The sequence below is a fragment of the Orcinus orca genome, chromosome X (assembly GCF_937001465.1).
Source record: "Orcinus orca chromosome X, mOrcOrc1.1, whole genome shotgun sequence".
Taxonomy (NCBI): domain Eukaryota; kingdom Metazoa; phylum Chordata; class Mammalia; order Artiodactyla; family Delphinidae; genus Orcinus; species Orcinus orca.
Window position 1 is genome coordinate 93,639,457 of NC_064580.1, and position 288,358 is coordinate 93,927,814.

Sequence of the window (288,358 nt, forward strand, 5' to 3'; positions counted from 1 at the left end):
TGATTTTAGGCACTGGAGGCACTGGGTATGGGACTGACATTGGACATGCAGAGATAAGACTATAACCCAGCAAACCACTTAACCTAGAAGTGGTGAGTATTTAGGTAGCCATCATAATGTAATGTTGGGTTTTGGTTTTTAAAATTTAGAATCAACATATAGACAAAGCATGGAAGACTTAATCTGGTTACAAAACAGAATACAATGTTAATTTTGCTAAGACAATAAGCTGGTATGTAGCAGGAAGGTGGGGGTGAGGTAAGAGCCTGGGTACCAATATCTTCATTTCACAGAGTGGGAGATAGTAGATATTGTTAAGAAAAAATGAGACAGGAAAATTCAAGTATATTATTTACTTTACAAAGACCAAAAATAATAAAACATTAAAATTAGGAATGGGGTTAGTGACTGAAATCATCATGGTTCATAGACTCACAATGATATCATAATTATAATATCATAATAGCATAATGATATGTAAAATTGATAAATTTTTAAAATGGAAGAATAGATATATGGTTGATCCTTGAACAACATGGGTTTGAACTGAACAGGTCCGCTTATACGTCGATTTTTTTTTTCCGGTATGCGGGCCTCTCACTGTGGTGGCCTCTCCTGTTGCGGAGTACAGGCTCCGGACGCGCAGGCCCAGCGGCCATGGCTCACGGGCCCAGCTGCTCCGCAGCATGTGGGATCTTCCTGGACCGAGGCACGAACTCGTGTCCCCTGCATCGGCAGGCAGACTCTCAACCACTGCGCCACCAGGGAAGCCCCATTGATTTTTTTCAATAGTAAATACTACAGTACTACATGATCCGCAGTGGTTGAATCTGTAGATGTGGAACCACAGATATGGAGGAACCACGTATAAGGGAGGGACAACTATAAGTTATACGTGGATTTTCAACTGTGTGGAGGGTCAGTGCCCCTAACCCCTGCATTACTCAAGGGTCAGCTGTAGAATTAAGAGTTATAAAATAGACACCAGAAGAACTAAAAAGGGAAATAAAAACTCTAGGTTGTGGAGCTGGGATTGTAGAGTGGTGGCTACTTCCTCAACTATGAATAAATATGTAGAAGTAATGTATGCATATTTTTTAAAATTAATAGGTTTAAAATGAAAACCAGATACACACTTTTAGCCATTTCTTCTCCTAGTGATAATTTGATAATTTATAAATTTTAAAATAAAATTAAAATAAACAGTAGGGCAAATATACAGATTGTTGTATATTTACACAGTAAGGTAACTTATAGTAATGGGAATGGAAAACACACAACTACATCCAAAACATGGATGACTCTTAGAAACAACATTGAGTTGAAGAAGCCAGACACAAAAAAGCACAACCTGTATTATTTCACTTAAAGTACAAAAACAAGAAAAACTCATCTGAATTGTTAGAAGCCAGGATAGTGGTTACCTTTGGGGCAGGCAGTGACAGAAGAGAGTACAAGGAGGATTCTATGTATGGGTTGTTCTGTTTCCTCATCTGGTTGTCAGTTACCAGACATGTTGTCGATTGGACATACAATAGTTATGCTTGTTTTCATATGCATGTTATACTTCAGTAAAAGCTTAATCCTCCTCCTCCTCCTCATCATCATAGTAAAAGATAATACTTAAATGGTGTTTACTATGTACCAGTCACTGTTCTAAGTGATTCCACATTCATTAGGATTATACCTTAAAAGCAAAGAGGGTATACTTGTAAGAAATGCTTTTACCCTGATCTTCATGTTGTTGGCTCCTTCCTGCCACTCAGCTCTAAGCCTAGTCTCAACCACACTGCTTTATTTTCATTTATTATTTATCACTTATCACAACTTGAAAAATTTTTCCTTTTCTTTTGTTACATCAGATCTCCTATCTAGTTCCTCTTAATCGTTAAACCATATTTGAGCCAGAGTGGTCTATCTAAAGCATAATTTAGATCAATCATTTCCTGCTGGGAAAACTGGACAGCTACATGTAAAAGAGTGAAATTAGAACACTACCTAACACCATATACAAAAATAAACTCCGGGCTTCCCTGGTGGCGCAGTGGTTGAGAGTCCGCCTGCTGATGCAGGGGACACGGGTTCGTGCCCCGGTCCGGGAAGATCCCATGTGCCGTGGAGCGGCTGGGCCCGTGAGCCATGGCCACTGAGCCTGCGCGTCCGGAGCCTGTGCTCCGCAACGGGAGAGGCCACAACAGTGAGAGACCCGTGTACCACAAAATAAATAAATAAAAACTCCATATGGATTAAAGACCTAAATGTAAGACTGGACACTATAAAACTCTTAGAGGAAAACATAGGAAAAACACCCTTTTACATAAACCACAGCAAGATCTTTTTTGACCCACCTCCTAGAGTAATGAAAATAAAAACAAAAATAAAAAAATGGGACCTAATGAAACTTAAAAGCTTTTGCACAGCAAAGGAAACCATAAACAAGACAAAAAGACAACCCTCAGAATGGGAGAAAATATTTGCAAATGAAGCAATGGACAAAGGATTAATCTCCAAAATATACAAACAGCTTATGGAGCTCAATATCAAAAAACCAAACAACCCAATTAAAAAATGGGCAGAAGACCTAAATAGACATTTCACCAAGGAAGACATACAGATGGCCAAGAAGCACATGAAAAGCTGCTCAGCATCACTAATTATTAGAGAAATGCAAATCAAAACTACAATGAGGTATTGCCTCACACCAGTTAGAATGGGCATCATCAGAAAATCTACAAACAACAAATGCTGGAGTGGGTGTGGAGAAAAGGGAACCCTCTTGCACTGTTGGTGGGAATGTAAATTGATACAGCCACTATGGAGAACAGTATGGAGGTTCCCTAAAAACTACAAATAGAACTACCATACGACCCAGCAATCCCACTACTGGGCATATACCCTGAGAAAACCATAATTCAAAAAGAGTCATGGACCACAATGTTCATTGCAGCTCTATTTACAATAGCCAGTACATGGAAGCAACCTAAGTGTCCATCGACAGATGAGCGGATAAAGAAGATGTGGCACATATATACAATGGAATATTACTCAGCCATAAAAAAGAAACGAAACTGAGTTATTTGTAGGGAGATGGATGGACCTAGAGTCTGTCATACAGAGTGAAGTAAGTCAGAAAGAGAAAAACAAATACCGTATATTAAGGCATATATGTGGAATCTAGGAAAATGCTACAGATGAACCTATTTGTAGGGCAGGAATAGAGACATAGACGTAGAGAACGGACATGTGGACACAGGGAGGGAAGGGGAGGGTGGGAAGAATTGGAAGATTAGGTTTGACATACATACACTACCATGTGTAAAATAGATAGCTAGTGGGAACCTGCTGTATAGCACAGGGAGCTCAGCTCGGTGCTCTGTGATGACCTAGATGGGTGGGATGGAGGGGGTAGGAGGGAGGTCCAAGAGGGAAGGGATATATGTATACACATAGCTGATTCACTTCATTGTACAGCAGAAACTAACAGAACGTTGTAAAGCAATTTTACTCCAATAATAATAAAAAAACTTACAAGCATACCCTCATTGCTTTTAAGGTATAATCCTAAGTCTTTACTACGACTTCATTCATATTTATACTTTGGTAACCTCTGAGACCTCATCTTTCTTCATTTTTCTCCTCCCAAGATAGTTCTGCCATGATGAACTAGTGTCACTTTCCCTAACACACTAACTTGCTCATCTTCAAGTTTGCGAGCCTGGGGTTCCTTCTGCCTGGGGTGTTCTCACCTTGCTTTTCCTCCTCCTTACCTAATTAACTTTGCAGCTTGATGGCTTTAATTTAGACATCACTGCCTCTGAGAAGCATCCATGATCCAGACACGGTGGGAACTTCTCCTAACTGCTTCCACTGAATCCTCAAATGTCATACACAGCGCTCAGGTGGACATAGGGAGCAGATGCACAGCTCTCTGTTCTACTGAAATCCTGGGGAGAGCTGTGCAAGGGCCAGATGCAGCTGGGCACACTGGGTCTGTGCTCTAGCAGAGGGAATCAGGCCCCTGTTGCTCTCCCTTTTTTAATAGAGCAAGTGAGAGAGCAGCCTTGTCAGAAGAGCAAAGAGAGCTCAAGATCTGACACCAAATGACCTGCACTTAGGTGTCAGTTTTCCTAGGAGTTGCTGGTAATGCCGGCTTCTCAATACCCGAAGGCTTTGGAGGAAGTTGAGGTCATGTGCAGTCCCTTTCACTGAGGGGAGAGGGATCCCAAGTAACTCATCTTCAAGCAATCCTAAGAGGATTCCTAGTATCATTCCTCTCACCACTATTTTAGTAATTATCATACTGCATTAAAATTGAGTGTTTACTTTGTCTCGCCAACTAGTCTGAGTGACTTTTGGGGCCTAGGTCCATATTATTGACCATTATTATCTCCAGCACCTCGTTGGGTTTTACATAAGTCTGTTCCTTTGAATGAATCAATCAATGAATGAAATGCCCTCTGAAATTACACCTGGAAGGAGCTGTCCAACTACCTTACTTAATAGGCCCCACCTATTTACATGTATGTTACTGTCTGAGCCTTTTGAAGTATACGCCGGTGGTTGGAAAACCTCCCTAAGAGCCAAATGAGAAAATCTCAAAGCTGGCAGAACTCCTTGGTATTATCAAAGTGGAGAATCATGTTCCCTTGACTCACTTGTGTGAATGTGTGTATGTGTGTGTGTGTGTGTGTGTGTGTGTGTGTGTGCATCCATCATTCTTCACTGGCTTCAGTCATGATCACAGAAAAGGGGAAAACACTTGTATCAGAACTTGAATTAAAACTATATCAGAAGGCTTGCTAACTCTAAGCAGAGTCTCTGAAGGCCTCAAGATAATATAAAACATTGGCATATGTAATGCAACAAAATCTCCCTTATGAATAAATATAGAACTTTAAAAAACTTCTCTAAGCTTTTTTAGAACATGCTGATATCTTTCTAGATGTTTGTTGGATAAATTATAAAGCCATAGCAACAGAGGAATTACTTATTTTAATACAGCAGCAGATTTCTGAATGGTCCCTCCCTTATTACTGTGAAAACTCCAACCAGACCTATTTTCCCCTTCCTTCTGGGTGGAACAGAACAACATATCCCCTTGTAGGGAGGGAGTCCTTTCATCTGTGTATTGCTTTGACTCCCATACGGTTTTCTCCCAACCCTGTTGTAAATCTAAGAGTCCCCCAAGGACCTAATAGATAATTCAAGCACTGCTTATGCTGAAGGAGGAAGCATAGATCAACAATAATACTTGGAGTCTAATCAATTGCAGTGAGGAGGATCATGGAATTACTCAATAGGAGAAGTAGTTTGTGAATACTAAGGCCCATTTTAAAGAAATGTCCCATTTGCAAATTGGCTAATGGGACCTACCCTACTTCATATACATTCAGGGATTAAAAAGGACAAAATTGATTTTGTTTTCTCTTGAGAAAAATTTACACATATTTTCAATTGTGTTTGGTGTGGAGAAACACTAAAAGTAATGAAAAAACTTCAGTTGAATATTTAAAACAACAACAACATGTTATTGCTCCATGAACTCAATTACTTTTAACTTAAAACTCAATTAAATGAACTTAATTGTTTTTAAGTATCTGTTAAAGTATCATGTTAAAGTGGTACATCACTGTTCTCTTCACTTGGAGAGATTTTGCCTTCATTAGTCAGAAATGGGCTGATTTCTACAACATCTATCATAGTACAAACCTACCAAAAATAACTTATACTTGGTGAGCATTTTCTTTGGAACACATACGTGTTTATCACTGCAAATATGTAGATTCGATCAAATTGCCAAATAATGAAGAACCTATAAACAAATTAATCAGGTGGTGATATCTCAAAGTACTGCTCGTTAGAATATGATTCATAAAATATCTAAATATGTCATCTAGAGACACCTGCAGAAAATATCAAAATACATCATGACTAGTACATGAGGGGGTATCTGCCTCGACACATATATGTACACCTGCCATTGAATTGGACTTACACAATGCGGTAAGAAGCAGGGATCTCTTACTCTCAGATATTTGTAAGGGGAGGTCACCAGGAATAACTTACTCTCACCAAAATGTTAGAGATTAGTCATACTTGATCCAGGTCTTTTTGAAGAATATTCTGCAGGAAGAAACACAGAGTACTTAAGCACCACAGGGACTATTCTCTTTCAGCACAAAAGTTAGCTTAATGCATCTCTTTCAAACTAAAACCTGGTTGGAAAGGCTGAATTTTGCAGGGAGAGACCACCAGTTTCTAAGTTTCACCACTGAGAATGAACCATTCTTTTTCTTAACCTGGCTGTGCACAACGTTTGGGGGGGCTTTCCTTCTATGATTTACCTATAAGTAGTCAGTAGAAACTGACTAAGATATCTGACCTGGAATAGGTACATGTATGCTTATATTTTTAAACTATTGGAATTTCAGTTAAGTCATTTCTTCTAACCACCAGAGAATCTTAAATATCAAAATGAAATAAATATTCTCTTTTCTGGTTTATAAGACAGGCAACTTATTGTATAGATTCAATGTTTACCCTGTCCATCCATGTACAATGATTATTTAGAAATGGAAATCACAGCCAAACATATAGTTAAGTGACAGAGATCATACTTGGGTCTTGAAAAGTTGTTTCCCCTAACGAGCCTGGTGTTCCTTGGGAGTAAGTTGTCACTTAAAACACTTCTATACCACACTTTATAGTGTGTATAATTTCAAGTACAATCAGTCATAGTTATTTGCGTGTACCTTACCAGCAAATTTTCAGAGCTGTTTTTGCTTTTTCCTACAGCAGGAGAATGGAGCCCAATAATACATGTTATTTATAAGGTAAGTTTTTCTTTCCCCAATAGACATTGTTCTTTTCTAACTTTGCACTCTCCCTTTCTTCACTTTCTTACTCTGTAACCTTCCTCTAATCTCTCCACAATTTCACTATGTAATAGTAACACCTTACAACAACCTTGGACCCAGAATTGTCTCCCTTAAGCTCCTCTTGGCTACTTTCCAAGCACACAGTGAACTGCTGTCGTCAAATGGTCTTGGTTTCTTCTTTCTACTTCCTTTGCCATGTGCTTAATGCCAGTTGGTTTTATCATCAATCTTGTAATTAAAACCCTCCTTCATTGAATTTATAGCCTCTGCACCTCCCTGAGCAGTACATTCTTTCTGATCCTTTTAAAGTGATTCTCCTGATCTTATATCACTCCTGAATTTCTTGGATCTTCAAAATCTGCGTTCATGTCCACCAGCTGAAGGCTGGAAGGACAGGTACTATGACATCTTCCAGGACAACTTCAAGGCTGAAGCCTCTAAGAAGAAAGGGCCACTTCCAAGCTGTAGGTTCATTTTTTCCGATAACGAGAGGGTTATATTACTTTCTAAATATGGTTGGAATAACAACAATAGCCACCAATATGTGACAGAATCCCCCAGTAGCCCTCCCTCTTATTTCAGTTCCACCAGTGCATCCCCTAAGTAAATGCAAGCCCACACATCTTTAATAAATTTGCATTTCTGGTAGGGAAGAGTCTTCTTCCCTTACCTTCTCTTTCTCTCCTCTTCTTATGGGCTTGAGACAGGTAGCACATTAACATATCAGCAAACTGTCGGCAATATCAGGGAAGGGTCCGTTTATTTCACAGACCTCTAAGAATCCAAAACATCTATATAAAATCTTCTCAGGTGAGGAATTGAAGAGTGGAAATGTACGGGGTAGGAGAAAGACTTAAGAAGGTCTCCTGGAAGCGGAGGAGATGGGAGAGAAATGTGGGACTCCCTAATGCCCATTGAAGGAGAATTTTGGACTCATTGATGATTTGATGGGGAAAAATAAAGCCAGGTTCGTCACATCCCCTTGACTCTGTGCTAAAGTGACTGGCTAGCAGTAAAATCTGATTCCTGGTAATGACCTTCCTTATACCTTCCCAAATGCTGTTTCATAAAACGGGGCTATAGATTTTTTACCAAATATATTGGGGGAACCAGGGAAAGAGTTTACATCATGCATCTTTATGAAATTTCAGATAGTTGTCAAACACTCTGTTTTTCAATCAAGAATTCTTCTCATGTTATCAATCCTTTCTTCTCCTTCACAGAAATTATTTTTCAATACTACCGCAATTATCCATAGAAACTCAACTCATTCTTATCTTGGTGCCCCACTTAGCTAAACAAAAGACTAGTGGTTAAGTCAAAAAGCAACAATCTACTCTTGTTAAAAATCCATGCCCCCATAGAATCTTTCCCTCACCCTACTGGCTTTTCAAAGTACTTTATCCAAGAAAGATTATTCCGATATATCTTACACATCGTTTTATTGAAATGTTACTGCAGTGCTAGGCCTTTTATATACATGTATAATATTACATGTTCAGATTTAGTAGAGAATGCCAGACGACCTTCCAAAGTGGTTGTAACAATTGACATTTTTTACCAGCAATATACGAGAGCTTCTGTTGCTCCACATCACATCATTTGCTATCATCACCCTTTAATTCTGACATTCTAGTGGATGTGTAGTGGTACATCATTGTGGTTTTTATTTAAACTTCCCTGATGACTAATGATGCTGCACACCTTTAAATATGTTTGTTCTTCATTAATGTTTTCTTTTATTAAGTGCTTATTCAAGTCTTTTGCCTATTTTATCTATAGGGTTTTCTCTCTTTCTTACTGATTTTTAGTGGTTCTTTATGTATTTTGTATATGAGTCCTTTGTCAGTTAAAAATTTTGCAAACATATCCTGCTCTTTGGCTTACCTTTTCACTCTCTTAATGATATAATTTGATGGTCAGAGTTCTAAATTTGAATGTATTCCAATCTATCTATCTTTTCATTTAATGGTTAGTGTTATTTGTCCTATTTGAGAAATCTTTGTTATTCCAATTTCATGAATATATTCTACTATGTTATATTCTAGAAGCTTTACTGTTTTACCTTTCACATTTAGATCTACAATCCACTTTGAAATTATTTTTGTATAAATTGAGGTTGAGGTCAAGATTCATTTCATCCTTTATGGATATTCCATTGACCCAGAAGGATTAATTAAAAAAATACTTCTCATTACTCTGCAGTGTCACCTTTGTCATAAATCAAATGTCCATATATGTGTGGGCTTATTTCTGGACTCTGTTCTATTGCTCTATTTGTCTACCCTTTTGAAAAGACCAAACTATTAATGTACTTTTATGAGTCTCACTATCTGATGGCATCGATCCTCTTTGTTCTTCTTTAGGAATGTCTTGGCTGTTCTTGGCTCTTTGCACTGCTTTATAGAGTCAGCTTGTCAATTTCCACAAGAAAAGAAGAAGAAGAAGGAGAAGGAGAAGGAGGAGAATGTACAGAGATTTTGATTGGTTGGATTGCAATCTATAAATCAATTTGGAGAGAACTGACGTCTTTAAAATATTGAATCCTCCAGTCCATGGACTTAGCAAATTCCTCCATTTGCTTTCTTCTGTTTCAACTTTTTTCAATAATACTTTGTAGTTTCCTGTGTAGAAGTCTTGTGTGATTAATGCCTAGGTAGTTTATGTGACTGTAAATGGTATCTTTTTCAATTTTTCATTTATAGTTGCTTTTTGATAGTATATTGAAATAAAACTGATTTTTGCACACTGAATTTTAAAAATAAATTTATTTCTTTTAGGCTGCGTTGGGTCTTCGTTGCTGCACGCGGGCTTTCTCTAGTTGCGGCGAGCGGGGGCTACTCTTCGTTGCGGTGCGTGGGCTTCTCATTGCGGTGGCTTCTCTTGTTGCGGAGCACAGGCTCTAGTTACGCAGGCTCAGTAGTTGTGGCGCACCGGCTTAGTTGCTCCATGGCATGTGGGATCTTCCCAGATCAGGGATCGAACCCATGTCCCCTGCATCGGCAGGTGGATTCTTAACCACCGTGCCACCAGGGAAGTCCTGCACATTGACTTTTTACCCACTGAATTTGCAAAATTCACTTATGAATTATATTTAACTATAGATTCTTTTGTGTTTCTACATACACATTAATGCAGTTAATACATTTTCATAAACATGTGTGTATGTGTATATGTATGTAATTCAAATATGTGCTGTGAGACTGCAGCAAGGGGGTGCCTCACATGTGACTACAAACTAATCTATCAGCTTTGGTTTCCACTCAGCAGGCACTCTGTTCTTTCCTCCTTTTCTGGATCCCCTTTGTCTACATTTGCTGCCTGTAAAGCTACTCAGAAAAGCATCACCACTGACACCACCTATAGTGTCAAGTAGGCTATCTCTAGATGCTTCTAAAATGCCCAGTCTTTGGTGTATCAGACCTGTACATGGTCCCATGAAGAGGTAAAGGGCCTCCCTACTCTGTGTTACACTGTGTTGTCTGGATTCTAAAGCCAACTTGCTTGTACCCAGAGTTTCAGAGCCTTTCTTTCTGGCCACGCCCGCACCGCGCAGCTTGTGGGATCTTAGTTCTCCACCAGGGATGGAACCTGGGCCCGGCAGTGAAAGCACCAAGTCCTAATCACTGGACCACCAGGGAATTCCCCAGAGCCTTTCTTGAATGTTCCCTGCAACTTCTAGCTTTCTCAGCCTCTCTAACCACAAGAGGTCACTCAGTCCACAGGGCTGGGGACACATTCTATATCAACACCTCTATCCTCTTCCTTCATCTCTTTTTGTTCTCTCCCCATAATTAAAACAAAACAAAACAAAACAAAACCCTCTCCTAATTTATGAATGGAGGCAAATGGACACTGGATTGTGCAAAATGGAGGGTGGACAGGGAGCTCATTATACTATACTAACTGCAGCCAACATAAAATTTCCATTATAATTTCACAACAGTAAAATCTAGTCTTTTTATTCACTTGTCCCATCTTAGAATGGTGTGTGTGTTGCGGGTGGAGGAATGTGAGTACAAATACACAGGAAGTACGATAATAGAAGAGGGCTATTTTATTTTATTTATTTATTTTTATTTTTGGCTGCGTTGGGTCTTCTTTGCTGCACGTGGGCTTTCTCTAGTTGTGGCGAGCGGGGGCTACTCTTTGTTGTGGTGCATGGGCTTCTCATCGTGGTGGTTTCTCTTGTTGCAGAGCATGGGCTCTAGGAGAGTGGGCTTCTGTAGTTGTGGCTCGCGGGCTCTGGAGCACAGGCTCAGTAGTTGTGGCGCACGGGCTTAGTTGCTCCGCAGCATGTGGGATCTTCCCGGACCAGGGATCAAGCCTGTGTCCCCTGCGTTGGCAAGCAGATTCTTAACCACTGCGCCACCAGGGAAGTCCCAAGAAGAAGGCTATTTTAAATGCAACTGTAAATAGACTAAAGAGACTGGGATTCTTTTTTTTTTTTTTTTTTGCGGTACGCGGGTCTCTCACTGTTGTGGCCTCTCCTGTTGTGGAGCACAGGCTCCGGACGCGCAGGCTCAGCGGCCATGGCTCACGGGCCCAGCCGCTCTGCGGCATGTGGGATCCTCCCGGACCGGGGCACGAAACCATGTCCCCTGCATCAGCAGGCGGACTCTCAACCACTGTGCTACCAGGGAAGCCCGACTGGGATTCTTTTAACATGATAACTCGCAGAAGTTATGTTCAAATGCCAGACTGATGGGGGTGACTTCCTTCACCCTATCTTCCTTCTACACAGATTTAAAGATCTTTACATCTTCCATGAAAAAACTAGATGGAACAAATGACAAACAACCTGGGTCAAAGTCTAAAGCAAACAAAATGTTGGAGCTGAGAAGAGGAAAGCACAGAGGTTTAAGAGCAGGAGGGGCCTGTGGAGGAATGAAGGTAGAGATAATACTCCAAAAAAGGAAGAGGTTCCCTAGGAGAAAAGCGACTATATGAGTGGCTCTAAGAATCAAGACAGGATTCAACACACTTGTAGTGGAGCAGACAAGGCGAGCTGCAGAGCGTGGAAGAGCTACTTCCAGTTCTCCCGCAAGGGAAACACTCTCCTGCACTTTCTTCTGAATTCTGAGCATGTGGCTGATTGGCTAAGAGTAAGATTTGTCTCTTTGGGAACGCATTTTATTATGTTCTGTTTTGGAATTCAGGGCACCAACTCTAAGAGTATTTGGCTTTGAATGGCTTCCAGGGAAGCTGCTGTGTTGGCAACATTAAAAAGAATTTTTTTTACCTGTTTATTAACTCACAATTTCCATGGGTCTTTAGTCAGGCACAGTTCGACTGAGTCCTCTGTTCAGGGTCCCACAAGGCTGCAATCAACATGTCAGTCTGGGCTGCTATCTCATCTGAGGCTCATAATTCTCTTCCAAGCTCACCGCTGGCAGAATTCAGTTCCTTGCAGCTATAGGACTGAGATCCTTGTCCTGTCTATGCATTGACTTTAGTGCAGTGAAACTAATTTCAGATTTCTGACCTCCCCAAAGTTCTGGAGGCTGGGAGTCCCAATCAAGGTGCAGCATGGTAGAGTGAGGGGGCCCTCTTCTGGGTTGCAGGCTTCCTCTTGTATCCTCCTATGTAAGAAGAGGTGGCAACATTTTTCATTGAACTCAGGGAGAATTTTCACATTTGACCCTGGTGTCCCTAGTCATTTTCAGCCTCAAGCTAGATCCTATGTCTACAGTTCTTTCCTTCCCCAAATGGCTAATGCCATCATGAGAAACTCTCACAACCATGGGAATAGCATTCTTGAGGTATAACCAATTTTTTCCATTGCCCTGGCACAGGGTATCATGTAATATACCATTAACCAGTACTCATTTATGCTATCCTTCAAGCAAAGTATTTATTAGTCTGAAGATAGCTTATATAGGCTTTTTCTAGGAAACCTTTGGTTTTTCCTTTAACTCGCCATTTTAGCTTGCATTTTGTCCATTGTCCTTACCTCCTAGTTGGAACATTGACAAGCTGCCATGACCACAGAGTTGATCACCACCATAGACCCAGTCTCTGGAGGCAGCCCCAAGCTTTTGGTGATTTTTCACTCAAGTGTCCTGCACTTTGAGAGCTATAGATTGCCCTGAACCCTTCATTGGAGATAGTTTAAATAATCTGTTGGTATGTGTTATAATAGACAGCATCAACATCTTAATCTTGGCCCCAGATTTATAGAAAATACTGTATTGAATAATAAAATTAAGTTTTATTAGTGCTACTGCTGATAGCACTTAGCTTAGCATTGGTAAGTACCTAGATCAGCAGTACATCTGAAAAGGCACAACATAAACATACTCTCTGTAAGAGCCCATTTTAAAGTCCAGTATTCTATTTTGCGAATAAGAAATTGAGTTTCACCTTCAGGCAGACTTATAATGGCAATAGCTATAATCCTCAGTTCTTCATCCCTAATGATCCACAAGAGGCTAAATTGTTTTCCCCACCAACTGTCTGAAGAACGGGCCTAAATTTTCGTGTGAAATGACTAGGCTTTGGGCTGTAGAAGTGTCTTCATACCCAAGGAATCTGGGCATATAAAGTAACATCTGCGCCCCCCTTCTGAATCCTTAGTCAAAGATTCACTCTTTTAAAAATTACTTGCCATGTACTCAACTCTTTCCCTTTCCTTTTCTGATACCTCTCATGACTTGCAGAATAATACCTTCAAGAAGTGCTAAAAGCCATATTCACATACTCTTTCCTTTTGAATAATTACCAGTCACTGTATATTTGCTGACTGAATGTATGAATTAATGGAAATATAGTCATTATATATTAAGTGAAAAATCAAGTTATAAGACATGTATAATATCCTTTCTCTGTATAAAAAATCATATATATTTGAATATGCCTAGATGCATGGAATAAAAGTCTGCAATTATACACAAAAACTTTTTAATAATAGTTTGCCTCTAGAGGATTTTTAAAAATTCTTTACTCTTTATATTTATTATTGTTTTGTTCTTTTCCACCTTCCTTCCTTCCTTCCATCCCTCCTTCCTATCTTCTACTTCCTTCTTTCCCTTCTTTATTCTTTCTTTCATTTTTTTCTTTCCACCACAGTCATGTAGTACATTTCTAAATAAGCCTTTTTATTTTGGAATAATTTACAGAAAAGTTGCAAAATAGTATACAGTTTCAGTTTCTCTTAATGTGATCATTTTATATTACCATGGCATATTTGTCAAAATTAGGAAAGCAACACTGGTCATTATTAACTAAATTCCAGACTTAAATAATATTTTACCAGTTTTTCTACTAATTTCATGTTTCATTTCCAGGATCCAATCCAGTATACCACATTGCATTTAGTTGCCATGTCTCCTTAGTTGGCTCAGGTCTGTGACAGTTTCTTTCCTTGTTTTTCATCACCTTGACAGTTTTGAGGAGTACTGGTCAGGTATTTTGTAGAATGTCCCTCAATTTGTGCTTATCTGATATTTTATCCTAATTAGACTAGAGTTATGAGTTTTTGGAAAAAAATACCATAGAAGTGATATGTCCCATTGCATTATATTGAGAGTACATGATATTCAACATGATTTATCACTGCTAATGTTAACATTAATCTCTTGGGTCTTCCCTGGTGGCTCAGTGGTTAAGAATCCACCTGCCAATGCAGGGGACACGGGTTCGATCCCTTTTCTGGGAAGATCCCACATGCCCCGGAGCAACCAAGCCCATGCACCACAACTACTGAGCCTGCGCACCACAGCTACTGAAGCCCACGCTCCCTAAAGCCCATGCACGACAACTATTGAGCCCGTGTGCTGCAACTGCTGAAGCCTGCGCACTTAGAGCCACAAGAGCCTGCGCACAAGAGAAGCCACTGCAGTGAAAAAGCCCGCACACCACAACGACAAAGCCCGCACACCACAACAAAGAATAGCCCCTGCTCGCTGCAACTACAGAAAGCCCACGTGCAGCAACAAAGACCCAACACAGCCAAAACTAAATAAATAAATTAATTAAAAACAAAACAAAAAAACATTGATCTCTTGCTTAAGGTGGTGTTTCCCAAGGTTCTCCACATTAAAGTCTGTTTTTCCCTTCCCAGGTATGTATAAGTTTTATACTAAAATAACTAATAATACATTTTCAAATGCAGAAAAAATTATGCCAAGGACCAAATGGTTCCCTGCAGATTAGTGGCTTCCCAACCTGTCCAGAGCCTTTTTCAGGAGATTCAGACACTGAATATGTTATTTCCCAGAGAACAGAGCAATATGACTTACTGGAAATTTCTTTTGTATTTACTTTTCTGACAAAATTAAATTTCACTGATATCCTTTCTATGCTTCCCTCAGGAATATAGGACTTGCTTTGTTGAAGCAGTTTGAATAGTAATGGAAAAAGAAAGTTCACACTTTGTTTTACAGCAATCTAAAAAGTGATGATTTGAACTTGATTTTTGGAAGTAGCTTGAAGTGTTCTATGAGGATCCTAGACCACAGCTCTGCTGAATGCACTTTTACACTTAGGGTATGGTATCATAGAATGTTTTTCGGTTATTTTCACAACTGAAATGAGACCCCAAGGCCTCATTCTGGTTGAAGTTTAAATTTAAGTAATTAATGCCTTTGTGGGGAAATCGCTCTGCTTCCCTAAAGGAATATAGAAAAGTGGCATTGTTCCTTGGGTACTGCAATCTTTTTTTTTTTTTGCAGTATGCGGGCCTCTCACTGCTGTGGCCTCTCCCGTTGCGGAGCACAGGCTCCGGACGCGCAGGCTCAGCGGCCATGGATCACGGGCCCAGCCGCTCCGCGGCACGTGGGATCCTCCTGGACCGGGGCACAAACCCGCGTCCCCTGCCTCGGCAGGTGGACCCTCAACCACTGCACCACCAGGGAAGTCCACTGAAATCTTTTAATTTCAATCACAAAATGAAATGATTTTTTTGGTTTTGTTTCATTTTGTTTTTGTTTTTGCCAAAAATGTATAGCATTTAAAAGCATAAGCTTGTTCTCGATCCATTATTTACTATCTGTGTAAGTCTGCATTATATTGAGAGTACTGTGATTGAGATTCCTTTTTTTTTTGCGATACGCGGGCCTCTCACTGTTGTGGCCTCTCCCGTTGCGGAGCACAGGCTCCGGATGCACAGGCTCAGCGGCCATGGCTCATGGGCCCAGCCACTCTGCGGCATGTGGGATCCTTCCGGACCGGGGCACGAACCCGTGTTCTGAAAGTGAAAAACAGAATGGTTGTAGGTGGAGCTTGCTGCCACTGTTCAGCTTCAGGAGAGGGTATCATATCAAACATCGCTAAGTCATTTGATCATTGGGAATGATCAAAATTCAAAATTTGAAGTATGACTTCTACTGAATGCTTATCACTTTCACACCACCATAAAGTCAAAAATCGTAAGTCAAACTATCCTAATTTGGGGACCACCTGTATATTTACCCACATATATACCCCTTCTGCCCTTCATTCTTTTCTGTAATTCTGTTCTTCAAAGTAATAGTATAATTTTCTTTAGCCTTAAAGAATTAGTATTTTTTATAGTGCAGCTCTGCTATCAATGAATTCTCACTTTTGTTTGTCCAAAAACATCTTTTAAAATTTTTTTATTTTATTTTTTTAACCCTTTATTTTATATTGGAGTATAGTTGATGAACAAAGTTGTGATAGTTTCAGGTGTACAGCAAAGTGATTCAGTTATACATATACATGTATCTATTCTTTTTCAAATTCTTTTCCCATTTAGGTTGTTACATAATATTGAGCAGAGTTCCCTGTGCTATACAGTAGGTCCTTGTTGGTTATCCATTTTAAATATAGCAGTGTGTATATGTCAATCCCAAACTCCGTAACTATCCCTTCCCCACTGGTAACCATAAGTTCGTTCTCTAAGTCTGTTTCTGTTTTGTAAATAAGTTCATTATATCATTTCTTTTTAGATTCTGCATATAAGCAATATCATACAATATTTCCCTTTGTCTGACTTACTTCACTCAGTATGACAATCTCTAGGTCCATCCATGCTGCTGCAAATGGCATTATTTCATTCTTTTTATGGCTGAATAATATTCCACTGTATATATGTGCCACATCTTCTTTATCCATTCCTCTGTCGATGGACATTTAGGTTGCTTCCATGTCCTGGCTACTGTAAACAGTGCTGCAATGAACGCTGGGGTGTATATATCCTTTCAGACCATGTTTTTCTCCAGATATATGCCCAGGAGTGGGATTGCAGGAGCATATGGTAGCTCTATTTTTAGTTTTTTAAGGAACCTCCATACTGTTCTCCATAGTGCTGTATACCAATTTACATTCCCACCAATAGTGTAGGAGTGTTCCCTTCTCTCCACCACCCTTTCCAAGATTTATTGTTTGGGGATTTTTTTTTTCCGCTGTACGCAGGCCTCTCACTGCTGTGGCCTCTCCCATTGTGGAGCACAGGCTCCGGACGCGCAGGCTCAGCGGCCATGGCTCACAGGCCTAGCTGCTCCACGGCATGTGGGATCCTCCCGGACCGGGACACGAACCCGTGTCCCCTGCATTGGCAGGCGGACTCTCAACCACTGCGCCACCAGGGAAGCCCTGTTCGGGGACTTTTTGATGACAGTCATTTTGACTGGTATGAGGCAAAAACATCTTTATTTCACTTTCATTTTTGAGGGATATTTCACTGGACATAGAATTACAGAGTGGTAGTTTTATCACAGTTTTTTTTTTTTACTTGTTTCCTCCGTTTATTACCAAAATATTTAACATTTTAATTTACTTTTAAAATTGTGGTTTTTAATACATGTATGAAACACACAGGGGACCCTCTCAGGCTGCTCCTAACAAACATCCCCAAAATGGATGTTGGGTGCTATGTGTTAGTTTCTACCATACAGCAAAGTGGAATTCTCTGTGCTATACAGCAGGTCCTCATTAGCTATCTATTTTATACATATTAGTGCATATTAGTGTATATATGTCAATCCCAATCTCCCAATTCATCCCACCCTCCCTTTCCCTCTGGTGTCCATACACTTGTCCTGTACGTCTGTGTCTCTATTTCTGCCTTGCAAATAGGTTCATCTGTACCATTTTTCTAGATTCCACCTCTATGTGTTAATATACAATATTTGTTTTTCTCTTTCTGACTTACTTCACTCTGTATGACAGTCTCTAGGTCCATCCACATCTCTACAAATGACCCAATTTCATTCCTTCTTTTTTTAATATTTATTTTTGGCTATGTTGGGTCTTCATTGCTGCACGTGGGCTTTCTCTAGTTGCGGTGAGCGGGGGCTACACTTCGTTGCAGTGCGTGGGCTTCTCATTGCGGTGGTTTCTCTTGTTGCGGGGTGTGGGCTCTATGCACGCAGGCTTCAAATAGTTGTGGCTCGCGGGCTCTAGAACGCAGGCTCGGTAGCTGTGGCTCACAGGTTTAGTTGCTCTGTGCCAGCATTTATTGTTTGTAGGTTTTCTGATGATGGCCATTTTGAGCAGTGTGAGGTGATACCTCATTGTAGTTTTGATTTGCATTTTTCTAATATTTAGTGATGTTGAGCATCTTTTCATGTGCCTCTTGGCCATCTATATGTCTTCTTTGGAGAAATGTCTATTTAGGTCTTCTGCCCTTTTTTAAAAATTTAAAAAAATTTTTTTAATTTATTTTTGGCTGCCCTGGGTCTTCGTTGCTGCACACAGGCTTTCTCTAGTTGCGGAGAGAGGGGGCTACTCTTCTTTGCGGTGCGTGGTATTCTCATTGTGGTGGCTTCTCTTGTTGTGGAGCATGGGCTCTAGAGCGCAGGCTCAGTAATTGTGTCACACAGGCTCAGTAGCTCTGGCTCATGGGCTCTACAGTGCAGGCTCAGTAGTTGTGGTGCACGGGCTTAGTTGCTCCACGGCATGTGGGATCTTCCCAGACCAGGGCTCGAACCTGTGTCTCCTGCATTGGCAGGTGGATTCTTAGCCACTGCTCCACCAGGGAAGCCCCTTCTGCCCATTTTTTGACTGGGTATTTTGGTTTTTTGATATTGAACTGCATGAGCTTTTTGTATGTTTTGGAGATTAATCCTTTGTCCATTGATTCGTTTGCAAATATTTTCTCCCATTCTGAGGGTTGTCTTTTCACCCTCTTTATGGTTTCCTTTGTTGTGCAAAAGCTTATAAGTTTCATTAGGTCCCATTTGTTTTTACTTCCATTACTCCAGGAGGTGGGTCAAAAAAGGTCTTGCTGTGATTCATGCCAAAGAGTGTTCTTCCTATGTTTTCCTCTAAGAGTTTTATAGTGTCCAGTCTTACACTTAGGTCTTTAATCCATTTGGAGTTTATTTTTGTGTATGGTGCTAGGGAGTGTTCTAATTTCATTCTTTTACATGTGTCTGTCCAGTTTTACCAGCACCACTTATTGAAGACACTGTCTTTTCTCCATTGTATATCCTGCCTCCTTTGTCATAGATTAGTTGACCATATGTGCGTGGGTTTACCTCTGGGCTTTCTATGCTGTTCTATTGATCTATATTTCTGTTTTTGTGCCAGTACCATAATGTCTTGATTACTGTAGCTTTGTAGTAGAGTCTGAAGTCAGGGAGCCTGATTCCTCCAGCTCCGTTTTACTTTCTCAAGATTTCTTTGGCTATTCGGGGTCTTTTGTGTTTCCATACAAATTGTGAAATTTTTTGTTCTAGTTCTGTGAAAAATGCCATTGGTAGTTTGATAGGGATTGCATTGAATGTGTAGATTGCTTTGGGTAGTATATTTATTTTCACAATACTGATTCTTCCAATCCAAGAACATGGTATATCTCTCCATCTATTTGTATCATCCTTCATTTCTTTCATCAGTGTCTTATAGTTTTCTGCATACAGGTCTTTTGTCTCCTTAGGTATATTTATTCCTAGGTATTTTATTCTTTTTGGTGCAGTGGTAAATGGGAGTGTTTCTTTAATTTCTCTTTCAGATTTTTCATCATTAGCGTATAGGAATGCAAGAGATTTCTGTGCATTAATTTTGTATCCTGCTACTTTACCAAATTAATTGATTAGCTCTAGTAGTTTTCTGGTAGCATCTTTAGGATTCTCTATGTATAGTATCATGTCATCTGCAAGCAGTGACAGTTTAACTTCTTCTTTTCTGATTTGGATTCCTTTTATTTCTTTTTCTTCTCTGATTGCTGTGGCTAAAACTTCCAAAACTATGTTGAATAATAGTGGTGAGAATGGACAACTTTGTCTTGTTCCTGATCTTAGTGGAAATGGTTTCAGTTTTTCACCATTGAGAATGATGTTTGCTGTGGTTTGTTGTATATGGCCTTTAGTATGTTGCGGTAGGTTCACTCTATGCCCAATATCTGGAGAGTTTCTTTTTTATCATAAATGGGTGTTGAATTTTGTCCAAAGCTTTTTCTGCATCTATTGAGATGGTTCTTCTTCAATTTGTTAATATGGTGTATCACATTGATTGATTTGCATATATTGAAGAATCCTTGCATCCCTGGGATAAATCCTACTTGATCATGGTGTATGATCCTTTTAATGTGCTGTTGGATTCTGTTTGATAGTACTTTGTTGAGGATCTTTGCATCTATATTCATGAATGATATTGGTCTGTAATTTTCTTTTTTTGTAGTATCTTTGTCTGGTTTTGGTATCAGGGTGGTGGTGGCCTCGTAGAATGAGTTTGGGAGTGTTCCTTCCTCTGCAATTTTTTGGAAGAGTTTGAGAAGGACAGGCATTAGCTTTTCTCTAAATGTTTGATAGAATTCACCTGTGAAGCTATTTGGTCCTGAACTTTTGCTTGTTGGAAGATTTTTAATCACAGTTGCAATTTCATTACTTGTGATCGGTCTGTTCATGTTTTCTATTTCTTCCTGGTTCAGTCCTGGAAGATTATACCTTTCTAAGAATTTGTCCATTTCTTCATGGTTGCCCATTTTATTGGCATATAGTTTTTTTGTAGTAGTCTCTTATAATCCTTTGTATTTCTGCAGTGTCTGTTGTGATTTCTCCTTTTTCATTTCTAATTTTATTGATTTGCGTCCTCTCCCTTTTTTTCTTGATGGGTCTGGCTAATGGTTTATCAGTTATTTTTTATCTTCTCAAAGAACCAGCTTTTAGTTTTACTGATCTTTGCTATTGTTTTCTTTGTTTCTATTTCATTTATTTCTGCTCTGATCTTTATGATTTCTTTCCTTCTACTAACTTCGGGTTTTTTTGGTTGTTGTTGTTCTTCTTTCTCTAGTTCTTATAGCTGTTTAAAGATGTGGTTACACTATATATTGGCATCCGTGGATTGTGTTGTATTGAGGGGTATGTTGTTAATATTATTTTCACTTCTTTGAAGACAACTTGCCTTTTCCATCCTCTGGCTGCTTTTAGGTTTTTCCCTTTATCCTTGATTCAGAGGTTGGACTATGATGTGCCTAGGTATGGTTTTGTTGTGTTTAAACTGCTTGGGGTTCACTGAGATTCTTGGATCTATGAGTTGATGCCTGTAATAATTTTGGGGAAATTATCAGACATTACCTTTTCAAATATTCTTTTTCTGCTTCATTCTCTTGCTCTTCTCCTTCTGGGATTCTACTTACATATATATTAAACTGACCAACAATCTCCCACATATTTATTATGCTTTTTTCTCTTCTTTCCATTATGTTTTCTTTATGCTTCAGTTTGGATTGTTTCTATTGAACTGTTTTTAAGTTCACTATTCCTCTCATCTGCTATGTTCAGTCTGCTAGTACAGGGGTCCCCAACCCTCGGGCCATGGACTGGTACCAGTATGCAGCCTGTTAGGAACCGGGCTTCACAACAGGAGGTGAGTGGCAGGCTAGTGAGTGACACTTCATCTGCCACTCCCAATTGCTCCCCATTGCTCGCATTACCACCTGAACCATTGCTTGCCTTACCGCCTGAACCCTCACCCCCATCACTCGCATTACTGCCTGAACCATCCCCTCCCCAGGCCGTGGAAAAATTGTCTTCCACGAAACCAATCCCTGGTGCCAAAAAGGTTGGGGACTGCTGTGCTAGTAAACCCATTCAAGGAATTGTTTTAATTGACAGGATATACACAAACATAAAATTAGTAATTTTAAGGTGTATAGTTTAGTGGCATTTAGTACACTAACAATGTTGAAACTACTAACTTTAGTTTCAAAACTTTTTCATCACCCCCAAATAAAACCCCATGAATTAGTGTCTCTCCATTCCCCCCTCCTCCTAGGCCCTAGCAACCACCAATATGCCTTCTGTCTCTATGTATTATCTATTCTGGGTACTTCACATACGTATAATCAAACACTATGTGACCTTTTGTGTCTGGCTTCTTTCACTGAGCATAATGTTTTGAGGCACAACCATGTTGTAGCATGTATGAGTGTATCCAACATGTGGATTACCAGTGGGTCTACTTCTATTGACTGTTCTTCCTCTTGATATGGGTCACATTTTCCTGTTTCTTCGTATGCCTCATAATTTTTTGTATGGTCAACATTGTGCCTAAAGTGACCATAGAGTCTGATGCCAATGTTTTTTTCCTCCCAGAGAGGGTAAGTTCTTTTCTTTGTCAGGAAAATGAGTAAGGAGCTAATCATCTCAAACCAGTTAGGAACTGAGCTAGGTTGGCATTGAGTTGTGGCTATAATACTGCTTAGTTCTAACTACAAGTCTCAAGGGCAAAATTTGAAAATAGATCCTTCCCTTTTGGTAGAGGACATTTTTTCTACCTAGACTTTTCTACCTCTCTTCATTTTCCTCCATTCTTTCTGTATCTCAGACTATATATTTTCAACCATTATGTTTTGTTTTGTTTTGTTTTGTTTTGCTGCATTGGGTCTTTGTTGCTGCACATGGGCTCTCTCTAGTTGTGGTGAGTTGGGGCTACTCTTTGTTGTGGTGCATGGGCTTCTCATTGCAGTGTCTCCTCTTGTTGCAGAACACAGGCTCTAGGCACGTAGACTTCAGTAGTTGCAGCACATGGGCTCAGTAATTGTGGCATACAGGCCTAGGGTGCACAGTCTTTAGTAGTTGTGGCACGTGGGCTTAGTAGTTGTGGCACACAGGCACTAGGGTGTGTGGGCTTCAGTAGTTGTGGTGTGTGGGCCCACCAGTTGTGACTCATGGGCTCTAGAGTGCAGGCTCAGTAGTTGTGGCACATGGGCTTAGTTGCTCCGTGGTATGTGAGATCTTCCCAGACCAGGGATTGAACCCATGTACCCTGCACTGGCAGGTGATTTCTTAACCACTATACCACCATGGAAGTCCCTCAACCATTATGCCTTAAAGATTACTGATTCTTTCTTCTGCCTGCTCATATGTGTTGTTGAACCCCTTTAGTGATTGTACTTTTCAGCTCCAGAATTTGTTTGGTTTCTCTTTATAATTTCTCTTTATTGATATTCTCTATTTGGTGAGACATTTTTCTACTTGTTTCCTTTGTTTCTTTGTGCATGGTTTTTCTTAGCTTTTTGAGCATATTTAAGACTGGTATTTTAAAGGCTTTGACTAGTAAGTCCAATTTCTGGGCTTCCTCAGGGGAAGTTTGCATTATTTTTTTCCTGTGGACCACACTTTCTTGTTTCTTTGCATATTTCATAATTTTTGTGGAAAACTGGATAATTTGAAAAGTATAACATTACAGCCCTGAAGAACAAATTCTCCTCCCTCCCCATAGTTTGTTGTTGTCATTTGTTGTGTGTTAGTTGTTTACTTAGTGATTTTCTAAGCTATTTTTATAATGACTGTGTTCTTTGTTGTGTGTGGTCACTGAAGTCTCTGTTCTGTTAGCTTAGTGATTTCCTCAAATATCTGAAACAAAACAAAGCAAAACGAAGCAAATAAAAATAGTGTCTTGGTCTTTGTAGATTTACTCTAAGTTGAGGCACTCCTTCAATGCTTAGCCAGGGCATTTACAACTCTGCCTTAGTTTTTATTTCCCCTTTGCACAGAGGCTAAAGATCGGCCAAAGGTGACAAATTAGGGTCTCTGTAGTATTTTCTGAGCATGTGTTTATTCCTGAGCATGCATGGTCTTCTAGATCCCTCAATATATGTAGGAGCTTTCAAAGTTCTTATGCCCCCCCAACTCCTACCTTCTTCCCGACCTTGCCTCAAGCAGCTGCAGCTGCTATATGCTTTTAAATGTTTTTTAAAATTGCTACTCAAAATAAAAACCACAATGAGATGCCACCTTACACCAGTTGACAAATATTTTTTAAAAGAAAAAAAAAGTTTTGGCAAGGAAGTGGAGAAACTGGAACACTAGTACCCTGTTGATGGCAATGTAAAATGGTACAGCCACTGTGGAAAACCGTTTGTTGGTTCCTCAAAAAGTTAGAAATGAATTACCATATGATTTAGCAATTCTTCTTCTGGGAATATAACCCCCAAATTTAAAGCTGTGCCTTGAAGAGGTATTTGTACACTCATGTTCATAGCAGCCTTATTCACAATAGCTAAAAGGTGGAAGTGATGCAAATGTCCATTGATGGAAGAATGCATAAGCATTATGTGGTATACACATACAGTGGAATATTATTCAGCCTTAAAAAAGGAAGGGAATTCTGATGTATGTCAGAACATGGACGAAGCTTGAGGACATTATGCTAAATGGAATAAGCCAGTCACAAAAAGGCAAATACTGTGTTATTCCACTTATATGAAGTACTTAGTCATCAAATTCATAGAAATATAAAATAGAATGGTGGGTGCCAGGGGTTGGTTGGAGGGAGGAATGGGGAATTATCGTTTATAGAGCTTCAGTTTTGCAAGATGAAAAGTGTTCTGGAGATGGATGGTGATGGTCCCAAAAATATGAATGTGCTTAATACCACTGAACTGTACACTTAAAAATGGTTAAGATGGCATATCTTATGTTATGTATGTTTTACTATAATTTTTTTTTAATTGGGGAAAAAATTGCTGCCCAAGTGGAGACTCCAGTCCTGAGAGTTTGGAGACAGGGGATGGCAAAACAAAGGCAAGTCCCTTAGCTGATCCCTTAGTGAGCAATCAGGCAGGTCAAAACACAAACCCACAACTCTTTGAGAACAAGTTCTGCATTTCCCACTTTGGTACCAGTAAGCTGGCCATTCCTTGGTTGTCACTGAGTTGTTGATTGGAGGATGGTAATCAGGTAGGTAAAAGTGTCATAACACTATCTTACTAAAACTCTTTGTTCATCAAGCACCACCCTGGTAGTTCAAAGTTTTTATTAGATTTTAGAGTTCAAAAAAGTTGATTTTGACAGTTTTTGCCAGCTTAATCATTGCATTAGTGGAAAGATAGACCCCTGGCTTTCCCGGCTCCTCCATTTCCAGTGACATCACTCACAAGAGTTTAATTTTCTTCCTAACTAATGTGAAATGTTATTAAAGGGTTTTAAGCCAATTAGTTACAGGATAAAATTTATATTTTAAAAGATTCCTCTCTTTGGTCTTTGGAGACTGAATTGTAAAGAGGCAACAGTGGAAGAAAGGACACCAGTTAGGAGGCTTATGTCATAATCTATCCAATTATGAATTGGACTAGGGTGAATTGGATTAGTAGTAAAGTTGGAGAAAAATGGGTGATTCTTGGTATGTTTTTGAAATTAACTTTTGGAAGTAATCTCCAGGATTACTTATGGATATATGTGGAAAGTGAGAGGAAGGGAGGAATGAAGAATGCACTTAGAATTCGGCTGGCAATCCCATTTACTAATGAGGGAAAGACTAGAAAAATGATGGGTTGGGAGAAATAAATATTCAAGACTTTTATTTTGGACACGTTACATTTGAGATAGCTTTGGACATTCAAGTGGCCTTGTCAGGGAGTCAGTTGGATTATAAGAATCTGGAGTTCAATAGAAAGGTCTAAGCTGGAAATAAACAGTAGATTTGTGAGTCATAAGCCTATAGATAGCAATATAAGTCATGAAACTAGTTGAGAACTTTCAGGGAGAAAAAAAACTCAGAAAAGAACAGGCTAGGGAAGGAGACCTGGGGCAGTATAACACTTAGAGAAGCATAGAAGAAGCCATAAAGGAGACTGAGAATTTATAAAGGAAGTAGGAAGTAAAGCAGGATTGTGGTGTTATAGAAGTCAAGAGAATAGAATGTTTCAGAGGTGAGGGTTCAAGATCATGTCATAGAAAGATTCTGAACTCACCTCATCTCATGGACACAACAAATCTACAACTTCATATAGAATAATTCCTCCATAAAGGGACCTGAAAACTGGGTTAACAGAGCCTTCACAACAAAGGATAAAAGGACAGCATTGAGATGGGTAGAAGAGACAAAGATATGTTCTTGCCAAGGAAAAAAGCACACCCCAGCCATAGTGATCCACAATTAGGAGTGATCACAAAAGTACAGATTGTTTCCCTAGGGAGTGAGGGAATTGAGCTCCACATCAGGCACCCCAACCCCTAGATCCTGCCCAAGACAGATGAGCCCCCCAAACACCTGGCTTTGAAAACCAATGAGGAATATGTCCAGGAAAAACATAAAACTACAGGGAATGGAAAACCCTGTCTTAAAGGGTCCATGCACATACAGAGTGAAGTAAGTCAGAAAGAGAAAAACAAATACCATATGCTAACACATATACATGGAATCTAAAAAAAAAAGGGTTCTGGAGAACCTAGGGGCAGACAGGAATAAAGACACAGAAGTAGAGAATGGACTTGAGGACACAGGGAGGGGGAAGGGTAAGCTGGGACAAAGTGAGAGAGTGGCATGGACATACATACACTACCAAATGTAAAATAGATAGCTAGTGGGAAGCAGCTGCATAGCACAGGGAGATCAGCTCAGTGCTTTGTGTCCACCTAGAGGGGTGGAATAGGGAGGGTGGGAGGAAGATGCAAGAGGGAGGAGATATGGGGATATATGTATGTGTATAGCTGATTCACTTTGTTATACAGCAGAAACTAACACACCATTGTAAAGCAATTATACTCCAATAAAGATGATTTTTTTAAAAAAAGGGCCCATACACAGGCTCACTCAACCAAAACCAGCACCCACCCCCAAAATCAACCCCTCCAAAAAAAAAAAACAGATTTAAGAAGTGCATGGATCATAAGTGAAGGGGACCCACTTACAAATACTGAAGCATCTGCCAGAGAGACATAAATCAGTTGGGATGCTACATGGGAAATGGGACATTGGCAGAAGCAATTGATGTGATCTCAGGCTACCTTGCTAATGCTAGTGCTGGTGGGTACCATTTTGAAATTCTCCTTCTACACTGTGAGCACCAGTGGGCACATCCAATTAAAGGCTCCACCCACCCCTGCATCTTAGGCCTCACAGCCAGCCAAGTCACAGCCATGTCAACCAGTGCATGCACTAGCCACAGCTGAGTCCTGTAGCCAATCTGGGGGCAACCATGGCCACCAGTGTACTGTAGCAGCTGGTTTCAGGCTTCACAGTAAGTCCAGGGGCCAGCCCCACCCACCAACAGACTGCAACAGTAGCTGCAGCCTTGCCACAAAAGGAGAGTATATTCAGCCCACATAGGAGACACTACTTCATTGCCTGGTTCTGGATTGTGCCTCTAAGCCCTATAGGACATCCTCTAAATAAGGCCAGTCCTTCAAGACTGGAAAAGATAGCTGATTTACATAATACATAGAAACAAATAAAGAGAATTAGGCCAAATAAGGAGACAGAGGAATATATTTCAATAGAAAGAGCAAGATGAATCTCAGAAAAATAGTTAAATTAAATGGAGAAAAGCCATCTACCTGAGAGAATTCAAAGTAATGGTCATAAAGATGCTCACCAAACTTGGGAGAAGAATGGATAAACAGAGTAAGAACTTCAACAAAGAGATAGAAAATACAAGAAAGTACCAAACAGAAATTATAACTGAAATGAAAAATACACTAGAGGGGTTCAATAGCAGACTGGATGAGGCAGAAGAACAAATCAGTGAGCTGGAAGACAAAACAATGGAACTCACCCAGACAGAGAAGCAAAATGAAAAAAGAATTTTAAAAAGTAAAGATACCTAAAGGGACCTTAGGGTCAACATCAAGAATAACATTCACATTGTAGAAGTCCCAGAAGGAGAAAAGAGAGATAAAGGGACAAAAAAACTATTTGAAGAAACAGTGGCTGATAAATTCCCAAATCTGGGGAGGGAAACAGACAACCAGATCCAGGAAGCCCAGAGAACTCAAAATAAGATGAACCTAAAGAAACATACCAAGATACACTGGTAAAAGTTAAGGATAAAGAAGGAATCGTAAAATTAGTAAGAGAAAAATAACTTGTCATGTATAAGGGAAACCCCATAAGGCTATCTGCAGGTTTTTCAGCAGAAACTTTACATGCTAGAAGGGACTGGCACGACATATTCAAAGTGCTGAAAGGAAAAAAACTTCCAACCAAGAATTCTCTACCTGGAAGAATTATCATTCAGAACTGAAGAAGAGATCAAGAGTTCCCCAAATAAGCAAAAGTTAAAGGAGTTCATCACCGCTAAACCAGCCCTTCATGAAATGTTAAAGGGACTTCTTTAAGCTGAAAAAGAAATGGCACTAATTAATAAGGAAACATATGAATGTAAAAATCTCACTGGAAATGGTAAATATATAATAAAGGTAGTGGATCAATCATTTATAAAGCAAGCATAAAGGTTAAAAGACAAAAGCAGTAAAATTAACTAAAATTACAATAATTACTTAAGGTATGCATAAAATAAAATATGCAAAACGTGTCATTGAAAGTATAAAATGTGGTGGGGGAAGAAAAAAAGATAAAGCCTTGGAATGTATTTCAAATTTAAGTTGCTCCCAGCTTAAAACAGGCTACTATTTACATAGGATGATATATGTGAACCTCACAGTGACAACAAGGACAAAAACCTTATAGTAAATACACAAGAAAAAATGAGAAAGGAATCTAAATATAACACTAGAGAAAATGACCAAATCACAAGGGAAGAAAGAACGAGAAAAAGAAAGAAACAGGAACTACAAAAACAACCAGAAAACAGTTAACTAAATGGCAATAAGTATACACCTATCAATAATTACTTTAAATGTATGTCGACTAAATTTTCCAATCAAAAGACATAAAGTGGCTGAATGGATTAAAAAAAAAAAAAACAAGTCCAGTGGTCGAAGCGGCACTCAAGCTCCAGGTTCTCCGAGGCGACAGCATGTAGGACTGAACACTGCACAGACTCGGGTATGAGTCCCAGCCAGCATGCACTGGCTGCGGCACTGACTTCACCTCCCACACCCATGTCCTCATCCTTCAAGAAGACAGAAGTAATTCGTAGTCAGGTTTGTTATGAGGATGAAATGAAACAATGCCGCTGCCCGAGCTGCTGGAGTGTCTAACAGGGCCTGGCTCACAGCCGACACTAAATGATGAGTTGGATGAACTCCGTGCTGAAATGGAAGAGATGAGAGACAGTTACTGAGAGGAAGATGTTTACCAGCTGCAGGAGCTTCGGCAGGAACTGGACCACGCCAATAAAAACTGCTGAATCCTGCAGTACTGCCTCAGGAAGGCTGAGCAGAAGAGCCTGAAGGTGGCAGAGACCAGGCAGGTGGACGGCAAGCTCACCTGAAGTCTAGAGCAGGACTTAAAGGTGGCCAAATATGTGTTGGTCAGGTTGCACCATGAACTTGAAACTGTGGAGGAAAAGAGAGCTAAAGCTGAAGATGAGAATGAGACTCTAGGACAGCAGATGACTGAAGTGGAAATATCCAAACAGGCCCGCCAAAACGAGCTGGAGAGACTGAAGGAGGTAAATCAGACATGGACGGGGATTTGCCCCTTGGGTTGAATTGTGAGGGACTTGGGACTCCAAGTGTCCTATTCTTTCTTACCATGGTCTAAGGCAGGGGTCAGCCAGCAATGGTTTGTATGGCCTGGGAACTAAGAATGGTTTTTACATTTTTCATAGCATTGTTGGGGGGAAAAAAAACACACAGAAAATAAACCTAAAAAAGCAAAGATGATGATGTGACAGAGGCTGTCTTGCTTGCAAAGCCTGAAATATTTGCTCTCTGGCCCTTTACGGAAAAGGCTTGTTGAACCCTGCTTTAAAGCTATTTTTTATAATTTCCATTCCGATGAGCTGGCCGTTAATTCCCTTTATGGGTCCAAGCGAGGTATATTATTACTAGAATACAAAATAAGGCGGTAGCATTTTTCTCGAGAACCTTCTCTTCCAGTGAGCTGGAGAATACATTACGCTTGTTCATTACCCTGTGTCAGCAGATGATGGGTGTGTGCCACCTGTGTCTCTTATTCAGCCAATATGATTTATTTATTTAACATCTTTGTTGGAGTACAATTGCTTTACAAAAAAAAAAAAACCCCAAAAACATAAAAAACAAAACAAGACCCATCTACACAAAAGACTCACTTCAGAAGAAAGGACACACAAAGACTGAAAGTGAAGGGATGGGAAAACATATTCTATGCAAATGGAAATAAAAAGAAAACTGGAGTAGTTGTAGTTGTATCAGACAAAACAGACTTTAAAACAAAGGCTGTAACAAAAGACAAAGGAGGGTGTTATGTAATGTAAATGGGTCAGTCCAGCAAGAAGACATAACATTTATAAATGCACCCAACAGAGGAGCACCAAGATATATAAAGCAAATATTAACTGACTTAAAGGGAGAATTGAAGAGTAGGGGACTTTACCACCCTACTTACATCAATGGGTAGATCATCCAGACAGAAAATCAATAAGGAAACATCAGACTTAAATGACACATCAGAGCAAATGGTCATAATAGATATATAAAGAACATTCCATCCAAAAGCAGCAGAATACACATTCTTCTCAAGTACACATGAAACATTTTCCAGGGTAGATAACACGTTAGGTCACAAAACAAGTCTCAATATAGTCAAGAAGACTGAAATCATATCAAACATTTTTTCCAACCAGAATGGTATGAAACGAGAAATCAATCACAAGAAAAAAACAGGAAAAATTACACAAAATGTGGAGATTAAACAACATGCTACTGAACAACCAATGGGTAATTGAAGAAATCAAAGGGTACATTTAAAAAATATCTGGAGACAAATGAAAATGAAAATACAACATACCCAAATCTATGAGAATGCAGCAAAAGTAGGGCTAAGAGGGAAGTGATAGCAATGCAGGCCTACCTCAAGCAACAATAAAAATCCCAAATAGATAATATAACTTTATAGCTAAAGGAACTAGAAGAGGAAGAACAAAAGAAGCCCAAAATTAGTAGAAGGAAGGAAATAATAAAGATCAGAATGGAAATAAATGAAATAGAGACTTAAAAAAATCAGAAAAGATCAATGAAACTAAGCACTGGTTCTTTGAAAAGATTAACAAAACCGGCAAACCTTTAGCTAGACTAACCAAGAAAAAAAAGAGAGGACTCTAATACAATCAGGAAAGAAAGAGAAGTTATAGTTGATACCACAGAAATACAAAACATCATAAGAGACTACTATGAACAATTATATGCCAACATATTGGATAGCCTAGAAAAAATGGATAAATTCCTAGAAAAATACAGTCTTTGAAGACTGAATCATGAAGAAATAGAAAATCCGAATAGACTGATTACTAGTAAGGAGATTGAAACAGTAATCAGAAAGCTTCCAACAAACAAAAACCCAGGACCAGATGGCTTCACTGATGACTTCTATAAAACATTCAAAGAATGTTTTCATTCATTCTTTCTCAAACTCTTCTAAAAGATTGAAGGGGAGAGAAACCTTCTAAACACATTTCACAAAGCCAGCACTACCCTGATACCAAAACCAGATAAGGACACCACAAAAAAAGAAAATTACAGGCTGACATCACTGATAAACATACATGCAAAAATCCTCAACAAAATATTAGCAAACCAAATCCAACAGTGCTTTAAAAGGATCATACACAACAATCATGTGGGATTTATTCCAGGGATGCAAGGATGGTTCAACATCTGTGAACCAATCAACACGATACATCACATTAACAAAATGAAGCATAAAAATCATATGATCATCTCAATAGATGTAGAAAAAGCATCTGACAAAATTAAACATCCATTTATGATAAAAACTCTCAACAAAGTGGTGGGTATAGATGGACTGTAACTCAACATAATAAACACCATATATAATGAACCCGCAGCTAATATCATACTCAATGGTGCAAAGCTGGAAGCTTTTCCTCTAAGGTCAGAAACAAGACAAGGATGTCCACTCTTACTACTTTTATTCAACATAGTATTGGAAGTTTTAGCCAGAGCAACTAGGTAATAAAAAGAAATAAAAGGCATCCAAATTGGGAAGGAAAAAATAAAGCTGTCACTATGACATAATACTATATAGAGAGAATCCTAAAGACTCCACCAAAACACTGTTTGAACTAATCAGTGAATTCGGTAAAGTCACAGGATACAAAATCAATATACAAAAATTTGTGGCATTTCTATATACTAATAATGAACTATCAGAAAGAAAACAACCCTATTTACAATTGTTTCAAAAAGAATAAAATACCTAGGAAAAAACTAAACCAAGGAGGTGAAAGTCCTATACACTGAAAAGTATAAGACACTGATGAAAGAAGTTGAAGAAGTCACAAATAAAGGGAAAAGATATTCCATGATCACAAACTGAAAGACTTAATATTGTTAAAATGTCCAGACTACCCAAAGCAACCTACAGATTCAATGATATCACTTTCAAAATTCTAATGCCATGTTTCACAGAACTAGAACAAAAAAGTTCTAAAAATTTATATGGAATCACAAAATATCCCGAATAGCCAAAACAGTCTTGAGAAAGAAGAATGAAACTGGAGCTATCATGCTCCCTGATTTCAAACTAACCTACAAAACTACAGTAATCAACACAGTATAGTATTGGCACAAAAACGGAGACAAAGACCAATGGAACAGAAGTGAAAGGTCAGAAATGAACCCACAGATGTGTGGACAATTAATCTGCAACAAAGGATCAAGGAACATGCACTGGAGAAAGGATAGTCTCTTCCATAAATGGTGTTGGGAAAACAGGACAGTCACATGCAAAAGAATTAAACTGAACCACTATCTTACATCATACACAAAAATTAACTCAAAATGGATTAAAGACTTGAATGCAAGACCTGAATCCATAAAAATCCTAGAAGAAAACACAGGTGGTAACTCATTGACATTGGTCTTAGTAATGTTTTTGTGGATCTGACTCCAAAGACAAAGGAAACAAGCAAAAATAAACAAGGGACTACATCAAACTAAAAAGCTTCTGCACAGTGATGCAAACCATCATCGAAACGAAAATGCAACCTAATGAATGGGAGTAGATATTTGCAAATCACATATGCAATAAGGAGTTAATATCCAAAAAGAATTCATGTAACTCAACAACAACAAAACAAACAATCCAATTAAAATATGGGCAGATGATCTAAGCAGACATTTTTCCAAAGACATACAAATGGCCAACAGGCACATTAAAAGATGTTCAACATCACTAATTATTTGGGAAATCCAAATCAAAACCAAAATGTGATATCACCTCACACCTGTTAGAATGGCTATTATTGAAAAGACAAGAAATAACAAATGTTGGAGAGGATGTGGAGAAAAGGGAACCTTCATATACTGTTTGTGGGACTGTAAATTGGTGCAGCCACTATGGAAAACTGTATGGAGGATCCTCAAATACTTATGAATAGAAGTACCATATGACACAGCTATTCCACTTCTGAGTGTTTATCTGAAGAACATGAAAACAGTAATTCAAAAAGATAACTGCACCTCTATGTTCATTGAAGCATTATTTACAATAGCCAAGATATGGTAACAATCTAATTGTACATCAATGGATGAATGGATAAGGCAGATGTGGTATATACCTACAATGGAATATTAGCCAGCTACAAAAAAGAATGAAATCCTGCCACTTGTGACAACACAGGTGGATCTTGAAGGTCTTATGCCAAGTGAAGTAAGTCAGATGGAGAAACACAAATACTGTATGATTTCATTCATATGTGGAATCTAAAAAAAACACACACACAAATGAACAAACAAAATAAAACAAAAACAAACTCATAGATACAGAGATCAGATTAGTGGTTACCAGAGGGGAAAGGGGTTGGAGGGGTGAGTGAAACAGGTGAAGGAGGTCAACTGTATGGTGATGGATGATAATTACACTTGTGGTGGTGATCACTTTGTAGTATATACAGATATCAAATTATAATGCTGTACACCTGAAATACATTTTTTAAAAAGAGAAGAGTGTTTCAAGAAAGAGGAAGTGGTAAACTGCATTGAATGCAGCTGAACGTTTGAGATGAGGACAGAGAAGTTACCATTGATTTTGCAAGATGGATGGGAGAGGTGTTACCAAAGACGTAGTAAAGAACAGTGTCTTATTGAAACAGATTTAGGAGAAAATGGAAGTGGAGACCATGACTATAGGGAACTTCAAGAAATTGTGCTGAGTGGAATAGAGAAATGGAGCTATAGTTTGGGAATGTGAAGTATTGTAAGTTTTTTTTTTAATAAATGGGACATACGATAACATATTTATATGCTGATGGGAAAAATAGATTGGTGACACAGACAGTATAATTACTTGTGTTAAGCCTTGAGAAATCAGGGGACTGGAATCCAAAGTATAAATAAAGGGGATGGCCTTTGATAGGAGCAGGGGTACTTCACTGTAATGATAATCTTACATTTATTGAGCTCTTAGTATGTACCAGATACTATTCAAAACCTTACAGGTATTCATTTAATCCTCAAAACAACCCTATGTTGTTATATACTATTACTACCCTCATTAATTTTAAAAATGAAAAAACTAGGGCATAGCAAGTTTAAATAACTTAAAGTCACACAGCTAGTAAATTATAGTCAGTATTTGAACATGGCATTAGATCCCACACTCTTAACCACAATGGAAGAAGCTAGAATGTAGGCACAAATGTAAGTAGACAGTAGATTTGGTGATAAAAAGATGAAGTCCTCATGACATTGCTTTTATTATCTCAATGAAATGTGAAGCAGGGACTTCCCTGATGGTCCAGTGGTTAAGACTCCACGCTCCCAATGCAGGGGGCCTGGGTTTGATCCCTGGTCAGGGAACTAGATCCCGCATGCTGCAACTAAGAGCCCGCATGCCACAACTAAAGATCCCGTATGCCGCAACTAAGATGTGGCACAGCCAAATAAATAATTTAAAAAAATATATGAAGCAAAGGTCCATATCAATATGCATAGATCAGTCTCTTTCCTTTTAATGCCAACATGATATTTTATCATATGGTTGTGCTACAATTTGATTACTTAATAAGTCCCCTATTGAGGAACTTCTAAGTTGTTTCAAGGTTTTTCTTATTACAATACTGCAAACAATATTCTTGTGCATATATATATATATATATATTTGAGCATATTTATAAGTATTTCTGTATAACGGACTTCTAGAAGTAGATTTTCTAGATCTTCATAATTCAATTTTTAAAAGATACTGACATATATTAATGCATGTATGTGGAACCTAGAATAATGGTACAGATGAACCGGTTTACAGGGCAGAAGTTGAGACACAGATGTAGAGAACAAGCGTATGGACACCAAGGGGGGAAAACCATGATGGGGTGGGGATGGTGGTGTGCTGAATTGGGCGATTGGGATTGACATGTATACACTGATGTGTATAAAATTGATGACTGATAAGAACCTGCAGTATAAAAAAACAAACAAAAAAAACCCCAACTAATACTAAACTGTCTTTGGGTTATTTGTATGGAAATATGTTAATATAAATGTTTCAGAAATTACATGAAATTCCTAAAAATCTTATATGTTCTGGTATAATGTTATAAGTCATAATTCTAGTTATTACTTTAAAATGTGTATCAGAAATAACTAAATTTCCTTGTCAATTGCATTATTATGAACTTTCATCAAATCTTTAACCGTGGTCATTTTTAAGTCTTTGGTCATTTACAGACAGTTCTGGGTGTACTTTGATGCTTTTGCAAAAATGTTCCTATAAAAGGGTTTCATCTTCAAGGAACTCATGGAAAAGACTCTGACAAGTACAGGTTTCTGGTAACTGACTATACTGCTGAACTGAATGAATAAGCATTTTCAGAACTCTAATGGAAAACTGATGAATTCATAAAAGGGCTAACAAAAGATCAAGATGAAAAAAAATTAATTACATGGTACTGAGTGAACTGATGAGGATGATTATAATTTTTGTGACTTTCTGTTTGAATAAAAAAAATCCCACAAGGATTCAGAGGCAAGAAATATATAAATCAATTTTCACTGCAAAGTAAAGGAGCTGTTACAGTGGAGGATTACTGGACTGAATGTCAATATTATGACATAGTATGAGTGTGTTTCGTGTTTGATTATTGCAATCATTGCTTTTGTTGTGGTCATCCATTTACAATGCTTGGTGTCAGTTTATTTCTCTCTTGTAAAAATAAAATACAGTGTGTGTGTGTGTGTGTGTGTGTGTGAAAAAAAATCGGGGGTTGCCTACATTTAGTGCTAAAATCTTTCCTTTTTCCTGTATTCTGGTTTTTTTTTTTTTCTGGGTAGACAAACTATTCTTCATTTACACTAAAAGTTTCTTATGAAAGATTATTTCTTTGCTGAAATTGTTTAGTTTAGAGGCCATGTAGACTTATTTTGTTTATACATCCATGCTTTGTGAATAAATCTGCCATGTTTTATTACCTAAAAAAAAAAGATACTGCCAAATTGTCCTCCTATAAGGGTTATACTTATTTATACTCATATCCAATGTGTATGAGAGTGTCTATTTTCCATACCCTTGGAAACATTTGATGTTATCAATCTTTGTAATATTAACCTTCGGACAGGTTATACAAACATGACATCTAGTGCCCAGATCTTGGTTTCTAAATACTGTTTTTTCCAATAAACGGAACTACGGCACCATGTAGAAATGGTTGATTCTATCACTGGGGTAGGGAATACATAAGATGAGCCTGGAACATCTTGTAGTGCCAGAAAATAAGGAAGTAATCAAAAAATGGGGACATGTCAAAATGACATAGAAGCTCCCAATGGTCAAAGCTGGAACAATTTGAACAACAAAACAATGATAGTATTAGGTTATAAGTCACAGAATAAAATAAACATCCATTAGTCTATGCTGTTATAAGTCAATGTGTAAATAAATGGGAGAGAAGGGACATCTTCCTCAGAGAATTTCAATGAATACATATAGATAAAATGGAAGAAACAGAAAATCACCATTAGGTAAACACCACAGCAGTAATTGTCACCATAAGAACCACTAACGAATGCTAAATTTGGTGGGCAAAAGTATGATGAGAAACAGAATATTTGAATGGTCTCAATGTATCTTCCTACAAGATATTCATTAATTATAAAGAGGAAAATAGTAACTTTATAGTGAAGCATAGCAGACAGTATCTTAACCAAATGATCAAAGTTAACATCACCAGTATTAAGACATGTCAGCATCAGGTATCTCCTGATATGATGCACTAAAAAAGACAATACCATTTCGGTGGTATTCTCACCAACAATGCATAACCTCAATCTAATCCTGAGAAGATGTCAGACAAACCCCAGTTAGGGGCATTCTATAAAATAACTGACCAGTGAGAACTGTCACAATTAGGGACAGATTAAGGATATATGATAATAAAATGCAATGTGGAATCCTGGATCATAAAAGAACATTAGTGGGACAAACAGAAAAAATCAAATAAGGTCTGCACACTAGTTCATAGTACTGCATCAGTATTATTTTCTGGGACTTCCCTGGTGCTGCAGTGGTTAAGAATCCGCCTGCCAATGCAGGGGACACGGGTTCGAGCCCTGGTCCAGGAAGATCTCACATGCTGCAGAGCAACTAAGTCCATGTGCCACAACTACTGAGCCTGCATGCCACAACTACTGAGCCCATGTGCCACAACTACTGAAGCCTGTGCACCCTAGAGTCCGTGAGCCACAACTACTGAGCCCATGTGCCACAACTACTGAAGCCCGTGCGCTCTAGGGTCCACCTGCCACAACTACTGAGCCCGTGCGCTGCAACTACTGAAGCCCACACGCCTACAGCCTGTGCCCTGCAACAAGAGAAGCTACCATAATGAGAAGCCTGTGCACTGCGACGAAGAGTAGCCCCTGCTCGCTGCAACCAGAGAAAGCCCTTGTGCGGCAACGAAGACCCAACACAGCCAAAAAAAAAATTATTTTCCTAGTTTTGATAACTGTACTATAGTTATGTAAGATGTTAACATTGGGGAAGCTAGGTGAAGGATATATAGGAACTCTTTTACTATTTTTGTGACTTTTCTATAAATCTAAAAAGGTTTTTTAAAAAAGATGCTGCAAAAAAAGAGAGCTAATTTTCCTAATTTGTATTACTACTCTGAACATTTTTCTTAGTTTATCAGGCATTTATATTTCAGTTTCTCTATAAATTTTCATTTACCCACTTTTTAGTTGGATTCTTGACTTTTGTATATTAAGAAAACTATATGCATTCTATGTTAAGGAAATTAGCTCCTGTGTGTGGCAAATTATTTTCCAGTTTGTCTTTTGATTTTTTTTATGGTGGGTTAGTGTGTATATGTGTATATAGATTTTTTAAACTGATGATTTCTGCTGACCTGTGGACAGAAAATAAGGAATAGTAGCCAAGTGACTTTAAGTCTTCAATAGTGATCAAAAGACCACAGAATAGGAACAATACTTTATGGAAATGACTTTGAGAAACTTCTTTCTTCCATTATAAGTTACATTTATTTAAACATTTACATACAGTAAAATTCATCCTTTTTGGTGTACAATTCTAGTAGTTTTGACAAATGCATACACTCATGTAATTATAATCAAGATACAGATAATTTCCATTATAAAACAAATTCCTATGCTACCTTTTTGTAATCAGTCTCTCATTTTTAACCCGTCACCCACTGATTTGTTCTGTTCCCATAGTTTCATCCTTTCCAGAATGTTATATAAATGGAATCTATCAGTAAGTAGCCTTTTGAGTTTGGCCTCTTTTACTTAGCAAAATGCATTTGAGATTCATCCAAGCTGTTGCATGTATCATAGTTCATAATAGTTTTTATTGCTGAGTAGTATTCCATTGTATGGATATATATCACAGTTTATCTATGCACCAGTTGAGGGACATCCTCCATTTTTATTTTCCTCCATTGTTAATGGTCTGCAGGTCTAGTAAAGGGCAGAGGTGAGATTTTATACCCAACAGGAAGAAGTTTCTTCTGAAAAGTCCAGCTTAGAAGTATGCTCCTGGGTAACATGTGCAAGAGGTTATACCAGTATAACTTACTTCTTGTCCTTTAAACTATATTTAAAATTGGAGTTAATCCTAAGTGAGCAGTATATCAAAGGAATAGATGTTTGTCCTGAGTATAGTTAGATGATATCCTCAGAGCAGGCCTGACAAATATTCTGGAAGCCAAGTCACTGGTAGAATATTAAAATTTTCTTTATTTAAAAAAATACTGAAAAAAGTAAAAATCAGCCCAAATCACACTTGAAAAATTTTATAAAGCAAGTCCCCTTTCAGCCTATCCAATCCCACCTCTAAAAGGTTTACAGTTTGGTATGTGTATTTCCCAGCTTTTTCCTAAGTTTATTCAGAAATATCTATATATACATATACCATACATACACAAATGCTTTTGTTTATAAAAAAGTATTATATATATATATACATATATATATGTGTGTGTGTGTACATATATGTATACACACACACACACACACACACACACACACATATATATATATAACTTTTTAACTTATTACAAAATCCTGGACATCATACAGGTCAGAATGCATTAATAGATATATCCCATTATTTTAATGCCTGTATAGTATTCCACTAAACGGATGTGCCATAATTTATCCATTCTCATACTGATGGACATTTAGGTTATAACCAGTATTTGTATGTGTGTGTGACTTTATTAAAATATAATTCAGGTAAGATAAAATTCACCCATTTAAAGTGTACAATTCATGATTTGTAGTATATTCAGAGTTGTACAATCATCACCACAATTTTAGAACATTTTCATCAAGTTCTAAAGAAACTCCATACACTTCAGCTATTACCTGAAGCCCTAAGCAACCACTAATCTACTTTCTGTCACTGTATATTTAGAATCATATAATATATAGCCTTTTGGAGTGGCTTCTTTCATTTAGCATGTTTTCAGGGTTCTTCCACGTTGTGGCATGTATCAGAAGTGTTCCCTCCTCTTCTACTTTTTGGAAGAGTTTGTGAAGAACTTGTATTAATTCTTCTTTAATGTTTGTGAGAATTAATCTAAGAATCCATTTGAGCCTATGCTTTTCTTTATGGGTATTTTAAAAAATTACTAATTAACCACTTTACTTGTTACAGGTTATCTTCAGATTTTCTTTGTCCCCCCCCACCAACAATTGGTTTCAGTAGTTCGTGTATTTTTAGGAATTTTTGTATTTCAAGTAAGTTACCTAATTTATTGGCATAAAATTGTTCATGGTGTTCCTTCATAATTTTTGTTTTAAATTTTTATAAGGTTGGTAGCAATGTTCCCGCCTTCATTTCTGATCCTAGTAAGTTGAGTCTCCTTTATTTCCTGGTCAACCTACTGAAAGGTTTATCACTTTTGTTGGTCTTTATACAGAACCAACTTTTGGTTTTGTTGACTTTTTATTCTCTATATATTTATCTAATCTCTTATTTCCTTCCTTCTGCTTTTTCTAGTTAGTCTCTTTTTCCAGTGTCTTAAGGTGTAAAGTGAGGTTATTGATATGTTATCTTTCTTCTTTTAAATTATAGGCATTTGTACTTATACATTTCTCTCTAAGCACTGCTTTAGGTGTATCCCAGAAGTTTTGGCATTTTGTGTGTTCATTTTCACTCATCTCAAATTAATCTTGTAATTCCTTCCTTAACCCACTGGTCATTTAAAAGTGTGTCTAATTCATATTTGTGTTTCCCAACTTTCTGTTACTGATTTCTAACTTCATTCCATGTGGTCAGAGAACATACTTTGCATAGTTTTAATCCACTTTAATTTACTGCGGTTTGTTTTATGGTATGTGATATGGTCTATCCTGGAGATGTTTCATGTGCACTTGAGAAGAATGTGTATTCTGCTCGTTAGGTGAAGTGTTCCATAAGTCTCTTTAAGGTCTAGTTGATTTATAGCATTGTTCAAGTCTTTTATTCCCTTGTTCATCTTCTGTCTAGATCTTATTGAAAATGGGGTACTTAATTCCCCAACTCTTATTGTATACTTTTATATTTCTCCATTCATTTCAGGTTTTTTTTGTGTGTGTGTGGTACGCGGGCCCCTCACTGCTGTGGCCTCTCCCGTTTCGGAGCACAGGCTCTGGATGCGCAGGCTCAGCGGCCATGGTTCACGGGCCCAGCTGCTCCGTGGCATGTGGGATCCTTCTGGACCAGGGCACAAACCTGTGTCCCCTGCATCGGCAGGTGGACTCTCAACCACTGCGCCACCAGGGAAGCCACATTTCAGTTTTTGATTCATGTATTTTGGTACTCTGTTGTTAGGTTAATATGTGTTTCTAATTGTTATATCTTTCTGATGGATTGACTTTTATCAATATAAGATGTCACTCTTTATCTATAGTGACATTTTTTGTTTTAAAGTCCATTTTAAATAGACTTTAGATAATAGTATAGCCACTCTGGCTTTCTTATAGTTGCCATTTGCCTGATATTTCTCTCTATCCTTTAACCTTCAGTCTGTATCCTTGAATCTAAAGTGTGAATCCAATAAAAAGCATAGAGGTAAGTCTTTTTTTTTTTTCCAGTTTGATGATCTCTGCCTTTTGATTGGATTGTTTAATCCATTCATATTTATTATTAACATAGGTGGACTTAACGACTGCCATTTTACGGTTTCTTTTCTATATGTCTCAAGCTTTTGTTTCTCCATTCTTTTTTGTTTGTTTGTTTGTTTTTTGTGGTACGTGGGCCTCTCACTGTTGTGGCCTCTCCTGCTGCGGAGCACAGGCTCCGGACGTGCAGGCTCAGCGGCCATGGCTCATGGGCCCAGCTGCTCCGTGGCATGTGGGATCTTCCCAGACCGGAGCACGAACCCGTGTCCCCTGCATCGGCAGGCAGACTCTCAACCACTGCACCACCAGGGAAGCCCTCCATTCCTCTTTTTGCTTTCTTTTGCTTTGAATGTTTTCTAATAAAACATTTAAACGTCTTTAATATTTTCACTATATATTTTTAGTTATTTCTTTAGTGGTTGCTCTAGGGTTTACCATACACATCTTAACTTAATTGGCTTCAGCTATATACTAACTAAATTCCAATGAGATATAAAAACCTTATTGCTATATAAACCTACTCCTTTTCTCACTTTTTGTGGTATTATTGTTATTATTATTTCTATATTACAAACCCAACAATACATCATTATAATTATTACTTAATATAATTTTATGTCTTTTAAAGAAGCTGAGAGAAGAAAGAACAAGTATATATTTACAACTTTTTAATATTAACCTTATTTCCCATTTCTTATTTTCTTCATTTGTTCCTATGGATTTGAGTTACCATTTTAGAGTCATTTCTTTAATCCAATACAGCTTTGTTTCCACCCACTTCCTTTGTCTTGTTTTTGGTAAATATATTACAGTTTTATATGTTATAGATCCAACAATGCAACTATATACATATTGTCTTATAAAATAGCTTTTTAAATCAATTAAGAAAGGAAAAATGTATTTTGACTGTCTTTTATAATTACATAATTACCTTTACCCATGCTAATTTTTTGGATGTGTAGATTCAAATTACTGTCTGAGGTCACTTGCTTTCCACCTGAAGAACTTCCTTTAACATTTCCTGTAAGTCAGGCCTGACAGCAACATAGTCTCTCAGTTTTTGACTATGTGGGAATGTCTTTATTTCATCTTCATTTTTGAAAAACAGCTTTATTGAATATAGGATTCTATATTGACAGTCTTTTTCTTTCAGCACTTTGAATATGTTTTCCCACTGCCACCTCCATTGTTTCTGATGAGAAGTCATCTATTACTCTTATTGAGGTTCCCTTGTAAGTTGCTTCAGTTGTCTCATGTTGCTTTCAAAAGTTTCTCTTTGTCTTTGGGTTTTAGCATTCTTATTATGGTATGTTTGTTGATTTCTTCTTATTTATCCTAATTGGGGTTCATTGAGATTTCTCAGATGTGTAGATAATGTTTCTCATCAAATTTGGGATTTTACAGCCATTATTTTTTGGAATATTTTTTCTGCTCCTTTCTTTCTCTGATATTCCCATTACAAGTATGTTGGAGTGCTTAATGGTTCTTTACCCCATTAAATTTTCATTATTTTTCCTTCTGATCTTCAACCTGGATACAATTATCCCATTAAACATCACAACCCAATGAGGTAAGTAGTATTATTATCGTCATTTTTATAGATGAGAAAACTGAGGCTCAGATTAAGTGACTTGCCAAGGTCACAGAGTGGTAAGTATGGCTGTGAAGTTCAAACAAGTCTGACTCCAAAGTTGGTACTACTTCCTCTATATCATATCATCTTTCTATTCTCCAGCAACTACAAACAAACAACTGGGGGATTTGGGGTAGGCTGCCTCTCTTCTAGAGAGCTCTTTATTTCTACCCCTCTTTAGTTATTCTTTGCTAGTATGTTCCTCTTCTAAAATTAATATATCTAATCTCTAACATGTAATAGACAATGATTCAATGTTTATTGCTTTTAATTCAATCATTACTCAATGGTAGCTAGCTTAAATGACTATGAGAACATTAATGTTTTGATCTAAATTCTTTCATTAGAAAAAATATAAAGCTATTTGAAGACAGTGATAACTTAATAGGGAAATGTCCATTAAATATGTTGACTAACTTATGAAAACTACCTACTGTTACTGCTGATAGGTCTCATTCAAGAGCATTTGCTGATGTTTAGGCCTGGAGTCTTGGTCATTTATTTACTAGGAAAATAAATTTAGGGACAAATGGGCTCTATAAATAAATATTTCAACACTTAATTCATTTTTTAGTTTTGTATATATAGGAGCCAGTCTTGAAAGAATGTTATCTCAAGGGACAAATATTTAAGACCTCATATAAATTATAATGATTAAAAAAAAACCCTTGGAAGTAATCTACTGTAATTTATCCTGAGAAAATGATACTCTTTATTCCCTATCCTCCATACTCATTATATTGTCTATCCCAGAGAGTGTTTGATTATAGAAAATGTTTTCTACCAATTCTTTCCAAAAGCTGAAAGGGATTTTAATTCAGTTTTCTCTCCCTCAGTTAGCTTCTCTTCTTCAATTCCAAATAAATTGCTATCTATATACAAATCCTAGATCTTAGATTCTGATGCAAGAAAGACCTCCTGGGACTCACAATCTTTATGTCTTCTAGCTGCCACTGATTTCTGTAGTATTATCTGTAGTAGATGATATTGGAGAAGCAGCCTGGAGATCTGACTGCTGCTTTTTGTTCTTTCCAAATTCTATCACCAATATTTTCCCACGTAGTTTATATCCATTTACTAGACGCAATGCTTGCCATGCTATTTCTGTATCTAAAAGAGAAAGAAAAAACATCAGTTTATATGTGGCTTAATCGATTTTATTCCAAGTCTAGTTTATGTTGTTTTGCCTTGGAGTTCAGTGTAGGCTATAAGGCCACATAATTATTTGATTTTATTGGGTTTTCTACAATCTCAAATTTGTAATAACTCAGCAAGATTAAACTAATGGCTAAGAATAACAACAATAAAATCTTAAAATGGATGTTTGAGAGCTTCTCCTAATTCAATGATATAGGTAAAGAAACAAGGATACAGACAGTGTGTTAAAGAGGGTTAAGCTATAACTAATAATACACAAACCTCTATCTTAGATAACAGATTATAGGTACTGTAAGAATGAAATCATTTTTCAAAATGGGGAAGACAAATAAAAGAAGTTATCATGGTATTGAGGACATTTTGCTACTTTTTCCTCTTGATCAGAGAGTGGTTGTAGGAGCCCTCATTAGGATAAGTAAGTTTAAGAATGCTTGCAGGCATATGGAAGCTTGAGGTGTAAGAGTATATAGCATATAGCAGGAGGATTTGATTTATGGGTCTCAGAGCCTGGATGTGGGAAATTAGGAAGGAATGGAATTACTGCCTAGAGTCTGTGAAATCATAAGTGGACAAGCAATGTTTTTAGATTGAACCAATTTATGTCTCATATATGTATGCACTACAAATTTTCAAATGCATGTATAATTACTAAAATGGTTATTTATTTAGAAGTACTTAGTGTATAAAGCCTTTTTATTACATATCTTTTCAATTAATAGATCATATTAGGTGGGGGTGCATGAAGTAATTTTATAAGTTTAAAAAGGGTTCTCACACTTGAAAAGACTAAAAATCACTAGCGTTGAGGATCCACAAACCTTCAATGAGATAGGAAAGATGGTACAATGCTGTATGAAAAGAATGCAGGGGAGTTTGGCACTGCTCATGTATAAAAGCACTTCCCTTTAAATAGATTACTAGGCTGTATATAAATGATGATACTTTAGGGATAATAAAAGGCACAGCTCCTACCCAGCCTCCACCAAAAAAAGAAAGTCTGGTCTGTCATAGGAACTGAAATTCCTATACAGGTATAACTTTTTAACTGTACTTTGCTTTATTATGCTTTGCAGATATTGCAGTTTTTTCCCTCAAATTTAAGGTTTCTAGCAACCTTGCACTGTCAGATGATGGCTAGCATTTTTTACCAAGAAAGTATTTTTAAGTTAAGGTATGTACATTGTTTTTTTAGACAAAATGCTACTGCACACTTAATAGACTACAGTATAGTACAAAAATAACTTTTACATATGCTAGGAAACCAAAATATTCATGTGACTTGCTTCACTGGGATATTCACTTTATTGCAGTGGTCTGGAACCGAATCTGTAATATCTCTGAGATATGCCTGTATTATTTCTCCCTTTGGCTTAGGATACTGAAATCATGTATTAAGATGCAAACAATAGTTAAAAGAATATATCACCTACTAGTTAATTATGAATTAGTAATGAATTAGCATAATATAGCATAATAGCATAATATCTTGCAGTCTCTCAGTCCTAAAGGAATAGGGCATAATGCAAGTACGAGTGTTCTGATCAGAATACCAATATATTAATAATTAACATAATTATAACTTGGACTAGGAATACTATTTTCAGCAAAGGGAAAGTAAATTTTGATGGCGTGAGTAGGAAGTGCCAAGGCTGAGGAAAAGTGAGGACAAAGGTATAAAGTGGTCGTGCACTGTCAAAGGAGGAGAGGAAGCACAGAAGGGAAAGTAGAGAAAAATTAAAAACATGTTTTCCTTAGTTCTCTTCCCTTCCTCCCATGTGCTTGGCCAAGCACATACTTCTCATGTGCTGTAGAGAAATCAAAGTGCTATACCTAAACAAGAGAGGGGATAAGTAGTCACTAATGAACTTATGCTACAACTGAGTAATTATCCAGATGAAACTACTTACTGGGAAAAGTGATAAAAGCCTGCCCCCTCATTCGTCCAGTCATCATTCGGAATTGAATTGGAGGTCCTTTCTTCTCCTGGAACCGAGCGAATAATGAGACAAGATCTCTTTCGGTCACCCGAGGGCTAAGGTTCTTCAGGTATAACACCTAATATAAACCAAGGATCACCAGAAATAACACATTAGGGAGGTAAGGCAACTATTTAATTGTGGTAGGAATTAGTTAGTTTCAGATAAAGATGGTGGATTGAACACATGCATCTAATTTCAATCCCTCCAGAAAACTCTCCAAAAACTATAGAGACTTTTTTTTTAATACAAACTGACAAGGTAAGGAAGAACAAGGAAAGGAGGCAATAGCAACAATATTCTGGAAGCTGGAAAATAACTGAACGAGTGTACTCAAGAAAGCTGAATCTTAAACCAGCAGTGGGGAAAGCCAGGAACTAACCCAATCTACACCTAAGAATCCTCAAACATTTTAGAAACTGATATATTCAGGTGTCTCTGGAAATGGATGTAAAGAGCTGGGGTTAAGATAAGGTGGGTAGGTTGAAAACTCTTTAAAAATAGATTAGATCTTTAAACACCTCCCCTATAATATGCTACTGGGTAAAGACCACTCCCAATCTTGGTGAATACTGGAGGTTCATTCTCTGAACACAGGGAGAGCTAGATACAGTTGAGGATGAGAATACTGTTCCTAAAAACTAGGAGATTAAGAGAAATAATGCATTCTGAATGATGAGGATACCCCAAACACTTCCTCCCATTAGGCTCCCACAATGCTGGTGGTACCCTCCCATGCAAGAGTTCTGAAGTCTTCTCTGGGGAATCTGATTACCCCAAGAAGAAAGATCTAAAAATGCTGATTTTGGATGTGGAATTTCTCCAAGAAATGGACAAGCCAGATGACTTTAAGTGAAGCTCAAAGTCAATAAGGATCACTCATTTGCTCAGAGCTTCCAATCTGTTTTTGGCCCCTACTCATAAATATGAGCACAGATTATCAGGCATCTGAGAAAAGCCTCTAATGTGAAAGAGAACAGAGCAAACAAAGAAATGAAAGCAAATGGGAGAAAACAGAAACTATGCAAGGACGAAAAAAAAAAAACACTTCAAAAAGCCATCACTAATACCCTCAGAGAAATAAGAGAAAATATTCCATCTATTATGAATGGGATGCTATTAAAAAAAGAAATATTCAAGACAACAAAAAAGAGCTCTTAAGTGTGATTGAACTTAGTTCTTATCGGCTTAAAATAGATTGTTATAAGATGTTTTGGGTAAGTTCCATTGTAATTATAAAGAAAATACCTATAGAGGATACACAAAAGAAAATGAGAAAGGAAAAAAGCACTTCACTACCAAAAATTCACTGAAATACAAAGGAGGACCTCAAGAAAGAAAAAGAGCAACAAAAGAGCTACAATACAGAAAACAACTAATAAATGGCAATAGTAAGTCCTCCCTATCAATAATTACTTTACCTATAAATGGATTAAACTCCCTAATCAAAGACATAGAGTGGCTGAACAAAGAAAAACCAAGATCTGACTATGTGCTGTCTGCAAGAAACTCACTTTAGATTTAAGGCCATACATAGGCTGAAAATGAAAGGATAGAAAAATAAATTCCATGCAAGTTGTAACCAAAAAAGAGCAGGGTTGGCCATGCTTATATAAGATAAAATAGACTTTAAGTAAAAAACTTTCAAAGGAAACAAAAAAGGATATTATATAACGATAAAAAGGTCAATTTCACCAGGAAGATATAACTACTATAAATATATATACATCCAACATCAGAGCACCTAAATATATGAAGCAAACATTGAGAAAACTGAAGGAAGAAACAGAAAGCAACACAATATTACTAGGAGATCTCAATACCTCACTTTCAATAGCAGAAGAAAAACTAGAAAATTCACAAATTTGTGGAAACTAAACAAAAATACTCTAGAACAACTAATGGGTCCAAGAAGAAATCAAAAGGGAAATTAGAAAATACCTTGAGACAAATGAATATGAAACCATAATATACCAAAATTTATTGGACGCAGCAAGATCAATGCTAAGAGGGAATTTTATAGCATTAAGTGCCTAAATTAAAAGAGGAGAAAGCTCTCAAACAGCTTAACTCTATACTTCAAGGAACTAGAAAAAACAGAATAAACTAAGCTCAAAGTTATCAGAGGGAAATAATAAAGATTAGAACAGAAATAAATGAAATAGAGATTAGAAAAATCATAGAAAAAAATCCACCAAACTAAGAGCTGTGTTTTAAAAAGATCAACAAAATTGACTACCTTTAGTTAGGCTAAGAAAAAAAAGAAGACTCAAATAAAATTAGCTGTGAAAGAGGAGTCACTACAATGGATGCCACAGAAATAAAAAAGAATTATGAGAGACTACTCTGATAATTATATGCCAACAAATTGGATAACCTAGAAAAAAGGATAAATTCCTAGAAACATAAAACCTACCAAGACAAAATCATGAAGAAATAGAAAATCTGAATAGATATATAACTAGCAATAAAATTGATTCAGTAATCAACAAAGAAAAGCTCAGGACCAGATGGCTTCACAGGTGAATTCTACCTAACATTTAAAGAAGAATTAATACCAATCCTCCTCAAACACTTTCAAAAAACTGAAGAGGAGGAAACACTCCCAAACTAATTTTATGAGGCTATCATTACCCTGACCAAAAGCAGAAAAAGACATTACAAGAAAAGAAAACTACAGGCCAATATCCCTGATGAATACAGATGCAAAAATCCTTAACAGAAAACTAGTAAACTGAATTCAAAAGCACATTTAAAGGATCACACATCATGACCAAATGGGATTTATCCCTGTGATGCAAGGATGGTTCAACATATGAAAATCAGTCAATAAGATACAACACATTAACAGAATGAAGGATAAAAATCACAAATCATCTCAAAAGACATCAATGGACAGATATTCCAGACAGAAAATCAATAAGGCAACAAAATGACACAACAGGACAGACTTAATTGATATTTTCAGGACATTGCATCCAAAAAAAACAAAAACAAAAACCACCAAATCAAACAAAACAACAACAACCAGAATACACATTCTTTTCAAGTGCACACTGGAACATTCTCTAGGACAGACCACATACTAGGACACAAAACAAGCCTCAACAAATTTAAGAGGCCAGGGATTATTTCAAGCATCTTTTCTGACCACAACAGCATGAAACTAGAAATCAACCACAGAAAGAGAAACGAGAAAAAAAATGATTACATGGAGATGAAACATGCTACTAAAAAAGCAATAGGTCAAAAACAATGAAATCGAAGAGGAAGTTAAAAAATACCTTGAGACAAAAGACAATGAAAACACAACCATACAAAATCTATGGAATGCAGCAAAAGCAGTCCAAAGAGGGAACTTCGTAGTGATAAATCCCTTCCTCAAAAACAAGAAAAATCTCAAATAAACAACCTAACCTACCACCTAAAAGAATTAGAAAAAGAAGAACAAACACAACCTAAAGTCAGCAGAAGGAAGGAAATAATAAAGATCAGGGAGGAAATAAATAAAATAGATATCAAAAAACAAGAGAAAAAATCAATAAGCCAAGAGCTGTTTTTTTGAAAATGTAAACAAAACTGACAAACCTCTGGTCAGGCTCAATGAGAAAAGAGAGAGAACCCAAATAAATGAGGAGAAATCACAACTGATACTGCAGAAATACAAAAAAACCATAAGAGAATACTATAAACAATTATATGCCAACAGATTGGACAACCTAGAAGAAACGGACAAGTTTCTAGAAACTTGTCCACCAAACCTGAATCAAAAATAAATAGATAGTTTGAACAGACAAATCACTAGAAGTGAAATAGAATCTGTAATTTAAAAAAACTCCCTGCAAAAAAAAGTCCAGGACTGGTTGTCTTCACTGGGGAATTCTACCAAACATACAAAGAAGAACTTATATCAATCCTTCTCAAACTCTTCCAAAAGACTGAAGAGTAGGGAACACTACCAAAGTCATTCTATGAAGACACCATCATCCTGATACCAAATCCAGACAAAGACACTACCATAAAAGAAAATTACAGGCCAGTATCTTTGATGAACATAGATGCAAAAAATTCTCAACAAAATATTAGCAAACCAAATCCAACAACACATAAAAAGGATCATACACCATGATCAAGTTGGATTCATCTCAGGGTCACAAGGATGGTTCAACATATGCAAATTAATCAATATGATACACCACATCAACAAAAGAAAAGACAAAAAACACACGATCATCTCAACAGATGCAGAAAAAGCATTTGATAAAATTCAACATCCATTCATGACAAAAACTCTTATCAAAGTGGGTACAGAGCGAACATATCTCAACATAAGAAAAGCTATTTATGACAAACCCACAGTCAACATAATACTTAACAGTGAAAAGCCTTCCTACTAAAATCTGGAACAAGACAATGATGACCACTTTCACCACTTCTATTCAACATAGGACTGGAAGTCCTAGCCACAGAAATCAGACAGTAAAAAGAAACAAAAGGTATCAAAATTGGAAGGGAAGAGGTAAAATTGTCATTATATGCAGATGACATTATACTATATATAGAAAACCCTACAGACTCCATACAAAAACTACTAGAACTGATAAGCAAATTCAGCAAGGTAGCAGGATACAAGATTAACATATAGAAATCTGTTGAATTTCTTTATACTAACAATGAAATATCAGAAAGGGAAAGTTTAAAAAATCCCTTTAAAAATTACATCATCAACATCACTAATCATTAGAGAAATGCAAATCAAAACTACAATGACGTATCACCTCACACCAGTCAGAATGGCCATCATCAAAAAATCTACAAACAATAAATGCTGCATAGGGTGTGGAGAAAAGGGAACACTCTTGCACTGTTGGTGGGAATGTAAACTGATACAGCCACTAGGGAGAACAGTATGGAGGTTCCTTAAAAAAGTAAAAACAGAACTGCTGTATGACCCAGCAATCCCATTACTGAGCATATACCCTGAGAAAACCATAATTCAAAAAGAGTCATGTACTACAATGTTCACTGCAGCACTATTTACAATAGCCAGGACATGGAAGCAACCTAAGTGTCCATCAACAGATGAATGGATAAAGAAGATGTGGCACATATACACAATGGAATATTAGCCATAAAAAAGAAACTAAATTGAGCTATTTGTAGTGAGGTGGATGGACCTAGAGTCTGTCATACAGAGTGAAGTAAGTCAGAAAGAGAAAAACAAATACCGTATGCTAACACATATATATGGAATCTAAAAAAAAAAGGTTCTGATGAATCTAGGGGCAGGACAGGAATAAAGACACAGATGTAGAGAATGGACTTGAGGACACAGGGAGGGGGATGGGTAAGCTGGGATGAAGTGAAAGAGTGGCATGGACATAAATACACTACCAAATGTAAAACAGATAGCTAGTGGGAAGCAGCTGCATAGCACAGGGAGATCAGCTCGGTGCTTTGTGACCACCAGAGGGGTGGGATAGGGAGGGTGGGAGGGAGACGCAAGAGGGAGGGGATATGGGGATATATGTATACACATAGCTGATTCACTTTGTTATACAGCAGAAACTAACACAACATTGTAAAGCAATTATACTCCAATAAAGATGTTTTAAAGAAAAAAAAAAAGACGAGTCAGCAGTTTCTTCTTATGGATCTCATAAAGGGGACACAGTGGCCTTAACAACATCCTGACAGTGGTTATGACCATGAGACATAGAAAGTTAGTAGAATTACATGTTAGTTAATAAACAGTTCCTTTGTAAAAAAAAAAAAAAAAAAGGATAAAGCTACAGATAAACAAGGTCCTACTGTATAGCAAATATCCTATCCCACTGTATTTGATATCCTGTGATAAACCATAATGGAAAAGAGTATGAAAAAGGATGTGTGTGTGTATGTGTGTGTGTGTATATATATATATATATATATATGTCACTTTGCTGTACAGCAGTATTTAACACAACATTGTAACTCACTTCAATAAAAAATAAATAAATAAAAATTGCATCAAAAAAATCAAATACTTAGGAATAAACCTGACCAAGGAGATGAAACACTTATATGCTGAGATCTATAAAACACTGATAAAGGAAACAGAAGATGATTTCAAGAAATGTAAAGATATACCATGCTCTTGGATTGGAAGAATTAATATTGTTAAAATGGCCATACTACCTCAAGCAATCTACAGATTTAATGTGATCCCTATCAAATTACCCATGCCATTTTCCACAGACTAGAACAAATAATTCTAAAATTTATAAGAAACTATAAAAGACCCAGAATTGACAAAGCAATCCTGAGGAAAAAGAACAAAGCAGGAGGCATAACCCTCCCGGACTTCAGACAATTACAAAGCTACAGTAATCAAAACTGCGTGGTACTGGCACAAAAACAGACATATAGATTAATGTAACAGAACAGAGAGCCCAGAAATAAACACACACATCTACAATCAATTAATCTTTGACAAAGGAGGCAAGAATATACCATGGAGAAAAGACAGTCTCTTCAGCAAGTGGTGTTGGGAAAGCTGGACAACTGCATGTAAATCAATAAAGTTAGAAAACTGCCTCATGCCATACACAAAAATAAACTCAAAATGGCTTAAAGACTTACATATAAGACAGGATACCATAAAACACCTAAAAGAGAACACAGGCAAAAGATTCTCTGACATAAATCATACCAATGTTTTCTTAGGTCAGTCTCCCAAGGCAATAGAAATAAAAGCAAAAATAAACAAATGGGACCTAATCAAACTTATCAGCTTTCACACAGCAAAGGAAACCATGAACAAAACTAAAAGACAACCTACGTACTGGGAGAAAATATTTGCAAATGATGCAATTGACAAGGGCTTCTTTTCAAAATATACATACAGCTCATAAAACTCAGTAACAAAAAAACAAACAACCTAATCAAAAATAGGCAGAAGACCTAAATAGACATTTCACCAAAGAAGACATACAGATGACCAATAGGCACATGAAAAGATGCTCAACATCGCTAATTATTGGAGAAATGCAAATCAAAACTAAAATGATGTATCACTTCACACCAGTTGGGATGGCCATCATCAAAAAGTCTACAAATAATAAATGCTGGAGAGGGTGTGGAGAAAAGGAAACCCTCTTACTCTGTTGGTGGGAATGTATGTTGGTGTAACCACTATGGAGAACAGTATGGAGGTTCCTTAAAAAACTAAAAACAGAGTTGCCATATGATCCAGCAATCCCATTCCAGGGCATATATCTGGAGAAAACTCTAATTTAAAAAGATACATGCACCTCAGTGTTCATAACAGCACTATTTACAATAGCCAAGAAATGGAAGCAACCTAAATATATGTCAACAGATTAATGGAAAAAGATGTGGTATATATATACAATGGAATACTACCTAGCCACAAAACAGAATGAAATAATGACATTTGCTGCAACATGGACGGACCTAGAGATTGTCATACTAAGTGAAGAAAGTCAGACAAAGACAAATATCATATGACATCACTTATATGTGGAATCTAAAATATGATAAAAATGAACTTATTTACAGAACAGAAATAGACTCACAGACATAGAAAACAAACTTATGGTTACCAAAGAGGAAAGGCAGGGAGGAGGGATAAACTAGGAGTTTGGGATTAGCAGATAGAAGCTACTATATATAAAACAGATAAACAACAAGATCCTACTGTATAGCACAGGGAACTATATTCAGTAACTTGTAATAAACTATAATGAAAATAATCTGAAAAATTATATACAGTAAGTCCCCTACATATGAACGAGTTCCATTTCAAGAGTGTGTTCTAAGTCCAATTTGTTCATAAGTCTGACAAAGTTAGCCTAGGTACCCAACTAACACAATTGGCTATTTAGTACTGTACTGTAATAGGTTTATAATACTTTTCACACAAATAATACATAAAAAACAAACACAAAAAATTAAGAAAACATTTTATACCTTACAGTATAGTACCTTGAAAAGTACAGTAGTACAGTACAACAGCTGGCATACAGAGGCTGGCATCCAGTGAACAGGCAAGAAGAGTTACTGACTGGAGGAGGGAGAGGAGGTGGGAGATGGTAGAGCTGAAGGACCATCAGCAACAGGAGATGGAGGGCAAGCTGCAATTTCACTCACGCCTGACGTTGATGGCACAGGTTCTGGTTCCTTGCTGGACTCAATTCTATCTACCCTCTTAAAAAAAATGATCTAGTGATGTCTGGGTAGTAGCTCTTTTCTTCTCATCATAAGATGACACGGTAGCACTGGATTGCATTCTGAACGGCTGCAGCAACCTTTGTGTACCTTTCTACGTTTGGGTCCTATGCCTCAAAAACTAACAATGCCTCCTTAAATAAAGAAAATCCCCTTGCCATTTCCTGCATCGTGAATCTTTTCGGTTCTTCAGTTACTTCTTCCTCTTGTCTCTCTTCGTCCTTTCTCTGGGCCTCCAATTCCACCAGGTCTTCATTAGTAAGCTCCTCATGCTGCACAGCAAGGAGTTCAATGAAGTCGTCCTCTTGCAGATCTAGCTCCATCCAGCTGCTCGTTGAGGGTCACTACATTGCTGAAGGCCTCTTTGGACTCCTCATCCACCTTCTCAAATCCACGAAAACCGTGAACAAACTGTGGGCCAAGGTTCTTCCAAACCCCATTCATGGTGACGGCCATAACCTCACGCCAAGCAGAGTCAATGTTTTTTTATGGCCTTGTAGATGTCATAGTCCTTCCAAAATTGTCGCCAAGTTGTTCCTGATTTGTCACTCACCTTTACTGCCTGATGAAAAGTGTGATGTAAATAATATTTCTTGTACGTTGCTATAACTCCCTGGTTCATAGGTTCGATGAGCGATGTAGTATTCAGTGGCATATGCACTACTGTACTTTGATGTTGGGATGAAAGTCGTCCATGAATGGGGATTGGCTTGGAGCATTGTTGAGCAGCAAAAGAATGTTGAATGGAACATCCTCCTCCAAGCAATATTTCTCTACCTCCGGGATAAATTGGTGGAAAAACCAGTCCTGGAAAATGGCTGTGTAACCCAGGCTTTGGGGTTACTCTTCCACACAATAGGAAGAGAGCCCTTGGCTATGTTTTAAGGGCTCTTGGGTTCTCTGAATGATAAACTAAGCGAGGCTTCGGCTTCATATTGCTGGAAGCACTGCCACCAAACAACAGAGATAGCCTATCCTTTGCTGCTTTATAGCCTGGCATCAACTTTTCCTCCTTACTGATGTAACTTCGGTCTGGCTTCCTCTTCCAGTACAGTCCTGACTCATCCACATTAAAAACCTGCTCGGGTAAATACATACCTTTATCGATAATTTCTCGAAACATTTCAGGAAATTCCCGGGCAGCTACTGTTATCTGCACTCATTGCCTCGCCACTTACTTTTATGTTGTGAAGGTTGGCTCTAGCCTTGAACTGATGAAACCAGCCATGGCTGGCATTAAAGGATGCGCCCTTGGATTCTTCGCCGTGTTTCTTCTTCAAGTCTTCATAAAGCCTTTTAGCTTTCTCTTAAATCAGCATTAAGTTGAGTGGGACTCGACGCAGATGCTGATCCTGCATCCACACACTGAGAAGTTTCTCCATCTCCTCCATCACTTTTCCACACTTCTTTGATACTATTGTTGACATCATTGGCACAGGAGACTTCACATGTTACATGATCTTGTCCGTGTTCTCCAAAATCATGCTGATGGTTGAAAGATTCATGTTATAAGAACGAGTGACATCTACCATTGTTTTGCCTCACTCCACTCTCTCAGTTATTTTCACTTTTGTTTCCATTGTTATCACTTGGCACTTCTTAGCAGTACCAGCTACATCACCACTGCTTTTATGCTTGCTTCCGGACATCCTGGGCTTAAAATAAAGATACTGTACTACTGTACTCTATACACTACTGTAAAGTACACAAAAGCATAATCACTTGTAGAGGATGCATGCATGTGACAATGTACGCCAGACATGTGAACTAACTTACATGACTGGACATGTGAACACACGTTTGCATCTCTGAAAGTTCACAACTTGAAGGTTTGTATGTAGGAGACTAACTGTATACGTGTGTGTGTGTGTGTGTGTGTGTGTGTGTGTGTATAAAAAACTGAATCACTTTGCTGTACACCAGAAACTAACACAACATTGTAAATTATACTTCAGTAAAAAAAAACAAACATTTAAAAAAAATTGAAAGACACAAATAAATGGAAAGACATTGCATATTCATGGATTAGAAATATTAATATTGTTGAAATGTACATACTATTCATAGTGATCTACAGATTCAATGCAATTGTTATCAAAATCCCAGTGACAGGGACTTCTCTGGTGGTGCAGTGGCTAAGAATCCGCCCGCCAATGCAAGGGACACGGGTTCGATCACTGGTCTGGGAAGATCCCACATGTTGTGGAGCGACAAGCCTGTGTGCCTCAACTACTGAGCCTGCACTCTAGAGCCCTTGCACCACAACTACTGAAGCCCGAACACCTAGAGCCCATGCTCTGCAACAAGAGAAGCCACCACAATGAGAAGCCTGCACACCACAACAAAGAGTAGCCCCTGCTCGCCACGACTAGAGAAAGCCCGTGCGCAGCAGAGAAGACCCAACACAGCCAAAAAAAAAAAAAAAAAAAAAATCACAAATTTTATGGAAATAAAAGAAGTCCTAAAATTCATATGGAACCACAAGAGACCCCAAATCAACAGAGCAATCTTGAGGAAGAAGAACAAAGTAGGATGTGTCACATATCCTGATTTCAAACTACAGTAATCAAAACAGTAAGGTACTAGCATAAAAATAAACAGACATATTGACCAATGGAATAGAATAGAGGGCCTAGAAATAAACCACACATTTATCATAAACTGATCTTAGACAAGGAGGGCAAGAATACACAATGGGGAAAAGATAGCCTTTTTAATAAATGGTGTTTGGAAAACTGGATATCCAGTACAAAAGAATGAAATTAGATGCTTCTCTTATACCCTACACAAAACCCAACTCAAAAGGAAGTAAAGACTTAAAAATAAGACATGAAACTCTAAAACTCCTAGAAGAAAACAGAAAAATCTTGACCCTGGCCTTGGCAATAATTTCTTAGATATGCTGTGAAAAAGCACAAGCAACAAAAGCAAAAACAGACAAGTGTCATTACATCAATTCAAACCAATATGCACAGCAAAAGAAACAATCAGCAAAGTTAAAAAGCAACCTACAGAATGGGAGAAAGTATTTTCAAATCATATATCTAATGAAGGGTTAATATCTAAAATATATAAGGGATTCCTGAAACTCAAAAGCAAAAAAAAAAAAAAAAAAAAAGATGTGTTGGTAAGGATGTGGAAAAATTTTAACCCTTGTACACTGTTGGTGGAAATGTAAATTTGTACAACCACAATGGAAAACAGTTGGAAGATCATTTAAAAATCAAAAATAGAACCCACATAATCCAGCAATCCCAATTCTGGCTATATATCTAAAAGAACTGGAATCAGAATCTGGAAGAAATATCTGCATTCCCATGTTCACTGCACCATTGTTCACAATAGCAAAGACATGGAAACAACCTAAATGTCTATTGACAGATGAATGGATAAAAAGAAAATGTGGTGTATAAATACAACAAGGTATTACCCAGCCTTAAAAACGAATAAAATCTTGTCATTTGCTACAACGTAGGTGAACTTGGAAGACATGCTAAATGAAATAAACCAGAAACAGAAGAACAAATACTACATGACCCACATATATCATGAATCTAAAATAGTCAAACTCATAGAAGCAGAGAATAGAATCGTGTTTACCAGGGGCTAGGAGGAAGGGTAATTGAGGAGGTGTTCATCAAAGGGTATATAGTTTCACTTATACAAGATGAGTAAGTCCTACAGATCTATTGTACAGCAGAGTATATATAGTTAACAATACTGTATTGGATACTTAAAAATTTGTTAAAAGGATAGATCTTATGTTAAATATTCTTATCAAAAGAAAAAATGGAGGGAGGAAATTCCTGGAGGTGATGGTTAAGTTTAGGGCATTGTACTGGTGATGGTTTCATGTTGTATATTTATCTTCAAACCCACCAAGATGCATACATTAAATATGTACAGCTTTTTTTGTATGTCAAACATACTTCAATTGAAGAAAAACTTAACCAAGGAAGTGAAGGACCTGTACATTGAAAATCACAAAACATTGCTCAAAGAAATTAAAGACAACACAAATAAACTCAAAGATGTCCCATGTTCATGTACTAGAAGACAGTATTATTAAAATATCCACACTATCCAAAGTGGTCTACAGATTTAATGCAATTCGTATCAAAATCCCAATGTTATTTTTTGTAGAAATAGAAAAACAATCCTAAAATTCATAAGGAACCAGAAGAGACCCCCAAATAGCCAGAGCAATCTTGAGAAGTAAGAACAAAACTGGGGAGGCCTCACACTTCTTAATTTCAAAATATATTACAAATCTACAATAATCAAAACAGTATGATACTGGCATAAAGACAGACATGTAGACTAATGGAACAGAATAGAGAGCCCAGAAATAAACCCACACATATACAGTCAACTGATTAATAAGCGGGGCAAGAATACACAATGGGGAAAGGATAGTCCCTTCAACCAATGGCGTTGGGAAAGTTGATATCCACATGCAAAAGTATAAAATTGGCCTCTTATTTATATCATACACGAAAATCAACTCAAAGTGGATTAAAGATTTAAACATAAGACCTGAAACTCTAAAACTTCCAGAAGACAATATAGGGGAAAATCCTCATGACACTGGCCTTGGCAATGATTTCTTAGGTATTACAGCAGAAACACAGGCAACAAAAGCAAAAATAAAGTGGGACTACATCACTAAAACACTTCTGCACAGCAAAGGAAACAGTAAAGTGAAAAGGCAACCTACGGAATGGGAGAAATATTTGGAAACCATATATCTGATTAGAGGTTAATATCTAAAATATATAAGGAATTACCACAACTCACAGCAAAAGACAACTTGAAAAAAATGGGCAAAAGACCTAAATAGGCATTTCTTCAAAGAACACATTCAGAAAATAAATGTTGATGAGAATGTGGATAAATTGGAACCCTTGTGCACTTTTGGTATGAATGGAAAATGGTGCAGTTCCTACAGAGAACAGTATGGAGGTTCCTCAAAAAATTAAAAATAGAACTACCATATGATCCAAGAATCCCAGTTCTGGTTACTTATCCAAATAATTAAAATCAGAATCTTGAAGAGATATCAGAACTCACATGTTTACTGCAGCACTATTCACAACAGCCAAGAGGTGGAAGCAACCTAAATGTCCACCACAGATGAATGAATAAAAACGTGTGGTATATACATACAGTGGAATATGATTTAGCTAGAAAAAAGGAAGGAAATCTTGTCATATGCTACAACATGGATGAAATTCGAGGGCACTATGCTAAGTGAAATAAGCCAGTCACAGAAGAACAAATACTGCAAAATTTCACTTATATATGGTATCTACAGTAGTCAAAGTCATTGAAGCAGAAAGTAGAATGGTAGTTTCCAGGGCCTGGGAGGATCAGGAAATAGGGAGTTGCTGTTCAGTGGGTATAAATTTCAGTCATGCAAGATGAAAAGTTCTAGAGATCTGTACAACACTGTGCCTACAGTTTACAATACTGTAATGTACACTTGAAATTTTGTTAAAGGTAGATCTCAGGTTATGTGCATTTTATTGCACTGGAGGAGAAAAAAAGAGACACATTGGCTAGCATAAGTTATATGCTCTATAGCTTAAAAAAAACTTGAGAAAAATTCAGACAGGCGCAGCAAAAGCAAAGAGCTAGAAAACAGAGCCTGCTTAAATGACTTACCATTGAAACATATGAGTAAATATATTAAACATTGCAATAAGCAGTAGACTCTTTATGTCTCAAAGCCTTTGAAGCTGGATGTTCACATATTTAGCATTTAACCACACTCATATCTTAAAGGCAAGGGCATAGAATAACTGACTTGTGATTCACTTAAGTAATTTCAGGTGATGCAGAGTTTTGGCTCTGAAATACTCATTATGAAAGCATCACCAAATTAAATAACCAGAGAAAGGGAGAGGTATGTGAAACATACTGCAAGTTTCTCACCAAGTAGGAAAGATCCATACTAAGATTATTCCCTTTGATATGAACATTTTTTAAAAAATCAAGAGGACTTCTGGTCAAGGTGGCTCGGTCACTTCTTGCTTGGATGCATCTTCTCTGTTCCAAAAATATACACACATACATGCATACATACATACATACACATGGGTATGTATGTATGTATATGTCCACAACATATATATATATATATGTATATATTCATATATACAAAGATACACACAAAGATACAGCTAGGCCCAAAAACAAGATAAATATTTCTGTGAAAGAGAAAAACAGAAACTCCAAGTGATAACAGGAGATGAAGCTCTTCCTGGTATCCCTCTGCAACAAACAGTGTTGTTTTGTATTTTTTGAACTTTATATATATGGTATTATACTGTATGCATTTTCTGCAGCTACCTGTTTAAATTTTTAAAAAATACTTCATTTTTTAGAACAGTTTTAGAATTATAGAAAAACTGAGTAGTACAAAGAGTTCCCATACACCCCACACCCAATATCTCCTATAATTAACATCTTACATTACTATGGTACGTTTCTTTAAATAAATTAATATTGATACATTATTATTAACTAAATCCCACAGTTTATTTAGATTTCCTTAGTTTTTCCCTAATGTCCTTTTTCTGTTCCAGGATCCCATCCTGGATATCATAGTACATTTAGTTTTCATATGTCTTTAGTCTCCTCTTGGCTGTGGCAGTTTCTCAGGCTTTTGTTGTTTTTAAAGATCTTGACATTTTTGAGGAGTACTGGTTGGGTATTTTGTAGGATGCTCCACTACTAGAATTTTTTTTTAATTTATTTTTTGGCTGTGCTGTGTCTTCATTGCTGCACGTGGGCTTTCTCTAGTTGTGGTGAGGGGGAGGCTATTCTTCGTTGTGGTGCATGGGCTTCTCATTGTGGCGGCTTCTCTCGTTGCAAAGCAGAGGCTCTAGGCATGCGGGCTTCAGTAGTTGCAGCACTTGGGCTCAGTAGTTGTGGCACGCAGGCCCTAGAGCATGCAGGCTTCAGTAGTTGCAGCACATGGGCTCAGTAGTTGTGGCGCATGAGCTCTACAGAGCGTGGGCTTCAGTAGTTGTGGCATGTGGGCTCAGTGGTTGCAGCTTGCGGGCTCTAGAGCGCGGGCTCAGTAGTTGTGGTGCACGGGCTTAGTTGCTCCGCAGTACGTGGGATCTTCCTGGACCAGGGATCAAACCAGTGTTCCCTGTATTGGCAGGTGGATTCTTAACTGCTGGACCACCAGGGAAGTCCCCACTACTAGAATTTTTCTGACGTTTTCCTATGGTTATATTGTGGTTATGGATTACTAGGAGGAAGACTACAGAGAAAAAGTACAATTTTTATCACATCATATCAAACACACATACTATCAACATGATTTATGATTGATCTTCGCTTCAATCACCTGAGGCAGTGTTTGCTGGGTTTCTACACTGCAACATTACTTTTTTTTTTCTTCTGTATTTCCATACTGTACTCTTTGGAAAGAAGTCACTAAGAGTAGCTCAAAACTAAGAAGTCAGGAGTTATGCTTCCCTTCCTTGAGGTGGAGCATCTACATAAACTATTTAGAATTCTTCTTCATGGGATATTTGTCTCCTCTCCCCCATTTATTGATTCATTCAGTCATTTTATTATCAGTATTGACTCATAGATATTCTATACTTTGGGTTATAATCCAATATTAATTTAGTTTGTTGTACATTCCCTGTTTTTGTTTGTTTGATAAACTATTTTTCTTCCAATTTTAAATGATTGTTCTTCCTGGATACAGAATTCTAGGTGGGTGTTTTTCCTTTCATCACTTTAAATATTTTACTCTACTCTCTTCTTGCTTGCATGGTTTCTGATGAGAAATCCAGTATAATTATTATCTTTGTTCTTCTATAGGTAGAGAGTTTTTCTCTGGCCATTTTCAAGATTTTCTCTTGGTCTTCACAGTTTTCTGTGTTTGAACATGATATGCTTAGGTGTATTTGTTTGGTATTTATCCTACTTTGTGTTCTTTGCTTGGATTCTGAATCTGTGGTCTGGTGTCTGTCATTAATTTTGGGAAATTCTCAGCCATTCTTACTTCAAATATTTCTTCTGCTCCTTTCTTTTTTTCTTTTTCTTCTGTTCCTTTCTTCTTCTGCTATTCCAATAATGTGTATGTTACACCTTTTGAAATTGTCCTTGGATATTCTGTTACTTTTTTTTTTTTTGTGGTACGTGGGCCTCTCACTGTTGTGGCCTCTCCCGTTGCAGAGCACAGGCTCCGGACACGCAGGCTCAGCAGCCATGGCTCACGGGCCCAGCTGCTCCACGGCATGTGGGATCTTCCCGGACCGGGGCACGAACCCGTGTCCCCTGCATTGGCAGGCAGACTCTCAACCACTGTGCCAGCAGGGTAGCCCCTGTTACATTTTTAAAGTCTTTTTGTAATCTCTTCATTTCAGTTTGGGAGGATTCTATTGACGTAACTTCAAGCTTACTAATTCTTTCCTTGGCTGTATGCAGTCTGCTCATGAGCCTATCAAAGGCATTATTTCTTTTTCTTATTTTTGGCCATGCCGCATGGCTTGCGGGAATCTCAGTTCACTGACCAGGGATTGAACCTGGGCCATGGCAATGAAAGCCCAGAATCCCAACCACTAGGCCACCAGGGAACTCCCAAAGGCATCATTTCTGTTATAGTGTTTTTGATTTCTTGCATCTTTCTAGAGTTTCTATCTCTCTGCTTACATTATCCATTTGTTCTTACATGTTGTATACTATTTCTAACAGACTCTTTATCATATTAATTATAGTTATTTTAAATTCCATATATATGATCATTCAAAAACCTACGTTGTATCTCAGTTTGGTTCTGATGCTTGTTTCGTCTCTTGAGACTGTGGTTTTTCTTTTAGCATGCCTTATCATTTCTTTTTTGCTGAAAACCAGACACAATGCATAACATAATAGAAACTGAGATAAACAAGTCATTAATGTGAGGTTTTATGTTAATCTGGCTAGAAGCTGGGCTGTGTTTAATGTTTACTCTAGCTGTAGGTGTCAGAGGTTTTTCAATTTCCTCTAACGTCCTTGTTTTTGTCTCCCTTGTTTTCTTTGGGTTTCCCTAAAAACGTCTTAGAGTCTGAGTCTTGCAGGTCTTTCGACTGTAATCCACAGTTAACGTCCTGAAGCCCTGCTGATGTGGTAGTAAGGTGTGGGGTATGGGAAAACATTCTGCAATCCTATAATTAAGTTTCAGTCTTTTATTTTGCCCATGTACCCAGGCTGTAACCTTCACAAGTATTTCACAGCTTTTATTCTCTTTCTCTTAGATGAGACAGTAAGGCTAGAGGAGCCTGGAGTTGGATAATTTCCCTTCTCCCACACTAGAGAAGGCTTTGGTAAAGTTGTTTTACTTGCTGGATAGCTCTTTGTTAAGTAGAAGATCTGGATGTATTTCAAGTTGATTACTTTTCCTGTCACCATGCCAGGGGCAGGAGACTTTTTCTTGGCTCTTCACACTGAGAACCCAGTGGAGTTCCTGAAGGTAAAAGTCATGAAAATGTGAGGACCCCCATACACTGTGGCCCCCAGGTGTTTGTTACTCAAACACTAATCTACACTCTGCTTCCTGCAATTTGTCAAAGTTACCACTTAAGTGTTCCTACCAGTTTATGGCTCTAGTGCTTTCTGCTCCTGATAAGCAGATCTGGGCTGTCACTCTTTGTAATTGCCTGTCTCTCCAGATTTCAGGATTGCAGTTTGCTCTCTGATGTCAAATCCCTGATGGGTCCAAGAAAAGTCATTGATTTTTAGTTCGTTCAGCTGTTCTTCCTGTTCTAAGAGAGCAGTGATGACTTCTAAGCACTTTACATGTTGGCACTGAAACCCAAAGTCTGCAACAAACTTTTTTGATTCAATATTGTTTGAGTTTCATCCATGTTGATACCTGTAGTTCTATTTCATTCATTTTTTCTTCTGTATAGTATTCTATTTTATGAATATACCATGCTTTATCCATTCTCCTGCTTATGAACATGTATGTTGTTCATAAACAATACTACTATGAGCATCCTTATAACATCTAATGTGCGTGTGTAAGAGTTCCCCTAGGATAGATACCAAGAAGTGGGATTACTGACTTACAGTGTATGAGCATCTTTCATTTTACTAGATATTGCCACAATGTTCTTGAAAGTGGCTGTACTCATTTATATTCACCCAGCGGTATATTAAGAGTTCTTACTGTTCCATACGTTCACCAATACTTGGCACAGTCAGGCCTTTAAATGTATGCCAACATCCTGGGTGTTAAATGGTATCTCATTGTAGTTTATTTTGCATTTCTTTGATTACTAATGAGACTTTATAAGTTAATTGTCCATTCATGTTTTCTCCCCTGTGAATTGCCTGTTCATATCTTCTGGCCATTTTTATTGGGTTGTTTCTCTTTTTCTTATTGATTTGTAGGGAAAGATTTCCTTCAAATGTCTCAAAAAGCACAAACCATCAAATAAAATACTGATGATTTAATTACGTTACAATGAAAGACTTCTGCTTAACAAAAGAAATCAGAAACAATGTTAAAAATATAAGCTACTCACCAGGTGCAGCAAGGGTTTGTATCCAGAATTTTAAAATAAAATCTATAAATAATATCAAAAACTAAATAATCAAAATCTATAAATAATATTAAAAACTAAATAATCAAATAATGGGCAAAGAAACAGAACAGGCAATTCATAGAAAGTTCCTGAAAGACTAATGAATGTATAAATACATGCATAACTTCATTGGAAATCAGGAACATGCAAATTAAAACCATGAGATACCTTTCAAACACATTAGACTGGCAAAAATAAAAAGTCAAAAACTTTAAAGTCTTAGCAAAGATGTAAAAGAGATTTCTTAAACCCTGCTCATGGAGGTGAAGATACACATACCCTATATCACAGGAATTCCACTCCTAGATATGTAATACAGAACAGTGATTCTTAAAATGTCACTCTCAGACCAGCAACATCATCAGTATCTCCTGGGAAACTGGAAATGCAAATTCTCAGGCCCTACTCCAGATGTATAGAACAAAAAATTCTGAGGGCGGAACCCAGCAATCTGTGTTTTAACAAGTCTTCCAGGTGATTCCGCTGCACACTAACATTTGAGAATCACTGCAATAGAGCAATATTTTTCTGGCCTTTTTGACTGAGATGTATAGGAAGAAATGCATTTTATATTCTGGCCCACATACATATCACACACACACATATTAAACAAAAGCTTCAAGAAACAATAATCATCCTTACTACTCTATGGAATGCACTTTGATGTTTTCTATTCTATTTCATTTCTTTAAAAAATTGCTGGTTGTGACCTACTAATAGTAAATTAAAATTTGAAAACCTGTCCTAGAGAAACTCCTGTACATATGCAACAGGAGATATGTACAATAATGTTTGCTGCAGAACTGTCTATAACAGAAAAAAATGAAAAGAAAAAATCTTCAGGAGAATGGATAAATGAATTATAGTATCTTTCTACAACGGAACGCTACATAGTTCCTTATATCTTTAGAAATAAATTTCAAAAACATGTATATTGAGTCAAAAAAGCAAGTTGTAGAAGGGTATGTAGAGTATGATATCATCTATATATTTAAAAAATATGTAAAACTATATGTTGTTTATGAATATATAGATATATAGTAAAAATATAAAAACACGGATGGGAACAATAAATAGCAAATACAGGATCGTGGTTACCACTGGAAAGGAAAAAGAGGAATGGGATTGGGGAGGGATACACGAAAGTCTTCAGGCGTCTCCATAAGGCCTTATTTTTTTTTAATTAGGCATATATGGAAACTGTTAAGAATTGATAGAGAATTCCCTGGCGATCCAGTGGTTAGGACTCTGCGCTCTCATTGCCAAGGGCCTGGGTTCAATCCCTGGTCAGGGGAACTAAAATCCCACAAGCTGCGTGGCATGGCCAAGAAAAAAAAAGGCAAGAATTGATAAAGATGGCTGGCTTGGTACAAAGGTTTTTGCTATATTATTCTCTGTAACTTTTTATAATGAGTAATATTTCATAATAAAAAATAAATAAAAATCAAGCTACCCTTGAACATCAAGAATATATTAGAAATGCAATCATTCAAAGGAAACTGCTTTAATATTCCTTACTTACGATGCCTTTGTAAAAATTCAGGGACAGCCAGAAGCTAACATTATTTTTTTAGTTTTGTTTTTTAAATTAGACACAATCAAGTATATACTCCAGGGGCTTGTGTTGCTTCTTTGAGTGACATGATAATGTTCAATTCTGTATGTAACACATACCATGAATGTGAAATAATGATATGATCAACAAAACAAGGATTATTTACAACTTTTCTTAGATATTTGCCAATTCCTCAAGGCTTAGAGGCCCTGTGCTTTCACTTTGCTGCTTAGCTATCAGCAACTTAAGTCATATGTCATATAAAAGCCAGGTGGAGCATTCTGAAGAGAAAACTCATGTGGTAATAGTAAACCCTACTCACAACCAGGCACCATGGCTACCAGATATGGTGGTACTATGAATACTACTTGATTTATTAGTAGCCTAGGAAATTAGAGGTCACTTTTTTTCAGTTGAGGGTTTCTAGTGGGTATGGACTAGAGTCCATCAAGAGTCTGATCAAGATTTCTTTAAAATTCTAAGAGTAGCTTAAGACCTTAGAAAACCACAAAGAACATCATAAGGAAATATGTTACTTATACAGTCAGAGCTACTTATATAGCAGAGAATGAATAGTCAAGGTCAAGGAAAAACACAATCACTGTGCCTATGTCATGATTCTTTGGTATAATCAAAGCTAATATAAAAGTATTACTTTAGGTAGAAGTAAATAAAAAAAACCCATTTTTTTTTCTTGGTTTGGCCTATACCTTGTTTGGCTCCCCTGGATTATATGAAGAAAACATAGGAATTTTTCGGATCTCTTCCTCTGACAAACGATTTCTCTGGATCTCATCTTCTGGGACAAATTCTATTGGCTGCGTCAGCTTCTTAGGCCCCGTCCAACACTGCTCAGGTGAATTATCAATAACTTTTGCCACATGGAGACTGGGACCTTTACCCTGTGCTGCCTGTTTTCCCTTGTCCTGGAGTAATGACGGGTTCTCAGCTGTGCCACTATCTCCCACTGATGTAGCTGAGACCAGTGAGTGGGAAGCAAAGGGTTCACCTCTCATTAGTTGGAACTCTTCAAGACGTTTTTTCATTATCATCTCTTGGTAAAAATTTTCCAGGTTGTTCATGGGATCACCTTTGTTCTTCTTTTGGGATTCATCTGGATCAAGACAAAGAGATAGGGAAGTTCTACAAAGCCTACCAATACAACCTTTGACAAATTAATAAAAATTAAAATTTGAATCTCAGATAATGAAACTGCTGGGGCAGGTGTTTACAACCTGTGGAAAATGACAATAATATATAGCTATGTTATTACAGTGCATCTTGGGCAAGGCTGGGCTTATGGTAAGGCAAGTGAGGCACCTGGGGTACAAAATTTGAGGTGCTCACTCTCAGGGTCATGCAAGTACATGCATCTAACTGATAAAGACATTTGAAAAATGTTAGTATGGCATTATCACACTTCACAAAATTAATAATAATTCCTTAGCATTATCTACTACTGAGTTCATATTCAAATGGCCCTGATTTTCTCAAAGATATCTTTTTACACTTGGTTTAGGATCTAAACCAGCCATTGGCTGTTATATCTTTTAAGCCTCATTAAAAAAACAAACAAACAGTGCCCCTTCTTTCCCACCCCTCCAACCTGTTTCTTCCCCATCCCATTGATTTATAAAGAAACCACATCATTTGTTCATAGAACAAATGAATTTGACTGGCTGCTCCTCATATTATTTAACTTGTTCCTCAATCCCCTCTATTTCTTACAAACTGGCAGTTAAAACTAGAGCTATGCTTTCAATGTGGCCACTAGCCACATGAGTCTATTTAAATTAATTTTTAAAATGTCAGTTCCTCTGTTAAATTAGGAATATCAAATGCTCAACAAGCACATGTGGCTAGTGGATACCATAATGGGCAGAATAAAGACCATTTACATCATTGTAGAAAGGTGAATTGGATAGTGCTGATTTAGATTTGGTTCAATATTTTTAGGCAAGAATCCTCCTTATATTATATAGATGTGTATTTCCTATTACATCATGTCATAAGGCACATAATGTTTAGTGGTCCCCTTTCTAGTGATGCTAAAATTGATCAGTGGATTCAGGTGGTATTAGTCTGATCTTTCCATTATGAAGTTTTCCCATTCACATTTCACCTAAGGGGTTTTGCATCTATTGATGACCACTGCCTAAATCCATTAATTTATTAAGAGTTGTAAAATGGGGCTCCCCTAATTCTATTATTTATTTTGTACTTATTATTTCTATTATTTCTTCTGTATTTATTATCTGGAATTCTATAATGGACTTACCGTCATCAACTATGTGGTTTCCCTACATACAGTTCATACAGCAAAAGCAGGATAAATGCTTGATTTGCTTCCCATTATTTACCAACTATAAAAGTAATGAGTTGGTACTTTTTTTTTTTTTTTTGGCGGTATGTGGGCCTCTCATTGCTGTGGCCTCTCTCGCCGCAGAGCACAGGCTCCGGATGCGCAGGCCCAGCGGCCACGGCTCACGGGCCCAGCCGCTCCGCAGCACCCGGGATCCTCCCGGACCGGGGCACGAACCCGCGTGCGCCCCCTGCATCGGCAGGCGGACTCCCAACCACTGCGCCACCAGGGAAGCCCAAGTTGGTACTTTAAAAGTGTTAAAAATGATTATTTTTAGTATAATTGTGAGACCTGTATTTTCATATATTTGATGTGTTTCAATTAAATGTAGTCATTCTTTTTAGTGGTCAAATTATCCCACTCAGGACTAGTGAAAGTCCCTTAAAATTGGCTCCTGTATTGCTTTCCAGTTTTCTGGCACAGCAAGATGTCTTAAGCTCATCTTGCATATTTCTTGACTCAAAGCTGGAATATTTCTCTAAGGACCGCTGGCTCCTGTTAGTGGGAAATAGTGTTTAGAAACCACAATACGTTGCTAGTTCTGTTCATAAATGTTGAGTTGTTGTTGCTTCTAGGCCTTTTCAGTGAACAAAGGTAGGAAAATTTTTACGAAAAATAAATCATAAATTCATACTGGTATTTCCACTTCAAATTTAAGATTACAAGGTTTTAACTCAAACTCCTTGATTTTTGACTTGTATCTCTTTTCACATGTGCTTAAGATATTGGCTCCTAATGATATTAACAAAATTATTTATTAGCTTTTTCCTACAATATATAGAACTTTTAAGTGTCAGTAACAATACTAATATGGTTATCAACAATACTAATATGACTATCAACAACAAAACTACTTAATACAGTTTTATAATTCTCTGCAGTTACTTTTGACCTTAAAATATATCCCATTTGGAATATACAAATACTGTTTTGAAGTTATTTTAAATAATTATTTTCTCTATATGGTTATGCTACCAACTTTATTCATAGTTAGGCTCATTTGCTTCAGGCTGTTTACAAATGTTAAGGATTGATCTTTTTTCCCTTTTGATTAAATTTTTAAACTACACAAAACATTTACATGGGTCTAAAGTGAAAACTGTGTTATACAGTACCTTCACAGAAGTCTCACTTCCACCTCTGTCCCCTTCATCCCACTCCTTTCCTTCTCCATAAGTTATAATTTTATTAGGTTTTGGATTTATGGTTCCATTGTTTATTTTTTGAAATATAAGCAAATAGGCACAAACACACCACACATATTTATGTGTGTGTGTATGTGTGTATATATATATATATATATATATAATTCATTACACCCCCTGTCCTACGTAAAAGGTAACTTACTTCACTTTCTACAATTTACTTTTTTGCACTTAGCAATATATCCTGGTGATAATTCCATATTAATGTATAGAGCTCTTCCCTTTCCTTCTTATAGCTGCATAGTACTTTATTGTGTGGATGTACAATAGTTTATTCAACTACTCCCTTACTGATGCACCTTGGTGTTGTTTCCAGTCTTTTCTGCTATTGTGAATAATGCCCTGACAAACAGCCTTCTGCATACAGGATTTTGTATTTTCTCAGTATATATTTGAAATAGATTCCAAGAAGTGGCACTGCTGAGATAAAAGGCAAATGTGTATGTAATTTTTCTATACATTGCTAAATTCCACTCTGTAGGAATTGTACTATTCTGCATTTCCACCAGCAAGGTATAAGAATATTTATGGAAGGATTTCTTAAGACTCAAAAAGCATTAACCATTAAGGAATATATCGACAAATTCAACTACATTAAAATTAAAAGCTTCTGTTCATCAAAATATCCTAAACAGAAAACTCACGGAATGGAAAAAGATATTTGCTATACAAATAACTGATAAAGAACACAATCATTAGGAAAATGGGCAAAAGACAGAAAAAGGTGCCTCACAAAAGAGGAAATACACTGGCTAATAAATATATGCAAAAGTGCTCAAAATTAGAATTCAGGGAAATACTAATTAAGAAGGGAATACCATATTGGCAAAAAATAAAAAAGAATACCAATATCACATGTCAGTGAGGCTGTAGAGCAAATGGAGCCCCCATACATTGCTGGTAGGAATGTGCAGCCACAGTGCAAATCACCATGACATTACCTACTAATGCTGAATATATGCTCATAATATGACCCATCAATTCCACTCCTACATATATACCCTAGAATAATTTGGGCATAGTGTACCAGAATACAATAATAAGAATATTTAGATCAGTACTATTTATAACAGGCCTGAAACTAGCAAAAATATAAGTATCCACCTAAGAAGAATCAATTATAAAATTGTAGTAAGTTTATATAATGAAATCCTATATTACAACAAAAGTGAACAAATTTTGGTTACATATGACCAAGTGGATGAATATACTAATGTATATACTCAAAAATATTTATTCGGTGACTATTATGATCCAGGTAGTATTCTAGGTTCTTGGGACACATTAATAAAACAAAGATCCCTATCTTCAAAGAACTAAGTAAATTATATGGTATGCTAGAAGGTTATGAGTACTATGAAAAAGAAAAAGTACAGCAGCATAAGGGATAACTGGAAGGGCTAGAAGGTGGTGGTAGTGTTGGTTGCAATTTTACTGTTGGTCTGAGTAGGTCTCATTGAGAAGGTGACATTTGAGAGAAGCCTTACAGGAAGTGAAGTAATCTATCATCCTGATATTGGAGTGAGGGTTCCAAGGTGGGAGTATGCTTCAAAAAAATTTTAAAGTCTGAAATCAAAGTATTTCTCTGACCATAATGGAATCACATTAGAGATATACTGCTAGAAGAAATCTGGGAAAATATAAATATCTGGAAATTAAACAACACACTTCTAAATAATCCATAGGTCAAAGAACTTCCATAGGAGATTTTAAAATACTCTGAACTAAATGAAAATGAAAACACAACATAATACTTATGGATACAGATAAAACAATGTACAGAGGAGCTTCCGGGAAGATGGCGGAAGAGTAAGATGCAGAGATCACTTTCCTCCCCACAGATACACCAGAAATACATCTACACGTGGAACAACTCCTACAGAACACCTACTGAACGCTGGCAGAAGACCTCAGACCTCCCAAAAGGCAAGAAACCCCCCACATACCTGGGTAGGGTAAAAGAGAAAAGAAAAAACAGACAAAAGGATAGGGATGGGACCTGCACCAGTGGGAGGGAGCTGTGAAGGAGGAAACGTTTCCACACACTAGGAAGCCCCTTCGCGGGCAGAAACTGCGGGTGGCGGAGCGGGGAAGCTTTGGAGCCACGGAGGAGAGTGCAGCAACAGGGGTGCGGAGGGCAAAGCGGAGAGATTCCCACACAGAGGATCGGTGCCGACCGGCACTCACCAGCCCGAGAGGCTTGTCTACTCACCCGCTGGGGCGGGTGGGGCTGGGAGCTGAGGCTCGGGAGAGGACTGGGGTTGGCGGAATGAACACAGCCTGAAGGGGCTGGTGCACCACGGCTAGCCGGGAGGGAGTCCAGGGAAAAGTCTGGACCTGCGAAGAGGCAAGAGACTTTTTCCTCCCTCTTTGTTTCCTGGTGCGCGAGGAGAAGGGATTAAGAGCGCTGCTTAAAGGAGTTCCAGAGACGGGCATGAGCCGTGGCTAAAAGCGCGGACCCCAGAGACGGGCATGAGACGCCAAGGCTGCTGCTGCCGCCACCAAGAAGCCTGTGTGCGAACACAGGTCACTATCCACACCCCCCTTGTGGGGAGCCTGTACCGCCCGCCACTGCCAGGGTCCCGGGATCCAGGGACAACTCTCCCGGGAGAACGCACGGCGCGCCTCAGGCTGGTGCAATGTCATGCCGGCCTCTGCCACCGCAGGCCCGCCCCGCATCCGTGCCCCTCCCTCCCCCCGGCCTGAGTGAGCCAGAGTCCCTGAATCAGCGGCTACTTAAACCCTGTCCTGTCTGAGCGAAGAACAGTCGCCCTCCAGCGACCTACACGCAGAGGCGGGGCCAAATCCAAAGCTGAGCCCCTCGGAGCTGTGAGAACAAAGAAGAGAAAGGGAAATCTCTCCCAGCAGCCTCAGAAGCAGAGAATTAAAGCTCCACAATCAACTTGATGTACCCTGCATCTGTGGAATACATGAATAGACAACGAATCATCCCAAACTGAGGAGGTGGACGTTCAGAGCAAGATTTATGATTTTTTCCCCTTTTCCTCTTTTTGTGAGTGTGTATGTGTATGCTTCTGTGTGAGATTTTGTCTTGTATAGCTTTGCTTCCACCATTTGTCCTAGGGTTCTGTCTGTCCGTTTTTGGGTTTTTTTTAAATTCTTTTCTTAATAATTATTTTTTATTTTAATAACTTTATTTTATTTTATCTTCTTTCTTTCTTTCTTTCCTTCCTTCCCTCCTTTAGACAATGAACCATCCCAAATTGAGGAGGTGGACTTTGAGAGCAAGATTTATGATTTTTTCCCCCTTTTCCTCTTTTTGTGAGTGTGTAAGTGTATGCTTCTGTGTGAGATTTTGTCTGTATAGCTTTGCTTCCACCATTTGTCCTAGGGTTCTATCCGTCCGTTTTTTTTCTTAATAATTACTTTTTTATTTTAATAACTTTATTATATTTTATATTACTTCATTTTATTTTCTTTCTTTCTTCTTTTCCTTCCTTCCCTTCCTTCCTCCCTCCCTCCTTTCTTTTTCTTTCTTTCTTTCTCTTTCTTTTTTTCTTCTTCTACTAATTCTTTCTTTCTACATTTTTCCCTTTTATTCTGAGCCGTGTGGATGAAAGGCTCTTGGTGCTGCAGCCAGGAGTCAGTGCTGTGCCTCTGAGGTGGGAGAGCCAAATTCAGAACCCTGGTCCACAAGAGACCTCCCAGCTCCACATAATATCAAACGGCGAAAACCTCCCAGAGATCTCCATCTCAACACCAGCACCCAGCTTCACTCAACGACCAGCAAGCTACAGGGCTGGACACCCTATCCCAAACAACTAGCAAGACAGGAACACAACCTCACCCATTAGCAGAGAGGCTGCCTAAAATCATAATAAGGCCACAGACACCCCAAAACACACCACCAGGCGTGGACCTGCCCACCAGAAAGACAAGATCCAGCCTCATCCACCAGAACACAGGCACTAGTCCCCTCCACCAGGAAGCCTATACAACCCACTGAACCAACCTTAGCCACTGGGGACAGACACCAAAAACAACGGGAACTACGAACCTGCAGCCTGCAAAAAGGAGACCCCACACACAGTGAGATAAGCAAAATGAGAAGACAGAAAAACACACAGCAGATAAAGGAGCAAGATAAAAACCCACCAGACCTAACAAATGAAGAGGAAATAGGCAGTCTACCTGAAAAAGAATTCAGAATAATGATAGTAAGGATGATCCAAAATCTTGGAAACAGAATAGACAAAATGCAAGAAACATTTAACAAGGACCTAGAAGAACTAAAGATGAAACAAACAACGATGAACAACACAATAAATGAAATTAAAAGTACTCTAGATGGGATCAATAGCAGAATAACTGAGGCAGAAGAACGGATAAGTGACCTGGAAGATAAAATAGTGGAAATAACTACTGCAGAGCAGAATAAAGAAAAAAGAATGAAAAGAACTGAGGACAGTCTCAGAGACCTCTGGGACAACATTAAACGCATCAACATTCGAATTATAGGGGTTCCAGAAGAAGAGAAAAAGAAAGGGACTGAGAAAATATTTGAAGAGATTATAGTTGAAAACTTCCCTAATATGGGAAAGGAAATAGTTAATCAAGTCCAGGAAGCACAGAGAGTCCCATACAGGATAAATCCAAGGAGAAATACGCCAAGACACATATTAATCAAACTGTCAAAAATTAAATACAAAGAAAACATATTAAAAGCAGCAAGAGAAAAATAACACACAAGGGAATCCCCATAAGGTTAACAGCTGATCCTTCAGCAGAAACTCTGCAAGCCAGAAGGGACTGGCAGGACATATTTAAAGTGATGAAAGAGAAAAACCTGCAACCAAGATTACTCTACCCAGCAAGGATCTCATTCAGATTTGATGGAGAAATTAAAACCTTTACAGATAAGCAAAAGCTGAGAGAGTTCAGCACCACCAAACCAGCTTTACAACAAATGCTAAAGGAACTTCTCTAGGCAAGAAACACAAGAGAAGGAAAAGACCTACAATAACGAACCCAAAACAATTAAGAAAATGGGAATAGGAACATACATATCAATAATTACCTTAAATGTAAATGGACTAAATGCTCTCACCAAAAGACACAGAATGGCGGAATGGATACAAAAACAAGACCCATATATTTGCTGTCTACAAGAGACCCACTTCAGACCTAGAGACACATACAGACTGAAAGTAAGGGGATGGAAAAAGATATTTCATGCAAATGGAAACCAAAAGAAAGCTGGAGTAGCAATTCTCATATCAGACAAAATAGACTTTAAAATAAAGACTATAAGAAGAGACAAAGAAGGACAATACATAATGATCAAGGGATTGATCCAAGAAGAAGATATAACAATTGTAAACATTTATGCACCCAACATAGGAGCACCTCAATACATAAGGCAAATACTAACAGCCATAAAAGGGGAAATCAACAGTAACACATTCATAGTAGGGGACTTTAACACCCCACTTTCACCAATGGACAGATCATCCAAAATGAAAATAAATAAGGAAACACAAGCTTTAAATGATACATTAAACAAGACGGACTTAATTGATATTTATAGGACTTTCCATCCAAAAACAACAGAATACACATTTATCTCAAGTGCTCATGGAACATTCCCCAGGATAGATCGTATCTTGGGTCACAAATCAAGCCTTGGTAAATTTAAGAAAACTGAAATTGTATCAAGTATCTTTTCTGACCACAACGCTATGAGACTAGACATCAATTACAGGAAATGATCTGTAAAAAATACAAACACATGGAGGCTAAACAATACACTACTTAATAACGAAGTGATCACTGAAGAAATCAAAGAGGAAATCAAAAAATACCTAGAAACAAATGACAATGGAGACAGGACGACCCAAAAATCTATGGGAGGCAGCAAAAGCAGTTGTAATAGGGAAGTTTATAGCAATACCATCCTACCTTAAGAAACAGGAAACATCTCGAATAAACAACCTAACCTTGCACCTCAAGCAATTAGAGAGAGAAGGACAAAAAAACCCCTAAGTTAGCAGAAGGAAAGAAATCATAAAAATCAGATCAGAAATAAATGAAAAAGAAATGAAGGAAACAATAGCAAAGATCAGTAAAACTAAAAGCTGGTTCTTTGAGAAGATAAACAAAATTGATAAACAATTAGCCAGACTCATCAAGAAAAAAAGGGAGAACACTGAAATCAATAGAATTAGAAATGAAAAAGGAGAAGTAACAAGTGACACTGCAGAAATACAAAAGATCATGAGAGATTACTACAAGCAACTCTATGCCAATAAAATGGACAACCTGGAAGAAATGGACAAATTCTTAGAAATGCACAACCTGCCAAGACTGAATCAGGAAGAAACAGAAAATATGAACAGACCAATCACAAGCACTGAAATTGAAACTGTGATTAAAAATCTTCCAACATAGAAAAGCCCAGGACCAGATGGCTTCACAGGCGAATTCTGTCAAACATTTACAGAAGAGCTAACACCTATCCTTCTCAAACTCTTCCAAAATATAGCAGAGGGAGGAACACTCCCAAACTCATTCTACGAGGCCACCATCATGTTGATACCAAAACCAGACAAGGATGTCACAAAGAAAGAAAACTACAGGCCAATATCACTGATGAACACAGATGCAAAAATCCTCACCAAAATACTAGCAAACAGAATCCAACAGCACATTAAAAGGATCACACACCATGATCAAGTGGGGTTTATTCCTGGAATGCAAGGATTCTTTAATATACGCAAATCAATCAATGTAATAAATCATATTAACAAACTGAAGGAGAAAAACCATATGATCATCTCAATAGATGCAGAGAAAGCTTTCAACAAAATTCAACACCCATTTATGATAAAAACCCTGCAAAAAGTAGGCATAGAGGGAACTTTCCTCAACATAATAAAGGCCATGTATGAGAAACCCACAGCCAACATCATCCTCAATGGTGAAAATCTGAAAGCATTTCCACTAAGATCAGGAACAAGACAAGGTTGCCCACTCTCACCACTCTTATTCAAAATTTTGGAAGTTTCAGCCACAGCAATCAGAGAAGAAAAGGAAATAAAAGGAATCCAAATCGGAAAAGAAGAAGTAAAGTTGTCACTGTTTGCAGATGACATGATACTATACATAGAGAATCCTAAAGATGCTACCAGAAAACTACTAGAGCTAATCAATGAATTTGGTAAAGTTCAGGATACAAAATTAATGCACAGAAATCTCTGGCATTCCTATACACTAATGATGAAATATCTGAAAGTGAAATCAAGAAAACACTCCCATTTACCACTGCAACAAAAAGAATAAAATATCTAGGGATAAACCTACCTAAGGAGACAAAAGACCTGTATGCAGAAAATTATAAGACACTGATGAAAGAAATTAAAGATAATACAAATAGATGGAGAGATATACCATGTTCTTGGATTGGAAGAATCAACATTGTGAAAATGACTCTACTACCCAAAGCAATCTACAGATCCAATGCAATCCCTATCAAACTATCACTGGCATTTTTCACAGAACTAGAACAAAAATTTCACAATTTGTATGGAAACACAAAAGACCCTGAATAGCCAAAGCAATCTTGAGAACAAAAAACGGAGCTGGAGGAATCAGGCTCCCTGACTTCAGACTATACTACAAAGCTGCAGTAATCAAGACAGTATGGTACTGGCACAAAAACAGAAAGATAGCTCAATGGAATAGGATAGAAAGCCCGGAGATAAACCCATGCACATATGGTCACCTTATCTTTGATAAAGGAGGCAGGAATGTACAGTGGAAAAGGACAGCCTCTTCAGTAAGTGGTGCTGGGAAAACTAGACCGGTACATGTAAAAGTATGAGATTAGATCACTCCCTAACACCATACACAAAAATGAGTTCAAAATGGATTAAAGAATGAAATGTAAGGCCAGAAACTATCAAACTCTTAGAGGAAAACATAGGCAGAACACTCTATGACATAAATCACAGCAAGATCCTTTTTGACCCACCTCCTAGAGAAATGGAAATAAAAACAAAAATAAACAAATGGGACCTAATGAAACTTCAAAGCTTTTGCACAGCAAAGGAAACCATAAACAAGACCAAAAGAGAACCCTCAGAATGGGAGAAAATAGTTGCAAATGAAGCAACTGACAAAGGATTAATCTCCAAAATTTTTAAGCAGCTCATGCAGCTCAATAACAAAAAAACAAACAACCCAATCCAAAAGTGGGCAGAAGACCTAAATAGACATTTCTCCAAAGAAGATATACAGATTGCCAACAAACACATGAAAGAATGCTCAACATCATTAACCATTAGAGAAATGCAAATCAAAACTACAATGAGATATCATCTCACACCAGTCAGAATGGCCATCATCAAAAACTCTAGAAACAATAAATGCTGGAGAGGGTGTGGAGAAAAGGGAACCCTCTTGCACTGTTGGTGGGAATGTAAATTGATATAGCCACTGTGGAGAACAGTATGGAGGTTCCTTAAAAAACTAAAAATAGAACTACCATATGACCCAGCAATCCCACTACTGGGCATATATCCTGAGAAAACCATAATTCAAAAGAGTCATGCACCAAAATGTTCATTGCAGCTCTATTTACAATAGCCCGGAGATGGAAACAACCTAAGTGTCCATCATCGGATGAATGGATAAAGAAGATGTGGCACATATATACAATGGAATATTACTCAGCCATAAAAAGAAACAAAATTGAGCTATTTGTAATGAGGTGGATAGACCTAGAGTCTGTCATACAGAGTGAAGTAAGTCAGAAAGAGAGACAAATACCATATGCTAACACATATATATGGAATTTAAAAAAATGTCATGAAGAACCTAGGGGTAAGACAGGAATAAAGGCACAGACCTACTAGAGAATGGACTTGAGGATACACAGAGGGGGAAGGGTACGCTGTGACAACGCGAGAGAGAGGCATGGATATATATACACTACCAAACGTAAGGTAGATAGCTAGTGGGAAGCAGCCGCATAGCATAGGGAGATCAGCTCGGTGCTTTGTGACCGCCTGGAGGGGTGGGATAGGGAGGGTGGGAGGGAGGGAGATGCAAGAGGGAAGAGATATGGGAACATATGTATATGTATAACTGATTCACTTTTTTATAAAGCAGAAACTAACACACCATTGTAAAGCAATTATACTCCAATAAAGATGTAAACAAATATAAATTAAAAAAATAAAATGCATCATGCACTCTGTGCGTGAATTTGTCACTGGCCAAAAACAAAAAACAAAAAGAAACAAACAAAAAACAACGTACAAAGCTTTAAACACCTATATCAGTAAAGAATGTTTTCAAATCTATAATCTGAGCTTCCAACTTAGGAAAGTAGAAAAAGAGCGAACTAAATACAAAGGAGTAGGAAGGAAATAATAAAGATTAGGGAATCAGTGCAACACAAAACATTAAAAGTAGAGAAAAATCAATGAAACCAAAAGCTGGTTCTTTGAAAAGATTAACAAAATGGCAAACCCTTAGCTAGACCAACCAAGGAAGTAAGAGAGAAGACAAAAATGACTAAAGTCAATAATTAAAAGGGAGGCATCATTACTGACCCTATAGAAATGGAAATGATTAAAAGGGAACATTAATTATAACTTTAGGCCAACAAATGAGAAAGCTTAGATGAATGAACAAATTCAAAGGAAGATATAAATTAACAAAGCAGTCTCAAGAAGAACAGCTGAAAAACCTGTAAGATATAGAGGCTGAATTAGTAATCAACAAACTGCTCACAAAGAAAAGTCCAGGTCCAGATGGTTTCATTTGTGAATTCTATCAAATATTTAAGAAATAATATCGACCCTGCACAAACACTTTCAGAAAATAAAGGAGGAGGGAATATTTTCCAACTTATTCTACTATGTCATTATTACACCGAAACCAAAGCTAAGGAAAGACATCGCAAGAAAAGAAAACCACAGACCAATATCCCTCATGAAAACAGACACAAAAATCCTTAACAAAATATTAGCAAGCTTAATCCAGCAACATATAAAAATGATTATCATGATACACTTATAAGTGTATTTATCCCAGGAATGAAAGATTGTTTTCACATCTAAAAATCAATTAGTAAAATATGTCATGTTAACAGATTAAAACTTTAAACCACATGCTCACTACAGTAGGTGCAGAAAAAGTAGTACCAAAAATCCAACACCCATTCATGATTTTCAAAAAATCCTCAAATAATTAGGAATAGAAGGGAACCTCCTCAACGTGCACGTGGTAGGCACCAAAGATGCCTGCATCCTACACCCTAGGATCTGTGAAAATGTCTCATGGTAAAAGGAACTCTGCAGATGTGATTAAGTCACTGATTATGCAGGTGATCCCAATGTAATTTACAAGGGTCCTTATAAGAAGGAGGAAGAAGAGTCCGAAACAGTAGGAGAGGTAGGATGGAAGTAGAGGTTGGAGTAATGTGAGGAAGGGGCCATTAACCAAGCAATGCAGGTGGATTCCAGAAGCTGGAAAAGGCTCTCCTAGAGAACCCCAGAAGAAATGCAGCCCTGTGGACATCTTGATTTTAGGACTTTTGACCTCTAGAACTGTAAGAGAAAAATTCTGTGTTGCTTTAAGCCATTAAATTTATGGTAATTACAGTACCCATAAGACAGTAATATACTGCTAAAGAGCATGCACAAAAACCCTAGAGGTAAGGTCATAGTTAATGGTTAAAAACTGAATGTTTTCCCCCTTAGACTGGAAACCAGATAGGAAAGGAAAAAATAACTGTCTTTATTCATAGGCAACATGATTGTCTATGTAGAAAATCCTAAAGTATGCACTGAACTACTATAGCTAATAAGAGAGTTTAGTCACAGAATACAAGATGGATATACAACTGTATTCCTATATATTTACATGTAACAATCAGAAAATGAAATAAGAAAAATTCCATTCATAATATCCTCAAAATGAATAAAATATTTAGAACTTAGTAAAAGAAGTATATATAATCTGAAAAATTCAAAACATTGCTGAAATAAATTATAGAAAATCAAAATAAAGGAAGATGCATTCCATATTCATGGATTAGAATATTCAATATTATTAAAACAGCAATTTCCCCAAATTGAATTACAGATTCAACACAATCTGTATAAAATTCCAGCAGGCTTTTTTTGTAAAAAAGTTGACAAGCTGCTTCTAAAATTTACATGGAAATACAAAGGAACTAGAATAACCAAAGCAATTTTGAGAAAAAGGAACAAAATTGGAGGAGTTACACTATCTGATTTTGAAACTTACTATAAAGGTAAAGAGATTCAGAGCATAAGGATAGGCATATATACAGTGTACGCATATAGATCAATGGAATCAACATGAGTGTCCAGAAATAAACACTAACATTTGTGATCAACTGATTTTTCTACAAAAGTGCCAAGAAAATTCAATGGGGAAATAATAATCTTTACAATTAACAATGCTGGGACAATTGGACATCCACATACAAAAATATGAATTTTGATTCCTTATCTCACACAGAAAAATTAACTCAAAATTAATAATAAATGTAATTGTAAAGGCTAAAACTATTCTAGAAGAAAACATAGGAGAATATCTTTCTGACCTTGAATTAAGCAAAGATTTCTTAGATATGATACCAAAAGCACAAGTCATAAAAGAACAAATTAATAAATTGAACTTCATTAAAATTAAAAACTTTTGTGCTTCAAAAAACACCATTAAGAAAACAAAAAGAAACAGACTGGAAGAAAATAATTGCAAAGCATATATCTTGTAAAGGACTTGTATTCAGAATACATAAAGAACACTTACCACTCAATACTAAGAAAACAAACAACCCAATCAAAAACTGGGTAAAAGATTTGAATAGACATTTCATCAAAAAAAGACATATGAATGGCTCATAAACACTTGAAAAAGTATCAAGATTATTTGTTACTACAGAAATTTAAATTAAAACTACAATCAGATAACAGTACACACCCACAAGAATAGCTGAATAAAAAAATATGCAATAGTAAGTGTTAGCAAGGATGTAGAGAAGTAGGAACGCTCATACATCACTGATGAGAAAGTAAAATGGTGCCTCCATTTTACTTGGAAAACAGTTGGAAACATTGGAAAACAGTTTGGCAGTTCCTCAAAAGTTTATACATAGAGTTACTGTATGACCCAGAAATTCTATTCACTCAAGAGAAATGAAAACATATCCACACAAAAACCTGGACATGAATGTTTACAGCATTGTTCATAATAGCCCCAAAGTGGAAACAACCCAGTGTCATCAAGTGGTAAAGGGATAAACAAAATGTGGTATATCTATACAACGGAAAACTATTTAGCAACAAAAAGGAATGAATTGCTGATACATGCTACAACATGAGCAAACTTCAAAAACATCATGCTACCTGAAAGAAGCAAAATTTCAAAGATCATATATTATAAGATTCTATTTATATGAAATATCTAGAAATGACAAATTTGTAGAGACAAAGGTTTAGGGTAGACATGGGAGTAATTTACCACAAATGGGTTCAAGGGAATTTGCAGTCATGGAAAAGTCCTAAAATTGGATGTAGTAATGATTGATAATTCAATAAATTTAGTAAAATGCACCTAATTGAACACAATAGGTGAATTTCATTATATGTAAATTATATACCTAATAAAGCTGTTTAAAAATTAAGAAAAAAACCTATTCAGTTTCACAAAATGTTAGAATAAAAAACAGAAAATATACATTAAAGAACAATTAAATGAATGAAAATATATACCATATTTACATTCCAAGATTTGAAGACTCATACTATAAACAAGTCAATTGTCCTTAACTGATTTTCTTGATGGAATCTCAATCAAAATCACATGAGAGGGCTTCCCTGGTGGCGCAGTGGTTGAGAGTCCGCCTGCCAATGCAGGGGACACGTGTTCATGCCCCGGTCCGGAAAGATCCCACGTGCCGTGGAGCGGCTGGGCCCGTGAGCCATGGCCGCTGAGCCTGCGCATCCAGAGCCTATGCTCCGCAACGGGAGAGGCCACAACAGTGAGAGGCCCGTGTACAGCAAAAAAAAATATGATATATATATATATATATATATATATATCATATGAGAGAGAGAGTATATTTTTGTGTGTGTGTGTGTGTGTGTGTGTGTGCGCGCGCATGTATACGTAGAACTTGACAAGCTGATTCTAAAATTTGGAAAAGCAAAGTGCCAAAAGTAGATAAAACTCTTTTGAAGAACAAGGTGGAAGGAATTGTTCTTCTGCTGTACCAGGTATCAAGACATTAATACTGATATTGTAGTGATATTGATTTTGTAATAGCTAAAAAGATCAAAGGCACGAAAGTACCCAGAAGAACATCCATGCATATATGAATACCTGATATACGACAGAGCTAGACATACAATAACAGTGCGTGGACAACATTTTCAATGTATGGTATTGGGATAGATGGTTATCTATATGAAAAAAAAGAAACTGGAATCCTTACTTCATATTATACACATAAATCATCAATTTAATGACTTAAATGTAAAAGGAAAAAAATCATAAAGCTTTTAGAATAAAGGACAATATTTTCCTGAGTTCATGTAGGGGAGGATTTATTAATCAAAGTACAAAATGCACTAAGGAGAAAGGAAAAATTAATAAACTTTATTACATAAAAATGAAGAACTTTTGGGCTTCCCTGGTGGCGCAGTGGTTGAGAGTCCGCCTGCCGATGCAGGGGACACGGGTTTGTGCCCTGGTCTGGGAAGATCCCACATGCCGCGGAGCGGCTGGGCCTGTGAGCCACGGCCGCAGAGCCTGCGCGTCCAGAGCCTGTGCTCCGCAACGGGAGAGGCCACAACAGTGAGAGGCCCGCGTACCGGGAGAAAAAAAAAAAAAAAAAGAAGAACTTTTATTCATGAAAAGAAACCATAAAGGCAGTGAAATGATAAGCCAAAGAATGGGAATAGACAATTTCAACACATATAACCAACAAAGAGCAAGTATCCACAATGATAAAGAACTTTTTTAAATTTATAAGAAATGCATGTAAGATTAGAGATGAAGTTTGGAGATAAGACTATTCATGACATATAATCACAACACTTTTCTACCTCCCTCTTCTCTGTAGCAGTACTGAAGGTAAGTAGTTATCATTGATATCTGCCATATCTACCATAGGGCTTTGGGGCTGAACTACTGCTTTGATGCATACCTAGAGTGACCTCTGAAACAAGACTGCATCTGGACACAGATAAAAACAGATGGAAAGACATTCATGCAGGAAACAGACATTTCTACATTTGCTAAAAGGGCAAAAGAATTGAACGGCCATTTCACAAAGGAGGCTATCCAAATGGTCAATAAATGTCTGAGAAGGTTTCCAACCTCATCAAGAAAATGAAATTAAAATCACAATGAAACAAACAACATAGACCTGGACTCCTGAAAAATATCAATGTTCTGAAAATCAGACACACAGATATGTGCAGGTGCACGCACACACGCATGCACACACACACACATGCAGAGTCAACAGAACTATTCTAAAGCAAAGTAAATGCAATGTGTGATGCCTGATTGCATCCTGGATTTAAAATTGAGAAATCTAATTACAAACTCTATGTTAGATAATATTAGTGTGATAATATTAAATATCTTAAGATCATAATACTGTGATAATATAGGAGACATTTTGTATTCTTAGGAGATACATAATCAAGTATTTAGGAGTAAAACTTCTTAATGTCTCTTACTTTCAAACAGTTTAGTGATAAACCACGCACACACACAAACACACACACACACACCATTCTCATGTAGATGAAAAGAGATGTAAAGCAAATGTTGCAAAATGTCAACAGTTGTTGAATGTCGGTGAGGGGTATGGATGTACTATTCTTTCAATTTTTCTCCATGTTTGAAATTTTAAAAATAGAAGGCATGGAAAATAACACTTTACTAAAGACTAAGAAAATAAAAAGCAATATAAATGAATGCTAATTATTAAGAAAGGGAAGAAAGAATACAATGAAATATAAGCAAATACCCATCAGATTAGAGTCTGACAATACGCAGCATGGACAAGGATATGGAGCAACCTGAACCTTCACACATGGTTGGTGGAATTTTAACTTGGGACAATCCCTTTAATAGATGTAAAGAGAGTTTACATCTATTAAAGCTGAAGATGTGTGAACTCTTCACCCCTCAATTCCACTCCTAGACCCTGAGAAACTCTTGCACATGTGTCCCAGGATACATGTACAAGAATGATCACAGTAGCAGCACTGATACTTATACCCACACAAATGGAAACAACTCACGTGTCCAACCACAGTAGAATGGATAGAGGTTGGTATGTTCAGATAAAGGAATACTATACTGCAATGAAGAGGAATGAACTATGGCTACACATTTCAATATGAATAAATCTCAAAAATATAATGTTAAGTAGAAAGAAAGACCCAATAGAATACATATTGTAAAATTCATTGGTATAGTGCTTAAAAACTGGTAAAACTGAACACGGTTTAGTGCTGTACGTATGGGTGGTAAAAATACAAAGAAATACATAGAAATTACTATCACAAGTCTGGACACTGGTTATATCTGATGGGCAGGGGGTTGTGATATCATTTTTTTTTCATAGTTACAATTTTTTTATTTATAGTTGATTTACAATATTGTGTTAGTTTCAGGTATATAGCTTCAGATTCTTTTTCATTATTGGTTATTACAAGATATTGAATATAGCTCCCTGTGCTATATAGTAAATCCTTGTTGTTATACATAGTGGTGTGTAGAAGTCAATATCCAGCAAAAATTATCCCTCAAAAGCGTAGGAGAAATAAAGATTTTCTCAGACAAACAAAAACAACTTACTCTGCAAGAAATGTTAAAAGAAGTTCTTTGGGGAGAAGGAATATAATATAGGGGCAAAACTTAGATCTACATAAAGAAAGGAAGAGTATTAAATAAGCAATAATATAAGGTAAAATCAAATATTATTTTTCATTTTCTTAGTTGATCTAAACAATAAGTGTTCAAAATAATAATAGTAACAATGCGTTGTGTGATTATAGCATAGGGGTAAGTAAAATTAACAGGGATTGTGATTTCTGAAGGGCATATGGCGACTCTTGGAGTATTAGCAAGGTTTTATTTATTGATCTGACTGAACATATGTTTTAAGTACTCTTTGTCATGATCCTTTTCATTATCCCTTCCAAATTTATGTCCACCCAGGACGTCAGAATGTAATTTTATTTAGAAATAGAGTATTTGCATATATAATTAGGTAAGACGAGGTCATACTGGATTAGAGTGGGCCCTAAATCCAATGACTGGTGTCCTTTTAAGAAGACCATGTGAAGACTCAGAGACACAGACACACAGGGAGAATATCATATGATGATAGGAGCAGAGACTGGAGTGAAACATCTATAAGCCAAGGACTGCCAGCAACCACTAGAAGCTAGGAGAGAGGCATGGAACAGATTCATCCTCACAGCCTTGCCAACACCTTGATTTGAACTAGCCTCCAGAACTGTGAAAGAATAAATTTCTGTTGCTTTAAGCCATCCAGTTTGTGGTTTTTTGTTACAGCAGCCCTGGGAAACTAACACCTAAAACTGTAGAAGTGGTTTTGGAATTGGGTAATGGATAGAGGCTAGAAGAATTTGAGGTGCTTGATAGCAAAAGACTAGTTACCTTGAAGAGACCATTCGTAGAAATATGAATTTTTTTTCTTGAGATTTTTTTTAACATCTTTATTGGAGTATAATTGCTTTACAGTGGTGTGTTAGTTTCTGCTGTATAACAAAGTGAATCAGCTATATGTATACATTTATCCTCATATCTCCTCCCTCTTGCGTCTCCCTCCCACCCTCCCTATCCCACCCCTCTAGGTGGTCACAAAGCACCGAGCTGATCTCCCTGTGGTATGTGACTGCTTCCCATTAGCTATCTATTTTACATTTGGTAGTGTATATATGTCCATGCCACTCTCTTACTTCGTCCCAGCTTACCTTTCCCCCTCCCAGAAATATGAATGTTAATAGTAGTTCTGGTGACTGCTCAGAAGGAAGTAAAGAGGACAGTAGAGAAAGCTTCTATCATCTCAGAGAATACATATATCATCATGAACAAAATGCTGGTAGAGATATGAACATTAAAAGTGCTTCTGGTGAGGCCTTAGAAGGAAATGATGAACATGTTATTAGACACTGTAAGAAAGGCAATCTTTATCATAAAGTGGCAGAAACTTGGCTGAATTGAGTTCTGCTGTTGGGTCGAAAGTGTAACTTATAAATGATGAACTTGGATATTTAGCTGAGGAGATTTCCAAGCAAAGTGTCAAAGATGTAGCCGGGTTTCTCACTGATGCTTATAATAAAATGAGAGAGGAGAGAGTTAAATTGAGTAAATATCTGCTTAAAAAGGAATCAGCACTTGATGATCTGGAGAATTCTCAGCCTACCTAGACAGCATGCTCTGGAAAAAGGGCCAATGGTGTGGCTGGACAAACTTTCACTGAAGAGATTAGGTGTGTGACGCATGGATCAAATCAACCACCTCAGAAGCCAGGAATAGACAAGGGGTTATCCAGAAAGGATCTGTGAAGAACCCTCATATCTAACCGTGTGGATCTCTTGACATACACAAGAGACTGACAAGGTTTTTAAGGATTTTATACCAGCAGAAACAGTGCCAGCCTGATGTAAAAGTGACAGAGACAGAGTAAAATGAAGGAAGGTAAAATGAAGTCACAAGTGCAAAAGCCAGAGAGGGTGGGGCTGCAGCTGCCCTGATAGGCTAAGATGGTAGGGCTGTCCCAGAGGACCCAGAGAGCAAGGCTATCCCTGGCGTCAGAAGACAGAGCGTTGAAGCCAGAGCATTACTCTTAGGTCTTGAAATCTAATGGAATTTGCCCTGCTGGGCTGCTAACTCGCTTTAGAACAGTAACCCCTTTATTCCTTCCTTTTTGCCCTTTCAGAATGGGAATGCCTACCCTATGCTTGTCTCATCATTGTATTTTGGAAGCAGACAACTTGTCTAGTTTCATAGGTCTCTGGACAGAAAGGAATTTTGCTGTAGGATGGAACATACTCAAGAGTCTCACTTACACCTCATTTAGATGATTTAGATAATGAGATTTTGGACTTTTTGAGTTGATATTTAGATGAGATTTGGGACTTAGACTTGATGCTGAAATAGGTTAAGACTTTGGGGGATGTTGTGATGAGGTGAATGTATTTTGCACGTGAGACAGATATGAATTTGTGGAGGCCACAGGGCTGACTATACTGGGTTGAATAGTGTACGCTCAAAATTCATGTCCATCCAGCACCTGAATATGTGACTTTATTTGGAAATAGGGGGTTGGCAGACGTAATTAGTTAAGATGAGGTCATACTGCATTAGGATGGATCCTAAATTCAAAGACTAGTGTCCTTAATAAGAAGGCTATGTGAAGACATAGAAACATAGACACACAAGGAGACTGTCATGCAATGACAGAGGCAAGAACTGGAATGATGCATCTGCAACACCAAGGAATGCTGGCAATCACCAGAAGCTAGAAGAGACAAGGAACTATCCTCCTCTAGAACCTTCGGAAAGAACATGGCCTTGCCAACAACTTGATTTCAGACTTCTAGCTACCGTGAAAGGATCAATTTCTGTTGTTCTAAGCCACTAGATTTGTAGTTATTTGTTATGGCAGCACTAGAAAAATAATACAGTGATTTTAGAAAAGTCTTCCAAGAAATTTTATTTTATATAGAGAAGGAAAAATTATTGATACACACAATATCAATGAATCTCAAAAATATTATGCTGAGTTAAAGAAGCCTTACACAAAGAATATATAGTGTATGGTTTTGGTTATCTGAAGTTCTAGAACAGGCAAAACTAATCTATAGCATAAAAAAATCAAAACACTAGTTGCCTCTAGGAGAGTGGGATGGGAATTACTGAGAAGTATGGTAGAACTTTCTGGGGTGAGGGTAATCTTCTATGTGTTAATAAGGGTTAGGTTACACAAATGCAGTGGTGTGTTGAACATGGCCCAATGATTGTGTGCATCACTTCCTGACTCCATGTTCAGTGATAACACATTGGTAGCTTGAAACTGGCCATGGTGGGAATGTGTACATCACGAAAACTGGCAAATGATACATATAAGAGTCTCTTTTTCTGGAGAGCTGGCTGTTAAACATTTACCAACACATCACTACAAAGATGTATACATTGGTTAAAAGTCAGCAAATGAATACTTAAGATGTGTGCATTTCATTGCATGGAAATTTTATATCAAAAGAAAAAAATGTAAATATGTAATTCTAGTCAACAATATGTATACTGACATATTTAGGGGGACATATATTTACACTGGCAATCTATTCAAAATACATCAATAAAGTAAGATGGTTTGATAGATGGATAAAGGGATAGACAGATGTGATAAATAAGTAAAATATTAATGTTATAATCTAGTCAGTTATCACTGGGTGTTTGTGATAAAATTCTTTCAAATTTTCTGTGTTTAAAATTTTTCATTAAATATTGGAAAAATATTTTCCCATTTGGATATCAAAAATATTAACATATGTAGTTTAATCCTATCTTTTTTAGGGCTTCAATTTTTATACTTCATTTTTAAACCAATTGCTACTCGTTATGGTATATAGTGAAGGCAGAGAATCTAAACGTACTGTTTGCTCAAGTAGCAAAACAACTGAAGGGCATTTTTTGTTTTTATCATTTTTTAAAGATAGTTCATGGTAGGAGTACATACACCATGGACACTGGCAAATGGTACAAATCATGTTAAAATCTTGAAAGGAAAGAAGTAATACTGGGGATAACTGACTAAGGTCCCTGGGGAGATAAGAGGGGTAGGATCCAGCACAAAGGAATAAAGATTAACCTTAGGCAGAAAGGATGTCCCTAGCACTGAGTTGAGACTGAAGAAAATGATAGCTAAGATATGGAAGTTATCAGAAAGTCAGGCAGAAAGGGGATGAAGGTTCTTACTGATGGCATTGTTTTCTTTGAAATAGGAAAGAAGACTATCTGCTAAAAATAATGAAACAGTAGAATAGGAAAGAGTAATGAAGATCTAAAATAGCATTTATAAGGAATGAAATAGCTGACCAGGGACTAGGAGGTAGATTGCTGAAGAAAGAAGAAGGTTCTAGACAATACCAGCAATGAGGAATTTGTAGAGGCACTAATCAACAAAGTTATACTATTTTTCTCTAGTAGTGCTCAAAAGCCATGAATAAATAAATAAATAAAGAAGGCAATTAGTTGGATTGATTCTGGGTAGAGGATTTGCTGGGTGGGTATGATACGCAGACAAGGAAGCAAGGAGAATGATTCAGTGGCAAGAACTTGGGTAAATAATGGATGATGGAGTCTAAGTGAGATGTGGAAGGAAGAGGAGACAGGAAGGGGATGACAGATTGGGAAAAAATTAAAAGGTCAAGGAACTGGAGATTTCAACAGGGTTGAAGAAATGGTAAAATGAGTGTAAGAGAGTTGTGAGAGTCAGAAGGATAAGAGAAAGGTTGTGGTTAAGAGTAGTATACTGGAGTTTAAGATTTCAGAGGAAGTATATTTCCAGAGATAATATATGTTGTTTTCCCACTGATTTAAGTTTAGAAAATGGGATATGTATTACACACACACACACACACACACACACACACACACACAGAGTTATCTCAAGATATAGTAAAATCACACTTAAAAAGGCAAAAAATCTTTTCAAACCACATATATAAATGCCATGATCAAGAGCACAGACTTTTATGTAAGAACAGACCTAGATTTAAGTCCTAGCATGGTTATTTAACAACTGACCTTGAGAAAGTCACTTATCCCCTCAGAAGCTCAATTTCATTAATTGTAATACAGCCACTACCTTATAGGGCTAAGGCTGAAATGAGTTAATGTGCAAAATGCTTAGCATAAGGAGTAGCACAAATAAGCCCTCTATTAGGAATTGTTTCCAGGTAAGATTAAGTAAGTACACTTTTGCCTCTCCCACTGAATACAGCTATAAAACCTAGAGAGACTGCATGGAGTACATGAAGACAATGAAAACTACAAAGCAGCAGTTGGAATAGGTAAGAAACTTAGAATTTGAAATAACAAAGAACTCATGCCCAGACACAGCATAATCAAATTGCTGAAAAGTAAACAGGGTAAAAAACAAGTAGAAGAATAAAGAGAAAACGTTTAAAAACACATACATTTATGGTTAATTGATTTTCTAAAAAAGTACCAAGACAGTTTAATTGGGAAAGGATCATCTTTTCAATGAAAAGTGGCAGGACTATTGGATATCCATGTGCAAAGAGATGAATGTAACCCTAACCTTACACCATATGTGTAATTCAGAAATTAATTCAAAATGGTTCATAGACCTAAATGTATGAGGAGCTAAAACTATAAATCTTCTAGAAGAACACATATGAGGAAAATCTTTGTGATCTTGGGTTAGAAAGAAATCTTAGTTACAAGACCAAAAGCAGAAGTCATAAAAAAAATTAGACTTCACCAAAATCACAAACTCTCAAGCTTCAGAAAATGCTGTTAAAAAAGGGGACGTCAGTGAAAATGACAGAGTTAAGAACCTCTTGGGGTTTCCCTGGTGGCACAGTGGTTAAGAATCCGCCTGCCAATGCAGGGGACACGGGTTCAAGCCCTGGTCCGGGAAGATCCCACATGCCGCAGAGCAACTAAGCCCGTGTGCCACAACTGCTGAGCCTGTGCTCTAAAGCCCACGAGCCACAACTACTGAGCCCACGTGTCACAACTACTGAAGCCCACACACCTAGAGCCCATGCTCCACAATAACAGAAGTCACCAAAAGAAGAAGCCCGCACACTGCAACGAAGAGTAGCCCCCCTTGCTGCAACTAGAGAAAGCCCGCACGCAGCAACAAAGACCCAGCACAGCCAAAAAAAAAAAAAAAAAAAAAAAGAACCTCTTAAATTTCTCTTGCCATAAAAGCAATGAGAACACTGGCAGAAATGTCAGAATCAACTTTTTCAGAACTCTGAAAACCAACCAATCTTGGAAACATTTATTGAAAAAACATAGCTGGATATCAGTAAGAATAATAAGTTTTGTGGCATTTTAACTTGCCTTTTTCTCATCCCTTTCTCTCATGTCGGTAGTAACCTTGAAGACCAACAACCCCAAATCACAGTGAAACCGGCAGCCTGGCAACCGCTGAAGAAGAAAGAACAGAGTTGGAGTTCCTTTAAAGCCCCATTCCCAGAGAACTGTCATTACTTGATCTGTCTAGTGGTTCCCTGGAAGATCACACAAGCAACATTCTCTTTATCTGACTCAGCTCAAAATTCATCCAGTGCTAACAGCCTTTTTCCCGAGACCTTCTGTCAAAAACAATCAGAGGCAGTTGTTGAATTTTCTGGCTAGCTGAGGTGGTGTAGCTGAGACAAACAATAGGTTAACCAAAAAGCTTAGAAGGAAATCCTAGGGAATAAAATGTCCTTAGGGGGCTCTGAAAAGCTCCGACATATTTCTAGGAATCTAGAAGGCCATGCATGTGCACAGGACTGTCCACATGGCCAGAGCTTTGTGTGTGCTCAGGAAAGACCTGAAAAATCTGTAAGCTCTCACCACTGACTAATATTGAGTTTCTGCGCAAGCAGGGAGTAAAGGCTACAATGGAGTTATCAACTGCTTAGCTGACTGTTGAAGGTGTCTTCAGCTTACACACAAAGTCCATTTGTACTGGGAAATCCCTCAGTACTGGGAAAAGTACTAGTTCTAGACATAATTAAAACATTGTGTTAAGTTAAAGAAGGCCATATATTATACGATTCCATTTATATGCAATGTCCAGAATAGGCAAATCCATAGGGACAGACAGTAGACCAGTGGCTGCCTGGGCTGGAAGTAGAAACAGTGACTGAGAACAATCTCTGGGGTGATGAAAATGTTCTAAAATTAGACTGTGGTAATGGTTGAACAACTCTGTTAAATTTACTACAAACCACTGAATTGTACATTTAAAATGAGTTTTATGGTATGTAAAATACATCTCAATAAAGAAGTGAAAAAAAAGGACCCACCTACATTCTTTAAGAAACTCGCTTTTTTCAAAATATGAAACTCACTTTCAAATATAACAATATAGATAGGATAAAAGTAAAATGGAGAGAAAGCAATTCTGGAATGTTGGAGTAAGGACCTCTGAAAATCTGCTGCTCCATAAAAGCAAAAAGAACACCAGCAAAAGTTGTCAAAATCAAACTTTTGATAAGTCTGGAAATTAAGTAAAGGCTTGCAACAATATGAGGAACAGTTATTCAAGAAAAACAGCTGAGTAGCAGTCAGAATAGTAAGATTTGTGGAACTTTAACTTCCATAATCCCATTTCCCTCTCTCCAGTTTTTCAGTAGCCACTATGATAGTTGTGAAAAACAGCAGCCTAACTGACACTAGAGGAAGCAGAGCAGTTCTGGTGCTCCCCAAAAGCACCATCCTCAGAGAACTGTCACTGTTTGACTTTCCTAGCACCTCAATGAAAAGCTACACTCCGAGGGTTTGTCTTTGACTTGGTTCATATCTCACTCTGTGGAACAGCCCATCCCTAGATCATGTCAAAACCAATCAGTGGGGCTTGTTTAACACTGCAGCTGCTTGAGATGGCATTATCAGTTGGAGCTAACAAGAGGCTGACAAAAAAAAAAACTTAAAAGGAAACATAAGGAATACGAAACGTAGGGAAATCACACTTCCTGCTTTCAAAATATACTACAAAGCTATGGCAACTAAAACAGTATGGTAGTGGCTTAAAGACAGATGTATGAACCAGTAGAAAAGAATAGACAGCCCAGAAATAAACTACACATGTATGGTCAATTGATCTTTGACAAGGGTGCCAGGAATACACAATGGGGAAAGGATAGTCCCTTCAACAAATGGTGAAAAGTGGATATCCTTGTGCAAAAAAGTGAAACTGGACCCTTATCTTATGCCATTCACAAAACTCAATTCAAAATGGATTGGGCTTCCCCGGTGGTGCAGTGGTTAAGAGTCCGCCTGATGATGCAGGGGACACGGGTTCGTGCCCTGGTCCGGGAAGATCCCACATGCCGCGGAGTGGCTGGGCCCGTGAGCCATGGCCGCTGAGCCTGCGCGTCCGGAGCCTGTGCTCCGCAACAGGAGAGGCCACAACAGTGAGAGGCCCGCGTACCACAAAAACAAAACAAAACAAAACAAAACAAAACAAAATGGATTAAAGACTTAAAAATAAGACCTGAAACTCTAAAACTCCTAGATGAAAACACAGGGGAAAAGCCTCTTGACATTGGTATTGGCAATGATTTATTGGATATAACCTCCAAAACATACGTAACGAAAGCAAAAATAGAGAAATGGGACTACGTCAAACTAAAAAGCTTTAGCATAGCAAAAGAAAAAATTAACAGAGTAAAAAGGCAACTTATAGAATGGGAGAAAATACAGTTGACTCTTTAACAACACCAGTTTGAACTGCACAGGTTCACTTAATGCAGATTTTTTTTTTCACTAAATACATACTATAGTACTACAAGACCTGTGGTTGGATGAATCTGTAGATGTGGAACCATGGATATGGAGGGCTGAATATAAAGTTATACATGGATTTTTGACTGCTCGAAGGGTCAGTGCCCCTAAGCCCTGTGTTATTCAAGCGTCAACTGTATTTGCAAACCACATATCTGATAAGAGGTTAATATCCAAAACATATAGGAAACACCTACAACTCAATGGCATAAAAATAAAACCTGATTAAAAAATGGGCAAAGTATTTGAATAGACACTTCTTCACAGAAGATATATGAATGGCCGATAGGTATATGAAAAGGTGCTCAACATCACTAATCATCAGGGAAATGCAAATCAAAACCACAATGAGATATCATCTCACACCTGTAAGGATGGCTATTATCAAAAAGATAAGAGATAACAAGCGTTGGTGAGGATCTGGAAAAATGGAATCTTTGTACACTTTGGGTGGGAATGTAAAATAGTATGACTCCTATGGAAAACAGTATGAAGGTTCCACAAAAGATTAAAAATAGAAATACCATATGATAAAGCAATCCCACTTTTGAGTATTTATCCAAAAGAATTGAAATCACATATATCAAAGCCAAGAGTATAATGGTTGTTGCCAGGGGAAAGGGGAAAATGGGGAGTTACTATTCAATGGTTATAAAGTTTCAATAATATGAGATGACTTAAGTTCCAAAGATCTGCTGTACAACATTATGCCTATAGTTAACAATACTGTATTGTACACTTAAAAGTTTGTTAAGAGGGTAGATCTCATGTTGTATTCTTACCACAATTTAAAAAAAAAGGAAGAAAAATAGGGAATGAGATATCCATAGGGGGCTTTGAAATGTTCAGACATATTCCTGGGACTCTAGAACGTAAGGTACACGTGCAGGGCTATGCATATGCCAAGGAAAGTGAGGGCCTGAGAAGTCACTAATCTCTCACTTATGACTGATCTTGAGGCTCTGCATAAGCAGGAAGTGAAGTTGAAGACCGAGTTGCAAACTGGCCGCCTGAGCACTGAAGGAGTGACCCAATACACACAGACACACACACACACAGACACACACACACAGACACAGACACACACAGCGCCTTGGTAAAGGCTGGTAGAGTTCTTGATTCAAGACATTTAAGAAAAACTCTCCAATCATTAGTGGGCCACTATGCTAACTGGACAGAGACTTCAGTGGCTTTACATGACAAAGAATTCAAAATTGACAGAATTGGTCCAGGAACATCACTAAACAAACAAATAGCAACAACAACAAACACTGGGTGGGGAGGGGTTGACTGATTTTCAGAGTTGTCACATAATATCATTTTAAATGTCTAATTTTCAACAAAAAAAATTATAAGACCGTAATGGACTGAATATTTGTGTCCCCCCAAAATTCATATCTTGAATCCCTACACCTCAGTGTGATGATAAAAGGAGATGGGGATGTCTGAGTAGTAATTAGGATTAGATGAGGTCCTGAGAGTGAAACCCTCAGGAATGGGATTAGTGCCTTTATAAGAGTCATCAGAGCTTGGTTCCTCTCTCTGCTCTCTACCATGTGAGGATCCAACAAGAATTCAGCAGTCTGCAACCCAGAAGAGGGCTCTCATCGGAACCTGTTCATGCTGGAACCCTGATCTTAGATTTCCAGCCTCTAGAACTGTGAGAAATAAATATCTGTTGTTTATAAGTCACCCAGTTTATGGTACTTTGTTATAGCAGCCTGAGATGACTAAGACAGACACTGAGAAAAACAAAACGAAACCCCCCAAAACCAAGAAAGTATGGTCCATACACAGGAAAAAAGAAAGAGCTGATAGAAACTCCCCTGAGGAAGCACATTGGGCTTCTCAGGAAAAATCTTTAAATCAGTTATCATAAGTTATTCAAACAGTTATAGGAAATCATTTTATAAAGAAATAAAAGAATATTTCAGAATATCTTACCAAACAGAGAATAAAAATAAAGATAGAAGTTATAATAAAGAATCAAATAGAAATTTTCAAGTTGAACGGTACTATAACTGAAATGGAAAATACACTTAAGGAGCTCAACAGGAGATCTGAGTTGACAGAAGAAAGAATCATCAAACCTGAAGACATGTCAACTACCTCATCTGACGAAGATTACTAAATTTGAGGAGCAGAAAGAAAAAAGAATGAAGAAAAAATAATAGAGCCTTGGGGACGTATGGGAGACCAGCAAGCATACCAACACATGCATAATGGAATCTCAGAAGAAGAAGAAGGGGTAAAAAGAATATTTGAAGAGTTAATGGCTGAAAGCTTCCCCAAATTGATGAAAAACGTTAATCCATACATCATAGAACCTCAACAGACTCCAAGTAGGATAAACACGAAGATACCTACGTGGAGTATGTCCAAAGAGACACTAAGACAAGTAGTCAAACTGTCAAAAGCAAAAGATGAAAAACGGATCTTGAAAGCAGTGAGAAAAAAGAGGTTCACCATGGACAAGGGGTCCTGAGATTATTAGTTGACTTCTCAATAGAAATTACAAGGGGCCAAAAGGCAGTGAGATGACATATTTTATCTGCTAAAAGAAAAAGACTGCCAACCAAAAATTCAATGTCCAGCAAAAAACTATAGTTTAAAACTAAAGGAGAAATTAAAACATCCCAAGATAAACATAAACTGACAGAGTTCACCAGTAGAAGATCTGCCCTATGAGAAAAACTATAGGGAGTCCTTCAGACGGAAATAAATGGACACTAAACAGTAACTCAAATTCACACAAAGACACTAGTAAATTTGACTACATAGGTAAACATTAAAGACACTATAAACATTTTTGTCCTTGTAACTCTTGTTCCATCTGACTTAAAAGATAACTGTGTAAAGCAATAACTATAAAACTCTGTTGGTGGGCTTAAAATCTAGAAAGATGTCATTTGTATGACAATAATAATACAAAGGAAGAAGGAGAGAACAGAGCTAAAAAGGAACAAAGTTTTTTAATATTATTGAAATTAAGTTGGCACTTTAATACAAATTTGTTTAAGCTAAGGTGTTAATTATAATTCCCAGGGCAATTACTAAAAGAGTAACAGAAAGTAACAGAAGCAACAAGTTAATTAAAATGACATACTGTAAAAACTTATTTAACATGAAGGAATAAACTGAATAAGAGAGGAACAAAAGATACAAGACATACGGAAAATAAATCGCAAAATGGCAGATGTAAATCCTACCTTAACAACAGACTCCACTTAAATGCATTAAATATAAATTAACACTCTACATAATTGGAAGAATGGATTAAAAAATGATTTAAAAAAGAAAACATGATCTAACTATTTGCTGTCTACAGGAGACACACTTTTTTTTGGTTTGTTTTGTTTAAAAAAAAAAAGGTTGAAAGTAAAAGGATGGAAAAAGATATTCCATGCAAAAAAGAATCAAAGTAGAACAGGGTACAAGAAATTTGAGTCTCCCTTTTTTCCTTGGTAAGTCTAGCTAAAGGACTGTGAATTCTGTTGATCTTTCCACAGAACCAACTTTTGGTTTTCTTGATTTTCTCTATTTTTTAATTCTTTTTTTCATTTATTTTTGCTCTAATCTTTATTATTTCCTTCCTTAAGCTTGATGTGGGTTTAGTTTGCTCTTCTTTTTGTAGTTTTGTTTTCATTAAACTTTATTTTTTTAGAGAAGCTGTAGGTTCACAGCAAAATTGAGGGGAAGTTACAGGGATTTCCCACATGCTCCCCTGCCCCCACACATGCTCAGCCTCCCTCATTATCAGTATCTCTCACCTGAGTGGGACATTTGTTATAAATGATGAACCTACACTGACACATCATAATCACCCCAAGTCTATAGTTTACATTACCATTTACTCTTGGTATTGTATATTCTGTGGGTTTGGACAAAGATTTGTAGTTTCTTAAGGTGGAAGTTTTGATTATAAATTTGAGACTTTTCTCCTTTATTAATATGGGCATTTACAGCTTTAGGTAGCCCCTTAAGTACTGCTTCTACTGCATTCCTTAAGTTTTGTTATTTTTTTTTCATTCATCTCAAAGTATTTTCTAATGTCCCTTTTAACTTCTTTTTGATCCCTTGGTTATTCAGTAGAGTGTTGTCTAATTTCCACATATTTGTAAATTTCCTAAACGTCCTTCTATTATTGATTTCTAATTTCATTCCACTGTAAATAGAAGTGGTGAGAGTAGACATCTTTGTCTTATTCCTGGTATTGGAAGGAAGATTTCAGTCTTTCACCATTAACTATGATGTTAATTATTAACACAAATATATGGTCAACTGACTTCTGACAAAAATGTAAAGGCAAGTAAATGAAGAAAGAATATTCTTTTCAACAATTGGTACTGGAATAATTGGACGTTCATAAGCAAAAAAGTGAACTTTAACATAAACCTCACACCTTATGTAAAAAGTAAGTCAAAGTGGATCATAGATCTAAATGTAAAATATACAACCATAAAACTGTTAGAAGAAAATAAAGGAATAGGGCTTCCCTGGTGGCGCCGTGGTTAAGAATCTGCCTGCCAATGCAGGGGACACGGGTTCAAGCCCTGGTCCGGGAAGATCCCACATGCTGCAGAGCAACTAAGCCCGTGTACCACAACTACTGAGCCCATGCTCTAGAGCCCATGAGCCACAACTACCACGTGCTGCAACTACTGAAGCCTGCATGCCTAGAGCCCGTGCTCTGCAACAAGAGAAGCCACCACAATGAGAAGCCCGCGCACTGCAACGAAGAATAGCCACTGCTCGCCGCAACTAGAGAAAGCCCATGTGCAGCAACGAAGACCCAATGCAGCCAAAAATTTATAATAAAAATAAAAAATAAGGTTTAAAAAAAAGAGAAAGTAAAGGAATAAATCCTTTTTCATAATCTGGTATTAGACAGAGTTCTTAGACATAAAAAAAGCACAATCCATGAAAGAAAAAATGCGTAAACTGGACTGTATCAAAATTTAAAATACTTGCATTAATGCAAAAAAATTTGTACACTGAAAACTACAATATGTTGCTGAAAGAAATTAAAGATACAAATAAATGAAATAAATGCAAAGACATTCCATGTTCATGGATTGAAGACTTAATATTGTTAAGATGTCAGTACTGCCCAAAGTGATCTACAAATTCAAAGCAATCCTATCAAAATACCAATGACGTTTTTTGCAGAAATAGAAAAATCCAGGAATTCCCTGGTGGTCCAGTGGTTAAGACTTAGTGCTTTCACTGCCGTGGGCCTGGCTTGGATCCTTGGTTGGGGAACTAAGATCCCACAAGCTGCCCGGCATGGCCGAAAAAAAAAAGAAAAAAGAAAAAGAAAAATCCATCCTAAAATTCATATGGAATCTCAAGGGACCCAAAGAGTTAAAACAATCTTGAAAAAGAAGAGCAAAGTTGGAGGTCTTACACTTCCTGATTTCAAAGCTTACTACAAATCTACAGTAGTTAAAACAGTGTGGTACTGGCATAAAGACAGACATACATACCAATGGAATAGAATGGAGAGCCCAGAAATACACTCTTTCATTTACAGTCAAATGATTTTCAGAGAGTATGCTAGGACCATTCAATGGGGAAAGGCAGTCGTTTCAACAAGTAGTACTGGAAAAACTGGATATCAAACATGCAAAAATGAATTTGGACCCTTTATATCATAAACAAAGTTAACTCAAAATGGATCAAAGACCTAAACATAAGAGCTAAAACTATAAAACTCTCTGAATATAGGAAAAAAGGTTTATGACATTAGATTTGACAGTGATTTATTGGATATAACACCAGAAGCACAGGGAACAAAAAAAAAATTGACAAATTGGACTTCATCAAAAATAAAAACTTTTGTGCATCAAAGGACACTATCAACAGACTAAGAAGGCAACCCACAGAATTGGAGAAAATATTTGCAAATCATATATCTGATAAGGGAGTAATATCCAGAATATATAAAGAACTGCAACTCAACGACAAATAAACAACTCATCTAAAAAATGGGCAAAAGACACCCTTGTACATTGCTGGTATGAATTTAAAATGGTATAGCCTCTATAAACAGTATGGTGGTTCCTCAAAGGATTAAACATAGAATTACCATATGATCCAGCAATTTCACTTCTGTGTATATATTCAAAAGAATTGAAGGTAGGGACTGGAACAGATAGTTGTATATCCAGGTTCACAGCAACATTATTCACAATAGCCAAAAGGTAGAAGCAACACAAGGGTCTATTGACAGATGAATGGATAAACAAAATGTGGTAGATACATACAATGAAATAGTATTTAGCCTTACAAAGGAAGGAAATTCTGATACATGCTACAACATAGATGACCTTGAAGACATTATGCTAAGTGAAATAAGCCAGACACAAAAAGACACTGTTATGATTCCACTTACATGAGGTACCTAGAGGATTCAAATTCATAGAGACAGAAAGCAGAATGGGGGTTGGCAGGAGATGAGGGAAAGGGAGAATGGGGAGTTAGTGTTTAATGGGTAAAAAGTTTCCATTTGGGAAGATGAAAAAGTTCTGGAGATGGATGGTTACAATTGTTGCAGAACAATGTGAATATACTTAATACACTTAAAAAATAGTTAAAATGGTCAGTTTTATGTTAGGTATATTTTACCACAATAAAAGAAAGTTTGCTCTGCAAAAGACACTGTTAAGAGAATGAAAAGGCAAGCTACACACTGGGATAAAATATTTGCAAATCATATATCCAACAGAGAATTGTGTTTAGAATACATAAACAACTCTCAAGAGTCATCAGGAAAAAATTAACAACTCAGTTAAAAAACAGCAAAAGATTTGAACTGACACTTTAGCAACAGGATATAAGGATGGCAAATAAGCATATGAAAAGATGTTCAACATCATTAGCCATTAAGGAAATGCAAATTAAAACTACAATGAGATAAGACTTCACAGCTATTAGAATAACTAAAATAAATACCAACAATACCAAATGCTGACAAAGATGTAGAGCAACTGGAACTCTCATACATTGCTGGTGAAAATGCAAAATGGTTCAGCCACTCTGGAAAATGGTTTGGCAGTTTCTTATAAAGTTAAACAAACACTTACCATATGACCCAGTAATCCCACTCCTAGATATTTACCTTAGAGAAATAAAAATTTTATGTTCACACAAAAGCCTGTACAAGAATATTCATATCAGTATTATTCATAATCACCACAACCTGGAAACAGCCCAAATGCACTTGAATGGGTGAATGGATAGACAAACTTTGGAACATTCATACAATGGAATGCTACTCGGCAAAATGAATGATACACACAACAACTTGGATGAATCTCAAAGGCACTATGCTGAGTGAAAGAAGTCACTCTCAAAAGATTATATATTGTATGATTCCATTCATATGACGTTCTCTAAAAGACAAAATCACAGTGATGGAGAATAGATCAGTGATTGCCAGGGATTATGGGTGGAGTTGGGAGTGACTATCAATGGATAGTATGAGGAAGTTTGAGGGCCATAGAGCTGTTCTCTATCCTGATTGTGGTGGTGGTTACATGAATCTATGTGATTTACACGATTTACAATTCACAGAATTGTACACATAGCCCCCCACAAATAAACAGGCAATTTTATTTTAAGTTCATTTCAAAAGTAAAATATTAGCTATTATATCATCATCAATAGTTATACGTTATTGATTAATAAAAGTATTCAGAATTAGTTACAAAATAGGATCTAAAATTCATTAAGGTCATTTTATGTCTGGTATAATAACTTAAAGGTATAGAGAAAAATATCAACAACACTAAATGTAAAAGCTTTATTACAACTTCTACTAACTCCTCTCTTTAATATTCTGTATCAGGATAATATGCTCCCTGTGGATCATGTCCTATAAACATTGTCATATACTGAATATGGAATTAAATAAGAACTCAACTTAGAAGTCTGGGACCCTAGGTTACATTCCTAAATCTAACACTGTAAGAAAACTCTCGACTTGCCTTTTGTGCCTAATTTTATCTTCCTCTTCATTGAGGTCATGTACTTGTCTGCACTTGTCTTTTTGTGGTATGCTGTGAAGGTGTAAAGCAAGGAGTTTCAAAGATAGGAAACAGAACAGATTCATATACCACCCACCCACCCCAAATACCAGGTACTGCTTTAAGTGATTCACATGTATTACCTCTCTTAATTCTCCTAACAACCCTAAAACATAGCAACTATTAATATTCTCATTAATACTCTCATGAAGAAAATGAAGCATAGAGCGGTAACTTGCCAACATCTTATAGCTAGTAAGCGGGGGGAGCCAGGATGTTCCCAGCAGTCTGCCTCCAGAGCCCATGTTCTTAATCAGTATGCTATAAATGTCTCTCCACCAAAGGCTGTTTGTTCATTCTTTCTTTCCTTCCTTCACCACTGCTCTTCCATGTCTACGGTCTCTCTGTCTCTAACAAATCATTCATTCATTCTGTTGGCTTTACCTATGGTCTAAGCATAGATGAGCCCCAATTCTATGGATCTAGTTGTGCCCTCTCCCCTGAGCTTCACTGCTGCATTTCCAACAGCCTCCTCGATATCTGCATTTGATGATCCTGCAGTCTCACAAATTTAACATGTTTAAAATCAAACTCATCATCTTTCCTCAAAATTTCCCCATAAAGGCTTCCTTAATTTTGCCGACTGTTAAATTACACAGCGTTGAAGCACCTGGGCTATCTTTGACACATTTCTCTCCACTGACCTTCATTCTCAGTCAACAAGTTTTACCAATTCTTCTTTTGTAATGTCTCTTATAATCATACCTACTTCTCTTTCCAATTCCATTGCCATCATCCTAGTCAGCTCTTCCTGCTGAAATGACTGTAATGCCTCCTAAATTGTTCTCCCTGCTTCCAGTTCTCCCTTTCGTGCATCCTACTTACTGGCCACTAGATTAATCACTTTCAAATACTGCTTTTATCATGTTACCCCTGGCTCAAAGACCTTTAACCATATCCAAAATGACTAACTGAATAACGAACTCTGTATAGGTCTATACTACCTGCCAAATAAAGTTCAAAAATTTTAGCTTCCTTTCTAACCTTGTCTCTCACGACAACTCCAAACATGCCATAGTGCTTGCGACAACTGCTGCTAGTGAAATGCCTTTCCCTCTCCTGAAGACTTGGTGGTATTATAAGAACATTTAAATTTTACCTCCTCTGAGAGGCCATGTTCAGTAATGCCAGTCAATGCACAGTGGCCTTTCCCTCCTCTGAACTCCTACAGCCCTTAACAACTGTATCTAGCATCGTTACTAAATGTTGTATGTTTCTCTCTCCAACCAGCAATTGGCACAAAGTCAGGAACCATTTCTTAAACTTCTGCATACCTTCCACAGTGCCTAGCAAAACTTACCTGTTAAACCCATTCTTTCTGGTTAAGACACACACCATTTATCTATATATTTTGTGCTAGTTTATAGTTCTACCTAAAGACCCTTCACAATCTAGCCTCACCTACCTTTCCAGCGTCATCTCCTGTCAGTCCTCACTGTGTCCTATAATTCCTGCCACACTGAACTTTTCACTGTTCCCTAGACACACCAGGTTCTTTCACAATCCTATTCCTACTCACCCACTATCTGTAATGCCCTCTCCCCACTATTTACCTGACAAGTGCCTGTTGATCAGTCAAGACTTGGTACAAATGTCAACTCCTGACTCCCCCAGTTAGACTTAGATGTTCTATCCCTGTGTCCCCTCAGCATTTTATTCACGTCTCTACAATAGCAATTTTCATGTTGTACTGCAACTAACTAGGTACATATTTGTCTTTCTCAAGGGACTATACATTCCTCAAGAGTAGCAATAGTTCATCTTTCCCCTACTCCCTTCACTAACTCTTCATAGTTAATGCCCTGATGTTAAATCTTCCTGTCAGTGAAAGAACATATCAAGTCAGTGGCGATCACATACCTTGGTAATAAAGAGCCTTGAGGAAGGAGTGACGATCAGCTCCCTGAAATAAAGAATTTTCTATTTCCATTTCTCGCCGGGTCAGCTGTTTGCTCTTTGCAAATCTCTGTGGCAGGCAAAGGATGCGCTGACGCTCTGAGATTCTTTCCTCAATATCTTGAAGACGGTTCTGTATCGCTTCAGGGGTTGCCCTAAGTCTCGCCCTCTGAAATAAGAGAAATGAGATGGCATATATCACAGAGAACACACCCTAAAAGTGACAATCTGATGCCTTAAACAAGAAAGAAAATGATCAGGGTCCAGAAATGGTCATTTACAGACATGTTAGCTAAGAAGTCAAGGAGCAGGAATATCCTGCGCTCCAGTGGTTGGGACTCTGCACTTTCACTGCCGAGGGCACGGGTTCAACATCTGGTCAGGGAAATGAGATCTCACAAGCCACGTGGCACAGCCAAAAATAAATAAATAAAACTAAAAAAAAATAAAATAAAATCCCATTTGTTTAGGGGAAAAAAAGTCAAGAAGCAGGGGCTTCCCTGGTGGCGCAGTGATTGAGAGTCCGCCTGCCGATGCAGGAGACACAGGTTTGTGCCCCGGTCTGGGAAGATCCCACATGCCACGGAGCGGCTGGGCCCATGAGCCATGGCCGCTGAGCCTGCACGTCTGGAGCCTGTGCTCCGCAACGGGAGAGGCCACAACAGTGAGAGGCCCGCGTACTGCAAAAAAAAAAAAAAAAAAAAAGTCAAGGAGCAGCTTCTCTTTTACCAAGGTCCCTATCCTAAAAACCAAAGGAGATTCAGACACAAAGCTCAGTGTTGTGAGAACTAAAAATGAAAAGGTTCTCAGTACCAAAATGAAAAGATCTTACTTTTTGTTCTCCAGAAAAAATTTGCCCCACTCACCTTTTCACCTGAAACATGGCTCTTCCAAATCAAGATTTCTGTCTCACTAAGCCCTAGTTCCCTGAGAGAAGCAGTCTCCTGGTCCTTCTCATGCAGTGTCTGGAACTGGGACAAAGTCATAGTCCCAGCTGCTTCCTTCCCAAAGGGCTTGTACATAGTACCAGGAGCAAAGCTCTCTTTCTTAGATACACATCTGCAAAACAGCAGGAAGAGAGTAAGAACATCTTCAGGTTACCACAATTCACAGAAATGGGGCTCGCCATTAAGAGGCACAATGAAACTCAGTGGCAATTTCTCTCTCACATACTATTTCTAGGCTGAAGCACCACTGTAATGATATGGAACTCCACCAATAATCCAGGACTAATGACTGAATCAAATATTTATTTATTGGGTACCTACTACGCATCAGAGACTGTGCCAGGTACTGAGGATTAAACAGTAAAAAAGATAAAAACAGTTTCTGCTTTTGTGGAAGAACTGTAGAAGAGAGGCAAGTAAACAGGCAATGATAATACTGGATTATAAGTGCTATGTATGTTAAAGGAAGATACAGGAAAGGTACTTAGCCCAGACGGAGTGGGATATGGGAGGCTTCCTAGAGGAAGAGACACAGAAGTAAAACCCTGCCTAATAAGTAGAAGTTTGCCAAGGAAAGCGGGCTGGGAGAGGAGTGTTACATCCAGACTTTAAGAGGCGTCTGTCACCTGGAGGTGAGGGTCTATGATAGTCTGTTTGCAAAACCAATACCTACTCCTCAATGGAGACACTGGTATCAAGTTGATGCTGAAGGAGGCTTTTCAGCTGCCTCTCCCCTTCTGTTTCCAGCTCCTCCAGGACATGCTCATCACTCTTCACACAGCTATTTACCCTGGAATAGATACAAGAATATATGTGGAAAGTAGAAGAGACAGTTAATCTCAAAATATATTCTTTATCTATATTATCTACCATTAGTGATCCCATTTGTTCAAAGACACTTCTCTATTTGTTGTCCTTTATCATTCATTCCACAAACATTAACTAAATACCTGTTTACACACAATGAATGCACTATGCTAGGTACTGATGGAGTCAAAGATATTCAAGACAGAGTCTTTATCATCAAAAAACTTGCAATTTATTTAGGGAAAGGTAACAGATACGTATGTGTTGAGTGCATGTGTGGGGCAGAGGGGAAGAGGGGGAGAGAGAGAGAGAGAGAGAGAGAGAGAGAGAGAGAGAGAGAGGGAGGGAGGGAGGGAGAGAGAGGGAGAGGGAAAAGGACAGGGAGAGAGAGAGGGACAGAGGGAGAGAGAGAGGAAGAAAGATTTTATATCTTTTATATCTTCTTTATGAAGCATATGCCAAATCAGTAGTTCACAGAAGAAAGATAATTGGGAGGCAAGGTAGTAAATGAAGACTTGGGAAAGGTAATTCTTACACTGGCATTTGAAGGATTGAGTATGATGAAGGAAAGAACAGGGAGAACGAGTATGAAGAGACAGAAATATGTGCTGGGGGATAATAAGAAGTTTAATTTAGCTGGCATTCATGTATGGGAGCCTTGGGAGATCATGTCGGAAGGGTAATTAGACTCAGACTGTGAATGGCCTTAAATACACCAACTAAGAGGTCTGGACCTTAATGTACACGTAGTAGAAAGCAATTTATTAGGTAGTTAAGTGACATGGTACAAGCGATGGTTTAGGGAAATGAATGTGGTTATAATAAGCCTTATGGAATAGTATGGAATAGTAAGAAAGAAACCAGAAGAACTAGTTAGGAAGCTATAATTTATCAAGCATAAGGTGATGAAAGTACAAACTGGAGTGGTAATAGAAATTGAAAGGAAGGGTTAGATGAGAAAGGCCTTTTGAAGGTAGGGGTAAGGGAGAAGTGAAAGATAACCCTGAATTTCAAGCTGTGTAACTGAGAGATGGGACCAATGAACTAAAGAGGAAGTTCCAGATGGACTAAATGGTTTGGGAAAGGGAAGTCATTATTGTGTTAGCCGTGTTGAGTCAACTACCTATTACAATTGAAATACCAAAATGAAGTATCAGGAATGCTCCAAAGACATACTGAGTCTGAGGTGACAATGTGATACTGGCTAAAAGGAAAGTGATAGCAGAACTGTTGCATAGATAAGAGTCTGAGGCTGCATATGGAAATCTTTAGTCATCTGTGTTGTCAGGATCTGGAGCTGTGAGAGAGGAGAAGATTACCAAAGAAGGGAGTATAGAAACAAAGATCAAGGGGGTCATAACATTTTACAGCTTAAGCACTACTGTGTAGAAATCTAGGTAATGCTAATATGAGCTAACTAACCCTAAATAATTAAAAACTCTGAGTGTAAAGAAATAGCAGGACCATTTAAGTGTGCAACAAATGATTATAAAAGACAAAAACAAAGTGAGTTAATTCCATGAGGAAAATAAATATCAAATACCTTTCTTAAAAAACAGCCCTTTACTACTGGGGTTATGATGAGACGTAAAAGATGTATCTCCCATAATTATAAGCAAGATTCCCATACTTTAGATAGACTTATACGAACTTTGGGAAATTTTAAAGTATCCATAGGCCCAGGGTTTTCAAAAATTCATTTTCAGTATCTTAATCGTTACTTATTGTTTAGAATTCTGAAAGTTCCTGCTAAGTTTAAAGTGGCTTTGAAATGAATAAACCATAGCTAAATACATCAGTACACATGAATTTCAAAAAGAAATGTGGAGTGAAAAAAAGCAAGTCACAGAAAAATTCATGTAATATGTGTCTGTGTAGAGCTGAAAATTGGATAACACTAGCAACACTTTGTTTAGATATAAATTCGTATGTGATAAAACTATTTAAAAAGAAAAAAGCAAGGGAATGATTAACGCAAAATGCTGGCTAGTGATCCCCTCAGGGAGGGAAGAGAAGCACTCAGGGAAGGGCACACAAGGTACTTCTGATACTGGTAATGTTCTATGAATACTGTATCGATGATACTGCTGTTATCAAATGATACAGCATCCATGCTACTGATACTGGTAATGTTCTGTTTCTAAAGCTTGTAGTGAGTACGAGTCTATTATTATTCCTTAACCTGTATATATACATTATTTTGCATGTATGAAAGATATCATAAACATTTTTTAAAAGTCATTTTGAGACAAGGAAAATCAGAAACTTTTTTTGAAAAAGATGCAGAAACTGACAGTGCAGGAGAGCATTATACCAGTAAGAATTTAAATGCACCGCTCTATTCCAGAGTGATTATTCTACTTGCAGAATGAATACAAAACTAATTTAATGAGGATCCTTTAAAAAGGCTTTGTGTACTGTCAATAATTGTAAGCTCAGGCTTTCAACAAAGACCAGCCACGTTAAAGCTGCCATTTCCTGCAGAACCAGTAGGGGGAACCGCTCGCAGCGGTGCCTTTCTTTTCTTACAGTACGTGGAACCGGTTTGGCACCCTGCTTCTAAATTTGTAACAACAAAGTATCACTTGCTTACTTTAAGACCTGAAAATACTACATGGTCTCTGAGCCCGAGAAAGTCCTCTTTAACACACAAACACTGCGAATAAACGCGCCCACCCTGGGCCCCTTTCTGAGAATGGGGTGGAGGTAGGGCGGGACAGGGAGGAGCTGGCCCGCGTTTCTCCGGCGCAGGCCGGTTTCATCAAGCGGCCAAGACCCTTTTACCTGGGTAGGTCCGTCTGAAATAGGAAGGAGTCACAGCATCCGTCCCGGGGCCGGCGCCGTTGCCTAGGTGCCTGTGCCGGGAGGACATGCCTACGGGGACCGGCAGCAGCGGCGGCCCTTCCTGAACTTCGCCCTACAGGCCTGTCCAGCCCGTCTCCCCTTTTCCCTCCTCCTTTGTCTTCCCGCTCACACGAAACCGCGTCCCCAGAACGTGACATAACCCCAAACCCAAAGTAACAAAAGCCACTTGAAGAGTTAAAAGATAGAACAGACCTCCCTTCGCCGTCTGCTCTCAGACAAGCCCTTACCTCTTCATGTTTCCACAGGCCCCTAGCTCTAACTTGGGTAAATAGGCCGCGGACTTCGAGTCCCAGAACTCTGCGCGGCCGACTCTAAGGGGATTGTGGTGGAGCGCAGGGCTCTGGGAATTGTAGTCTCGCATAGCTAGGAACCCAGAGTACGTACTGAGCAACCGGTATATTGTGAATTGTTCAAGTATTTCTCTTGGATTTCTTGTATAGGTTAAAGGTAACATCCAAAATATCCAGCTCATAAGCCTAGGAGTCGCCTTTGACTTCTTGACTCTCTCATCCAGTATCACCAAATCCTGGCCCCTCTAATTTCCCTCGAATGTGTCCCTATCAACCCTGCTTCTGCTTTCAAGGACTTCTTATCCTGCATCCCACCTACCTGCTGTTTCCAGTCGAGCCTCTGGTTCATCCTCTGCAGTGTTACCAGAGTGATCAGACTCAAGTTTGACCACATCACTAGCACAAATGGTTCTCCTCTGTCTCTAACAGAGGCTAAGACATTGTACTTCCTATCCTGAGAATCAGAAACCCACGTGTATTCAGGCCCATGAATGTTTTTATTGATAATTACAATGAATCAAGAGAGTGGTAGAACACAGTGGTTAAGAGAATGGGCTCCTAGTTCCCGGAAATGGAAATACAAATGTCCTTAAGTACATGAAAAGAAAGATGTTTAATCTCACAAGTGACATGTAAATTTCAAAGTACACTGACTATAAAATACCTGATGTGTACTCCTCAAAACTGTCAAGGTCATCAAAAACATGGAAAGTCTGAGCATCTGTCACAAAAGAATCAAAGGAGACATGATGACCAAATGTAATGTGGGATCCTGGGACAGAAAAGGGCCCTAGGTAAGAAAATATGGAAATATCAATAAATTATGCACTTTAGTTAATAATCTATCTATCATTATCATTATCACATCTATCATTAGCTGTGACAAATATACCAGAGTTATTTAAGATGTTAACACTAAATAAAACTGAGTGGAGGAATACAGAACTCTGTACTATGCAACTTTTCTGTGAATCTAAAACTTCTCTTAAAAAATAAAGTTTATTTTCTAAAAGTACATTAAAATAACATTTTTCACCCACCAGATTAGTAAAGATCCACAAGTTTGAGAACACACTTGTTTTGTTGAGATTGAGGGGAAACAGGCATTCTCAGTACACTGCTGGTAGAAACATAAATTGGTACCTCTGTGGAAGGCAACTTGAGGATACAATTTAAATCATAAATGCACAATTTAAAGTAAGAATTCAACTTATCCTCAATACTATGTATCCTCAAGAAATTAATTTTATGTGTACATATCTAATTATAGGCTATACAATTTTATAAACTATATATATTATAAAATTTTGTATATATATAAAATTAGTCATGCAACCTTGTTTATAATAACAAAATATTGGAAACAACTTAAATATCCATGAATGTTATACATCCATTCAATGGAAAACTATGCAGCAGTACCAAAGATGACAAAGTTCTCTATGGACTGCTACTGAACAATCTCTAAAATATATTTAGTGCAAAAGCAAGGTACAGCACGATGTGTATAGTATTCTTCCATTTTAGTTTTTTAAAAAGAAGGAATATATGTATGTGTTTGCTTGTATAGGCAATAAAATACCTCTGGGAAAACATAAGACAGTGATAAGTAAATGATTCCTGGTTAAGGGAACTGGATGGTGAGGGATAAAACTTTTCACTTTATCTTCTTGAATTTTGAACCACATGATTATATTACCTAGTCAATATATTTTTTAATTAAAGAGAACCCTTCTTATATAACAAAGAGCCAAAGAAGAAAAGGATCATGGGTTTGGGGGGGTCACACTGCTTGGATTCTCAGTTCCCACAGTTATTGACAATATAACATAGTAGGCAACCTGGACTTGAACTTTTGTTTGGCAAGTTACAAGACTATGTAAGTTTCACTAAGATTCTTTAACTGGTCTAGGCCAGTTTCCTCATCTGTAAAATGAGAATAATTCTTCAGAATAGGGTGACTATAAAGTACTATACAAAAGAATGTGTTTTTTTTGTGTGTGTGTGTGGTACGCGGGCCTCTCGCTGCTGTGGCCTCTCCCGTTGCGGAAGCATGGGCTCCGGACGCGCAGGCTCAGCGGCCATGGCTCACGGGCCCAGCCTCTCCGCGGCATGTGGGATCCTCCCGGACCAGGGCACGAACCCATGTCCCCTACATCGGCAGGCGGACTCTCAACCACTGCGCCACCAGGGAAGCCCAAAAGAATGGTTTTAAAATCACTTGCAGCGTGGTCATCTATGAGCAAATATTCCAAGTTTATCCAGTAGGTTCAGACTTATTCAAACTGTCTGTATTGCCACACTCAAGTTAGAGGATAAGACCAAACAGCAGCTACTGGAAGACATCATACTTCCTATCCTGAGAATTTCTAACAGATGAGAATGTCATGGAAAGTACTAGAGTTACCCAAGACCTAGCATATGCAAATGACTGTGCTCTTGAAGCACCCAGGTGAATGAATGCAGCTCTAACTTGCACCATTTTGTGGTTTTGGCACAGAACAGGGATGGAATCTAAGCAAAAACAAAGTGTGGGTCATAACGTAACCTGCATTAAGTAAATCCTATATGGTGGTGGGCTGAATTCTGCTGCTCAACCAAACTGTCCAATTGACACATTGATCAACAAGGAAATGGAAGAATACACCAAAGTTGCTAGTGTGTCTGTCCCCTGGGAAGGCGGCAACGGGTGGAACAGATTACTATACTGACCACCACACCAGACTTGTATACAGCTTCCTATAAAACATACATTCTATTGGTACTGAAGTGATACACACTACATTACAAATCCACTAGGTGGGATGAGTGGAGAATGAATGGCTAAAAAGACATACATGGAGTGGAATTACAACTACAAAGCAAGGTCATAAGGAAGTACTCTATGTACCTGTGTATAACTGTAGCCAGTCCGAGTGGTAGGTACCAAGGGACAAATATTCAGAAAATTGTGCTAGAAGGAAAACCAGGCTATTTCTAGCTCTGCCAAATTTATTACCTGTGGAATAACAGCTATTCCATTTCCCCACAGCATCCTCTCCCCACTTCAAAAGGATATCAGACAGTATATTAAAAGCTTTGAGATTTCTAGATGTTATTCATGGGCACAGAGATCTTAGCACGAGGTAATTTCACAATTTCGCCCCCAGAATTTATGACAAACTGAAAAATATGCCTCATGTGTCTTTCTGACAATTTAACAAGGTTAGTTTAATTAAGCCAGAAGTTCCTCCTTAACATAGACATATTTTCAGGCTTCGTCCTTTTTAGGTGCTTTGTTCACAGCACACTTCTGATGAATACATTATGAAGCAATTATAATTTCCAGATATGAAAGAAGATGCTAAAACCAAAAATCTTCTCTTGAAGAGGGATAGCATCACTCATCTAATATTAAGAGTAAACAACTGTGCATGTCTTTCAAATCCTCCAAATGAGATAGCATAAATGCTGTCTTTTTCAGAGGACAAAAAAAGTAGATAAGCACTGGGAAAGTGTCAGCATGACAAATTTAAGAATTCTCCTTCAGCTAATATCTTAGTTGGTCTTTAACAATGGCTGTGGGGGAGAGGGGTCTCAAGATTCCAGTACCTAACATAAATGTAGCCTTAAAATTACTTGCAAGAATAGGTTATTTCTGATCTTTTAATTAATATCTGTTCAACAATGCCATGTCTTTTAGACACATGTTAGAACTAGAGTCAGAAGGAACCTTAAAAACGATTTAGTCCAAGGCTCCAAACAGTACACTGAGATCTACCAGTAAACCCACAGTATTACTGCATTGACCTGGAAGTCACTTGCCATTCACATGCCTCTTTTTTTTTTTAGCCTTTTTTTAAAACATCTTTATTGGAGTATAATTGCTTTACAATGGCGTGTTAGTTTCTGCTTTATAACAAAGTGAATCAGTTATACATATACATATGTCCCCATATCTCTTCCCTCTTGCATCTCTCTCCCTCCCACCCTCCCTATCCCACCCCTCTAGGTGGTCACAAAGCACCGAGCTGATCTCCCTGTGCTATGCGGCTGCTTCCCACTAGCTATCTATTTTATGTTTGGTAGTGTATATATGTCCATGCCGCTCTCTCACTTTGTCCCAGTTTACCCTTCCCCCTCCCCATATCTTCAAGTCCATTCTCTAGTAGGTCTGCATCTTTATTCCCATCCTGCCCCTAGGTTCTTCATAACCATTTTTTTTTTTGGATTCCATATATATGTGTTAGCATACGGTATTTGTTGTTCTCTTTTTGACTTACTTTACTCTGTATCACATGCCTCTTTTATGTCCTGGAAAAAAAATATTAGCACTCCCAATGCAAAGTCAATAGGAGTACTGTAGCCTCCTCTTTCTTTATTTTACTGAGGAAGTTTACAGTAAGCAAGTACTGGTAGTGAAAAGACATAAAGGAATCAAAAAACTTGTGAGAAATGAAAACTAGTTTCTTCCAGTTGGGAAAATCTTCATATGGTCCAACTCTTTCATGTTATAGACAAAAGATAATGCTCCAAATGAAATTATCTGTGCAGTTAATTAAGCAGGGACAAGAATAAATCCAGTATTTCCTTCTATATACTATGTTCTCTTTACTGAATGTGGAACTTAACGTATTCACAGACTACAAGAGTTGAATTGCCAAAAACAATAGGGGAAATGTCTTTATCTAGGATAATAATATTGTATTCAAACATTAAAGATTACTCAAGATAATACTCAAAAGCTGTTTACCTACAGAAATCATCCATAAAATTAAATGGTCTCTGTAATTTTGAGAGGTAATGAAAACTTACCTGATTAGAAGCTGCTACTTTGAGAAGTGTGGGTAGGAAAGAAAGAGGCCATGTAAGTTCTGATATTTGGTTTACTCATAAGGTGATGTAAATCACTAATACTCATTTCAAAAATATATTCTTTCCATAATATGTACCCTTCAGGATGTTCATGTTCAGTCACTACAACAGAAATTCAGCTCAGGAATTACAGGCAATTAAGCTTTAGTCACTCAAAAACTTTTAAGTAGTTTATTTTAGTGTTATACTTTTATTTTTCAGAGCTTTGCCTTTATTTATGACTTAGGTAAAACATGAAACACAAGAAATCAGACTGTTTCCAAGCTAAGAACAATGCTTTTTCTTGAAAAACAGATAAACAAATACACAAAACCCACAACTATAAATCATATGCTAAAACCAAGTAAAACACCAGATTATCTGGACATCAAAAATAAACCAATTGCCTGAACCATACCCTTTTTTAAATAACCTAAATCAAGTCCCAAATCCATCCTAACTCTTCCTCCCTTCTCTGAATTTCTATAGCATACTTTCTGTACTTCATAACACACTTCCTTGTATTGTCTATACTGTTTTTTTTATACAGACAGGCATTAAGTATATCTCAAAGTAGACAGTAAGTTCTTTTGACGAGAGAAACTTTACAGTAGCTAACACTATACGTTGAATGTTAACAGGCACCCAGTCAAGACTGGTTGGCATCTATTTTTTGGCAAACATTTCTTTATGATCTGGCTGGAGTGAAAAGGACAATGCGTGCTGCCGGTAAGATATGGAATCTAGCAGAGTAAGCCATGAATTGCACACACAGAGTCAACATCAAATAGGCTGCTGTCTAGACAGAAGAGCTGATATAGTTTTGAGTTGCTAATACTAAAAGCCAAACTACAGTATCATTGCCAACAGCACAATATTTAAGTGGGGGAAAAATACATGCAGCCTTTATTGCCACCAAAGATTAAATATTAACTGTAAATACTACTCTAACAAACACCATCAAAATTTGTAGGTAATGTATAATCCAAAAACAGCATGCTGAAGATAGGGTCATTCAATCAAAAGCAATCCTGACATTGCATTCCTGCTCCCTGTAATGACGATGCTCGAAAACTTCTATCTCTTCTACATTCCTTTGCAGCATGCCTATAAGGGGAAAAGGCACACATCATTACTCAGAGGACAAAATATCCCAGGAACATAACTTACATTCTCCCTTCAACCTATGATTGACAAAACTTTACATGTCAATTTTTTTTTTTCCATGCCATGCGCCTTGCAGGATCTTAGTTCCCCGACCAGGGATTGAACCCGTGCCCCCTGCAGTGGAAGTGTGGAGTCTTAACCACTGGATAGCCAGGGGAGTCCCATACATGTCAATTTTAATAGCTTTAAGTATTAGAAAATACAGAGGAAGAGAAAAACATGCCTCTGTCTGGTTGGAAACTATTGCACAAGACTGTTCTTGATTGGCTCTCCCTAGCTTTCAGGGAAGTAACCGTCTACCTGACATTTGTATTTTGTTGAAGAGAAGTGTTAACTGCTTTTTACTCATTACAGCCTAAAGGTGTCATACAGGATAGTCATGAAATTGAATGTGTGGATTTTGGTAGGTCTTTGCTGCCTATAAGCAAAGTAGTACACTGAATATTTTCACATTTCAGTTCCTTTCTAATGATTTATTTAACTTGGTGGTCCTTAATTTGCTCAGGGGCAGAACAACACAAAATACCATTAGTTTCACCATATAGAACAGTAACTTTCTGCAGTAAAAATAAGCTGTTGAAGTAAGTGTGATAATCTGAGTTTTTCTGTTAATGTGCACAAATAAATTTGGTCATTTGTTTTAGTATTCATTAATGCTCACTGGTTGATAAGCAATAACTGGTGCCAAAAATTTACGGAAAACTTCACAAGAGAAAAACTAAAAAATGTGGAACAATATACTTTAATTTTCTTCAGCCAATTGGAAAAGAACCAATGTTTTGCAGTTTTTGAAGTATAATACCTCATTCTATCTTATGACATATAGGCATTCCGTAAGATCACACCTTTTGAGAACAAGTGATTTAAATGATGGTTGTCTACTGAAAGGCTAGGAGAACAGTCTGGGAAAACACAACTCCTTTCTGTTGTAATAACTAACTGCAGGGACCAATTTTTTACCCCTGAATAACATTTTTCAATGTGACAGAAACACAAATGAGCACTACAACAAACCATTAACTTGAGGCCAAAAGTGTCAACATAAGCACAAACTACTTAATTTGCTGATTGATACATATTAAATGCAAAAGAGTACTTTTATAAACATTTTTAAAAATCAATGAAATGTCGAAAAACACAAGTCAGCATTATTAAGAGAGGCTTACCATAAATATTTTGTCATGGTTTCAAATTGAATTCTCAAGACTATCTCTGTATTAACATACTTTACATTTTTCAGGAGTTTCATTCCTTAAGGGCAGAAACTGCACCTAAGCACTTAACTGCCCAGAGTTCTGGTCCCATGATATGCGTCAGTGATTGTCCCTGCAGGCCTATTAAATTATACATCATACTAGAAGTAAAATGCTAGTAATAGTCAAAATTTGATGGGAACTATGCCATATACATTTGACATTATTAAAAAAGTAATTGTACTGAACAATATGAAAGTGAAATTAATAAAACAACTCCATTCACAGTAGCATAAAAAAGAATTAAAACACTCAGGAATAAACTTAGCAAATGAACTATAAGACTTGTACACTGGACACTATAAATCATTGCTAAGAGAAACTTAAGAAGATCTAAAAAAATGAAGAGATATTCCATGTTCATGGATTGAAAGACTCAATACTGTTAAGATGTCAATTCTCCACAAATTGATCTACAAATTCAATGCAATGCCTATGAAAATTCCAGAAGGCTACTTTTGTAGATATAGACAAGCTTTAAAATTTACATGGAAAGACAAAGGACCCAGAATAGCCAAAGCAATCTGAAAAAGAATAATAAATTGCAGGAATTACACCACCCAATTTTAAAACATACTACAAAGCTACAGTAATCGAGACAGCATGGTAATAGCATAGGATAGCCATAGAGATCAATGGAACAGAAATGAAGTCCACAAATAAAACTTTATATTTATGGTCAATTCATTTTTAACAAAGGTGCCAAGACAATACAATGGGAGGAAGCATAGTCTTTTTCAGCCAATAATACAGGGACAACTGCATATCTACATGTAACTGAAGTTGACCCCCTACCACTAACTATGAACAAAAATCAACTCAAACCTCTGTAATAACCTATATGGGAAAGAATCTGAAAAAGAATAGATATATGCATATGTATAACTAAATCACTTTGCTGTACACCTGAAACTAACACAACATTGTAAATAAAGTATACTCCAATATAAAATAACAATTAAAAAAACTCTCAAACACTTAAAAATCCTCAAGAAAATTCTAGCAAACCAAATCCAATAACATATAAAAGGAACTAGAAACCAGGACCAAGTAGAATTTATTCCATAAATGTAAGGTTGAATCAATGTTTAAAAATGTGTCAATGTAATCCACCATATCAACAAGTTAAAGAAGAAAAGTCATATGATTATATCAATTGATGTAGAGAAAGCATTTGACAAAATCCAGTACTCATTAATAATAAAAGTTAATGATAAAAAAAGTCAGGAAAAGAGTGGAATTACCTCAATTTGATAAAAAGCATCTACAAAAAAACCTATACCTAAAATCATACTTCCAGTGAAAGACTAAACTCAGAAGCAAGGCAAAGATGTTTGTTCTCACCACTCTTATTCAACATGGTTCTGAAGTTCTAACCAGTGTAATGTGAGAAAAAGACATAAATAGCATACAGATGGGGAAGGAAAAACCAAAATTGTCTGTTTTTGCAGATGATGTAACTACTTATGTAGAAAATCCCAAGGAATCAAAAACAAAACAAAACCCCAAAATACCAAACTCCTAGAAGTGAGTTCAGCAGGCATACAAGATCAACATATAAAATTGTGTTTTTATGTACTAAAAATGAACATGTGGAAACCAGAATTTAAAACACAATATCATTTACAATCACTACAAATAAAATGAAATACTTAGGTATAAGTCTGACAAAACCAAAACATATACATGATGTGGGTGCTGAAAATTACAAAATGCTGATGAAAGAACTCAAAGAAGACCTAAATAAATATTGAGACATACTATGTTCATGGATGAGAAGAATCAACACAGTAAAGATGTCAATTTTCCCCCAAATTGATCTATAAATTTAATGTAATTCCTATCAAATCCCAGCAAATTTTCATGGAAATGCAAAGAAATTAAAATAGCTAAAACAACCTTGATGGAGAAAAATAAAGTGGGAGAAATTACTCTCCAAGATATTAAGGCTTACTATACAGCTACATTGATTAAGAAAGTGTGGTATTGGTGGAGCGAAAGAAATATAGATCTACGGAATAGAGATCCCAGAAAACAATTTGATATCCATAGAGGAAAAAAAAACGTTCATCTAAACCTCAGATCTTATACAAAAATTAACTCAAAATGGATCACAGCCTTAAATATAAAATATAAAACAATAAAACTTGTAGGAAAAAACAGAGGAGAAAATTGGGGGTATATAGGACTACACAAAAAGTTCTTAGACTTCACACCAAAAGCATGATCCATAAAAGGAAAAATTGATAAACTGGACTTAATTTTAAAAACTTTTGTCCTGTGAACAACTCTGTTAAGAAGAGACAAGGTACAGAGTAGTAGAAAATATATGCAAACCACCTAGCTAGCAAAGGACTAGTATCTATAATGAACTCTCAAAACAACAGTAAAAAAAAAATCTAATTAGAAAATGGACAAAAGGCAAGAACTGACATTTCATCAAAGAGGATATACTCATGACAAATAAGCACATGAAAAGATGTTCCACATCATTAGCCATTAGGAAAATGCAAATTAAAACTTCAGTGATCTCACTACACATCTAGCAGAATGGTTAAAATGAAAAAAAAAGTGAAAATACTAAATGTTGAGGATGCAGACAAATTAGATTACTCATACATTTCTGGTGGGTATGTAAAATGGTACAGTCTCTCTGGAAAACAGTGTAACCGTTTTTAAAATAAAACTAAAGACGCAACTACCATATGACCTAGGAATTGCACTCTTGGGCATCTATCCAAGAGAAATGAAAACTTATGTTCACACAAGACTCTGTACATAAACATTCATAGAAGCTTTACTCATAAGTAGCCAAAAGCTGGAAACATCTAAGATGTACTACAACAGGTAAATGTGTAAACAGACTGTAGTACATCTAAACCATGGAAAACTACTCAGCAACAAAAAGGATCAAACCAATGATACACATAGCAATTTAGATGAATCTCTGGAGAATTATGCTGAGTGAAAAAAAGCCAACCCCTAAAGGTTACATGCTATATGATTTCATCTTATATAGTATTTTGAAATGACAAAATTTTAGAAAGGGAGAATAGATTAGTGGTTGCCAAGAATTAGGAGGCAGGGAGTAGGGGGGATATGGTGGGAGGGAGGTGGGTGTGGCAATAAAAGGGGAATATGAGGAATTCTTGTAGTAATGGAACTATTCTGTATTTTTACAATGGTTGTGGATATATAAACCTACACATGGGATAAAATTGTATATGACTAAACACACACACGCGCGCGCACACACACACACACACACACACACAAGTAAAACTGTAGAAATCTGAACAAGACAAATTTTATCAATGTTAATACCCCAGTTGCAATACAGTACTACAGTTTTGTAAGATGCTATCACTGGGGAGAACTAGGTAAATTATAAATAGGAACTCTATATTATTTCTTCAGGACCTATATTATTCCTTACACTAAATGTGAATCCACAATTACCTCAATAAAAATTTCAATTAGTATAAAAAACTAACCCACACAAATAAGGTTTTGATTCCCAATTTCTTCTAGAAGTGCCTGCTGAGTATGCACATAATATGACCCCCAATTTATGTGAGGCAAGAGTTTTAACATTTATTCTCACTGCTTAATATGGTTGGCCATCGTTTCAGCTTCCAATATGGGTTTCCTCATTGTTGCATGCCTGCTAAGCCAAAGACAGATTTTAAGGTTTTAGTTACTGTAGAATATACTTCAGTATTAGGTTAGGCTGCTGTTTAAAAGCAGCCCTGGGGCTTCCCTGGTGGCGCAGTGGTTGAGAGTCCACCTGCCGATGCAGGGGACACGGGTTCGTGCCCTGGTCCGGGAAGATCCCACATGCCGCGGAGCGGCTGGGCCCGTGAGCCATGGCTGCTGAGCCTGCGCATCCAGAGCCTGTGCTCCGCAACGGGAGAGGCCACAACAGTGAGAGGCCCATGTACCCCCCCCCCCAAAAAAAGCAACCCTGAAATCTCAGAAGTTTAACCTAATTAAGGTTTATTTCTCATTCAAAAAGTGGAATAAGGAGGTAAGAAGGGGGAGAGAGGGGAAGGGAGGGAGGAAGAAAGGAAGAGAGGGAAGGAGGGGGAAAAAGAGAGAGAGAGAGAGAACACTGTCCTCCCACTTATCATAGGTACTTTTAAGAAGATTCCCAGGTTATTGAAACTAAAGTAACACTCAGAATAAATATACTTGAATTCTTACTGTTAACTGTGATCTGATGGGAAGAACAGTGTTTCTAGAAACATACGAAGCTCTCCACTCTGCCATGAGAATTCTCATCCTGATCTCACCACTGATACATTAAGGTGGTGTTGGGGGAGACCTTCAAGATGGTGGAAGAGTAAGACGTGGAGATCACCTCCACAATGGGAGAGGCCACAGCAGTGACAGGCACACGTACCGCAAAAAAAAAAAAAATCTAGAAACAATAAATGCTGGATAGGGTGTGGAGAAAAGGGAACACTCTTGCACTGTTGCTGGGAATGTAAATTGATACAGCCACTTTGGAGAACATTATGGAGGTTCCTTAAAAAACTAAAAATAGAACTACCATATGACCCAGCAATCCCACTACTGGGCATATACCTTGAGAAAACCATAATTTAAAGAGTCATGCACTCCAATGTTCACTGCAGCACTATTTACAATAGCCAGGACATGGAAGCAACCTAAATGTCCATCAACAGATGAATGGTAAAGAAGATGTGGCACATATATACAATGGAATATTACTCAGCCATAAAAAGAAATGAAATTGAGTTATTTGTAGTGAGGTGGATGGACCTAGAGTCTGTCATACAGAGTGAACTAAGTCAGAAAGAGAAAAACAAATACCGTATGCTAACACATATATATGGAATCTAAAAACAAAATGGTTCTGATGAACCTAGGGGCAGGACAGGAATAAAGACCCAGACGCAGAGAATGGACTTGAGGACATGTGGAGGGGGAAGGGTAAGCTGGGACAAAGTGAGAGAGTGGCATGGACATATATACACTGCCAAATGTAAAATAGGTAGCTAGTGGGAAGCAGCTGCACAGCACAGGGAGATCAGCTCGTTGCTTTGTGGCCACCTAGAGGGGTGGGATGGGAAGGGTCGGAGGGAGATGCAAGAGGGAGGAGATATGGGGATATATGTATACATATAGCTGATTCACTTTGTTATACAGCAGAAACTAACACAACTTTGTAAAGCAATTTTACTCCAATAAAGATGTTTAAAAAAAAAGTTGGTGATGACAAGACACTCTTCTTGTATATAGCACTACCCTTCACACAAAATTAATAAAAAATACATTTAAAGGAAAGGAACAAAAATAAAAGATGGTGAAGGTATCGTGAGTTCTTGGAGGCATGGGCAGGAGGGGGACAAGATAGTAGAATTATTGCATTTGAAGTCATTCTCAGGCAGTCATCCTGTTGAATGTTACTTACTGTTCAAGTCTTATTTCAAATTCTAGCTCTTCTAGGGAACCAACTAAAGATAGGTTTCTCTTTCTTTACTGCTCCCTACACATGCACTTTGAACCTTTTCGAGGCAGAGGTGCATGCCACTGATGTTTACACCTCCTACGCTGATTAACACAGCACCTTGGCACATAGTAAGTGCTTTGTATCGAGAGTCACTACTCTCTGGTTTTGACCTGTATCTAAAATAACACTTTCCATTATACGGCACTTGAGTTTTCAAAATGTCTATGCATATTACCTTATTTGATTCCCACAATATCCTAGGATGAAGAGAATAACTAAAAACTCAAGAAGGTTCAGTGGCTTTCCAAAGGCCAAAACTAATGAAAATTGACACTAGGACTCATTATCTTCAGACTCCCATCTAAGAGCGCTTTTTTGTTACAGTGCATCTGTTTGTCAAATGCTGGGAAATTTTTAAATAAAAAGTACTATCTGGCACCACATCATAACACTGTTTGTTGTCCCTTCAAACACTGAAGTGCTCAAAATAAGACAGGCCTATCTGAATCCCAACTGGGGAGATTTCATTGGTGAAATACTATCAGGCCACTTTATCTATGAGGTAGCCACAGAGCGTGGGCCCCAAAACTGCGTTATAGCAAGGCTTCAGTATATTTATAGTTTTTAGTCACTAACAGGAAGAAAATTGCTTTGGAGAAAAATCTGTATACCTCACAAACAATATAAATTCTGCTATTTGGGAGTGATTTAAATCATGTTACATATAATTCATCTGGGGAGACTCTCCAGCTTGAGGAAATTCACTTGGGCACAAAATGTACATAAGGAGGATTAGTGAGAAATCTAATTTTGCAGATGTATTGAGTGTATTTCAAATCTGGATTTACATATAGAAAGGAAGTTTGGGAAGAGGAGCTCTGAGAATGTTAACCATCACGCACTCTTTCCTAACAGAAGCTGAAGTCTTGATCATTTTTAATCTCAGTATCCTAATCTAACCTACAAGAAATTCTTTAGAATTAAGGAACAATGGTGTGATAATAAATCTATTTTGTCTGTAAAGAGGAGCAGAGATGAGCAGGTAGCTCATTAAACAATGGAAATAAATAAAATACCTTTCAGTTAACTGCAATGGGAAGAAGCAAGTAAGTACCTGTCTCTGTTGAGCTTAACAGACCTCTAAAGTGAGTCTTTGTGTTGTTACCACATCTCTGACAGATCAAGAGCCTCTCAAGTATCTAAAGTGGAACATTACACTCCAGAACATAAGAGATGACCTCATCGATCAACCAATGTCACCAAGATTTCCCAAAGAACTTCAGAAAAAGAAGAGGTAAAAGAAACCAGCTTAATCAGTAAATCAGATTCTATTATAAAAGATGAACTAGGAAGAAGACACTTTGATTGGAATCCAAAGGCATCTTTTGGCATGTCGGCATTAGATACTCTTCAGATATGAGAGGGCTGAAAGTAATTAATAAAAAAATTTTTTAAAGCATTTCTTATCTGGACCAAAGCTTCTTAAAAAATACAGCATGGTAACTATAGTTAATAATACTGTATTGCATACTTGAAGGTTGCTAAGAGAGTAGATCTTAAAAGTTCTCACTGCAAGAAAAACAATTTTTTTTTTCTATCTATGTAAGGTGATGGATGTTGACTAGGCTTATTGTGGTGATGGTTTGGCAATGTATACAAATATTGAATCATGCTGTGCACCTGAAACTAATATAATGCTATATGTCAAATATACCTCAATTTTTTAAAAAAAGATAACAACATGCCCGGCCCTGAAAAATCTAATTTAAAATAATCCCGCAAACAATAAATATTAACATTGGGTGAAAATGAGGTATGATTATGACGTATCACAAAAAGCTGCTTCTCTAAAATGATTCTGAAGGCGTTTTATGCAAGGTAGTAGAGTCACGCTAGACGACTAAGTATGTTTTATGCCAAAAGTAAATAAGGTGTTCACAGACCACTGCTAATAGAACTATATTGTAGAAATACCACAAAATTCCTTATGGCATTTTTAGTTACTCTGAAGATTCTTCTCCTTCTGCCATAAATAGCAGTCTAAATGTTGTGAGCAGCTATTAAATAATTATGGGGCTCTAACCCATAGGAGACTGCAATGATTATGGATGAAATACATTTTAGTCATGAAGCTTTGGGACACTTCATGAAAGAAACAAATGCCATGAAAATACTCAAGGAACTTTCAAATAACGACTTGCATAAGATTTTCCACTGCCCACCCCTTTATTATGGTGTTTGATAAATATTAACGGACATGACAAGGTTTGGTATATGAAGAAACAAAAAACGCCTACCCTTCAGTCCTACCTCCCTCCTCTAAAAGAAGTAGCTCCATATATTTAAAATGAATAACAAATTGGCTCAGATTGACTTTCAACTCTGTCATAAGTGGTCCCAGCAGAGCTGGAGTTGCTGCAGTTTCAATGACTGCCAACTGAGAAGACAGATGTGTGACTGCAGCGTTGCCATCAAGCCAACCTCGAAACAATGCCGTAAATTTGTATAAAGAGAAAGACAAGAGAGGGAACTAGTATTTGACTATAGTTACTATTAACTCTCAATTAGCTATATTAATCATGAGGAAAAGAAGCAAAGAAAATGTTAAAAAATGGATAAGTATCAAATTTTAAAACTGGTCAACAGCAGTACATGTTCAGACACTCCCTTAATTCAATACCCTTAAACTTATCTCTTCCTAGTTTGGTTCCATCAGTCAGTTCTATATGGGTTAGAGGAAGAAAGGGGCCTGGTTCTCTGCTTACTCATAGATATTGAAAAGTTGATTGGACAGTGTAATATTTTAACATATAAACTGTAGTGTATGATTTTCAAATCACTTTTAAAGATAAGCTGATTTTTAAGTTAAGTACATAGCATAACAGTTATGTTTTATAGCAGAAAAAAATTTGTACTGTCATTAAAGATATCAAATCATAAAAATATTTCCCAGAAACCTTCCAAGATAGAGATTTTGGCTTTAAAACCATTTTTATTTAAAACAAACCTTACTGTTAGAGATTTCTCTTTAATTAAAAAAATTACCTTATTTCTATTGTTAAAATAACACATGTATTAGTTTTTTATAACTATTATTTGGATGTGAATAAAGAGACTCATTAAGAAGTTTAACCTTAAAACTTCTCAGTCCACAGACCATTTCAGCAGACATGACCCCTTAATTATTAAAAAGTAAAATAAACCAACAACAAAAAAACCCTTCTCTTAGCATGATTAAATCCTGCCACTCTCCATTCCTTGATCATGTCTTTTCCTGATATGAAAAGGAAAGGTTCCTTGTGGGAACAGCAAAAAAGGAGCCCACAGTATCAAGAATCACCAGGCTTTTTTCCATTATCATGGCTTCCCCATCTAATTTGGGAACCTGTATGAGCTCTCATGGCCCCTCCATCTCAACTCAAATTTTAGCAGAAAAGTACCTCCAAGTAATCATTACTCTCCATTGTCTTACCCTTTTTACCCTGTGTTGACTGAAACTTTACTCAGACACCTAGAACTTACATCCTACTCAAGTACTACCATTATCATACTTTGAAAACCCATGTCCTCTACTGTTAGGTAAATGATTAAGATTTGTTTTTATATCCAGTGATGCCTACATTAGAATTGTTTTAAGAGCATACCAGTAGAAAGAATACTGTTCTGATAATTAGGAAATTTAGATTCTGGTCCTAGCTCTGCCACTAATTAACTGTGTGTTCTTAGGGAAGTCATTTAACTTCTCTGAACCACAGTTTCTTCATTTACATAATAAAGTAAGTTCTTTGTAGCACTAACAACCTTAATTTTATCAGTAGGAAAACACTGGCTGAGAGCCTTGAGATTTCATTTATGACAAAGAGGATCTCAGCCAAGAGAAAAAAAAATCACTATAATCTTTCTTTACCTAATTACATTTTGACATCCCCCCCAACTCTATCCAAGAAGCATCGCTCATTGTAGGAAAATATGCAACAGAGAGGAATACAACTGAGTCAAACTTTGTATGATCTCATTCCTCAGTGTTTTCTAGCCACTGACATTCTCCCACATCTCAGCTGTTCTTAACAACTTCTCTAGGTAAGTGGTTTTCAATGATAATCTATGCGGAACTGCTTTCTCTAGACTCATTTAATAGCTACCTTTTGAACCATATGACCATTCTTGTCCTTCTCCCTACCCCGCCCCTCCTATGTACAGTAAACTCTGACAACCAGTTCTGCTTCTGTCATTTACTGAGCACCAACCATGAGCCAGGCACTGCTCAAGGAAAGTTCAATTTTGCTTCCTTTAATCCTTACAAAAGCCCTAAAAGGTAAATATTGGCCCTCATTTTTAAAATAAGGATACAGACTCAGAGAGATTAAGTAACAGTTGAGCTCACACAACTATTAAGTAGTAATACCTTGACTTGAATCCATATCTGTCTGACTCAGAAACCTCTCCCTCTCAGGTAATTAATACTAAAGCAATATAGAATTTAACTTCCCTCTGATGATTCAAAACACAGTTTAGAAAGCAATAGAACACAGGAAAGAAAGAAGTAAAGATGGATGATGATGATATAGGTATGTTTGGAAGGGAAAGAAGCAAAGGAAGTTCATGGTTGATGACCTCTATTAATGTAGAGAATGAGGAATCTATAAAGCCAAACAAGATTTGTATTATTTTCATACTACATCTTTAAAAGTAGTAACTCTGATTGGCTAACTAGCCCCCATTTGTCTCAATTACTGAGGTCTCAATATATTCCATATTTAGGCAAAAGTCTATAAAAATCACTTTCTACCAATTTTTATTTTAAATCTATTAAAAAGTTGAGAGAATAGTAAAAGTCACAAACTTATATACGCTTTCCCTGGATTAACCCACTGTTACCATTTTGCCACAAATCGCTCCATCTTTTTCTCTCCACAAATGATTTTGGTTGAACCACTTGAAACAGAACTAGAGATATGACACTTCTCTAAATAACGTAGCATGCAGCTTCTAAGAATAAAAATATTTTCCTACATAACCACAGTAAGACATATAAGAAAATAAAAAATTCCTTAATATTTTATGTGTAGTCCAAATTCAATTTCCCCAATTGTTCTAAATAATGTCTTCTTGGCTTTAATCCAGTATCTAATCAAAGTTAATATGGTAGACTTGATTGTTATATTTCTTTTAATCTACAAAATCCTCTCAATTTTTTTGTTTTGAATTTTTTGGTTTCCCATGACTGATTTTTCAAGAGTCCAAGCCAATTATCTTTCAGCATGTCTCATGCATAGACTGATTATTTTCTTGTGACTTGATTCAGTTAAACATTTTTGGTAAGAACACTACATTTTCTTCCAGAATGTCTCACACATAGAATGTCTGATTATTTTCTTATTATTAGACTCAGGTCAAACATTTTTAAAAAGAATACTACATATGGGATATTGTGCACTTCTCATGTCAGATCAAGAGGCAAACAATGTCATTATCCCACTATTGGTGATATTAGATTTGATCACTTGATTGAAGTGGTACTTGTCAGCACTGTTGCAAAGGTACATTTGCTCCTTTGTAATTTTTAAGTAATGTGTAGAGTAATATTTTTGAGACTATGCAAATATCCTGTTCCCCAACAATTTTAAATTCAATGGTTTTAGCATCCCTTGATGACCCTTGCCTGAATCATTCAATCATTGAGCTGGGGCTACAACATGGTGGCTTTCTCATTAAATTGTACAATTAAAATGAGTGTATATAAATTAAATTAAAATGAGGTATATAAATTATACCTAAATAAAATTTTAAAAATAATTCAGTAACTTGCAATTTATATTTGGTTCATTTCCTGCTAGTATATTTTTTCTGCCAAGAAATGACTGACAGTTGAAACATTTTATAAATGAGGCCGAGTACTCAAGATCAGGGAAAGCTTAATAAATGTATTCTGTTGAAAGTGTTTTTAATGGTGGTTCTCTAATCCTATCATTCCTTCTATAATTATTAGCTGCCATGGGTCTATAAAGACTTTTCCCTGTACCTTCCATTTCTCTCTCTCTCTCTCTCTCTCTTTTTTTTTTTTTTTTGGAGTATCACTGTGGACTCATGAGTTTTTCTCCCTCCATGTGTTATAATCCATCACTGTCATTATTCTTTTTGATGCTGAAACCTGATTTGGCCAGTAGAAGCCCATTAAAGCACAATCTTGTATCCTGATATAATCTCATAAGTCGTTGAACAATCTTTGTTTTCTGGCATGAAAAGTGCCAAACTCACCCTGTACTTTCCCTGCCTGAGACCTGAGATCAGATATTTCTCCAAGGTTCCTTTTAATCGTAATGGTATTTAGAAACCAAGATCTAGGTGTTAGATGTGCTCACTGCTATCAGGATGTGTCATTGCTTCTTGGCCCCTTCCATGTACAGAAAAAGGAAATAGGAATTCATACTGATGTTTGCAATTCAAATTTATAATAAAAATATGAAAGGAAGAAAAATATATCTCTTTTATCTTTCAATGAAAATCTTGGTTTCTATTATCAATATACTTGTGCATTTGCTTTCTACTATAATATATATAATGGTAGTAATATTATACCACATGCATATATAATACATAGTATAATTCTGAAACTAATGATAAGCTTACTAAGATAGCTTAAGATTTCTTTGCAGTTCTTTTTATCATTAAGATTACATCCTACCAAGGATGCATCATCAAGAACACTATGTACAAAAGTTATCTGAGCTGCACGTTTATGTTATAGATTAGTTACACAGATTTATTTGTTTTCATTTTGTATTCAATTTTAGCATTTGTCTTTCTTCCCATTATTTTTGGCTTAATTTAAATTTTTGAGTATTTAAACTTTTATATGGTCCAGAAGTCAAAATTGTATAAATAACAGAAGCACTGTTTCTATCCCTATCTCCTCCACCTCATTCCTAAACATCCCCTATTTTCATCAGTTTCTAGTTTATCCTTCCTGTGTTTCATTTTATAAAAATAAGCAATTACGGTTCTTCAGAATTAATATAGACATACCATGTGTTAATACCCCTACAACTGAGCTCTTATTTGAGTGTGGTCATGGTGCACAAAACCTGACTTGTATCACATTTTCTACTTACAGATAACTTGGGGTACAAATAAACTCCCACCTGAAGTCTGATGAATCCATTGTAGAAAGTCCATATGAGCATTCAGAATTTTGCAGATCTGCTGGAGCTAAAAACACACACAGGATTTTTAGATTATGATTTTTCTGATATGGTAAATTAAAAAAACATAAAAAATTGAAATTAGGAAGTTATTTTCATTTCTTCTGGTAAGAAATTGACTGAGAATGTGCTAAATATTAATTGCATGGGTTTTTTTTGCTATTTTATATTTGTAATGTTCATTACATCTATATATTAGTTCAATCTATTTTGTAACTGTCAAGAATTCAACTTCTATAATTCAATAAAACACTGACTTCTATAGTACAAAAATAAGTAAAGAACATTAAGAGACATTTGACAGGACAAGAACTTCATATAATAATTTTTAAAATATTACCTTTTTAAAAAAGGTAATCAACTTTTTTATTGAGGTATAACTGACATATGTAACATTATATTAGTTTCAGGTGTATACAGTAATGATTTGATATTCATATATATTGTGAAATGATCACCACATTAAGTCTAGTTAACATCCACCATACAGTTACAAAAAAAGTTTTTTTTTGTGATGAGGACTTTTCCAATCTAGTCTTTTATCAATTTTCAAATATATAATACAGTATTATTATTAACTATAGCCACCATGACTTATTTATTTTATAACTAGAAGTTTGTACTTTTTGACCCCCTTCAGCCATTTTGCCCACCACCTACCTCCAGCCGCTGGCAACCACCAATCTGTTCTGTGTATCTATGAGCTTGGTTTAGTTTTAGTTTTTGTTCTCAAATTCCATATTTAAGAGAGATCATATGGTATTTGTCTTTCTCTATCTGACTTATTTTACTTTGCATAATGCCCTCAAGGTCCATCCATGTTGTCACAAGTGGCAAGATTTCCAAATAGCAATTTTTAATAAACGGTAATACTCAGTTGTCAAGTGTGTGGGGGAAATAGGTACATTCATATACAGCCTATGGTAATATAAATTGACCCAGCCCTTCAAAATGTAAATTTTTGCAATATATACCAAAGTCTTAAAACATTCATACCTTTTAACTCAGTATATTCTACTTCTAGAAATCTATCCAGAGGAAGTAATGAAACCTAAACACACAACTGGTCATTACAGGTTAATTTCACAGTGGTAAAAATTTGAAACAATATCTCCATCTATAAAAAATGATTAAATATATTATGGTAAAGTCATCTCTAATGAAATGTTATAGAGTCATTAAAACCATATTTTCAAAGAATGGTTAAAATTTTGGGAAAATACTATGAAAGAATATTAAATGAAGACAGAATCCAAAACTTTATATAGGTATGTTTCCGAAGCTATTTAAAAGAAAATAAGTATTTTTACCAGCATAGCAAAAATACTTGGAAGAAATACACTAATATATCAGCATAGTACTGGTAACACAGGTGTTTTACTTTTCTTTACAGATTTCCATATTTCCCGAGCTTAATACATGGAATAAGCATATGCATTAACTTTGTAACAAAAATACTAATCCTTTTAAAAATGTTAGAACACTTTTGACAAATACTCTGGCAAAGTCCAGGACAATACTGAAAACAAGAAGAAATGAAAATGTTACCACACTTAAACAGTATGTAATAAAAACAGCAAATTCAGTGTATCTTAATATAACAAACAGAAATATAATTTGTAGTTGGAACAATGAATTTTTATAAAAATATGAGGCTGAATATCATATACCATAATATGAACTTGCTTAATAAAAATTTTAGAAATTAGGTGGTCTTTCCTATCTCCCCTCAAAAATGGTGAAAATAAACAGGTAAGTCTCATCATCGTGAATACTGTTGAACATACTTGGTATTTTTCTACCCTGGTGTATGGTCCACAATAACAAAGCTCTGTTGATCTGGTTACACTTAATTATCTACAAGAATATTATTGTTCAACAAATGTTTTCTCTGCTTCCTGTCCAATGATTTATGCTATCTGAGAAAAGAGATGAATTGTTGCTGATCTCTTGCTTCTTTTGTCCTGCTATCAAGAAGCAATTATCCTTTAATTCACTCATCTTAAACATCTCAATCACCCTTGCCAGTAAAAACAAAAAACAAAAGACTCAAATCATTTACTCCCCACTACTAAAATAAAATAAAACAATCCAAGGCTAAGCAGAGAAAAAGGATAAGGATGGGATTACAGTCTCCTTTTACTTACTCTGTTCAGAACACTCATTTTATATTAATTCAACACAGAGAGATTAGACATCAACTCTGCTTCATGTCTAAGTATGCATGTATTTATCTATGCATCAAAGTTCTATGACAACAAAACAATTTTGAATTTTAGAATCACAATGGTGATCTAATCTTTCACTAAAAAGAAAACCTATATTGTCAACTCCTGCATCTGCATGAACACAGGAAGATGGTAGCATGTATAATCCCAGACTAATTTATATTTGTAATTATTCAATTTTAGATTCACGCAAAGTAGGGAATGGCATAATTTTTACAGCTGGAGGAGACTTCAAGATCATTTAGTCCACCCTTGACATTCTGCAAAAGGAGCTAAGACCCAGAGAGATTAAGTGACTTGAATAAAATTCTAGTGCTTTCTCAACTATACCATGCTCTCTTTCTAATTAAAAAAGCTAGTAATATGTATATAGATAAAGAACTGTCTATGTATAATTGACAAAGAGCTCACTAAAGAATAATTACTACTTACAGATAGGTCACTCATCCTCGCCTATCCAGCTCCTGGCTCCACTCCTAATTATAATCAACTGATAGAAAGTACAATGGAAGCTCCCACAAGGGGAGATTCCTCTAACCGTCACTGTCATGGGGTGGGAGAGGGGAAAGGGAGGACTCCATTTAGCAGCTAAGACAATAGGGAAAGGTTGAGGAAATAAGCTCTTTAATTAGAGTATAGAAAAACGAAAATAAACCAGTCCTTCCTTACCTCCAAATTAACTCAAAAATCTCAACTCTCTAATTGGAGTCTCTGCTGTATTTTCTCATGTTACAATAAATTTACATTATGAGTTAACTAGGATTCCACAAGGCAGGTGGAAACCTAATAAGCATACTTAACAAATATCTATGGAAAAATATATTTTTAAGTCTTATAGTTGACTTATCAAACTTTTGAGATATATCCTAATTATAAGTTAAGGATTGCCTGGATATACCTAACAGACTCAAACATGTATATACATACAGATATATGTATATATACACACTTACAGTTATATGAATATATAGATTAATATGTAAAAGGAAGGATAAACTAGCTAACGAGTAAGTGAACAGAAAAATAAGAACAAGGACAGGGCTTCCCTGGTGGTGCAGTGGTTGGGAGTCCGCCTGCCGATGCAGGGGACACGGGTTCGTGCCCCGGTCCGGGAAGATCCCACATGCCGCAGAGCGGCTGGGCTCGTGAGCCATGGCTGCTGAGCCTGCGCGTCCGGAGCCTGTGCTCCACAACAGGAGAGGCCACAGCAGTGAGAGGCCCGCATACCGCAAAAAAAAAAAAAAAAAAAAAAGAACAAGGACATACTTATAGGAAGAACAGAGAGAAAACCCTGAAAATTTTGGGAGAACAGTAATTTTTTTTACCCTCCTGGGAATAACCAAAAAAACTTACAACCTTTTCTGCTCCTAAATATTTCCTGCCCCACTAACTACACCCAAAAGCTTCATATATCTGGAGGCAGGTAAGGAGCACTACAGTGGACAGGAGAAGGTAACTAGCTAAAGGAACGACAGAATGCTAATTTCATACTAAATTCTGGTTGCCTAAATAGATAAAGCAGTTAACACACCGGGCCAGTAGTGTCAGCAGGACTTCCAAATGTATTCAGGTACTCAATAATGTCCTTGAGATCTTGGGCCGTTCGTTTCAGCCGAGCATATACATCTTCTGCTAACTGGTAACTGAAAAGGTAGGTAAAATAAAGGGATTAACCAGAAATGTTTTCTCCACTATGCACTGTTACTGACATACAAAGAATGATACCACCAACTGGATTTGCCCCAGTTCCCCTACCTTCTCATTTTAATGGATGTAGCATTCATGACCATATTCTAAAAAGACTCCATAGGTGAAGGCTTTTATCCATCTTGTCATTTTTACAGTCACCTATTTACCCTCTTTTTAGGTATCAGAATAAACCCATAGGTCACTTAGATATGTGAGAAGTTATTTGGTGTTTGGCAATATTTAGTAAATGCTGAGATGTCTTCAACAATTTTGAATACATAAATTTTCAAAGTAAAACCTTATACAAATATCCTCCATCATCCAACAAAAGATATTTTAAGAAATGAGATTCACAATAATCAAAGGCAGATAAATCTGCTAAGTTCACAACAAATTGATTAGTTGGCTAAATTCACAAGATTTCCACACCAACTATTTGTGCATGCACACACACACACACACACACACACACACACACACACACACTCTTAACCTAGTCAATGAATATGTTTATAAGAATTAAAGTGACCAGAGGATTTTTCAATCTTAACGTCTATAAATATTAAATAATTCAATTAGATTTATTGATAACCATCTACTGCTTTTCTGTCCCAAAGTACTTATAGGTAATTGGTTGCCTAGATTGTTGAAGATTCTAGTAAAGATTCCAACACAATGTAAATCTGACTACCTAAAAGCAATTGGAAAGAACCTAATGTTTCAATTATTTCTTCAACCTACAGTTAGGATCTCATGGCTGAAAATGTAAATCTATGTTTCCCCCCAAAAATGATAGAATGCATAGAATAGTCAATGCAAAGGAAAGAAATATTCACAAAGGCTGAAATACAAAAGCAGAAACAGAACTAGGGTCCATACAGATTAGCTGTACTTACCACATTTAATGCACCTACAAAAAAGCTAACTTGCAAGGTTTTAAAAAATAAGCTCAGTCTTGACTCACTAATAAGCCATTGATAAAATGAGTCAGATTTAACCTCAATCTAGTTTATGTAGCCATTCATACAAGTTCTCCTAACAGCATTTTATAATTTGGCCTGATTAACAAATCTCAGGTCCAAAGAGATAGAGTTACTGTGGGAACATTGGCAATATATTGACCAAAGGCGAAGACTGAATCACACACAAATAAAATATATCCAGCCCAAGACATTGACAAAATCATTCAACGTTTAAAAGCCATGCAGTTTGCCCCCAGATTAACTAATTGCCTCTAAAATAGGAAATGGATTTATCACTGAAGCAACTGAAGGAATATTAGGTTTAAAAGAGTCGGTATAAATAGGAGATCATAAATATTCCACAATATCATGACACCACATATATAAAATTGGTATTTCTGATTTAAGAACAAATTTGACAAATATAAAAACTTTATATAAGTGGTCATGTATAAGCTTGAGATTAATAACATTGTACAAAATGCTATAAAACAAAATTGCCAGAATGATTACTTCATTTTCAAGCAGCCTGAAAAGATAATAGTCAAATAAGGTGATAAATGGCAACTACCAGAACTTGCACTTTTCTACCAATTATTTTATTCCCTGCCTTTCAATACCATTTTTTCCCTTTTTTGGTAGCTAAGTCCTGCCCCATTCCTCAATCTTTATTCAGTTGCTTACATCCTCTCACGCTCCTCATCTGTATGCTGCAGACAAACAGACCCACTCTCGTCCTTTACAGACTCCTCTAAAGGGGTCAAGAGATCTTCTAGTTCTTTCTGCTGTGACAGGATAAAATACAATTCTTGCTCCAGCCTGAAAAAAATAACAAGTCAATAGAAGGGCTGACGAAAGGAATGTGGAGTGACAAAATAAATGTCAATAAACTATAACAAGGAAAAACAACTGGACAAAGAAATAGATCTTTAATCTTTCAACCTAGGGAATCTAAGATTCTACCTTTTCTGATCCTGTTTCACCTTTTGCACTTCTCCATGTAAAGCAATAATCTATAAAGGAAAATAAGAATACAATAGTGTAAATATTTGAATTTACGTTGTAATTTTAAAGTAGTATTTTTTTTTCTCATATACACTTCAAGTATGAAAGAGTTCCTAATTCAGGGCACTTATTACGTACAGAAAATATTTTTAAGTTTATCACCAATATTGGAAGGAAAAATTAACCACTAAACACAGGTCTATTCTCCTGTGGTCATCTGAAAGTACTTGTACAATGCAGGTAGATTAATGAGAATATCTTCTTACCGTCTCACCATTCTCAATCAATGTATAGTCCCAAGCATTGACCTGGGTGACCTGGTGAAGAAAGTGTTTCTCTTGATCCTCTAACTCAAGGCTCCATTTGTTTACCAGACCACTCAGCTGACCATATGTCATCACAGGAGTTATGATTTCACTAAAAAAAAGGATACAGTATGATCATATGATCATACTTTCAAAAGTATGATCAGATTCTTTTATACTTTAGTACAACATATGAGGACTTAAAGAAGAAAACAGCACATGAGGAGTTTCTCAGACCTGCTCCCCAACAAAATCACCATAACTGGTAAAGATTATTTTAAAAACAACCATTCAAACTCTCTGGAAATTATCTTAATGGAATACAGCAAATAACGGTTTATTAAGATATCTACTAAATTTCAGTAAGAACAGCTAAAGTCTGTGCTACAAACTGCTCCCTTCCTTCTCCCTCAACTCAGCATGATGTAAGCTCCATTCTGCATTTATGAGGCCAAAGAGATGGGATTCCCTCTCCCCTCAGCTCTTAGTCAAAGTGATCCACTCCCCATCTAAGCAGTATCCATGGCACAGTAGGCAGCTGATCTTCCACCCTCCACTGGGCAGAACTAAGGGGAACTCTGATTCCCCTACCAGGTGGTATCAAATAGGCTGAACAGATACCTTATTTTCCATCAAGGGACTGGCGGAACCAGGCAATGCTCTGATTCCCTGCTGGGGCAGTGTCGGGGGGGCTGGGTGGAGAGGTGATCATCAATTCCCAGCCCAGCAGAGGCAGGCAGTGTTCCAATTACCCCACCAGGGCATTGTTGGCGAGGTCCAGTGATAAGCTGAACCTAAATCCCCACCCAGCAGCAACAAGACTTAATAAGGCAGAGTGAGACAGTGTTAGTTACCATGAGGCTTCATCCCTTGTCTTCAGTGTCAGTGGCGGCCAATGGAGACCTGAACCTGTATACCCACCTGGCATCATTGAGACTGAACAAGGTAATGCAACTTGGGCTAATAAGGACTCCACCTCCCACCACCCCTATGTCCACTTAGCAAGGCTAAGTGGAGAGCTTAACCTCTATATCCACTGGAAAAATTAAGACTGACTGAGGCAGGGCAAAGCAGGGCCAGCACTCTGTGCCCCTTCTCCCAGAGCCTCAGTCAGCACTCTTGTCCCCCGTCTCCCAGAGCCTATGTCAGTGGGACCCAGTAGTGAGCTAAGCTTCCATACCAACCCACCATCAATGAGGCTGAATGAAGTGATATGAGGCAGAGTAGTTGACATCTTGCTTCCCCCCTCCGCCTGTGTCAGTGGGGCCCAATAGGAAGCTGAAATTCTGCAGCAACTAAGCAATATGAGTTAGTCCCCCGCTTCCTCTTGTTCTGGGAGCCCTGGGGCCCAGATGGGAGTTGAGCTTATAACCCCACTAGAGGCAATGAAGTAGTACGATGCAATGCCCCCACTTTCATGGGGAATGAGTCAGCAGGGCGGAGGGGGAACTGAACTTCCACACCTTTCATCTGCACTGAGGCAGTGTGAGTCACTGCACCACTTTGGCTGAGGTGGTGTGGGCAGGGTCCAGTGGGAAGCTGAACATACAAACGTACCCAACTTTTGCACTACACCTTAACAAAAGGATTCCCAATTAACAAAGATTTAAATAGGACCAAGATCTCCTAACATAATAGATAAAATGTACAGGATACAATCGAAAATTACCCATCATATCAAGAACCAGGAAAACGACAACTCAAAAGAGAAGAAAACAACCTAGAGATCCCAACATTGAGAGGTATCTGATGTTGGAATTATCTGAAAAGAATTTAAAGCAACCATCAAAAAAATGTTCCAACAAGCAATTATGAAGTCTGGGGAAACAAATGAAAAAAAAGAAAACCTCAGCAAAGAAATAGAAATTATGAAAAACAATCAGATGGAAATTAAAGAAAAGAAAAATAACTGAAATAAATGTTCACTTGAAGGGTTTGATACTAGAGTAGAGATGACAGAGAATAGAATCAGTGAACTTGAGGATAAATTAATAGAACTTACAGAACAGCAGAGAGAGAATAGAGACAAAAAATGAAAAAAAATCTCAAGGAACTGGAGGATGGTAATAAGAGGTAACATACTTATCATCAGAGAATTATACAAAGACAAAAAAAGACAGAATGAGATTAAAAAAGTATTCTGAAAAATAAAGGTTGAAAAATTCCCAAAGTTGTCAAAAGATATAAACCTAAAGACTCAAGAAGCTGAGCAAATCCCAAAGAGAATAATTCAAAGAAATCTATACTAAGACATATAATACTTAAATTTCTGAAAACTAAAAATAAAGAAAAAAATCTTGAAAGCAGCCAGAGAGAAACAACACATTACTTAAAATGCAACCCTAATTTGAATGACAGGAGATTTCTCATCTTAAACCATAGAGGCTAGAAGCAAGTGTCACAACATTTTTCAAGTACTGAAGAAAAAAACTGTTGACCACAACTGCTATATCTGGTGAAAATGTCCTTGAGAAATGAAGGGAATATAAAGATATTTTTATGCAAAGCAAACTAAAGAGAATTTGTTGCTGTCGAAACTACCCTTGAATATTGGCGAAATAGAAAGGAACTGAAAACAGAAGAAGGCATGGAGTTTCATAAAGGAAAGAAGAGCAGCTAAATGGATGGAAAAGGGTAAATATAATAGGCTATTCTACCCCTCGTGAGTTTTGTAAATCATATTTGATGGTTGAAGCAAAAAAGTATAACACCATGGAATGTGGTGTTCAAAGTACATAGAGGAAATACCTGAGACGACTATACTTAAAAGGTAAGAAGCATAAAGGGAACTAAACGGAAGTAAGGTTTCTACACTTTACCCAAAGTGGTAAAACATCATTATGGCTAGATGGTTGTAAGTTACATATGTATATTGCAACACCTAGAGCACTCAGTAAGAAAACTATACAAAGCAATATACTTAGAAGCACTATAAACAGAACAAGCTGGAAGCCTAAAAAATGTCTGAATAACCCACAGGAAGTTTAAAAAAAGAGAAACAGAAAACAAAAAACAGAGGTAACAAAAAACAACAACAACAAAATAATAAAATGGCAGACTTAAGCCCTAACACATCAATAATTACCTTAAATGTAGATGTGCTAAATATACCAACTAACAGAGAGAGATTGGCAGAATGGATAAAAATTATGATCCATCAATATGCTGTCTATAAGAAACTCACTTCAAATACAAGAACACATGTTGAAAGTAAAAGGATGGAAAAAGATATACATGCAAGATTAATTGTTAAAAATAAATGGCTATATTAATATCAGATAAAGTTGATTTGAGAGCAAAGAAAATTACCCGAGTCAAAGAGGAACATTATATAGTAATAAAGGAATTAAAGCACCAGGAAAGCTAATGATCCTGAATATGTACCAACCAAACAGCAGGACCCCAAAATACATGAAGCAAAACTGATAGGGCTAAAGAGAAAAATAGTCAAATCCACAATTACAGTTGGGAAATTCAAAAAGCCACTTTCCACAACTGAAAAGAAGCACTAGAGCAGCAAGGATACAGATCTGAAAATACAGTGAAGCAACAGAATCTAATTGACATATATAGAACACTCTACCCAAGAGCAGAAAACAATTTTTAGGTGCTCATGGAACACTGACCAAGAAAGACCATATCCCCGCTCGTAAAACAAATCTGAACAAATATATCAGAACTGAAATCATACAGAGCATGCTCTCCAATCATAATGGACTCAAATTAGAAATCAATATAAAAATAAAAAACAAGAAAATATCCAAACACTTGGATATTAACACACTTCTAAATAATCTATGAGTCAAAGAGGAATTCACAAGGGAAATTTTTTAAGTACATAGAACTGGATGAAAATGAAAATACAACATTATAGAAGATGTAGTACAAAGCTAACACAGTGCTAAGAAGGATATTTATAGCACTAAATGCTTTACATTACAAAAGGGGAAATGTCTCAAATCAATAATCTAAGTTCATACCTCAAGAAAAAAGAGCAAAATAAAACCAATGCAATCAGAAGGCAAAAATTCATAAAGAGTAGATGTCAATGAAATTGAAAATGAAAATAATAGAGAATAATCAATGAAATAAAAGCTACTCCTTTGGGAAAAGATGAATAAAATTGATAAAAGAAAGCTACAAATCACCAATATCAGAAATGAAACAGGGGAGTATGCCTATAGCTATTAAAAGGACAAAAAGGAAATATGTACAACTTTACACTCATAAATTCCACAATTTAGAAGAAACAGACCAATTCCTTGAAAACCACATACTACTAAAACTCATGGAAGATGAAACATAACCTGAATAGTCCTAGAACCACTAAAGAAATTGATTTATAATTTAAAAGCTCCTTGAAAAGGGGTTTCACTGGAGAATTCTGCCAAACTTTTAGTGAATTAACACAAATTTTACAAAATTTCTTCTATAAAATAGAAGAGAAGGGAATACTTCCCAGATCATCTTATAAGGCTAGTAACATTCAGATATCAAAACCAAGGACAGAATTTAAAAAAGAAAGAAAACAAAACTACGGACCAATATCTCTCATGAACTTGGATATGAAAGCCCACAAACAAAATACTAGTAAACTGAATCCAAAAATGTATTAAAAAATTATACATCATGACCAAGTGGGATCTATTCCACATATGCAAGGATGGTTCAACATTTGAAAATCATTGACTATATTTCACCATATCATGAAGCTAAAGAACAAAAATCTTAAAAGATCCTATCAATTGAGGCAGAAAAAGCATTTGACACAAATACGTCCAGTTGATTTTTGACAAAGGTGAAAGAGCCATTCGATGGAAGAAAATAGCCTTTCAACAAATGATGCTGAAAAAACTGGACATCCATAGACCCCCCACCCAAAAAAAAAGAATCTCAATCTAAAACACACACCTTATACAAAAATTAACTCAGAAGAGATCACAACCTTAAATATAAAATGTAAAACTATAAAACTTTTAGAAAAAAATTAGGAGAAAATCTTTGGGACCTAGGGTTAGGCAAAGAGTTCTTAAACTTGACACTAAAAGCACAATTCATTAAAGGAAAAATTGATAAATCAGACCTCATCAATTAAGTTTTGTTTGGTGAAATATTCTTTAAAAGATGAAAAGACAAATTACAGAGTTAGAAAAAATGTTTGTAAACCACATATCTGACAAAGGGCAGGTATCTAGAATACATAAAACTCTCAAAACTCAGTCAAAAAACAAATTCAAGTAGAAAATGGACAAAAGATATGAAAAGACACTTCACAAATGAAAACATGCAGATGGCAGATTAACACATGAAAAGATGTTCAACATCATTAGTCATCAGGGGAATGCAAATTAAAGCCACAGTGAGATACCACTTCATATCTATTAGAAGGGCTAAAGTAAAAAACAGTGACAACACCAAATCCTGGCAACAATGTGGACAAGGTGGATCTCTCATACATTGCTGCTGGGCAGGTAAAATGGTACAGCCACTCTGGAAAAGATTTACAGCGGTTTCCTAAAAAAATAAACTTGCAACTACCATATCACCCAGCAACTGTACACCTGGGCATTTACCCCAGAGAAATGAGACTTAGGTTCACCAAAAACCTGTACATAAATGTTCATAGCAGCTTTATTCATAATAGTACCCAACTGGAAACAACCTAGACGTCCATCAATGGGTGAATGGTTAAACAAATGATGGCACATCTATAATACCATGGAATACTACTCAGAAATAAAAAAGAACAAACTATTGATGCACATGACAACTTTATCTCAAGGAATTACGCTTAGTGGGAAAAACAGTCCCCAAAGGTCACACGCTGTATGATTCCATTTGTATGACATTTCTTTAAATGTCAAGGTTATAGAAATGGAGAACAGAGCAATTGTTGCCCAGGTTCAGGGAAAGGAGAAGAGGGTAGCGAGTGTGGATATAAAAGGGCAACAGGAGGGATCCTTGTTGTGATGGAACTGTTCTATATCTTGACTATATCAATGTCAGTATCCTGAATGTGATATTGTACTATAGTATCGCAAGATATTATTATTGGGGAAAACTAGGTTAAGTACACACAGAATTTTTTGTATTATTTCTTAGAAGTAAATGTGAATCTACAGTTAACTCAAAATAAAAAGTTTAATTAGATGCAGATGTACAGAACGGACTTGAGGACACAGTGGGGGAAGGGTAAGCTGGGACGAAGTGAGAGAGTGGCATGGACGTATATACACTACCAAATGTAAAATAAATAGCTAGTGGAAGCAGCTGCATAGCACAGGGAGATCACCTCTGTGCTTTGTGATCACCTAGAGTGGTGGGATAGGGAGGGTCGGAGGGAGGCTCAAGAGGGAGGGGATATGGGGATATATGTATATATATAGCTGATTCACTTTGTTGTACAGCAGAAACTAACACAACACTGCAAAGCAATTATACTCCAATAAAGTTGTAAAAAAAAAAAACCCAAATACTTAGAGATGAACATGGCATAAATTGTAAGAATACAGGCTCTAGAGCTTGACTACCTGAATTTTAATCCTGGCTCAACCATTACCAAGTGTGTGACCAGAGGTGAATTATAAAATCTTTATGTGCTCCAGTCTACTCATCTATAAAATGAGAACAAAAATAGTACCTACCTCATAAGGTTATTGTGAGGATTAAATGGTATGATGCTGTAAAGCACTGTAATATTTCTAAACATATAGTAATTGCACAATAAATGTTATCTATTATTAGCAATAGTAATAATTGTATTATAATGGTATTCAGAAGACAATGGTATCCTTTTCGTTGTTCAACTTCCTAAGCAACAGAAATTCTTTCCCTAACTGCTCCTTGACTCTGAGTCATTTACCTAACATTCAAACACTATTCTAAAGATGTACAAGCAAACTATGCCTTCTATATGACAAAGAAAATGAGACTCACACGAATTTTCAAATAGGCTTACCTAATGGTCAAAGTAAAAGGTTTAGGAATCATGCCGAATGGAACAGTGTTATTCATGCCAGTTGATGTCAGTGGTTTTAGATTCATGGTAAAGCTACTGGTGGTGCTGGTGCTGGTGCTGGTGGTGGTGACCGTGGTAGTGGTGATGGTTGACGTTGTAGCTGGAAAATAAAGTGTATAATGTTAGTAATAAGTAAGGAATTTTTAAATTCAGTCCCTGATTATTCAGGATGAAAAACTATAGAAGTATTTTTTAATGTGAATTTGAACTCCAAGTTGTATGATTTTAACTCAATGTTGCTATAATATATGGCAGGCCAGGTATTTGGATTAAGCTTCCTGCTAACAACTTAAAATCCTGGATAAATGTATAGAAAAATACATTTTATAACCTAACCAGACCCATAACCATTAAAGAAATTGAATCAATCCTCAAAACTCTTCCCATAAAGAAAACTCCAGACCCAGATGACCTCACCGGTAAGTTCTGCTAAACTTGCAAGGAAAGAATAATTGCAATCTTACACAAAATCTCTGTACATCTATAACTTTGCATACTTATGTGAATATATCTGTGTAATTAATTTCTAGAAATGAAATTGCTAGATCAAAGGGTCAGCATGCTCTAAATTGTAATATAACTTTCCAATTCCCCTACCAAAAAGACTTTGCCAATTTACATTCCTATCAATAGGGGAGACTGCCTGTTTCTCTACACCATAGCCCATAGTAGGCATACATCTTAGCCAGTATTATAGTTAAAAGCCTCTCAAAGTTTTGTCTACAGCCCAGACCTCTCTTCTATGTGTCTTTTCTATTACACCCTTACTAAAATGCCCTGTCTCTGTACATGAAATTCTCAGTTCACATCATGGCCGAGCTCAGATTCTTCCTTCACCATGTTTACTGTCCACTTCTTTTCTACTCATGGTTATCTCTTGGTTTTCTGAACTTCTATAGCACTTTTGGTTCTTCCTTACACAGTGAGCACTTAACAAACAATGCACAGAAAATTGTGGCTGGTGGAGACTGGAAGTGTTTTCTTCTTTTTGGTTCTCTGTATTTTCAAATGTTCTTATAATTAATAAATGCTGCTTCTGTAACAAGAAATTTGTTATAAAAATATATTATAACATGTATACAATTATTTGTTTGTTTTACGTTAGCCCTGTTTTCCCAATTAGCAATACTTTCAGGTTAACTGCCACCCTAGATAAATACATATATCATGGTGACTGCCAACATGCACTGCCTATTCTTAGGGAAACTGGCCTACTCTGTTCCTGCTGAGGGATCAGGCTCAGACACCCATTCTTTATTTCAGTAACTGTCCTTTGATCCTAGTTCACAGTTGACAAGGGTGGGCATCTGAAGTATAGGAAGCCATCCCATATGCTACTGGCAGCCTATAAGAGGGTCTGACACAAAAAGCTCTAGCCAAACAGGGATAAGGTAGGTCAGATCTCATTTTCGAAAATTTAGAACTGTGGAAAGAATCAGACGGTAGGTAAAAATACGGAAATATTTCCAGAAATATGGAAAGAATCAGACTCTAAGCAGAAATTTGGAAATATTTCCAAGTATGTAGAAAGAATCAGACAACAGGCAAAGGGAGCTGAAAGGACTGACAGAGGAAAAACATAAAGTAGAATTAAAGAGTCATGAGCAAGTCAAAATTAAGAATATAAAGCAGAAAAAGAGGTAAAGAAACCAAAAGGAAGTTAAAAAAAGAAAAAAACAGGCAAAAGGAAAATAGCTGAATTATGTTTATGCAATATTAGATCCAGGAGGTCCCTAAAGCTGACTTTAGAACAACTTCTAAATTCCACATTCCTTGAAGTTCATTGCCACGATAATACCTGTATTAGATTTCCATAAGATTTCATTTCCCTTTTGGCCACAAGGATCCTTACAATAATTCCCCCATTCTTTTGGTTAGCTTTTGTGAAAGTGGAATGAGCACCACAAGAGAAGACCATGCCCAGTCACAAAGGATCCCCGGGGTCACTATCACTCAGGACACTGGAGAGGTTAAAGATTGGATCCCACGTTCCATTCTTTATAGCCATGTGGTCACCATGCTCTTCATCTGAGAATAAAAAGTCTTATTTGAAAAGAATTCCCTTCCCAGAAATGCTGAAAATTAATGACATTATCAAGGACCCCCCCCCTTTATTGATTAATTCATTCTAACATTGTGTAACTACTATATTCAAGGCAAAAAAACCCAGAAAAACAATTAAGAAAAAAACAAGTCCTTGTTGTAAGGGAGCTTATCTTCGCCCAAAGAAGATTTTTTTTTTTAAGTCAGAATTTCCTGACACGGACAGATGTCCAAAGATAATGTATACTTAAGAGAACACAGCAAATTCTATGATTATGTCTGTGTGTATCCCATTTTTGTAAAACAAATAAATTTAATGTATGTTTGTAAGCATTTGGAAAAAAGCCTGTTAAGACAAGCACCAAACTGTTTTCTCTAGAGGGTGTGATATATGTATATATGCATGTGTGTATGGTTTTTATAATTTTTAAAAAAGCAACTACCATCACTACCACTAAAGAAAGAGGTTAACAGACAAATGAACAGCTCTCCAAAGATGCTGTGCGATACCTTCAGGAAATTAATACCTGTCAGTCTAAACACAAAGGACTCTTGAGTCATAAAAAAATGGTATGATTATTTTAAACTGTTTATATAGTATTTATCTTTGTTCCTTATTTTCATGGTATTTTTAAAAGGTATAAATTAGCTCTGGCATAGTAGGCAATATTCAAATAACAATAATATTTCAATTAATACCAAAAGAAGCAATGGTTTTGAGAACGAAGGTTCTATCACAGTCTGATTTTGCAAGTTACAACTTTGGTCTAAACTAAATACAGTCAACTCTATGTTATCTGTGTACTAAAAGGGAAGCACTGTTCTACAAATAATAGAAAATAATTGCATACCAAATTTGGATTTACATTTAAATAAATCTCATTCTGATGATCTTAAAAATCATTACATAAAATAGTGAGACCATCCTTTAAAAGATCCTACTATCCAATTTTCCTATCTTGTCTCTGATCAACAACTATGTATCTTACTCCATGCTAGGAATGGACATCATTACTTTCATAGACTAATGCAAAAGATGAGATTTATAACAAGCAAGCTTCTCTTAAAACTTGCTGGTTATACCTAGGGCAGAGAATAATCTCAAATGGCTATAAATTTACAAATACAGATACCCGAAAGCTGTCCTACAGGGCTAATTTGTGAGATGAAGAATCTGAGCAAGTAAATATACTTGGGGGAAGGAAAGGTGAGTAGGGGAAAAAATCAACAGTGGGTTGGGGGTATTGAGTTGAGACATATCTGATGGGGAGGTGGGTAAGTACATAAGGCAGTGGTGGATGGAATGGGCTAGTAGCAAAGGTACCAGTTTGCAGGAATGAATCTTAAGACTCAGATAGGTAGGGGGTGAGTTATGGCAGAGTCACCAAAAAGCCTGCAAATTCATATTTCAGTGACTCTGCCCACGACTGAAAGAATCAATTTTTTGTTCAGCATTTTATAAGGGAAACTATGTGTTATATTTCTTGCAAATATGGTTACTTATAAAATTCTCAAGCCATGCCCTTCATCATGCTCATAGGTTGGCCAGTTAGCCAAGTACACAGTAGAAATTCAGTTAAGTGTTGGTCATGCAAAAGATGGTTTACATCTCTGTTTAGGAATAATTATTTTAAACTTAACAGGGACTGACTTTTAGTTTATGACAGGTTTGAATAAAGATTCATTTCAGCCCTAAGTAAACTTTTAAAAGTCAGAACAAACAAGACTTCCCTAAAGTGGAGTCTGACTTAAATGGTAGGTTTAAGTAGTAACTGACCTCTAACTACCCAGCTCACAACAGCTAAAAGGCAATGGATAACCAAGTTTTCTTTAATTTACAACCTAACTAGTGCCTAACTGGCAGAAACAAATTTAGGATAGGTCCACAGAAACTCCTGTAATCAGCTTAAGGAGAGGATCAACTTTAATACAGGTCAAACCTTAAATTAACTTTTAGAGAATAAAACTCTATGAATCCCAATGTACTGGGTCACTTTAAATAGTATGATCAATAATAAGAATTTTTAAGTTTCAGAGTTGACAAGAGTTTGATAGCAGCTTTGATTATGGTCATCTCAAAGAAGTAATCTCATTGACATCAACTGTCTCATTCTACCCTTTGGCAATTGTCAATACTGATGTACCTTTTGGATATGCTGGTGAGATGATCAAAACCTTCTTAGTCCTAGAAGCTAAGGAATACAACCTACTTACTGCTTTTGTTATGCAGTACATTTCCAGTGAGCATTCAAACACATCCCAGTAGTTCTAAAAATCTTACTAGATGCAACAGCAGCTGCTCCACCTGCTCCAGGGAAATTTAATCCAAATCCCAATGCTGTACCACCAAGCATTCCAGCCAAAGTTGTAGGGGCACCAACTGCAGAGAACAACATAATATTACCTATTACTCTTTTAATCAAAAACAGTGAATGAAGAATTTATATAGGGTATTTTTCATCTGAGTCCTTTAGTAACTTTGGCTAAGCCTCAAAAAACTACAGTCAATCCATTTATATGAAAAGTCTAGAAAAGGCATAGATAGAGACAGAAAACAGATTAGTAGTTGTCTCGGGCTGAGAGATCTTACTGGGATGATAGAAATGTTCTAAAACTGCACTATGGTGAGAGTTACACAATTCGGTAAATTGATTAAAAATCACTGAACTATACACTTACATTAATTTTATGACATGTAGATTATATCTCATTAAAGTTGATTTTAAAAACACTGTGGTCAAGGTTTCTTTTCATTTTGTAGGCAAGGACATCAAAGACAGGAAAGAAAAAAGAAACCTGTCAAAAGTCAGAAGTCAGACTTACCCAGTGGCACAGTGGTTAAGAATCCACCTGCCAATGCAGGGGACACACGTTCAAGCCCTGGTTCGGGAAGATCCCACATGCCATGGAGCAACTAGGCCCGTGCGCCACAACTACGGAGCCTGAGCTCTAGAGCCCGCGAGCCACAACTACTGAGCCCACACGCTGCAACTACTGAAGCCCGCGCACCTAGAGCCCATGCTCCCCAACAAGAGAAACCACCGCAATGAGAAGCCCACACACCGCAACAAAGAGTAGCCCCCGCCTGCCGCAACTAGAGAAAGTCTGCACGCAGCAACAAAGATCAAGTGCAGCCCAAAATAAATTAATTAATTAATTAATTTTTAAGAAAAGGTCAGAAGTCAAGTCTTTGATTGGAAATGGAATTCATTCAATAATTTTAACTCCCAACCTCAGACATGGTCATATTCACAAAATCTATTATACTTGAGAAGGATATTGCTTACATATATCAAAAGGTTTCCAGAATCTCAGTCATGTCTCAGGAATGGAACTGTATCTACTTGGAAGAAAATACAATTCAAGTGGCAACCTGCAATTTCAACTAATGTTCCACCTACGCCAACTGCACAAGGCAACGGGGGATGGCGGCCGCCGTTTTTCAGGCTCAACTAGGCATCAGCAATTCCTGGCAAGTTTTATTCCCAGAAATGGTGACAGACTTGCTATAACAGGGCTTTGGGAGGGCCATATTACTGCTAGGATTACAATAACAAACTCTAATGATGAACATCATGGCTGTAATAATCATGTTAATATAAAATTCATAGTGAAAGCCATGACAATCAGGTTTTTAGCAAAGCTACTATTGATATCAACAGTTACAAACGGGATCAAGCATAATGATAATTTATGAGACGTCGGAGATCCATAGCTTATACTGGCAAATTGAGTTAAGTGGCCTGATGCGAAATAATAGTATTTTCTTTGCAACCAGTAACTTACATGAGAGCCCAGTAGCAGCAGTGGAGGTAGAAACATTTGAAAATGAGGTAAACAGCATGGTGCTTGAACTAGTAGCGGTAGCAACAGTAGATGCTGGAACCAACCCTAAATTAAAGTAACAAGCAGAAAAATATGTCAATAAAAATAATTTTTAATAAGTAAAACACCATTATAACAAACTTCACTTATATGGAGAAATAACAACAAAGCAAGGAAAATCAAGTACCCTGATAGTTAATAAATGTGACATAGTAAAATCCCAATTTAAAAAATAGTTCATCAGTACTGCTTAGTATAGCCAGCCTTCTAGCACCATCATAAGAAAGAAACTCTACTAAAAAAGTGAGCAACCTAACAGGGGGGTCCACTTCCAAATTTGTGACATAAGAAGTCCTAGGGACCCACTCCCCAGTGAAGCAACCATAACTGGTAAAAAATATTTTTTAAAAAAAATTGAAATCTCTGGAAATTGTCCTGAAGGTACAGCAAATAAAGAAACGTTTATACAAGAAAATCTGCTAAAATTCAGTAATACAGGTGAGAGTCTACAGCATATGAATCATAACCCACGCTCTTCCCTCCATCCCCTTGCTCCCCTTCAGAGAAGCTACACTCCAGGCAGGAGTCGCCAAGAAGACTGGACTCCCTCTTCCCTCAGCTCCCAACCAATGAATACAGTATCTCATTAGGAGGGGAAGCAGCCAGCATTCCTCATCACCCCTGACACACAGTTAAAGGATTGAAATTCCTGGTGAGTACAGCCAAGAGCTGAGGGGCTCCTTTCCTCCAGTCAGCCCCCACTCATAGGGCAGAGGGTCTACACCAGGCACAGTAGGCTTGCAATGCTGGAGCCCCATCAATCACCCTGACTGCCCTGCCCCAGCTTACCTGTAGGGCTGAGGTTGCATGCCGGAAGAGAGAAGCAAGAAGATCAGAAGCAACGGTCACTGCCCAGCACCCAAAGCACTGGTTCAAAGATTTTGCCCAGGGATAAAGGTAGCCCATAAGAACAGAAAGCTATGTCCAGAAGAACTGACTTTATTTGAAACAGAGTATGAGGAAGTTCAAGCCAAAGGACTCTCTCGAAAAAAAATAGAGATTTTGGTGGTAAGCAATTAAGAGGAAGTAAGCTTCATGAGAGCAACATTTAGGCTGCAGGCCAGCCAGTTTAGCAGAGATAACCAGGGAAAGAGAAGGCTGAAAAGAGCCCTCCTGAGGATCAGAAAAATTAAGTACTGATACATGAATGAATCTTGAAAACATTTTGCTAAATGAAAGAAGCCAGACACAGAAGGCCACATATTGTATGGTCCCATTTATATGAAATGTCCAGAAGAGGTAAATCCATAGACAGAAAGTATATTAGTGGTTACCAGGAGCTGGAAAGAGAAGGTAATGGGAGGTGACTGCTAATGGTTACAGGGTTTCTTTTTGCAGTGATGAGAATGTTCTTGAATTACATAGTGGTGATAGTTGCACACTCTGTGAATATGTTTAAAAGAAACACTGAATTGCACAGTTTAAAAGCGTGACTTTTAAGATATATGAATTATACCTCAATTATGCTGTTATTTAAAAAATACATGATCATCTCAATAGAAGCAGAAAAAGCATCTGAGAAAATCCAACACTTTTTCACGATGAAAACACTCAACAAACTAGAAAGAGAAGGGAACTTCCTCAACATGATAAAGGGCATTTATGAAAAACCTACAGCTAACGTCATGCTTATCAGTGAAAAACAATACTTTTCCACTGCCATCAAAAACAAAACATGGATGTCTGCTCTTACCACTTCAATTCAACAACACACTGGAAGTTTTAGCCAGGACAATTAGGCAAGAAGATGAATAAAGGATACCAGATTGCAAAGTAAGAAGTAAAATTATCTCTATAAACAGATGACATGATCATGAATACAGAAAATTCTAAGGAACCCATAAAAAAATCTGGAGAAAAACAAATATCATATATTAACGCATATATGTGGAATCTGAAAAAATTGGTATAGATGACCTTATTTACAGAGCAGAAATAGAGACACAGACGTAGAGAGAACAAATGTATGGATACCAAGGGGGAAAGTGGGGGGTGGGATGCATTGGGAGATTGGGATTGACATATATACACTATTGATACTATGTATAAGATAGATAACTAATGAGAACCTACTGTATAGCACAGGGGACTCTACTCAATGCTCTATGGTGACCTGAATGGGAAGGAAATCCAAAAAAGAGGGGATGTATGGATAAGTACAGCTGATTCACTTTGCTGTACAGTATAAACTAACACAATATTGTAAAGCAACTATACTCCAATAAAAAAAATCTATTAGAACAATGAACAAGTTCTGCAAAGTTGCAGGATACAAGATCAATATAAAAATAAATTTCAATTCTATATATTATCAATGAACAATCCAAAAATGAAGTTAAGAATATAATTCCATTTACGATTGTTCAAAATGAATAAAATAGTTAAGAACAAATCTAACAAAACAAGTGTAAGGCTTGTATCCAGAAAAATAAAAAACATTATTGAAAGAAATTAAAGGCATCCTAAATAAACAGAAAGCTCTCATGTTCATGGATCAGATAATTTTATATTGTTAAGATGGTATGGTAGACAGAAAAATGGTCCCCAAAGATGGCCACATCCTAATACCCAGAGTCTGTGAACATATTACCTTACTTGACAAGAGACTTTACAAATGAAGTGAAGGTTAAGTAACTTGGAAGAGGGAGATTATCCTGGATTATCCAGGTAAGCAAAATCTAAGGACATGAATCCTTAAAAGTAGAGATCCTTTCCAGGCTGTGGTCAGAAGGAGATGGTGACTACAAAAGAATAGTCAGGGGATTTCCCTGGCGGTCCAGTGGGTAAGACTGTGCTTCCACTGCAGGGGGCACAGGTTTGATCCCTGGTTGAGAAACAAAGATCCCACGTGCTTCGCAGTGCAGCCAAAAAAAAAAAAAAAAAAAAAGAATGGTCATAAAGATGCAAGGTTGTTGATACAAACGGCCATCTAACACTTGAAATCATACTCAATGTCATTAGTCATTAGGGAATTGCAAATCAAAACCACGACGAGATACTACTTCATATCGACTAGGATGGCAATAACCAAAAAGACATAATATCAAGTGTTAGCAAGGATATGCAGAAATTGTAAACCTCAGGCAATGCTAATGGGAATGTAAAATAGTGTAATCTCTTTGGAAAACTGTATGCACTTCCTCAAAGTGTTCAACATAAAGTTACCATATGACCCAGTAATTCCACTCCTAGGTATACAAACAAAAGAAATGATAACATATATCCACACTAAAATATGTACATGAATGTTCACAGCAGCATTATTCATAACAGAAAAAGATGAAAGGAAACAACTCAAATGAATATCAACTGATGAATGGATGAATAAAATGTGGTATATTAATACAATGGAATTTTATTTGGCCATAAAAAAGAAGCGCTGATTCATGCTAAAACATGGATGAGCCTTGAAAACATGCTAAGTAAAAGAAGCTAATCACGAAATACCACATATTGTATGATTCTATTTAGATGAAATGTCCAGAACAGAGCAATCTATAGAGACAGAAAGCAGATTCATGGTTGCCAGAACTGGGGTAAGAAGAGAACGGGCAGCGACTGTTAATGGGTATGACGTTTCTTCGGTGGGTGATGAAAATGTTCTAAAATTGACTTCAGTAATGGCTGCACAACTCTGTGACTATCCTAAAAACCAATTAATTGTGCACTTTAAATGGGTAAATTATGTGGTATGTGAATTATACAATAATAGATCTGTGAGAAAAAGTAATAAATAGAAGTCTGGAATAAAGTTTCAGAAAACAGATTACCTGGACTCTTCTTGAAAATTTAAAATAAAATCTATAAAAGAAATAAAGCTAGAGAAATTAAGTACATAAAGACACAAATAAGCTTAATTGGTTAATTGAAAACAAAGTTTACCTTTTCATCCTCACTATAGATCATTGCACATGGCACGTGATAGTAAGTACTCAATAAATATTTATGCTGAATCGAGCCAACCTTTTCCAATACATAATTTTCCAATACATAATTACAGATATTCTTCTTCCTTTTCAAAAGGAAAAAGTGCTTAATAAGTAACTGCATTTGAATCTATTGATACCTGTATCCAACTGTTGAACAATTCATGACAATATATGATGTAAGACTCTGCTATCCAAAACATCTAGGGCCACCGGGGGTTTGGGGACCGGGGGGAGATGCTAGGAAGGAACCGGGAACATTACCACATACCTCCAACTATTTAAAATATGTATCATGGAATATCCCTATGTTTCATTTAAGAGAAGCACCACATGTATACTTTTAAAGAAATAACCAATTATAGCAAAGGTGTTTTAATATTTCTAATTCAATACCTACCAGTGAGGCTAAATTTTTATCATGGGTTTAATGGCTGCTTTAATTTCTTCATTCAAAATTGCCTATTCATGTCATCTGCCCATTTTCTCATTGGAGTATTGTCTTCTTATTATTGATTTTTAATAAAAGTATTATATATATATTGAGGCTATTTAGTCAAATGTTGCAAATATTTCCTAATCCCAGTTTGTCATTTGCTTTTTTGATTTTGTTTTTATTTTTTATGTAGTCAAATCTTTCCATTGTTTTCTCCTTTATGGTTTATGTCTCCATATCATGTTTCAAAATTCCCTCAAACATATAAAAGGTGTTCAACTTCACTTTTAGGAGAAAATCACACATTATAACTACCTTGAGAACAATTTCACCTAACAGATGGGGAGAAATAAAAAAACTGGTAACACACTCTGTTTAAGGACACTGTGAAGAAATGGGCAGCCTCCGAGATTTCTAATGGGAGTGTAAACTGGTATAACCCCTATGCAAAATAAGTGGCCAATGTTTTAAAAATTACAAATGCATCTATCTTTTGAACCAGTAATACTTCTTTTAGAAATTTATCCACAAAGATATACTTATACACCTGCAAAATGACATGTAAAATAAGATCCATTGCACCACTGTTTATATTAGCAAAAGAGGAAACAACCCAAACGTCCACCAGCAAAGGGTTAGATAAATTATAGCACATCCAGACCATGGAATTCTATGATGCTATAAAAAATACTGAGGAAGCTCTCCATATACTGATTGATGTGAAAAGAGCTACAAAATGTTTAAAATAAGTGTATTAAGTTTTACGTTTAAAAAGCAAGGTACCGAATAATGTGCAGAGTATACTCTCATTTATATTATTTTTTAAAAAGGCAGAGGGCTAAGAATATATATTTTTATTTGCTAGCAAATCCATGAAGAAACTCTGGAAGGGTACATACAATTACAGTGGCTAGCTGAATAGAGGGGGTGGGGAAGGGGTAAGGGAGTAATACAGGGTAGATGGGGGCAGTATACTTATTTATACTATTTTTATAGTCTTAATTTTAAATCATTTGACAGACTATATTATATATTTTAAAATTATACTTAAATAAATGGTCCTCTCCCTAACCCAAGAAATATTATTTACACATTTTCATATTCACCTATGCTTTTTAAATATTTATGGTTTCATTTTCTACCTTTAATTCACCTAGTATTTCTTTCAGTTAATCTTTTTAAGCAAAACATAATCCCCTTCCCCCAAATCACCTGGCTAGCCAGCTATTGCAATTCATTTGTTCACTACTCCATCCTCTCTCCCCAGATTGGAAATGTCATCTTCATAAACCCAGGTTTGTTTCTGTACTTTAAAATTTTTCACTGATTTTTCCTTCTATCCCTGTTCCACAAGAGAGTTCCAATTATTGAAGCACTAGAATTCATTTATTTTTTATACTAAATATTTTAAACTTATAGTCAGAGAATAAATTTACAATATATTTTCATATATTTTTCTACAAGTACACTATCATTACTTTTCTTAAAAAACAAGACATGACGAGTCTCATGCACTTATCCCCTTCATTTAAACTCTAGAACCTTGTCAAGTCCCTCCTTCCTTTCCTTCCCTCAAAGATTCCCATTGTGGTTTTATAAGAATTATGTTCAACGTGTTGGTTAATTTAGAACTAAATGACATTCCTGTACTATCGAGTGTGTGTATTCTTCATTTCTTCATGTCTTCTTTTATATTCCTCAGTAAAACTGTATGGTTATCTTCATATAGGTCATGCACATTTTTAAAGTTCATTCTTAGGCATTTCATACCTTTGGTTGAAATTGTTAATGGGAAATTCCTCCATTATATTTCCCAATTACTATTGTTTAAACATGGGAAAGTGACTGTTTTTTGCATTATTTATTTTGTAACTGACTGTATTACTGAAATCTCTTCACTAGCGCTAATTAAATTTACACTCAAGTTATGCCCATATTTTAAAGTCTTGATCATCTGTCTCAGATACTGGCATAATTTCAGGGGCCTGACCTTAAATCACATACCCAAAGGTAACTAAGGAAACAAATGCCATTTAATATGATGTGCTTTTAAGCTAAAGGAGCCTGACTCTTAAATAAGGAAGGGTTTAAAAGACAAAGTCTCATTTTCCTAATCATAGGGCTAGAACAGGGTTTTTCAACATGGCACTACTGACAGCTTGGGCCGATAATAATGGACAATGGAGGACTGTCCCATGCTGGGATTTAAGACATGCATATTTGGTCTTTGTACCCTTTCTTGGACAAAGACCCTAAAACCCTTGTAATTTCCTAAGTGAGGAGAGAGATAGAAGCATCTTCTGTTATAATATTTGGGTTTTGTCCCCAGTTTCAAATAGCTCCAAGAGCAATAAAGGTGAAAGGAGCCTCTGCAAGTCCCTTTCAACCACACCTGATTTATGTCAAAGAGGTGAACTTTAGAAAGCCCCTAAGGCTGAGAGACTGGTTACCAGAGGAGCCAACCAAGTGATTAGAGGGTTGGGGCTTTTAGCCTAACCCTCTGACATCTCAGGAGAGGAGAGGAGCTGGAGATTGAGTTCAATCACCAGAGGCCAAAGATTTCATCAATCATGCCTACATAATGGAAGCTCCATCAAAACCCTAAATGAAGGGCTTTGGAGAGCTTCTGGGTTGGTGAACACACGGAGGTGCTAGGAGGGTGACATGCCTGGAGAGGACATGGACGATCTGGGCTGCTCCCCCATACTTTGCCTTACGCATCTCTTCTATTTGGCTGTTCCTAAATTGTATCATTTATAGTGAACCAGAAATTTTAGGTCAAGTGTTTCCCAGAGTTCTGTGAGCTGTTCTAGCAAATCATCCAACCCAAGGAGGGAGGGGTCACAGGCACCCCCAGTTTGTAGTCAGTTGGTCAGAAGTACAGGTGACAACCTGGGACTTGCAATTGATATCTGAAGTGGGGGACAGTCTTGAGGAACTGAGCCCTTACCCTGTGGGGTCTGTGCTACCTCCAGGTGGTGAGCATCATAGCTGAATTGTAGGACACCCATTTGGTGTCTGGAGAGTTGGAGAATTGGTTGGTGTGGGAAGAACTCCCATATATTTGGTGTCAAAAGGTTGTGTGTTGAGGACAACAAAATTTTCCTTTATGTGCACTGCAAAGTATTTAGCAGCATCCCTGGGCTCTACCCACTAGATGCCAGTAACACTCACCCAGTCTGGACAACCAAAAATGTCTCCAGATACTGCCAAATATCCTCTGGGAGAAGGGGCAAAAATCGCCTCCAGTTGAGAACCACTGGACAAGAGGAAGGGTTCAATACCATAATTTTCTCCATCTAGTGCTATAAGGCTAACAAAATCAGCCTTAATTCCTTCATGTTTAAGAACAGAGGAAAATGTCAACTAGCTTAATGAATTGTTAGCCATAGAAAATAGGCATTTTTTTTAACAGAATGGGGGAAGGTGGCCATACACTACAAGATAGTGGGGCTTGCTACAATAACGAAATGGTGATACTAGAGGAAGAAAGGACAGATAATAGAACAAAATAGGAAGTCCAGAAGCAGAACCAAGCATATATAATAATTTGGTGTATGAGGAAGGCAGCATCTCAAATCAATAGGGAAAAAATGGCCATTTAATGAAATACTATGGTTTAATTCACTAATCATTTAGAAAAAAGATTCCTAAAAATATAATGGAATTCTATAAATGTTCAAGTAATCAATAGGAAGGCAGGAAATTCCTAAAAATATAAACCATAAAAGAACAAAAAGAATTAAGAATCCTAAGGTGAAAAAGGCCTATACAAATAAGTCCAGAGAGAGAAACTCAGAAGAATGAGAGATTTGACAACATAAAAATTTACATCTTAAGGATTTCCATTTCCAGGAAAATGTACTTTCCCTATTCCTCCCACTACGTATGGCTTAAACCCCTGGACATTATATATAAAATGAACAAGAAAACCCTGAAAGGTGGCGAGAAGGCAAATCAACTAGGGATCTTGAGACCCAAGGAACATTATGGTAATGAATTCCATGGGTTTTCTTTCTGCCTTGTATTTCCCAGGCTCGGAGTTGAATAGGTTGGCCAGTCAGAAATGACAATGGGTATAGAAAAACAAAACCAAACCCAACAAAAACCTGCTCTCTAGACAAAAGACAAGAATGGGGCAGACCAACAAGACAGAAAACTTTTAGACAATAACCAAACATCACAGAAAAAAGTGTGGTCCCGCTCCCTACCTATTCCAGAGAACAGCAAGTGAGGAACTTAAACTTCCACCATTGTGAGGCTATAACGAGGTGTCCCAGTACCCCAGCCAGGATGGTATCAGAGAAGGTCAAGTAGGGAGCCAGGATGTTACCTCTGCCAGCAGTTAATGAACCATGTCCTCACAGTGTCAGTGGAAACCACATCAGGAGCAGGAACTCCCACTCCTGCCCAGCAGTAACTAGGAGACCCTTGCCTTGGGTAGCAATGGAGACGGACTAGGGAAAATGAAGTTCTACTCCCACCTTACAGTAACACAGTGAAACCCTTCTGTCTCATGCCAGAGCAATGTCACATAAAGCCAGCTAAAGCAAAAGTCTTGAATCTGATTCAGAGTCTCATAACATAATAAGAAAATGTCCAGGTTTCAATTAAAAATCACTCTTCCTACCAAGAACCAGAAAGATCTCAAATGGAATTTAAAAAGACAATACCAAGATAATAGAAATGTTAGAATTATTTGACAAATATTTCAAAGCATCCATGATAAAAGTGCATCAAAAAGAAATTATGAACACACTTGAAACACAAGAAAAAATACCCTTAGCAAAAAAAAGAAAAAGAAAAGAAATGAAAATCTCTACAAAGAAATAGAAGATATAAAGAAGAGTCAAGTGGAAATTTGAGATAACCAGATAACCAATAACCAAAATGCAAACCTGAAGCCAAGCAAAAGGACTCAGCAGCAGAACAGAGGGGATAGAGACAAGAATCAATGAACTTGATGACAGAATGATAGGAATCTACACCAAGACACTTAATAATTAAATTTCTGAAAACTAAAGACAAAGAAGAAATATTGAAAACAGCAAGAGAAAAATGTCATCTGACCTACGGAGGAAAAATTATTTGAATGACAAATAGTTACACAAATTGACATCCATACCATGGAATACTATGCAGCAATAAAACAAACAACTGACTCACACAACAATCTGGATGATCTAAAGGGAAGTATACTGAGTGAAAAAAGCCATTCCCAAAAGATTACATACTGTATCATTCCATCCATATAACGTTTTTGAAATGTCAAAATTACAGTAATGGAGAGCAGATTAATAGTTGCCAGGGTTAAATAGAGTGTGGGAGCAGAAGAGAAGTAGGTGTTGCTATGAAAGGGCAAAATGAGGAATCCTAGTGGTGAGAGAACTATTCTATATCTTGACTACCAATATCAACATCCTGGTTGCAATATTGTACTATAGTTTCACAAGATGTTACCACAAGGAGAAAGTGGCCAAAGGGTATGTGGGATCTCTTTATTTTTTCTTACAACTGCATGAGAATCTACAATTATGTCAAAATAAAAAGCTTAATTTAAAAATTTAAAACCTTTTAATATCTATAAAACTAAGTAAAGTAAAACCGAAACAAACTGGGGAAAATACTTCTTTTTTGGGGGGACGGGAATTACATCCTTATTTTCACTAACATCTAGCAGAACCTGAGCACTTTCTTTAGTTATAAAGGTAGGCAACAAACCACGTAGGTTAGTAGTACCTGTGACTTTGTCACCAACAGAAATCATAGGTACAAAAATACTTCTTATACAAATATCAAAGCGTTAGGCTATTGCAACTGCATATAAACGAGAAAAAGATAAGCACCATATTAGAAAACTGAGCAGGGAATTCCCCGGTGGTCCAATGGTTAGGGCTCCACACTCCCACTGCCAAAGGCGCGGGTTCGAGGGCCTGGGTTCGATCCTCAGTTGGGGGAATTAAGATCCCGCAAGCCGCATGGTGCGCCCCCCCCCCCGCCAAAAAAGAAAAAAAGACAGAAAACTGAGCAAAAGATACAAAAAGGGAATTCATTCAATTTCCCTCTCTCTCTCTCACACACACACACACACACACACACACAAACATACGAAAAAAACACAAATACAATTAATCAATCATTTGAAGAGAAGTCAGCCTTACTACTAATAAAGGAAAATGTAAATGAACATGATGCTATGATACTATTTTCAGTGTTAAACTACCAAAGCTTAAAAAACAAACAAACAAACAAAAGGGATAATATCCAACATATTTAACACCATGGGGAAATGTATACTTTCATAAAAATGACAAAGATAGCCAACGTTTATTGAATACCTATTATATACATGTCAGACAAGGTTCTAAGCAGTTATTTATATTCACTTACCTACCTAATCCTCACAACAATCCTACAAGGTAAAACGCTGAGCACTTACTGATGAGCAAACCAAGCACTGAGAGCTTAGAGTAACTTGTCCAAGGTCAGAGAACTAGTAAACAACAGAGCCAAAGTTCAAACACTTATTTCCTGGTTGTTTTTTTATTGATAACAGATATGTATTATTTGTAATATCAAAAATTCATTTGTACACAATTAAAATAATGCCCCCCAAGGTAGTGACCAAATATTCTAGCATCATAATGATTTTAATGCTCCACTTCATCTCTTTGTGTCCTACAATGCCATACCAACCAATCAAAATTGGTTACATTATCACTACTAAATACAAATTATAAATAAGTTTTTTATTATCTATAATTTTTTACATATTTTACCTTTTTGGTTGTTTCCAAAAGCTCTGAAACCATTACTATGAATATGTAATTCAATAAAATATACCATAAAGTAAAATGTATACAATATCTCACTCAGTGTATTTCTCAAGCTCTAAAATATCTGAGGCATCTACAGTAAAACCAAGCTTATGTGGCTTATAAACCAGTACTTTTTATTAACTGCATTTTGGTTTAGAAAGATCCTAAATGTCTTCTCATTAATGTTCAGTATAGGTTAAATGCATTTTACTGAATCTGACTTATTTAGAAACTGGTAACCCATGCATGCAAAATGTCTCTACTAGCCAAAATATTTTACCATTCCCCAACTATGCCATATAACTCACTTATTACTACATTATTAATATTCTCTAAAACTTTATACTACTCCAGAAATGTTCTTTCCTGTTTTATCGTACCTCCTGATAAATTTCATTTCAGAAGTTTTATTTTAAAAAAGGAAAACAGAACATATCAACAGATTGTGAAAAAAAATGCTTGGTAAACACAAGCATTAAACAGTTGAACAAAACATTTCAGTGTAACGCTATTATTACTAGTGGCCAATTTGTCTAGACTATTCATTCTCAGAAGGTTGTAACTTTTCCCCCAAACAAACATTCCTTGGTTCTAAACCTAAAAATGCAAAACCAGAAGGAGCAGTTTAGATTAAATTTCTATCGCATTCATCAATAACACTAACCTCCAATAAGAGAAGTCAGTCATATTCGGATGAATCAATCAAATAAGAATCTCAAAATCAATCTTGAATACTGTGCTTCTCCATTAGAGAGCAGAGTTCAAAACTTACCAGTGGACTGTCCACCACGGTTGAAACGAGTAACTGATTGTGTAGCAATCGTTCCACTAGACGTCCGAGTAGCAGGAGTGAGGGGTAATCCTGCAAACGCTGTTGGTTGAGAGGCGTTCCCCATCAAGACAATATTGAAGTTGGTGCACCCAGTCTGAGGTGCACTTCCACCAATGAACGAGAACACTGCTGCAGACTGAGTGACAGAGCCAAAAGCAAAAGGAGTGGATGCTGTCCCCTGGTGTGATAGGGCACTGCTTGTTACAGCATTAGTACGGGTGCTGGCACCCAGCTCAAAAGCCCCTAGAATCACTGTAGGTTGTGTGAAAGCCCTGTTGCCCAAGTTTAATTTTATTGCATTTATTCTAAATAGAGAAAGGAAAAAATCAATATAATAGTTCGCCGCCACATTAAATGGCAGCTAGATAACATAGCTCCTGTCAAATTAAGTTTGTTTTTTTTTTAACATCTTTATTGGGGTATAATTGCTTTACAATGGTGTGTTAGTTTCTGCTTTATAACAAAGTGAATCAGTCATACATAAACATATGTTCCCATATGTCTTCCCTCTTGCGTCTCCCTCCCTCCCACCCTCCCTATCCCACTCCTCCAGGCTGTCACAAAGCACCGAGCCAATATCCCTGTGCCATGCGGCTGCTTCCCACTAGCTATCTACCTTACTACGTTTGTTAGTGTGTATATGTCCATGACTCTCTCTCGCCCTGTCACAGCTCACCCTTCCCCCTCCCCATAACCTCAAGTCTGTTCTCTAGGAGGTCTGCGTCTTTATTCCTGCCTTACCTCTAGGTTCTTCATGACATTTTTTTTCCCTTAAATTCCATATATATGTGTTAGCATACGGTATTTGTCTTTTTCTTTCTGACTTACTTCACTCTGTATGACAGACTCTAGGTCTATCCACCTCATTACAAATAGCTCAATTTCGTTTCTTTTTATGGCTGAGTAATATTCCATTGTATATATGTGCCACATCTTCTTTATCCATTCATCCGATGATGGGCACTTAGGTTGTTTCCATCTCTGGGCTATTGTAAATAGAGCTGCAATGAACATTTTGGTACATGACTCTTTTTGAATTTTGGTTTTCTCAGGGTATATGCCCAGTAGTGGGATTGCTGGGTCATATGGTAGTTCTACTTGTAGTTTTTTAAGGAACCTCCATACTGTTCTCCATAGTGGCTGAACCAATTCACATTCCCACCAGCAGTGCAAGAGTGTTCCCTTTTCTCCACACCCTCTCCAGCATTTATTGTTTCTAGAGTTTTTGATGATAGCCATTCTGACTGGTGTGAGATGATATCTCATTGTAGTTTTGATTTGCATTTCTCTAATGATTAATGATGTTGAGCATTCTTTCATGTGTTTGTTGGCAGTCTGTATATCTTCTTTGGAGAAATGTCTATTTAGGTCTTCTGTCCATTTTTGGATTGGGCTGTTTGTTTTTTTGTTATTGAGCTGCATGAGCTGCTTGTAAATTTTGGAGATTAATCCTTTGTCGGTTGCTTCATTTGCAAATATTTTCTCCCATTCTGAGGGTTGTCTTTTGGTCTTGTTTATGGTTTCCTTTGCTGTGCAAAAGCTTTGAAGTTTCATTAGGTCCCATTTGTTTATTTTTGTTTTTATTTCCATTACTCTAGGAGGTGGGTCAGAAAGGATCTTGCTGTGATTTATGTCATAGAGAGTTCTGCCTATGTTTTCCTCTAAGAGTTTGATAGTTTCTGGCCTTACATTTAGGCCTTTAATCCATTTATAGCTTATTTTTGTGTATGGTGTTAGGGAGTGATCTAATCTCATACTTTTACATGTACCTGTCCAGTTTTCCCAGCACCACTTATTGAAGAGGCTGTCCTTTCTCCACTGTACATTCCTGCCACCTTTATCAAAGATAAGGTGTCCATATGTGCATGGGTTTATCTCTGGGCTTTCTATCCTGTTCCATTGATCTATCTTTCTGTTTTTGTGCCAGTACCATACCGTCTTGATAACTGTAGCTTTGTAGTATAGTCTGAAGTCTGGGAGCCTGATTCCTCCAGTTCCTTTTTTCGTTCTCAAGATTGCTTTGGCTATTCGGGGTATTTTGTGTTTCCATACAAATTGCAAAATTTTTTGTTCTAGTTCTGTGAAAAATGCCAGTGGTAGTTTGATAGGGATTGCATTGAATCTATAGATTGCTTTGGGTAGTAGAGTCATTTTCACAATGTTGATTCTTCCAATCCAAGAACATGGTATATCTCTCCATCTATTTGTATCATCTTTAATTTCTTTCATCAGTGTCTTATAATTTTCTGCATACAGGTCTTTTGTCTCCTTAGGTAGGTTTATTCCTAGATATTTTATTCTTTTTGTTGCAATGGTAAATGGGAGTGTTTTCTTGATTTCACTTTCAGATTTTTCATCATTAGTATATAGGAATGCCAGAGATTTCTGTGCATTAATTTTGTATCCTGCCACTTTACCAAATTCATTGATTAGCTCTAGTAGTTTTCTGGTAGCATCTTTAGGATTCTCTATGTAAAGGATCATGTCATCTGCAAACAGTGACAGCTTTACTTCTTCTTTTCCGATTTGGATTCCTTTTATTTCCTTTTCTTCTCTGATTGCTGTGGCTAAAACTTCCAAAACTATGTTGAATAAGAGTGGTGAGAGTGGGCAACCTTGTCTTGTTCCTGATCTTAGTGGAAATGCTTTCAGTTTTTCACCATTGAGGATGATGTTTGCTGTGGGCTTGTCATATATGGCCTTTATTATCTTGAGGAAAGTTCCCTCTATGCCTACTTTCTGCAGGTTTTTATCATAAATGGGTGTTGAATTTTGTCAAAAGCTTTCTCTGCATCTATTGAGATGATCATATGGTTTTTCTCCTTCAATTTGTTAATATGGTTTATCACATTGACAGATTTGCGTATATTGAAGAATCCTTGCATTCCTGGAATAAACCCCACTTGATTATGGTGTATGATCCTTTTAATGTGCTGTTGGATTCTGTTTGCTAGTATTTTGTTGAGGATTTTTGCATCTATGTTCATCAGTGATATTGGCCTGTAGTTTTCTTTCTTTGTGACATCCTTGTCTGGTTTTGGTATCAAGGTGATGGTGGCCTCGTAGAAGGAGTTTGGGAGTGTTCCTCCCTCTGCTATATTTTGGAAGAGTTTGAGAAGGATAGGTGTTAGCTCTTCTCTAAATGTTTGATAGAATTCGCCTGTGAAGCCATCTGGTCCTGGGCTTTTCTTTGTTGGAAGATTTTTAGCCACAGTTTCCATTTCAGTACTTGTGATTGGTCTGTTCATATTTTCTATTTCTTCCTGATTCAGTCTTGGCAGGTTGTGCATTTCTAAGAATTTGTCCATTTCTTCCAGATTGTCCATTTTATTGGCATAGAGTTGCTTGTAGTAATCTCTCATGATCTCTTTTATTTCTGCAGTGTCAGTTGCTACCTCTCCTTTTTCATTTCTAATTCTATTGATTTGAGTCTTCTCCCTTTTTTTCTTGAGGAGTCTGGCTAGTGGTTTATCTATTTTGTTTACCTTCTCAAAGAACCAGCTTTTAGTTTTATTGATCTTTGCTATTGTTTCCTTCATTTCTTTTTCATTTATTTCTGATCTGATTTTTATGATTTCTTTCCTTCTGCTAGCTTTGGGGTTTTTTTGTTCTTCTTTCTCTAATTGCTTGAGGTGCAAGGTTAGGTTGTTCATTCGAGATGTTTCCTGCTTCTTAAGGTGGGCTTGTATTGCTATAAACTTCCCCCTTAGAACTGCTTTTGCTGCATCCCACAGGTTTTGGGTCGTTGTGTCTCCATTGTCATTTGTTTCTAGGTATTTTTTTGATTTCCTCTTTGATTTCTTCAGTGATCACTTCGTTATTAAGTAGTGTATTGTTTAGCCTCCATGTGTTTGTAGTTTTTACAGATCTTTTCCTGTAATTGATATCTAGTCTCATGGCGTTGTGGTCAGAAAAGATACTTGATACAATTTCAATTTTCTTAAATTTACCAAGGCTTGATTTGTGACCCAAGATATGATCTATCCTGGAGAATGTTCCATGAGCACTTGAGAAAAATGTGTATTCTGTTGTTTTTGAATGGAGTGTCCTATAAATATCAATTAAGTCCATCTTGTTTAATGTATCATTTAAAGCTTGTGTTTCCTTATTTATTTTCATTTTGGGTGATCTGTCCATGGGTGAAAGTGGGGTGTTTAAGTCCCCTACTATGAATGTGTTACTGTCGATTTCCCCTTTTATGGCTGTTAGTATTTGCCTTATGTATTGAGGTGCTCCTATGTTGGGTGCATAAATATTTACAATTGTTCTATCTTCTTCTTGGATCGATCTCTTGATCATTATGTAGTGTCCTTCTTTATCTCTTGTAATAGTCCTTATTTTAAAGTCTATTTTGTCTGATATGAGAATTGCTACTCCAGCTTTCTTTTGGTTTCCATTTGCATGGAATATCTTTTTCCATCCCCTTACTTTCAGTCTGTATGTGTCTCTAGGTCTGAAGTGGGTCTCTTGTAGACAGCATATATAAGGGTCTTGTTTTTGTATCCAATCAGCTAATCTGTGTCTTTTGGTGGGAGCATTTAGTCCATTTACATTTAAGGTAATTATCGATATGTATGTTCCTATTCCCATTTTCTAAATTGTTTTGGGTTCGTTATTATAGGTCTTTTCCTTCTCTTGTGTTTCTTGCCTAGAGAAGATCCTTTAGCATTTGTTGTAAAGCTGGTTTGGTGGTGCTGAACTCTCTCAGCTTTTGCTTGTCTGTAAAGGTTTTAATTTCTCCATCAAATCTGAATGAGATCCTTGCTGGGTAGAGTAGTCTTGGCTGCAGGTTTTTCTCCTTCATCACTTTCAGTATGTCCTGCCACTCCCTTCTGGCTTGTAGGGTTTCTGCTGAGAGATCAGCTGTTAACCTTATGGGGATTCCCTTATGTGTTATTTGTTGTTTTTCCCTTGCTGCTTTTAATATGTTTTCTTTGTATTTAATTTTTGACAGTTTGATTAATATGTGTCTTGGCGTATTTCTCCTTGTATTTATCCTGTATGGGACTCTCTGTGCTTCCTGGACTTGATTAACTATTTCCTTTCCCATATTAGGGAAGTTTTCAACTATAATCTCTTCAAATATTTTCTCAGTCCCTTTCTTTTTCTCTTCTTCTTCTGGAACCCCTATAATTCGAATGTTGGTGCGTTTAATGTTGTCCCAGAGGTCTCTGAGACTGTCCTCAGTTCTTTTCATTCTGTTTTCTTTATTCTGCTCTGCAGTAGTTATTTCCACTATTTTATCTTCCAGGTCACTTATTCGTTCTTCTGCCTCAGTTATTCTGCTATTGATCCCATCTAGAGTACTTTTAATTTCATTTATTGTGTTGTTCATCGTTGCTTGTTTCATCTTTATTTCTTCTAGGTCCTTGTTAACTGTTTCTTGCATTTTGTCCATTCTATTTCCAAGATTTCGGATCATCCTTACTATCATTATTCTGAATTCTTTTTCAGGTAGACTGGCTATTTCCTCTTCATTTGTTAGGTCTGGTGCATTTTTATCTTGCTCCTTTATCTGCTGTGTGTTTTTCTGTCTTCTCATTTTGCTTATCTTACTGTATTTGGGGTCTCCTTTTTGCAGACTGCAGGTTCGTAGTTCCCGCTGTTTTTGATGTCTGTCTCCAGTGGCTGGTTGGTTCAGTGGGTTGTGTAGGCTTCCTGGTGGAGGGGACTAGTGTCTGTGTTGTGGTGGATGAGGCTGGATCTTGTCTCTCTAGTGGGCAGGTTCACGTCTGGTGGTGTGTTTTGGGGTGTCTGTGGTCTTATTATGATTTTAGGCAGCCTCTCTGCTAATGGGTGGGGTTGTGTTCCTGTTTTGCTAGTTGTTTGGCATAGGTTGTCCAGCACTGTGGCTTGCTGGTCGTTGAGTGAAGCTGGGTGCTGGTGTTAAGATGGAGGTCTCTGGGAGATTTTCGCCATTTGATATTATGTGGAGCTGGGTGGTCTCTTGTTGACCAGTGTCCTGAAGTTGGCTCTCCTACCTCAGAGGCAGAGCCCTGACTCCTGGCTGGAGCACCAAGAGCCTTTCATCCACATGGCTCAGAATAAAAGGGAGAAAAAGTAGAGGGAATTAGTAGAAGTATGAGGAAAGAAAGAAGGAAAGGAGGGAAGGAAGGAAGGAAGAAAGAAAGAAAGAAGCAAAGAAGGAATGAAGGCAAGAAGGAAAGAAAGGAGGGAGGGAGGGAGGAAGGAAGGAAGGAGGGAAAGAAGGAAAAAAGACAGAAAGAAGATACAGTAAAAATAAAATAAAGTATAATAAAGTTATTGAATTAAAAAATTCTTATTTAGAAAAAAAAAAGGGACGGATAGAACCTTAGGACAAATGTTGGAAGCAAAGCTATACAGACAAAATCTTACACAGAAGCATACACATACACCCTCACTAAAAGAGGTAAAGGGGGAAAAATCATAAATCTTGCTGTCAGAGACCACCTCCTCAATTTGGGATGATTCGTTGTCTAAAGGAGGGAAGGAAGGAAGGAAAGAAAGAAAGAAAGAAAGAAAGAAGGTAAAGTATAATAACGTTATTAAAATTAAAATTGATTATTAAGAAAAAAATTTTTTAAAAAAACCATGGACGGATAGAACCCTAGGACAAATGCTAGAAGCAAGACTATACAGACAAGATCTCACACAGAAGCATACACATACACATTCACAAAAAGAGGAATAGGGAAAAAAATCATAGATCTTGCTCCTAAAGTCCACTTCCTTAATTTGGGATGATTGGTTGTCTATTCAGGTATTCCACAGATGCAGGGTATATCAAGTTGATTGTGGAGCTTTAATCCGCTGCTTCTGAGGCTGCTGGGAGAGATTTCCCTTTCTCTTCTTTGTTCTCACAGCTCCCAGGGCTCAGCTTTGGATTTGGCCCTGCCACTGCGTGTAGGTCGCTGGAGGGCGTGTGTTTTTTGCTCAGACAGGACGGGGTTAAAGGAGCCGCTGATTCGGGGGCTCTGGCACACTCAGGCCGGCGGGGAGGGAGGGGCACGGAGTGCGGGGCGGGCCTGCGGCGGCAAAGTCCGGCGTGACTTTGCACCAGCCTGAGGCCCGCCGTGCGTTCTCCCGGGGAAGTTGTCCCTGGATCCCGGGAACCTGGCAGTGGCGGGCTGCACAGGCTCCGCGGAAGAGGGGTGTGGAGAGTGACCTGTGCTCGCACACAGGCCCCTTGGTGGCGGCAGCAGCAGCCTTAGCGTCTCCCGCCCGTCTCTGGGGTCCGCGCTTTTAGCCGCGGCTCGCGCCTGTCTCTGGGGTCCGCGCTTTTAGCCGCGGCTCGCGCCCGTCTCTGGGGTTCCTTTAAGCAGCGTTCTTAAACCCCTCTCCTCACGCACCAGGAAACAAAGAGGGAAGAAAAAGTCTCTTGCCTCTTCGGCAGGTGCAGACTTTTCCCCCAAATTAAGTTTTATAACATTTTATTCCATAGGTTATTTCATCTCAATACAGAAGGAAAGATAACCAGATATTATTACAGGAATACATGTACAGAGCTCCGTATTCGCTCATCCATAGATAAAGGTTTCCTAATTCGGTCTACTTTAAGGAGAACAAAAGTTTTAAAGGTTTTGATGGGGAAGGAGTAGCTGCGGAATTTTTATTTTCAGTACAGACAACAGAACTTACACTTCTTCTGCCGGTCTGGCAGACTTTATTAAAAACATAATTTTTAGTTTTAGACACTGAATCACAAAGTCACGTGAGGCATACCTTTAATAGAGTTTCTAGAAATTTTTAAATGTATTTCATGACCCACGAAAGAAGTGCTTCAGTATTTAAATTACCCGTCCTAAGAAAGGTTATTTAACACTCAATTACAGGTTATTAGATAACTAACAGTATAGGGGAGAATTCCAGAGGGAATAGCTTTCATCAGGCTATCAGGTGTTACTGAAAGAAAGGGCTGGATCCAACTGAATTTACATAGAAAGGCATTTTTTAAAATGCTCCCTTTAAAAATTCTGAGATGCAGGAGGGAAGAATGTATATCCAAGGTCATTAAAATGATCAATAGACAAAGATCTCTCTAGAGAGAGACATTTAATAAGCAAGCAGTCTAATTTCAAGATGGTATATGTTCAAAACCCAGTGAGTACTCTTCCTATGGCTCACATAAAACGAAGGGATACCACAGATCAGAATTCAACGTGCCTTGTGTCTCAAATCAGAAATGACTTCAATTTATAGGACTACCTTGGGAATGAGTAGCATAATTCCTAATAATTGACTTCGAAATGCCACACCATCCCTTTACCCTTTCCATACTCCGAATTGAAAGTTTGTCTTTGAAAGATGATTACCTTTGTAGCCACTAAAAGAATCAAATGGTACTCTTCTTACCCTAAGGAAATCCAGTTCCTACTGGGATAGGAGTTGATGCAACTGGTGCTCCAAAGCTGAATCCTGTATTCTGCCTAGCTGGAGTTGTGTTACAGAGTGAGAACAGGCCAGTAGAAGATGAACTTCTAACTGGTTGGTATGGAGTCCCTAAGTTAAACCTCCTATACTAGGTGTAGAGAAAGTAAACTCTGTAGCTAAGTGGTTGTCTCTGCAGAGCCAGAAGTGAACCAACCGGTAGGGGCACCAGTTCCTCCAAAAATAAACCAGCTCCTGACTCCAAACCCTAAATGGGGGTAAGAGAGGAATGGAAGAAGAAAATTTTTAGAGATCTCAATGAGACTTCCAGGTCAAGACGGCAGATGGGAGCCACACTGGAATCACTCTCTTATACTCCAAACTCCAAGAAATACCAGTTCAAAAGCATTTACTAAAAACACTTTTTAAAAAATACAGAGTTTTTTAAGAAAAAAGACAGTGTCTTCCCTGGAAGTCCAGTGGTTAAGACTCTCCACTTCCAGTGCAGGGGGCACGGGTTCCATCCCTGGTCGGGGAATTAAGATCCCACATGCCCCGCGGCATGGCCAAAAAAAAAAAAAAAAAAAAAAAGAAAGAAGACAATTTTTCAGGTGCCAAACAGGGAATTCATATCTATGAGCAGAAGCTGAAGCTGCTTAGCCCAAGGGGGTGACTTGAATGAGATGTGTGCCCTAAAAGTTGGAAATATGCTAGATTGTGGGTAAATTTGAGGCCACAGGGTAAGGTCATAGGCTCCTCAATCAGCAGAAACCTAGTGGAGCTTATATCTGGGAAATCTCTATAGGAGAATGAAAAAGGCAATGGAGACATGCAGGAACCCCACGCTGGTACAGAAGATATACACAGACAGCTCAAATTCAATTTACCTTTGTGGTGTGGAAGCTTCAAACTAAGATGGTAACATAAAAACACTAATTAGGAGCTGATGAAACTTTCAGGGCCCAGGCAGGTTGTCCATGACATCACTTATCAGAGATATCTCCACTTCCTAGGTCATCCATGATCCAAAACACCCCGAGAAAATTAACTCAAAGACAAGAACTACAAAACGTCTAAGTAAGTAGTCTATAGACCTGAAAATTGAGGAAATTCTCATCTAAGGAATTAGAGGTGATAGAGCAATATGAATGGCACATTAAAATGTTTTATATGTTCAAAGAGCTCAAGAGGGAAATAGCATCCATAAAAGCAAACAAGTGAATGTGAAAAAGAACCACGGAGAAATCCAAGAAACGGATACAGTATTAGAAATAAAAAGGCTCAAGGGATAGATTTAAATAGTAGACTAGACACAGTTGAAGAGGGAAAAAAATCATTGAACAGGAAGAGAGAACAGAAGAAAAGAATCTGCCAGAGCACAGGGCAGATAAAGTGATGGGAAAGAAGAGAGAAATTAAGAGATAAGGAGAAAATAAAAGAGAAGTTTCAGTGTATATCCAGAAGGAATGTCAGAAGGAAAAAAATAGAATGGCAGAGACATTATTCAGAGTTAATAAATGAGTTTGCTAGAACCGAAGAAAAATGAGTCCTCGTGCTTAAAGCCATCAAGTGCAATCAGGCAACTCCTCCCACCACCATACACACACACACACACCCTTTATATTGAAACCCTAAAATATTAAGAATAGAGAAAAAAATCTGAAAGTTATCAGAGAGAAAAAATCATTTACCTAATAAGGAGTAACAACCAGGTTGACAGCAGGCTCTTCATTAGCAACAGTAAATGTTAGAAGAAGATGGAATAATATCTCTAAATATCCCTTGAAGTGTTAAGGGAAAATCACTGTGTACTTATCATTCTATCCCAGTCAAGATTTCTAAAACGGGATGCGACTAACAATCAGGTTTTACACAATAGCTCTGAAAGGCAATTCTAAGAAACCAGTATCAAAAATATTTCATCAAAGTTATGAGCCCCATTACTTTATACACCAGTAAAAAGGAAAACAAAAACAAAAAGAAAAAAACCAACACCAATCTGTTACAGTTCCTTATCATCACTTATTTTTTTTTTACTTTTTGAAAGAGCTCCTTTCAATGTAGACACAGATTTTAATCAAACATGCATATATTAAGAAAAAATACTCAGAGTCCAATTTTCCACTCAAATTTCTTAAAGTCTTCTGTGCCACCAGGAGCACTGTTGCTGCAGCAATTCTTAAAAGAACTCATAAGAGAACTAAAAGCCATTTTTGCTATGCTTTCAAGCCAGTTTGCAAATATGTAGACCAGCCTCCTTTTGTCTCCCACTTCAGCATAATCAATAACTAAGCCTGATTAACCATCTTTTGCGTTCGCTCCCCACAACCATTGGTTTCTAGGAGTTACAGGTGATCCCCTGTTATCTCTGGGATTTTCACCCAAGACACCCATTAGGCAGGTTTTGATCCTAGACATTTTGATATTAAATGTGCATATGGAAACAACTATGACATCACAACTGCCACCTAGCCAAAAGGGATTGTAAGATACCATCAACTGTTAAGACTCATTTCAATTGCAGAGATGTTAAAATATGGAAAACTATACCTCTTAAAATTGGTAAAATACAGTATCTTGAGTAGTGTTTGTGTCATGGTTATAAGTGAACACCTCCCCAAGACTAACTCTGAAGGACAATATTTATCTAAATGTGTTAATATGACATGCTTATTTTTAAGTCATACACATCTTAGAACTTTTAAAATGTGAGCTCCAAAGGGTGATTTCAGTGGTATAATAACTCAGTCCTGGAAGGCACAGAAAGAAAGGTATTCTGGGCAGAATAAGAGCCCTTGCTGTATTTAGTCTTATATTCCCAAGGGTACCACACTCCTGAGGTTATAAGCATTATAAATTATATTATAATAATATTATATTATTATGTTATATAACTATATATTCCATATTTATGATATATAAGTATATGATAATATCACAGATGTTGACAGAAAAAATACTGTTGCCAAACCATGGTTCTTATACTGTCATAGACATTGATACTTTCAGAATTAGGTAGTGTCATCAATGTCATATTGCAGGCCAAAGGAAAAACTTCTGGTAGCCATCAAAAGGTGGAACTTTTTCTTGTGCCCTCGCATTTGTGGACTTTCCATTCTTTTGAAAGTAATTTAAGAATTACCCTGTTATTAGAATTTCTCTGCTAAATGTAGCATGAACATTTAAATATTTTCTTCCTTAGAAAATTGAGAAATAAAACAAATGAAAATCACCTTGGGACTAAAAATGAATCTGTCATTAAGAATTTGGAATTAAAAATTCCCTTCCGTCTCATTTAGATCGTATATCTGTCACATCCTTGTACTTTAAAAAATCTTTTTAATCTATTCTGCTTAACCGGTTTCTAACAAGGGTGTTTTAAATGTCTCTCATGGGCTCCCTGGTGGCACAGTGGTTAAGAATCCGTCTGCCAACGTGGGAGACACGGGTTCGAGCCCTGGTCCGGGAAGATCCCAGATGCTGCGGAGCAACTAAGCCCGTGCACCACAGCTACTGAACCTGCGCTCTAGAGCCCATGAGCCACAACTACTGAGCCCACATGACACAACTACTGAAGCCCACACACCTAGAGCCTGTGCTCCGCAACAAGAGAAGCCACTGCAAGGAGAAGCCCACGCACTGCAACGAAGAGTAGCCCCCGCTTGCTGCAACTAGAAGAAAGCCTACGCGCAGCAACGAAGACCCAACGCACCAAAAAATAAATAAATAAACCTCGTTTCCAAAAAAAAAAAGGTCTCTCATTATTAGAGATTATCAATTTCTGCTTATAATTCCATTGCTTTTTTGCTTTATATATTTCAAGACTATGCTGTTAGGGGCATAGATTCATGGTTGATACTCTCTTGGCAGATCTCCTTTCTTTCATCAGTGTGAAATATCTGTTTATTACTAAATTGCCTTAGATCACATTTTGTCTGACATTAATGTTGCTTCACCATTTTTCTTTTGGTTGCTATATGCCTAGTGTATCTTTTTCCTTCCCTTTGTTTTCAACCTTTCTGAGTCATTTTTAGCATGGCTTTTATGAATAGCAAAGCTGAAAATTTTAAAATAGAGTCTAAGAATCTCTTAATGAGTGAGTTTAATTTATTTACATTTATTATGACTACTGACACAACTGGATTCATATTTCTCCTTATTTTGTCTTTTTAATTTGCCATGTTGTATTATCTTTTATCTTTTTCTATGTAATTGGACTGATGGAATTTTCTGTATTCCATCATTTTTCCCATACTTGGAAGTTACATATGCTAATTATATTTATTTGTATGAGTTTCTCTTGAATTCTTTAACACATTTAAATTTATGTTCTTCTAAGAAAGCCTGAAGTTAATCAGTATTCCATATCCTTTTTAAGAAATAAGACCTTAGGAGCTTCCCTGGTGGTGCAGTGGTTGAGAGTCTGCCTGCCGATCAGGGGACACGGGTTCGTGCCCCAGTCTGGGAGGATCCCACATGTTGCGGAGCGGCTGGGCCCGTGGGCCATGGCCACTGAGCCTGCATGTCTGTAGCCTAAAAAAAAAAAAAAAAAAAAAAAAAAGAAAAAAAGAAATAAGACCTTAGCACACTTTAGCTTCTCTCTGCATATCACTACTTTAATAAAAATGGAAAACAAGTCTGTACTCCCTCTATGTGGCTATGAGTAGGAATATCTGTCTCTGTCATTGTTGAGTTCCTCTAGCCAACTTCTTTCTATTCCTCTTCAGAGTGCTCTCTCCTTATCCACACTGCCTGACTAGGAGCTTAAAGTTGACAAAACTACAGCTTTATATGTTGAGCCCAGCTTACAGTTCCATCCTGGATGTCTTAATGCAAGCACACATGTTCAAAGAAAGAAGTACTAGATGGTGAAGGACTTGTGCAGAAAATTCACTAGGCCTAAAGAAATCATCGGAGCTCACTGAAAAGGCTCCTGGAACTGGGCAGATGATCCCTGCCTGGTAGTCCAGTCTAAATGAGACAATTCAATCAGTGCTGCCACCTATCGGGCTGTGCTAATCACTTAAATGAATTAGAATCTGTTTCCTCACCTCTAAAATTCTGGCAGTTTCACTGAGTAACCAAAATGTTTTCTTAAAAATAAGTTTACAAAGGGCCTTCCACATATATTATCTTGTCTAATTTAATTTAATGTAAAGTGCTATATGAAAGCTTTCTAAAATATAATGCTGGGGTTGTCCTCACTGTCAGTGAAGGATCAGTCAATCAGGGGTATTTATGGGACACTCTCTAAGCTGGCCCAGAGAGTGTACATAAATTGCATTTCAAATTACAATTCAAAAAAATTACTACACAACTATCTCATTTATCAGCATGCAAATTATCTTCTTTTTGTACTACCTATCGTCCTTTATAGGTCCTAGGAGTGTTCTGGTTAGTAGGAAACCTGACTCAGGATCAATAAATGATGGTAGGTCATTTCAGGACACACCATTTTACCACTTAAGTTCTTGAATCTCTTGAATAAAAGGGAAATGATAAAAGCACTTACCGAATCTGACATTCCTCATCTTTTAATTACCTACAACAAACCGTAAAGGTATTTTGATCTCCATTCTATAGTTGAAGAAACTGAGGCTCTAAGATACTAAATTACTTTCCCAAGGTCAAACAAATAGTAAGTGAAGGAACTGAACACAATACTTTCACTGTAACATTAGCTTAAGCAACACATATTAGGAAGATAAGTCTGCATCTCAAAGAGCAGAAACAAAATAAGTTCAAGCCTGGGTACCTATTATAGGTCATTTCAACATAAATGTTTAGGGGCTTCTGTCTCACAAAGTATAAATGATTTTGGGGGAAATCACTCATGCCATTATTCCCCCACATTACTTTAAGAAATAACTGTCAAGAAGTGACTAGCATAGAAGTTCAGCCATGTAATGGATTAAAAAGTTTTTCTGCCTTCTTGGAGGCAAATCCTCTTTGGAGACAACGTTCTCCCTAAAATGCCTAGTTACTAGATAACCATTCATGAATTCCACGTGAATGGTGAATTCCATTCACCATTCCACGAATTCAGTTCACCTTCTCAAGAACATCATGACTAAACAACCTGGCCTGAAAATTCATGCAATGTGATTAGTTCTGGTATAAAACCATTCCAATAAATAGTAACTTCTGATGATACATATGGTTCCTTAACATATTAATTATGGAACTAAGGAGAGAGGCAGAGAAGCAAAGGAAAAGTACCAAATCACTGAAGAAACCCCTTTTCCACCAAGAAAGCATTACAGAAATGGAACTAAAGAAGAAAGTAGAAAAATTGAAGCCTCAAAGTACAATAGGGTCCTTATTTGCACTGACAGTTATTGATGCCAACTCTGGAAGTAGAAACTGAGTTACCAATGTTTTATCCTAAATGTTTGAGTCCCCAGAGAGAAATGGATAGGGAGAGGTGAAATTAGCACAGCCATTTTCAAGGAAATAGGAAGGGATCAAACCTCTAATGGTAATCATTTTATTTTATGCCAAAATAAAATATAGAGCTATGGAAAATTGTGCATTAGTTTTCAGTTCATATTAAACATCTTAAGCAATATAACTCACTGATTATCTTTCACGTTAAGTGTTTTTCTCCCCCTTCGTACTCATACTATAACTTGTCAAGGCCATAATGTCAGAATCTTATTTTAAAGGCTAGAAAGGTTTTTTCAAATCCCAAAATTAAGACCAACTTTCCGAATATTACAAGTCTGACACTGCAGAGAAGACTGTACATTTCCATGAAACAAGTCTTATTTTAGTGAATGCCTTTAGCAGTTACAACAGTGGAAAAGAAAAGACCAGGGATGAGACCACAGGGGAGGGTGGGCAGAAGGACTCAAGAGAGGGGAAATCTTGGAGGAGCTGAGAAGGATACAAGGCAGGGGAGGGGACTCAATAGAGGACGGGAGTGGAGGGCAGAGAAACCCAAAGAGAAGGCTTGGCTAAATGGAAAGGAGGCAGAGGGACCCAAAAGGGCAGCAGTGAAAGAACAGGATTAGGAGAGGGGAGAGGAGAAAGAAGAGAGTACATCACTGGAGAGAACTAGTCTAAGAAATGAAAGAGGAATGGCATTCAAATGCAAAGTACAGCCTCAAGGCCTACTCACTTTTAGAAGAATCCTCCCTCAAAACCTTGGAGAAAAAGAGCAAAAAAAAAAAAAAACAACAACAAATGAAAAACTGGAAACTTCTGAAGCATACTAGTATTCATAAAAATCTTAAGCATGAAGTAATAGTAGCATGAAGTAATAGTAGTCATTTAAAGATTTCAAAAAATATCATTTTACAAGGAAAAATAGATCTGGCTAATATAACTTAATTCAAGTTTATTTTTTAAAATAAATCTCACTTTTCTCAGGGCTTTACTCCACAAAAAAACTAGTCATCAAGTATATTTTTCAAGGTATGCCTTTGAAAAATAAGCATAATTCTTATGTTTGTAATTTTTTTGTGTGGTAAAATATAATGTAAAATTTACCATTTTAACCATTTTTAAGTGTACAATTCAGTGGCATTAAGTACATTCACAACATTGTTTAACCATCACCACTCTCTATTCAATATTTACGAAACTTTTTCATCACCACAAACAGAAATTCTGTACCCATTGAACAATAACTTCCCATTGCCCACTCCCCCAGCCCCTCTATTTTACTTTTTGGTAACCTCTATTTCACTTTCTGTGTCTATGAATTTGCCTAATGTAGGTACCTCTTTTAGTGGTATGATTTATATGAATATTTGTATACTTGAAACAACCTAAATGTCCAACAACAATAGTGGAATGGAGATATTTTTAAATGGCATAGTTATATGAGGGCTACTTTACAGCAATAAAAGCAACTTTTTTTTCTTTTCTTAATTTAGGTTTTATTACTCCTAAATGACTTTCTGTTTTAAGCTTTATTCCTGGATTGTGCAATAAGTCTACTGGGAGAAACCTATGAAAACTGTACATATTAAGTGGCAAGATAGCATTTTTGAATATTTCTGTGTTACTGAAATAATTGTGTAAAAAATAAAAGTCACTTCACATTTTAGTATTTATATGAGTTATATATGTGTTATTTCATTTTAAAAATTTTTTTAATTAATTTTTTAATTGGGGTATAGTTGATTTACCATGTTGTATTAATCTCTGCTGTACAGCAAAGTGAATCAGACATACATATACATATATTCACTCTCTTCCAGACTCCATTCCCATACAAGTCATTACAGAGCACTGAATAGAGCTCCCTGTCTATACAGTAGGTTCTTATTAGTTATCTTTATATATAGTAGTGTGTATATGTCAATCCCAATCTCCCAGTTTATCCCCCCTAAAATAACTAACTTTATCTACATTTATCAGTATAGACAAATCTCAAAAACAATGTTGACCCCCAAAAAGTTGCAGAAGAGTAAGTACAGTATACCATTTATGAAAATGTCAAAGGACATACAAAACAATATATTACAAATCATTTATGGCCATCTATGTTTGAGTGCACTTAAAAACACAGGAAAAATATTTAACAACTTCAGAAGAACAAATATCTCTGGGATTGGGAAGGGGTACAAAGAGTAGTGTTTTAGTTTTATGTTTAGTTTTAGTGTAATGTTTTAGTTCTTTAAAAAAAACCAATATCTAATGAAAATATGGCAAAAGGTTAACAATTGTTAAATCTTTCGTGGGTACATGGATGATGGTGTATAATAGTCTCTGTAATTTTCTGTCTGAAATATTTTATAATTTTAAAAAGAGGCTCTAGTTTTAGAATGACAGAAAATAAGACAACCTGTGTGCTTTGAAAAGGGGGAATGTGCTAATACAGACCAATTATAGCTTTTATTCTCCCAGTCAACTTAATTGCTTCCTTTATAAAAAATGTAAATTACAAATGAATACATACTCATATAATCTTTGGAAAAGACATTCAAAAAGAAAGCTAATCACCATGAGTGTTATTATGGCACTTGAATCTGCTTGAATATGCTATGATTCATACATTTTTTAGAGCGTATCCTTTTGAAAATGTCCATATTTATTAGTTAAAAAAATACATTCAACCTAACTCATATTGTGGTTGATGACTGCTACTCCAGCACAGAGAAACCTAGAGGGGCAAATCCATACATCCAAGGGGGCAAAAATTCACAGCTCAGGTCCAGATTCCTGGCCTTCTTGTTAGGATTCCTCTTGAGGGCATGGAAGGGGTTATATGTATAGCTAATCAGTTTTGAATACTCCAAACATTTATTAAGCCATCTATTCTGTTTCCCTTTTATTTAAAACCAAACCACGGAATTCCTGAGAAACTAGGGTCACAACTGTACCTCTAGGCCAAGTGCAAACACTCCGATTGCCAAGCAGAGCAAACTGGCGCCGCGCCAGCGTTTCTGCACTCCAAAGCGGGAAAAGCGGGGCACCGGGTCCGGCGACGTTCCCGTGAGTGGGAGCGACGCGTAGCTCCGGCCGGTGCCTCGCTGGAGCTGCATGGCAGCCGTAGGGGTGCTCCCCCTGGGGCTCCGGATCCAGAAGGCTTGCCCACAGCAGAGGAAAAAAAGCGCGATCCCACCCTACACACACATAGACACAAACACACACACAAACGCTGAGCCGGGACGGAACCACAACACGTGTCTCTGTCACAGCGCGGAAAGGGGGCGTGGGGAGCGCGTGTGGAGCCGCCACAAAACCTCCTCAAACCCCCCGGCCACCGAGCCTACCTTTCTGCCCACGCTGTTCGGGATCTGCTGGACAACTAGCGGTCCGATCTAGAATACACGTGCAGGAAGAAAGTAACAGTGAGGGAGCCCGCTGATTTCCTGAACAAACGAAAACCGGTGGTGGCGGTAACTCTGGTGGCTGCAAAGTAAAGGCGAAGGCAGTTAAAACTGCGGAGCGGCCAGAGGCGGACCCGGAACTTCTGCGGCCGAAAAGAGCCAGCCTGCGCAGCGGGCGCTTCTCCGCGGAGCGATGCTGAGACCCAGGCTTAAAAGGGGTCGACCTAGTTAACTGGAAAGGGCGGCCATTGACCACAACTGGCACGCGCCCGGATTGGTTACTTCTCGTGAGGTTTCAAAGGACACTCTTCTATGGTTGGCCAGGAAAGTCAAGCGGGAACCCGGAGGCGGGGGTTGGCGGCGATCTTAAACGACGTTGTTACCCAGGCAACAGAGGGACGCAGAGCTCTCCGCAGTGTATTTTTGGATCCTAGAGAGCCACCCAAAAACTGACCCAGGTGAGGAAACCCGAACCTTAGAAGGGGGAAAGAAGGGGTCCTCAGATGCCTTAGCTGTCAGAGAAATTAGGGAGAACTCTAGATACTTACGGCTCTGAGAGATACACTAAAAAAGCCACAAGTTGCCGATAGAACAGATCCGTTCTCTAAATCCCCCTGCCCTAGGCGCTCTAGAAGCAGGATTCAGCTTTAACAAAACTCAGTCTATCAGAATGTGAGTGAGATGGGGCAGTTTTACCAGACAAGGGATGGATGCGGATGGAATGTCAGAAGGCCAAAATGAACAGGCGAACCTTCCCGACGTTTTTCTCTAGACACTTACATACACTTACTGTTGTAACGCTAATTTGAGAGTGAAAACTATTATTTCCTTGTAGGTAGATCAGGGTGCTCTAAGTTGAAGTAGCCACTGTTATCTTCTGTTTTACATGTACAGGCATGATTTATCTTGGACCAGGTTGCCTTGGTTGGGATATTTTTTTTAGGGGGTATAACGCTGTTCAGACTGAAAAAAATGGCCTGTATTTCGTGGACAATGCCCTGTGTGTCGGAATGTGAGCACTGTGGCCTGAGAGTTCCAACCACAGTTGGTCAGATTCGTTGAGGAGTGAGAAGCAGTCAGACCGCACTTGGGGGCCTGGAGCGTGGTGTGCAAAAGCCTACTTGTCCCTACCAAACCTACTACTCACCAAGGGCTGATTGGGAGAGTAAGTGTTATATGTCGTTGGACTGTACCCGTCAAAAGGTAAGGGACTGTGACAAAAAATAAAATCTGAGTGAGGGGAGAGTACAGAGTTTGAGCAGAGAGGTAGGGGCCTCTTTTCCTAAGAGCTTCTTGTGACAGGGATTCAGAACAGAGACTATTTCCTGAAGAAATGAAGAAAACAGGCCTGTTGACTTAGGGAGAAAATTTCAAAGCCCTGAAGGAAAATGAGCTGTCTCAACTCCTTTTTAGATAGAGGTGGAGTATGGGAATGAGACAGAAACAAAAAAATTGTTGGCAAGTGTATTAAGTTTGGCTAAAACAAAGAATAACGGGTAGAGGAAATATTAAATCAAGAGGCTCATTTCTTGACATTTAGATTTATGAAATATTCCAGGTACTTTCAAAAATCATCTTCCATTAAATATATTTTAAATTTGTAACAAAAACTCTTGTTAAGTCCCCATAGTTACTTATGACTTGGTACATTCAATAGCAGTGAAAGTTAGAGACCTAAAAAAGGAAATTATTCTTGGTATTGTAAAAACAAGTCAAAATGAATTAGTTTTAATAGTCAGGGAATCATTGATGTGTATAGTTGTCAAAAAATGTAAGAAAAAACCAACCAGTATATTATAATTTAACTCGGACATAGGCATAGATGATGTTTACTTTTGTGTTTTCAGAAGAATTTTAATACAGGAATTGTTAAATAAGGTACTATATACATAAAGTTGCAGAAGAAATGCCAATTTTATTTAAGAGAGTAAATGAATTTTTAATACTTTGAAATCATTCAGCTATAAACAGTCAGTACTCTACATAGGGATATGTGTTTACCTATTAACCAAGTTCCCAAATGATACTATTTGGTGATTCTTTATTACCCTGATTTTATTTGCTATATAAATTTGAATTAATAAAATGTCATTTCTTTTTGAATAGTGTGTAATTGAGAATTTTCACTAATTTAACCTAGACTTCTCTCCAATTAGTTCAGGTCGAAGAGCCATTCCTGCTGAGACCCCAGCCCTCTTAACTAGAGTCCGACTTAATCTCGGGTAATTGATATTATTGTTATGGTGCCGTGAGTCTGGAGTCATCCTGGTTGAGCTTGTTTAGTCCCTAAATGGCTCCAATGTTTTGGTAAAGAGCTGGTTCTGAAGCATCTGTCTCTTTAGCTCATTGTGGCTAGTACCGAAAGAGATACCCCAATCACCTATGAAGGCCCTAAGGATTCAAGTTGATGTGGGAAAAATTAAAAGCACTGTCTAGAAAACTCTGCCACTGGAATTGGCCTAGCAAAAGAGAGTGAGAGAAAAAAGAAGGGTCTAGAAAATTTACTTTCTAAATAACCAAATCTCAAATAAAAGATTTAGCAATATATTTTTAAAATGAAGTTCCTGCTTAAATTTGCCTTAAATTTATTCTTGGCCTATTTAAGTGGCAATGACAGATTCAAACAGGCAGTGTGGCTCTAGAATTTTTTTTTTTAATCACTACACTATACTATCTGGGTAGTCTAAGCAAAAGGAAGAATACATTCCAAAGTACAAAGGCAGGAGATTATAGGGTATGTTTAATTAGCAGTTCAGTTTTTAACAGAATGCAGATTACAGGTAGGAGAATAATAGGAGGGAAGGGCAGAAAATTAGGTTGGGGTTAAATCCTGAAGGACCTTGACTGTCAGGCTCAAGATGAACTTTATATCAAATTTACAAATAAAAGATAGTCCTACAAATAAATAACACTGCATAGTTCATAAAAAGGCATCTTGCTTTAATTTTTCCGATGTTATATATTTGTCAAATGAACTTTAATATGTTTTTAATAGTTTAACAAATTATTCTTAATTTGTTAGACTTCTAAAAAAGCTAGTAGAACCTTCATTTCCATTGAAATTAGAATATAGTTTTCTAAAAATTCAGATCATTGTTTTTCTCTTTTGATACTTTGAGTTCTTTGATTAGTTACTTATAAAGTATTGCTGATTCTTTTGTTTGTCAAAATACAATATCAACCAACTTGTCGTGATTTATTATTTTGTGTTTATAGATGATTATTATGGTTGATATGGCAAAAATTATTTTTGCTGGAGTGCCAATTTTATTATGATATTTCTACTCCAATTTAGCTAAGTATGAACCTATGCCATTGTATGCCAGCATAATTTGGAATTTAAAAAGTCTGATTCCTAATATACTTCAGATATAAAGAGCATACTATAAATTATTGTGAATGATTTGTTTTACGTCCCGAGGAGTGGTATTCCCTTCAAAGCAGTCACTTTGGGAGGCTATCCACTTATTCTAATGCTGTTGTTATTGCTCAAATTACTTTTGAAGCTACTCTTTTAGAATCGCCTTGAGGCTTGCAGCACATTCTTTTGAATATCCTCAAAGTATTAGATCTTCATATTTTGAAAGTAGATGTGATATCTAGATATATCTAGAAATCACTTGGAGACAAATCTGATGTGTAATCACACTGAGTGATACCATAGTGATACCTGTTTTCTTGGTGATACATATGAAGGCAGTTCCAAAATATTTTGAGCATTGATAGCGTAATTTACATCAATGTATAACCTTTCAAGGTGACTATTTTGAAATCAACATTCGTATGAATTTAGTCATGCTTCGTTCAGTGTTCACCAACTGCTGACTACCTGCCAGCTCCGGTTACTGAAGACGCTCAGCCTCTAGGTGTAGCTTCCCACTGCCCACACTGCCCTGCCTCTTACCAAATGAGAACCAGGCGAGAGCTACTTCCCAACTGATGGGGATTTAGAATTAATCTGCTTTTCCTAAATACAGTATCCAGTGTACTTACTGAACCACAGCCTTCCTTCATAACCTCCACTGGGACATTAGAAAGCCTCTGATGGAGTGCCTGTTTCCTTTTCTCTTTTATAGCTGTGATGTTGAGCCCAGCCTTATTCTGAACCTTCCTCTAGCTGCCGACTCCCCCATAATACTCAAGAACCCCTGCCTCCTATACCCCCACCTATGAACCAGGATCCTACTTTACCTAAATAGGCCTCCCTGTAACCATGGCTATTCAACCTTTCTGCCGAAACACTGCTCACGTCCTGAAACTCTCGCTGTCATGCCACTGCCAAGCCCATGAGCACGCGTGAATAGCAGCTCTGATTGCTAACTCAGATGCTATATTTGGCACTTCTGAATACTCTTCTTCTGGGTTAGTTCTACTGGTTCCAGTTTCTTCCCTTCTCACCAGCCCACCATTAAGCTCTAGCAAGCCTCATCATCGTGTACCTGTGGGTGCTGTCACTATGTGCCAAATAATAATGATATTTTTATAAAGCTTTTCATATTTCAGCAAACTCTTTTACCTATGGTGCATAATACGGCCATCACAACAATATTGTAAGGTAGGTAATGCTGGAATAGTAAAACAATTTTGGCTATATTTGTTTTTGAAAAGTCTCATTGTACAATTTCAATTCAAAATACCATTTATATCATTGCATCTGATATCTGGATCCATTTTTCCCTTTCACTGTCAAAGGTAAAAAATGTTTCAATAAACTTTTTGCTTTTAATGTTAAGTAAATATTTAATGAACACATAATCATCTAGGACTTTAAAAATATAAACAGAAGCCTCTTTGTTTAATTTAATGTGTCAATTATTCATTTCCATAGCAGACTACCAGACCATACTGTGAGAGAAGATTGTTTTAATCGGCTCTTATTTCACCTTTTCCAATTTAATGAGTTTTCAATGTAATGAGTTTTATCATTAAGTTATTCGACATCATTATTAGTTTAAATGATGTAGCCCAGAGTCACAGAGCTAGGAAGTAAACGATAGATACAAATCTAAGCAACATCACTCCAGAGCCCTTACTCTTAACCACTATGATATACTTGCCTCTGTGCTAGATCTATAGGGCAATTTAACATTTGTTTCATACCCTTGACATCTCCGATAAGCATTCAGATCAGTTTTCCTTTTAAAAAGGAAAGTCAAGATAATGGTAAAATATAATAGTAAAACAAAAGGTTTGTAAAACGCCATTTACATGCAGATTGATTTTGACAGGTGATTGTACCAGCACACTTTTGAGAATTCCTTTGTATTACTGTTCTAGGCACAACACAAAAATTTTAGTGGATCATTTAATAAAAGCACTAAAGAAAAGCTTCCTGTGAATTAATTTTCTAAAATAATATTCAAAAAATATCAGCAGAAGTGTAGAAAAGATTCCTATTATATTTATGCCCAAATCACTAACAATAGGCCTAATTCTACAGTCTTTATTCAGGTTATTCATTAAAGTGTGACACTCCCAAGATTTTTAAAGATCCTGAATTCCTACTCCAAATATAACGGTAGAGATTATTTAAAAGACTGATGTCTGGTTGGTAGGATTACAAGTAGTTGTGATTCTCTTATTTCTACTTTTAATGTATTATTTCCTAAAATTTCCACAATAGACATATATAGTATCACTATTATAATCAGAAAAAAACAATTTATTTTGTGTGAACTTTCACTAAAGTTAATGAACCAACCCACTAGAGGTCTCAAACAGCAATATAATGCAAGGCATCATCAAGGGTTGATTAAAATTTTAAATAAAGCAGAAGATACCGGCCTGCCTGAGGCAAAAGTGTGAAATGAGTAAAGTTCCTTGAGATATTCCCCCCAACAAACATCCTTTTCAGTTCACTAAATAGGAATATACAAGCTAGACAGCATATATTAGACAGATAAAAAGGTAGTCTACAAAAGTATGTTTCCAAATAATAATGTACATTCTACATGACACTGACAAACCCTTTCTCTTGGGGTAGAGTTTAAGGATGTGCATTTTTAACTAACTCCCCAAGTGACCTTTAAACACACTAAAATCTGAGAACCACTATGTAGGTGCTCAAGAAATGCTTGTTAGATTGAGCACGAAGTTTTAATAAAGCAAGCTGTATACTTGCGTTTACTTGCTGCCCCAGGTCTGTGAGTCAGCAAAATACATATATTTGAAGGAGTTTACAAGGATTTTCAAGGAGGAATAAGAGATAATGGAGTGACCCAGGGAAAGGAGGGAGATATGACAATTTAGAAAAATCTTCATGTCTTAAATAAAATAGAAGACTAAAATACCTCTTTCTATTATCTTCTTCCTCAGAATATGGAATCTGAAAATATGGAATCCGAACATATGGAAATGGAAACCATTTCCTCAGCTTCAGCTCTTCAAGCTCTCTCTAAGCTGCTTTATCCGGAAGAGGATGACTTTGAGTCCGGACAGGTGGTTGTATACTTACAGATGAATTAGTTCTGATCACACTAAGTTGTGAAACTGTATTTGAACAACTTGTTCCAACCTTGCTGTGGGAGCAGGGCTCTGTCATCTAATACATTCACAGGAGGTTGCAGGACTGATTATGCATGAGAGTATAACCTCTAGTACATTTCTAGCAAACATAATTATATTTTTTCTAAACTACCTGAACACTGAATAGGAAAATAGTTCTGTAGCTATGGTAGCAATAGCCACATTTCAAAATGTTTGTCATTTATATTTATGGCCAAATAATGCTTGACAACCATTACAAAGAGTGATAGCTAGGATTTTTAAGCCTAGACAATATTTCTATAAAACAAATAATTTTAATTAGACAATATTAATTAGGCCCCCAAAACCCTTAATTTTTAAAAATTTGTCTACACATGAAAGCAGAACAGAAAATATTTTGAGCCAAATAAGGGGACAAGCTAGCTTCAGCCTATTAAAATTGGCTTCCTGCTACATGCTCAGATAGAGCTGTGGAATCTAATTAGTTGAATAGCATTTGGGGTCAGGACAGGGAACCTCAGGGAGGCTTGCAGCAGCAAGATGGGCTTCATTTTGGGTAGGAGAGTTGCATGAATTGACCTTTGGCCATTCCACAGTCACTGCCAGTATGCTCAGAATACTCAAAATACTTCCATGTAACCCCCTGCTCTCCATTCTCCTCCTCCTTAGATATTAGCAAACCTTGGCTCTCAGACTGCCTATGTGAAGGCAAACAAAATTTGTGGCAGAAGTTTCATACTATAGGTGCTTCCCTGGTGGCGCAGTGGTTAGGAATCCGCCTGTCAATGCAGGGGACCAGGGTTTGAGCCCTGGTCCGGGACGATCCCATATGCCACAGAGCAACTAAGCCTGCGTGCCACAACTACTGAGCCTGTGCTCTAGAGGCTGTGCTCTGCAACAACAGAAGCCACCGCAGTGAGAAGCCCGCTCACCACAACGAAGAGTAGCCCCCACTCCCTGCAGCTAGAGAAAGCCCTCGCACAGCAATGAAAACCCAAGGCAGCCAAAAATAAATAAATAAAATAAATAAATTTATTTTAAAAAGTCTCGTACTATAGCAGAATATATCAATTTGCTTTAAACTATTTTAATGTTCTTTGTTATCATGACCAGTTTACCATGAATAAACCATCTCCCATGAACATACATATCAATTTTCTCCTCCCCAAATTCTTTTTTGCCATAGTGTGGGAAAACAAGTAGTATAATCTAAATAGGCAGCCAATCCAGTGTCAACCAGATTGACACTGGATTGAGCTTCCACCCCCCCAGGAAGAAGTTATGTGGAACAGGGCAGAATCAAGTAAGACATGCAATGGAAATAAAATTTGTAGAGGAGGGGAACTGAGTCAGCTTGGAGCCAGGATTAGGAACCAAGAAGTTTTAGTCAGGGAAAATTCTTAGTAGAGGCCAAAGAAGGAAAGAAAAAGCAGGCCATTAGTAACAGCATTGAATATATACAACAAATAGGACACAGAAGAAAAAGTTAAGTGCAATATATCAATAAGTTTGGGAAGGCAAACTCGTTTTTGCTACCTTAGCTGAAATAGAATGATAAATCCTGGGAAAGGTAAAGTTATGTCATATAGAAAAAGTATAGAAAAGGTAAAGTTATGTCATATAGATAAAAGTATGTCATATAGAGAAACAGCGATGTGGAATAAAGGGAAGTGGAACTTGTAACTAGAACAGATTCAGAGATAAGAATTTCCCCTGGTTACAAAGCCTGTTTCCTTTGGCATTTATGTATGGAGATGTTTATTTGCATCTAGAGGTGTTTCCAGGGGAAAGATGAGTGCTTATGAGAATAGAGAGACTAGAATCATTTTACCAAATTGTACAATATATAGAGGAAAATTACTATAATAATATATGATTCTGTATATCTGGGTTATAAGCAATTTCGAGATAATTTGTCATTCAACCACCACAGTACAGATATCATTAGAGGATATAGAATTGGGGTATCAGAACAGTGTGAGAAAAATTAATGTTTCTAATGAACTATTAAATTTTCCAGGAGAGAAACGGCTTTTCATTTTTTAACATGTATTAATCTTGGGAACTGTAGAACGATTACAAGAGCGATGTGTTTTTGAAAATACACTCACTGAAAACAGCATTTAGAACTGTTGCATACACATTGGTTTATTTACACTATCCCCACCAAGAATTGTTAAGAATATAGGAGATTGGGAAGAGAGTATGTCTGTTGTCTCACGAGGGGATCTTAAGACCTTGGGAAATAAGGTTTACCGCTCTGCACAGACAATGTAACAAGGATGTTCTAACTCTCTTACATACTGCAAAGTGTCATGAATTGCAATGATAAATTGCTCAGATAATTGGATGTAGATTCATGGTAGAGGCTGAAATGATATTCTTATAGAAACAATTGCCAGATGGTTTTTAATGTTTTTATTATCCTGATCCATCTTTTCACTTGAAAATTTTATTTTTAATCATTTATTTTCATTAAGTTAATAAACTGAAACTCCTCCTCTGTTCTGATATACTGATCCAATCAGCACTGTCCATGGAGAGCATACCAATTTTTGTCAGGAATGTTCAAGTTTTTATTTCTATGGATTTTAATTTGCTGAGGAAGGAAGCACTCAACAAAACAAGAGGCCCTCAGGTTCCAAAAAATGCTTTACCCTGGTTGACTATGAGTAGTATTAATATTCTCGTGATTAATAACTTAAGAAAAGCACTGCAAGTTTACATGACTTTAGTGAATTAAAAGAAAAAAATGTACAGAATATTGTCTTGGGATTTTCACATAAAAATGCCTGTAACACCTTAACAGCAGACATAGCACTTTTGAAGCACCTTTTGGAAAGCAATAGTTACTGTCTCAGAAACCTTTGAGACGTTACAGATTAATTTATAATTTATAGCTGTTGGAATAATTTAGCATAAAAAAGACACAGATGAGCTTTTCCACCAGCTTTCAAGGACAGACCCTATTCCTCTTGCCCAAACAGGACATTATAACTTGTGTACCTGTCTGAAGTCTTGGGAGATAAGGGCAGGGGCCTGGAAAAGGAGACTTGGAGGTGCTAGTTTGCCAGGACCACGCAATAAGAAGTTTTGACTGCCAGCAATGGAGTGAATTGGAGCTGCAGAGTCTGACATCAGCAAGAACAATTAGTAAAAAAAAAAATTGGGATTTTCTTGAAGTAGCGAAGAACTCCTGACAGGGACCAATAAGGTGGTAGCCGCTATACTGATGGTGTAATGTGTGTTATGCTTAGCTGAAAAAAGAAAACTGTTCTTCTACTGGTGAGACAGGGGCAGTATGTCTGCTGTTCCTGTCCCATACAGGGGGTATGTCTGCTCGTACAGAAGATGGCAAAATAAACCTGAACTTGCATGAAGACTGAAGTGGTTCAGCATGTATTTGACACTATTAATCTGGCGTTGCTGTTTAAATCCACTAGTTCAGTGTCATGAGGTGATGGGACGAAGTATTTCATATCCACAGTGGAAAGAAGTAAAAGCTATTATCAAGACTTTTTGCGGTACGTGGGCCTCTCACTGTTGTGGCCTCTCCCATTGTGGAGTACAGGCTCTGGACGTGCAGGCTCAGTGGCCATGGCTCACGGGCCTAGCCGCTACGCGGCATGTGGGATCTTACCGGACCGGGACACGAACCCGTGTCCCCTGCATCGGCAGGCGGACTCTCAACCACTGGGCCACCAGGGAAGCCCTATTATCAAGACTTTTGAATGAGTTGTTTGATGTCTAAATACTTAGACTCTATTTAGTGGTTTCTTTTTATTTCTGTAAAACTTTCCCATACTTCTGTCCCCCATCTAACTATGACCAGACAACTGCCAAAACCCAAAGGGGTCGATGCTCTTATTCTAACACTTGGTTCTAACCTTCAAAGAGTTGAATGTGGCTCATTCCCCTAGCCCCAAGAATACATGATTCACTGGGCTGGAACTGGGGATTTAGTCTGATCAAAGATCAATTCTGCCTTGGGGTCTATTAAACCAAATACTTTTTGAAAGGACGAGGAAAACACATTCAAAATAATACTTGACATCTGTCTCTTGGTTATATAATAGCAATGGATAATGAAACTGGGAAGCTTAATGAAACTGTAGACGGAAAGCTTATCAAATTTAAAGTATCACTGGTCATGCAAGTTATACAAGTAGTAATTACAGAATGTTGGACTTTTTTCCCCTCTCCTCCAGTCAAATAGTTCATCTGAAATGGGTCCTGGGGATATTGGACCACCAAAAACAGAAGCGCTTAAAGGTAAGTTATTTAATAAAGCATATAGATCAATATAATCAGTATAATCTTTTCTTTGGGAGCAAAACGATAGGGAGAGTAATACTAACACTAGCACTTATCAAAGCTGAACTCAAATAATTGTGGAAACGATGAACAACTATTTACATATAAAGATATTGTTTTTACTCTAGTGTTGCAGGTAAGTTGTTTTTCTAGTAATGGAAATTAATTTGCCTTGAGTTCTTCACATTTTTTGGCATATTTCCTGAGATGGAAAACCAGGAAAGTCACATGTGGTTAGATAACTTTTTTAGTATTTAGGGTCTAGTTACCACGACATTTAACTTCTTCACGTTCTGTGCTGCTATATTCTGGCAATTTCACAGAATTCATTAATTCATTCAATAAATATTTGTTGAGAGCTAATTATGTACCAGGTAGTATGATCATCTCTGAGACTACAACGGAGATCAAAATAGAAAGGTTCCCTGCCCCCATTGAGCTAATAGTCCTTTGGAGAACACAATGAAACAAATAACTACACAATTTTATCTTAAGTTGAAAAGCTTATAAATTAAAGCCCATGGGGTGACTTATAAAGTCACGGGTCCAGTAAACTAGAATAAATATTTTTTGGGTGTTTTCCCAGCATTTTGGCCTATACATTTTCACAGAGTTGAACATTTTGCACATCTTTAAAAATGTAGAAATCTGTAATTCTGTTGGTCGTGATCACAGTTACCAAAGGGTGGACAGGGAGAGGAAATGAAGTACTCTCATCAATTTAGGTAATTGTAAAAGATTTTGTCTGGAAAAATGTTTAATAATGACTAAAATGAGGTCTGAGTGGACAATTTTAAAATTTCAGTTATTCTACATACTCAAGAGCCTATTTGCCTTATTCAAGAGATATTCATTTCACAGAAGACTAGTTCAAATTTGGATGTATTTCTGTGCTGCCTGTATTTCTGATAATGTAGGTCTAATAATCTCTAAATTCTAAGAACAATGAGTCATATGTAAAACATTATATATAAATCTGTAATTATGCTTTACAAAGCCCATGCTAGATGGAAGCAGATCATTTCAAATGAACTGGCAGAATTGAAAACCTGACAATCAGGTGCATTTCTGGGAATGCTTAACAGTAATCAAAATAATGTTCTGCACCTAATGTGGGTCTCCATTTGCTGCCGCAACAGTTGGAACAAATGCAAGCTGGGATTTAGCATGCCTATTTACTTTCTCTTTTTTTTTTTAACATCTTTATTAGAGTATAATTGCTTTACAATGTTGTGTCAGTTTCTGCTGTATAACAAAGTGAATCAGCTATACCTATACATATATCCCCATATCTCCTCCCTCTTGCGTCTCCCTCCCTCCCACCCTCCCTATCCCACCCCTCTAGGTGGTCACAAAGCACCGAGCTGATCTCCCTGTGCTATGCGGCTGCTTCCCACTAGCTATCTATTTTACATTTGGTAGTGTATATATGTCCATGCCACTCTCTCACTTCGTCCCAGCTTACCCTTCCCTCTCCCTGTGTCCTCAAGTCCATTCTCTATGTTTGCGTCTTTATTCCTGTTCTGCCCCTAGGTTCTTCAGACCCCCTTTTTTTTTTTAGATTCCATATATATGTGTGAGTATACAGTATTTGTTTTTCTCTTTCTGACTTACTTCACTCTTTAGGACAGACTCTAGGTCCATCCACCTCACTACAAATAACTCTAATTTCATTTCTTTTTATGGCTGAGTAATATTCCATTGTATATATGGGCCACATCTTCTTTATCCATTCAACTGTCAATGGACATTTAGGTTGCTTCCATCTCCTGGCTATTGTAAATAGAGCTGCAATGAACATTGTGGCACATGACTCTTTTTGAATTATGGTTTTCTCAGGGTATATGCCCAGTATTGGGATTGCTGGGTCATATGGCAGTTCTATTTTTAGTTTTTTAAGGAACCTCCGTACCCTTCTCCATAGTGGCTGTATCAATTTACATTCCCACAAAGAGTGCAAGAGGGTTCCCTTTTCTCCACACCCTCTCCAGCATTTATTGTTTGTAGATTTTTTGATGATGGCCATTCTGACTGGTGTGAGGTGATACCTCACTGTAGTTTAGATTTGCATTTCTCTAATGATTAGTGATGTTTAGCATCCTTTCATGTGTTCATTGGAAATCTGTATATCTTCTTTGGAGAAATGTCTATTTAGGTCTTCTGCCGATTTTTGGATTGGGCTGTTTGTTTTTTTTTTGATGTTGAGCTGCATGAGCTGCTTGTAAATTTTGGAGATTAGTCCTTTGTCAGTTGCTTCATTTGCAAATATTTTCTCCCATTCTGAGGGTTTGTCTTTTCGTCTTGTTTATGGTTTCCTTTGCTGTGCTAAAGCTTTGAAGTTTCATTAGGTCCCATTTGTTTTTTTTGTTTTTATTTCCATTTCTCTAGGAGGTGGGTCAAAAAGGATCTTGCTGTGATTTATGTCATAGAGTGTTCTGCCTATGTTTTCCTCTAAGTTTTATAGTGTCTGGCCTTACATTTAGGTCTTTAATCCATTTTGAGTTTATTTTTGTGTATGGTGTTAGAGAGTGTTCTAGTTTCATTCTTTTACATGTGGCTGTCCAGTTTTCCCAGCACCACTTATTGAAAGGCTGTCTTTTCTTCATTGTATATTCTTGCCTCCTTTATCAAGATAAAGTGCCCATATGTGCATGGGTTTATCTCTGGGCTTTCTATGTTGTTCCATTGATCTATATTTCTTTGTGCCAGTACCATACTGGTTTTGTGCTTTGTTTTTGTGCCAGTACCATACTGTCTTGATTACTGTAGCTTAGTAGTATAGTCTAAAGTCAGGGAGCCTGATTCCTCCAACTCCATTTTTCTTTTTCAAGATTGCTTTGGCTATTCGCGGTCTTTTGTGTTTCCATACAAATTGTGAAATGTTTTGTTCTAGTTCTGTGAAAAAGGCCTTTGGTAGTTTGACAGGGATTGCACTGAATCTGTAGATTGCTTTGGGTAGTATAGTCATTTTCACAATGTTGATTCTTCCAATCCAAGAACATGGTATATCTCTCCATCTGTTTCTATCATCTCTAATTTCTTTCATCAGTGTCTTATAGTTTTCTGCATACAGGAGTTTTGTGTCCTTAGGTAGGTTTACTCCTAGGTATTTTATTCTTCTTGTTACAATGGTAAATGGGAGTGTTTCCTTAATTTCTCTTTCAGATTTTTCATCATTAGTGTATAGGAATGCAAGAGATTTCTGTGCATTAATTTTGTATCCTGCTACTCTACCAAATTCATTGATTAGCTCTACTAGTTTTCTGGTAGCAGCTTTAGGATTCTCTGTGTGTAGTATCATGTCATCTGCAAGCAGTGACAGCTTTACTTCTTCTTTTCCAATTTGTATTCCTTTTATTTCTTTTTCTTCTCTGATTGCTGTGGCTAAAACTTCCAAAACTCTGTTGAATAAGAGTGGTGAGAGTGGGCAATCTTGTCTTATTCCTGATCTTAGTGGAAATGGTTTCAGTTTTTCACCATTGAGAATGATGTTGGCTGTGGGTTTGTCATATATGGCCTTTATTATGTTGAGGTAAGTTCCTCCATGCCTACTTTCTGGAGAGGTTTTATCACGAATGAGTGTTGAATTTTGTCAAAGCTTTTTCTGCATCTATTGAGATGATCATATGGTTTTTATCATTGAATTTGTTAATATGGTGTATCACATTGATTGATTTGCATATATTGAAGAATCCTTGCATTCCTGGAATAAACCCCACTTGATCATGGTTTATGATCCTTTTAATGTGCTGTTGGATTCTGTTTGCTAGTATTTTGTTGAGGATTTTGCATCTATGTTCATCAGTGATATTGGCCTGTAGTTTTCTTTCTTTGTGACATATTTGTCTGGTTTGGTATCAGGGTGATGGTGACCTCGTAGAATGAGTTTGGGACTGTTCCTCCCTCCGCTATATTTTTGGAAGAGTTCGAGAAGGATAGGTGTTAGCTCTCTCTAAATGTTTCATAGAATTCACCCATGAAGCAATCTGGTCCTGGGCTTTTGTGGAAGATTTTTAATCACAGTTTCAATTCCAGTGCTTGTGATTGGTCTGTTTATATTTTCTATTTCTTCCTGGTTCAGTCTCAGAAGGTTGTGCATTTCTAAGAATTTGTCCATTTCTTCCAGGTTGTCCATTTTATTGGCATAGAGCTGCTTGTATTAATCACTCATGATCCTTTGAATTTCTGCCAGGTCAGTTGTTACTTCCCCTTTTTCATTTCTAATTCTGTTGATTTGAGTCTTCTCCCTTTTTTTCTTGATGAGTCTGGCTAATGGTTTATCAATTTTGTTTATCTTCTCAAAGAACCAGCTTCTAGTTTTATTGATCTTTGCTATTGTTTCCTTCATTTCTTTTTCATTTATTTCTGATCTGATCTTTATGATTTCTTTCCTTCTGCTACCTTTGGGGTTTTTTGTTCTTCTTTCTCTAATTGCTTTAGGTGTAAGGTTAGGTTGTTTATTTGAGATGTTTCTTATTTCTTAAGTTAGGATTGTATTGGTATAAACTTCCCTCTTAGAGCTGCTTTTGCTGCGTCCCATAGGTTTTGGGCCGTCGTGTTTTCATTGTTGTTTGTTTCTAGGTATTTTTTGATTTCCTTTTTGATTTCTTCAGTAATCTCTTAGTTATTTAGTAGTGTATTGTTTAGCCTTCATGTGTTTGTATTTTTTACAGATTTTTCCTGTAATGGATATCTAGTCTCATAGCGTTGTGGTCGGAAAAGATACTTGATACGATTTCAGTTTTCTTAAATATACCAAGGCTTGATTTGTGACCCAAGATATGGTCTATCCTGGAGAATGTTCTATGAGCACTTGAGAAGAAAGTGTATTCTGTTGTTTTTGGATGGAATGTCCTATAAATATCAATTAAGTCTATCTGGTCTAATGTGTCTTTTAATGTTTGTGTTTCCTTATTTATTTTCATTTTGGTTGATCTGTCCGTTGGTGACAGTGGGGTGTTAAAGTTCCCTACTATTATTGTGTTACTGTCGATTTCCCCTTTTATGGCTGTTAGTATTTGCCTTATGTATTGATGTGCTCCTATGTTGGGTGCATAAATATTCACAATTGTTATATCTTCTTCTTGGATTGATCCCTTGATCATTATGTAGTGTCCTTCTTTTTATTCTGCTCTGTGGTAGTTATTTCCACTATTTGATCTTCCAGGTCACTTATCCATTCTTCTGCCTCAGTTATTCTGCTATTGATTCCTTCTAGAGAATTTTTAATTTCATTTACTGTGTTGTTCATCATTGTTTGCTCTTTAGTTCTTCTAGGTCCTTGTTAAATGTTTCTTGTATTTTCTCCATTCTATTTCCAAGATTTTGGATCATGTTTACTATCATTACTCTGAATTCTTTTTCAGGTAGACTGCCTATTTCCTCTTCATTTTTTGGTCTGGTGGGTTTTTATTTTGCTCTTTCCTCTGCTGCATATTTCTCGTCTTCTCATTTTGCTTAACTTACCGTGTTTGGGGTCTCCTTTTCACAGGCTGCAGGTTCGTAGTTCCCATTGTTTTCGGTGTCTGCCCCCAGTGTCTAAGGTTGATTCAATGGGTTGTTTAGGCTTCCTGGTGGAGGGGGCTGGGGCCTGTGTTCTGGTGGATGAGGGTGGATCTTGTCTTTCTGGTGGGCAGGACCACGTCTGGTGGTGTGTTTTGGGGTGTCTGTGAACTTATTATGATTTTAGGCAGCCTCTCTGCTAATGGGCAGGGTTGTGTTCCTGTCTTGCTAGTTGTTTGGCATGGGGTGTCCAGCACTGGAGCTTGCTGGTCGTTGAGTGGAGCTGTGTCTTAGCGTTGAGTTGGAGATCTCTGGGAGAGCTCTCGCCGTTTGATATTACGTGGAGCCAGGCGGTCTCTGGTGGTCCAGAACTCAGCTCTCCCACCTCAGAGCCTCAGGCCTGACACCCAGCTGGAGCATCAAGACCCTTTCAGCCACACAGCCAGGTACATGGGGATTTTTTTGCCTTTGGGAAGTCTGATGTCTTCTGCCAGCATTCAGTAGGTGTTCTGTAGGAGTTGTTCCACATGTAGATGTATTTCTGACGTATTTGTGGGGAGGAATTTGATCTCCACGTCTTACTCCTCCGCCATCCTGAAGGTCCTCTGAATGGTTAAACTTTACTGCTACTATTGGAGGGACTCCTGAGGAGGCAGGGGGTGGCTGTGGCTCACTGTGGGGACGAAGACACTGGCAGCAACTGCTCTGGCAAGTACTCATTGGTGTGAGCCCCCATTTACTTTCAAACATTTAAATATGACATGTAGAAACCCCAGGCATGTGCTCAGTTGACATAAAGGACAAATGAGAGAGATTTTCTTTAGAGCCCATGTCTATATGAGGAAAATAATGGATTAAAAATGATCATTGTCTCTACTGTTTTCAGTTTCTTTCACTGATAATATTTTTAAAGAACTATGTCAGGCTTGCACGGAAAAGGTATCAAGGGACTTTTAAATAGTAAAACACAAGGCAAGATAAAGTATTTCTATCCAAATCAGATTGATTGCATGTTTGATTTGTTCTTTTATGTAAAAATATTTTACGTATGATCCTATTTGTTTCTGAAAAAATGTGTAATATTTCTTTGCATATATGTTGTATATAATATATATTTTATACACAATATGTTATTTTATGTACTAAATATTTGTATATTATATGTTTTATATGTGTATATACGCATATATGTATATATATTTCTGTAGATATAGATATAGATATACGCACATATACAGAGAGAGAGAGAGAGAGAGACTGGAAAGATGTACACCAGAATGCTATCATTGATCATCTCTGGGTGGTTAGAATGTAGATTATTTTATTTTCTTCTTTTTGCTTATATGTGTTTTCCAAATTTTCTACAATTATTATTACAACTCTTCAATGTATTGGCTGTGTGTTGATTAAAAATTTAAGTCAATTGTTACGAATTTAGCTTCTCTGACCAAAAACCAAGCTAGCGATTACAAATAGAAAATATTTCACTTCAGTGATCCCAAACTTAGTGTGAAGAAGAACAGGAGAAATTTCAAGGGGTAAAACAGGCAAAAGCTTCAACTTTATCTTCCCTTTCTTCACAGTCATCCCTCAAACAAGTGATGAAAATAGTGAGCACATCTGGAATCCGGAGGAGGTTCCAGAAGGGGCAGAGTACCATGATGTGTGGGATATTAGAGAAACACCAGAGTAAGTCAAATGAAGCCAGGAACATGTTTTTTGGGGTTTAAGTTAGATGTGTGATACCAGTCTGTTTTTGACAAGATTCATAATGTAACTTCTACCACATAAAAGGTAAAACTATGGTGACACACAGAAGGCATGTGTAATTGATGAGTTTTTTCCTTCTAGAGCAGAAACAAATATTAAGACATAATACCTTTCTTTCAGTTATTATCTAACAAAAAGTGAAAAGTAGTCATTTCCATTATCAATTTATATTTAATATCATTTAGTTGTATAATGTGGAAGTAACAGTGGGTAAAACCAGCCCATTAAATTACAAGCATTCATACAAACTAAATTATTATGCCATGTTTTTGTGTCAAAGACTTGCTTTTAATTACTCAGTGTTCCACAATTTCAGTAAAAGGCTATGTTCTGCCACCAATTATCAGCTGTTACCTGGACTAATTTACTAGTTATTTTAGGATTATGTTTAGTATATTGTGCAAGCAGGATTAAAGGCTTGCTTTCTAGTCTTTTAGTAGAAATTATAAATATGAATTTTAGAATTATCATAAAAAGCCTTTCATACTAATAAGTGAAATCACTCATACTGTTAAGGATTAAAGTGTGTTTACATACATAATTGAAATTAATGATTAAATACACTAAGCTTTAAATATGTATTTTAAAATAAAATCTTGTTTGAATATTTAGAATAGCTTGAAAAACAAAGGCAATATTTATTAAATTATAGTGTGCTTTATGATGTCTTGAAAACTTCTATGGCAAATGATCTGAGGACTTTTCTAATTCTGACTGTAAAACTGTGTCCAATGCTTAAAAAAAAAAAACGATGCTTCTATCTTCTATGTCAGTTCTGAAAATAGAAGCAGTGGGAGACTGCAGATAATTAACTAGAGAAAAAGTATCCAGCTTTCAAATAAACAATGTAAAAAAAAGTAAACCTCATAAAAAAAGGGGATTTTAAAACATTTCTGTCTGCATCTTAAGTATGAAGGGAGTGAATCCCAGGTTATGTTTATACAGTGCCCACACATCCCTGTGAAAGGTAAGATTTAAGTCATTCATTTGTCACATAGTTTAATGAATGTCAAACATCCATATGTGGCAAGCTCCAAATCTGAGAAAATTTTAATTTTTCATCCTGATGTTTGATGTTCTGTAGAAAGAATATCCCTCAAAGCTTTAAATGAACAAGAACTCCAGTCAGGATATGAAGAAAATTGCTTTATAAGATTTTTTAATCTCTATTTTCTATGTTATGCAAATACATTTCGAACTGTCCCAATTGGTAAAGAAGAAAATGGGTAAAGAAGGTGAACAGGCAGATCACAAAAGAAGAATCACAAGTTACCAAATAAAAAATAATAAGGGCCTGAGCTAAGTCACTGGCCTTGGAGAGAAATATGAGGGTCTTTATTTGAGAGATATTTGAAGGAAGATTTGGTATTTGATTAGATATAATGAATGAGAGGAAAGCAGTAGCTAGAGCAAATCCATGTGGGAGTCCTGGGCATATAGATCAATATCTTTCTGTTTTGTTTTAACTTGGCTTCACCTTTGTGAATACCTGGTAGCTGTTACAGTCTATTAAGAAAAAAGTGTCCTATCTCAAATAGCTATTTACTGTTAGCCCTATTCCAACTCAGAGAAGTCCCTCTTTCATCCTTGCGCATTCCTATTTGCAAGTGGTCAGAAGTTCAATGTCTCCAGATACAATTTTCCAACCGCCTACTATATACATTTGCCTGGATGTCCCAAGGTACCTCACATTCCACACACCCTAAACCAAACTCACCATTTCCCCTCCACCTACATTCCCAATCACAGTTAGTGGCTTCACTGTTCACCCAGTCACCCAAGCGAGTAACCTCAGCATCATCTTTGATGCTTTCCTCTCATTCATTATATCTAGTCAAATACCAAATCTTCCTTCAAATATTTGTAAATGTTTACTTACTTCATTCCATCTAAAAAGATAGGGTAGGGACTTCCCTGGCGGTCCAGTGGTTAAGGTTCTGTGCTTCCAGTGCAGGGGGTGTGGGTTCAATCAGGGAACTAAGATCCCACATGCTGTGCAGTGTGACCAAAATAAATAAATAAATAAAATTAAAATTAAAAAATAAAAAGATATAGTTCATTATGGCTGGGGGTTTCTGTAAACCACTCTATCCCTGGGGTCCCAAATTTGGGGGCAAGGAAAGATTTATGAATTGTCATGTGTGAGGTGAAATACCAGGAAAACCTTTCACTGAACTAAGAATTCTGTAGGACTAAATTCTAAACACTATAGTTGTACCGGTGCTGACTACACTACCAGTGTTTCTACTGTAGAATTTTTGAGGTAGAAAACACAATAGAGATCATGTAGTTCAAACCCACCCCCTCCCATAAATTGTACAAATCCGGAAGCTGAGCACATGAGTTTGTGACTTGACCAAGATCACACAGTTAATGACAGAAAGAGTACGAAACCTGGATTTTCTAACTCTACTCTGAGGCTTAAATTTAACAGAGGAATGTTTCCATCTATCCATCAAACCCTGGATTATGGGCTCACTATTCTTCTGAGCCATTGTTTTCCAGGAAAGGACCTTCCTTTTTTCTTCTGCTTTTACTCTTATTAGAATCTTGTTAGAAGTTCCCTCAATCTATTTTATTTGTATAGCTCTGAAATAGTCAAGCTTTATTTTTAGAAACCAGTATACACAACATAAATCCTGACAGTGTTAGGTATTTTTGACTGAATTTCTAGACTTTTCTTCCCTTATATTCTGCTACATGCCTGAAAAACTGCACGCACTTTATTTATTTTGTCCTTTTATTTTTTGTAATAGCATGTCCTCATAAGTTTCTAGTTTTCTGCTCTGTGACAGGAAATTGCTCTTTCATTTGAGTCTCTATATCACTGGCTTTTTTTTCAGATATGAAATTGTGTTCAAACAGAAGGTGGGAACCGAAGATATGTTCCTAGGATTGACCAGAAAGGACCCTTCAACTGCGTGTTGTAAGGATCTAGTGGTAAGCCTCTCCCCTCTTCCCCATTTTCCATTTGACCATTATAGTTAAATTGACTGTTGTATACATAATACCATAGGCAAGGCTGTAAACCCTTTAAAAATAGTGGTTGCTATGTTTGAGGTACTAAGGGAATAATAGGATAGACAGTTTAAAATTGGCAAACATGTACAAAATAAACTAAGTTTACACATGTGGATAAGATTTACAAATAAACAGAATCATATGACATAACGCACTACTTCTAGTCCTAATAAAACTGCCCAATCTGGACTGAATTTTCTTTCATCCTAGTTCTGTCCCATACATGTCATCTGATTGGTTATTAATTTCTGATGAGTGACAGTCAATCAAAAAGTAATATTTCCTTCCCTGAATCGGTCTTATCTCTTATATCTGTATTTCTTTTAATGACTCAACTTACATTGGGGGACATAAAAGGGGATTTTTTTCCTTAAATTTTGGATCTGAACTACTGACTTAACCCTCTCAAAAGACATCCAAAATGTTACTTGGCTCCCTTGTCTGAATGACACTACAGCATGTTGAAGAGCATCCTTTGCCAAGCCACTGTTTCTGTATAATAACAGTAGCGATACCAACAATATCAATAAGACTTCCTTACTGGGCCTAACCAAGAGTGTGGAATGCAACTCACTTTGGCAATATACACTAGTAATTCTGGTGTTTGGTGCTGGGAATTTATTTTTTGAGATCAGGGGCTGTGCATCTGTATTTTCCCCTCCCTCTCTTATAATACTCTACAACACAGAGTACTGAAGTACCCATAGGAGATGCTTAATATTTTTCCTGAAGCAAAAGATAAATGCATTCTCTCTTTTGCATAAACTTCAGGCTTTCTCTTATTAGCAAAATCCAAGACATTCAGTTGGATCACATAACATAATAGGAATAGCGTCTTTAAGGACCTCAGGAGATTTTTCAAACTTAATGAGTTAAGGTTTCAAGTGATCTTGAAGTAATTAGCTCCCAGGGTTTTACCAGTAATATTCAAATTTCTCTCTCTTAAATGACTGTAGGATTATGTTTTTGATGTTTGGTATTGCGGATTACTCTAAACTCTAAAGAAATTCTAGGCCCTAAATAAATAAAACTGTTGTGAGCCTTTCCATTTCCCTCATGCAGCTTGCTCCCAGCATTAATAATAAAGGTATGCTGAATGAAGAATCTTGGAAACTAAATCACACCTCAGAGTAGGAGTACACAATTTATCTAAAACTCAACATGTATGTACAGAAAAAGACTTGATCCCTCCCTCTAATGAGCTTATAATTGACTGGGGAGACTAAACTAACATAAATGAACCCATTTTATTATTAACAATTAAATTCAGTGTTGACAATTTTAAGTTTGCTAGGAGTTCAGACGGTTTGGATAAGACATGGACACCTTTGAATGCCAGAAACAGATGAAACATTTGTTGGTGCCATGGCACTTCACCATATGTATAGCATTCTTTTCCTCTTTCTTTTTCTTCATACATTCAATCTTTAAATACTACTACATACCAGACACTGTCCTAAGTACTAGGGATACAAAGACAAATAAGAAACAGTCAATTACCCTCAAGGAATTTACAGGTAATGAGATGGACACCTAAAAAGTCATTGCAGTTCACTATGGCAAGTACATATTTAGAGGCATATACCAGGTACGTGGTGACATGAAGCAGAAAGGGCAGAAGGGGATCAACACCAGGTGGATAGGATTTCTCCAGTGGACAGCATTCCAAGAAGGGCATTCCAAACAGAGGTAAGAGCACATGGAAAGGTATCCAGGCATGAAATAGCATGACCTATTTGGGTAAGCATTGAGTGTAACAAGAGTAAAGAATAATTGTGGACAGTGGTGTACTGGTAAGCTGTCCCTCAAAAAAGAAAAAAGAAAACAGATCTGCGCTTGAATTTTATCCTATAGGCATATTGATGATGACACCCACTGTCATTGCTTAACCCTGCTGGGAAGACTCCGACTGCAGAGGTTAATGACCTCATCTCAGATATTTCTGGCACAATTTTTAAGCTTATTATTCCTGTTAATAATATGGCATTTTTTCAACTCTAAGACATCATCAAATTGTAGATGTGCCATTTGTTTAGTAACATAGGAAAAATAGGTATACTACTATATTAAATATGCACATTGTGTGATTCATCCCAATAACAGAAACATAAAAATGTCAGGAAAATTGCACCTTAGAATTGGCTAAATATGTTATTTGGGTCTTGGACCTGGTCTCTATGTAACTATCTGACCCAGAGACTTTAAGAAGAAGCCCTCTGCTTAAGCTGAGGAAGGTAATAGGAACGCAAACAATCTGTTTAAATACAAGAACTGATTTGGGGTTTAAAAATTTACAAGAACCGCCTTTCCTTTACCCTCCCCAGACTCCAAATAAGAAAGCAAGATTTATGAGTCCTAAATCAAAGTGTTGATCCTAAACAAAATTCTGAGTTAAGAATATGTATGTCTTCAGCAAACCTTCCATCTTTTCCTTCTAACCCCAACCCAGAGAGTTCCATTATCCAAATTATGCCTGCTGCTCTACTCCTGAGTTTGTAGTTACCAAGCTTCCCGTGCCTTAATCTATATTTGGGCATTTTATTTTCTAAATAAAAACTGTATATATTTAAAGTATACAATATATTGATTTGATATACATATACATAGTGAAATGATTACTACAGTCAAGCTGATTAACATATCATCTCTTCACATACCATTTGTGTGTGTGGGTGTGTGTGGTGATAGCACCTGAAATCTACCCTTAGCAATTTCCCAATATTCAATACAGTATTATTAACTATTGTCATCATGCTGTACATTAATTTTAGAGCTAGAACTAAGCCAGTGGTTTGCAGGTTTGTTTTGTTTTGCTTTTAGCTGCCAAGTCTTTTCTTCAAACAAAATTCTGTGAGAAAGCCTAACATATAAAACACGTACTACTGCCTTGGTTAAAAGGGTGCTATCATCTATGAGACAGCTCCTAGGAGAAAAACTGAGGCTCTTTGTAACACAGTTTGAAAGTGTTGATTTAGACTTTCCTCCTTATATTACAGTTGGGAAAATAAGGTCATGCTTACAATGCCTCTTACACTGATATAAGAGAGTCTAGAGGGCGTTTCCTCCTAGGTGACATGCATGTTTTTCCTTAAACTTCATGAGTAGAATGCCTCTGTCTTATTTTATTTTATCTTAAATTATATTTTCTCTTTTATCTTCTATACTCTCCATCCCTCCCCACAAGACTTCTACTATAATGGATTTGATACATATCCTTGAATACATATTTATCATTGTTTTCTGTAATTTTTAAAATTCAACAAATACTTATTGAGCATTTACTACAGGCCAGACACTTGACATACAGTGTTGAACAAAATAGATGTAAGGTTCTCCTTCTCTGCAGGTGCTTAACTGGTAAGAGGTCAAATAGTCCATAAGCAGCAGCACATATTTTCATAGATCCATCCGATAAGGAAACAAGTCCAAAAGGATATAGTTTATTACTTATACAGACGGCATAAGCAAGATCAGCATGGTATCAGCTCCCCATGTCCCTTTGCCCCACAGGACAACATTGAACTACAGGAGCCAGATGACAGGTGACACAAGTAGTGGGGCACTCTTGCTGAAGAGCCAACTATAGACTGCAGCTAAGCTGTTTAACAGCCTGCCTCTATACCCAGGGGAAGGGAGGTGGAAAATCCTATGCCTCATTGAAACATCATGGCATCCTCCTGCAAGATAGGGAGCCTCCAAGGTCGAAAGACAGATAAGAAACAGCCTTGAGGCAACTCCTCACAAGACTGCCTATCTTCTCATGCTGTAAGAGAATCACAGGATGTTCTGCCAAGACCTAGGGCAGACTGAAGTTGAGCCTTGCTTACGTGGCCTATGTGAATAGTGCACAGTTGCCAGAATGCCATAGTGGAGCCATTTCCCTACATTTACAGCCCATAAATAAAAGTTTCTATCCTGATTGTCTTCACTTAACATGATATAGTAACAGAAAACAATTTATATAATGCTTACTATGTGCCAGGCATTTCTCTAGGAACTTTGCACATAGTAACTCATTATTCCCACGCCAAAACTCTATGAAATAAGTGCTGTTATCCCCATTTTACAAATGAGGTTACTGAAGCACAAGGAAGTTAAATAACTTGCTTAAGGTCACACATTTAAACTCTGGCAGAACTACGATTTGAATCCAGGCAGTTTGAATTTGATAGAAGTGATATGGGTACAAAAAAGAGGAAATCCAAGCAGACTTCACAAAACAGGTGGGATGTGATGACATTTGAGGAACATAATAGTTTGCCAGGGTGGAACAGCTGTCTAAGCAGAGTAAACAGAATAAGTAAAGGCATAGTGCTGTGAAAGTATATGATGTGTTTTGAGAACTATATGTGATGTTCTTGGAGCCCCAGAATGCACTGGTGTGGAGTAATAAAAGATAAAACAGAATACCCAGCTTAGAGGTAGTTGTAAAAGTCTTTGAATATCATACCATATGCTGTGGACTGAATCGTGTCCCCCGCCCCCCCCCCCCGGCAATTCATATGTTGAAGCCCTAACTCCCACTGTGATGGTATTCAGAGATGGAGCCTTTGGGAGGTAATTAGGTTTAGATGAGGTCACATGTGTGGGGCCTTCATGATGATATTACTGCCCTTATACAAAGAGATACCAGAGCGCTTGCCCTGCTTGCTTTCTATCCCTGCCATGTGAGCACGGTGAAAAGGCAGCCAGAAAGAGAGCTCTCGCCAGAAGCCAACCATGCTGGCATGTCTGGCATTCTCAGACTTTCCAGTCTATAGTATTTTGTTATGGCAGCCCAAGCAGACTAAGATACCATGAAATTTGGACTTATTTTGTGGGCATTAGAGCTCCTCGACGTTTTAAAGTAAGTGAGTTAAACAAGTAGATGTGTATTTCAGAGCAACTCTAGTTGTTGGTGGAGATTATGGTAAGAGATGAGTGTGAGTTTGGGAGACTGGTGATAGGAAAACCAGTTGATAGACAGTTGCACTAATTCAGGTAAGAGAAGTAAGAGCCTGGACTATGGCAGTGGAGATAGAGAGGAAAGAATGGTTTCAGTAAACATTTTGGAGGTACAGTTGACCCTTAAACAATGCAGGGGTTAGGGGCACCTACCCTCCACACAGTCAGAAATCTGCTTCTAACTTTATGGTTGGCCCTCCACATCTGTGGTTCTGCATCCATGGATTCAACCAACTGTAGATGTGTAGTATGTATTTATTGAAAAACAAAACACATATAAGTGGACCCACACAGTTCAAACCCAGTGTTGTTCAAGGATCCACGGTAGTATCGACAGGATTTAGAAAGTGGTTGAATGTGATATGTAAGGGAGAAACAGGAGTCAGATTTCTAGCTTGAGTGACTAGGTGAATGGTGACGGCATTAATCGAGATATGGGGAGGTAAAGTGGTTTATATCTGGATGGTAATCTTAGAGATGTTTTTTATTCATATTTGCTCATCTGAATTTTCTATATTTTTTACAACTACTATTACTTTTGGAATGAGAGTAAACAAAGGTGGTTTTGTTTGTGTTGTAGGGATCAGGTATGGAATGCAAAAGAGAAAGAAGACAAAGTTCTATAAGAAAAATATTAAGTTCGGGTAATATTGAGTTTGAAGTGCCTGTAGAAAATCTTGTTGGATGTGTCCAGCAGGCTGTTAGAAATACAAGTCTCTATGGAATTCAAAGACAGAGACTAGAGATGTTGATTTTCAGAGTTGGTGTTTGCTCTCTGCAGGGGTTAGAATATAATACCACAGAGTGCTGGCTTTCATCAGGCTTGGAATGAAGTAGAACTGTTTTTAAGTAACATGTGTATGTTTGGAGAGGGGGAGGAGTTGAGGGGGATACTAGGAAACTTGCAGAAATGGGTCTAACCAGGGACAGAATAAATGGCCCTTGGGACGGGGTCAACAATCAGAGACAAAGTTCTAACAGAGACATTGTAAATTCTAACTCAAGTTCCAGGCTAGGTATTGAAAACTAAGAGACATCGGCTCAATGAAATGAGGTTGGAATTGTGACATGGCTTTAGAAATGCAAACAATGGGCTTCCCTGGTGGCACAGTGGTTGAGAGTCCGCCTGCCAAAGTAGGGGACATGGGTTCGAGCCCTGGTCCGGGAAGATCCCACATGCCGCGGAGCAACTAGGCCCGCGCCCCACAACTACTGAGCCTGTGCTCTAGAGCCCGGGGGCCACAGCTACTGAGCCTGTGTGCCGCAACTATTGAAGCCCACGCATCTGGAGCCCGTGCTCTGCAGCGAGAGGGGCCACCACAGTGAGAAGCCCATGCACCGCAGCGAAGAGTAGCCCCCGCTCGCCCCAACTAGAGAAAGCCCGCGTGCAGCAACGAAGACCCAACGCAGCCAAAAATAAAAAATAAATAAATTTATTAAAGAAATGCAAACAATGATGATGGAGAAGCCAAAAAGCTGTCCTAGAAACAAGGTGGGAAGAATGGGAACCTGCCTACCCCTGAGAAACAGGGATTACTGAGGTACCTGACCTCTTGGGTGCCAGTTGGGGAGAGTGGAAAAGGAATTTTAGGTATCAAAGATATGTAAGCAGATAGCCTGGCTTCCCCATAGGACTATTTGTGGCAGAAATGGGGATGGGTGAGTGGGGAAGTAGGTCAGTGGATTTCCATTTTCACCCATGGGTGTTTAACAGCACACTATCTCTAAAATCCAAAAATGAATGGGGCTAGGCTTGTTGATATTCTGCCAAATGGCCCATCATTTGTCCTAGGAGCGGGGACAAACCTGCAGATGGCTTGATACTCTTTTTGAGCTGCCATGGATACATAATATTTTGGTGCTCCTACTATAATGGATCTATATTGATAAGGGGACATGTTAATGTGACTAAAAACAAGCCATTAAGCCTCTTTTTATTTTTCATTGTCACCTCCTCACTGGGATATGAGCCTTACTCCATCTTTAAACCTCACTGGGAACGGGGTGAGAGTCAGGGATGGCATAGGAGTCAGTCACCATCTGGCAGACACAACCAAGAGTCACATGTTTTATCACACATATTCATCTCAGAAAGAGCTATCAATCATTCTGAGCAAAGTGTCTGCATGTCCTCTAAGAATTCACTTCTTTCTTTAATGGCATGCTTCTCAAATCCCGATTTCTCTGTTAAGGTTAAAACAGTCATTTTCATTTACTTCTTATGAATAAATAGATTTGGCTGCTTGAAAATGGAGTGGATTCTCTTTCCCATTTAAAATTCTGGAGGATGGACACCTTTTTATGGTAGGCTTTCTGATTATGCTAACCTTACCTGACTGGTTATTTATCAGACTGTGTGTCAGGGAGAAGGATATTTCAGCTGTAATACAATTCCTTATTATCAGCTCCAGGCAGCACAGTAAACCTTCAATTAAATTTCTTATAGTTCTTTCAGTAATATAGATACATTTATAGTTAATATCATAATATTTTTCCATAACGATGGTAGGGGGATGAATACCTCCCTTAAAAGCTAATCTAATTGTATAGACTTAATATATTTCTGATGATGGAATTTATATATATTTAAAATTTTAAATAATACCAAAATTAGTAGAGTTGAAAATAAAAGTCCCCGAAAATGAGAGAGATAGAGATAGATAGATGCACAGATAGAGATTGAGAAAGACAGAGAGGTAAGAGAGAGGGACAGGGTGTTTGAGATGGGCTTAAGGTCAGGTATTAAATAAGGGTGAAAGATATCTTATACATATTACTTGGTAACAAAATCAGTAATTTTACATTCTGATTATGTCATTTTGAGGAGGTTTAATCAAATATTTTAATTATATGGTCCAGAATCCTTGAACCAGAACTGGCAGAAACTTCTGAACCTATGCAAGCAGATTCACAGGTTGACCATAGAAAACACAAATATTTGAGGGATGGATAAAGGAAGAGGAACTCAGAAGGATATGCAGAGATGGAGAAAGCTATAACAGTATCTCCCACTGTAGAAAAGTAAAGCAGGATTAGGATGCAGAAGAAATTTTTAGATTCATCAGTTTAGAAGACATTGGTGATTTTTGGAAGAGAGCAGCTTCAGAGGCATGGTAGGGGCCAACACTGGGTTGCAGAAACCTGAGAAGTGGATAGGAATTGAGGAAGAGAAGGCAGCAAATATAGATTGTTCTTTGAGAAAGTTTAGCAGTGAAAGGGAGGAGAGAGAGGAGATGGTTTGTTGAAGAGGAGGCCCGGTTTAGGGATTTTTTTTTTTTAGGATAGGAGAGACTTAAGAATGCTTTTCAGTTGATGACAAGAATCCATTCATTACTGTGGCTAAAACTTCCAAAACTGTGTTGAATAAGAGTGGTGAGAGTGGGCAACCTTGTCTTGTTCCTGATCTTAGTGGAAATGCTTTCAGTTTTTCACCATTGAGGACAATGTTGGCTGTGGGTTTGTCATATATGGCCTTTATTATGTTGAGGAAAGTTCCCTCTATGCCTACTTTCTGCAGGGTTTTTATCATAAATGGGTGTTGAATTTTGTCGAAAGCTTTCTCTGCATCTATTGAGATGATCATATGGCTTTTCTCCTTCAATTTGTTAATACGGTGTATCACGTTGATTGATTTGCATATATTGAAGAATCCTTGCATTCCTGGAATAAACCCCACTTGATCATGGTGTATGATCCTTTTAATGTGCTGTTGGATACTCTTTGCTAGGATTTTGTTGAGGGTTTTTGCATCTATGTTCATCAGTGATATTGGCCTGTAGTTTTCTTTCTTTGTCACATCCTTGTCTGGTTTTGTTATCAGGGTGATGGTGGCCTCATAGAATGAGTTTGGGAGTGTTCCTCCCTCTGCTATATTTTGGAAGAGTTTGAGAAGGATAGGTGTTAGCTCTTCTCTAAATGTATAATAGAATTCACCTGTGAAGCCATCAGAGAAGAAAAGGAAGTAAAAGGAATCCAAATCGGAAAAGAAGTAAAGTTGTCACTGTTTGCAGATGACATGATACTATACATAGAGAATCCTAAAGATGCTACTAGAAAACTACTAGAGCTAATGAATGAATTTGGTAAAATAGCAGGATACAAAATTAATGCACAGAAATCTCTGGCATTCCTATACACTAATGATGAAAAATCTGAAAGTGAAATCAAGAAAACACTCCCATTTACCACTGCAACAAAAAGAATAAAATATCTAGGAATACACCTACCTAAGGAGACAAAAGACCTGTATGCAGAAAATTATAAGACACTGATGAAAGAAATTAAAGATGATACAAATAGATGGAGAGATATACCATGTTCTTGGATTGGAAGAATCAACATTGTGAAAATGACTCTACTACCCAAAGCAATCTACCGATTCAATGCAATCCCTATCAAACTACCACTGGCATTTTTCACAGAACTAGAACAAAACATTTCACAATTTGTATGGAAACACAAAAGACCCTGAATAGCCAAAGCCATCTTGAGAACGAAAAACGGAGCTGGAGGAATCAGGCTCCCAGACTTCAGACTATACTACAAAGCTACAGTCATCAAGACAGTATGGTACTGGCACAAAAACAGAAAGATAGATCAATGGAACAGGATAGAAAGCCCAGAGGTAAACACACGCACATATGGTCACCTTATTTTTGATAAAGGAGGCAGGAAAGTACAGTGGAGAAAGGACAGCCTCTTCAGTAAGTGGTGCTGGTAAAACTAGACTGGTACATGTAAAAGTATGAGATTAGATCACTCCCTAGCACCATACACAAAAATAGCTCAAAATGGATTAAAGACCTAAATGTAAGGCCAGAAACTATCAAACTCTTAGAGGAAAACATAGGCAGAACACTCTATGACATAAATCACAGCAAGATCCTTTTTGACCCACCTCCTAGAGAAATGGAAATAAAAACAAAAATAAACAAATGGGACCTAATGAAACTTCAAAGCTTTTGCACAGCAAAGGAAACCATAAACAAGACCAAAAGACAACCCTCAGAATGGGAGAAAATATTTGCAAATGAAGCAACTGACAAAGGATTAATCTCCAAAATCTATAAGCAGCTCATGCAGCTCAATAACAAAAAAACAAACAACCTAATCCAAAAATGGGCAGAAGACCTAAATAGACATTTCTCCAAAGAAAATGTACAGATTTCCAACAAACACATGAAAGGATGCTCAACATCACTAATCATTAGAGAAACGCAAATCTAAACTAAACTTACTCTTGACTCCTGTGAGAGGAGAGGAGTCATGCTCCATGATCTTATGAAACAGACATGGCCATATAGTACTGGAATGTTTCACCATGGTAACTTTATAGAAAATGTATCCATTAATATTAAAAGATATCTGTTGGTTTTGTGTCCTAGTTTTGGAGAACACATACCTCTATCTTTTTATTCTCCAGAGGTAAATACTTATACAATTTCAAAGTAGGGGGTCCATCACCTTTACATTTTTTCACTTTCCTATAGATTATCATTGTTCCTGAGAGTTTTTATAAAATATTTATTATGGCTGCAATGGAAAAAATATCTCACATGCGTTTCCATAGTAAAACAATGGGAAATTAAATCACTGAAGCAATTCAGAATGGGTCCTACCCAAACTTTTTCTGTTAATCAAAGTTTCCTAATGTTATGTTTCAAATGGAAACTCATATAGTCTTAATTTCTTTGCTAAAAATCAAGTATATTGGAGGTAGTTGCTGTATTTCTGTCAAATGAAAATATTTTTACAATATCTAGAACCTGTAAAGTAAGACTATCTTCCAAAGCGACAGGCCAAATTTTTCTGTATATCTTAAGCTTCACTAAAATTTCAGTAGGTAGCATAGACTGGTCAAGTTATATATATAAGGTATGTATCACTTATTCTTTTGTTCTGGCATTCAGGAAATGACAGTTCAGGAGGAAGCCTAAAATGGTTGATCTCCAACAAACACTTGCTGTTTGGCCTTCTCATTTCAATTTTCAAACAACTTAAAATATGATCAAAGACACTCATCAGAGGACCTGAGGAGCCTGTATTAATCACTTATAGATTTTAAGAACCACCTTGTCATATAAATTTAGCATAAGAACAAGACAATAAAGAGGAAATTTAAAACTCAAAATGACAATCTCACATTAATGACCCCACCCCAAAGGTTTTGGCATATTAAGCCAGCTCTTTTACAACACATAGAGGAGAATAAATGAATGACAATGAAAAATAATTTGTAAGTAATTTGACCTACATTTACCCATTTCTAGGAAAGCCCCAAAGTGAATTCCTATAGAGACTAAAGGAGTAGTTTCAACTACTTGCCCGAAGACAGGCTGAACATGGGAAAAAGGGATCTCACAAACTTTAAATTAGTGGACTCTTTTCCTGTTACTTTTTATTCATAAGGCCGGAAGGCAGAAGTGTAAATTGAAGTTAGTGTTGGGTATGGTGGTAGCCAGGCTTTGAGATGGTCCGCAATGATTCTCACCTCCTGATATTCATCCCTTTGTGTAGTCCCCTCTCACATCGAATGGGGCTGACCTGTATAACCAATAGGATATTACAGAAATGAAAGTGTATAATTTCTGAGGCTACATTTTTTAAAAAGGCATGGTTTCTGTCTCACACTTTTGGATCATTCACTCTGGGGAGAAGACAGCTGTTGTGTCGTAAGGACACTCAGGGCCCTAAGTCCTATGGAGAAGTCCATGTGGTGAAGAACAGATGTTGCAGGAAGGGGGACCCCTTCCAGGGCCCGAGAGTGGGCTCTTGTCTAACACTCAGAAATGAATTGTCCAAGGAGACACACGTGCTGACAAAGCAAGAGACTTTATTGGGGAGGGACACCTGGGTGGCGAGCAGCAGGGTAAGGGAACCCAGGAGAACTGCTCTGCCACATGGCTCTCAGCCTCAGGTTTTATGGTAATAGGGTTAGTTTCCGGGTTGTCTCTGGCCAGTCACTCCGACTCAGGGTCCTTCTTGCTGGTGTGCGCATGGCTCAGCCAAGATGGATTCCAGCAAGGAGGATTCTGGGAGGTTGGTAGGACATATGGACTGACGTCTCCTTTTAACTTTTCCCGAATTCTTCGGTTGGTAGTAGCTTGTTAGTTCCGCATTCCTTACCAGGACCTCCTGTTGTAAGATAACTCATGCAAGTGGTTACTGTTGGGCCTGGCCAGGGCGGGTGGTTTTGGTCAGTGGTTCCCCTAACACTGAGCCCTCTTGCCAACAGCCATGTGAGTGAGCCACCTTGGATGCAAATTCTCTAGCCCCAGTAAAGCCTTCAGATGTCTGCAGCTCAGCCAGTATTTTAACCACAACCTCATGATAGACCCTAACTAAGCCAGAACTACCTAGCTAAGCCACTCCTGAATTCCTAACCTATGAAAAATGTGTAACATAATAAAAGTTTATTGTTGTTTTGAGCCATTAAATTAAGGGGGGGAGGAAGTATAATTGGTTTTCGTTATACAACAATAGATAACTAATAAGCAATAATATGTGACAGAACCAGAATTCAAGCCCAAGTTTGACTCCAAAGGTTGAGCTCCCAAAAGGTTGAAAGTTTCCCAATGACATTTTTAGCTATTTTCATTAGTTTACCTATTAAAATAATTTTTCTTTGAAATGAATTCAGTTTGCCTCCTATGTAAAGAGAGGAACATCAATCCCTTTGTTTGGTCAGTGACATACTGTATTTACTAATACTGGACAAGTTAGGTCTTGGGTACAGTCAGTTCGAAGTCAATAATAACAATGTCTATTTTCCAGGTATTCAATAAAAGTATTTCTGAAGAAGTCTGATTCATGTTTCAGGAGGAGTTTCTCTGTTGACTCTTCATTGAATCTTCTACCTTATGAGATATTAATGTGTATCATTAAGGAACTTAATTTGTTCCTTCTCCTGTCCCTCCTCTGAAACCATTTTAGTACACAATTTTAATTTCCTCAAGAGGAAAAATTAATGAGTTGTTTCTGAATTACCCTTAACTAGAGTTGCAAACAATTTTAAGAACCACTTTGAAGTTCTACCCAAAAGTTGTATCTAAATTTCACTTGTCATAATTTTTTTTTCCTTACTCAAATGTCATTTCGACCCTGGGGAAATAATTTTTTACCTTGAAAGAGATAAACATTTCAAACTAAAGAAGCAAATATTTGTACTTCTTAGTCCAGGTGAAATGAGTCATCCTGCAACTAAAGAACATCTCAACCTGACTATCAGATCTGAATGTTATTGAAGTAAGAATAGGTCTTTCTTGTCCAGTAGACTGCTCATTTAATTTGAGGTAGAGCCCCTATAACTACCTCTTTGAGAAATGTTCTATTTCTCTCATTCAAAGCATCTCTAATTAAGAAGATATGAATTTTCAAAATATAAATTAGGAGGTAATTCTTTGTTTAATGAAAATATTAACTAAAGGATATATTTAGATAGTAGGACCTGTAGAGCTCTATTTACAACTGTTTGTTTATATACAGTTTAATAAAGTAAAATATAACTCACAGACATGTATTTATTCACATACTTTATATCACAAAAACACTATTGCCTATTTTAAGCTTCTTATAAGGAATTCTAATTTTTCCCACTACTTATTTGATATGTATTTCCTTTATAACCTGTTGCTTTTATGCTTGCTATTCCAGCTCTGAACTCACCAGATATCCAAGATTTCAAGTCTTCTAGCTCATAATTGAGATGAGACAGTTTTAAGTGAAATCTTACTAAATCAATAAATAGTCCCATTTTTGTGTAGGGGTCATATTGTTATTTCTCTTTTGTTCTGTTAACAACTTTTCTGGACCCCTACATTTCTCCAGGAAATGTGTATGGGAGTTTATACCAGGAGACTATAACATGGCATCACCAACCCACACCCAACATGAGAACTAACCACTTTTTATACAAAGTACCCAGTGATATAAAAGTAGTTGAAGGTCCCCAACTCTAGCAGGTGCACTAGTATGCACCTTCAAGCAGTGAATGTACAGGCATGTAACCAAAGTGTTTCTATAATAGTTTTGGAGGCAGATAGATCTTAGTCAAATTACAGACAGTTGCCTTGGGTCACTCACTAAACTTTTCTGTATCTTGGTTTCTCCATCTGTAAAATGGGGGTAATAATCACTGCTTCTCAAGATTGTTACGAGGAAAGAGCATAGTCTGGCACATAGTCGGCATTAAATAAGTATTACTTCTCATTCCCCTGTATTTTACTGCACTCTTCAAATTAACTGTTCCTCAAGACAACAGTATTTTTCATTTTCTCTTTCAGATTAAAATTAAACTGCCAAATACGATCACTTCTGAAATTGAACTCAACGTTCAGGAAATGACCCTTGACCTCCGTACTCCTAATAAGTGAGTAAAACTTAGAACTAGAATAATGAATATTATAATATTAATGAACCTTTAGTCAATATCCTTTATAAAAGTGTACGTAATTATTTTGTAACACTCCTAAAGTCTGAAGAAAAGTGAAAAAGTCAGTCATTCAGATGTTTGATCTAGGTAATATAAACATATATTTGTAAATACCTAGATTTTTTCCTACTTTACATGCATACATTTGGATTAGGTTGATACCACCAAGACATAGTCCTTGACATTCAGATACAGTTTGCTTATCTGTCAGGAAAAATAGCTAGAGGTGAAAATCTCTTAAGTTGTAAGTCTTGCATGTGGCTTTCTGGTACAGTGATGGCATGAAAGAAGCAATCTTTAAGCATATTGGATACTGTGGGGCTCTAAGGTTAAATTTGATTATATTCATCTAAAAATCAACAAAAAGTCTTATCAATTGCTTAAAACAAAAGTTCTAACAGCTAATTTATCACTAGATCCTCAAGTTGCATGAATACATTTAAAAATAATGCAGATGATAATGGAATAATTCAACTAAACATTTGATATTTTCAAAGTAGTCTTGTTATTATACAAGTTCAAATCATGTTCCCCGAACACAATGTATACGGTAAAATTCTGATAAAAATGTTTATCTTGAAACCTGGATAAATCAGCCCTGTCTCTCAAAACTAACTCTATAAGGAGGGAATCTATAGAACCTGGCAGGTGCTAGATAAAATGTCTAAATATCTCACTGCTTTGTTCACTTTTCATCTGGATGTATAACAGTGAGCACACTTTGGCTGAGTGCAGTGATTCTTTGTAACTCATAGACATTTCAAACTGGGTGCGGGGAGCAGTCAGCTCCTAACACATTCTCTTCCTTCCATTATCAGTACCTACAATTGTCCTTTGTTGATTGTAGGGCTTCAAGAAAATAACAAAATTAAATCTCTGGTACAAAAGACTTCTGTGTGTAAACAACCCAACGTAAAATGCATAGCTTAACCTTGATTTCTACAGTAGATGCATTTAACCCCAAATGATCTACAGATGAATACATATCAAATATTTTCTCATTACTTAATATGATTTCAAAAATGTATTCACTCAAAAAAAGTCTCATATTATAAAAATTACATTCCCTATTCCTACCATTCACTTCAAGGAGTATTGTAATTTTTTTCCATTACATGTTATACACGCATTTACTCTTCCACACAAACTTTGCAAGGAAAGTTGGTTAAATGAACAGTCAAATTTTTCATGATATTTGTGCACTTGTTAAAAGCACACACATATCTACACACTATGGAGTTAATTTCCGTTCCCCTAGCAGTTCTCACTGTCTCCATCCATCTTTAGGCAGCTGCTCTGGCTACGCTGTCATTCCAGATATTTATCAGAGCTCACTAAATGAAAGACTCACACAGAGATATTTTTCCACATAGAATGTAGGCTGCACTAGGTCATTTGGATCTTACAGTACTTATACATTAAATGCTCAGTGCATGAAGGTACTGTCTCTTAAGAAAAAGATTCATTAATTAAGATAGAAGACAGAAGATAGAATTAAAGTTTTTATCACTTTTCCTAAACACTTGAACATGCTTTGGAGCCATGCTATTACCTGAAATTGTATTATTGGAAATGTGTCTTGTTTTTTAGTTTATTGATATGCACATCTACTTTCTTTAGTTTCTAACTTTGACACCTGTAACACTATGCTTACCGGCTCCAAGAAAGATAAGAGCGGACATTCTGCTAATGTATCTATAAGGCAAAACAAGTGAATTTATTTTAACTGAATTGACTAGTAATATCAGTCTATTGATAGTCAACTGCATTAAAATTATAAATAAAACAGAATTTTAGCATTGTAGATCGAAAAGAAATAAAACAGTTTGCTGAATTCTTCATTTTTTACAACGTTGTTTTGGTATGTAGATTCCCAACATGGAGTAGATAGAAAGGAAGAAAGATAGGGGAAATTGTATAATGTCTCAGAATCTCCTGACTTTATCTTCATATGGGGTTTCATTAGTTTTTAAGATGAAGTCTAAGAATATCATAAATGAATTCCTTGAATGTGATAATAAAAACACACTCTGAAGACAAATATGAGTTAATTTTTGGTTGTGTGTTGCTTTAGATTATCTCACCTTTGCGGTGCTCCTTTGATTTATTGCATTGGCCAAAAAGTTATTTCGGGTTTTTCCATATGTCTTCCAAGAAAACTCGAACGAAATTTTTGGCCAACCCAATAGATTGAGAGTTGGCTGATATTCAAAGACGTAAACACCTAAAAAAATATTTTCTAACTGGAATAGTGAACTGCAGCTCAGTAGCTATTTCTGCACTTTCTTTGAAAATAGTTATGTCTCCAATAGGAAACGTTAAAAAGGCCATGTCCTTTTTTTATCCCAGATATGTAAATCAAATAATTTATTAACTACATAAAATAAAAAGTGCATTATGTGAATATGTACAGAACAAGGTTGTCCTTTATTTAAATCTCTTGCAAGAAACATCAACTTGGGGCTTCCCTGGTGGCGCAGTGGTTGAGAGTCTGCCTGCTGATGCAGGGGACACGGGTTCGTGCCCCGGTCCGGGAAGATCCCACATGCAGTGGAGCGGCTGGGCCCGTGAGCCATGGCTGCTGAGCCTGCGCGTCCAGAGCCTGTGCTCCGCGGTGGGAGAGGCCACAACAGTGAGAGGCCCACGTACGGCAAAAAAAAAAAAAAAAAAAGAAACATCAACTTGAATTCTCTAATATAAATGTAAACATGTGAGTCTATAGAGTTCACTGTACAGATAATTTTGGGGTTTTACTTTCATATATTATTGTTTGCATTTAAATAATTTCTAATGAAAATTAACACTGGATAAACATTTGATCAGTGACTAAACTGTAGCTTCTTAAAAGGCAAATATATTTTCAAAGTAGAGGCAGAGGGATTGGGTTCAAATGTTCATTCATATTTTATTATAGTACTAATTTATACCAGTTATTCAAATATCATTTTGTGGTGACCTGTTTGCTTTTCATTCGTTTATTCATTCAGTCAACAAACATTTATGAAGTCTGCTAGACACTGGGGGGACACCGAAATAAAATACAGTCCTGTTCTTCAATGAATTGTATATGATTAAGTATTAGTAGAATTTTATATTGTTTAAAATATAACTCTCATTTCAGATATCACACAGTATTTTCCTTCTTCTAAGAGCCTAAATAAGTTGCACAGTTTCTACTCAAAATTTTAGTATGGGAAGCTGTACTACTAAGGACTAGACAAAAATGCAGGGATAGATGGACCATTCCAATGGCCACTGTCTCTTTTGAATTTATTTCTCCCTGGATAGAGAAGTGCACATTATCATTGGAACTCCTTCTTCAACTGATTTTAGGTGTCTTTTAGTGCAATGAAGCTACCACCACTGAGCTTTGCTTTCTTTTAAAAGTGAATATACTATCATTTGTAGAATAAGGGATAAAGCAAATCTAACTCTAGTACAACCTATATTGTAAACAACTTTAAAAATATGGACTCTCGGGAATTCCCTGGTGGTCCAGTGGTTAGGACTTGGTGCTTTTACTGCCGTGGGCCCAGGTTCGATCCTTGGTCAGGGAACTAAGATCCTGCAAGCTGTGCAGCATGGCCAAAAAAAAAAAAAAAAGGACTCAATGGTTTTTGCACCCATTTTTTTTGAGATGCCAAATATTACAGGGTATATTAAGAAACATCGCGAGTTCATTACTTCAAGTGGAGAGAGTTGTTTCTCCTACCCCAGATATCTGGAATGGAACAAGAGTAACAGAAAATTCCTCCTATAGATTCCAGAGATGTGTGATAAATACTTTTAATGAGCCCAGTTTCCTGAACTTAGGTCTTTGCAAATGAGCAAAGAAGCAATTGATTTTCAAGGGCTTTATTTTCAAATACTAGTTCTTTGTACAAGTATTCAATAAGTACCCCTAAAAATTACCACATTTCCTATACTGATTTGGACCTTATACCTTCTAAAAGAGCTTTTCTGCCCACTTTTTATAGAGATACTCAAGCCTTCTCTACTGAGAATGTGAGGTAACAAGTGTTTCATGTATTTAATTTTCTTCAGATACCAGCATGTGCCGACCCTATGCATAATTCAGATTCATACCACTATGACAGAATTATGGATGTCTCATCCCAACCATGCATCTAAAGCATACAATTATCCAGCAGCTGAGCCATAAACTGCAAACTACACTCAGCAATCTCTCACAGGAAATTTTTGCCAATGTATAGTAGAAAGAACAGAAGCAGGCAGAGAAAAGCACTTTCATTGATCTGGTATTGAAATCATTCCAGGCTTGAATTTCAATAACTACACCTAATGTAGTAGTAGAGACTCAGTTGTGTTAGCAGAATTATTTAGAACCATTCCAATTTTCAGGTTTCTATCAGGCAGCCACATTCCATCTACACATAAGTATGACTGGCAATAGATCTATCCAGCCAACTTAAAGTTGCAATGGTTCTATTTCTATGCCAATAAACATAGCCTGAGACTACGTGTATATAATGCAAAATGAGGTCAATTTAGAAAAAAAGAGGGGTGGTCAAAACCACTGGTTGGATTTTTAAGGCCAAAAAAATGGTATACTAAATAGTTTTTTGGTTCCTAACATTGTGGTGATATATATTGCTTCCCATTGTCTTGATATCACTGATTCTAGGTTTTTATTTTGTTTTGTTTTTTAGGAAGCTGTTGTTAACCCTTCCCTATCCTGTGGAATGCAACAGTGCCAAAGCTTTCTATATCGCTGAAACTGAGACTCTCGAGGTCACCATGACTATGAAACGAGAGTTGGATTTTATTAATTTCTTCTGAAACAACATGAATAAGGAGGAAAAGTGGTAAAATACCACTGATAAAAAATTTTAAAAACTTTGAAAAAATTGGTTAATGTTTTCTATTTTCTCTTTATTATTCTGACATATTTCAGGCAGGGCCTAAATTCAATTCTGATACTATTCTCATCATTTACAGTCATTTCTATTAATCTAGTAGGAAATGCTGTTTTCTCATACTAATAAGCTATTCCATTTTTATAGTGATAGCTGGATAGAATTTACAGGCTAACCAATTAGATTACTACATGGTCAGCTAAATAACTGAAATATGACCATGAAATCGTTGGTCCACTTATTTCAGTAGTTTGAAGAACTTAAGCCAATTGATTATACCATGATACAGTCAGGTGCATAGCAATTGGTCATTACTGTCACCAGAAAAGTTTATTTAGTTTCCTTTTTGTTGATTTAATCAAATGATTTCGAGTGTTCTCTGTTTAGGCTCTCACTATTGTTCTGGAATATACAAATAACAGAGGACTATAAATAGTTTGATGTGCCATACTAACAACATGTTTACTTGAATAAGAAATACTCTTGAACACACAGTGTTATTTGGCTTCCTCGGTCCTGTTCTCAGTGTTTGGATCTATTTAAGTTAAAAATATTTTCCTTTTGTGCACTAATAATTATTAACAATGCCTTTATGAGTACTGTGTTTATATTAATTGAATTTCTTGACATTTAAAAGGAATATAAAGAAAAGTGTGGCGCATTTACAAATCCCGTTCTCTCTCATTTCGTATATCGTAATTGGACATACTTATGTTTGAATTTGTACCCTGCCTCTTCTGTACTGTATTGCATAAGTTTACTTTAGAATTATTTATGAATAACTTGACTTGGTCTCACACATCATTGTAGAACTCTGGAGTTACCTGGGAGTAAAGTTTGAAAAGAGATGAACAGCGGAAAGATGTGAACAATTAAGGGACTAAATACTCAAGCAGATATTGTCTAGGTTTAACTATGCAGATAACTATGAAGCATCTAGTTTATGACTAGATCAAAAAGAAGGAAAAGACTGAGATTTTGGAAAAAGTGGTTATGTTAAAACACCAAGCTCTTGTAGAGAATTTGACTTTGAAATTACCACCATGACTTTCTTCTGAGGGTGGGATTAACTGAAAAGAAGTTAGTGTCTGTGAATTTAAGTCCATGGTGTCACAGAATTAAGAGTGTCCTACTTTGCTTTCTTAACATCTTTTTAAAAGGCTGTATTTTAAGAATTTAAGACTATACCCTAAACTTTAAACTCTGGAGTAAGCCTAAGCAGTAGCCAATATTTTTCTTCTCTAGAGAGCAACAGTGAGTCAGTGGAAAATGTATCTCTTCTTTCTATGTAGTGGCCCTAATTACAAAGACCATTATTACTCAAGCTGACTGTATGTGTACAAGTTGTCCCTGGAAGAGAAGATAGAGCATATCCAGGGCAACTTGAATTGGGCTTTGGTTATGTTGTACTGTATCAATTATATAATGAAACAGAGCTTCAGGACAATGAAATGTGATCTAGTAATTTATACCCATCTTCAAATCATCCTACTTCACTGTCCTTGGCCTCAGAAGTAACAACTTTGTTATCGTTGCTGTTTTGTTTTTTTAAGCTAATTCACAGGACTTTTCTCTCTTTAAAGGGGAATAGTCCATTAAAGCAAATGTAGAAAAAGAGAATACAAAAGGAAGTTAAAACCACGATTGTGGCATATTATTAGCCTTCTCCTTCATGAACTTCTTTACCTCCCTTTTTGGTTTTATAATCTCAAGTTGCGTTTGTGAAGATTCAGTCATTCATTCATGCACTCATTAATGCATTCTTTCAACAAATATCCACTGAGCATTTACCACATGCCTGGCACTATGTTATGTGCTGGGCATATAGCAATGAGCAAACCGGATGTGGTCCTTGTCCTTGTGGAGCAAGTAGTTTAGCAAGGGAGACCAACAATAACCAAGTAAACACATAAACACATATTTTCAAGTTTATTATTAGTATGAAGGAGAACAATGCGTGCTTTGAGAATATCAGAGAAACCAAACCTAGTCTGGGGAAGGAGGTCAGAAAAGGCTCCCCTAAGGATTTCATACTCAGCTGAAACATGGAGAATAACTAGGATTTAGCCAGGCAAAGAGAGTGTTGAGGGAAGGAGGGTGGTAGGGCTTCTAAGTGCAAGGAGTAGCAAATGTGAAGACCCAGGATGGAAAGAACCTGGAGCGTAGAGTTCAAGGAAATTAAAGCCTGTGTGGTTGAAGTAGAATGAATCTGGCAAGTGTGACTGGAGGTAAGGTTGGAAATGTAGGCTGGAGCAATGTCATGTAGAACCTTACAGGCTAAGGTTAGGAACTTGAATTTTATTCTAAGTTCTTTGGAGAAGAGGATGTATTTGGAGGCAAGAATGAAAATGAGGAGACCACTTAGGAAGCTATTGCAATAGCCTAGGCAAGTTATTATTCTACACTTCATCCTAAGTAAAATTCATTTGATTTTTTTCTAATTAGAAAAAAAGTACATGCTTACATGATCCAAGTAGGAAACTTTAACAATACAGAAAAGCTCTTTAAAAATAAAGCACCCACCTCCTAGAGAAATGGAAATAAAAACAAAAAGAAACAAATGGGACCTAATGAAACTTAAAACTTTTGCACAGCAAAGGAAACCATAAACAAGACGAAAAGACAACCCTCAGAATGGGAGAAAATATTTGCAAATGAAGCAACTGACAAAGGACTAATCTCCAAAATTTACAAGCAGCTCATGCAGCTCAACATCAAAAAAAAACAACCCAATCCAAAAATGGGCAGAAGACCTAAATAGACATTTCTCCAAAGAAGATATACAGATTGCCAACAAACACATGAAAGAATGCTCAACATCATTAACCATTAGAGAAATGCAAATCAAAACTACAATGAGATATCATCTCACACCGGTCAGAATGGCCATCATCAAAAAATCTAGAAACAATAAATGCTGGAGAGGGTGTGGAGAAAAGGGAACCCTCTTGCACTGTTGGTGGGAATGTAAATTGATACAGCCACTATGGAGAACAGTATGGAGGTTCCTTAAAAAACTAAAAATAGAACTACCATACAATCCAGCAATCCCACTACTGGGCATATACCCTGAGAAAACCATAATTCAAAAAGAGTCATGTACCAAAATGTTCATTGCAGCTGTATTTACAATAGCCAGGAAATGGAAGCAACCTAAGTGTCCATCAACAGATGAATGGATAAAGATGTGGCACATATATACAATGGACTATTACTCAGCCATAAAAAGAAACGAAATTGAGTTATTTGTAGTGAGGTGGATGGACCTGGAGTCTGTTATATAGAGTGAAGTAAGTCAGAAAGAGAAAAACAAATACTGTATGCTAACACATATATATGGAAACTAAGAAAAAAAAATGGTCATGAAGAACCTAGGGGCAAGACAGGAATAAAGACACAGACACACTAGAGAATGGACTTGAGGATATGGGGAGGGGGAAGGGTAAGCTGGGACAAAGTGAGAGAGTGGCATGGACATATATACACTACCAAACGTAAAATAGCTAGCTAGTGGGAAGCAGCTGCATAGCACAGGGAGATCAGCTCGGTGCTTTGTGACCACCTAGAGGGGTGGGATAGGGAGGGTGGGAGGGAGGGAGACGCAAGAGGGAAGAGATATGAGAACATATCTATATGTATAACTGATTCACTTTGTTATACAGCAGAAACTAACACACCATTGTAAAGCAATTATACTCCAATAAAGATGTTAAAAGAAAAGAAAAAACAGATTTAACTACAGGAAAAAAAATAAAGCAAAATTTAAAATCACCTGTAACCCAACAAACCATAACCACTCTTAACCATTTTTAGTGCCTCTTTCCAACTTTTTCTTTCAATGCCTAAGACAGATACCAGTTTTCCCCCAAATATGATGATAACACACAAACTGGCTTTAAAACCTACTTTCTTTTAATTTCCAAGTATATTCTTTTTTATTATCTTTTTGTTTCTGGGAATTCTAATTGTATTGCATTGTGATAAAAAAAAGTGTGATAAATGAATGATCCATGTGTATTTTTAAAGAATGAGTATTCTGTAATTATTGGGCACAGAATTCTATCTATATATATCAACTCAAGTTTTTTTAATATTTTAATTTTATTGGAGTATAGTTTATTTACAATGTTGTGTTTCAGCTCGTTTTTCTTTTTTAAACTGTGTTGTTCAGATCTTCTACATTCTTGTTAATTTTTGGCCTGCTTTCTGTATCAACATGAAGAGGTGTATTATCGATAAAATTTACCAGTGATGATGATTTGTTCATTATCTCCTTGTAATATTGTCAATTTTTGCTTTATGTATTTTAAGGCAATATATTTAGCTGCAGACAGACTTAAAATTGTTCTGTCTTCCTGGTGGATTATTCCTTTTATCAATACTCTGTGACACTCTTTATCCCTAATAATGTTTTTTGCTTTAAAGTATGTTTTACTTCACATTAACATAGCTACATCCACTTTGATTAGTATTTGCCTGGCATATCTTTTTCCATCACTTTCTGTGCTTTTATGTTTTAGGTATGACTTTTATGAACAGAATTTAGATAAATTTTGGATTTTTAAATGCAACAAAGATTCTCACATGTTTTCATCCAGTTACATTTATTGTGATGAATGATACACTTGGATTTATTTATATCACCTTATATGGGATTTCTGTCTTATTCTGCTTTTTTCTAAGTTTTTTTTCTCCTTTCTTGCCTTTTTTTTTCTATTAGTCAGTTTTCAAAATTCTCTTTTCCTCCTGCTGATTTGGAAGTTATATATACTTTTTTTTTTTACTTCAAATGTCTAAAGTTTCTCAATAGTTCTAACCCCCTTAACATGATTCAAAGACATAGAAAGTTTTAGCTAAACTATACCTCTCCAACTTTGTTTTCATACCCCCAAATTATTCATCATCCTCATTATTGTTTTCTCATGACTGATGCTATTTAGATCTACCCACATATCTACCACTTCTTTGCTCACCATTCCTTTTTCCACATTAGTGCTTCCTTTCTGAAGTGCATACTTTAGTATTTCTTTCAGCGACAGTCTGTGAGTTCTTGATTCTCTCAGTTCATTCTGAGAAATGTTTTTATTGCCCTCACTCTTGAATAATAATTTAGCTGGGCTTAGAAATCTAGGTTGACAGATATTTTCCTTCATAACTTTGAAGATATTATTTACCTGTGTTCTGGGCTATATTTCATAATTTAAAAGTCTGCTGTCTATCTCATTGTTGTTCCTTTGGAGGTAATCTATCTTTTCTCTCTGGTAGTTTTAAAGATTCTTCTCTTTGTTTCGGGTGTTCGGCAGTTTGATTATAATGTGTCTGCATATAGATTTAATTTTATTAATTTTATTTGGCACTTGTTCTTAAATCTTTCATCGGTCCTGGAAAATCCTCTGCCATTATGTACTCAAGTATTTCCTTTCTCCCATTCTCACTATTTTCCTTCTAGAACTCCTTTTAGATTTAGGTTGGACCTTTCATTTTTTTTTTTTTTTTTGATGTAGCTCATTTTAAAAGTCTTTATTGAATTTGTTACAATGTTGCTTCTGTTTTATGTTTTGGTTTTTTGGCCATGAGGTGTGTGGGATCTTAGCTCCCCAACCCGGGATCGAACCCACACCCCCTGCATTGGAAGGTGATGTCCCAACCGCTGGACTGCCAAGGAAGTCCCTGGACCTTTCATTCTATCCTCCATGTTTTTCAGCCTCTCAGACATATTTTTCATCTCTATTTTTCCTTAATATTGGATAATTTTCTCAAATCTATTATCCCCTAGCTCAATGATTCTCAGGATTCTAATCTTGCTGGTGATTGTGTCCACTGACTCTCACTCATGGTAGATCATTTAATCTTGTGGGGTTTTTTCACTTTTTTTTTGAATTTTAGAATTTTATTTATTTTTTTATACAGCAGATTCTCACTAGTTATCCATTTTATACATATTAGTGCATACATGTCAATACCAATCTCCCAATTCATCACACCACCACCACCACCCCACTTTCCTCTCCTTGGTGTCCATACGTTTGTTCTCTAAATCTTGTAGGCTTTTTAAAATTGAAATCTCTTCTTTAATTGGGCTTTAAAAACATTCTGCAAAAAATTCTTACAGTCTGTGTTGTGGGAGCAGCCCTTCAAAGCAGTTTTACCTTTGCTTCTTCCAAGAGCCTCAGTGTACAGGTTCCTTGGTCATGCAGGTAGGATAAATTAAAACCCAAAGCTCACATGAGTTCCAGACCTGTGCTTTAAATTCTCAGAGGAAATTTTTTCTTCCATCTTTGATTTAGTCAGTCAGATAAACTTTCTTGTTTCCCTATGCCAAAGATGCAGATTTTTTTCTACTCCAAACTTTTTTTTTTTTTAACATCTTTATTGGGGTATAATTACTTTACAATGGTCTACTCCAAACTTTTATACAGAGTACAGCCCTTCCAGGGGACCTGTATGATGAGACCCTTGGGCCCCAGACCTCATCTCCTGTCCCTGTGGTTCTTAAAAGTTGAAACTCCCTTCCCTGCTTGATTTTAAAGACTTAATGTGCAAAAAAAAATTTTAATCTCATTAATAATGTTTTATATAGACTACATATTAAAATGACATTTTGACATATTGGGTTGAATAACATTTATTATTAAAACTAAAAAAAACCCAAAAAACCAAAAAAACAAAACAAAACAAAACCTCCCTTCCCAGGGTAACCACAACTCCCACTCACAAGATTACAACTCTGATTTTCCATTTCCTCTTCATTTCTGGCATCTGAGAGTTTTCCTTGATTTCTTGTGAACTCAGTTATGCAATTTAAAAAATGTTTGTATATTTTTATCTTGCACTCATAGAGATCTGTATCAAAAGGGTTTTTCAGTTAGTTTAATTGGCCATGGCCAGTGAGCTTTCTTAATTTAGCAAAATATTTTTAATATCTTCCCATGTTAATATTCTTCAACACAACTGTTGTAGATTGAATTTCCCAGAAATCAGACTCCAACTCGGCAAAAGCATATTAGAGAGTGCTCTTGAGATCAACACCTGTTGAAGGAAGGAAAGGAAACAATATTGGACAAAGAGAGATGTTGGGCTGCAAAGCAGTCACAGGGCCTTAGCAGACCACATAGGGAGCTCTGAATCTGGAATAATCTCCCAGAATTGTCCTCAGTTGGAACAAGGAGGCTGAACCTTTATATTCCAGCATTGACTGGTCATTGAATGCAAACTGCACCTTGGAAGAGAGTGTTAACCTTGGGATAGGTCACTCTCTTGGGCTGAGTTCCCAGAAAAGGCTGACAGCTGAGGACAATCTGCCAGCAGCTCTGCTAGCTGCTGGAGGAATAAGGCCTTCTGTCTTGAAGCAGGATCTGTATGCACATAATAGTGTCCACTACAATGATTTTTAATGGTTTCAGAATATCCCATCACATGTATATAATACAATTTACTGATTGTAAATATCAAATAATAATGGATTGTCTATTTCTAATTTTTCCTATGTCAATAATACTGATATGAACATTATTATACATTCTCTTTGTTTACATCTCATACTTTTTTCCTTAGGTTAAATTCCTAGAAGTGAAATTATTAAGATATACACATTTTAAAATATTTTTATAAGTTTAGCCAACTTGCCTATCAAAATGCTTATACTAGTGTATACTTCCCCCAACAATATATGAGTACCCATTTCTCTACACTTGAAGAAATCCTGAAAGTCATCATGCCTTTTCATCGTTTCCAATTTAATAAGGAAAAACAGCATCATGTCATTTTGACAAATATCCTTCTTCGACATTGTTTTGTGTTGGTTTCCACCTATTGATAGTGATGTTATCAGCTAGGAATGCCTGCAGCTCTTACCTGGGCCTATGAGGTGCCCCCATAGACAGTTCCCCAACTGGCCCTTGTGGTTCTTATTACGATTGCAAGACCCACTTCTGCAACAACCATCAGGAACTTTGAGAAAACGAGATATGTTACTTACACATTCTGGACAGTACACAGCATGTCCGAAGGCCACACGGAGAGGTCACAGGTAAAAAGGTATTGTGTGGACCTGGGGTTCTGCCTTTATTGAGTTCAAGTGTGAAGTGTCCAAGGTTTCCCATGATTCACCCTTTATTGGTGAATTTAAAACGTAAGAGCAGGAATTAAATCACAGGAAGGGAAAAGTAATGGGTCAGTTATCTAGGTCACCCAGGGCTTTCTAAAAGGGGAACTTCACAGGCAGGGTGGCCTGGCTCTGTATCTACTTGTGCAACTGGCAGTGTGTTTATTGAAGACAGATGTCTTTGAAATGGATGCCTCAAAAATCAAAAGCTTAATGTCAGGCGCTTATATTACAATCAAAAAAGCTAATTGTTGGGCATTTACACTATGGACATACTAGTGAAGTTAAACAATTTTTCATACATTTATTAGCCTCTTATGTTCTTGTTTTGAGGACTGTTTTTTCTTTTGATCATTTTTCTATAAGAATATTTAACTTTTCCTTATTGATTTGTCAAATTTGGTTATTTATAATATATTTTACAAATATTTCCCCAAGAATGTTCTTTACATTTTAATTTTGTTCATAATATTTTTAATAGGAATTTTTTATTGTTATGTAGTATATTTGTAGAAAGATTATCCACTTTTTTAAAAATTTATTTTTGGCTGCGTTGGGTCTTCATTGCTGCTCGCAGGCTTTTTCTAGTTGCGTCAGCGGGGGCTACTCTTCCTTGTGGTGCGCGGGCTTCTCATTGTGGTGGCTTCTCGTGTTGTGGAGCACGGTCTCTAGGCACGTGGGCTTCAGTAGTTGTGGCATGCAGGCTCAGTAGTTGTAGCTTGCAGGCTCTAGAGCGTAGGCTCAGTAGTTGTGGTGCATGGGCTTAGTTGGTCTGTGGCATATGGGATCTTCCTGGACCAGGGCTTGAACCCGTGTCTACTGCATTGACAGGCAGATTCTTAACCACTGCACCACCAGGGAAGTCCCTTCACTTATTTTTATTTTGGTGGTTTTAAGGCTTCATCTTCTACTTTTAAACTGTATCCATCTGGAATTTATTTTAGAACAATTAATTTTTAGTCTCCTAATACTAGATTTGAGCATTATAAAATACATTTAAAACATTCACTGTCACACTCTGGCTTCTCCCATTTAATTTTACCATGAAATCATCCATAAATTATGCTGTGAGAAGAGCAGTTGATGATTTGTAATATATTACAAAGTAACAGAATTTGAGTGCAATGCACTTTTAGTCAACTCTTCTGACAAGATAATTTTGCAATGTTTCTATTTGACTTTAAAATACATTCACATATGTATGAATAGGTCTTATGCTGAATTTATGCTAGTACAAATTTAAGAAGCTTCATTATGAACACCCAACTAGAGAGGTGCTGGAAAGCAACCTTTTTTCCTCATCCTGCCTATCTGTTTATTGTTTTGTTTGTTTCATACTCCATGCAGTAAAGAACAGTATCACCCTTCTTCCTAAGTAGTGTTTTTATCTAAATGTATTGTCTAAATATTCCCACATTCAGGAGTGGTATGGAGGAGGGGGGAGTTGAACAGATAGGTAGTAAGGGCAAAGGTAATTTTTTTGTTTACAACATTTAACTTATAGATTACTCTGAGTACAGGGAAAGGCAAGGCCAAGGTTAACATGGAATCTTTATGCAAATAAGAAAAAGCTCCCCTGCCTCACGCATTGACAAAAAGGCCCCCCCAAAAGCACCCTCCACGAAGAGACCAGTAACAAAAAGGCACACTCCCCAGAAGCCAATTAGGAGGAGGCACTATACAGTGCCCCTGAATTTTTGGCTCAACTTGCTCCCTTTTACTCAACGCCTTTGGCCTTAGACAACTTCAGGCAGTCCTTCTTTCTCTGCATCCTCCATTTTTTTCCTCGCTGCACTATAGCCTTTTAAAACTCAGTTGAGGAATATGAATAAAGTCTATAGTTCAGTTAATATTATTGTACCAATGCTAGTTTTTCGGCTTTGATAATTGTACTATGGTAACACAAGATAGTTACATTAGGGGAAGGTAGGTAAACTATGAAAACTCTCTACACAATTTCTGATGCTTCTTGTGAGTCTAAAACTATTTCAAAATAAAAAGTTTGTTTAAAGAAGTCAGTAAAGGAGAAAATCAGCTGCAAAATTATATTCAGATCATCACTGCTCTTTCTGCCTTTGCAGCTTGGGACTTTATTTTTTTTGCCATTTTCACCTGTGGAGTGTTTCAAGTTTTGGTGAATATACTCCACCAAGCAGAGAATCTGTTTGTAGATGACAGCTGGTTTTATTTCACAAATACAACCTGTTCAACATAGAGACATAAAGAAACAATGAGCTCACTCTCAATTCCAGTAACGTTGGTAAGTGAACTTCTTTGCTAGACATTGTAGAGGTGGTGTATAGAAGTATACAGTCAAACAATCTACAGTTTAGTTTGGAAAATATGAGTAGCATGTGATACAAAGGCAATATATATATGTTATATTGCAGGATGTTAGCAAAAATGGTAGTGTAAGGACCACCGAAAATCCTCTTCTCCATAAAAGCAATGAGAAAACTAGCAAAAATTCTTAAGAATTAACTGAGAACTCTAGAAATTAACAAAAAGCTCGCAACAAATCCAGGGAATGTTTAAGGAAAATAGCTGAATCTGAGTAAAAATAGCAAGATTTGTGGCATTTTAATTTACCGTATTCCCGCCTCCACCTTCTCCCCGATTCCACAGTAACTCTGAAAATCAATGGGCCACAATCATGGTGAAAACCAGCAGCCTGGAAACCACTGGAGGGAGCAAAATGAGGTTGGAGATTGTAATGGTTAATTCTATGTCTCAACATGACTGGACTGCAAAGTGTCCAGATATTTGGCTAATCATTATTTCTGGGTATGTCTGTGAGGGTATTTCTGGATGAAATTAGCATTTTGAACCTGTGGACTCAGTAAAGCAGTTCGCCCTCCCCAGCGTGAGTGGCATTATCCAATACATTAAGGGCCTAAATAAACAAAAAAGTGAAGGCAGGAATAATTCGGCTCTTCCTGCCTGATTGCTTGAGCTGGAACATCAATCTTTTCTTGTCCCCTGTGTACCTATGGTTCTCAGACCTTCAGACCCAGACTGGAATTTACACCATTGGTTCTCCTGGTTCTCAAGCCTTAGGACTCAGACTGAAATATACCACTGGCTTTCCTGGATCTCCAGATTGCAGATGGCAGATCATGGGATTTCTCAGCCTCCATAACCGTGTGAGCCAATTACTTATAATAAATCTACATCTCTATCTATATACACACATATATATATCTTATTGGTTCTGTTTCTCTAGAGCACCCTAACTAATGCAGAGCTCCTTCAAAGTTCCATGCCCAGTATTACTCTGATACCTAAATAAGACAAATACATCACAAGAAAAGAAAACTACAGACAGATATTCTTTATGAATATAGATGTAAAAGTTCTCAACAAAATAGTAGCAAAGTAAATCTAGCAACATATCAAAAGGATCATACGCCATGACTGAGTGGGATTTATCTGAGGAATGGAAGGTTGGTTCAACATATGAAAATCAATTGATGTAAAGAGTCATGTACCACAATGTTCATTGCAGCAGTATTTACAATAGCCAGGACATGGAAGCAACCTAAGTGTCCATCAACAGATGAATGGATAAAGAAGATGTGGCACATATATACAATGGAATATTACTCACCCATAAAAAGAAATGGAATTGAGTTATTTGTAGTGAGGTAGATGGACTTAGAGTCTGTCATACAGAGTGAAGTAAGTCAGAAAGAGAAAAACAAATACCATATGCTAACACACATATATGGAATCTAAAAAAAAAAGGTTCTGGGGCTTCCCTGGTGGTGCAGTGGTTGAGAGTCTGCCTGCCGATGCAGGAGACACGGGTTTGTGCCCCGGTCCGGGAAGATTCCACATGCCGTGGAGCGGCTGGGCCTGTGAGCCATTGCCGCTGAGCCTGTGCATCCGGTGCCTGTGCTCCAGAACCGGAGAGGCCGCAACAGTGAGAGGTCCGCGTACCGCAAAAAAAAAAAAATGTTTCTGAAGAACCTAGGGGCAGGACAGGAATAAAGATGTAGGCGTAGAGAATGGACTTGAGGACATGGGGAGGGGGAAGTGTAAGCTGGGATGAAGTGAGAGAGTGGCATGGACATATATACATTACCAAATGTAAAATAGATAGCTAGTGGGAAGCAGCTGCATAGCACAGGGAGATCACCTCGGTGCTTTGTGACCACCTAGAGGGGTGGGAGAGGGAGGGTGGGAGGGAGGTCAAGAGGGAGGGGATATGGGGACAAATGTATACATATAGCTGATTCACTTTGTTATACAGCAGAAACTAATACAACATTGTAAAGCAATTATAGTCCAATAAAGATGTTAGAAAAGAAAGAAAATCAATGTAACAGCATATTAATAAAATAGAGGACAAAAACCACATGATCATCGCAACAGATACAGGAAAAGCATTTGACAAAATTAAATACCTTTCATGACAAAAACATTCAAAAAATTATAAATAGAAGGAAATTTCCTCACCCTAATAAAGGGCATCTATGAAAAACCCACAGCCAACATACTTAATGTTGAAAGGCAGAAAGTTTTCCTCTTAAGATCTGGAACAAGACAAGGAGGTCCACTCTTACCACTTCTATTCAACAGTTGACTGGAGGTTCTAACCAGGGCAATTAGACAAGTAAAAGAGATAAGAGTCATCCAGATTGGAAAAGAAGAAATAAAACTATTGCAGATAACATGATCTTGTATACAGAACAAAATCTACAGAATTTTGTATATAGAAAAACCCAAATAACCCTCAAAAAACCCCTTAAAGCTAATAAATGAGTTTACCAAAGCTGTAGGAAATAAAATCAACATACAAAAATTTGTTGTATTTCTATACACTAGCAATAAACAATCTGAAAATGAATTAAGTAAACAATTACATTTACACTGGCATCAAAAATAATAAAATACTGGGGCTTCCCTGGCGATCCAGTGGTTAAGACTCCATGCTTCCAATGTAGGGAATGTGGGTTCGATTCCTGGTTGGGGAATTAAAATCCCACATGCCACGTGGCATGGCTAGAAAATAAAATAAAATAAAATACTTAGGAATAATTTTTTAAAAGAACTATAGGACTTTTACATGGAAAACTACAAAATACTGTTGAAAGGAATTAAAGAAGACCTACATAAGTGGAAAAACATTCCATGGTCATGGATTAGAAGACTTAATATTGTTAAGATGGTAATATCCTTTCAAATTAATCTACAGATTCAACACAAACCCTATCAAAATCCCAGGTAGCTTATTTGCAGAAATTGGCAGACTGATTCTAAAATGTATGTGGAAATGCAAGGGACCAAGAATAGCCCAAAAAGCCTTGAAGCAGAAAAACAAGTTGGAGAACCCACATGTCCCAATTTCAAAACTTACCACAAAAGTACCATAATCAAGAATGTTCAGGGACTTTCCTGCTGGCAGTGGTTAAGACTCCGAGCTCCCAATGCAGGGGGTCCTTGTTCAATACCTGGTCAGGAAACTAGATCCCACATGTATGCCACAACTGAGAGTTTGCATGCCACAACTAAGGAGCCCACCAGTCGCAACTAAAGAGCACATGTGCTGCAACTAAGGAGCAGGTGAGCCACAACTAAGGAGCCTGCCTTCTGCATCTAAGACCTGGTGAAACAAAATAAATAAATAAACTATATATATATATATATATATATATATATATATAATGTTCAGAATAGGCAAATCTACAGATAGAAAGTAGATTTATGGTTGCCTACATCTGACAAAAGGAGGAATGGGCTAATGGGCATGGGGATTCTTTTGGAGTGATAAAAATATTCTAGAAAGTGGAGATGGTTTGTAGATCAATATTATGTACTTCCTTGACATCTAAAGTGAGGAGGAAGGTGTGGATCTAATAGCCTAACTGTAAGCCATCCTCCCCAGTCTACTCCTGTGGATAAAGTCCCCTGGCTAAATAACCCTCCTTATCACAGGGACCAGGCAAAATTCTTCCTTATCTTTAAGTAAAAGGTTTCAGTTCCCTGCCATTCTGTGAAATTATTCAAACAAACTAATCACATTCTCATGTGGGAACCAAGGATCACTCCACATTCCTGATACTACAAAGTCTGCCTCCCACAGCCCCTGCATATTCATTCTGTTCCCAAGTACAACTCCTCTGTGGCCCTGTGTGACATGTGCCTTCCCCTGGGGATTGAGTATATGTGATTAGTAAACTGCTGTCAATCTCATCTGTCCAGTGTCAGGTGTCATGTGCTTGGCCATCCCCATAATCTTAGGGTCAGACTCCCTCTCTCACCAATGGGGTGAAGAGTAGGCAATAAAAATATGGTTGTATATCTTTGTGAATTATACTAAAAACCACTGAATTGTACATTCTAAAAGGGTGAATTTTATGGTATGTAAATTATACCTCAATTTTTAAATCATTGAAAAATAAACCAGATGGAAAAATTATGTGCTACGATGATAAATTCTATAAGTTTTCAGAGGACTACATCAGGAAAAGCTTTGTACATGAGATGGGTCTTGATCTGGCTTCTGGAGGATGGTTGAGATTTGGGCACTCCTGGTAAGTGCAGGCCCAGAATGAGAAATGAATATGACAGATTTGAATCACAGTATGCCTACTGTGATCTGACTAAATAGGATGATTGCTTTAGGAATTAGCAGAGAATAAATCTGGCTAGGCAGGTGGAAGAAAAATTGGAGAGGAGCTTGAAACTCAGAAGAAGAGTTTAGCCTTGATCCAGTAAATCCAGATTTTTATGAGATAATTGACATGATACAGAGAGAAGAGGAAATATATAACCTAGTAATTAAAGAAAATAGTCTCCAGAGTCAGACAAACCTAGGACTAAATTGTGTCTTAGACTATTTCCATCACAAATACTGTACCTTTACTATTTCACAGCTTTGAAGTTGGTTAATACCTTTGAATCTTGATATGGCAAGGCATCATTGTCACTTTCATTTACTGTGCTAGCATTCTCCCACTTACTGCTAGTTCTAAATATTCTTTTTTTAAAGCCTAAAATGATTTAGCAACCAGACTCTGGGAAAGCTTGCTAACTTGATCCTCAGTTACATTTGAAGTACTTAGAAAATTGTATTGTTTTGAAATAGTTTGACTTGAACTGAGCTAAAATTTACTTTTCATTGGTTTTCTAGGAAATAATGTAAACAAAATGATATGTTGCTTTGGAGTATTGAGAAATTAACTTTGTGAAGACTTCAGCAAGTGTTTTAATGTGATAGATGCCTAAGGTAATGGATAACAGTTGGAGCAAACCATAGATTACCTGAAAAGCTTAAAAGGAAAAACTGAAAAATGAGTTGTCCGTAGGGACTTTGAAAAGCTAGTACATATTTCTTCTTATAATCTAGAAGACCAGGCACATGTATAGGGCTGTGCACACACATAGGAAAGACCTGAGAAAGCCATAAACTTTCACCCACCCATGGCTGATTTGTGGTTCTGTGCAAGCAGGAAGCATAAGCTAATGCAGAGTTGTAAAGTGTTTGGTTGAGAGTTGAAAGTGTGTCCAACATGCTTGCAGAGTCCCTTGGCAAAGACTGTGAGATTTTTAGCTCTAGGCATTTAAGAAAATCTCTACCTAGTCATTAGTTGTCCTCTAAGCTACTTGAGCATAGACGTCACTGGCCACATATGACAAAGAATATAGAGCTTACTGAATTAGTTCAGAAAATTCACTGAACAAGTAAACAACTACAAAAAATAACTACAAAAACCAGCAATAACCTCAAACCCTAGGGGGAGGGAACAACATAACTTCTAGGATTGTCAAATTATATTATTTAAAATATCCAGTATTGGGACTTCCTTGGTGGTCCAGTGGTTAAGACTCCACGCTTCCACTGAGGGGGCATGGGTTTGATCCCTGGTCAGGGAACTAAGATCCCACATGCCACGTGGTGTGGCCAAAAACATACATATACATATATATATATATATATATATATATATATATCCAGTATTTAATGAAAAATTATGAGACATGAAAAAAAACCTATGGCCATAACACAGGAAAAACACCAAGCAATAGAAACTGTCCATGAGTAGGCCCAGACATTGGCAATACTAGATATAAATTTTTAATCAGCTATTTTAAATATGTTCAAAGAAGTAAAAGAAACAATTTCTAAAGAAACTAAAGAAAATTAGGAGAATAGTGTCTCTTTATATAGACAGTATAAAGAGATAGCAATTATAAAACTGAATCAAATAGAAATATTGGAGTTGAAAAGTACAATAAGTGAAATAAAAATTTCACTAGAGGGGCTCAACAGCATATTAGAACAGAAGAGTCAATGAATATGATGACAGATCAATTGAAATTATCAAGTCTGAGGAACAGCAAGAAAAAAGAATGAAGAAAACTGAACAGAAACTCAGAGACCTGTGGGATATGATGAAGTATACCAACATATATATACTGTGAGTCCCAGAAGGAAAGGAAAAAAATAAAAGGAGGCAGAAAGAATATTTGAAGAAATATGACTGAAAAACTCCCAAATTTGATGAAACACATTACATATAAAAGAGACTCAATGAAATCAAAGTAGGACAAACTAAGATATCCACACTGAGACACATCATAATCAAACTGTCAAAAGACAAAGAATTTTGAAAGCAGGAAGAGAGAAATGAGTAAGCATACACAAGAGCCCCTCAATAAGATTAGCAGCTGATTTCTCAGCAGAAACCATGGAAGCAAGAAGGCAGTGGGATGACATACTAAAAGTGCTGGAAGAAAAAACTTTAAAGGTCAACCAAGTATTCTATATCTGGAAAAACTACCTTCAAAATAAAGGAAAAATTAAGAGAGACAAAAACTGAGAGAGTTCATCTCTAGCCGAACTGTTCTCCAAGAATACTAAATGGAGTTTTTCAGGCTGAAATAAAAGGACACGAGATATTAACTTGAATCAACATGAAGAAATAAAGAATGTTCACAAATAAGTACATAGGAAAATATAAAAGACAGTACAAATGTACTCTTTACATGTAACTACATTTTTTAATATCTGATTTAAAAGACAACTTCATAAAGCAAAAATTATAAATCTATGTTGATGAACACAATATATAAAGATGTAGTTTGTGACAATAATATGGATAGAAGAGGGGTGGATGAAGCAATGTAGGAGCAGATTTTTACATTATTGAAGTTCCATTGGTTATAATGTAAACTATTTTGATATAGATTAGGAGGTTAATTATACTCCCTAGAGTCACCACAGATATACTAAAAAAATATATATATAGTGGGGAAAAAAGACAAGGAATTAAAATAATACACTAGAAAATATCTATTTAACACAAAAGAATGCAGTAATTGAGAAATAACAAAGCAAAAAAGGCATGAGACACATAGAAAAATAGCTACATGGTAGGCATAAATCCTATCTTAACAGTTATTATATTAAATATAAATGAATTAAACTCTCCAATGAAAAGGTAGAGATTAGGGCTTCCCTGGTGGTGCAGTGGTTGAGAGTCCGCCTGCTGATGCAGGAGACACAGGTTCGTGCCCCGGTCCGGGAAGATCCCATGTGCCACAGAGCAGCTGGGCCCGTGAGCCATGGCTGCTGAGCCTGTGCGTCCGGAGCCTGTGCTCTGCAACAGGAGATGCCATGGCAGTGAGAGGCCCACGTACTGCAAAAAATAAAAAATAAAAAAAATAAAAAAGAAAAAGGTAGAGATTAGCAGAATGGATAAAAATCAAAATCCAACTGGTGGGCTTCCCTGGTGGCACAGTGGTTAAGAATCCACCTGCAAACGCAGGGGACACCGGTTTGAGCCCTTGTCCAGGAAGATCCCATATGCTGCGGAGCAACTAAGCCCATGTGCAACAACTACTGAGCCTGCACTCTAGAGCCTGTGAGCCACAACTACTGAGCCCATGAGCCACAATTACTGAAGCCCGCATGCCTAGAGCCCGTGCTCCACAACAAGAGAAGTCTCTGCAATGAGAAGCCTGTGAGCCACAACGAAGAGTAGCCCCCACTTGACGCAACTAGAGAAAGCCCGTGTGCAGCAACAAAGACCCAATGCAGCCAAAAATAAATAAACAAAAATAAAATGTATATTTAAAAAAATCCAACTGGATTCTGTCTTTAAGAGACTCATTTTATTTTATTTTATTTTATTTATTGGCCACACTTTGCGGCATGCAGGGTCCTCCCCAACCATGGATTGAACCCTTGCCCCCTGCAGTGGGAGCACAGAGTCTTAACCACTGGACTGCCAGGAAAGTCCAAGAGACTCATTTGAGAATCAAAGATAAATAGATGTTGAACGTAAAAGTAGGGGGAAAGATATATCACACAAACAGTAACCAAAAGATTGCTGGAGTGGCTGACTAATAACAGACATGATAGACATGAAGACAAACATTATTTAGAGAGACAAAGTAAGACATTTCATAAGGAAAAAATGATTAATCCAAAAGGAAGATATAACAATTACAAATATATGTGTACCTAACAACAGAAATCCAAAGAACTTGAAACATATACAGACAGATTGAAGGGGAAGATAGACAATTCAACAATAGTAGTTGGAGATTTTAACACACCATTATCAATTATGGGTAGAATAACTAGACAGAAGATCAACAAGGATATAGAAAACTTGTAAAACACTATTAACCAAGCAGACATGACAAACATCGGAACAACGTTCCCCCTAATAACAAGAGAAGATGCATTCTTCTCAAGTGTACATGGAACATACTTCAGGATAGAAGATATGTTAAGCTATAAAACAAGTGTCAATCAGCCTCTTCAATAAGTGGTGCTGGGAAAACTGGACAGCTACATGTAAAAGAATGAAATTAGAACACTCCCTAACACCATACACAAAAATAAACTCAAAATGGATTAAAGACCTAAATGTAAGGCCGGACACTATAAAACGCTTAGAGGAAAGCATAGGCAGAACACTCTATGACATAAATCACAGCAAGATCCTTTTTGACCCACCTCCTAGAGAAATGGAAATAAAAACAAAAATAAACAAATGGGACCTAATGAAATTTAAGAGCTTTTGCACAGCAAAGGAAACCATAAACAAGATGAAAAGACAACTCTCAGATTGGGAGAAAATATTTGCAAATGAAGCAACTGAGAAAGGATTAATCTCCAAAATTTACAAGCAGCTCAATATCAAAAAACAAACAACCCAATCCAAAAATGGGCAGAAGACCTAAATAGACATGTCTCCAAAGAAAATGTACAGATTGCCAACAAACACATGAAAGGATGCTCAACATCACTAATCATTAGAGAAACGCAAATCTAAACTACGATGAGGTATCATCTCACACCAGTCAGAATGGCCATCATCAAAAAATCTAGAAACAATAAATTCTGGAGAGGGTGTGGAGAAAAGGGAACGCTCTTGCACTGTTGGTGGGAATGTAATTTGATAGACCCACTATGGAGAACAGTATGGAGGTTCCTTAAAAAGCTAAAAATGGAACTACCATATGACCCAGCAATCCCACTACTGGGCATATACCCTGAGAAAACCATAATTCAAAAAGAGTCATGTACCAAAATGTTCATTGCAGCTCTATTTACAATAGCCTGGAGATGGAAACAACCTAAGTGTCCATCATTGGATGAATGGATAAAGAAGATGTGGCCCATATATACAACGGAATATTACTCAGCCATAAGAAGAAACGAAATTGAGCTATTTGTAATGAGGTGGAGTGTCTGTCCATACAGAGTGAAGTAAGTCAGAAAGAAAAAGACAAATACCGTATGCTGACACATATATACAGAATTTAAGGAAAAAATGTCATGAAGAACATAGGGGTAAGAAAGGAATAAAGACACAGACCTTCTAGAGAATGGACTTGAGGATATGGGTAGGGGGAAGGGTAAACTGTGACAAAGCAAGAGAGAGGCATGGACATATATACAGTACCAAACGTAAAGTAGATAGCTAGTGGGAAGCAGCCACATAGCACAGGGAGATCAGCTCGGTGTTTTGTGACCGCCTGGACGGGTGGGATAGGGAGGGTGGAAAGGAGGGACATGCAAAAGGGAAGAGATATGGGAACATATGTATATGTATAACTGATTCACTTTGTTATAAAGCAGAAACTAACACACCATTGTAAATCAATTATACTCCAATAAAAATGTAAAAAAAAATCTACAAACAATAAATGCTAGAGAGGGTGTGGAGAAAAGGGAACCCCCTTGCACTGTTGGTGGGAATGTAATTTGATACAGCCACTATGGAGAGCAGTATGGAGGTTCCTTAAAAAGCTAAAAATGGAACTACCATATGACCCAGCAATCCCACTACCGGACATATACCCTGAGAAAACCATAATTCAAAAAGAGTCACGTTACCACAGTGTTCATTGTAACTCTATTTACAACAGCCAGGACATGGAAGCAACCTACGCATCCATCAACAGATGAATGGATAAAGAAGATGTGGCCCATATATACAACGGAATATTACTCAGCCATAAAAAGAAACGAAATTGAGTTATTTGTAGTGAGGTGGATGGACCTAGAGTCTGTCATACAGAGTGAAGTAAGTCAGAAAGAGAAAAACAAATAGCATATCCTAACACATATATATGGAATCTAAAAAAAAAAAAAGGTTCTGGAGAACCTAGGGACAGGACAGGAATAAAGACACATACGTAGAGAATGGACTTGAGGTCATGGGGAGGGGGAAGGGTAAGCTGGGATGAAGTGAGAGAGTGGCATGGACATATATACACTACCAGATGTAAAATAAATAGCTAGTGGGAAGCAGCCACATAGCACAGGGAGATCACCTCGGTGCTTTTTGACCATCTAGAGGGGTGGGATAGGGAAGGTGGGAGGGAGATGTAAGAGGGAGGAGATATGGGGATATATGTATATGTACAGCTGATTCACTTTGCTGTAAAGCAGAAACTAACACACCATTGTAAAGCAATTATACTCCAATAAAGATGTTAGAAAAAAAGAATCAACAAAAAGAGTAATTCAAGTCTTGCTATTCTGTGACTAAGATGAATAGAAATGTGGCGAAATTCTTTAATTTTCATGATATAAAAGTACAGACTAAAACTAGAATTGCATATGATAGCATGATTTAAGTAGCTCATTACAGATATATTGTACAGTTGGTTCTTGTCTGAAGTTTTTCTGAATATGTGCTAATTTCTGGGGAATATTATCAATTTCAACTGAATTTTGAATTGAAATTTAAGGACAAAAAGGTATTTCAGGTGGGAAGAAAGTTCTAGATGTTGCCGCCAAAACTGTATTATAGCTTAGAATAGAATATAATTTAAAAACCTTAAAAGAAATAAGATTTTGAACATAATCCTTTGCCCATATTGGAAACTTACTATTTTATATTATACAATAAGTAGGACATTATAAATGACAAAACACACTTTAAAAAAAGTGTCGATATATTTAAGAATATTTATTTATTTATTTACTTATTTATTTATTTATTATTGGGGTATAGTTGTTTTAGAATATTGTGTTAGTTTTTTCAGTACAGTGAAGTGGAGTTCCCTGTGCTATACAGCAGGTTTTTATTAGTTATCTATTTTATACATATTAGTGTATATATGTCAATCCCAATCTCCCAGTTCATCCAACCCCCCACCTCCCACCCCTTGCTTTCCCCCCTTGATACCCATACATTTGTTCTCTACATCTGTGTCTCTATTTCTGCATTGCAAACTAGTTCACCTGTACCATTTTTCTAGATTCCATATATATGTGCTAATATACGATATTTGTTTTTCTCTTTCTGACTTACTTCACTCTGCATGACAGTCTCTAGGTCCATCCACGTCTCTACAAATGACCGAATTTCATTCCTTTTTATGGTTAATATTCCATTGTATATATGTACCACATCTTCTTTATCCATTCTTCTGTTGATGGAAATTTAGGTTGCTTCCATGACCTAGCTGTTGTAAATAGGGCTGCAATGTATATTGGGGTGCATGTGTCTTTTTGAATTATGGTTTTCTCTGGGTATATGTCCAGTAGTGGGATTGCTGGGTCATATAGTAATTCTATTTTCAATTTTTTAAGGGATCACCATACTGTTCTCCATAGTGGCTGTATCAATTTACATTCCCACAAATAGTGACAGGGTTCCCTTTTCTCCACACCCTCTCCAGCATTTATTGTTTGTAGATTTTCTGATGATGTTCATTCTAACTGGTGTGAGGTGATACCTCATTGTAGTTTTGATTTGCATTTCTCTAATGATTAGTGACGTTGAGCAACTTTTCATGTGCCTCTTGGCCATCTGTATGTCTTCTTTGGTGAAATGTCTATTTAGGTTTTCTGCCCATTTTTTGATTGAGTTGTTTGTTTTTTGACATTGAGCTGCATGAGCTGTTTATATATTTTGGAGATTAGTCCTTTGTCAGTTGCTTCATTTGCAAATATTTTCTCCCATTCTGAGGGTTGCCTTTTTGTCCTGTTTACGGTTTCCTTTGCTGTGCAAAAGCTTTTAAGTTTCATTAGGTCCCAATTGTTTATTTTCGTTTTTATTTCCATCACTCTAGGAGGTGGGTCAAAAAAGATATTGCTGTGATTTATGTCAAAGTGTGCTCTTCCTATGTTTTCCTCTGAGAATTTTATAGTGTCCAGTCTTACATTTAGGTCTTTAATCCATTTTGAGTTTATTTTTGTGTATGGTGTTAGGGAGTGTTCTAATTTCATTCTTTTACTTGTAGATGTCCAGTTTTCCCAGCACAACTTATTGAAGAGACTGTATTTTCTCCATTGTATATCCTTGCCTCTTTTGTCATAGATTAGTTGACCATAGATGTGTGGGTTTATCTCTGGGCTTTCTATCCTGTTCCATTGATCTATATTTCTGTTTTTGTGCCAGTACCATATTGTCTTGATTACTGTAGCTTTGTAGTATAGTCTGAAGTCAGGCAGTGTGATTCCTCTAGCTCCGTTTTTTTCCCTCAAGACTGCTTTGACTATCCAGGGTCTTTTGTGTCTCCATACAAATTTTAAGATTTCTTGTTCTAGTTCCGTAAAAAATGCCACTGGTAATTTGATAGGGATTGCATTGAATCTGTAGATTCCTTTGGGTAGTATAGTCATTTTCACAATATTGATACTTACAATCCAAGAACATGGTATATCTCTCCATCTGTTTGTGTCATCTTTGATTTCTTTCATCAGTGTCTTATAGTTTTCTGCATAAAGGTCTTTTGTCTCCCTAGGTAGGTTTATTCCTAGGTATTTTATTCTTTTTGTTGCAATGGTGAATGGGATTGTTTCCTTAATTTCTCTTTCTCATATTTCATTGTTAGTGTATAGGGATGCAAGCGATTTCTGTGCATTAATTTTGTATCCTGCAACTTTACCAAATTCACTTATTAACTCTAATAGTTTTCTGGTGGCATCTTTAGGATTCTCTATGTATAATATCATGTCATCTGCAAACAGTGACAGTTTTACGTCTCTTTTCCAATTTGTATTCCTTTTATTTCTTTTTGTTCTCTGATTTCTGTGGCTAAGACTTCCAAAACTATGTTGAATAATAGTGGTGAGAGTGGACATCCTTGTCTTGTTTCTGATCTTAGAGGAAATGCTCTCAATTTTTCACCATTGGGAATGATGTTTGTTGTGGGTTTCTCATATATGACCTTTATTATGTTGAGGTAGGTTCCCTCTATGCCCACTCTCTGGAGAGTTTTTATCATAAATTGGTGTTGAATTCTGTCAAAAGGTTTTTCTGCATCTATTGAGATGATCATATCGTTTTTACTCTTCAATTTGTTAATATGGTGTATCACATTGATTGATTTGCGTATATTGAAGAATCCTTGCATCCCTGGGATAAATCCCACTTTATCATGATGTATGATCCTTTTAATGTGTTGTTGGATTCTATTTGCTAGTATTTTGTTGAGGATTTTTGCATCTATATTCATCAGTGATATTGGTCTGTAATTTTCTTTGCTTGTAGTATCTTTGTCTGGTTTTGGTATCAGGGTGATGGTGGCCCCGTAGAATGAGTTTGGGAGTGTTCCTCCATTTGCAATTTTTTGGAAGAGTTTGAGAAGGATGGGAGTTAACTCTTCTCTAGATGTTTGATAGAATTCACCTGTGAAGCCATCTGGTCCTGGACTTTTGTTTGTTGGAAGATTTTTAATCACAGTTTCAATTTCATTACTTGTGATCGGTCTGTTCATGTTTTCTGTTTCTTCCTGGTTCAGTCTTGGAAGGTTACACCTTTCTAAGAATTTGTCCATTTCTTCCAGGTTGTCCATTTTATTGGCATAGAGTTGCTTGTAGTAGTCTCTTAGGATGCTTTGTAGTTCTACGGTGTGTGTTGTAACTTCTCCTTTTTCATTTCTAATTTTATTGATTTGAGTCCTCTCCCTCTTTTTCTTGATGAGTTTGGCTAAAGGTTTATCAATTTTGTTTATCTTCTCAAAGAACCAGCTTTTAGTTTTATTGATCTTTTCTGTTGTTTTTCTTGTTTCTATTTCATTTATTTCTGCTCTGATCTTTATGATTTCTTTCCTTCTACTAACATTGGGTTTTGTTTGTTCTTCTCTCTCTAGTTCCTTTAGGTGTAAGGTTTGATTGTTTATTTGAGATGTTTCTTGTTTCTTGATGTAGGCTTTTATTGCTATAAACTTCCCTCTTAGAACTGCTTTTGCTGCATCCCATATGTTTTGGATCATTGTGTTTTCATTGTCATTTGTCTCTAGGTATTTTTTGATTTCCTCTTTGATTTCTTCAGTGATCTCTTGGTTATTTAGTAACGTATTGTTTAGCCTCCATGTGTTTGTGTTTTTTACGGTTTTTCTTGCTAAAATTTATTTCTAATTTCATAGCGTTGTGGCCAGAAAAGAGGCTTGATATGATTTCAATTTTCTTAAATTTACCGAGGCTTGATTTGTGACCCAAGATGTGATCTATCCTGGAGAATGTTCTGTGTGCACTTGAGAAGAAGTTTAATCTACTGTTTTAGGATGGAATGTCCTACAAATATCAATTTAATCTATCTGGCCTATTGCGTCATTTAAAGTTTGTGTTTTCTTATTAAATTTCTGTCTGGATGACCTGTCCATTGGTGTAACTGAGTTGTTAAAGTCCCTCACTATTATTGCGTTACTGTCGATTTCCTCTTTTATAGCTAGTAGCATTTGCCTTATATTGAGGTGCTCCTATGTTGGGTGCATATATATTTAAAATTGTTATATCTTCTTCTTGGATTGATCCCTTGATCATTATGTAGTGTCCTTCTTTGTCTCTTGTAATAGCCTTTATTTATTTATTTATTTATTCTGTGGTACGTGGGCCTCTCACTGCTGTGGCCTCTCCCGTTGTGGAGCACATGCTCTGGACACACAGGCCCAGCGTCCATGGCTCACGGGTCCAGCCGCTCCGCGGCATGTGGGATCTTCCTGGGCCAGGGCACGAACCCACGTCCCCTGCATTGGCAGGCAGACTCCCAACCACTGCGCCACCAGGGAAGCCCAATTGTCTTTATTTTAAAGTCTACTTTGTCTGATATGAGAAATCCTACTCTAGCTTTCTTTTGATTTCCATTTGCATGGCATAACTTTTTCCATCCCCTCACTTTCAGTCTGTATGTGTCCCTAGGTCTGAAGTGGGTCTCTTGTAGACAGCATATATATGGGTCTTATTTGTGTATCCGTTCAGCCAGTCTATGTTTTTTGGTTGGAGCATTTAATCCATTCACGTTTAACGTCATTATCGATATGTATGTTCCTATGACCATTTCTTAATTGTTTTGGGTTTGTTTTTGTAGGTCCTTTTCTTCTCTTGTGTTTCCCACTTAGAGAAGTTCCTTTAGCATTTGTTGTAGAGCTGTTTTTGTGGTGTTGAATTCTCTTAGCTTTTGCTTGTCTGTAAAGCTTTTGATTTCTCCTTCGAATCTGAATGAGATCCTTGCTGGGTAGAGTACTCTTGGTTGTAGGTTCTTCCCTTTCTTCACTTTAAATATATCATACTACTCCCTTGTTGCTTGCAAAATTTCTGCAGAAAAATCAGCTGTTAACCTTATGGGAGTTCCCGTGTATGTTATTTGTTGTATTTCCCTTGTTGCTTTTAATAATTTTTCTTTGTCTTTAATTTTTGTCAATTTGATTACTATGTGTCTTTGCGTGTTTCTCCTGGGCTTTGTCCTGCCTGGGATTCTCTGTGCTTCCTGGCCTTGGGTGGCTATTTCCTTTCCCATGTTAGGAAAGTTTTCGACTATAATCATTTCAAATATTTTCTCGGGTCCTTTCTCTCTCTCCTCTTCTTCTGGGACCCCTATAATGTGAATGTTGGTGCGTTTAATGTTGTCCTAGAGGTCTCTTAGGCTGTCTTCATTTCTTTTCATTCTTTTTTCTTTATTCTGTTCCAGGCAGTGATTTCCACCATTCTGTCTTCCAGGTCACTTATCCATTCTTCTGCCTCAGTTATTCTGCTATTGTTTCCTTCTAGTGTATTTTTCATTTAAGTTATTGTATTTTTCATCTCTGTTTGTTCTTTAATTCTTCTAGGTCTTTGTTAAACATTTCTTGTATCTTCTCAATCCTTGCCTCCATTCTTTTGCCGAAGTCCTGGATCATCTTCACTATCATTATTCTGAATTATTTTTCTAGAAGGTTGCCTATCTCCACTTCATTTAGTTTTTTTCTGGGGTTTTATCTTGTTCCTTCATCTGGGATATAGTCCTCCGCCTTTTCATTTTGTCTATATTTCTGTGATTGTGGGTTTTTTCCCATGGGCTGCAGGATTGTAGCTCTTTTTTCTTCTGCTGTCTGCCCTCTCAAGAGTATATAAATCATACAAAATATGTTTTCAGACCACAGTGGAATGAAATTAGAAATCAATAACAGAAGGAAATTTGGAAAATTTGGAAATTCACAAATGTGTTGAAATTAAACAGCATACTTTTTAACAACCAAGGGATTAAAAAAATCACAAAGCACATAAGAAAATTCTTTCAGATGAATGAAAATGAATACACAACATTTCAAAACTTAGGAGATGAAATTTACCCAGTACTCAGAGGGAAATTTATAGTTGTAAATGCCTACATTAAAAAAGAAGATGTCAAACCAAAAATCTTACCTTCTACCTTGAGAAACACACACACACACAAAAGAACAAATTAAACCAAAATCAAATAGAAGGAGGGAAATAACAAAGATTAAAGGAGAAATAAATAACATAGAGAATAGAAATACAATAGAGTAAATCAGTGAAATCAAAATTTTGTCTTTGAAAAGATAAACAAAATTGACAAACCTTTAGCTAGACTGACCAATAAAAAAAGAGAGAGAAGTCTTACAAAACTAAAATTGGAATGAAAGAGGAGGTGTTACCAGCAACCTATATAGAAATAATTATTACAAGGGAATACTATGAATAATTGTATGTCACCAAATAAGATAAACTAGATGAAATGGGGAAATTCTTAAAAACATGAAAACTACTGAAATTGATTTAAGAACAAGTAGCAAATCTGTTTAGACCTGTAACAAGTAAAGAGATTGAACGAGTTATAAAAAAATTTTCTCACAAAGAAAAACTCAAGGTCAGATGGTCTCAATGGTGAATTCTGCCAAATGTCTAAAGAAAAATAAACACCTGTCCTTCTCAAACTTTCCAGAAAAATTAAAAAGAAGGGAAACTTCCTAACATGTTTTATGAAGTATTACTCTGACAGAGAACACAAAGACATCACACAAAAAAATAAAACTAAAGACCAGTATCCCTTATGAATATAGAAGCAAAACATTCAGTAAAATGCTAGCAATATGAACCCAACAACATTAAAAAAAGAATTATATACCATGGCCAAGCAAGATTTATCCCATTAATGTAAGGTTAGTTTAAACACTCAACAATCCAGAAATAGAATGGAAATCCCTCAACCTGAAAAAGAGTGTTTATGAAAGACTCACAGCTTACATTATACCCAATGGTGAAAGACTGAAAGATTTTCCCTGGGAGACAGGAACAACACAAATATGTCCACTCTCACTCAACACTGTGCTGAAAGTTCTAACCAGAGCAATTTATCACAAAAAAGAAATAAAAGTTATCCAAATTAGAAAAAACGATCTCTATTCACCTGTGGAATGATCTTACATACAGAAAATTCTAAAAAAAAAAAAAATTCTAGAGCTAGTAAATGAATTCAGCAAAGTTTCAGGATACAGGACCAACATACAAAATCTTTTGTATTTCTGTACACTAGCAATGAACAACCTGAAAAAGAAATTAAGAAAACAGTTATACTTACAATAGGATCAAAAAGAATAAAATACTTGGGAATAAATAAAACCAAGGAAGTGTAAGACTTATACACTGAAAACTACAAAACATTGTTGAAAGAAATTAAGAAGACATAAACAAATGGAAAAACATACTATGTTCATGGATTAGAAGACCAAATATTGTTAAGATGACAATATCGCCTAAAGCTATCTACAGATTCAATGCAATCCCTATCAAAATGCAATTGCCTTTTTTTGCAGAAATGAACAAGATTATCCTAAAACTTACATGGAATTTCAAGAGACCCTAAATATCCAAAATGATCTTGAAAAAGGACAAAATTGTGGGAGTCACACTTCTCAATTTCAGAACTTACTACAAGCTACAGTAATCAAAATAGTGTGGCACTGGCATAAGGATAGACATGTAAGGTCAATGAAATAGAATTGAGAGTCAGATAGAAACCTATACACTCTGTAGGTGTATAGGTTTAACCAACACTTTTAACCAACACAAAATTGATTTTTGAAGAGGTGTCAAGATTGTGCAATGGGCAAAGAATAGTCTCTTCAACAAATGGTGCTGGGGCAATTGAATATCCACATACAAAAGAATGAAGGTGGACCCATACCTCACATCATATAAAAAAATTAACTCAAAACAGAACAAAGACCTAAATCAAGAGCTAAAATTATATGGCTTAATAATTAATTATATGGCTCTTAAAAGAAAACATAAAGGTAAAATCTGTATGACTTTGAATTTGGTAATGAATTATAATTAAATATGACAGAAACACAACTGATAAAAGAAAAAATACAAAAATTCAACTTTAACAAAATTGAAACTTTGGATCATCAAAGAACACTATCAAGGAACTGAAAAGACGACCCATAAATGAGAGAAAATATTTACAAATCATATATCTAATAAAGGTTTAGCATAAATATTATATATAAAGAACCCATACAACTTAACAACAAAAAAGACAACTCAATTTTTAAATGGGCAAAGGAGTTGAATAGATATTTATCCAAACAAAATATACCAGTGGCCAATAAGCACATGAAAAGATACTCAACATCATTAGTCATTAGGGAAATGCAAATCAAAACCATACTGAGATACCATCTCACACCTGGTAGGATGGCTATAACTAAAAAAAAAAAAAAGAAAAAGAAACCAACAAGTGTTGGCAAGGATGTGGAGAAATTGGAACCCTCACACATTGCTGGTAGGAATGTAAAGTAGGGCACCCATTGTGGAAAACATTTTGGCAGTTCTTCAAAAAGTTAAACATAGCGTTACCATCTGACCCAGCAATTTCACTCCTAGAGAAATGAAAATATATGTCCACAAAAAAACTTGTACATTAATAGCAGCATTATTCATAAGAGTGAAAAAGCAGAAATAATTCAATTGCCCATCAACTGATGGATAGGGTATATCCATGCAATGGGATATTATTCAGTCATAAGAAGGAATAAAGTATTGACACGTTGCAACATGGATGAACCTTGAAAACACAAAAGGCTATATAGTGTATGATTCCATTTATATGAAATCTCCAGAATAGGCAAATCCATAGACACAGAAAGCAGATTAGTGGTTGCCAGGAGCTGGGAGTGGGGGAAGCAGAATGAGCAGTGACTGTTTAATGGGTACAGGGTTTCTTTTTGACATGCTGAAAATGTTCTGGAATTAGATATTGGTGATGTTTGCACAATATTGTGAATGTACTAAAAGCCATTGAATTGTACACTTAAAACGGTTACAATGGTGATTTATATGTGATGTGAACTTTACCTCAATTTAAAAAGATGTGTGGTACTGGCATAAGGATAGACATATAGATAATTGAGATATATTGTACATTGAAAAAGAATTGAGAGTCCAGTAATAAACCTGTACATCTGTGGTCAATTGATTTTCTACAAGGGTATGCCAAGACCAATCAATGGGGAAAAGAGTCTTTTCTAAAATGAGGTGTCTATCACACTGCTAAAGATGAATGATGAAGATGGGTTAAGGACTGAGGTCATGGCACCGGGAAACAGAAAAGTTTCTCAGAACGTGGTCCTTGGACAACTGAGTTCAGAATCAGTTGGGGAGTCTATTAAAATGCCAATTCCTGGGCGCTAATATAGTGAATCAAAATCTCAGGTATGATGCCCAGGAATCTGCATTTTAACTAGCTCCCTAGGTAATTCAAATGCATACTGAAGTCTGAGGACAACTGATATAAAGAATGACTTCATGGGTTTTAGAGCCAAAAGAACCTGGGTTCAAATCTTAGCTCTGCCAATGAGTAGTTTTACCTTCTCTTTTTAGGTATCACTGCCTGCTCCTTGCCTTCATACCTGTGCTCCTATCTCACTGGCTTAGCTCTTACCCTCAGAGGCCAGGGTTGGTTGCTTTGTTATGTACAGTAACCACAATGTAAATGAACAAACGCAGGTGCAAAATCTTAATGCAAAACCTGAGTCTTTCCTTCCAGCACTCTCCCATCTCTCTTATCCCAACGCCTCCAACAATGCCCTGCACTCCGGGTCTGGTGCCCCCATATCTCCTTTTCATTGCATTATGAGTGGGCTCATCTTCCTGTTGGGGATTGGAGACATGAAAACAGAGAAAGCTTCATAAAAGGAGCTTCAGCCTGAACTGGGCCTTGAAGAACAAGGCAGGATTTCCACAGGCAGAGATGGGAAAAGAAAGAGTGTTCCAGAAGAAGACAAGGCCATACATTAATGTAAAGATAAAGAGAGGGGTTGCTATGTGGATTGAATGTGTCACTGGGACCAATCAGGGGGCTAGGGCTGGGGTACTTGGTTATCGGTTGACTGGTTTCCCTCCAGTTGTAGCTTACGTTCATTTTTCTGACCAATCACTAGGGGGGAGGGGGTTGCCCTTACTTACTTTGTTGTTGGTTGACCCTCAACTCCCTTCCCTTGTAGCATCCCTAACTTCTGTGTACAAACTCCTAGTGCAAACCTGTGACCATTCCTGACATTTCTCGCCTAGCTGCCCCAGTGTTAATATTCCCTGGAACCATGGTACTAATGCCTCTCCATAACTCCTCATGGTCACAGGAGAGGTCACATATTTAGGGTAGGGGACGTGAAATCAAGAGAGCCTTCACAGAGGAGGCTGTGTTTATACCAAGTTTTGAGGGATGGGGGGCAGGATTTCCTCAGAGACGGAGGAAAAAGGCATCTCAAAAAGAGGCAATAATATGAAATTATTTATTCAAAAAGATTTATTGAGTACTCCTCCCATCAATCAATAATGCAACACAATTTTTAGGGCTTCCCTGGTGGCTCAGTGGTTGAGAGTCCGCCTGCCGATGCAGGGGACACGGGTTCATGCCCCAGTCCGGGAAGATCCCACATGCCACGGAGCGGCTGAGACCCTGAGCCATGGCCGCTGAGCCTGTGTGTCCGGAGCCTGTGCTCCGCAACGGGAGAGGCCACAACAGTGAGAGGCCCGCGTACAGCAAAAAAAATAAAAAATAAAATAATGCAACACAATTTTTAGAGCACCTACTAGGTGCTACGCTAGGCTCCTAGATGCTTGTTCACTCACTCAAATTTCCAGTTAACAGGACTTTGCTGATCACTTACCCATCATTGTAGTCTGTAGCTTATAGAAGTGTGCTCCAAGGACTACCTGCACCACTCACCTGAGTGGCACCTCATATACTACCTTCTGTATCTTTGTTGCAGTGTTCTGGGCCCTACATAATCCTATCTTCAAAGCTACAGTCTTACCAGGCAACTACCTTCAGGGCATCAGGCTTCTCATCCTCTCCTCCAGCTTACCACCACCCCCAACTACTTAGTGCCTAGTCACTACCAGGGGTTTTTTTTGTTAATTGAGGTTAAAATATATATAGCATAAAATGTTAACCATGTTTAAGTGTACAATTCAGTGCCATTAACTACATTCATATTGTTGTACAATGATTACTACAATCTATTTCTAAAATATTTTCATCACCCCAAACAGAAGCTCTGTACCCATTGAAAAATAACTCCTCATTTCTCCCTTCCTCTAGCCCCTGGTAACCTCTAGCCTACTTTCTGTCTCTATGAATTTGCCTATTCTAAATATTTCATGTAAGTGGAATCATACCATATTTGTCCTTTTGTGCCTGGCCTATTTCACTCAACCTGATGTCTTTAAGGTTCATTCATGTTGTAGCATGTGTCTGAACTCCACTCTGGATGGAGGGATTTCATTCCTTTTTATGGCTGAATTATATTCCATTGTATGTATATATACCACAATTTGTTTAACCATTCATCCATCTATGGACATTTGGGTTGTTTCCACCTTTTGGCCATTGTGAATAATGCTGCTGTGAACATCTGCATACAAGTATTTGTTTGAGTCTGTTTTCAATTCTTTGAGGCATATACCTAGGAATAGAATTTCTGGGTCATATGGTAATTCTATGTTGAACTGTTTGAGGAACTGCCAAACTTTTCTACAGCAGCTGCACCATTTTACATTCCCACCAGCAATGTATGAGGGCTCCAATTTCTCCACATCCCCGCTGACACATACCACAAACCGTAAATAACCCCTGTATTGCAAATACACCTCTACTTAGGTAGTTGTCTGTCTTCAGACTGGCTTATTTGATACTAAAGGTTGTATCCTTAATTGTACACACTTCAACTATGAAATGTAGGGTGAAGAAACTGAAATGCATCTCAAATCGTAATGACAACTGAGCAGAAAATCTTTGAAAGAATTGGAGATGATTGAGGAGAGAGATCGGTGTCCTCTGACACACTTTCATTGACTGAATTCAAACTTATTCCTGTGACAGCATCTGCAGCCATGATAGAAAGGTTAACATTTCATAGATCACTTAACAACTCTGCCCATAGCCATTGAAGTGGTCAGCAGACTGGGAAGAAATGACACTATGCCACTCACATTCTGAGTGGTTCCTTTTAGTTGATTGTTTTAGACTTTCTTGGGTGATACAATTTGGCCATTTCTCCTTATTTTTAAAGTACTCAGGCAATTCAGGCATTTAAATGTTCTTCCATCTGTAAGAGGTTTAATCACTTAGCCCTGTATTTTCAATCTTCTTGAATCAGTTGAAGCCTTACAAAGTGTTCCTTTTAGCTAAGGTTGGAAAGAGAACAGCAGCAGCTGAGCCAACCCTATTATTTGGTATCAGAATGGAGATCAGAGTTAGTGAGGCAAGTTGGGCCTCCACCAAACCTTTTATTCATGTTGCAGTGTCTCAAAGTGTGGCCTGGGTGCAACCTGCATCAGAAACACCTGGGGGTGTTGTTTTTACAATAACTGACTCAGAACCAGAGTGACCAATCATCTGGGTTTTCCCAAGACTGAGGGGTTTCCCCAGACGTTGGACTTTCAGTACTAAAACTGAGAAAGTCTTGGACAAACCTACGTGGATGGTCACCCCTACCCCAGATCTACTGGATCAGAATCACTGCTTCTTATCAGTACTGAAGTTTGACAACCACTGTAGTGGCCAAAGCACTCCATCTCCTCCACTCCCCCCTGAGGACCACCCCCTCCACACACACATAGCCTGCAGCTGGCTCACTGTGCCACTCACTGCCTTTGCTAACTGCTTTAACTGTTACTTTCTTCCATTATGACATGTAGGTAGCCCTATTCCTTCATTTGGAGGGTGGTGCCTTTAGGGCAATATAATGGCTAAGCAAATATCAGAATCATTACTGTTGCTTGTATCTATGTGCTAGGTGAAACAGAGAGGAGGTTGTAGAAGTTCGTTCCTTCATTTATTCATTCTAGGAACATTTACTGAAAATATATATATACAGGGAATATATATATTATATATTTTGTATACATGGAGAGAGAGAGAGAGTCATAAGTTGCTCAGAGAAAACAAGAGCCTAAGGTTAGGTGTGAATATAGGCATGTATGTAGGAATTTATGTCTGGCATGTTCCAGCATACAGATGGAGGACTACCCATTTTCCTAGAATTACAACTACAGTTGGCCTTCCGTATCCACAGGTTCTGCATTGGTGTATTCAACAAACCACATATTGAAAATATTCGAAAAAAATCCAGAAAGTTCCATAAAGCAAAACTTGAATTTGCCACGTGTGGGCAACTATTCTCATAGCATTTACATTGTTATTAGGTATTATAATCTAGAGATGATTTAACATATACAGGAGGATGTGCATAGGTTATATGCAAATACTATACCATTTTATATAAGGGACAAGCATCTGCAGATTTTGGTATCTGCAGGGAGCCCTGGAAACAATCCCCTGCGATTACTGAAGGATTGACTGTATTTGAGAATATTCATTAATTCAGCAAATATTTATTGAGAGCCTTTTATGTGTCAGCACAGTGCTAGACACTGGGACACACAGTTAGCAAGATAGGTCCCTGCTCTCATGGAGCTTACATTCTAGTGCAAAGAGACAGATAAACACACAAAGAAATATATTATGACAGGTGCTTTGATAAGTGCTATGAACAAAATAAAAATAGAGTAATATGATTGCGATGGAGTAATATGATTGAGATGGAGAGTCTGCTTTTGATTGGTTGATAAGGGAATGGCTCTCTGAGGAGGTGACATTTGAGTGAAGATCTAAATGGTAAAAAGCCAGCCATTTGCAGACCTGGGAGAGAAATGTTCCAGACAGAGGGAATAGCTGATGCAGGAGCCTGAAGGCAGGAAAGAGCTTGATGTGTTGGAGAAAATGCAAAGAAAACTGGTGTGACAGGAGTATCATGAACAACAGGGAGAGTCATGTGAGAGGAGGTCGGGGAGGCGGTCAGTGTTTAAATCATGGAGGCCTTGTCGGCCTGGGTCAGGGGCCTGGATTTCATTCTTCTTCTGAATACTTGTTCAGAAAAGATATTGGAAGGTCTTAAGCAGAGGAGTGAGGTGGTCAGATTGACATTTTTAAAAATCTCCCTGATACTTTTAGACAATAAAACATCTTAGAGTGAGAACAGAAGCAGAGGAACCAGTTAGGGGACTACTGGCAGTAGCCAATGTCAGAGGTGGTGGTGCCTTGGAGTAAGGCGATAGGGAGCAGAGACAAGGACAATTCTGTATGTATTTTGGAGTTAGGATTTTGGTGATGGTCTGGATGAAGGGTCTAAAAGGAAAGAGAAGACTCAAGGGTATTCCCAGGTTTCTTGACTTGGGTGAATGGTGACATCATTTACTAAAATGGGAAAGACTCAAGGAGAAGGAGTTGGTCACATATTAAAAATTCAGTTTTAGACATGTAAAGGTTGAGATGCCTAATAAAATTCCAACTGAGGTGTCAAATAATCAGATATACCTGTCCGAGTTCTGGGTGATATGAGAGTTGGAGATACAAATTAATTTTGGAGTCAACAACAGGTAGACAATAGTTAAAGCCCTGTGATTGGATGACCTTATCTAGGGAGAGAATGGAATAGAAAAGAGAAAGAAGTTCCTGGACTGAGCCATGGAGCCTCCAACATTTAGAGGTCAATCAGTGGACAAGGAACCAGCAAAAGAGGCTGAGGGGTAGTGAGGTATAAAAGAAACCAGGAAAGTGTAGTGTCACCGAAGCCAAGAGAAAAAATAGTGGGAGTTTCAAGGAGAGAGAGTACTATTATTTCCATTTTGCAGGTGAGAAAACTGAGGCATGGGAGTATTAGTAATCTGCCTAAGGTCACATAGCTAGTAACAGAAGAGCAGGGAGTTAAGCCCAAGCAATCACTTCAGAGTCTGTGCTTCTAACCAGTACACCTGTGGCTCTCAAACTGTGGTGTTTATCAGAGTCATGTGGAGGGCTTGTTAACACACAGATTGCTGAACCCCACCTCCAGACTTTCTGATTCAGAAGGTCTGGGATGGGGCCCAAGATCTTGCATCTCTAACAGACTCCCAGGTGATGCTGATGCTGCTGGTCCAGAGACCACACTTTGAGAACCACCACCCTTTTGTATATGGGGAAAGAAAGGCTTGTGATAATGTTGGTGTTGCTTGCTTTCCCCAACTGCTTTGAAATATTCTCCCTTAGGTTGTGGTGGAAGAATTATCCTACCACCCTGTCTAGAATTATCTGAGTAAAGCAACCATATTTCTGACTAGTACAGGAGAGATCAGTTGAGCTCTAGGGCCTAAGGGATATGGTGGGACTGGGAAAAAGGATAAGCCTACCAGCTCATTGATGTTTACTAGATGGGACATTGCTAAACTGATCCAAATCCTGAGAAGGCAAGAAAAGATTTCAGGGCAGTCTTGGCTTAGGACTCAAACAAACAAGGAAGGGATTGAACCTTGAGATATCCCTTGTCAGTAGTCACATCCTTCCTCTATACTGAGCATAGTCATCTGTTTTAGCTTTATAAAGGCACTAGGTAGCAAAAGCATGCAGGGCATTGGGAGGCAAAAGACTGGAAAAATTGATCCTGGCCTAGGATACATACACAAAAAAGCCTGAGGGTGCAAAGCTGGCATGCTGTGAAGTTTAAAGGCAGAAAGTGCAAGAGTAATGAAATAATAATAAGTGAGCACTCACTGTGGGCAAGGACACTGGTGACAGAGGCCCCAGAGAATAGTGATCAGTGTGAGCTCCCCAAGAGGTTGCCATTCTGGCATCAAGACCCAGCCCTACCCAATAACCTACAGGTTCCAGTTGCTGGAACACCTCAGGCCAAACAAACAGCAGGGTAGGAACACAGACCCACCCATCAGCAGACAGGGTACCTGAAGCCATATTGAGCTCACAGCCACCTATAAACATGCCCCCTTGACACGGCCCTGCCCACCAGAGGAACAAGACCCAGATCCACCCACCAGTGGGCAGGCTCCAGTCCCCCCTACCAGGAAGCCTGCACAAGCCTCAGAAACAACCTCAACCACCAGATGGCAGATAACAGAAGCAGGAGGAACTACGACCCTCCAGCCAGCAGAAAGGAGACCACAAACACAGAAAGTTAGGTAAAATGAGATGGCAGAGAAATATGTTTAAGACAAAGGAACAAGATAAAAACCCACAAGAACAACTAAATGAAGAAGAGATAGGCAAACTACCTATAAAAGAACTTAGAGTAATTATAGTAAAGATGATCCAAGATCTCAGAAAATAATAAATGAGCACTTACTGTATGCTAGGCATTTAACATATATTATCTCATTTCATCATAAAAGCAACCTATGGGGTAGATATTATTATTACTCCCATTCACATATGAGGAAACAGACTCAGTAACCTAAGGTCACAGCTAGTAAGTGCCAAACCTTTGATTGAAACCTAGGTCTGTCTAATTCCAAAGCTCTTGTTCTTAAACAGCACTCTCTAACATGACAGAAAAATAAGAGTTTTCTAGATTACCTCTGTATAATAAAATCCAGGAGAGTGGCATGGCTTAAGGAAGGCCTAGCCTGGAAGACTAAGTAAGGCTGCCAGATGTAACTGAGATAGACAGGCAGTGCAAGGCCCTGGGCCAGTGTCTTTGACACTGTTGTTGGTTTTATTTTTATTTTTAAATATTTATATATTTATTTGACTGTGCTGGGTCTTAGTTGTGGCATGCTGGATGTTTAGTTGCAGCATGCAAACTCTTAGTTGCGGCATGTGGGATCTAGTTCCCTGACCAGGGGTTGAACCTGGGCCCCCTGCATTGGGAGCGCAGAGTATTAGCCACTGGACCACCAGGGAAGTCCTTGTTGTTGTTTTTAAATCACCAGATTTATAAAAAGACAAACAGTTTACCAATAAGAATACTATGTGTAAGAAGAAGTGTGTGAAACGAGACAGGAGAAGATGACTAAGAAGTGCTTGGCATGATGCACACAACACACAGTAGCAAATTGGGGGCAAGTGAAAAAGTACAGGCATTTAAGTGAAGACATTAATGTAGAAAAGATCAGTGCTAAAGGATGAGACATCTGGCAGAAGCAAATAGATGAAAGGACTTGATCACATTGGAGAATTCTGAGGTTGAGGATCTTCTTTTATCTTTTTTAGCATTTCTCTGACTTTTTAATTAGTCATTTAATTTAGAATTGTAGAGTCACGTGCAGTTGTAAGAAATAATACAGAGAGAGCCATTGTGTACTTTGTCTGACTGCTCCAAATGGTAACACCTTGCAAAACTATAGCATAATATCACAACCAGGATGTCTATATTGATATAATCCACCAGTCTTACTCAGATTTCCCCAATTTTGCTTGTACTCAGTGTGTTTGTGTGTGTGTGTGTGTGTGTGTGTGTGCAGTTCTATACAATTTTATCACCTGTGTAGGTCCATGTATCCACCATCACAGTCAAAATACTGAAATTTCAACAGTACAGAGATCCTTCATGTTGCCATTGATAGCCAAGTTCACCTTCACCTTCCACCATATCCCCATCCCTGACCCCTGGCAACCACTAACCTGCTCTCCATCTCTATAATTTTGTCGAGTGTCATATAAATGAAATCATACAGTGTGTAACTTTTTGTGATTGGCTGTTTTTACTCAGCATAATTTTCCTGGAGATTCATTCAAGTTACTGTGTATATCAATAGTTTGCTCCTTTTTATTGATTAGTAGTATTCCATGGTATAGATGTATCACTGTTTGTTTAACCATTCATCTATTGAAGGACATCTGGGTTTCCAATTTTTGGCTACTATGAAAAAAGATGCTATGAACATTCATGCACAGGTTTGTGTGTGAATATAAATTTTCATTTCTCTGTGATAAATGCCCAGAAGTGCAATCACTGGGTGGTTTTACAGTGGTGTGTTTAGTTTTTCTTAAGAAAGTGCCAAATGTTTTCCAGAGTAGCTGTACCATTTTACATACCCACCAGCAATGCATGAGTGGTCCAGTTTCTCTACATCCTCACCGGTATTTGGTGGTCTCACTACTTTTTTTGTTAGTCATTTAAATGGGTGTGTAGTGATGTCAATCTTTTATTTTGTGTTTTTTAATTTTTATTTTTTTTGCGGTACGCGGGCCTCTCACTGTTGTGGCCTCTCCCGTTGCGGAGCACAGGCTCCGGACACGCAGGTTCAGCAGCCATGGCTCACGGGCCCAGCCGCTCCGCGGCATGTGGGATCTTCCCGGACCGGGGCACGAACCCGTGTCCCCTGCATTGGCAGGCGGACTCTCAACCACTGCGCCACCAGGGAAGCCCAATCTTTCATTTTTTAAACAGGCAAACTTGAGAGGAGAAGCTGTTTTGAAATTCCTTTGAGATAAGACCTCTTACTATTTCAGTTTAAGCCTCCTGATGGTTTTTCCTGGAAAGCCATTTTGACCTTTGCTATAAAAGATCTCCATTCATATGGGAGCAAGTAGCCCTAAAACCACAAAGTAGTTGCTTAGCTTCTACTAGGCCCAAAGAAAAGCTGAGATAGCTACAGGCGATTCATCTGAGGTAATCAGAAGAGCCAGGCAAAGAAGAGATATCAGGAGAGAATTTCCAGGACAATATTCACAAATGATAACTTCTCCATTTTGTTCTATAGTCCCCTTTGAAGGGGACAGCAGTATGGTTTCAAAGCTCGGGGAGAGAATTGAGTTGTAAAGGTGATATGAAGAGCATTGATTCTGCACATCTATTCCTAACCTTGTGTTCAGTGATCTTACGTTGGTAACTTGAAATCTGCCACGGTGGGAGTATTTACACCACAGAAATTGGTAAACTCAACGAATCAGAGCACTTTTTACCCAGGGAATTGGTTCATAAACATTTATTAACACAAATGCTGTGAATTTCTTTCTGTAGTTTCATTTATTTTAGTTTATTTTTGGCCATGCTGTGTGAAGTATGTGGGATTTTAGTTCCCAAACCAGGGATCAAACCCGTGCCCCCTGCAGTGGAGGCACAGAGTCTTAACCACTGGACTGCCAGGGAAGTCCCAAGACATTAAGTATTTTATCAATGTTGCATGTTGAGTAAATGGCAGAGCCTTAATTCAGCCTTGGGTCTAAGCTCAGTACACTGGCTCTCTAGAGGGGAGGAGACAATACATACCAGAGAGAAGTGGTGAGGCAAAACTCTTTTTAAAAATTTCCTTGACATTGATTTTTTTTTTTTTTTGGCTGTGCCCTGCTGCTTGTGGGATTTTAGTTCCCCGACCAGGAATGGAACCTGTGCCCCCTGCAGTGCAAGCGCAGAGTCCTAACCACTGGACCGCCAGGGAATTCCCAGCCTTGATATTAATTTTCAAAAAATAAAGTTAACTAAAAGAAAAAACAAGTCTGCCTCTGGCATTGTGTAGCACATTAGCTTATCTAAATTATATTTGTATTCTTATCTAAATTGTATTTACATATATATATAGTCCAGCAGCCGTGGACATAGTAACTGGTTTTTGTCTACTCTTTCCTACTTCTCTTTTTCTGGTTCCATTGAAGAACACTTACCCCTCTCCATATGACCCTAGTAAACCTCATAATCACAGAACTCTTGCTTCTCCCAACCACAGGTGTGGCTGGGCCAATGAGGATCCTCCTCAGGACTTGTCTTTTTTTCTTTTTTTAAGTATAGTTGGTTTACAATGTTGTGTTAGTTTCAGGTGTACAGCAAAGTGATTCAGTTATACACACACACACACACACACACACACACACACACACACTCTCTCTCTCTCTCTCTCTCTATATATATATATATATATATGTATATATATTCTTTTTTAGATTCCTTTCCCTTATAGGTTATTACAAAATATTGAGTATAGTTCTCTGTTCTATACAGTAGGTCCTTGTTGGTTACCTATTTTATATATAGTAGTGTGTATATGTTAATCCCAAACTCCTAATTTATCCCTCTCCCACTTTTCCCCTTTGGTAACCATAAGTTTGTTTTCTATGTCTGTGGGTCTATTTCTTTTTTGTACATCAGCCATAAAAAAATGAAATAATGCCATTTGCAGCAACATGGGTGAACCTAGAGATTATCATACTAAGTGAAGTAAGTCAGACACAGAAAGACATACCACATGATATCACATATATGGAATCTAAAAAAAAGATACAAATGAACTTATATACAAAACAGAAATAAGACTTGTTTATTGAAGCTAGAGGAAAAGAGTCTCTTTTTCCTGCTTGGGTTGCTTACCTAGGGCATTGTGAGTCTGGGGCTCCAACAACATCATCAGAATTGTTCCTGTCTCGACAATGTTATTTTCACATGGTGCGTGAGATGGCTTCCTACAGTCCCAAATATACTCTCTAGTTTTCCCAGTTAATTGAATCCATAAAGTACCACCTCCACCTTGTGTTGTGCTTAATTAAGCTGAGTTGAGTTTTCATCTTTCGTTACCAAGAGTTCCATCTCTTCTGTGACTGCTTCAGCTTCCTATGAATTCTTACAACACAGCTATCTATACCAGCTCTGTTCAATAGAAAGACAATGAGCCACATATATATAACTTTAATTTTTCTAGTAACCACATTTTAAAAAGTGAAAGGAAACAGGAGAAATACAGTTAACATGTTTTACTTAAGCCAATATATCAAAACATATTATCATTTTAACATATAATCAACATAAAAATTCTTAATGAGATGGTTTACATTCTTTTCTTTTTCCTGAGTCTGTGAAATCTGGGGTGTATTTTACATGTATAGCACATCTCAATTCTGACTAGTCTCATGTCAGTTGCTCAGTCGCCACATGTGGCTAGTGGCTATGTATTGAACCACACAAATTTATACTGTACACATTGGCACCTAATCATACATCATGATGTATTGCTACTTGAATGTTTCATGTGTAAATGTCTAATCTTTCCACCTAACACCTATGGTCCTTGAGAACAGAAATCTCACCTTAAAATTCTTTTATGGCCCTCAAGTTTTAGCATGGTACTACGCTAATAGTAGTTAATAGTATGAATAAGTGATTTTGGTTGCATCATACAATGAGCAGAGGGTTGTAATTCACACCTCAGTAAAGAAATGTGACTGAGAAACATACTACAAGTCCACTGGAGATATGTCAGGCATCTGCATATGACTGTAGTAAATGTTTCTCTGATAGCAAATTATCAGGCCGCAGGCAGAGGAGATAAGGACAAAAGCGGTAAGAATGCCTTATGATTCTCAAATGAAAAGTGCTAAACTCAAAATGTAAAATGAGTATCCTTTTCCAGTGCCATTCCATCTTATAGATGAGAATATTCAAGTGCAAGAGGAGTGATTTCTACCTCTGGTAATGTGTAACCAGCAAATTATTAGCATCTGAGCACAGACAGAAGCCATTTATTCTGCCCTCATACAAGCCACTGCTTTTTTAAAAAGGCAGTGGACAGTGTGGGAGGGGGTGGAAGGGTGAGGAAGAGGTGGGGGAGATAAGAAATCAACTTACAGCTTTTTCTCCTACTGTACATTCTCCATCCCCACCCTAACACACACACACACACACACACACACACACACACACACACACACACACACACCCTTCCCATCGATAAATCAGTGACTCATCAGAGCTCAAATGGAGTCCAAGATGTCTAGTGCTCCTAAATCTTACTGGACCTCCCCCCAGACACAAATACTCAGCTTCAAATAGCCCCTCAGATCAGTTGGTCGTTTATTCTTTTCAATCACTAATTTATTTGGTATATATTACATACCAGGCACTATGGAGGCTATAAAAATCAAATCTGCAATCTCTTCCCTCACAGAGCTCAATATATTGTGAGTGTGGGAGTTTGGCAATGATGGCAGAGAAGATTGTTAACTAAAATGACACATGATAAACACTATAGAAGGGGTATATACATGATGTTATTATGGAATGCTATGCAGCAGTTTTTAGAATAAGGTGAAGTTTAAGGCAGTGGTTCTCAAAGTGTGTTCCCTGACCATCAGTTTCAGCTCACCTGAGAATTTTTTAGAAATGTAAGTTCTTGGCCTCATCCCAGACCTCCTGAATCAGAAAGTCTGGAGGTGGGAGTCAGAAATTTGTGTTGTTTTTTTTTTTTTGCGGTACGCGGGCCTCTCACCACCGTGGCCTCTCCCGTTGCAGAGCACAGGCTCCGGACGCGCAGGCTCAGCAGCCATGGCTCACGGGCCCAGCCGCTCCGTGGCATGTGGGATCTTCCCAGACCGGGGCACGAACCCGCGTCCGCTGAATCGGCAGGTGGACTCTCAACCACTGTGCCACCAGGGAAGTCCCCAGAAATTTGTGTTTTAACAAGCCACCCCAGGTGTTTCTGATGCATACTAACATTTGAGAACCATTAGTTTAGAAGGAAAAAAGCTGCAGAATGAAATACACAGTGTGATACTCTATATATGTTTTAAAAAACACTGAATGTTTTCAATGTACACATATATATGTACATAATATATATATGTTTGCATGTACATGTAAGATGTCTAGGAGGTATACCACTCTGATAATAGGGGTTACCTCTGGAGAGGGGATTAGGATTGCAGGGCAAAGAGGTAGGTAAGTGGGTCTTTATCTTCTCCTGAATTATTTGAATCCTTTAAGAATGTATTCATATATTAATTGAGCAACTATAAATAAAGAAATACCATTTAAAGGTTTTTTAACTGCTCTGGAAACACAAAGGAGCGAACATTAAATCTTCCAGAGGGGGTAGCCTTTGAACCAGGCTTTGGGGCTGTCCCAGTCCTTGTTCTCCATCCAGCCCTGTGGCTCTCCCATGTCCAGAACATAGCTAAATTTTTTGTATTCTTGTCCTTCCAGATGACAGAGGCATCTCCAGAGAAGGTACAATGTGATTTTTTAAATAGTAAGGTGGACCACCCACTATCTCCCCAAACTTCAAGCCTCAGAGTAAGTAGTAAGCTAAAATCTTGAGTTGAAGATTGAACTGGAAAGAAAATGTGACTGTCCTTCCAACACAAAGAAACTGCCTTCCACCCTGTGTTTTAACAGTGATGATGCTCTGAGCAGCATATTAGGGTAGATGAAAAGCATAAAGCAAAGATCATTATTGATTCACCCTCGGCCAGGGTAGATGAAAAGCATAAAGCAAAGATCATTATTGATTCACCCATAAAGCAAAGATCATTATTCATTCAAATTCAAGATGGGAAGGCCCTAGAGAGACATCCATGTCCTTGTCTTCCAGTGTCCAGTGACAAACCATTTTGAGAAAAAAGCATGCCATTTAGAAGGCCAAGCCCTGCATCCCATTGACCTACTCTCTTTTACAGTCTGTTTTGGATCTTTTTAGCTGATGAGACTAGTGGGAGGTGACAGAGGGAAAATAACAATGGTGAAATTCACCCAGAGCCCCTAGCATGAACATGGCCTTTTCAAGTTATAAAGATAAATAACTATCTAAGCAACATTCTAGGGAGTTTGTTTCCAGTAAAGTGAATCTGGGTAGGAAAAAAAATAGTCACATTAACCTCTGACACAGCTTTCCAGGCAAAAGCTTTCATAACTAAGGGCCAATAACACAAAGGCAGGAAGAAGCTCTGTAGAATGGGCCAGGTTGCCCTTTTAATCAAGAAGGATAATGAAACCAACAGGCTGGGGAGGACCCCCTATCATTATGATCACTTTCTGATTGCCTGGATACTAGAGGGATGGACTGATGCATCCCAGAGTTAACTGACTTGATAGCCTGTTAGGAAATGGGCAAGTGCAAAGCTTCTGTTACTTCCTAAAAGGTCTGGGATGGAGAATCAATACAATGTACTAGGAATTTTGACTTTTTAAAAAATATTTATTTATTTATTTAGGCTGCACTGGGTCTTAGTTGCAGGGCACAGGCTCTTAGTTGCAGCATGTGGATTTCTTAGTTGTGGCATGCATGTGGGATCTAGTTCCCTGACCAGGGATCAAACCCAGGACACCTGCATTGGGAGCGTGGAGTCTTACCCACTGGACCACCAGGGAAGTCCCTAGGAATTTTGACTTTGAAGCCAGGGTTCTTTGGGCTAGAAGAGCTTCTGGGGCTTTAATATGAGCAGGAGGTAACTCTCAATTAATAGTGAGCAGAAGGACTTTGAAATTGAAGTGCTCTCCTTGAAAGAGAATTTCTTTGATTTGGGTCAAGAATTTTGCTCCATTTTGACTATTATATAGGACCCTTGCTCTCTGCTGAAGCATGACAAAGCTTATAGCTGAGCTCAGAAAACTAATTATCACTCAAATGATTTGCCTTGACATGGAGATGTTGAAAGAATTCCATCTATTTTTTTTTTTTTTTTTTTTGCGGTACGCGGGCCTCTCACTGCTGTGGCCTCTCCCACTGCGGAGCACAGGCTCCGGACGTGCAGGCTCAGTGGCCACGGCTCACGGGCCCAGCGGAGGCTCCGCGGCATGTGGGATCTCCCCAGACCGGAGCACGAACCCGCGTCCCCTGCATCGGCAGGCGGACTCTCAACCACTGCGCCACCAGGGAAGCCCTCCATCTATTTTTTGAGCTAGTGATTTTTTTTTATCATGCTAGAAATATTTCTTTAATGTTCATTGGATACCTACTATGTGCATAACACTTGTTGAATGCTATAACAAATACAAATAAATAAATGTCAAAATACACTCTCAAGGAGATTATAGTACAATTAGGGAGGGGCAGTAGAGGATGACTTGAGTTAGCATACAAGAAGAGTTAAAACTACGATGGTACAAAAGCAACTTATGATTTAAAGTCAGGATAATAATACAAAAAAAAAGTCAGGATAGGGACTTTCCTGGTGGTCCAGTGGTAAAGAATCTACCTTCCAATGCAGAGGACATGGGTTTGATCCCTGGTCAGGGAACTAAGATCCCACATGCTGCTGGGCAACTAAGCCCATGCACCACAACTACTGAGCTCACACGCCTCAACTAGAGAGCCCACGTGATGCAAACTACAGAGCCCAAGCGCTCTGGAGCCTGCACGCCACAACTAGGGAAGAGAAAACCCACATGCTACAAGTAGAGAGAAGCCTGCACACTGCAATGAAGAGCCCACATGCTGCAACTAAGACCCAACACAGCTATAAAAATAAATAAATACTAAAAAATAAGTCAGGATAAAGATGGAGAAATCTCTGTGGATTGGACAAATTGGGAAAGTTGTTGGGAGAAGGTAATAAATCAAATGAGGTCTTAATAGGCAAAGGATCTTCTGCTTTTTATGTGTCTCAGAGGCTTTCTGTGAGGCTAAGTCACAAGTGCTGGCCACTGGTAATTGATCTAGGACAAAAGTATAAAGTAAAAAATTGTCTTTCCTGCCTTTTCATTCTACCCCTTTCCCTAGGCAGTGTCTAATACTTCTCAAGTTGCCAGTAGCATCCAAATTGTTGTCCTCTACTTAATCCAACTCACCTGTCCTATGTCCACATTTTTCTCAAGATCCACCATCTCCTTGGAAACCAATTAGAGCTAAGGTGGTAATGATCTATAAGGCTTAGTGAGATACTCTTTCCAAGTAGCATTTTGGAAAATATATATTGCTAGCCTACCATGCTAGATGGCACTGTTTAATTTTTACAACAACCTGGTGACATATGTTATATTCTTCCTATTTATCAGTTGAGTAAGCTGAGACCAGAAAGGTGAAAGAAACTGAACAAGTTAAGTTTATCAGTGAAAATGTCAGAGTAGGGAACTCCAAGGGCCCATCCCTCCAATAAAACAGTGAATAAATGGGCAAAAACTATCAGAATCAACTTTATTGGAGCTCTGGAAACTAATCAAAGGTTTATAGCAACCAGGAACATGCTTAATCAAGAAAAAATGGGGCCTGAATCTTTGTGGAAGAGCTTTGTGACTTTCTACTCACTAACAGACTACTAAGCTAAATTAACAGAAACTTCAATAGCCATGTACAGCAAGGAACACAGACTTTACAAAATTAGTTCAGAAATGTCACTAAACAAACAAACAAGAGCAAACACACCAAGGAACAACAGAAAACTATGTGGGGTGGGAGGGGCGGCAACATGATTTCAAGAGTTACCATATCATAATAGTCAAAATATTTAGTATTCAACAAAAAAAATTCCAAGGCATGAAAAATAAATGCATACATATGTACATACATAACAGTAGAGCCCATACAAGAAAAAAAATTAATAGAATCTGTCCCTGCAGAAGCCCAAATATTGGACTGATTAGAAAAAGACTAAATCAACTAACTTAAATATACTCAAAGAGATTAAAGGGAACCATGTACAAAGAAATAAAGGAAACCATGAGAATGATGTCTCACCAAATAGATAATATGAATAAAGAGATGGAAATTATAAAAAGGAACCAGATGGAAATTCTCAGGTTAAAAATTACAATGAAATTAAAAATTCATTAGAGGAGTTCAATAGTGGATTTGAATCAGAAGAAAAAGAATAGGTGAAGATAGGACAATTGAAAGTATCTAGTCTCAGGAGCAAAAAGAAAAGGGAATGAAGAAAAATGAATGGTGCCTCAGAGACCTATGGAACACTATCAAGTGTACAATCATATGCATAATGTTAGTCACCAAAGGAGATGGGGGGGTACAGAAAGAATATTTGAAGAAATAATGACCCAAAACTTCCCAGTTATAATGAAATACATAAATCTACATGCCCAGTAAACTCAAGAACTCCAAAAAGGATAAATCCAGAGATCATGTTATAATCAAACTGTCAAAAGACAAAAATAATTCAGAAAGTGGCAAAAGAGAAGTAACTTACATACAAAGGATTCTCAATAAGATAAGCAGGTAATTTCTCATCAGAAACCATGAAGGCCAGAAAGCAGTGGAAGACATCTTCAGAGTGTTGTAAGTAAATGACTGTCAACCAATAATTCTATGTTGTGTTTGGCAAAAATGAAGGAGAACTTAAGACATTCCAGGATAAACAAAATCCTAGAGAGTTCATCGATAGTAGGCTTGTCCTACAAGAAATGCCAAAGGGAATCTGTCAGGCTAAAATGGAAACACACTAAACGTAACTCAAATTCATATAAGGAATTAAAAACACTGGTAAGGATAATTAAATAAGAAAATATAAAAGTCAGTATTACTATATTTTTGGTTAGTAACTCCTCATTTTTCCTATACAATTTAAAAGACAATTAACATAAGACAATCTATGTTGGTGAATACAAAATGTATAAATATATTACTTGTGATCAGAACAATATGAAGGGGAAGGACAGAGCTTTATAGGAGAAAAGTTTTTGTAAACTATTGAAATTAAGTTGATATTAATTAGAACTAGATGGTTATAAATTAAGATATTAATTGTAATCCCCAGGAAAAATGATCAACATTATATAGTAAAAAAAAAAGAGAATTGAATCAAATTAGTATACTAAAAAATATCTAAAATAGAGAAGGCAATAACAGGAATTGGTGAACCAAAATGATGTAAGATATATAGAAAACAAATACTAAAATAGCAGAGGTAAGTCATTCCTTATAAGTAATTACATTAAGCATAAATGGAGCAAACTTTCCAATTAAAAGGCAGAGTTTGGAATAATGGATAAAAACCATGATGCAACTATACACTGCAGACAAGATATTCACTTTAGAACCAGAGACACAAATTGGTTGAAAGTGAAAGGATGGAAAAATGTATTCCATGCAAACAGTAACCAAAGGAGAAATGGAGTGGATACTAATATCTGACAAAACAGACATTAAGACAAAAATTGTTACAAGGCACAAAGAAGGACATTATATAATGATAAAAGGGTCAATCCATCAAGACAATATAAACATATATACAGCGAACAATAGAGCCCCAAAATATGTGACACAAAAACTGATAGAGCAGAAAGGATAAATAGTTCAAAAATAATGGTTAGAAACTTCAAATCTCAATTTCAATAATGGATAGAACAACTAGGCAAAAGATAAGCAAGGAAACAGACTTAATAATACTATAAGAATTAAATAATATTATAAACAAAACAGGCCTAAAAGAATATAGAACTCTTTACCCTACAACCGAGGAATATGCATTCTTCTCAAGTGCACATGGAACATTCTCTAGGGTAGACCATATATTAGGCCATAACACAAGTCAATAAATTTAAAGTATCTAGATCACAAAAAGTATGTTTTCACCCACAATGGAATTAAATTAGAAATCAATGACAGAAGGAAATCTGTAAAAATCACAAATATGTGGAAATTAACACTCTTAAACAACCAATGGATCAAAGAAGAAATCACAAGGTAAATAAGAGAATGCTTAAAGATGAATAAAAATGAAAATACAACATTTAAACTTATGGGATAAAGCTAACCCAGTGCTCAGAAGGAAATCTATAGCTGTAAATGCCTAGATTGAAAAAGAAAAAAGATCTCATCAAGAACCTAATCTTCCATATTAAGGAACTAGAAAAAGAAGAACAATCTAAACCCAGAGCATACAGAAGGAAGGAAATAAAAAGATTAGGGCAAATATAAATAAAATAGAAAACAGAAAAACATTGAGAACCAACAAATCCAAAAGCTAGTTCTTTGAAAAGAGAGAAGGCTCACACCACTAAAATCAAGTATAAAAGTGGGGACATTACTACTGACCTTACTGTAATAAAATGAATTATAAAAGTCCATGACCAGATGTTTCACTGGCAAATTTGATTAAATGTTTAAAGAAGAATTAAAAACAATCCTTCTCAAATTCTTCCAAAGAAATAGAGGAGAGAGCACTTCCTAATTTATTCTAAGGCCAGCATTACCCTGATACCAGAGCCAGACAAAGATGTCACTAAAAAAGAAAACTACAGACCAATACCCTTTATGAATGTAGTTTCAGTAATTCTTAACAAAATACTAGCAAACCAAATCTAGCAGCATATCAACAAGTGGGATTGATCCCAGGAATGTGAGGGTGTTTCAACATATGAAAATCAATCAATATAATATACCTTATTAAAAGAATGAAGGGGAAAAATACCATTATCATCTCAATTAAGGCAGAAAAAGCATTTGACGAAATCCAGTACCCTTTCATTTATAAAAAAAAAAAATTCAACAAACAGAATAGGAATGATAAAGAGGATCTATTAAAAACCCAAAGTTAACATCATAATAGTGAAAGATTGAAAGCTTTCACCCTAACATAAGGAACAACACAAGAATGTGTGATCTCACCAATCCTATTCAACATTGTATTGGAGGTTCCAGCCAGGGAAATTAGACAAGGAAAAGAAATATAAGGCATCCAAATTAGAAAAGAAGCAGTAAAACTCTCTCTATTTGTAGATGACATGATCTTACATATAGAAACCCCTAAAGAATCCACGTACAAAGAAAGTATTAGAGCTAATAAATGAATTCACCGAAATTGCAGGATATGAGAACATACAAAAATCAGCTGTACTTCTTTTTTTTTTATTGGAGTATAATTGCTTTACAATGTTGTGTTAGTTTCTGCTGTACAATGAAGTGAATCAGCTATAAGTATATCTATATCCCCTCCCTCTTGGATCTCCCTCCCATCCCCGCCATCCCACCCATCTAGGTGGTCACAAAGCACCAAGCTGAGCTCCCTGTGCTCTACAGCAGGTTCCCACTAGCTAGCTATTTTACACATGGTAGTGTATTTATGTCAAACGTAATCTCCCAATTTGTCCCATAGTCCCCTTACCCTCCGTGCCCACATGTCCATTCTCTACGTCTATGTCTCTATTCCTGTCCTGCAAATAGGTTCATCTGTACCATTTTTCTAGATTCACATATATGCTTTAATATACGATAACTGTTTTTCTCTTTCTGGCTCATTTCACTCTGTATGACAGAATCTAGGTCCATCCACATCTCTACAAATGACCCAATTTCGATCCTTTTTTATGGATGAGTAATATTCCATTGTATATATGTGCCACATCTTCTTTATCCATTCATCTGTCTTTGGACATTTAGGTTGTTTCCATGTCTGGCTATTGTAAATAGTGCTACAATGAACACTGTGGTACATGACTCTTTTCGAATTATGGTTTTCCCACAGTATATGCCCAGTAGTGGAATTGCTGGGTCATATGGCAGTTCTATTTTTAGTTTTTTAAGGAACCTTCATACCCTTCTGCATAGTGGCTGTATCAATTTACATTCCCACCAACAGTGCAAGAGGGTTCCCTTTTCCCCACACCCTCTCCAGCATTTATTGTTTGTAGATTTTTTGATGATGGCCATTCTGACTGGTGTGAGGTGATATCTCATTGTAGTTTAGATTTGCATTTCTCTAATGACTAGTGATGTTAAGCATCCTTTCACATGTTTATTGGCAATCTGTATATCTTCTTTGGAGAAATGTCTATTTAGATCTTCTGCCCATTTTTGGATTGGGTTTTTTTTTTTTTTTTGATATTGAGCTGCATGAGCTGCTTGTAAATTTTGGAGATTAATCCTTTGTCAGTTGCTTCATTTGCAAATACTTTCTCCCATTCTGAGGGTTGTCTTTTTGTTTTGTTTATGGTTTCCTTTTTGTGCAAAAGCTTTTAAGTTTCATTAGGTCCCATTTATTTATTTTTGTTTTTATTTACATTTCTCTAGGAGGTGGGTCAAAAAGGATCTTACTGTGATTTACGTCACAGAGTGTTCTATGTTTTTCTGTAAGAGTTTTATAGTGCCTGGACTTCGATTTAGGTCTTTAACCCATTTTGAGTTTATTTTTGTGTATGGCATTAGGGAATGTTCTAATTTCACTCTTTTACATGTAGCTGTCCAGTTTTCCCAGCATCATTTGTTGAAGAGCCTGTCTTTTCTCCATTATACTCTTGCCTCCTTTGTCAAAGATAAGGTGACCATATGTGCATGGGTTTATCTCTGGGCTTTCTATCCTGTTCCATTGATCTATATTTCTGTTTTTGTGCCAGTACCATACTGTATTGATTACTGTAGCTTTGTAGTATAGTCTAAAGTCAGGGAGCCTGATTCCTCCAGCTCCATTTTTCTTTCTCAAGATTGCTTTGACCATTCAGGGTCTTTTGTGTTTCCATACAAATTGTGAAATTTTTTGTTCTAGTTCTGTGAAAAATGCCACTGGTAATTTGATAGGGATTGCATTGAATCTGTAGATTGCTTTGGGTTGTATAGCCATTTTCACAATGTTAATTCTTCCAATCCAAAAACATGATCTAACTCTCCATCTGTTTGTATCATCTTAAATTTCTTTCATCAGTGTCTTATAGTTTTCTGAGTACAGGTCTTTTACCTCCTTATGTAGGTTTATTCCTAGGTATTTTATTCTTCTGGTTGCAATGGTAAATGGGAGTGTTCCTTAATATGTCCTTCAGATTTTTCGTCATTAGTGTATAGGAGTGCAAGAGATTTCTGTGCATTAATTTTGTATCCTGCTACTTTACCAGATTCATTGATTAGCTCTAAACGTTTTCTGGTAGCATCTTTAGGATTCTCTATGTATAGTATCATGTCATCTGCAAACAGTGACAGTTTTACTTCTTCTTTTCCAATTTGGATTCCTTTTATTTCTTTTTCTTCTCTGATTGCTGTGGCTAAAACTTCCAAAACTATGTTGAATTATAGTGGTGAGAGTGGGCAACCTTGTCTTGTTCTTGATCTTAGTGGAAATGGTTTCAGTTTTTCACCATTGAGAATGATATTGGCTGTGGGTTTGTCATATATGGCCTTTATTATGTAGAGGTAGGTTCCCTCTATGCCTACTTTCTGGAGTGATTTTATCATAAATGGGTGTTGAATTTTGTCAAAAGCTTTTTCTGCATCTATTGAGATAATCATACGGTTTTTATCCTTCAGTTTGTTAATATGGTGTATCACATTGATTGATTTGCATATATTGACGAATCCTTGCATTCCTGGGATAAATCCCACTTGATCATTGTGTATGATCCTTTTAGTGTGCTGTTAGAATCTGTTTGCTATTATTTTGTTGAGGATTTTTGCATCTGTGTTCATCAGTGTTATTGGCCTGTAGTTTTCTTTCTTTGTGACATCCTTGACTGGTTTTGGTATTAGGTTGATGGTGGCCTAGTAGAATGAGTTTGGGAGTGTTCCTCCACCTGCTATATTTTGGCAGAGTTTGAGAAGGATAGGTGTTAGCTCTTCTCTAAATGTTTGATAGAATTCGCCTGTGAAGCCATCTGGTCCTGGCCTTTTGTTTGTTGGAAAATTTTTTAATCACAGTTTCCATTTCAGTGCTTGTGATTGGTCTGTTCATATTTTCTATTTCTTCCTGATTCAGCCTCGGAAGGTTGTGCTTTTCTAAGAATTTGTCCATTTCTTTCAGATTGTCCATTTTATTGGCAAAGAGTTGCTTGTAGTAATCTCTGATGATCCTTTGTATTTCTGCAGTGTCAGTTGTTACTTGTCCTTTTTCATTTCTAATCCTTTTGATTTGAGTCTTTCCCCTTTTTTTCTTGATGAGTCTGGCTAATGGTTTACCAGTTTTGTTTATCTTCTCAAAGAACTGGCTTTTACTTTTATTGATCTTTGCTATTGTTTCCTTCATTTCTCTTTCATTTATTTCTGATCTCATCTTTTTTTTCTTTTTTTTGTGGTACGCGGGCCTCTCCCATTGCAGAGGACAGGCTCCAGACGCGCAGGCTCAGTGGCCATGGCTCACAGGCCCAGCCGCTCCGCAGCATGTGAGATCCTCCCAGACCAGGGCACGAACCCGTGTCCCCTGCATCGGCAGGCAGACTCTCAACCACTGCGCCACAAGGGAAGCCCTCTGATCTCATCTTTATGACTTATTTCCTTCTGCTAACTTTGGGGGTTTTTTGTTCTTTTTTCTCTAATTGCTTTAGGTGTAAGGAGAGTTTGTTTATTTGAGAGGTTTCTTGTTTCTCGAGGTAGGATTGTATTGCTATAAACTTCCCACTTAGAACTGCTCTTGCTGCATCCCATAGGTTTTTGGTCGTCATGTCTCCATTGTCATTTGTTTCTAGGTATTTTCTGATTTCCTATTTGATTTCTTCAGTGATCACTTCATTATTAAGTAGTGTATTGTTTAGCCTCCATGTGTCTGTATTTTTTAGTTTTTTTCCTGTAATTGATATCTAGTCTCATAGCGTTGTGGTTGGAAAGATGCTTGATATGATTTCAATTTTCTTAAATTTATCAAGGCTTGATTTGTGACCCAAAATATGATCTATCCTGGTGAATGTTCCATGAGCACTTGAGAAGAAAGTGTATTCTCTTGTTTTTGGATGGGATATCCTATAAATATCAATGACATCCATCTTGTTCAATGCGTCATTTAAAACTTGTGTTTCCTTATTTTCATTTTTGTTGATCTGTCCATTAGTTAAAGTGGGGTGTTAAATTCCCCTACAATTATTGTGTTACTGTTGATTTCCCCTTTTATGGCTGTTACATTTGCCTTATATATTGAAGTGCTCCTATATTGGGTGCATAAATATTTACAATTGTTCTATCTTCTTCTTGGATTGATCCCTTGATCATTATGTAGTGTCCTTCTTTGTCTATTGTAATAGTCTTTATTTTAAAGTCTATTTTGTCTGATATGAGAATTGCTACTCCAGCTTTCTTTTGATTTCCATTTGCATGGAATATCTTTTTCCATCCCCTCACTTTCAGTCTGTATGTGTCCCTAGGTCTGAAGTGGGTCTCTTGTAGACAGCATATATACGGGTCTTGTTTTTGTATCCATTCAGCCAGTCTATGTCTTTTGGTTGGAGTATTTAATACATTTAAATTTAAGGTAGGGGCTTCCCTGGTGACGCAGTGGTTGAGATTCTGCCTGCCGATGCAGGGGACACGGGTTCGTGCCCCGGTCCGGGAAGATCCCACATGCCGCGGAGCAGCTGGGCCTGTGAGCCACGGCCGCTGAGCCTGTGTGTCTGAAGCCTGTGCTCTGCAACAGGAGAGGCCACAACAGTGAGAGGCCCGTGTACCAAAAAAAAAAAAAAAAAAAAAAATTTAAGGTAGTTATCAATATGTATGTTCCTATTATCATTTTCTTAATTGTTTTGGGTTTGTTATGTAGGTCTTTTCCTTCTCTTGTGTTTCCTACCTAGAGAAGTTCCTTTAGCATTTGTTGTAAAGCTGGTTTGGTGGTGCTGAATTCTCTTAGTTTTTGCTTGTCTGTAAAGGTTTTAATTTCTTTGTCGAATCTGAATGAAATCCTTGCTGGATAGAGTAATCTTGGTTGTAGGTTTTTCCTTTTCATCACTTTAAATATGTCCTGCCACTCCCTTCTGGCTTGCAGAGTTTCTGCTGAAAGATCAGCTGTTAACCTTATGGGAGTTCCCATGTATATTATTTGTTTCCTTTCCCTTGCTGCTTTAAATATTTTTCTTTGTATTTTATTTTTGAAAGTTTGATTAATATGTATCTTGGCATGTTTCTCCTTGGATTTATCCTGTATGGGACTCTCTGTGCTTCCTGGACTTGATTGACTCTTTCTTTTCCCATATTAATGAAATTTTCAACTATAATCTCTTCAAATATTTTCTCAGTCCCTTTTTTCTCTCTTCTTCTTCTGGGACCCCTATAATGTGAATGTTTGTGCATGTAATGTTGTCCCTGAGGTCTCAGAGACTGCCCTCAATTCTTTTCATTCTTTTTTCTTTATTTGCTCCTTGGCAGTTATTTCCACCATTCTATCTTCCAGCTTACTTACTTATTCTTCTGCCTCAATTATTCTGTTATTGATTCCTTCTAGTGTATTTTTCATTTCAGTTATTGTGCTGTTCATCTCTGTTTGTTTGTTCTTTAGTTCTTCTAGATCTTTGTTAAACATTTCTTGTATTTTCTTGATCCATGCCTCCATTCTATTTCCATGATTCTAGATCATCTTTACTATCATTACTCTGAATTCGTTTTCAGGTAGGTTGCCTATTTCCTCTTCATTTATTTGGTCTTGTAGGTTTTTACCTTGCTCCTTCATCTGTGATATATTTTTTTGTCATCTCTCTTTTTTTTTTTTGATGGGTGGGGTTGTGTTCCTGTGTTACTGGTTGTTTGGCCTGAGGCCTCCAGCACTGGAGTTTGTGGGCTGTTGGGTAGACCTGGGTCTTGGTGCCATAATGAGGACCTCCAGGAGAACTCACTCCCATTAATATTCCCTGTGGTCTGAGGTTCTCTGTTAGTCCAGTGGTTCAGACTTGGTGCTCCCACCACAGGAGCTCAGGCCTGACCCCCAGCTTGTGAACCAAGATACTGCAAGCTGCGTGAGGAGGCAAAAAAAAAAAAGAAAAGAAAAGAAAAAGGAAAAAAGGAGTAGAACAGTAACAAGGAGTAAAGAATAAAATAAGATTAGAAAACTAACAGATATGTTAGAAAAATAACAAAATAAAAATATAGATGAAACAACTTGAAGGTAAAACAGAACCACAATGGCAAAAAAGAGAAAAAAAGAAGCTGGCAAAGGCCTTGGCTGTGGGGGTGGGGCTTAGGCAGGTGCAGGGTTTAGGCAGTGGGCGGGGCCTATGCTTAGGACCCACTGGGCCGGAAAAGGCCCTGGGTGGTGGGGTGGGGCTTAGGCTCAACGCAGCAGGAGGTGCCCAGGAGTGCCTCTGGCCTTGGAGGATGGAGGACCAGGTCCGGGACCCCAGCAGGCTCCCTGGGCCCGTGTGGGTGGGGAAACGCTAAGCGCATTCCCCCCGATCCTCCGATCCCGGAGGGTCCCCCCTGTCTGCCTCTCCTCCTCTTCCCCCCTCGTCCCTCCCTCTGACACCCCTAGTTCCCTCGCGGCCAGAGGGGGTCTTGGAGGGTGGAGGAGCAGGCCTGGGAGCCCAGCAGGCTTCCCGGGGCCTGAGTGGGTGGGGGAAACACCCCCCATGCCTCCCTTGATCCACTGAGGCCCCAAGGGTCCCTCCAGGCCAAGCAACACCTCCCCTCTCCCTGCCACCCCTCAGGGGTGCTGGTCCTGTTTGGCCTCCATTTTTCCTCCCCGCTCACTCCCGCCAACATTCTACCTGGTCACTCAGGGGTTCCTCCTGTCTCCTTGGGCATCAAGGTCCCCCACCAGTGTCCGGCAGGTGCCCTAGTTGTGAGGAGAGGCAAACTCCACATCCTCCAATGCCAATCAGCTGTACTTCTATATTCTATACACTAGAAATGAAAAATCTGAAAACCAAATTAAGAAAATTCTATTTATAAAAGCATTAATAAGAATAAAATATTTAGGAATAAATTTAACCAAGGAGATATAAGACTTGTAAACTTAAAACTTCAAAATATTGTTGAAAGAAGACCTAAATAAATGGAAAGACATCCCATGGTCATGTATTGGAAGCCTTAATGTTGTTAAGATGGCAATACTACCCAAATTTATCTACAGATTCAATGTAATCTTTATAAAAATTTCAACTTCCTTTTTTTGCAGAAAGGGATAAACTGATCCTAAAATTTATTGAATTGCAAGGGACTTTGAATAGCCAAAACAATATTGAAAAAGCAGAGCAAAGTTGGGAAACTCTTCCTGATTTCAAAACCTACTACAAAGCTGCTATAATCAAAATACTGAGATACTGGCATAAAGATAGACATATATATTAATGGAATAGAATTGAGAGTCCATAAATAAACCCTTACATTTACAGCCAGTTGATTTACTGCAAGGGTGCTAAGACATTCAATGAGGAAAGAAGAATCTTTTCAATAAATGGGGCTGCGATAATTGGATATGCACATGCAAAAGAATGAAGTTAGACCTCACACAATATGTAGTAGGTTTCTCCAGAGAAACAGAGCCAATAGGAATATAATGTTGGATAGGAGTAGTGAGAGCACACATTCTTGTGTTCTTCCAGATAGATAGATAGATAGATCGATGATAGAGTGGAGGGCAAGCTGGAAGCTCGGGAGACTGTAGTTCCAGTCCAATTCTAAAGGCCTGAGAACCAGAAGAACCAATGGTGTAGTTCCAGTCCAAAGGCTGGCAGGCTTGAGATTCAGGAAGGGGCAGTGTTTCATTTTGAGTCCAAAAGCAGTAAAAAGCCAATGTCCCAGTTCAAAGGCAGGAAGAACTCTTTCTTACTCAGAGAAGGGTTAGTCTTTTTATTCCACCAAGGCCTTCAACTGATTTGATGAGGTCCATCCACATGAGCATTCTACTTTACCCTTTAAATTGGCAGAGGGCAGTCTACTAATTTAAATGTTAGTCTCATCCAAAAACACCCTCACAAAAACACCCAGAATAATGTTTGACCAAATATCTGGGCTCCTGGGGTCCAGTCAAGTTGACATAAAATTAACCAGCACATCGCATTAAAAAAAGAAAACCTAAAAATTGATCAAGGACCTAAACGTACGAGCTGAAACTATAAAACTATTAGAAGAAAACATAGGTATAAATTTTTGTAACCTTGGATTTGGGAATGGATTCTTTAAAATGACACTAAAAGCAAAGCAATAAAAAATAGATAAATGGGATTTTACCAAAATTAAAAACTTTGAGCATCAAAAGACATTATCAATAAAATTAAAAGACAACACACAAAATGTAAAACATATTTGCAAATCATGTATCTGAAAAGGGTCTAATATCCAGACTACATAAAAGAACCCTTACAACTCAACTACAAAAAGACAAACAACCCAATTTAAAGATGGACAAAGGATTTGAGTAGACATTTCTCCAAAGAACATATACTAATGGCCAATAAGCATATGACATCATTAGTCATTAGGGAAATGCAAATCAAAACCACAATGAGATATCATTTCATACCCTTTAGGGTAGCTATTATTAAAAAACAAAACAAACAAAAGGGAATTCCCTGGCAGTCCAGTGGTTAAGACTCTGCTTCCAATGCAGGGGTCATGGGTTCAATCTCTGGTCAGGAAACTAAGATCCCACATGCAGTGAACCAAAAAAAAAAAAAAAGAAGAAGAAGAAGAAGAAAAACCAGTAAATAACAAGTTGTTGATGAACATGTGGAGAAACTGGAACCCTCATACATTGCTGGTGGGAATATAAAATTGTGCAGCCACTGTACAAAGCAGTTGGGGAGTTCTGCAAAATGTTAAACATAGAATTGCCATATGACCCAGCAATTCCACTGTTAACCACATACCCAAGGGAAATGGATATATACTTAGAATATGAAAATACAGAAACATATGTGCACATAAAAATGTGTACATGAACGTTCATAGCAGCACTATTTTAATAGTTCAAAAGTGGGAACAACCCAAATATCCATGAATTGATGAATGGATAAACAAAATGTCCACCCAATGGAATATTATTTAGCCATAAAAAATGAAGTACTGATATATGCTACATCAACGAAACTTGAAACCATTATGCTAAATGAAAGAAGCAAGACACGAAAAGTCACATATTGCATGATTCCATTTACATTCACTGTCCAGAACAGGCAAATTCATAGAAACTGAAAGCAGATTGGCAGCTGCCAATCTGCGGGAAGTGGGAAAAGGGAAGTGTCTGCTTACTGGCATGGGTTTCTTTTTGGTGTCATCAGAATGCTCTGGAATTAGATAATAATGATGGTTGTACATCATTTTGAAACTCAAAGACCCTGAATGGTACACTTTAATATGGTTAAAATGGAGAATTTTATGTTGTGTGAATTTTACCTTAATAAAACTGGAGAGATTCAGATAATCCTTATGGTTTTACAGTCAAGATAGATTTTATGGGGGACCTTACAAAATACAGAGAAGGTGGATCATCAGTCCCAAAATATGTTGATAATCTGGGACAGAGGTTGGCATTCTATGGTATACAGGCCAAATCTGACCAACCTAAAACATTTGCTATATGGCTCTTTACAAATAAAAGATTGTTGACCCTGATCTATGGTGATGATAAGCAATAATCCCTCATGTTTATAGAGTGCATTTCAGTTTACAAAGCACATCCATTTTCTCTCAGCTGACTTTCAAAATAACATTGTGAAGTAGATGAGGTTTGGTTCCTCCTTATGGCGGGGGGGACTGAAGCTTGGAGAGGTTAAGCTACTCATATCCTTGTTCTGTCACTTGCTAGAACTCAGATGGTCTGAGTGTAATTCAGTGTTCTACCCCTATATCCCACTGCCTCTGTGAACACTTTGAAACAGTAACTAAAGGCTCTGTGAAAATACAATACAATTTAGACTTGACAGATCAACCCAAGGTTGAGAAAAAGGCCAATAGAGCTTTGGCTAAATATTGCTGGGATCTCTCTCTCTCTCTCAGCTTTATATCTCTTCTGGCGATGGTCATATATTTTTCTAAATGAAATGCCACCCATATTGAAGGAATCAGGAACTGTCAGGCCAAAATCTTTCAGGTGTTACAGAGTTGGACAGTTTGCTATATTTCAAGCACATCAGGTCAAACAATATTACAAAAATGGACTCCTCTGTGATATGTCCCTTTATAGGAGCCATGACATTCACTCCTTCCCTTAATGTCCTGCATCCAACCTGCAGCTTCAGCTGTCTTCCAGACGGCATATCATGCAGTCGCTATTCTGTCTTCCCACCAATTGACAAGGTGCCGTATTTCCCTCCCCTGTTGGGGAGGAGGAGCGGGTGGCAATTGATACGGATATTCCTTAATAGGCCCTTGGCACCTGAGTAGCCAATCAGCAGCTTCAAAGATGGGCTCCCTACCTCGAAGTCACTGTTTTCTCCCTCCACCCTTCATCCCACATGCGCCTGGCTTAGTACAATTCCATGCACTGCTCATGTACGATCTGTGATCTTCTCCAGTCAATTCTGGATGATGCTCTCGTATAGAGGGGGAAGGAGCACCGCATGCACTGTTGATTCAGGTGCTCAAGGGCTATGAAGTAAATGACTGCCCCTACTGGAGGCACCGTAATAGAATTGTGGGAGATTTATAATTATATCCCTCCATACAAGTCAGTTAATTAATCAGCCCTTCCCACACATTTCCATTAGGTTCCTCTCACTAGGTAGGCCATTTTACTCACAGCATGATAGCTCCTCCATTCAGTTCTCTTCCTGCCCTCTTCTTGGGGATCTTTTTCACTGAGGGACTAGCAAAACCTCTCCCCAGGTGCTCGTTTAAAAAATTCCAGGCCCTTCCCTTCTTTGGGGCCCTCATATAGATGCCAGATTACTGGTTAAGGTCTTAGTACTTTGAATTTAATCTACATGGCCAAACGCCCCTGATTAGTTTAGAAGCAGCTTCAATTCCCCCACCTGATGTTTCAATTGCACCCCTGGATTAGATGCTACCTTAATTTTTGTGTACCCATTAGGGGAAAGAATTTAAAACCCTTTCCTCACTTTCACAGCTGGACCCTGATCCCCTTGCCTATAACACCTGGATTCTAAATATCCTCTGGGGACAAACAGTATTAGCAGCCCCCTTCTTCCATCTAGGTAGTCCCAATGCCTTGGATTTTTTTGTTTTCTTCTTTCTCATGCAAAGACCTTGTCTCATCAGCATCACTAGTACCTCTGGCAGTGTGTTACCTTAGATTCCCGGCAGTTTGCAGCATCCATCTGGACCTCCTCCTTGTTGTATTCTAAATCTCCCCCCTCTTGCTAGGCTCAACCCTCTACATGTTCAGTTTCTAAGATATGAGTCCTAGGTCTGCCTTCCTTATCCAATGCTCCTGCCTCTTTGTGGGGAGGGGTTGAGATTGAAATAGCCTCCATGGTTCTGCCTCAAAATTCTTCCCTAGTTGATGATGTTGCTCTGTCTTGCTCAGGCTTCACCAGAAGTCTTCTTGGTTCACTCTAAGCAAAAAGCCTAACTCTGACAGAATACTTCAGTGGGCCTCTGTTCCCATATCTCACCTAAGATTTATTAAGGGAAATTCAAATCCAGAACCTCACAGGGTACACAGGTTATGTTATGGTGGAATTGTAATTGCACCTGTATTGCTCCCAATCCTGCAGCTGGCAGAGAGGAGCTGAGAATGAGACCAAGCGGCTGTGTAGTTTCTCCCCAGTGATGTATCAGGAGGAGAAAGTGGGTGCTCTCTGGACAGCTTCCTGCTCAGCCCTTTTCTCTTCCAACTCCTAAACCTTTGTTAGGGAGTTTAGGTGGAGTTTTCAGCACAGATTATTGACCACTAAAAGTGAGCTGAAAGCTACTTATACCTTAATGATGAATCTGGCCGTGTACCAAAAAGTCTCCTCCCCAGCCTACTCTAGGCCATTTTGCGGACTACTCTTCTTCCCTCTTCATTTTTAAGTATCCAGCTGGAGTGGACTCTGCATTCTTTAAAGTTCTCTTTATAAAGGAGTAAGGTGTTCATGACCTGCCCCAACCATCTGTAAAAGCGGTGCCACTCAACTAACTTTCTGGAGGGTATATGAGAGCCGTAAGTTGGTTTTTCACTCCCTTGTGTATCAGTGTACCATTAGACTGAGTGCTGTTGAAGTAGCAGAATTAGTGATAGCTTTCAGTTTTGTATTGCTTATGGGAATCTTAGTTTCTATGTATAATTATCCTGCAACAGGCTAGTGATCTTTTTAAAATGCAAATCAAAGCATATCATTCTCCTACTGAAAACCCTCCAGTGCTTATCCATTGTACTTTGAATAAAACCCAAGCTTCTTCATGTGGCTTACACAATTCTGCATGATCTGGGCTCTGCTCACCTCTCTGAGCTCATCCTGCACCATGCTTCCAGCACTCACAAATTCTTCAGCCCCAGAGAACTTCTTTCTGTTCTTTTAACTACAAGCCTGTTTCTACCTCAGGGACTTGGCACCTGCCATTCCTTTAGCTTGGTACACTCTTTCCTCAGATCCTTGAATACCTGGACCCTCCTCATCATTCAGATATCAGATCAAATGTCATTCTATCAAAAAGGCTTTCCATGACCACCTAATCAAAGAAAACCCTTTTTCTTCCGATCACTTACTTTCATGTCACTCTGCTTTATTTTCTTCACAATAGTTGCCACAATCTGGAAATTATTTTAATTATCTATGTGCTTATCATCTGTCTGCCCCCAATAGAAATGTAAGTTCCATGAAATAGAGGCCTTGTGTATCTTACTCACTGCTATGTCACCAGTGCTGGGCACAAATATTTGTTGATGAATGACTGGATGGCATAAGATATGAGCTCATAGCTCTCTGTCAACTTTGTTAAATGACCCTCGATGATTTTGTCATATATCTTTCAAGACAACAGTTTTCGAAATATAACAGTTCCTGGATACTTGGCTGTCTGACTTTGGATAATTCGTTTATTCAAGCATTTACTGAGGGCTAGGCACTATGCTAAGCACTGGGAATATAAAAATAAATAAGGGGCTTCCCTGGTGGCACAGTGGTTAAGAATCCGCCTGCCAATGCAGGGGACACGGGTTCGAGCCCTGGCCCAGGAAGATCCCACATGTCGCGGAGCAACTAAGCCCGTGTGCCACAATTACTGAGCCCACGTACCACAACTACTGAAGCCCGTGCACCTAGAGCCCGTGCTCCGCAATAAGAGAAGCCACTGCAATAAGAAGCCCGCGCACCGCAATGAAGAGTAGCCCCCGCCCTCCGCAACCAGAGAAAGCCCATGCAAGCAACAAAGACCCAACGCAGCCAAAAATAAAAATAAATAAAATAAATAAATGTATAAATAAGCAAACAAACAACGAATAAATAAATAATACTCCAGCCTCTGCCACCAGGGATCTCATAGTCTATTGGGAAGGTGGACCTATAAATTATTGTAGTACAATGGGGTAAATGGTATGATAGAAGTTTGAATTATGTGCTGTGACAACACTAAAGAGAAAGAGTCCATCTCTTTGGTGCTGAAGTAGGGATGGAGGTGGTTCAAGGATGTAATCTCAGAGGAAGTGCTATGTTAGCTGGATCTTGAAGAATGGATGAGTTCATTGGGGAATGAGGACAGGAAGCACATTCTCTCATGTGTGGACTATGGGAAAGAGAAAGAGCATTGGCTATTCTGGGGACGGCACGTTGAAGGCTGTTACTAGAACACAGAGTGATTGTGGGAGATGAAGCTAGAAAAGAAGGCAGAAGTCTGTTGCGTTGAAAGTAGTTTTCATCTCAACAGGGGTGGGGGCACCTATGTGATGCTCCCTATATACACTTTACCCGCTCCAAAAGAAGTAAATTAAGTTGCCACCTGAGAGTTAAACTAGTAAAATTCACATGCAAGGCACAGGATTAGATATCTGGAAACCAACCAGGAAATTATCAGTAAACACGTGACTGGGAATTTTGCAAACTCTCAAAACTCTGCTCAAGGTGAACTAGGACAAATCTTAAGGAGGCAGAACTGGAATGCAACTGTAATTTTGGTAAGTGGAAACCAAATTAATTGTATTATACACTTCTTGGAGTGAATAGAAAGTAGTTGGCCAGCTAGAAGCAAAGAAATGACAGTTACCAGCCAGCTCCATCCAAGAGAATGATCTTGGCCAAGTGAACCCGGCGTTATGGGTTCTTTGGCAAGGCTGGCCCTATACTGATGAGAGTGCTTCAGGTTGTCTAATCTGAGAGATCCTTTTTATGATCAACTAACTCCCCTTGTTCTGATTTTATGCTCACCAAGCAATGTTTTGAGAATTTACTTGACTCCCCGTACAACTTGCCCGCAGGGAAAGAATACACTGATCTGCCCACTCAAGCATTTTAGCCTGTTTAACAATTGTATTTCTCATTGTAAATTAATAAGTTGGCATGCCAGTATAGCTATATGTAAGACCAGAATACCAATATATTTGTGGAGGATAGAGAAATATAGATATAAATACAAACATTATTGAAGTCTCTATGTATCAAAAAGCCACGTGAGCCTGCTTAAGTTGACTTTACCTTATTGAATTCACTCAATCCAGACTCTGATCTTTAGCCTTGCAGAAAGCTAATTTTGTCTTTATGCTGAGAGTCCAGACATCTCCTGCAAGGTTTTGGAAGCAACCAACTGGTATTCCCCAGGTGATGGGACCATCTGCCTTGCCATGTCCTGCACTCTGAAGTTTACTAAGGGGATAGTGTTCATTCTTCTGTGTTTGTTTTCAAATATGCCATTCATATTGGAGGAGTTCAAGCTGAGAGAATGAACATTGCTGTCAAAAGGCATGTGGACAGAAAACATTCTGGTTCCTTTTTTTTTTCTTTTACTTTCCATTCTCAAAATCAGACCCTCAGAAAAGGATTTGGGTGCAGGTGGTTTATTTGGGAGGTGATCTCAGGAAGCGCAAAAAGAAAATAGGGAAAGTGAGACAAGGAAGAAAAACTAATATGGAGAATGTTAATGTGCAAGTTACCTGTGGGCAGCTGGGGCTCAGGCCTGCTGGGGACTTTCTGAGAAACTGTGTGAGACGTGTGTCAGAATCATCCCGCTGGAGGACAGAGAGTCTGTGATATTTGTCCATGGACTTCCATCCCCACTGGTTGAAGTTTAGCCTCAGTGGTGTTAAAATAGCCTGCACTTCCAGGGCACAACTGGGGGAGGCAGAGCAAGCTTCTATTGTGCCCAAGAAAGCCGCAGACAGAGAGGAAAGACAGTCCACTTAACGTGGATGACTGTCAGGACGCTGGAAACTGCAGCTGCAGGTGAAATCAGGTGGGCCGGGGAATATGGGGCCTCAACAGCATCTTGGACATAACTGGAAACAAATCTGACAGACCTTGAGACTCCAGTGGACACAGGAGCAAAGGAGATGAACTGGCAAACTGTACACAAAACAATATGAATGCCAACAATAATATTTTTAAGCATTTAACCTCAGTAGTAATCAATGAACTGCAAGTATAAATGAGATGCTTTTTTTTTTTTGCGGTACGTGGGCCTCTCACTGTTGTGGCCTCTCCCGTTGCAGAGCACAGGCTCCGGACGCGCAGGCTCAGCGGCCATGGCTCACGGGCCCAGCCGCTCCGTGGCATGTGGGATCCTCCTGGACTGGGGCACGAACCTGTGTCCCCTGCATCGGCAGGCGGACTCTCAACAACTGCGCCACCAGGGAAGCCCCCGATGCTATCTTTTTTTGTCTATCAAATTAGCAAAGGCCAATTTTTCAATTGAAAAAAAGGGTACTGATGGAATACACTCTCATTCACTGTAGGTGGAATTGTAAATTGGCAAAAACCTTTCTGAGAAGCAGTTTTTCAACGTGTATGAAGAGTCTTCACAATTTTTATGTCTTTCAACTGAGGAATTCCTGATAAAAGATAAGGATGTTGATCTCAGTGTTATTTATAACACTACATGTCCAATAATAGGGGAATGGTTGAAATAATTACAGTATAGTCACATACTAAAAAATAGCAAGCCATAGAATCAGGTTTTCAAATATTCAGCCACATTGAAAATGCTCATGATATATTAAATGAAAAAGCATAATCCAAAACTGTACATACAGTATGATCCTATTTTTTTCAATTCAGAGATGACTTAGATTGTAAGAAATTGGTTTATTAATAGCTTGGGGGAAAAGAAACACTACCTTTAATATACCCAAATTGTATTCTGCTGATAGTAATGTGCATAGATCCATACAATTTATACCACTTTCTTCTTCAGGAACACCCCCAAAAGTAGAGTCTAACCTTTCTTCACATTCCAGAACCTAAAGATCCTTCTGAATTACTTTTGGCCATTGGCAGTGTCGCAGCATATTGAGTTGAGATGTGGCTGCTTTTCATAACCCTGGCTTGTGGTGATACGACAAGATCATATCAAAGCATGTAGAAGAATCTTGGGAGTTCATCCACATTTCCTCTTCGGTTAAACTCATAGCTTCTTGTTTTCTTTCCGTTGTCTATTTTATTTTCAATTCAATTACATTAGCTAGAAATCAATCAGACTTTCTCTTGAAAGTCACTCAGAAGCTTTTGACAGATAGACGTTCAGTGCCTGAGTAATAGTCCCTCACAATGCATGCAACGGTCACACCAACCTTCCCTAGCTTTGAAAATTTTATGATCTATTCCAAGAGATCTGGCAATTTCTACTGTCTTTAATTGCATTGTCTGCACTATGACAGGCAATCTTCTGCAGACACAATAATTTTTCATTTCAATGATGCATCATAGTGTAATTTTTAGAAGACATTTTAAGTGACAATTAGGGAGAAAGCCAAATTTAAGTTAAAAATTTAACCACGAGTGATGCAACCAATGCAAATAACTCACTTGAAGTGAGAGTCAGATGAACAGATATCCTCGACACCTGGCTAAGTCTGCGCACACACAGGCAACGGCAACAATATCACAGTGGATTCTTCTGTCTGGCCATTTGCAAATCACTTTTGACATCCATTATAAGATGTATCCTGATTTCAGAAATGAAGAATATGTGTCTCAGGATTCAGGAAATGTGGTTTGAAATATGTCTACAAACATACAGAAAAAAGACAAAAAGGAAATGCACCAAAATGCTTACAGGTTGTGTATACTTCAGCTTATCTTCATTCTCTGAACATCTGAAGTAAGCTTGTTTTACTGTTACATTGTAAAAACATTACAGATTTTTTTTTTTAAAGAACTGGGCTTTGTATTTTAAAGGCTGTTGCTCCCCTTTGGGATATAAAAAGTTGGAATAGAGAAAGACAAGCTGGATGGATACTTGCAGGACCACGGTAATCTTTGGGATCTTCCTGGCCCAACAGAACAAATAAATGAGTACTCTCAACTCAGAGGATAACTTAAAAGTGAGGAAACAAACCAGAAACTCTGAAGCTACATTTGCTGTTCCAGTCCAGTTTCTGATTTGTCACACCATTTCGACAAGTCACTTACTTCTCATACTTGTTTTTGCTCCTGGAAATAGAGGCCTTCCTCTTCATGGTAGTGGCAGAAATGTGGCTAAAAACATAAACAAAAACATTGATCAAATACTTCATAATCTTGCTTGTGTTCCCATAGACAATGCAAATATACATCAAAAATCCATATATTAGGGCTTCCCTAGTGGCGCGGTGGTTGAGAATCTGCCTGCTAATGCAGGGGACACGGGTTCGAGCCCTGGTCTGGGAGGATCCCACATGCCGCGGAGCAACTAGGCCCATGAGCCACAACTACTGAGCCTGCGCGTCTGGAGCCTGTGCTCCGCAACAAGAGAGGCCGCAAAAGTGAGAGGCCCGCGCACCGCGATGAAGAGTGGCCCCCGCTTGCCACAACTAGAGAAAGCCCTCGCACAGAAACGAAGGCCCAACACAGCAAAAATAAATATAAATAAATTAATAAACTCCTACCCCCAACATCTTCTTTAAAAGGAAAAAAAAGATGAGCTTTGGAGATTATGTTTCAAATTCCAGCTCCCCTACTTTTAAAAAAAAAAATCCATATATTAGCTGGCAAGTATTTGGAGCTGATGCTTGAGGGCCGTTTCTGTCCTCGTAGCCCATTTCTTAGGAGGATCTCACCAGAAAGTTTCCTCAGGGTGTGTGTGTGAGGGGTAAGGGGGTGGGGAGGGGTGTGTGTGTGTGTGTGCGGGGGTGAGATTGGGGCGGTGGTATTGTGGGTGTGGCTGTGTATGTGGTGTGTGTGTATGTGTGGTGTGTGTGTGTGTGCACAACACATTGGGAAATACAGACCAGGAGTGCAGGGGTGGTGGTGAACAGAGAGCCTTGGGGCTCACAGTCTCACACAGTTCTGCTTCTGGGGCTTGGGGGAAATGCCAGGGCTTGTGTAATTTCTGTCACTGGGCACAGGCAAATGAATTCTATAGTGGTAGCCCTTGGGGGCACTCTCCAACTGAGAGAATTTCATTTCAGCTAATTAACGTGGCTTCCGTTCCCACTACTT

At 37.5% G+C, this 288,358-nt stretch overlaps 3 protein-coding genes, 1 long non-coding RNA gene and 1 other non-coding gene across 14 annotated transcripts; 2 read left to right on the plus strand and 3 right to left on the minus strand.

The window, feature by feature from the left end:
* Positions 1–38,585: 38,585 nt before the first annotated feature.
* RBM41 (RNA binding motif protein 41) lies at positions 38,586–109,885 on the minus strand. Of its 7 annotated transcripts, none has more exons than XM_049704361.1 (8): positions 109,829–109,870; positions 106,603–106,719; positions 105,849–106,041; positions 104,947–105,151; positions 102,988–103,059; positions 67,555–67,958; positions 46,397–46,544; positions 38,586–44,441 (listed from the first exon to the last, which is right to left on the minus strand). In XM_049704361.1, the coding sequence occupies exons 1-8, from the start codon at positions 109,834–109,836 to the stop codon at positions 44,275–44,277; spliced, it is 1,314 nt and encodes a 437-aa protein (XP_049560318.1). In that variant the 5' UTR covers positions 109,837–109,870; the 3' UTR covers positions 38,586–44,274. The 7 variants fall into 7 exon arrangements, with proteins under 7 accessions (XP_049560318.1, XP_049560319.1, XP_049560316.1 ...); XM_049704362.1 differs by lacking the exon at positions 109,829–109,870 and adding an exon at positions 109,521–109,822 and having other exon boundaries at positions 46,397–46,472; positions 67,854–67,958; XM_049704359.1 differs by lacking the exon at positions 109,829–109,870 and adding an exon at positions 109,521–109,822 and having other exon boundaries at positions 46,397–46,472.
* A 5,015-nt stretch (positions 109,886–114,900) lies between these two features.
* NUP62CL (nucleoporin 62 C-terminal like) lies at positions 114,901–147,456 on the minus strand. Of its 3 annotated transcripts, XR_007474692.1 has the most exons (9): positions 147,354–147,456; positions 142,970–143,129; positions 135,973–136,123; positions 135,665–135,714; positions 135,386–135,520; positions 133,582–133,693; positions 130,819–130,939; positions 129,763–129,829; positions 115,786–115,831 (listed from the first exon to the last, which is right to left on the minus strand). XR_007474692.1 is itself a non-coding variant. In XM_033408819.2 (8 exons), the coding sequence occupies exons 1-8, from the start codon at positions 147,424–147,426 to the stop codon at positions 115,740–115,742; spliced, it is 840 nt and encodes a 279-aa protein (XP_033264710.2). In that variant the 5' UTR covers positions 147,427–147,456; the 3' UTR covers positions 114,901–115,739. The 3 variants fall into 3 exon arrangements, 2 of the variants coding, with proteins under 2 accessions (XP_033264710.2, XP_049560321.1); XM_033408819.2 differs by lacking the exon at positions 130,819–130,939 and having other exon boundaries at positions 114,901–115,831; XM_049704364.1 differs by lacking the exons at positions 130,819–130,939; positions 147,354–147,456 and adding an exon at positions 143,867–144,023 and having other exon boundaries at positions 114,901–115,831.
* Positions 147,457–148,359: 903 nt separating this feature from the next.
* LOC125962875 (uncharacterized) lies at positions 148,360–179,398 on the minus strand. 2 transcript variants are annotated; one of them, XR_007474694.1, is made up of 4 exons: positions 179,044–179,398; positions 176,439–176,463; positions 148,859–148,963; positions 148,360–148,412 (listed from the first exon to the last, which is right to left on the minus strand). It is a non-coding gene; the product is annotated as an uncharacterized LOC125962875 (long non-coding RNA). The 2 variants fall into 2 exon arrangements; XR_007474693.1 differs by lacking the exon at positions 176,439–176,463 and having other exon boundaries at positions 148,360–148,415.
* Positions 179,399–179,495: 97 nt separating this feature from the next.
* On the plus strand, positions 179,496–219,966 carry DNAAF6 (dynein axonemal assembly factor 6). The gene is made up of 7 exons (XM_033408848.2): positions 179,496–179,558; positions 185,416–185,538; positions 189,795–189,858; positions 196,986–197,091; positions 200,016–200,112; positions 214,419–214,504; positions 219,238–219,966. The coding sequence occupies exons 2-7, from the start codon at positions 185,419–185,421 to the stop codon at positions 219,365–219,367; spliced, it is 603 nt and encodes a 200-aa protein (XP_033264739.2). The 5' UTR covers positions 179,496–179,558; positions 185,416–185,418; the 3' UTR covers positions 219,368–219,966.
* TRNAK-UUU (transfer RNA lysine (anticodon UUU)) lies at positions 218,052–218,124 on the plus strand. The gene has a single exon. It is a non-coding gene; the product is annotated as a tRNA-Lys (tRNA).
* Positions 219,967–288,358: the final 68,392 nt, after the last annotated feature.

Bases quoted from the DNA above. Each gene is read 5' to 3' on its own strand.
- RBM41 (XM_033408800.2), bottom strand. From the start codon at position 109,738: ATGTCACGTTCTGGGGACGCGGTTTCGTGTGAGCGGGAAGACAAAGGA. The intron at 46,545-67,554 runs GTATAGGCCAAA...GGTTTATATTAG, and splicing joins ATCCAGGGGAGCCAAACAAG to GTGTTATACCTGAAGAACCT. The intron at 44,442-46,396 runs GTAAGTAGTTTC...TTTCTCTTTTAG, and splicing joins GGCTTTTATCACTTTTCCCA to ATACAGAAATAGCATGGCAA.
- NUP62CL (XM_033408819.2), bottom strand. From the start codon at position 147,426: ATGCTTGGTGGTACAGCATTGGGATTTGGATTAAATTTCCCTGGAGCA. The intron at 136,124-142,969 runs GTAAGCCTATTT...CCTTTTTTTTAG, and splicing joins CCTTTTACTTTGACCATTAG to TGAAATCATAACTCCTGTGA. The intron at 129,830-133,581 runs GTGTGTTAACTG...GTGTGTTTTTAG, and splicing joins CTGCTGACACTACTGGCCCG to CTCCAGCAGATCTGCAAAAT.
- DNAAF6 (XM_033408848.2), top strand. From the start codon at position 185,419: ATGGAATCTGAAAATATGGAATCCGAACATATGGAAATGGAAACCATT. The intron at 185,539-189,794 runs GTGGTTGTATAC...CCTCTCCTCCAG, and splicing joins ATGACTTTGAGTCCGGACAG to TCAAATAGTTCATCTGAAAT. The intron at 214,505-219,237 runs GTGAGTAAAACT...TTTGTTTTTTAG, and splicing joins GACCTCCGTACTCCTAATAA to GAAGCTGTTGTTAACCCTTC.